The following is a 288,358-nucleotide window of genomic DNA, read 5'->3' on the forward strand; positions in this document are numbered from 1 at the left end:
AATGTGTACATGCTTATATAAAAAATATACACACGAATAAAGAAAACACGAAAATATCCATATATGCTCTGATACCAATGTAAATCAAAGTATAACGCAGCGGATGAAAAAATATTCATAGTCATACCTTTTAAGTAGAGTCTGAATTGAACAATCTCGTGGGTAAATCACGTGCTTCCAGAAAGTGAACAATCAACCCAGTAATGGAGTGATATTACAAAATGAATATCACCCACACAAATCATAGTGTAAAATGGCTTGATCGTTGTTTTTTGGGAGAGAGTCAGTATATGGGAAAAATATAAAACATACGTTGTTTTTTCTGATTACCCATATCCCATATCATATCAGATATATAGGATAATATCTCATCTATCCATATCAGTTGATATGATAGATATAGATATCCTGAGTGGTTATCCAAATAAGTTTTGAATTCAAATTCAAACTTAAATGGATAAGGTTCAAAAGATTCAAAGGGTCATGCCACATGGGCGTCCAATTTCTAACAACTATGTTGTTTGATTGTTTATTGTATTTGATTTATGAAAAATGTATTACAAATGGAATTACCATTCACCATTATAAGATAATAGTCATTCTATAGAGAGACTAAGGAGTGATTATTTTATTTCATTCTAATGAACCAAACATTATATAAGTAATTATCACACAAATCTACTAAAGAGCAAGATGATGATGTACTTTCAAATCATAATGCAAAATATACAGAAAATAGAACATAAATATTACATTAGTGGTATTATTTAAATCTAATCTATCAATGATATTCTTTTTTTCTTTGCTGATCAAATATGAAAAATCAAATCAAACTTAACTTGGAGTGCATTCATAACAATTTGATAAACTCCTTTTCCATTAGGAGTTGTTTGGGGATGATCTCAATAGGTGCACTTGTTTGATAATTACATTTATTTGGATCATATCACCTCTCTACTTTTTTGCACATCTTTTCGTAAAAAGTAAAAAAAATGCACTAAATAAGCAAACAATCAATTACAAGGCTAATGCTTTGTGCTCATATCAAATAAATTCTTATTGGACCTAACTTGGTATGTCAAGGTGATCCATATTAGGCATTTCATACAATTCAGTTCAATTTCTTTACTTGGATAATAGGAGGACCAATTGTACTTAGGTGCAGTGGTCTGAATAAGCAGTGAAACTTTCACTTATACATGTTGCAAAATAAGAAGGATCACCATAAGAAGACTGTTTAAGAATATGAGTGGAATCTTACCACAAAAATAATATCCAAAGATCATGTTAACATGATTTGCCATGCATGAGTTTTATGGAGAAGATAGTTGTTTTGTATATTATGTAAACACCAGCAGCTCTTAATAGTGGAAGTAATGCTTATTCTACAATCTACAATGTATTGTTATATAAGTGAGTATTAATTATGTGAAAAAAACAAAGTCACACTCTGGTCCATTTCCCTATCCACATTAAACATGTCCACCACACCTTGCAAATCACCTTCTACAATAATAGAATGAAACCTCAACTCCCCAGCTATCTTTATTGCCTTCCTACCAACCAGCACTTCTATTGAATAAAGCTTAAAACAAATGATATATAATGTACATTAATTAATTTAACATGTTCATGATTTAAATGTAAAAAAGACTGTCACAAATGGTTCTCCAAAGATAGAAATATACATGATAGATGAAAATGTATGCTAATTTTATTTTATTTAAATTTATTTATTTCTCTATCTATCGGTTCTTTTTTTTTTTTGAATGTTTCTTAAATATGAGCATCAACAAAAATGATTCTCGAAAAATTGAAAAGGCACATGAATAAATTAATGGTCATGGAGGTAATTTTTTCCTCACCTAAATGCACCACATAAAATGCGAAAAAGTTAACTACATGTACAATCATTTAAATCAGTGAATGACATAAAATAAACAATGATCTTTAAATTATTTTAAAACCCAAATGATGAAGAAGATGCAATTAAAAACCCTATACAAATTCCTGGAGAAATCATAAATTCGAACTCACTTTGTAAAACTCCTATCGTCTCATCAACCCTGAAGTCTTTTAGCTAAATAAAAATCAGAATCATAACTCAATTTAGCTTTATTATTTAAGCAGCGTCGAACTATTTATTAAGGCAAATATATTAAAAGAAAGAAGATAAAGGAAAAGAACATGAAAGCTCGCAACAATAAAACTAAAAGTCCAAGAAAAGCAATAGCCCTCATTCTAATTGTAACAAAAGAAATATGGAACCAAAGTTATAATCACATAAAATTTAGTGGCAGGTGAAATATGAGTGGTAGCCAATAAGTTGGTTAATACATCAAACTACCCTCGACTCTCAAAGCTTAATAAACATCAACAAATCAGTCCAATAGCAATCCAACTCTATATATATGTGTGTGTGTGTAATAAGACTTAAATTGATTCTAAACAAGTTAATCAAACATCTAAATTGTTCTCCATGAAAAATTTCATATTTGTCTTTCTTTTTCTTTCCAAGCTCTGTAGAAAGAGATTACAAAATATAAGGGGTCGACAACCTTTTCTTGGCAATATCTCAATCATATGTTAACATGAAATTGGCATCTCATAAGCAAAAATGCATATTAACAAAATAACTTCTCTCTCATGGGCATATTATCAATCACATTATATGCAAGTTATATGCTAACAAACACCAAGAGAATACACAAGCATATAAAATCAATACAAACATGTGCAAAAAGAACACAAAATTTATGACAATGTCATACCTGATTGTGCGGTTTGGGAGTTGATCTCTAGATACGGTGAATTCCAACTCGTAGGTGTATATATGATTTAATACAATTAGTTCATCATCACAGAAGCACTTTGGACAATCAGTTCACCACCACAGAAACACTTTGGACAGCATACGTGGAAATTTCGCATTGAATCCTCATTATTCGGTCACCTCACATGGACTCTGTTAGAAGCCTTTGTTATAGATTATTAGTATATATGCTTTTGTGCACCGACTGACTTCCTCTTTTTGCAAAATAGGATTAATCCAGTTAAAGAAGCAAACAAAAGCACTATTTTCTTCCCACCACATGGTGCACATTCACAGGCGTTAGACTCAGGGCTCTACTACTTTGAAGCACCGACTTGGGTAATTTCTAGGAGGACTAAGAAGCAAGTTGTGAGTTGACCTCGATTGATCCTTGAACAAAACGGAAACCAAGTGCATTATACGAGTTCGGATCCTCTCCAGCCAACTCCTCCGACCATTCTTCCTGTCAAGGGCCAGGATTTGGCTACGTCACCAGGGCCAAAAGCTACTGCTAAGATCAAGTTTGGTTTTATAAAAAAAAAAAAAAATCATTTTTTTTTCACTCAACACAACAACAATCTTCTCCAATTTTGTTTGTTATATATGTTGATTAAAATTGAATACTTTTGTGATCAGGACTTGGCTTGATCGATGAAAATTGAACACTACTGGTAATGTATGAAAGAGTTGGAGTTTTTTGTGCACTATTTGTGGAAGGAATCTTCCAAAAAAGGCAAAAACAATCGAAGTGAAGAATTGATTTGTAATGAGCAGAGAACTCCAATGCATAAATATATATATATATACAAAATAGATAATCATCATTCATTGGAGATCAGAAACAGAGAACTCCAATGCATGCATATATATATATATATATATACAAAATAGATTCAGATGTATGTATATATATATATATATATCTTCAATTGCTTTCATTGTGGATGTTAATGGCTCTAGTTCGCGGTCGTCGGAGCTCTGGTCGCCGTTGATGTTTGCCATTGATAAAGGAAAAGACGCAAGGAAGACAGCTCTATTTTGCTGTTTTTGAAAACAATAACTTATAGACTCGAAAACAATAACTTTCAGTACCTTTTTGATCGATTTGGTGTTAGGGCTTTTTTGATTTTGATCTCGCATTGATTGGAATCAAGGTGTTTTTGGGGTGTGAATGGATGGGAGAGAGGGGATCGAGAGAGAAGAGTGAAGAGAGAGAGTGGTAATGGGGTTGAAGAAGGTGGGAGAGAGCAGAGTGGCGAAGCTGAAGAGTTCGATAGTTTCAAGGCTTCGAATGAATCTGTGAATGAAAAAAAATTTGATTTTTTTTTTTTGTTTTTTATAAAACCAAACTTGATCTGAGGCATAACTTTTGGCCCTGGTAATGTGGCCAAATCCTGACCCTTGACAGGAGGAATGGCCGGAGAGGATCTGAACTTGCATTATACTGCGGTCTTTAAGGTGAGGTTTTTTTTAATATATATGTTATGCATTATTTTTTCACTTTTCAAAAGCTGTTCATTTAAAATGCTTATTTTTTCCCATGCTTTAACAAAATTTAAAGTACTCAGCCTCCGTTTAGGAAGTGAGTTAGCTTTTTAATTTTTTGATTTTTTTAATTATTTTAGTCTGAATTAAAAAGTTTGATTTGAGAAGGACTTTTTAACTTTTTAAACTTATTTTTTATAAAAAAAAATATAATAATTATAAATTAAATATGATATATTATTTATTATGACTAAAATAATCTATTTTATCTTTTATAACTATTTTAGCCGCGGGCCAACTTGCTAAACACCACCATCACGTTTCTTTGGTAGAGAGAATAATTTGATCGATTCCTACCTTCAAAACCCTGGAATTAGGGTTTCTGTGAAGACATCAATATGAAGAAGAATGAGAGACGACGAAAGTTCCATGAATCCCTCCTCAACATGCTTTATCCTCCTCCACCGTCCCCTCCTCACCAAGTTCTCTCTCTCTCTCTCTCTCTCTCTCTCTCTCTCTCTCTCTCACTATCTAAACTTTTTCTCTTTCATTCTTTCTTCTTTTAGTTCTGACGATGTGAAGAAAAAACGTAGGAAAGAGATGCGGAAGAGCCGGTGAACATATTGCGGGACTGCTTCAATGTCAATAACATTTCAGGTCCCTTTTTAGTGAAATTGATTAAATTGTATACGGAAATCTACATGAATGTTGGAACAAATTAGGGATTTGATGGATTTGATATTGTGGGTGTAGATGAATTGGGGGAGAGTGGCTCGTCCAGCGAAGGCGAGGGTGAATGTGGGCCTCAGAAGCTCACTAGGGCACAGAGGAAGAGGCTTCGGAAGAAGAAGATCAAGGAAGGTGCTTCACGTCGTAGGAAAATTATTGGCCCTCTGTTACCTACTCCTAGTGATGATCATGATCATGGTGATAGTACAAGTGAGCCTCAAGGTGTTCGACGTAATGTCGATGAGGAATCAGACATTGGAAACGACAAGCCCGGTAAAAATTTCATGTCTTGGCCTGATTGGTATATACAATTTTTCGTTGGAAATTTAATTGCATAATTCTGTTTGCAGATTAATGGTTGTGATTTTTAAAAATTGATAATAAAAACCGGAAAACCGCATTGTCATATGACACATTGGTAGAAATGCTAAAAAAAAAGGAGGTCAGACGTGGGATGAGAGGAAGAATAATTCATTTGGAGCATGTGAATTTTGAAAAGAGAAAATAAAATAAAATAAAATAATGTTTGGTTCATGTTTTTGGGAAGGGATTTGGAAAGAGAAAGGAAAAAGAAAAATATTGGTGAAATACGAAGTTAATATATACACATTCCCCAATGTTTCACACACCTTTATCTTTTTTCCTTTCAAATCTCTCCCTAAATCCATGAACCAAATACAGTCTTAAAGAAATAAGTGGAATGGAAATGTTTTGGCCCTTTGATCAAGGGAAGTCCAAGTAGCTCAGTGGACACCTGCACATGAATAGCTGTGTAAGCTAGAATGGGTGTGATGGTAACGTATTCCATGAACGGGAAAGAGCTTTCTAATATTAAGGAGCAAAATGTCAAAAGCTACTTAAAATATTAAATAGACTGTTCATTATTAAATTTGTAGAATTGTTACATTTGTTGAAGGTTCCTAATGGTTTCGCAAATTTGTGGTTTAGGAGAGCCTGCTGCTTGCATGAATCAGAACAAGCTAAAACATAGAAGGATGGCTAAAAAGCAGGCCAGGGAGAGGTCAAAGGCCTCTATTACTGAGAATTGCCATCAAGATTGTGGCCCTTGCAGTAACAATAAAAGTAGTCCCCGAGAATTTTAAATTACTGACACTGCGGCAATATTGTCTAAGGTATGTTCACTTGGATGAAGATTCCTTCAGATATGGCCTATTTGATTGAATAGGGATGACATAGCTCTCTGCTTTTGTATTTCTCTGAATTTGTAATTCGTCCTTTCTTCCCCTGAAATTGGCAGAGTGGATAACTGATCCTGTAAAATAATAGGGGAAGAAGCATTGATCAATCCTGTTAATCTGTGATGTTCTTGAATATTAAAACTGGAATATGATATGATACCCAGTAGTTGGTTCAACAGTATTGAAAATTTGTTCTTTTTTCTTTGATAATGGTCGTAAAGATGTTTGCAAGTTCTATGTTCATAGGTGCTTCCATTCCATAAAGTTGCAGTAAAGAGAGAAAACCCATCCTATGATTTCACAAAGATTGATACTATTTGGTGGATGACTTTATTTATCTGTAGCCTCTAAAAACATCTGAAGGACAAGCTCTTCAAATAATACTGTTCTGTTCACTACCTATCTCTAATTTTGCAATACAATCATAGCACGATTAGTGATCTGCGATCGTGCGCAGAAGCTCAGAGTTATGGTGAAATGCCTACAACTTACAAGGAAGTAGAACCCATAGCGTGTGTATTTTTTTATTTATTTTCAATTTTTAATTACAGATACAAAGTGCAGTGGTTAACAAGCAGAAGTAATGCTGATATCAGCGTTTAGCAGTAAAGCTAATGGCTGAGGACAGTTGGAAACCCTGTCCAGAGGTAGAACCCAGAAGCATAAGCTGATGCAGCAACCCATTGACCAATCTGGTTGAAGAAACACTACGCATTGGAAAAGCTAGTGGACTAAATGCCCGGTTTAAGCAACGGTTCAGACGGTCAAGTCAATTAACTTGAGTGGATAGATCTGCCTAATGTCGGAGATTAAAGGGAGAATCTCTCAATTAGCGTTGGTTTACTCTTTATCACACTTGAGCAGACCGAATGCTAGCAGCTAGCTTTCCCCATTGTAAGGTTATATGGTGCTTTTAGCCATTCTGTCCTCTAAATGCCACGGTTATTTTGGTTGCCGCTTTTGAAAGACGCTTGTTGTATCAGCCTGCTGCTCTTGAAAGACCTTTGTTGTACCAGCCCGAGTTTATAAGTAGGGGAAAATGGAAAAAGAAAAAGAAAGACACACTTCCACTTGTGCTGAATAATATTTATGGGCTTTCTTTGATTATTTTAAACACACAGTATTGTAAGAAAAAGAGAGGACATGTTTGTGTTGTTTATATTGTATACCCAAAAAGAGGTTTTGTAAGGATAAATCTCACCACACTTCAATACATCTTGTAGGAGAGGGTTCAAGAAAGGAGTTGAAAAATTCGAAGATCTTCGAAGATCCTTGAAGAACAACTTCGAATTCTCTAGAATATGATGAGAGGCTTAGATTCTTCAATAACCTCAACTTAGGAACACAACAACAAAGGAGATGATGGAGATAAGAGATTGGGTGAAGAAGAAGGCAAAATGGCTAGAGAGAGAATAATGGCAAGGCTCTCCCAGAGATCTCCCACTTTCACTCTCAAGGTTGATAATGGAGAAGGGAAATTAGTTCCTTTCCAAGAGTTAAAAATCTCCAAAATTCATCCCTTGTAAAGCTATGGGTGGGTGCTATTTATAGGCACCTCATGATGTAGGATGGAGCCCATGTGCAAGGCACATGGGGGATATTCTCTCTAACCACCTTGTCCGAGGAGGTGACTTCTCCGAGGAGGTGACTTCTCCGAGGATGAGAAAACCCCGAAGAGGAGATCAATCCCTCGGCGAACCCTTCTTCTTAGCCACACCTAACCAATGATCCCCAATCATCCCAAAGGGTCAGGGGTAGTCCCAGAGGACGTCCTGCCGCAAAATATTGCCGAGTCTCATGGACCCCCCGGGGTCGTGCCACATCGACCCGGGTATAGGCTAGTTTAACCGAAGAGTGAATTTATCTCCACTCACCGTCCTCGGGATCGGGTCCTTTGTTCGGACTCCATTACGCCCATGGTTCTGGTACGTAGACCCCGGAAAGCTCCGAGCCCGCAAGTGTTCTGGGGCTCATTAACGGAGCGACTTCTAGATTGCGTCTGAATCCGTTCGAAGCCAAGTACTTCGGATCTGTAGATTCGTGGATCCGAATCCTTTCGAGTCCGAGTGCCTCGGATCTCTAGGCTTGCTTAATACCCTTTCGAGTCCGGGCCCGAGTAAGTCTCTAGGTTCGTGGATCCGAACCCTTTCGAGGCTTAGAGCGATTCAATCCGTTTGATGGCGATAAATCTGGGCCCACCGATTCTTGGGCTTGCGATAAATTCGGGCCCACTAATCTTGGGCTATTGGGCTTAAATAATTTAGTGGGCTCAAATTAGTCCCTCTTACATTTGCCCCTTGCATGTATGAGAAATTTTAAATTTCTCAGACATGCATACTGTCACTTCTTCGACCCTGTTTCGCATCACGTTCCCCAAAAAAAAACATTTTGTCACGACAGAGCCTATGGATAAAGTTGATGACGCACTTCAATTTACAGAAAAAAATGACAAGCAAAAAATTTTATTTTTTTGTACTTTTTTTTTTTTTTTTTTTTTTTTTACAAAATTAGAAAATATAGATGTATATATTTTTTAACCAAAGAACAAAGAAGCATTTTTTTTTTTTTTTTGGCTTAGAAAACAGCAGGCACATTATATATATATAGACTAATAGAATAATGCCACAAACCAAACTTCTTCTTTTCCAGTCTTGGCAACACAACAGACCTGTCTATATATGGATATGTATAAATAGCATATATGAGGGAATATTCTAGCATCACGCCCCTTTTTTTTTTTATTTAAAGAAAAGGGACTAAAAGCCCTAATGCATAGCTTCTTATTATTTTATTTTTGTTGTGCAGCTGTTGCGGCGCTCCCCCTCTCTAAACTAAGAGACCAGACCCAGAACGGCATCTTCTTCAACAAAGTTCTGCTTCTGCAATCACCGAACCGGACTCCCACCATTTCTTTCTTTTTTTTTTTTGTTATTCATTTGTTTCTGAAATCACCGAAGACCACTAACACCATTGCTGACTCGCTTTTCTTTTTCTTATACTTCAGTTGGGGGTATACACCATCGTGAGCCACTGTTGCTTCTTGCCAAAATGTTATCTGCAGATCTACCAATTCCTCGCGAGAACCAGATGTGGATCTGCCTTGAGCGCGACCAGTCAATTCGTGCGTCCTGTGCATTTTCCGTTCGTCCCCTGCAGCGTCACCACTGCTTCCAGTCGCTGTCGACCAGTGCCGACCACGCCGCCTACCCAACGCGGCGTTGGTTTGGTCTGCCCAGCTGCCTGTGCACGCTACTCGCGTCGACCTTGGTGTGTGCGTCTCCTACTTGCGGCCTTGCCGCTGCCTCCAACCGTGGCTTGCACTACTCTTGATTTCTTGTCCATTATTATTTCAAATCCACTGTTGCCCTCTCAGATCTGTAGGTAAGCTCTGTTCAAACCCACTTTCTCTTCTTGCTTTGATGGAATTTTGTGCTCATGAATTTAGCTCTACTGGGCTTTAGTGCTTGTAATTTTAAATTCCACTGATGCTGAAATTTGTAAAGCTTGAGATCACAAGTTTGTGGGTGAATACTTAAAATCCACTGTTTTGAACTCTACATCTGATATACATAGATATATTGTGAATCTTGATTTGTTGATTGATGCTCATTGCTAAAGAAAAATAAGACTTAAGTGAACCCCTATTAAATGCTTGGTCACTAAGAGAAGTAAAATGCCCTGATATTGAATTTTGTAATTTTGGCCTGAGATGGGTAATACATCGTTGAACTTGTCCTGATACACTCTGAATTTGTGAACTCTTTCTTGAGGCTTGCAAACAATCTTGAACTAGTGCTCTGTTGAATCTTGATAGACTTGTTGTAATAAATCTTAGTCCCGTGCGTATTGAAGACCATAGAGTTGTTGGAATTTGTTATTGTTGATGTTTGAGGAGATGAATTTGTTGAATCTTGAACTTGTGTCGATAATTTTGACAATAATTTTGACATACATACAGGTCTGATGTTGAACTCTTCGAGCGCCACCGTTAGCTTCTGCGTGAGCCCACCACGGCGCTGCTCTGTGTATGACCACCTCAACTCACGCGGCTTGTCTGTCTCGTGCCCAACCGCAACTGACCAGTGACAACCACGCCGCCCACTCAACGTGGCGTCGGTTTGTCGATATGCCTTCTCGCCCACTGAAATCCATCACTGTTAGCCGTGACCTGCCAACGCCGACCACACCACCGATTCATTGTGGTGTCGATCTGCCTAGTTGTTCCAGTGCCAACCACACACGTCGCCTTTCCAATGCGTCGTGTGTGGTCACCAACTCCGCTGCAACATCACTGCTGCCTCCGGCTTCGGGTTGTTCGACATTGACCACACACGTCCGCCCACTCAACGCGACGTGTGTGGTCTTGCCTAGCACTACACAGCTCGTGCCACCGCCGACCTACTGTCTTCAATTGTGATCTAGCCAATGCCGACCATGCCGCCCTCTCAACGCGGCATCGGTCATCGGCCCATCCTCTTTGTGTTGCTATTTCAGATTGCCGAAACCCATTCTTGAATATATATATATATATATATATATATTTGTTGTTCATGAACTTGCTCAGAGTAATAAAATTGTTGTAGCTTAAATAGATAATTATTATTTGTTGATGTTGCCCCATTCTGATAATGCCTGAATCATGATCTGAAATTGATATTGTTTGTCTCATTTGTTGGCTTTGCTATTTCAGGCAAATGAATTCTTGATTGAAATCCACGACCTCGGGGCCCTTGGAACCCGTACTAATGAGAGCAAGGGCTGTTCCTCGGAAGTCCTGAACAAAAGCAAGACTATCCCTCGGGAGTCCGAAGGTAGCACACACCCCACTTTGGCAAGAAAGATTCCTCTGGAAGATAACCGAGTCTACCAAGCTTGCACCAACAGAAGTAAAGATTGTCTCTCAGAAGTTCGAGTGAAAACAAGGCTGTCCCCCAGAAGTCCGAGCAGAAACGAGGCTGTCCCTCGGAAGGCTCTCCCTCAGAAGTCCGAGCAGAAACAAGGCTGTCTCTCGGAAGTCCGAGTGGATGTGCACTTCTACTTCGGCAGCTAATGGAAGCAAAGGCTATCCCTCGGGAGTTCGAGTAAGAGTCCACTCTACTTTGAAAAGAAAGATCCTCGGAGCTCGTATTGATGAAATCAAGGGCTGTTCTTCGGACCCGCACTAATGAGAGCAAGAGTTGTCCCTCGGAAGGCTCTCCCTCAGAAGTCCGAGCAGAAACAAGGCTGTCTCTCGGAAGTCCGAGTGGATGCACACTTCTACTTCGGCAGCTAATGGAAGCAAAGGCTATTCCTCAAAGCTCGCACTGGCGGAAGCGAGATCTGTTCTTCGAAAGTCTGAGGCGGAGAACACACTCCACTTTAGCAAGAAAGATCCTCAAAGCTTACATTGATGGAAGCAATAGCTACTCTTCGGAGGTCTGAGTGGGAGTATACTTCTACTACGTCAAGAAAGGTCTCTTCAGGTTGGTAGCCGAGTCTACTATTCCCCTTTCTTCTTCGAGGGGCAGTAAAAAAATGAAAACTGTTTCAAGCAACATAACACAATGAAGATATACAATGTAGAGAAAATAACTTCTAATGGAGATACATAATATAGAGGAAATAAATTTCTTCATAACATAAGAAAGATAGAACTTCTTGGACAATGTAGTAAATGCAAACTGTAAATGTCATAGATAGACTTCTTCCACGGAATGTTGAAATTTGCCCCTAGAGTTGCAAGATCATTTGGAAAATTTTCACCAGCTGCTCGGGTTGTGGCCATCATGCACCATCATAGCCATGTCTTTGGATCTTTCTGTACAGACTGATATCCACATCTCCGCAAGACTTTTCATGGATCTGTTGTAGTCGGAAGCTCGCTTCTTGTTGGCCAACACACCGGGCTAGGAATCCGGTACCTCCTCGGAAGTAAAGTTCACCTTGAATAATTGTGAATTGGGCAAGCTTGGCCAGAGTCAGTTTTCCAACTTTGCTTCTGAGTTGCTCGAGGACTTCTCCTCTCCAGTCCTCCGGAAGGCCTTTGTCTTCGGGTATTATTGAAGGTTCTGTTCTCTTCTTGATAACAATTGTTGCCTCTTCCTCTGGAATGTCAACTCTTGCCCCTAATGTTGCGAGGGCATCTGAAAACTTGTTGTCGGAGCGAGGCACATGCTCTATTTCGACCTTCTGAAATTTGTCAAGAAGCCTTTGGACTGTTGTTCGATATGTGGCCAAGGCAGGCTCCTTTAAGACGAACTGTCCTGAAACTTGCTTCACTATCAGCTTTGAGTCCCCCCGGATCCGAATCTTCTTGATACTGTGCTTCTCAGCTGCTATCAAGCCTAAAATAAGAGCCTCATACTCGGCTTCGTTATTCGAACAATGGAAATCCATTTTATAAGACAAATATAACTTTTCCCCACTTTTGCTTGTAAGTACTATCCCGGTTCCCCCCTTCCCTCCGGCTGCTGCTCCGTCAAAGCTCAATGTCCAGAAGCTTTCCTCGGAAGCCATAGCTGCGTGCACCTCTCCTCTTAATTCTTCATTCACTGGTTCATAGTCACCACTTGGAAATTGGGCAAGGAGATCAGCTAAGGCTTGGCTTTTGATCGCCTTGGGGGCTACACATGTGATCTCGAATTCACCCAATGCTAACAACCATCTTGCCACCTTCCCGGTTAGAGCAGGCTTGCTGAGGAGGTATCGGATTGGATCACTTCTAGTAACAATCTGAATCTGATGTGCTAGGAAGTAATGTCTGAGCTTTTGGGCAGTGAATACCAAAGCTAAACAATGTCTCTCTATCGGAGTATATCGGACTTCTGCTCCTCGAATCTTCTGGCTGATGTAATACACCGGGCGTTCTGCTCCATCTACATCTTGGACCAATAATGCCCCTATGGACTTGGGAGTTGAAGTTAAGTACAACATTAGAGGGACCCCGGGCTGCGGGGCTATCATGGTCTGAGGCGAGGTCAAGGCCGCCTTGATTCTCTCGAAGGGCTTTTGGTGCTCCTGGTTCCACTCGAACTTGGCATCTCCTTTTAACAATGATCCGAAAGGGGCAGAGATCTCTGCAAGTGCTGGGATAAACCTCCGAATATAAGACACCTTCCCGAGGAACTTCTTTAACTCCTTCTGAGAATGCGGGGGAGGCATTGCTCTGATAGATTTGACCTTGTCTTCATCTGCCTCGATACCATGCCTATGTACAAGAAACCCGAGGAACTTCCCGGCCGTCACCCCAAAAGCACATTTGAGAGGATTCATCCTCATTTTGAATTTCTGGCACCTCTTGAATACCTTCTCAAGGTCTCGGAGATGGTCTTCTTCTTTCTTGGATTTCACCACTAGATCATCAACATAATCTTCCATCTCATGATGGATCATGTCATGAAAGATTGCAGTCATAGCCCTTTGGTAAGTTGCACCGGCATTCTTGAGTCCGAAAGGCATGACTGTATAGAAGAAGTTTCCGAGAGGTGTTCTAAAAGCGGTCTTTTCTGCGTCCTCTTCAGCCATCTTAATCTGATTGTATCCACTGAATCCATCCATGAATGAGAACATCTGGTGTCCCGAGGTAGTATCCACGAGGGTGTCGATGTGAGGAAGAGGGAATTCATCCTTCGGGCAAGATTTGTTCAAATCTCGAAAGTCTACACATACTCTGATTTGGCCATTCTTCTTCTTTACTGGCACGATGTTTGCTAACCACGTGGGGTACTGTATTGGCCGGATGAAACCAGCCTGTTGAAGTTTTTCAATCTCTTCCTTAATCTTCTCTTCGAGATCTGGATGATATTTTCGAACAGCTTGCTTAATTGGCTTGGAGTTTGGGAATACATCAAGATAGTGGGAGACTAGGTCAGGATCTAGTCCGGGCATTTCCTTATATGACCAAGCGAACACATCTGAGTATCGGCTTATCAACTTTAACAACTGTTCCCGCTTTTCTGGGCTAAGGCTCGAACTTACGAATACCGGCCTCGGTGCATCTTGTCCATCACTCAGATCTATTTCGATAAGTTGTTCAGGCTGAGGCTTCGGCCCATCTTGCATACATTCTGGAGCCACTTCAGGCTTTATTACTATATCATTGTCAGGAGGCTCTTCTTTTGACTCGGAGTCGGTGACTGAAGAAACCGACTCCCCGCACCTTCATAAATAATACACCATCTTGCCTCCTTCTCGAACTTTCATCACCTTCCGAGGAATAGGCGGACTTTCTGGTCTAGACATCGCCCGCTTACTTGATTCTGTCATCGGCTCCTTGTCATCTTTGATATCCTCCCAACGAGGAATTTTGACCCCTCGAGGCTTAGAGGTGGTGGGAACTTCTTCGACAGCCAGTTCGGTGAAGTAGATGGCATCAGAATAATGAGCTTCATGGATCTCGAACGGCCTTTCTGTAGCCTGAATTGTCACCGTCTTCTTTCCCCATTTAGCCTTAACACACTGATGATAACTTGATGGTACAGCCCCATATCTATGCATCCAGGTCCTCCCTAGAATGATGTGATAATTTGTCTCAGAATCGATAATATGGAACTTGGTGGCCGAGCGAATCTCTCCAACGGCTAAATCAACTGTTACGCATCCGATAGTAACTCTCCTTTCTCCACCGAAGCCAGTGATGACTATCGGCTGCTTCACAATGCGTTCTTCAGAGATTCCGGCTTTTTTTAGAGTAGCGCGAGTCATAATGTTGATAGAGGCTCCACTATCTAGAAAGGCCCTTTTGAACTCAACCCCGTTAATAAAAACAGTCACATAAAGAGGGCGATTGTGAGAAAAAGGATACTTTCGATCAGCCTCGGAGAAAGTAATGGCACTAGATTGCTTTTTTGCCTTCCTCGGGATAGACCCCTCAGTCGACATGCATTCCTCATGGTGTGCCTTGGCTATATTAATGATAGACTTGGTGATTTCCGTTCTTGCCTCCCTGGAAAGTCCAAGCTGGTCAAAGAACTGCTTGAACTTTACACAGTCTTGCAGGGTTTTGGCATAGTGATCCGGATCTTTTTCCACTCTTGGAGGCTCGTAGTTAACCATCTCCTCGGTCTCCTCAAAATAAGATGCCACATAAACATGGTGTCCTCCTCTTCCATAGTATTCTTCTCCTCCTTCTGGAGCAAAGGGATCTTCGCCATGAGTCATAAATGTTCTGCCCTCTGGATCGAGAGCACTTCCATAGTAAACTTGCTCACCCTCTGGCTCGAGGATGTCGTCCAGATAACAGTCATCGTCATCGAGATTAGCGATAGCCTCGATCATTGGGCCTTCATAAGCTATCATAGCAACATTCTTGCCCTTGTCTCGGTATTGAGGATACGGTTGTTCTCGGATGTCTTGAGTCCCTCGCTTTTTGAACCTCAATTCGTCTGCCTCGACTTTATCTCTGAAGATTTTCCTGAGAATCCAACACTTCTCTGTCGGATGTTTCAATGTACGATGGTAGACACAAAATTCAGGGCTCTCACGGTCCTTTTTTGATGGCATTTCTTCAACATAAGGCAATTTTAGCTCTCCGTCAGCCACCCATTCCTTAACTAGAGCTTTCACTTCCTCGATTCCACATGGATAAGAAACATTTCCCTTTTCACCATTATATTGCTTTCTTTTCTGGCTTCTATGACCTCCTCCTTGTGAATTTCGGGTATCCGGGGCAGAGGCAGCAGCAACGATAGGTCCACGAGATGACTTGAAACTAGTCTTGTAACTGGCTTTAAATCCGGACTCCTGAGCCTGAGGAATGCTAATGTTCCGAGCTGCTTCTATTAATGCCGAGAAGGTGGGTAGCTTGTGGTTAACTAGAAACATTTTGTACCTGCTCAATGCCCCTTCTAGACAAATTTGAACCAAATAACTCTCCTCAACAGCTTCATGACAATCCACGGCCTTGTCCTGAAACCTTTTGACGTAGTCAAGGATGTCTTCACTTTCTTGTTGCTTCTCTTTACACAATGTAAGTGTGGTTACCTTCTCCGCCACTTGAAAGAACTTGGAGTGGAATTTGTTAACCATTTCCTCCCAACTTCGGACAGAGTTTGGGGCCAAATTAACATACCAACTATATGCTCGGTCGGTGAGGGACTTAGAGAATTCTCTCAGTCGGAGGACGTGGTTTGAACCATGAATACCTAGAGTCTCGATGAATCGCACAACATGTTCTCGGGCATTTCCTTGTTTGCCGTCGAACTTGATGAACTTCGGCACTGTATACCCCTCAGGGTATGGATAGCTCAGCATCTTAATGGGGTAAGGCGGCTTGACGTCTGGATCAGGCAAAGAGGGTAAGGTCCTCTTGCCCCGTTCGAGATCGAACATGGCCTGCACATCGGCGAGAGTGAGAAACTGTTGAGGGAGAGAGTTTGATGGTGGTATTCCCGAGACTTGGCTTATGTACCCGAAAACTGAGCTAGGGGCGTCTTGGCCATTCTGGTGCTGCGAATTCATCATTGGTGAGGACATTTGACGATACTGGCCATCAGCGCCTATAGACAAGCCAGTTGGTGATGGGATATTGAATTGAGGCCCATAGAGTCCACCGCACGGCGCCGCTATACCGGGTTGTGCTTGCAGATTTGTTGTCGGCACCAAAGGAGGCCCGCTTGGTGCTTGGGTAACATTTATTGATGGCGTAACAAGATTAGGTACGGACAGAGCTCCCTTTTGCGCCATCATGCTCCTTATGTTTTCCTGGACACCAACAGTCGTCGGAGCGCCATTCATTACACCAGAAACTCCCCTAGTCACCATTGGATCTTGACTCGGCACGCCATGGAGCCCGGGCATGGGCAAACTGCTGCCGCCTACTGTGGTTTGAGCATGTGTTACTGTGGCCGTGTTGCCATGAGCCATAGGCTGATTGGGGCCTACTTCTCCTTGGATTTGATTTTGCGCTCTGGCGGGAATAACTCCACCACCAGTTTGATTTCCGTTTGGCGCCGGTGCAAAGTTAGAACTCATCACCAACATGGTGTGAGTGAGATTCTGAAGAGTGGTAAGAATCTCTTGCTGAGTATTTTGAAGTCCTTGAATGGCTTCCAGTAAAAGTGGTTGATCTGGAGCCATGGTTCTGTCATCACCACCATTAGAGGATCCTTGTTGGTGAACTTCATCTTCTCCCGCCATCCTTGTTGGAGTTGTGTGGATTCCAGATCTCGTTGAGACCATTAACCAATCCGCCTCCCCAGCGGAGTCGCCAAAATGTAGGAGAGGGTTCAAGAAAGGAGTTGGAAAATTCGAAGATCTTCGAAGATCCTTGAAAAACAACTTCGAATTCTCTAGAATATGATGAGAGGCTTAGATTCTTCAATAACCTCAACTTAGGAACACAACAACAAAGGAGATGATGGAGATAAGAGATTGGGTGAAGAAGAAGGCAAAATGGCTAGAGAGAGAATAATGGCAAGGCTCTCCCAGGGATCTCCCACTTTCACTCTCAAGGTTGATAATGGAGAAGGGAAATTAGTTCCTTCCCAAGAGTTAAAAATCTCCAAAATCCATCCCTTGTAAAGTTATGGGTGGGTGCTATTTATAGGCACCTCATGATGTAGGATGGAGCCCATGTGCAAGGCACATGGGGGATATTCTCTCTAACCACCTTGTCCGAGGAGGTGACCTCTCCGAGGAGGTGACTTCTCCGAGGATGAGAAAACCCCGAAGAGGAGATCAATCCCTCGGCGAACCCTTCTTCTTAGCCACACCTAACCAATGATCCCCAATCATCCCAAAGGGTCAGGGGTAGTCCCAGAGGACGTCCTGCCGCAAAATATTGCCGAGTCTCATGGACCCCCCGGGGTCGTGCCACCTCGACCCGGGTATAGGCTAGTTTAACCGAAGAGTGAATTTATCTCCACTCACCGTCCTCGGGATCGGGTCCTTTGTTCGGACTCCATTACGCCCATGGTTCTGGTACGTAGACCCCGGAAAGCTCCGAGCCCGCAAGTGTTCTGGGACTCATTAACGGAGCGACTTCTAGATTGCGTCTGAATCCGTTCGAAGCCAAGTACTTCGGATCTCTAGATTCGTGGATCCGAATCCTTTCGAGTCCGAGTGCCTCGGATCTCTAGGCTTGCTTAATACCCTTTCGAGTCCGGGCCCGAGTAAGTCTCTAGGTTCGTGGATCCGAACCTTTTCGAGGCTTAGAGCGATTCAATCCGTTTGATGGCGATAAATCTGGGCCCACCGATTCTTGGACTTGCGATAAATTCGGGCCCACTAATCTTGGGCTATTGGGCTTAAATAATTTAGTGGGCTCAAATTAGCCCCTCTTACACATCTAATAGAAAATCTTTGCTTAGACATCTAGATGATATACCAAATTTTGTGTTTATTCATGGCTAGTCTACTTACATATATGTGCAGTGAATGAATTTCTAAACAGACTCACTGACAAAAAAAAAAAAACAAAAAACTGAAACATTTTTTTCTAAATAACTGGGAAGCACGTTTGTTAGCACAGAGTGAGTTATGCCAATCTATTAACCAATTCAAAACTACGAACTTGTAAAATACCTAACTAAATTATTTTTAGGCATTAACATAAAAGATTATGAATCTTTCACTTTTAGATAAAGTATTTCACAATTTAAAAGAAATAAATTAGTAAAGTTCATATATTTTTGATCACGAGACATTTCCCTAATCATGATTCACTTTGTTTGGTTTCCATTTCTAGAATTCATTGTTCTGAAAGTTTTACTTTTTGGTTTTTCATATTTTTTTGTTTTCACTAATTTTTTTAAAAAATATTTTAAGCAGTTTTTTTTTTTTTTTTTTTTTTTTTTTTAAATTTTTAAACATACTTAACATAAATACACTTAAAAAGTATAATATTTATGAAATAAATCTTTAAAAAATTCACTAAATACCAAAAATATATTAAAAAAATATAAAAATTCAATACATTTTTCGTATTTTTGTGTATTTATTAATTTTTTAAAATATTTTATAATTTAGATATATCAAAGTAAGTTACATTTAAAAACATATTTTTTTTTTACAATTTTAAAAATATTAATTAAAAAAAAAAAATCAACTTTTAAAAAATTAAATTCAAAAAGTTGAAATCAAAGCGTGTTCGGATCCTCGGCTTACGGTGCGTCCTGCGGCACCCCCAAAACGACGTCGTTTTGGGGGAAATTTCATTAAAAAGAAAAAAGAAAAAAGAAAAAAAGAAAGAAAGACACACCAGATGCAAACCAGAGGGAGAAGAATGAAGGAAAGAGGCAAACCAGAGGCAAATAGATCTGTGGAGCAACGGAGGGAGAATCAAAACACAGACCATCTATATGGAAAGAACATCTACAAAAAACATAGAGAGGATATATATATATATATATCAAAACACACAAATATACCCGAAATTTGATTCCTTCACTTTCATCTTCCTCTATCAATAGCTCATATTTTATGTTCATCTTCCTTTATCAGCAACTCACTTTCAGCTTCCTCTTTCACTTTGATCCCCACATACCCACACATTCAACTGATCAAAGATTCAAATAATCTCACCTACAATAGTGATGCTCCAAATCCAAAATGTTAAATGACTTACAAATATAATTTAAGCTCTCAAGTATTCAACAAAAAGAAAAAAAATTTACAGGTTAAATTTACTAAAAATTTCGTCCAGAATATCCTCAAAGAAAAAAATTAGTTAATTGTTCAGGCCCCTCTCTTCGTCTCTCGCCGCCTTAGTCGCATGACTTAGAAAGCCTGTGTAAAATCTGTGGATAATTGCTCCATCTGTGAAAAGGCTGCTAGCACCCTGTGAAGCTAGAGAATAGTGAAAAATCTAAAGTGAAGCTTGAGGAGTGGACGCAGGTCGAGTTGAAACCGAACTACTATAAATTTGTTTGCCTCTCTCTCCTTTATCTCTTTATTTTATTTAAATTGCCATAATTATATTTCACATTTTTACTGTGCTGAAATCATTAACTGACATAGTTGTTAGAACACTTGTTTTAATTATTTTTATTTCATTAACTATATTTATCTATTGTGCTAGTCATAATTTTTATTAGGGTATTATTATTTTTATTTGTAAAAACTTAATTCACCTCCTTCTTAGGTTGTCTTTTGGGTAACAGTTTGTTTAGGGTTTCTAAAGATTTAGGTCTTTTATCATTTTTAGGAAAAAAATATTGGAAGAAATCAATACTTCTCATATTAAGTGGGATATATGTTTTTGAATTTTGAAATTTAAAAGTATAAATAATTAAAGTTTTTTTATTTTTATTTTAATAGATGAACTGGCTAATAGATCTTTTTTTTAAGCATAGATCTTTTTTATGTTTTTAATGGATATAATTTTCTATATTAGTGGGATATTTAAAATTTTAAATTCAAATTTAAAGGATAATTAGAGTTTTTTTTTTCTTTGTTTGGTTAACCAATAGACAGTTTTTAATTATTTAAAAATATAAAAATTCTAAAAATTCATGTTGAGAATTTGGAGCTCTGACAACCCTTGTGGTTTAAACACCGTTTTGCTTATATAATATATAGATAGATATAGAATTATAAGATTCACTTTACATAAGTGAAACAACTCAGTTTTTCTTTATTCTCCCGGTGTGTGATTATAAAATAAATCAAATCATAGACCAATTAGAGTTTTTATTTTAAAATGTAAACTGCGTTAAACTGAACTATGCACAATACTACAATATTAAATACATGTATAAGATTTACTTTATATAAGTAAAACAACTCACTTTTTCATTCTCTTCTCGATGTGAGATTATCAAATAAATCATAAACTAATTAGAGTTTTATTATCAAATAAATCATAAACTAATTAGAGTTTTATTTTTATATGGTTAAATGAAAGCTAGCCAATAGAGATTTTTTTAATTATTTAAAATTTAAAATATTAAGAAAACTAGTATGAGATTTTAAACCTCTCACAAGCCTTCCCATTAGAAATCTCTTTTTTCTTATATAATAAGATAAATAAATAGTGAAACAAACTTTTGTTTTTTCTTCCTCTCCCGATGTGGGATTTTAATCATAAACCAATTAGAATTTTATTTTTATATGGTTAAATGGAAGTTAGCCAATGAATTTTTTTTTAATTGTTTAAAATTAATAAAATCAATATGATTAAACCGGTGAATCGGTCAAACCCAAAATGGTTCAACCTAATCGGTTAGTCAAATGACCAACCAACTTATTCAAAAATTAATTAATTAAAACGTTCAAATGTTATTTTAATTTTAAAATTTAAACTGTCTTGAATTGAAGTATACACAATACTATGCTATTAAGATTCATTTTATATAAGTAAAACAACTCATTTTTTTTTTCTTTTTTTGATGTGGGTTATAAAATAAAAGTTAACAATTATTTGGATGGAAAGTTTATTTCTACTCAAGCAATCTCAGTCTTTCAATCTTTAATCAGATCAATCTTTAATTTATTTTGAATCAAATAAATCTAATTAATATATTTTGATAAAATCGATAAAATTGTGGTTAAACCAACAAATCAATCAAATCGAAAATGATTTAGCCTAATCGACTATATCAAAATTAATTAATTAAATTTTTAAAAATTTAAACTATATTGAATCGAAACATGCACAACATTACAATATTAAATGGGATGAGAATATAAGATTCACTTTATATAAGTAAAATAACTCATTTTTTCTTCTTATTTTTCCGATGCGGGATTATTAAATAAAAGCTAGTCAATGGAGATTTTCTGAATTGTTTAAAATTAAAAAAATCAAGAAAATTAGTATGAGATATTAAAACTCTCACAAGACTTCTCACTAAATGGGATAGAAGTATAAGATTCCTTTTATATGAGTAAAATAACTCATTTTGTTTCTTCTTTTTCCAATGTGGGATTTGTTAGGGAAAATATATGATTTCTTACAAGTAAATTAATCAATGAGAATAAAAACTAATGCGAAAAAATTAAATCAACAGCGACACAAGAATTTTACGTGGTTCCTTCAACGTAAGGTATATCTACGGGATCGAAATCCGATTCCACTATCAACCAAAAAGTTTTCAAACGATTACAAATGAGACACAAATGATTTCACAAAACCACCCTTAAGTGAATTTCAAATAACCACAAATAAATAACAAAAAAGAGCTTACCAAATAGATAAACACAAGTCTTTGAAAGAAATTGTAAAAGACAACCAAAATAGTATCAAATTTGTGATGCAAACAGTCCTTTGAATCACACACCACGTAACACAAAAATCTCACCCAAGCATTAGACAACTCACAAACTGATTGCGCAAACCAGTCTTCAAAAGCAGAGCACAAATTTTCTTTGCCCCACGTTGCTACCCACTGAATTGATTAATCAATAATAACCTATAGCAATTGCAGCACTTTGCAAGATAAAACAATACTCCAAAAATATTGTTACCTTTTGGGTTTTTTTATCAAAACTCTAATTGTTACCAAATAAATTATTAAATAGGCCTCCAAAAGTTAGGTATAATATATTAAAAATATATTATAACTAACACCAAACCAAATTAAATTCTTTTAATAAACTAATTGAGTCCTATACTCCACTAAGGAGGCATACCCAACAATTCTCCTCCTACCGACTTAGGTGGAGACATCAACCATACCCACCAAAGTTCAACACTTCAAATGCTTGTCCTTCGACAAAGTCTTAGTCAATATATCCGAAATATTATCATTTGTGTGAACCTTTTCGACTTGCAACAATTTTGAATATAACAAATCACGAATCCAATGGTATCTCACATCAATGTGTTTTGATCTCGAATGAAAAGTGAAATTTTTACTCAAATGAACAGCACTTTGACTATCATAATAAAACGCATATCTTTCTTGCTTCAAACCCAACTCTTGCAAAAATTTCTTCAACCGTAACTCTTCCTTGCAAGCTTCTGTAGAAAGCAACACACTTTTATAATTTAGATTGTCATGCCACAACTCCCCCTATAAAAGTCATTAAATACTCCGTAGCAGATTTCCTAGAATCAACATCACTGGCCATGTCAGAATTTATGAACCCATCAAGCATCGGCTTACCATCCCCAAAACACAAATACACCTTTAAAGTCCCTCCAAGATATCTTATAATCCACTTCACTGCTGCCCAATGTTCTTTACCCATATTAGAGAGAAACTAACTCACTACACCAATAGCGTGAGTAATATCTGGCTTTATACAAACCATGGCATACATCAAAGAACCAACTGCTAAGACATAATAAATTTTTTGCATCTCTTCCTTGTCTTTCTCACTTGTAGGACATTGATTCAAACTAAGCTTGAAGTGACCCGCAAGAGGACAACCAACCGGCTTTGCTTCATCCATGTTGAACCTCTCAAGAACTTTCTCAATCTAGTTTTCTTGAGACAACCAAATTAGTCTCTTTTTGCGATCATGAACATTTTTATACCAAGTATTTGCTTTGTTGGCTCCAAATCTTTCCTAGCAAAAGACTTACTCAACTTTAACTTCAATTTGTTAATCTTGGTAGAATCTTGACCCACAATTAACATGTCATCAACATAAAGCCAAAGAACAACAAATTTACCATTTGGAAAATTTTTCACAAACACACGATGGTTGTAGACCGCCCGGAACTCCGCTCCGCGCGCAAGGGCGCGAATCGTTGTTCATAGCTACTACAGTTCGGACTCGTGTCACGGTTCTGAATCTAATCTCACAAAGTGCAATGTAAGACTGATAAATCACCAAAGAGTCCAAATCCGGCAAATCGTTTTGGAAAATCGATTTTAATCAAAAGCGCGAAACATGGACTGCTTTGCCAGATTTTAGAGTCGCCACCTAAATATTTTATTTTGGAAGATTTAGGAAATCCTGACTCATGCCTAAGGCCACGTGTATGTCATCACCAAAGTTGCCTCGACTCGGGAACTTGGGTACGAGGGGGGAAGGTTATGAAATGAGCACCCCTGCTCGCCCGATCAAATGATCGCCCTTTACTAACATGATATGTTATTTTTGAAAACACATGCGTTCTTATTCTGGTTTATTAATCTATTTTACTATGTGATGCGCACAGCATACAAGTATAGACTAAGTCACTCAAGTTGGAACAAAACATCTCATGTTTGTTTGTTTGAAAATGGTTTGAAAGTGCTACTCGCAAGTAGGCTAAGACGTAGATTTTCCACTCTCAAGTGGGCTTAGAAAACATGATTTGCCATTCTCAAGTGGGCTTAAAACTCACATTTTGATGAACTGTTCCAATTCAAGTAATGAAGCCTTCATCCACAGGCATTCATACAGTTAAACACTTAAGCAGTTAGCCTCATAGAAAGCATGCTATCATGGCAACACTTACACATATGCAAGATGTTAAAGCATAAATACTTATAGTGTACTCCGAGCCAAAAAAGAAGCTAATTAAAAATCAATGCATGAATCCTAACTATGCTAGATGTCTAATGTAACACATGCAAAAATGTAACTAAGATAGGCTCGGCTATTCTAAGATGTCATGTGAACACAACTTGATGACACGTATTCAAATTAGAATTGAAATACTATGCAGTTTGTATGATGCGCCGAGCCCGGTGCATGCAAAACAGATGAATGATGCATGCATGCGAAGCATAAGGATGCTAATTGAAATATGCCCTAAAACTAACCACTGAAAGCAGATGAGTAAAAGGGAGAAAGAAATGGGGGTTGGAAGACATGCATCACACACACGCACACTTATTACAAAATTCGCCATCTTGATGGAGGGTCCGAATAATAAGCTAACTAGCTAATCTAAGCTAATTAAACTAATTATTACAAGTAAACTAATTAACTAATTCTAGCTAATTAAATATTACAGTCCAAATTGAAACAAATAGCTATGCTAAGCTAATTAGAATATTACAAAACAAATGAAATGACTAATTTACACGAACTAATCATAAGCAATGAAATGGCCTCTTGGGCAAGGAAGTGATGCATGCTCAGTTGGCTTCGCTCGGAAATCCACTATCGTGCCTTGTGATGCCTCTGTTTGCACACTTCTGGACTTCTGAAAATTGTGCCAACTTCCAAGATACTTCTGACCCACCTTATGAACACTTTGATGGGTGGTCGGCCAAGAGGAATGACCATCGGCCGAAGTTTATGGCTATCGGCCAATTTTGTAGCCGATTGGCATACTTTGATGGCCGGTCGGCAGTTCTGATGGCCGATCGGCCACTGCTTCCTGCAAATTCTTCTTCTTGCTGCAACAGAGCACTAACAGAAGCATGACAGTGTATTTGCAAGGAAATGTGTGTGCAACCACACCCCTTATCATGTCTAAAGCTCAAAGGGGTGTAGTGCTCGGCTCTCGAGCCATCAATCATGCATCTCAATGCATGATGGCCAAAGAGGCCGAGTTGCACAAATCAATGTTAATGAATGCACACAAATACCACATAAGGGACCTTAACCTCTATCATGCTTGATCAAGAGGGTCGGCAATCGAGAATTGAGGCACGTTTCATCACTTCGAGTATGAAACATCCCTCGTTCCTCGTGTTTGGATTGACACCCTATCCAAACACAATGCAATGCAAGGCATGCACACACAATGCAATTTGCAACATGCAAACAACAAGAGCATGCAACAACATGCTAACAACATGCAAATGTGACAACATGCAAACAACATGAGCATACAACAACATGCAAACAGCCATGTCATGCAACAACATGCAAACAACAATGCAATGGCAAGGGCTATGTAATGCAACACTTAATGGACCAAACCAAACTCAAACAAGCCTCATGCATGCCAAGACAATGGCTAAAACATGCTGAGAATGAAGTCAAGGTATATACAAGCATGCATACCAATTGGTTCACAAGCAAGGCATGAAGGCACCAACTCTCAAGCACATTGAAGGAGTGAAAAATGTGAGAGTGTGACAATGAAATAGGCTCTGAAATCATATTCCAAAGGATGCTAAATCATGCACAAATGACAAACAAAGCATGCTAGTGGGCTTAAAGCTTAAAGCTAGTCAAGGGACTTATACCATGGCCATATCAAGCAAGCCCCAAAGGGCCAAGGTGACTCAAAACAATCCCAAGGCAGGTCAAAACAGTGTCAAAAACAAGCTTGAACATAGCCAACACAAACTAGAATTAAAGGCATGAAGCATGGAGCATACTAGGCCAACAAAGAGGATTACACTACACCCACCAAAACCAAGCATGAGATGACTTCACCCATTAAAATTAGAGTTATGGCATGTCAAAATAACACAAAAAATGCACTGATATGGCAGTCCAAAAGCTCATGTAGACTCATACTTAAGGCATAAAGCATGACTCACCAAAAGCATTGAAATAGTTAAGCATGAGAGAGTATGGCCACACTATACATACTGAAATCATGGTGGAAATGAGACCAAAGCATGCAAACAACTCAAGTATGCCATGCTAGAGACCATGAAACTCAAAACTAATGAGTAAGAATGCACTATGGCTATACAAAGCATGGCATGCATGACCAAAACAACATCAAACAGAGCTTAAGTATGGTAAAACATGAGTAAAATCTTCTTGGAGTTGAGCCAAAAACATGCTAGAATGATGGTCAAAAACATAATGTATTTTAGGCTAGTGAATGGATTTGCACTACAAGTGCAAGGAGCATGCATGATATGATCAAACCAAGCCAAAACAATGTTATATTATGGCAAAGCAAGGCCTAAGACATGCTGAAATGGAGCCACAAAGAGGTAGAAAAACATGCCAACTTGGTGAGCCATCAATATAAGCACTCAAGAGAAGAGGAGAGGGGACAACCCCCTCCTATTTGAGGCCTCAAAACACACTTTTTACCACTGAAAATCCACTGGATTTCAGTGGCTAAAAGGCCAAAAGGAGATGATCTCAAAGGCCTAAAGAGGTGGCTCAAAATAAGGCCAAACAAGACACAAAGGGGGGGTAGACCACCCCCAACACCAAAGAGGCCTTAAACAAACATGTTAAGGACTTCAAAAAAAGACCTTTTTTAGTTGAAAGCTAAGCCAAAAGAAGCATGAAAAGTTGGCCAAATAAGCTATGAAAGTAGAGCTTTAAAGAGGTAAGGGACTCACCCTTGAAGAACCTCTTTAGAACAGCAACTTCTGAGCCAAAGAAACAAGCTTTGAGAGTCCAAACAAGGTTCTCTAATACCTCAGTAACAAAGCAAAGGTGCTCTACTAGGTGTTGTAGTGCAAAAATGAAGACAAAACACACTTTAAAGCACAAACTCACACAAATATAGAGAGAGAGAGAGAGGAAGAAATATAGAGAGAGATATGTATCTTGTATATCAAATTTTCAGAACCTCTGGAAAGGGAGAGGGGTCTCCCTTCTTATAGAAAATCAATTCCTAAGCTTGTTAGACAAGCTAAGGTCTTGGTTCAATACCTCCATACACGTGTATGGAGGATGAAATCTGTGCTCACAAACTGTCACAGCTGGCACAAAAATATCTGCAAAAGCAAATAAAAAGGCCTTGGCCAAAAGATATGGCCGATCGGCCAAAATGGGTGCCGGCCGGCCAAAAAGAGTGCCGACCGGCCACCACTGATGGCCGATGGAGAGAAGACACGGCCGATAACCACAAGGCTTGGCCGATGGGTTGTAGAGAGGCCAACAAGCCAACCCCCTTCCCTCAGAAACAACCACAAGCTCTTGGTCCACAACCAAGCACAAAACAGATGAGTTGAGAGGCTTCGAGGCAAGGCGCGTAACCGAGACCTTCAGAAACTCAAAACGAACACGAGTATGGATGATCATCGAGTGTTCAAATGATGACGTCCAAGTCTTGAGGACGGTCAAAAATGGGGTGTCTACAATGGTCCGAAGTGGTTTTGGAAAAACCATTATTTATCATGAAAGAGTCAAATTTTTTGTACCATTGGCGTGGGGCTTGCTTGAGACCATACAAACTTTTCTTCAAGTAGCAAACTAATTTCTTTTTCCCTTTCTCCACAAAACCCTCCGGTTGCTCCATGTAAATTTCTTCTTCAAGATCACCATGAAGAAATGCGGTTTTCACATCAAGTTGCTCAACTTCAAGGTTCATACTTGCAGCCATGTCAAGTACAACCCGAATAGAAGACATTTTCACAATTGGCGAGAAAATCTCATTAAAGTCAATACATTTCTTTCGTCCAAAGCCTTTCACAACATGACGTGCTTTGTACCTGAGGTTCTTGCCATCATTCTTCAACTTGAAGACCCACTTATTTTTCAAGATTTTCCTCATTTTAGGCAACTTCACTAAATCGTAAGTGTAACTTTCATAGCCTTTTTCCAATCATCTTTCTTTGCATGCTCAATTGCTTCTTGGTAGCTCTCAGGCTCCCCTTGACCAGAAATCAACACAAATTCATCAGGAGGTGTAGACACCCCATTTTTGACGGCCCTTACAACTTGGACGTCATCGCATGCACACCCGATGATGAGTTTATATGCCTGTCAAGTGCTCGAAGTCTTCAGTGGAATGCCATAGCTTTGAGCCTTTCAAACCCTACACCCCTGTTGCCTCATTCTTGGACTAAGCCTTGGTCCTTCAAGCCTGCAGCTTCTGGTGGCCTGTCGATGACCTTTTTGGGCTGCCGGCCACTGATGTGGTCCACCGGCCACCGGTGATGGCCGGCCGGCCACTAGTTTCTTTTGCAGATATTTTGTGACAATTGTGCCAACTGTTTGCACAGATGTTCTTGAGGGAAATTCATGTTTTTTATATATAGGAGGCCTTCCTCTCATGTTTTAAGGTTAGAAAAATTTTAGAGAAAATTTTTTCCTCTCTCTCTTTCTCTTTAGCAAATTCCTACACTTTTGCTTACAAATCTTTAACCTTTGCCTATACACTCTTAACCAAACATCTTCATCTTTGAGCTGAGGTGTTCTTGAGCCTTGTTGGAGCTCTAGAGGGTGTGTTTGCTTGGCTTTGTGCTTGGAATTGGTTTTCCTCTTCAAAGGTATAAGGCTTTGCCTATTTGCTTGCTTTAACTACTCTTTTTCTTGCACTTTTCCAACTATTTTTGGGCTGTAAAACTTTTGTTTTTTTGGGCTGCAACTTGGGTTTTAAGGCCATCAAAGGTTGAGGGGTGGTTCACCCTTCTTTGTACCTTGTTTTGGAGGCTTTTATCCTTGTGTTTCCTACCCTTACATCATCTTTTTCTGAGCTTTTAAACACTGATTTTCAGAGCTTTTTCAGTGGCCAAAATCATGTTTTAAAGTCCAAATTTGGAGGGGTTAGCCTCCCCTCCTTGTGTCTTGCTTACTAGCCTAGTTTGTGCCATGTTTTAGCAAGTTAATCTAGCTATTTTTGTCCTAATTTCAGCATGTTTTAGGACTTATTTTAGATTGTTTTAGCACTATTTTTGGTTGATAGTTGCATTTGAGCTTTGTTTTGCATGCTTGTAGTGTAATAGTCCTTATGAGTTTGTATTCTAGGCCTTAGACAACACCTCCTTTGAGTTGATTGCATTTATTTATGGCTTTCCATACTTGTGATCACATTTAATCATTTCTGCAACCTCTTTCCTTTCTTGGATTTTGATTTTCTTTGACAGTGGTTCAAACAACTTGTTTGTTTAAAGCACGAGATTGAGATGTCATGCTTAATGGTTTAATCCCTTTGGGGTTCATTACCAATGGTATGATGTCTCTTTCATGCCAAAATAACTTTTGGTTTGAGCCCTCTTTCCATTTAGAGGACTTAAACTCACAATTGGACTCAATGAATTAAAGAATTGAAAGGTAATTAAAATGAAGTAATTAAAACTTGCGACTAAAAGTGTGCGAGTTAATAAAATTGTTGTGTTCAATCGGACGTTAATTAAACATATGGAACTTGAGCCATTTCATACTCATTAGTGATGAAATGATTCAAGTTTCCAAGGTCACCACTTCCCTTGATCTTCCATGATAGGAAGGTGGCTTTTAGAGTCTTATTTTGTTGCATTTATTAAACTTGCACACTTTGGTTCATATGCCATCATGCAATGAAATTGCTTGAATTGGTGGTTTGTGGACCAAGCTTGCTACTCCTTTGATTTGTTCATGAAAAGGAGGGGCGAGTTGTGCAAATAACCCTTGAGAATACCTTGTGCATGCTCTGTTTGTCCTTTGTTGCAGCAAGGTGAACTGGGCAGCAGTGGCCGGCAGACCACCTTTGATGGTCGGCCGGCCATCACTGGTGGTCGGCAACCCTCATCACTGGCCAGCCGGCCACTGATGCAAAATTCATTAGTGTGTTTGTGAGGCAAAGCAGAGTTATTCTGAAAGTGGGCAACAGTGTATGTTTTCTCTTTGCAACAGAGGCTCTCCGGAAGCAAAACAGTGGATTTTCAGGTGGAAACCGAGCACGCACGTTAGCATTCCTCGCATACCGAGCCTGTTTCAGTTTAAATATTTAGATTAAATATTTGTTGCAGAGATAATCTCCACTCTCGCACTCTATATTCTCTCTCTCTCTCTCTCTCTCTAAAAAAGTGGTCCTTTTATCTTCCCAACATATTTTCTCAATCAATATTATTATTGTTTGCCTTACTGCAGAGATTTATCTCTAATGTGTATTTTTTCTCAATCACAAAGTAGTGGTTATGTTCCTGTCTAGATCTCTCTCTTAGATTGATGAGAACATAAGCTCTATCACCACATCTCTCACACTGCCGATGGCTTCGATGCACAACCTCGATGAAGTCTCCCTCGACTGCATCCTCCTCTATGTAACTGTCTTTCTCATATCTCTCTGTTTTCCTTTTAAATATGCTCATCTCTGAAACCGCCTCCCTCATGCCCTCTTCCAAACTCCTCTTTCCTTCATCCCTCTCAAATCTATTCATGGTCTGAAGGATTTTACAATTTCGACCGAAACTCTACCCCCAAAACCCTTACTCGAAGTGCATGGTTTCGAATAGCTGCTAGGTCAGAATTGGATGACAGATTCTCTCACCTGATATGATCGGTTCGAGTGGCGGATATACCAAGAACCCGATCCGATCTGACCCGTGAACGCCCCTACCGAGCACGCGCATGAGCATTTCTTGCATACCGAGCCTGTTTTAGTTTAAATATTTAGATTAAACATTTGTTGTAATTAATTAGTTGTAGCTAGTTAATTTTGTAAAAGTGTTGCAATTATATAATTAGTTAAAGTAGTTAACTAGATGTAATGTTGTAATTTGATTAACTATAATAGTTAGTTAATTCAAGTATTGTAATAATTAGTTAAGTAGTTTAGCTAATTTCATTCGTTTTGTAATTAATTAGCTTAGCTTAGCTTCAGACTCTTCTTCCTGAGAGCGCAATGTTGTAATAATGTGTATGTCTTCTAACCCCACGTCTTTCTCTCTTTTATTTACTAGCTTATGATGGTTAGTTTAGGGACATCACATTTTGTTTAGCATACTTCATGTTTGCATCCATTCGTATTGCATGCACCGAGGCTCGGTTTATCATTCTAACTTGCATTGTTGTTCAATACTTCTTTGAAATACGTGCTTAGATCGTATGCTATTTCATTGCTTCATATGCCATATTAGTAGCCAAGCCTATTAATTGCATATCGCATGCGCTGCATTAGTCATATTGCATAGTTAGGAATCATACATTTTTCTAACTCTTTTGTTTATTTTGGCTCAGAGTATTAGGTGAGCCTTTACTCACTTTAGCATAATTGTATGTGTGTGATTGTTGCAATGTCTAGCATGCTTGCCATGAGGCTAAATGCTTAAGTGCTATAATTGCTTGAATGCCTGTGGATGAAGGCTTGTTGCTTGAATTGGAATAATTTGAGTAAACGTTCATATGCGACCACCTTTTCAAGTGATACATATTTCGAAACAATTTTCAAAACAAACATGAATCAAGTGTTCCAATTCTCGCAAAGATAGTCTATACTTGTGTGTGTGTGCATCATATAGTAAATGCGAGCCTAATAATCGGAATAAGAGAATATATTGTAGACAAGAGTCATATCATGATTAGTAGAGGCCGATCTTTGATCGGGCAAGCTGGGGTGCTCAATTCATGATCTTCCCCTCTCGTATCTAAGTTCCCGATCCGAGACAATCTTGGTGATGACGGACACGTGGCCTTTGGCACGAGTCATGGGTTTCCTAGATTTTCCAAAAATATTTAGGTGGCGACTTTGTATCTGGCAAAACAGTTCATTTTTGGCAATTTAATTCGAAATTAATTCTCCAAAAGATTTGTCGGATTGGGACTCTTTGGTGTTTATCTATTTCATATTGCACTTGTGAGATCAGATTCAGATTTGCGGGAGTCCGATACTGTAGGGCTTATTTTGACTTCCGAAAAGGGGCGCGAAAAAGTCGAGCTACAGTTTCTGGCGACTCTGCTGGGGATATTAGAGAACTTGACTTGAAATTCATGATATGAAATTTTATTTACACTTATATGTTTCTTTGTGTTGCATTCGCATTGGTGCGCTTAAGTCACTGTGTTTGCCATTTGTTATCCCTAGACAGTTTGCCGAAGGCTTGCCTGAAAAGCTTTCCAAAAGGCTGACCGGTCACGGGCTCTGCTACGATGGGAATACAACCCTTCGATCTAGACTACTGCTGTACCCTTTTGACCATTTGGCTTAGTTGCATATCGAAAGCCGTAGAGATTGTTCCAAACTAAGACAGGATGCTTACCCGAATATAGGATTATGTGCAACTGCATTGTTTGAATAGTAAAACCCTAGCTCCTGACGAAACTAGGATAGGGTAACCCTACCCCCTCATAAGGGTGTTTTGGTTCTCACTTAACTGGTATGTGCTTTACAGTGAAACTGTACAGGAACGCGCATAGCAGTTGCAAGTTGGGTATCATTTGGGGGCAGAATTCAGTGTTGAGTACAATCCTACAGCTTTGATTACATCTATGTGTTGTTAACATCTGAGCTGAGGTGCTGTGCGGTTTCTGATTACTACTTTCTTTTTGCTTTATTTCTTTTTGTTTTATTTCTTTTTGCTAGGTAGTATAAAGCCATAGCTTCAGACAGTTCAGATATCCCCCAAGCGCTCTGGACCCATGTCAGAAAGCTTTACAGAGCTGGAGATCTCATTAGGGGACGACCTGTGTTTACTTCGTTCCCGCCGGTTACTAGACGGAGGAGAGTAAGGCAGAGTTCACCGGTTCAATTTCTACAGCAGTCACCCTTCACTTCACCTGTATCTAGTCAGGCTCAATCTTCTATATCTAGTCTAGTACGAGATCACTCACCAATTCCGATGGCACAGTATCCCCCAATCAACATGGAGGACCGAATCCATCATTTTCAGTAAACTATTGAAACCACGCAGCAAGATGCTGCTCGACAGGCCGAGGTCACAACACGTCAAGCTAAGGTAATAAATAGGCTGCAACAACAATAACTGCAGCCGGTAGCAACTTCTGCATCTCATGCACCTCCTACGGGTATCCCAGTACCTGCAGCCACTGCCCATGTTGAGAATCAGGGTAATTCGACAGAGTCGATACCACCACAAGCCTCCAAATCACATGTGTATCAGATCGAGGCTCCATTTGAGTTTGAGGTTGACTCGACTGCACTTAAGGTTAACAAGTTAGAGAAGCTCCTCAAAAGAGCACAGGGTGTTAACTCTATCCCTGATATAGAAGATGGGTATACTGACTCTGCATGGACATTGCCAGATCGGTTCAAAATGCCGCACATCGATAGATTCGACGGCTCTGGAGATTCCATGGTTCATCTTCAGCTGTTTTTAGACATTCTGTGGCCGATGGGCCTGACCAGGTTGTAGAAGCTCTCATTCTTTGGCCAGATTATGTCGGGAATAACAGCCATATGGTATGCGAAGCTAGAAGATTCTGTGAAGCAGAGTTAGAAGGAAATGGTTGAGGTCTTCGTTGCACAGTACTCGTACAACAAACAAATCGAGGTCATGACTCGTGATCTCGAGGCAATGCGCCAGGAGCCGAAGGAGGGCTTCTCAGAATTTGTGACAAGGTGGAGGGCCAAGGCTTCAATGATGACCACACGACCTTCTGAGAAAGATCAGATAAGGATGGTAGTCTGCAATCTGCACGGGAAGTTGTTACAGAAAATGATCGTTTTATCTTTGTTCACATTCACCGAGCTCCATGAGATGGGGGTTCAGATTGAAGATGCCATGAAACAATGGCTGATTATTGATGAGAAAGAGCAGGCCAAGAGGCCTTTTATGCGCAGTTCCAATGCAACCACCAGTGGTAGCATAGCTGCACGGTCATCTGATGTGAGTGTTATCACCACCACAACCAACACCGCCAATCCCTTTGCCAATACAGCACCACAAACTTCAAACAACTTTGCTTATTCCCAGAGGACCTTTACTCCACTCTATATGCCTTTGTCTCAAGTCATGAAGGTGTTGATCAAAAAGGGGCACCTCAAGCCATTAGAGCCTCGCCCACTACCTGATCCTCTCCCACCTAAACACAACCCCGCCAAGTACTGTGCTTTCTACCAACATCACGGTCACGACACCGACCAATGCTTCAAGCTGCGTCATGAGATTCAAGACCTCACTGATAATAAGGTGATCGTATCACCCCATAAACCAAATGTAACTACAAACCCTCTCCCAGCCCGCAATCTAGTTCCCCTACCTCACAATCTAAACCTAATCCATACACTAGCCATCCCCTACGATCCTAGCGTATATATTACCCCTTCCCATCTACCCAGACTGACGGTGTTCATTCCTGAAAGCACAAATTTGTGCATGATGGACACATCCGCACTTCAACCTAAGCATGTGGTGGTGACAATTACAGAACAAGGGAGGTTGGCCTTAGAGGAAAGTACGAGTCCGCTGCCTGAGTGCTCTGAGGACTTTTCTGAGGGGTTGTACGATCCAAGCTGCTACATTGTGCCGATTGATCAAGCCAAGCCGAAAGTGCTATTGCCAACTGTAGTGGAGGTCAATGTGGTTAGGGAGGATGGCCCAAGCCAAGGGTTGGATGATCTAGCAGAACTTGAGGAGGACTTAGACAACCTGTGGTTCTTCGAAGAACAAGATCAAGGGAACATGCAGATTGACTGGTTCAATTTGAATGGATCAGCAGACAACTCTGGGTGGTTGAGCGATGAACCGAACAGGGAGGGTGGAATTGAAACAAAGCCGGAAGAAAAGGGAGAAAGAATTGCTGCAGCGCCCGGAATGGCCAATGAAAAAGGAAAACTGCCAGAGAACATCAGCATGAATAATTCAGCTTAGGAACTGGGCACTGTGAGTACTGTGGACACAGAACAGGAAGCTGCGCTGAAGCATTTTGCACAAGAGAGGGTTAAAGACAACTGAGATGCTGTAATGGCCCAACACCCTTGGCGGGGGAAACTTATGATGTGAGCATAATCCAAACGGAGTCGGACAACTGTTTGTCGGCTGTCGGAGGTGTATGATGGGAGGATGAAGATCTACATCTAGCTCACACCGACGAGGACTGGAATAAATGCCTTCCAGACAACACGTGGTACGCTGAAGAGATAAACCACATGACAAGGAGTGGGCAGTATTTCAAGCCACCACACTTAGATCAAGCTGAAGCTTCTGGGAAAGACAGGGAGATTGAGAAATAGAAAGAGAAGCAGTTGGAAGAAGAGGCAGTGTTGAAGCAACTGAAGAAAATCCAAGCTGACATCTCAATTTGGGGTCTGCTTATGGCCTCCCAGGTACATCGACAGGTTGTACTATCAGTAATGGACAAAGCCAATCTGTCCATTGACACTACCCCTGAACAACTTGTGGGATTGGTCTTCCCAGGTGGTGTCGGGCCAACCCTAACCTTTTCTGATAAAGAACTGCTGCCGGAAGGCTCAGCTCATAACAAACCCCTGTATATATCCTTTGAGTGTAAGAAAAAGTGAGTACCGGTGGTGTTGGTCGACATCGGTTTAACTATCAACGTCTGTTTTTCTCGCATAACTTATGCAATCGGCCTTAGACCAGCAGACTTCGTGCTTATAGCCCAAATAATCCGGGCCTATGATAATACCAGTAGGGAGGTTACGGGCACGGTGTAAACCAGAGTCCAGGTAGGCCCAGCTCAGCAGGATGTCGAGTTTCATGTTTTGGATGTCCCAGCCATTTTCAACTTACTGCTAGGAAGGTCCTGGTTACATCTTGTGAAAGCAGTCTCCCCTACCCTCCACTAAGTACTGAAATGCCCCCACGGGAAGGGAGTGGCGATTGTTTTCAGGAATTCATCTATCCATCCTCCGCCAGAGGTAACTACACCGGTGTTGGAGATCGTTCATGGAGAGAAGGATGTATTCCTTTCAGGGTTTACACTGGCTGAGGCTCGGGTAGTGGAAACCATCTTGCAGTAGATGAGGGCATGTATGTCAGCGCCCAGTTTGTTTATTTCATGAACAAACTGCAACATGTGCCAAGAATGGGACTTGGAAGAAGTGGCCGGAAAGACATTATAGCATTGGCCGATGTGTTGTATAATCCTTATGCCTTGGGTCTGGTATATGTACCCACCAAAGAGGATTGGGTCAGGAAAAGGGAAGAGATGACAGGTAGAGCCAGAGCCAAGCAGGCTGGGAAACACTATGAGCTTGCTCATAGGCCAATCCGGGGAACGCTGAATGACCACTTTGTTTAGGAGGGTGAAGACTTCCCCTTTTGCAGTTTCTTAGAGCCCTCGGTGAATTCTGCGAAGCAGCATGTTCCTGGCTTCGAAATCTTCTTTGACCTGCAGTTACAAGATAGTGATGCCAAGAAAAAGGCAGAACCAAGTGTTGAAGCTGAAAAGAGCATGGAAAGTGACTCGGACAATAGCGAGCTTAGAGTAGGGGCAACACTGGCATGTCTCCTTACAGATCCTCCGGCCGACTCAGAGACCTTGGGGGATAACCTTACCATTTCGATGATCGGGGACCAACCAGGTACAAAACCATCCTGCAGTATTTTAGATGCATCTGAAGCACCATCTTTTATCTGGTAGCTGGAGAAGGGCTACCTGTCTAATTCAGAGTCGGGTGATGAGCCAGAATCTGATTCCACAGAGTCTGTGGAGTTGAAATCAAATTTTGGTTCTTTTGAGTCTAAGTCCGGTATTCCTGGAGGTGATAACCCGGATGCCAAGGCCTTGTCTAGGTCTTCTTTTTTTTTTGCTTTTGAGTCGGTTGTAACCGAAAAGCTGGACCTTATGAATGAGAACGCTGCTGATTCTGAGTATTTCTCTATGTCACTTGCTTATTGCATTGACCAAGATTTTCAGAATTTTAATGAAAACGATGTGGAAGGAATTCCTCTAGTTTTGAAAAACTAATTTAATCGAGAAGATGAGAGGTTTGCAAAACCCTGTTCTGATGAAATCATTACTATTAATGTGGGTACTGAGAAGGATCCGCGTCTGGTCCAGATCGGGTCCATGTTGTCTTCGGAGGAGTGCGAGTGCTTAGTCGCTTTATTAAAAGATTTCAAAAATGTTTTTCTGTGGTCCTATGAAGAAATGCCTGGAATCGATCTTGAGATTGTACAGCATCGGATCCCTCTTGACCCTAAGGCCCGACCCGTCAAGCAGAAGTTGCGAAGAATTCGTCCGGATTGGTCGTTGAAAATCAAGGAGGAGGTCACCAAGCAGATCGAGGCAGGTTTCTTATTAGTATCTGAATATCCGACTTGGTTGGCCAACATCGTTCCAGTGCCGAAAAATGATAGTAAAATCCGGGTGTGTGTAGACTTTCGGGATTTGAACAAAGCCAGTCCGAAGGACGACTTTCTTCTGCCACACATTAATGAGTTAGTGGACTTCATTGTGGGTCATGCATTGCTATCCTTCATGGATGGGTTTTCCAGATATAACCAGATTCTGATGGCGCCCGAGGATAGAGAGAAAACTGCATTTACTACACCGTGCACTACCTATTGCTATCGGGTTATGCCGTTGGGCTGAAGAATGCCATGGCTACCTATCAAAGAGCTGCAACCACTATTCTGCATGATATGATCCACAAAGAGGTCGAGATGTATGTGTACGACATGATTCTCAAGTCCAAAGAAAGAGAGGGCCACTACATCGCCTTGAAGAAATTCTTTCAACGGATCAAAGAATACAGACTGAGGTTGAATCCGTAGAAATGTACTTTCGGCATAACAATAGGGAAAATGCTGGGCTTCTTGATCACACAGAGGGGCATCGAAGTATATCCTTCCAAAATCAAGGCCATCCTAGAAATGCCACCACCAAGGACTGAAAAGGAGGTGCGAGGCTTTCTGGGTAAAGTGCAATTCATAAGACGGTTCATTTCCAAATTAACCTTGACTTGTGAACCCCTATTTGGTCTCCTAAGGAAAGGGAAGAAATTCCGATGGGATGATCGATGTCAATTTGCTTTCGAGTAGATTAAACAGTACCTTCAGAATTCGCCCGTGTTGTCGCCGCCAGAGCCGGGGAAGCCTTTGATTCTATACCTGTCAATGACAGACACCACAATGGGATGCATGCTTGGTCAGGAATCTGAGGATAGGGTGGAGAAATGTAGACACCCCATTTTTGACCATCCTCAAGACTTGGACGTCACCGTTTGAACACTCGGTGATCATCCATGTTTGTGTTCGTTTGGAGTTCCCGGAGGTCTCGGCTTGTGCGCCCTGCCTCAGAATCTCCGAACTTGACCGTTTAGTGTCTGGTTTCACACCGAACACTTGTGTTTTGCCTTGGAGGGGCAGAGAATGCCTTGTGAGGCATCCCCACACACCACCGGCAGTGGCTAGAGGCCACCGGCTGGTCTTTTTCTGCCATCGGCACTATTTGTTGCCGGTCGGCACATTTTATTGCCGGTTGGCATATTTTGTTGCCGGTCGGCACTCTTTTTTGTCGAAATGACATTTTTGGGCAGCCGACCACTGTTCATCCACTTTATGGAGATATTTTGTGCCAGCTGTGATAGTTGGCACCAACTCTGCCTCCCTCCATACACGTGTATGGAGGGATCTCCCTCTAAGCAAGCTTGTTGTATAAGCTTTGCAAGAGGGAGTCTTATAAGAGGAAGGGCCTTCCTCTTTGATCTAGGTTAGAATTTTGGAACCAAAAATCAGAGCTTTGAGATATAGATACACTCTATCTCTATATCTCCCTCTCTCCCCTCCTTTGTGTGTGTTTCCTTGGCCTAAAGGTGGATTTTACCTTACTTTTGCACCATTACACACACTATTACACCTTACTCCGAGAATGAGGAACTTGGGGGGTTGATTCTTGAGTTTTTGGACTGGTTTTGATCAAAAGAAGAGGGCTAGACCATTTGCTCTTCAAGGGTTCTTCAAGGGTGAGCATCTTGCTTTATATTCTCCAAACTTGCAATAGTTTTTTACCTATCTTGCTTGCTGTTTTAGCTCTTGTGTATAACATAAAAAAGGCTTGTATTTTCATGCTTTAGAACTTTCATTAAGGTCGTTTTGTGGTTTGAGTGCAAACTCACCCTTCTAGGCCTTGTTTGGTCCATTTTGGTGCCTCTTTGGTAAGGCTTTGTTCACTTCAGTGTTTTAGTCCTTTCACCACTAAAAACCAGTTAATTTTCAGTGTTAAAAAAGGTGGTTTGAAGTCTTGCATAGGGGAGGGACACCCCTCTCCCTTCATTGTTTTGTTTCCTTGCTTTTTAGCTTAAAAGGGTAGCATGTGTGCTTGATCATTCTTGGCCTCATTTCAGAAGTTTTTTAGGCGTTTTAGGTCATATGTAACCTCTGTTTTTGGCCGGATTTGTGCCTCCTTATATGCTTGTAGTACTTGCTTTGTATTGCTCCATTTTGCTTAGAAGTGCATCTCATGATTAGGCCATGATTCTTGCGTGTGTTGGCTTAGTTCCATGAAGCTTTTAGTATTGTTTTTCCATGCTTAAAGTCTGTTGGTCATCCATTTGGTCATGCTTGACATGTTTGTTATGAGTGCTATGTATTTTGACTTGAAAGCTTTGAGCATGTTGACCTCTAGCATGCATGGTTGTGATCACCCTCATGATTTAACATCATTTAGGACCACATGTTAGTCCAAGAATCATGTTTGTATGTGTGCATGCATGACCTCTTTTATGCCTTGAGGGTGTACCCTCTCATGCCTAGGAATGAGGCTTGGTGCATATGCCTCTTGGGAGTCACCTTAGCTGCCATATTAGGAGGGTTTCGAGTCCTATCTTGGTCTGTAAAATTCCATTTTTACTTGTTTTAATCATGCCACGAGAGGTCATGTTGGTGGGGGTAAAATGTCTTCTTTTTGTGCCTTAACCTTGGGACCATTAGTTTGCTTGTTAGCATGAGTATTGGCCCACCTTTTAGACATCTTTTGGCCACTGTTTTGGGGCGGATTAAGGTCTGTCCCTTTATGGCTTAAGGCCCCATTGCATGCTTGTTCCATGTTTGTCGCATGGTTGCTTCATTAAGCCTTGTAGCATGTTAATCCCATTCCCAAATTGGTCCATGTTTGCACCACATTTGCACCTTGTATGCTTGGCATTACACATTTGTCATGTTGGTTGCATAGTACTTGTTGTATCTTGCATCTTGGTATCATATTGCATTTTGAGTCATGTTTGCATAACATGCATTGCATTTGCTTGGTTTGGGGTGTCAAACCAAGTGTGGGAATCAAGGAACATTCATACTTCAAGTGATGTAATGTGCCTCGATTCCCGGTCACCGGGGCCTTTGACTCCAACTTGATAAGGCTTCGGTTCTCATTTTGTTTGTTGCATGCATCTTTATATCAAATGGCAAATTTGATTCTTTGAGCCACCATGCACCATTGATGGTTCGGGGATCGAGGGACATGCTTCCTTGAGTTCAAAGCATGATAGGAAATATGACCATGCTTACATGTGCCTGAAAACCCCATGCCATGCATTGTCTATTCTCTGTTTGCTGTCAAAACTGTCTCTGCAGGAAGTTTCTGCCGACCGGAAGAATTCAGAGCCGGCCGGCAATATTTTAAGTGCCGATTATCAATTCAACAGCCGGTGGAAATTCTGGAGTGCCGATGGGAATTCTGTCTGGTCGGTGGTGCTCTGCAATGTGTGAGGAACCTGCTCCAGGACTTTGGCAATTTTCAGAGAGACAGGGCAGTGTAAACAGAGGTAGCGGAGATATGGTACGGGTTTTTCAGGCGAGACGGCTTTCGAGCACGCATCATTCGCGCATCCCGAGGCAAAGGCTGCGGCCACCCTCTTCTTTCTTTTGCATTCTTCCCTTTAATTAATTAGAAATTTTGTAATAATTTTATTCATTTATTATTTGGGACTGTAATATTTATTTGGACCCTCCGAGTGAGGGCAATGATGTAATAAGTGTGGGTGAGTGTGTGTATGTCTTCCAATCCCCATTTCTTTCTTCCCTTTTATTTACCTGCTTATAATGGTAGATTAGGGCATTTTTGAAATTAGCATACCTTATGCTATGCATGCGTGCATCCATACATTTGTATTACATACATTAGGCTCGGTACATCACGCTAACTGCATCTGTACTTCAATTCACAAATTGAATATGTGGTAGTTGATCGCATTTCACATGCCATGTTTAGGGTTAGCCGAGCCTGCCTAGATTGCATTTTTGCATGTGATGCATTAGCCATTTTCAACATGAACTAGGACATGCATGTTTGCTGACTAGTTTACTGTTTTGGCACGGAGTACGATGTAAGTATTTATGCTTTAGCATCCCGCATGTGTGTGAGTGTTGCCATGACAGTATGCCTGCCATGCGGCTAAGTGCTTATATGAGATAAACTATTTTGAATGCCTGTGGGTGGAGGTTGGATTGTTTGAGTTGGAAAAACTCGTTGAAATCCGTATTTTAGCCTACTTGCGAGTAGCAAATCCAAAACATTTTCCAAAACAAACGGATATGCAATGCTTATTTCCAAATTAGGCAATCTAGTCTATACTTGTTTGCTGCGCGCATAACATAGTAATTCTAGGCTAATAAATGGAATAAGAACACATAACGTTTTCAAAATCGGATATCATAGTTAGTTGAGGCCGGTCTTCGGACCGGGCGAAAGGGGGTGCTCATAGCTGACCTTCCCCGATCGTACCCAAGCTCCCGAGCCGAGACAACTCCGGTGATGACGGACATGTGGCCCTCGGCACCGAGTCAGGGTTTCCTAAATTTCCCCATTTAAAAAAAAAATATTTAGGTGGCGACTCTGTATCTGGCAACGCAGTCCATGTTTGGCACTACTTTTTCAAAAATCTGTTTCTCAAAATGATTTGCCAGATTTGGACTCTTTGGTTCAGATTAAGAACCGCGACAACAAAAATCGCGAGTCCGAACTGTAGTAGCGAGGCCCCCTCCGCGGGCGCGTCTACAAGAAAACCATCTACTACTTGAACAAGAAAATGCTAGATTATGAGACCCACTACACTCTGTTGGAGAAAGCTTGCCTAGCCTTGGTATAGGCTACCAGGAAGGTGAGGCACTACTTGTTAGCTCACTTTGTAATTCTGGTTTCGAGATTCGATCTCATCAAATATCTCTTTGAGAAACCGGCGCTTACGGGTAAGCTAGCCCGTTGGTTGCTTTTCCTCTCTGAATTTGATCTTAAGTATGTTACCCCCAAGTTAGTCAAGGGGAGAGCTGTAGCGGAGTTCCTGGCAGATCACCTAGTAGAAGGGGATGAAGCGGTGGAATACCTGTTCCCATATGAAGCCATTCTACAAGTTGAGGACGAGACTTGGACAATGTACTTTGATGGAGCATCTAATTAATACGATTATGGGATAGGTGTGTTGCTGATAGCACTCATCAATTCCCATATACCTTTAGCCTTCAAACTCCGATTCAAGGTGTCCAATAGCGAAGCAGAGTATGAGGCGTGTATCGCTGGTTTAGAAGCCGCCCTGGAACTAGAGGCAAAATGGTTGGATGTTATCAGGGACTCGAACTTAGTTATGTCTTAAGCAAATGGAGACTGAAAGGTCAAAGAAGAAAAGATGAAGGTTTATCACCAGACCCTGGATATTCTGATTCCTAGGTTTGAAAAGTTGACTTTTACGCATCTACTTAAAGAAAACAATAGGTTCGTTGACTCTTTAGCAACTCTATCATCCAGGGGAAAATGCCAAGGACAAAAGGGGAATACAGCGGATAGCCATCCAATTTATCATCTGCGGTAGTAAACTGTACAAGAGAGGTCATCTGGGAATGCACAAGTTGTATGTTGAAAAAAATGAATCAAAGCTCCTGATGGAGGCCATCCATGGGGAGAGTGCGGAGCGCACATGAACGAAGTCATGCTGGCCTGGAAGATTCTGAGGCAGGGTTACTACTGATCCACTATGGAGGAGGATTGTATTGGTTTTGTTCGGCGATGCCAGAAATGCCAAATTCATGCCAATCGCGTGAATATCCCACCGTCAAAATTGTACAACATGACTTCACCATGGCCTTTCTCAGTCTGGGGAATCGACATCATCGGCACAGTCACACCAAAAGGGCTAAATGGGATTGGATACATCCTAGTGGCAATTGATTACTTTACAAAGTTGGTGGAAGCTCAATCCTACACAGTGTTGAAAGCATCGCATGTGGCCAAGTTCATCCGGAACAATATCATTTGCCGCTATAGAGTCCTAAACGAGATCATATCACCCACTTCAAGAAAGAGGTGATAGACTTGTTAAAGAAATACAATGGGCCTTTTCATAAGTCATTTACATATCGGCCGTAAACCAACAGAGCTGTTGAGGCTGCCAACAAGAACATCAAGAATATCTTGCAGAAGATGGTTGAGACCTACAGGGACTGGCTAGGTAAGTTGCCATTCGCGCTCTGGGCCTATAGAACTTCAATCTGGACGTCTATAGGGGCAACTCCTTATTCTCTTGTCTATGGGATGAAAGTTATTCTGTCGATTGAAATAGAAATCCCGTCACTGCGAGTTATGGCTGAGTGTCAGATAGTAGAGGCGGACTGACAACAGAGCAAATTGGAAGAGCTAATGATGTTTGATAAGAGAAGGCTGAAAGCATTGTATCATGTTCAGGGCTATCAACCCAGAATTGCTGGGGCTTTTAAAAAGAAAGTTAAGTTTCAGAATCTAAAAGAGGGAGATATGGTGCTGAAAGACAACCAAGCTCCCATCCATGACTCTAAGGGCAAGTTCAGACCCAATTAGACTGGTCCTTACATCATCAAAACTATCTGGTCGGGTGGAGCTGCTATTCTTATGGACCTGGATGGCCTAAATTTTCCCAACCGATCAACATAGACAAGTTGAAGAAGTATAATCCCTGAGAGGCTCGCTAGGCCGAAAACCCAGAAGGGCGACCTAGGCAAAAGTTAGAGCATGAAAAATTAGAAATAAAGAAAAATTGAGCTCGCGAGGTTGAAAACCCTAAAGGTCAACTTTGGCAAAAGTTAGATTGCAAAAGGAGAGAGTCAATACTCGAGTGAACATGAACTGAACTACGTAAGGCCTGATTCCCATCTTTGGGATACGTAGGCAACTTCATCCTGAAGTTCGGCTGTAAACACCTCCAACTCAACTGTCCTGTCCATGTGTCTGATCAGGTCATCCTTATCTGTTCCTTACTTGAGGGTTCAGTTGTGATCTTTACTCTGAGGGAAGAGCTGGTTACAATGCTGAGCAGTGTTGTTCAATCAAGGGGCAATTTGTGATTTTTTGATTCGGGGTTATACATCTTGAGGATTGATTTTGTGTGTGTTAGGTGGTGATCCTTTTCGAAAATGGTTTTGGAAAGTTTTAATAAAAGTTGATTTTGTTCAAATTTTACCTTTTACAACTTAGACTATTTTTGGACCAAGAGGAAAATTTTTAGTACTCACAACTTTAATTTCATTGATTTCAACATAAAAGTTCTCCAACTCTCTCATACAAATTAAAGTTGCTTTTATTACATCAAAAGACTTGAAAAGAAAGGTCAAAGCAATAAACTAGGGGCATAGATGAGTCAGGTGCTCCTGCGTCCCCCGCTCGTGCTTGTGGAAGCTTTTGAAGCCAAAGTGGTCCCGGTTTGTGCCTTGTCCTCAAGCTAAGCCAAACACTCGCCAAAAAAGGCGTAACTGAAACTAGGGGTAGGGGTCAGAAGATCTCTCGTCCTCCAAGCAGTGAGGTACCTAGCCAAGTGTGAGCCACAGATGGGGAATGAAACTGGGTACTCTACCTCCTTCTCTAGCGGGTTTGATCGTGCCCAAATTGACGTTTGAACCGGTGAGGGAAGTAAAATGCACAATGTGTAAGGCTGATCAATTATATGCTAGGCTGCCGAGCCATGCTGTAACTCATCTTGGTCAGATTAGGCTAGGGGCAACGCCAAGCTATGTCAACAGCAGACTTGTTGCACATCCAGTTGCACCACCTCCCCTCATTAGGAAAATTCACTAGTCAGTGGAGGAAGAAAAAGCCTCGAGCTGAGTGCTCAGGGCAAGAGTCCACTACCTTCATCTTATCCATAAGCCATACCTGGGAAGAGATGAAAGAAAATAGAGATTAAAGAATAGAGAGACGTATGTTGAGAGAAAAGTGAGAAAAGGGCTTTGAAAGAAAAATAGAGCATGAGTGCCGAGTGATGTGAGAAACAAAGATGAGAAAGGTGGGAAACATTACCTAAAGAAATAGTTGACTCCTTGCGAATCTGGTAGTCTCTCGCCGATGAAAAGCGTCTAAATCCATCAAAGTCTCAGCCAGCACCAAGCCAATACAACTCTTCCTTTCTTTTAAACGTTGGGCCACTTCGATCAATCGAATACTAGACCCGCTGAAACTAGGGACAAGAAGGAAATGAGCAAGCATACATAAGCAGAGGGCTTTTTGCTGAAAACCTCGCCAGAAAAGGTCGCCTCTGTCACTGATGTCGAAAAATTGATGAATCAAACTGGGAATGTCTAGCTCTCCGTTGTGGACCAAAGATCGAGCCTCGTGTAGAGTGAGCCCACACATCCATCTCAAAGCTTGGACATGGCCAAAACGGGGCTGAGGCATGATTTTCTCACCGTGCCGGGATTCCATTAGTGCCTGAAATTCTTCAATTGTCAGGCATATTTCTTGTCCCCCGAAGCTAAAGACATGTGTAATCGGGTCCCAACATCGTGCCGCGACATGAAGGAATGGAATACAAAGTGGAGTTCGGCTCAGCGAAAAAAATGCGTTTATGCCGAAACCCCGAAAATTTATCTTTTTTGAGCCATCTAAAGTCGCAATCCAATCCGAGAGCTTTCCATTTGTGAAGAAATTACAGCTGAAATGAAGTTTTGGAGAAGAATTCACAAAGCTGGACCTTTTGTAAAAGATAAGGCTTTGAGTGGAAGCCAACTGTCAACAATCTAGTGATTCTCACCTTCGATGGCGGGCCGGTCACATTGATGGCCAGCAAGATACACAGATGGCCGGTAGGTGGCAGGCCATCCTCTATGGCCGGCAAGCTCCCTCTTTGGTCGGCAACCCTTTTCTAATCTGCTAACCACCCGTGTGCGGAGCAGTGCTGGAAGCATGTGTTTTGTTTTGGGTCTTTCAGTGTTTTAAGGTCTTGTCTTGAATCCTTTTGGTTTTAGCAGTTTTGTTTATTTGTATTAAGTTGTTTTTGTTTTGTTTATCGAGTTGTTTTGCTTATCGAGTTGTGTTTTGCATTTTGTATTTCGTTTGTTGGTCAGCTTATTATCCGATTAAGAACGTTGTGCTAAAACAAGTGTTCAGTTTTTGTTGGCCAATGCAATCTCATGTCCATTTTATGCAAATATGGTGCTCATGATGCAAAATGACAACACTTTTTATAAAAAAACTATGAGGTTTTATTCCGATCATGGTTTTTTACAAAAGAGGAGTACAAGTTTTTAAAGCAAAATAAACTTATCTGAAGCTATATATCTGCTAATGCTACAAAAAAAAAAAAAAAAAACTAAGAAAAAAAATCAAAAAATATCAACGCTAGTTGTCTTAGACCTGAGAGGCCCTCTTCGTCCTCTTCCTCAGAGGAGAGGACTTTAGGGCACTATCTCTATCAGCGTTGCTGTCTGAATCACTCTCTGAGCCAAAACCAGAGCCGGCATCGTCTCTGCTCTCTGTCCCCGAACCTGCCTCGGCATCCTCATCTCCACTCTCAAAACCCAAGCTAGCATCATCATCTCCACTCTTGGACGACTCAGAATGTCGACCTATCGCCTCCCCGGAGTCACTAGTCTCAGCATCGTCATCGCTCAAGGTGGGCTCTAGAGGACTGCTCCGGCCTCGGGTGCCTCTATCCCTCTCTCTCCTCCCTGTTGCTGGAGGGAGTATTGCCGGTGCAGGTGCTGTTGTCACTGCCGGAGCCATCGATATAGGTGGGATCTAGAAAAGACAGTTGTCAACATATCAGTTACAGTATGTGTATCAGATGCAGGTATAGTATGCAAAAATCAGATATAGTATATAAGTACAGTGTGTGAGTACAGTGTATTAGATAAAGTAGTCAGATGCAGTTTGGGAAAGACTATAGTTGAAATGCCAGTGTATCAATAGAAATTTGATAGCATGAAATGCAAACTGAAGAAATTAACGGGATGTCGTGGAGACCGAGCAACATCTCCCTCTTTTGTACCATGCCCATCAAGAAGGCTATCAGCTCGAGAGCACTCTCTGTGTACTCTATGGATGCCTGCAAATATATTTGGATGAACAGTGTCTACAATAAATATATTTGAAATAAAATGCGGAATGCAAATGGTAAAGTATAGTTCATAGCTGGGATGGGCCTCGCACTTCGACAAGCTCGTGCCAAGCTGCTATAAGCTCAATCGGGACTTGGTAAGCCACCCTAGTATGCCGCCAACATGTCAGTATGGTAGGAAGCTCGGGCCAATCGGTGCCCTACCTTGTAGAGGGCCCCTCTAGCACGGGCCCTGGTCGTCCTGGTACCCCTAGTCGCCTCCCTTGCTACAGGAGCCCTCGCCCCCTCTCCTCCGGAGTGACTTGTTAAAGGTGGCATGAGGTGAGTTTGAATGAAGGTCATGTAGTCGCCCTCTGCTCTGAAATAATTAGTATCCAGGCCCACCATAAACTGAGTGACTGCATCAACGAATAGGCTGTCTGCTGATCTCATAGACTTTGGCGGTGCCATCGGAACGATCGAGTCTGGCAAGCCCATGGTCTGTTGAACAAACCGCTCACTCAGGAACCAGGCTCGGCAGACTAGGCCCTCAAGTAGAATGCGAAAGTGAGAAGTGGCCCAGGCCTTGGCATATTGGTTCCATATCCCAGTCGGCATCATGGCCCAAGGTTGCCACATGATCTGCAAATAGAGAGTTTACAGATTGTTAGTTGTTGTTAGTTGTTAAAATGTGAATTAGAACAGTTGTAAAATGAAAATGACAGTGTTTTGGGTTACCTTGTGGGCGTCCATTGTGTTGAAGTAGTGGCGGAAGAATGTGAAGGACTCACAGCTCTAACGTTGACATCTACCATCATACTGCCTCGAGTAGGAGACTGCCAGAGGGTGCTCCTCTATGGGCTTTGGAGTAGGGGTTGGGAAATAAGCATAAACCCATAGCTGCAAGGAAAGTGCAGTAATATGTGATCAACAAAACATGAACAGATGCAGAAAGTGCAAAGCAGAAAGCACATAACATGAACAGATATAGAAAGTGCAAAGTAGAAAACACAGTTGTTGAATAGATATAAAGTAGAAAATGTGAAGCAAAAAATGTAAAGTGCAAAGAGGGAACTGAAATGCATGCCTCCTAGGCTCGCCAGTAGACCCCGGTCAGCTCTCCATTCGAGCAGGAGGTAGAACTCATGTATTCGTACAGGGTAGCGAGGCCAGCTCCACACCAATCATAGAAACGTACCCCAGGAAAGGTCACCAGGGTGCTCAACAGATATAATCTCACGGTGTTCCACTTGTTCGAAAACAAGGTGGTACCGAGGATGAACATCAAAAAGCCTCTAGCGTACTGCTCCATCTCCTCTACTGTCTCGGGCTTGCTCTATCAAAAATGCTCAGCGAACCAGCTATATCTAACCATAGATGTTCGGTACAAGGGTGGATGCGCTCCCAGCAGTTCGACCCAGGCAGCCTCCCACTCCCTCCTGTCGGTGTCAAAAGGGATCAAATCACCCCTTACTCCTAAGCCCGTGATCATGGCAAAGTCATAGGGAGTCATCGTCATCTCCCCGGTAGTGGAGAAGTGGAAGGAGTTAGTGGTGTCCCACCACCTCTCCACTAGTGCTCTAAGAAGAGGACGACTCACAATGACTCGCGTTAGGTTGGAGCAGAAGAGGCCGAAGCTAGTCTCTTCCACAATGTCACGAACCCCGGCAGGGAGCTCGTCGTACCAATCTCACGCAGTCGTAGCCTCTGTAGGCACGAGCCTTCCCTTGTGGCAAAGAATAGATGCATCAGATAAGGCAGTGATGAAAGTACAGTCGGATGAAGGGCAATGAAAGAAATACAGTAAAAGACAGGCAGGAATGGATGAAAACAGAGTTCATACCTCAACGGCGATTGACGAAAGATGAGAAGCCTGCTCCCTCGGCAGGAGGTCCATCGGTACACCGCCAGTGAAGTCGCTGAACTATCTAATGCCTCCGGATGGCAAAATATGTATGCGAGGATGGTACCTCGCTAGATCAAAAGGCCGTGCCCTCAATGGTAGCGGCTTTAGCTCCACCTCAGGCGCAAACTCCGCCTTGAGGTCGGCCTCAATGCCCTGAGCCGCCTTGCCAGCCTCAGCGACGACCGGCTTCTCTGCCTTAGCAACAGGTGGAAATATGAAGGGAAGCTCTAGAGGAGCCCCGTCATGTGGTATATCATCTGCCATTTGGAAAATGGATGAAAAGTAGGTGAAAAGTGAAGAAAAATGGAGAAAAGAGGGTAAACTTGGAAAAAGTCAACCCTAGTAGAGAGAAAATGTGAGAAAAAGTCAAAGTCAAAAAAAGTTCATGGAACTCGAGAGAAAGTCGAGGGGAACAAGCCTAAAGTGGTGGAAATCCAAGAAAAAGTGTCGAAATCAAATGTTGATCGGTTCAAAAGAAGAGAATCAAGAGGGTTTAGCGAAGAAAGTTTGTGTGGGGCGTTGGAAAACACGTAAAAAGCTCGGATCTAGAGAGAGAAAGTGTCTAGAGAGGGAGAGGGAGAGGGAGATGGAGGAATTTCGGACTTAGAGAAGTGAGGAAATGAGGAGTCTTGGCTTGTACTTAAAGACCCGAGGGTTAAAAGACCAAAAAAACCCCGCACTGCCATCGGTGGCCGGCAGGACACATTGATGGTCGGCAAGGGTCTTTGATGGCCGGCAGGTGGCCGGTAGCCTCCCCCTGTGGCCGGCAGGTGGCCGGTGGACTTCCTCTGAATCCTAATACTGTTTTATGTCTTTGTTTCCCAAGAGGTGCAAGGGAGGTTCATTGTTGGGTCCAGATTGTCTCTACGGAAGCTTAAAACTATGTTTTGGCGCACGATGTTCATCACTTGTCAACATGAATGAGGTGTATCCTTTTGAACATATTGCAATCCCTTCGAGATATAACTCGGAGGTGCCACCGAGTTTACTCGATTTAGGCTTTTGTTCTTTTCTGTTGCATAGAATGTGCATCACATATTGTATGTATGTCTCGCATCATTTATATTTCGCATAGAGTATGCTTTTGTTTCTTGCATAGAACATGCTTTCAATACATCGGTTATCCATTTTGCATAGAATATGCGTTGTCACTGAATTGATTCAATCATTTTGTGCATCTATCGCACTTGTTCATTTTGCGCATCTAACGCACACCTCTTTGTTGTATCTCAGGATGTGCAAAGCACGACTCTGGGCATGTTTTATCTCGGGACATGCGAAGCGCGAGCCCGAGTAGTTTTTGTTGTATCTTAGGACGCGTGAAGCACAGTTCTAGGCATATTGTATCTCAAGACGTGTGACACGCGGCTCTGGGCGTGATTCATCTCGGGACGTTCGAAGTGCGAGCTCGAGCAATTTTTATTGTATCTCAGGACGTGTGACACGTGGCTTTGGGCGTGTTTCATCTCAGAACATGCGAAGCATGAGCCCAAGTGATTTTGTTATATCTCAGGACACGTGGAGCACGATTTTGGGCGAGTTGTATCTCAGGACGCGTGACGTGCGGCCCTGGGCGGGTTTCATCTCGGAACGTGCGAAGCACGACCCTGAGTGGTTTTCTTATATTTCAGGATGCGTGAAGCGCGGCCCTGGGCGGGTTTTATCTTGGGACGTGCAAAGTGTGACCCTGAGTGGTCTTTCTTGTTTCTCGGGTCACGTGAAATGCAATTCCAAGCGGTTTTTGTTCTTCAGTTTCTCGGGGCATGTGAAACATGACCCTTAGTGGTTTTCTCAGTTTCTCAGGATGCGTGAAACGTAATCCTGAGCGGTGTTTTCTTTCCTCGTCTCTTGTTATGGCGTGGTCAGAGTGTGGTTTTATCATGGAACCTGTGTCAGTTTTAAGCTTGAAGCTGCTCATTCATGTTGTTATCTCGTTATCTTGCTTATTGCACTTGTTATTGCTTATTGCATCATCTCGCACGATCATAAGTTTTCAAAATAGTCGGCTTCGTGAAGCGTGCAAGTCCAGCTTTCAATGTTTTGTGCATATCATTTGCATTTTGCCCCAGAACTACACTGGTTTGATTCCTTGCATAGGGATACGTAGGTAACCTGCGGGCGCAACCATTTATTTTTGTCTTGATTATTTGTCTAAGTCTTACGGCCTTGTCAAAATGGGTTGTCTTCGGGCTTTGACATTCACTCATGTCATTTCATGACTCTGAGTTTTGTCAAAGAGGGGCAACTGTAGACACCCCATTTTTTACGGCCCTTACGACATGGATGTCATCGCATGCACACCCGATGATTAGTTTATATGCTCGTCAAGTGCTCGAAATCCTCGGCGGAATGCCACAGTTTTGAGTCTTTTAAACCCTACACCCCTATTGCCTCATTCTTAGACCAAGCCTTGGTCCTTCAAGCCTGTAGCTTCTGGTGGCCGTTGGGCTGTCGGCCATCACTTTTTGGCTGCCAGCCACTGATGTGGTCTGCCGGCCACCAGTTTATTTTTCAGATATTTTGTGACAGTTGTGCTAGCTGTTTGCACAGATGCATGCATCTTCACCCATGTGTAGGGCTAGATGTTCTTAAGGGGAATTCATATTTTCTACATATAGGAGGCCTCCCTCTTCTGTTTTAAGGTTAGAAAAATTTTAGAGCAAAATTTTTCCTTCCTCTCTCTATAATTCTCTCTCTCTAGCAAATTCCTGCACTTTTGCTTACAAATCTACAACCTTTGTCTATACACTCTTAACCAAACCTCTTCATCTTTGACATGAGGTGTTCTTGAGCCTTGTTGGAGCTCTAGAGGGTTTGTTTTCTTGGCTTTGTTGCTTGGAATTGGTTTTCCTCTTCAAAGGTATAAGGCTTTGCCTATTTTCTTGCTTTAACTACTCTTTTTCTTGTACTTTTCCAACTATTTTTGGGCTATAAAACTTTTGTTTTTCTGGGCTGAAACTTGGGTTTTAAGGCCATCAAAGGTTAAGGGGTGGTTCACCTTTCTTTGTACCTTGTTTTGGAGGCCTTTACCCTTTTGTTTTCCATCCTTGCATCATCTTTTTTTGAGCTTTTAAACACTGATTTTCAGACTTTTTCAGTGGCCAAAATCATGTTTTGAAGTCAAAATTTGGAGGGGTTAGCCTCCCCTCCTTGTGTCTTGCTTACTAGCCTAGTTTGTGCCATGTTTTAGCAAATTAATCTAGCTATTTTTGTCTTAATTCTATCATGTTTTAGGACTTATTTTAGACTGTTTTAGCACTATTTTTGGTTTATAGTTGCATTTGAGCTTTGTTTTGCATGCTTATAGTGTAATAGTCCTTATGAGTTTGGTATTCTAGGCCATAGACAACACGTCCTTTAAGTTGATTGCATTTATTTATGGCTTTCCATACTTGTGATCACACTTAATCATTTCTACAACCTCCTTCCTTTCTTGGATTTCGATTTGCTTTGAAAGTGGTTCAAACAACTTATTTATTTAAAGCATGAGATTGAGATGTCATGCTTAATGGTTTAATCCCTTTGGGGTTCATTACCAACGGTATGATGTCTTTTTCATGCCTAAAATAACTTTTGGTTTGAGCCCTCTTTCCATTTAGAGGACTTAAACTCACCATTGGACTCAATGAATTAAAGAATTGAAAGGTAATTAAAATGAAGTAATTAAAACTTGGGACTAAAAGTGTGCAAGATATTAAAATTGTTGTATTCAATCGGACGTTAATTGAACACATGGAACTTGAGTCATTTCATGCTCATTAGTGATGAAATTATTCAAGTTTCCAAGGTCACCACTTCCCTTGATCTTCCATGATAGGGAGGTGGCTTTTAGAGTCTTATTTTGTTGCATTTATTGAACTTGCACACTTTGGTTCATATGCCATCATACAATGAAATTGCTTGAATTGGTGGTTTGTGGACCAAGCTTGCTACTCATTTGATTTGTTCATGAAAGGAGGTGTACGTTATGCAAACAACTCTTGAGAATACCCTGTGCATACTCTGTTTGTCCTCTGTTGCAGCAAGGTGAACTGGGCGGCAGTGGCCGGTAGGCCACTTTCCATGGTCGGTAGACCACCTTTGATGGCCAGCCAGCCATCACTGGTGGCCGGTAACCCTCATCACTGGTTGGCCGGCCACTGATGCAAAATTCAGCAGTGTGTTTGTGATGCAAAGCGGAGTCATTCTGGAAGTGGGCAACAGTGTATGTGTTCTCTGTGCAACAGAGGCTCTCTAGAAGCAAAACAGTGGATTTTCGGATGGAAATCGAGCACGCGCATGAGCATTCCTCGCATACCAAGCCTGTTTTAATTTAAATGTTTAGATTAAATATTTGTTGTAATTAATTAGTTGTAGCTAGTTAATTTTGTAAAAGCGTTGTGATTATATAACTAGTTAAAGTAGTTAACTAGTTGTAGTGTTGTAATTTGATTAACTAGAATAGTTAGTTAATTCAAGTGTTGTAATAATTTGTTAAGTAATTTAGCTAATTTCATTCGTTTTGTAATTAATTAGCTTAGCTTAGCTTAATTAGTTTGCTAGTTAGTTCATTCGGACTCTCCTTCGTGAGAGAGCAATGTTGTAATAATGTGTGTAACATGCCCAGGGGGTACCCGTGCGCGTTAAATAGTTTGGACCCCTGAGATCTCTTTAATCTAGTCTTACGAGTGCAATGTGAAACGTAAATGAGAGTCCTGATTTGGCAACTTTATAGAAAATTCATTTTATTACAAAATTATTGCCACAAATGGACTACGTCATTAGATCTCAGAGTCGCTACCTAATATTTTGGAAAATTAGGAAACCCATGACTCGTGCTAAGGCCACTGTTTGTCATAACCAAAGTTGTCTTGGTTCGGAACCTTAGGTATGAGAGGGGAAGGTCATTAATTGAGCACCCCACTCACTCGATCAAAATATCAGCCTTTACTCACCGTGATATGAATTTTATTTTCTTTATATGTGCATGTTCTGATTATTTGATAAATCCTAAAATTTACTATGTGAAGCATACAAGTATAGACTATGTCACCCACTTTGGAACAACTTGATTTCATGTAGTTTTGAAATAGTTTTGAAGACATACAATCCAAATAAATTGAGTTTACAAACATAAAAATCAACATCATTATAAATTAAGTGACACAACCTCCATCTACTGGCATTTATACAATTATATCACATGCGCAAATAGCCATATGGTAAGATGGTAAACATAATAAAAAATTATGTACAAGCAGGATGCTAAAGCATAACAACTTACATTTTTACCGATGTCCCTCGAACAGCTACCAAACAAAGTTAGTAAAGTATGCATGATCTTATATACAAAATCCTAATGCAATACATACACAAGAATGCTTCTAAAGATCCGGCTTCTAAAACATGACATGTGAAACATTGCAAAACATGAGATAGCACACAAAATCATGTAATGATCAATTAAAGCACAAAGATGCAAATTTAGCTGGATATAGGCATGAATCATGCATATAAAAGCATGGATGGCATGTAAGATATATACATATGCACAGTTATGGAAAGCGATTAAAGAATGGGATAGATAAGAACTGGGGATGAGGAATTATTACAAAACTTGAAATATTACAAATCAAAGGAAGATGAATAAATATTACAACACAGTATAAAAATCCTCACAAACACTCAAAATAAAATAAGCATAAGAAAATAGCAGCTTCAAGCGCCTCAAAGACCATTGGAGGTTGATCTTCTCAATGTCGGAAGGCTGCCCGATTTTGCCTAGAGGTCACGGGCACAGTCATGAAGGTCATGGGCACGATGGTGTACTTTTAGCTGGCTACCCGACCAACTAACGGGCCGGGTAGCCCAATAGGCTCGGCCAAACTATGTTTTCTTAGATTTCTACAACAAAAATAGGACTAAAAACAATATATATGGGAGTCTCAACTCACCACTTTCAATTAGATTACAACAATATATAATATAATAAGAAATCAAAGCAAAAGAGTAAAGAAATCAAAGCAAAAGAGCAAAATAAGTAAAAAATGCAAGAAAATGAAAAGTTCGTGAAATTCACCTTCCAAGAAAAGGATGAACTCGTTAGTTCACAAACTCCCTCTTGATCACCCTTAAGTGTAGGAAGTGTGTTCTCAAATTCTCAATTCGAAATTATGGAGTTTATGGGTATGGAAAGTGGCTAACTCTCTAGTTTTTCTCACTTACAATCACTAAACACTCTTCCTTAGGATCAAGGCAATTGATCTTTGGCTATATCAAAATTTTTGGAGTGGTTTTATCTATGGAAGGTATGGGGTGTATATGGAAGATAGGAGTATTTTTGGCTCAAAAACTCAATTTTCCTCTCTTTTTCCACCATTTTCTCACTCTTTTCTCTTCAATTTCGTGGTCTTCACTCTCTCTCTTAAAATATGATCATTCTATATAGGCAATGAGGGAGAGTGAAGGTCAAAAAGAAGGTGGGAGACAAGAATGTGATAGGAGGGCAAATTTTCAAGGTGGTTGCATGGGATACTCCTTTGTGGATGCAAACAAAACTTCTTTTTGACAATGGGGGGTGAGTGGAGATAATGGAGGATGAGTGGGTACACTTGAATGGATCAGAAAATGGAGGATGAGTGGGTACACTTGAATGGATCAGAAAATGGCTCAATAGGGTGGCCCTACTGAGCCAAAACCAAAAAAAAGGGTCTGCTGTTGTTTTGGGCCGAGTCAACGAAATCTGCTATTAAGCCCAACTTCAAACGGGCATATCTCCCTTATATGGACCTGGTTTTAGGTGGTTCTTGGGTCTAAATTGAAGCCCCATAAGTCTAATTTCCAATGGTGGTGGCCTCACATCTAAATTCCAAGTTTACAAAGAGATATGCCTAATTTAGTGAAGGTTGTTCATTTCCCTTGGGCCAGGTCAACAAAATTTACTTTTAAGCCCAACTTCAAATGGGCATATCTCCCTTATTCGAACTTGTTTTTAGGTGGTTCTTGGGTCTAAATTGAAGCCCCAGAAGTCTAATTTCCAATGGTGATAGCCTCGCATCTAAATTCCAAGTGTACAAAGAGATATGCCTAATTTAGTAAAGGCTATTCATTTCCTTCTTAATGATTTGATGCTCATTCTTTTTCTAAACCAGTTTTCTTCCATCCCCTCCTATTTCCTTCAAATCAAAACCTACCCAAACCTATAAAGAAGATGTTTTTTAAATATTTTTTCAAAGAGTTTACCTCCTTTCCATTTATTTCCACTTTGTCCTTACTCGGTTTACTGAAAAGTGCAATATTTTAATTGAAATGGGAGCCTCAGAACATCGTAGAAATATTTGGAAAAATATTTTGAAAAGAGGGTTTTAAGGTCTAAAATAGTTTGGCCAAAAATGTGTGAAGGTTGGGATTAAAGCTCAAATTCCATTTTTCTTGTTGAAGACTGCTAGAGAACACATTCTGATTGTCATCATCGGGTAATCAACAGAAAGCGCCCAAGTCTTAGGGCTGATCAAAATGGGGTGTCTATAGTTGCCTCTCTTTGACAGAGCTTGAAGTTATTTCATGACGTGAGTGAATGTCAAAGCCCGAAGACGACCCTTTTGACGAGGCTCTAAGACTTGGGCAAACAAACAAGATGCAATACAAGTGGTTGAACCAGAAGGTTGCCTCAAACCTGCGTAGTTTAGGTGCAGAATGCAAATGATATGCAATTGTAGACACCCCATTTTTGACCGTCCTCAAGACTTGGACGTCATCGTTTGAACACTCGATGATTATCCATGTTCGTGTTCATCTTGAGTTCTCGGAGGCATCGGTCGCGCGCCTTGTCTCAAGACCTCTCGACTTGTTTGTTTTGTGCTTGGTTGTACACCAAACACTTCTGTTTTTGCTTCTGAGGGTAGGGAATGGCTTGTTGGCCATCCCCACACCTCACCAGCCTTGGCTTGAGGCCATCGGCCTTGTTTTCTTGCTACCGGCCAAATATTTTGGTCGGTCGGCAATGTTTTTGGTCGACCGGCCATTTTTGTTGGTCAATCAACCATTTCTACTGGCTAACCCCTGTTCATCTGCTTTATGCAGATATTTAGTGCTAGCTGGCATAGCTGGCACGCATAATTATTCCCCTCCATACACGTGTATGGAGGTATTTGCCTCTTGTTTAGCTTCTCTTGGAAGCTTGAGGATTTGAGCCTCTATAAAGAGGGAGCTCCTCCTCCCTCCTCCAGGGTTCAGAAAATTAGGGTTAGAAAGTGAGATATAGTTTTTGTATCTATACTCCCTTGTTTGATCTTATTTTGTGCCCTAAGGTGAGTTTTGTCTTACTTTTGCACTAGAACACCTAGCATTCCACCATCCTTGGGTTGTTGAGGCCTTAGAGGGTTATTGTTAGGGTTCTTGGGCTGGTTTTGACCAAAGAAAGGTGCTGGAGTGGTGTTCTTGAAGAGGCTCTTCAAAGGTGAGAACCTACCTTCTTTATTCTCCATTTTTGCACAAGCTTTTAACCTATCTTGCTTATTATTTTGAGCTTCAACTATACCTGATAAAAGTTCTGATTTTGTGTGTTTTAGAACTTTGTTTAAGGTCACCTTGAGGTTTGGGGTTGTCTCCCCCCTCCAAGGCCTTGTTAGGCCTTGTTTTAGGCCATACCTTTTGGCCATTGTTTTGGTCTTTGCATGACCTCTCTACCACTGAAATCTAGAGGATTTTCAGTGGTGAAGAGGTGGTTTTGAGGTCCTAAAAAGGAGAGGGTCATCCCCTCTCCTTGTTGTCTTTAATGCTTGCATAAATGGCTTATGTGGTAGCATGTGTGTTTAGTTTGTTTTAGGTTCATTTCAGCATGTATTAGGCTTTTTTTTGCCATGATACACCTTTGTTTTGAGTTGGTTTAGACATGCCATGTATGCTTCATACACTTGTCTTGTAATCCCATGATTTGGCCTTAATACGCATCATGTTGTAACATGTGTTTCTAGCATGATTTTGGCTCAACTCCATGAAGCTTTTAGCCTTGTTGTAGCATGATTAAGCTCTATTTTTCATTGTTTTGGTCATGCTTGCATTGTTTTGTATAGCCACCATGTAATCTAGCTTGTTAGCTTTGAGTGTCCAAGTTGCTAGCATGCTCTATGTGGATCATTTCAGTGGTTTGGCATCACTTAGAATGTTATTTTAGTCCATATTTCATGCTTATAAACTTGCGCTTATCACTCCTTTAATGTCTTAAAGAGTTTGTGTTTTATGCCTCATGAATGTGTCATCGCGTATGCCATCATGCTTAGGCCATTGGGATGCCATCTAAGTGTTTTTTTGGGCTCATTTTGATATGTCCTAACTCTATTTTGGGTCGCTTAAATCATGCCATGCTTGGTTGTATTAGGTGTAGTGTAACACCTCTTTGATGGCCTTGCATGCCTCATGATTTTGCCCCTTCGTTTTAGCTTGTCTTGGCTTTGATCATCGCATGCTTTAGGCTTACTTTAGCTTGATTTAGGACTGTTTTGGGTCATACTTGCCATATACTCTTTGTTTTGTGTAGTTTTGGTTCAAGTCCCTCGACTAGGCTTAGGTTTCGGCCTTGAGCATGCCATACTTGACTTGTTTATGTGATTTGGCATCACTCCTAGCTTCATTTCAGGGCATGTAATGTTGTCACATTTGCATGCTTTTCTTTCCTTTTAAGTGCTCTTAAAAGTTGCCCTTTCATGCTTAAGTATTGGACCATTAGCATGCATGTTTGTATGCGGTTTTTTCCCTTATCCCTTAGCATTTTGGCCGCTGTTTTGGACTTATTAGAGAGTTGTCCATCTCGGTGTAAGACCATTCCCGCATATTGTTGCATGCTTGCCTTGCATGTTGTCGCATACTTGGCCTATTAGTATGTTGTTGCATGCTTAAGTGGTAGTGCATTTGACATGCATTCTTTTAGTTTTATGTTGCTTAACATGTTGTTACATGTATGCCTCACGTGTTGTTACATGATTGAATGAAGTCATATGCTTGTTTGCATGCTTATCTTTGCATATTGTTATATGCTAATTGCCTTGTGTAACATTGCTGCTTGTATGCTCATGTTGCATTAGCTTGCTCTCATGCCTAGGTTGCGTAGCACTAAGCATGCATTCCTTGCCCCTTGATAAACCACGATAGAGATTGGAAGTCCCTCATTTGTTTTGTGTGCATTTCATTTGACATTAGAATGCACACTTGGCACCTTGGGCCATCATGCATTGAAATGCGTGATTGATGGCCTGAGGGTTGAGAACCATACCCCTATGAGTCTCAAACATGATAAGGAAGGTGGTGGTGCAAACATTTCCTTGAAAATGCATGGCCATGCTCTGTCTGTCCTCTGCTGCAACAAAATAGGATTCTGCAGGAAAAGATGGTCGGCCGACCATCTTCAGTGCCGGCCGACTACCAATATCCAGCCGGTGATCCCATTTTTGGTCGATGACCATATTTCCATGGCCGGTGGTGTTTCTTCTAGGTCGGTGACATCCCACAGTGCTCAGGGAGTGATTCTGAAGCTTCCTTGGGACTTGTGAAGTTTTTAGAAGTACAGATCAGTGTAAACAGAGGCAGCATGAGTATGGCGATGGATTTCCGAGTAGAGCCGAGCATGCACGCATCCATCCCTCTTCCCGAGGCCTCTTTACTGCTTTCTTAGCTCAATTAGTTTGTTTAATTAGTTAAGTGCTATGCAATAATTAGTTAGCTCGCTAGTTAGTTAATTATTTGATTTGTATTATTCTTTTGGTCCCTCCCCCGAGAGGGCGCAATTGTGTAATAAGCGTGCGTGTGTGTGATGCATGTCTTCCAACCTCCACTTCTTTCTCCCTTTTACTTAACCGCTTATGATGGTTAGTTCTAGGGCACATTTCAATTAACATCCTTATGCTATGCATGTTTGCATCATTCATCTGTATTGCATGCACCGGGCTCGGCGCATCATACTAACCGCATTGTATTTAAATTCCAACTTGAATACATGTATCAAATTGTCGCATCTAATGTGCCACTTTAGATTAGTCGAGCCTATTCTAGTTGCATTTTGCCTGCGATGCATTAGCCATCTTAACATGGACTTGGATCATACATTTGATTACTAACATGTTCTCGTTTTGGCTCGGAGTACACTGTGAGTATTTATGTTTTAGCATCTTGCATGCGTGTAAGTGTTAACATGACAGCATGCTTACCATGAGGCTATGTGCTTATGTGATATAACTGCCTGAATGCCTGTGGGTGAAGGTTGGATTGCTTGAATTGGAACAATTCATGGAAATCCGTGTTTTAGCCTACTCGCGAGTAGCAAACCTCAAACCATTTTCTAAACAAATGGATATGCGATGCTTCGTTCCAAATTAGGCGATCTAGTCTATATTTGTGTGTTGTGCGCATCACATAGTAAATTCTAGCTAATTAACCGGAATAAGAACACGTACGTTTTCAAAACAAAATATCATGCTGAGTACAGGCCGATCTTCGGATCGGGTGAGCGGGGGTGCTCATAGATGACCTTCCCCAATCGTACCCAAGTTCCCGAGCCGAGGCAACTTTGGTGATGACGGACACGTGGCCTTAGGCAACGAGTCAGGGTTTCCTAAATCCCCGAAAATAAAATATTTAGGTGGCGACTCTGTATCTGGCAAAGCAGTCCATGTTTGGCATTTCTTCCTTAAAAATCTATTTTCCAAAACGATTTGCCGGATTTGGACTCTTTGGTGATTTATCAGTCTTGCATTGCATATTGCGAGATCAGATTAAGAACCGTGACATAATGAGTCTGAATTGTGGAAGCATGAAGCCCTCGGGGTGTGTCCACAGTTTCTGGCGACTCTGCTGGGGAGTTAGAGAACTTGACTCGAACTTATGATATCTTGTTTTGATTACACTTATGTATTTCTTTGCATTACATTTGCATTGGAGCGCCTAGGACACTGTGTTTGCCATCTGCTATTCCTGAACGGTTTACCGGAGGCTCGCTTTGAGAAGCGTGCCATAAGGCTGACCGGTTACGAGCTCTGCCACGATGGGAACACAAACCCCGATTTTTATCGGGGCACCCTTTTTGACCATTCGACCTAGTGCATATCGGAATCCATAGTGACCATTCCAAACTAGGACAGGTTTCTTACCCGATTGTAGGTTGTTTGAAACCGCTGTGTGCGTAGTGAAACCCTAGCTCCTGACAAAATAGGATAGGGAAACCCTACCCCAACATAGGGGTGTTTTTGCTCTCATTTACTTGCTATTTGCTTTTTGAGTTGGCCTCCGCAGGGAATGCACATATGAGTTTGCAAGTCTGAGTATCAGGCCTGCGGGCATCAGCATCTGTATTTTGAGAATCAGTTATATCCGTGGGTATCAGATTCAATTTTGGGGCAGTAATTTGGGGAACAGTGATCAGTGGTTGAATACAGTTATTCAGCTATGCTTATGTTTGTTCTGGTGAAATTGGGCTGAGATGCTACCTATTTTCTCTTTCAAGGTTCAGAGATTCGGTTCAGAATAGCCAGTGTTCTCCTCTACTGAGGCAAAGCAGGAAAAGACTCACCGGTTCATCAGATCCGTCAGTCACCAGTTACACCACCTCTGTCTAGTTCAGTAGACTTATGACGACCCAGAATTCAGAGGAAATTATGGTTGTGGCAGCTGCTCTAAACCAAGGAATCATCTTGCAGGGTGAGACCAATATAGAGATACCACACCCGCCCAGGTCACCTGCCGCACATCCCATCTGGGAACCCCAGTTATTTTAAGCCCGTGAGCCAACCACCTTTGAGCTGATGAGAATGATTGAAGATCTTCAAAGAACTGTGGCAGATTTAGCCTTTGGGATATTGGCTCCGTCATCAAACACACCACATACCGAGAATTTCATGTCAAAAGGCTCCCTAATCTTGGGACATGTTGCATTTGAAGAAAGCCAAACCCTTGGCAAAGTGGAGGTGAGTGGAAAGAACAAGGTAGGGGCGGGCACGGATTCCTATGAACAACTCCAGCAGGCTGTTGAGGCTCTGAAAACCGGAGGGTTGAATAAGCAGCAAGTACTCGTAGTTGTGGCTAAGACTGTGGATGACGCTTTCCCCACTCAGACCGAGGGTAGTTCAAGTCAAGGGGAAAATCGAGAGAAGGGTCATCATACCAGAACCGTTCCCTCCAACCCTAATTCTGTACCCAAGAAAGATCAGCAGACCAAGCCTGCACCTGCCGACTCCTTTGCTAGTGCGTCCAGCAAAAATCCACAAACCTCGAAGTATCCACCCCGAGGTCAGAGGGTCTTCCATGCCCTCTATATGCCTTTGTCCAAAGCTCTCCAAATCCTTGTTGGACAAGGCCATCTTAAACCCCTTGAGCCTCGGCCTCTCCCGAATCCTCTTCTGGCTACGCATGATACTGCCAAGTACTGTGCCTTCCATCAACAAATCGGTCATGGCACTGACAGTTGCGTCCGTCTCCGCCACGAGATACAAAATTTGATTGACAACAAGGTCATCGTTGCATCGGGTCCTGCAAAGTCTATCAACACTTAATCTGTAAACTCTTGGGGGATAATGTGACCATGTGATCGGGGGATGAACCACCTGCGGATGGCACTCAGTTCACTCTAACTGTGGGGATGGCACGCACTATTTTGAGCATTTGCGAATGCTGTTTGCCTTACTTTCTGACTTAGGTATTGGGTCAGTCTTGTTGTGTTGTATAGAGTCCGTCTTTTTGTGCTGAATCAGTCGGGTCTGTCTTGTTGTATCGAGTCAGTCCTGTTTTGTTAGAGTCGGGTGATTTCAGGGGTGTTACCTCGGACATCACTTGCTTATTTTGTGTTTGTCTTTTCGTTTTCTTTTGATTCTGTTTCTGCCTTGGAGCCAGTTGTGCCAACAGATTTTGAATGAAACAACAGTGATTTTCACACTCTTGTGTTTGCTTCTGTCTTGTGCCAGTTGTGCCAGAAGTTTTGAATGAGATGGCAGTATTTGACTAGAAACTGTGTGTTTTCTGTGCCTTGAAATCATTGCATTGATCTAAGCTTTTTCAAAACGTTTTGAACACTGCGATGAAAACAAAGAGGAAGGAATTCCTCGAGTTTTGTAAAATTTGATCAACTGAGAGAAAGGGAGGCATGCTAAGCCCTTAATGAATGAAATCATGTTTGTTAATGTGAGTACTGAGAATGACCTTGGCTTGATCCAGATTGGTTCTACAATGTCTTCAGCGCGAGCGATTTGTCATTTTCTTAAAAAAAATTTTCAAAAAAAAAAATGTTTTGCGCGGTCCTGTGAAGACCTGTGTGGAATCGCTCTTGAGATTGTGCAGCTTAGGATCGCTCTCAGCCTCGAGACTCACCCCCCTTGCTTCCAAACCTTGAACCTTAATTCAGAATGTTCAAAGGTCAATCATGATGTGAGGCTTGTATGGCTAGATCAGAAGCAGCCCATGAACTAGGGGCGAGAATATCAGATGTGATCAAAGGAAGCTTGCGAAGCTAGATCAAAAGCAGCCCTTGAACTAGGGGCAAAAATGTCAGATGCGCTCGAAGAGTCAAAGATGAGTCTTTTTTGCAAACCAGGGAAGACTGGAAAGAATGCCAAATCCCAGAAGAGGGAAAGAAGAAAGTATTGCTGAAGGACTACCAAGTTCCTATCCACAACATTGGGGGCATTTCAGCCCCCATTGGATGGACTCCTACATCGTCAGCGAACAACAGCCATTCTCCTGGATTCAGATGACTTCAGGATCTCAAAACCATTTGACATGGACAAAGCTACACTTTTACCCTTGAGAGGTTCGCTAGGCCAAAAACCCGGAAGGGCGACCCAGGCAAAAGTTAGAGAAAAAAAAAGAAAGAAAAGAAAAATGTAAAAAAATGAAGAAAAACAAATAAAAAAATATAAAAAAAGAGAAATGAAAAGAATTGAAAAGAATTGAAAAGAAAAGGAAAACATAGCTCGCAAGGTTGAAAATCCAGAAGGGCGGCCTTGGCAAAAGTTAGAGCGTAAAAGGAGAGGTTAATACCCGAGTGTACCTTAACCGGAACTACGTAAGGCTTGATTCCCATGTTTGGGATACGTAGGCAACTTCATTCTGAAGTTCAGCAACAAACACTTCCAAATTGATTGTATCCATGCAATGGTTTTGATCATCTTTGTTTTCTCTATATCCGAGAGTTCGGTTGTGATCGTCACTCGGAAGGCTGATTACAAAGTGCTGTGGGGTTATCCAAACAAGGGGCAACTTTCCGTTGCCATACAGTGTGTTGCGGTACTATTCAAACAAGGGGCAACTTGCCGTTGCCGTGCAGTGTCCTTCAGACAAGGGGCAATTTTCCATTACTTTTGATTCGAGGTTGCGCATCTTGAGAGTAGGTTCCGTGCTCGTTGAGTAGTGGCCGTTTGCAAAAATAGTTTTTGAGAATTTTTACTAAGGATGACTAATTCTCTCAAAAATTATTCCATTTTTCCAAAAATGGACCATTTTCTTGGACCCAAAAAGGAAAATTTTCAGTGCTCACAATCTAACTTGCATGATTTTAAATCAGAAAGTTGAACGAGCATGTTAATCTAACTCTCATGTTAGGTCAAAATTGTTTTAGTAAGAAAACCAAAACAAAAATGGTCAAAATGATGAACTAGGGGCACAGTTGAGTCAGGTGTTCTGTTTATTCCCCATTGTCAACATACTTGCTAGAAAGGGCACTCTATTTACTGGAAAGGGCATTCCATTCGCCACGAAGGGCACAACTGAGGTTAATAACAAAAGGGATGAAAGCTCTCGTATCCTTCGAGCAACGAGGTGTCAAGCCAAGTGCGAAGCGCGAATTGGAATAGATCAAGATACTCCACTCCCTTATTCGTGACATCGACTAGACGTCACCGAAAGAAATAGCCGCGAGCTGGTAATGTTGCGCATGAACCCACAACTTCTTGTTTATCCATTAAACCACCCAGGGGAGGGATAAAAGAATGAGATATTGAAGAATAGAGAGATGTGCGTTGAGAGAAAAAGTGAGAAAAAGGCTTTTTAAGAAGAACAGAGCCTGAGGGCCGAGTGGTGTGAGAATCACAAATGAGAAAGGGTGGGAACCAATACCCGGAGAAACTGGCTCCTCATGAATTGAGAGGAGAGGCCTTTGTAACACGTCCGAGTGTCGTGTCTTTTGTTTGGTTTGTCTCAATCCTTGTCTCGAGTCGTTTCAGGTGTCTGTGTTTGTCTTTAGGTTGTATACCTTTTGTTTTCTGTTATTGAGTCTTTTTCCTCTGTGTTCAGTCGTAGGCTCAATATCCGATTGAGAATTCATTTCTCGATTTTTAAAATGAATCGTCTTATGCTCAGAGTGCTGTGCCATTCTCCACATTTATTCTTCCACATTTGGGGCATCTGAGTATGTTTCAACTTCTGCCAATCCCATCTTTGCATCCCGTCTGTTCAGAATTGGCTGTGTGCCAAATAAACCAAGTGCTGTGTTATGGGCTGTATGTTCAGAATGAGCAGTGCATCGTATAAGCTGTGTGTATGAGCTGTGTGCCGAATGAACTCAGTGCTGTGTTATGAGCCGTGTGTTCAGAATGAGTAGTATGTTGTATGAGTCGCTTTGTTGTTAGTCGGTTCACTACCTGGTGTAGACGCGCCCGTGGGCCTCATGCTACAGTTCGGACTCGATTTGTGTCACGGTTCTAAATCTGAACCAAAGAGTCCAAATCTGGCAAATCGTTTTGAGAAACAGATTTTTGAAAAAGTAGTGCCAAACATGGACTGCTTTGCCAGATACAGAGTCGCCACCTAAATATTTTTAAAATGGGAAATTTAGGAAACCCTGACTCGGTGCCGAAGGCCACATGTCCGTCATCACCGGAGTTGTCTCGGCTCGGGAGCTTGGGTACGATCGGGGAAGGTCAGCTATGAGCACCCCCTTTCGCCCGGTCCGAAGACCGGCCTCTACTAACCGTGATATCCGTATTTGAAAACTTTATCTGTTCTTAATCCATTTATTAGCCTAGAATTACTATGTTATGCGCACAACAAACAAGTATAGACTAGATTGCCTAATTTGGAAATAAACATTGCATATCCGTTTGGTTTGAAAATGCTTTGGAATTTGCTACTCGCAAGTAGGCTAAAATACGGATTTCAACGAGTTTTTCCAACTCAAACAATCCGGCCTTCACCCACAGGCATTCAAAACAGTTTAACACATAAGCATCTAGCCACATGTTAAGCATGCTGTCATGGTAACATTCACACTCATGCGATATGCTAAAGCGGAAATACTTACATAGTACTCCGTGCCAAAACAAAGAACTTGTTAGCAAACATGCATGATCCAAGTCCATGTGAAGTGCCTAATGCATCGCATACAAAATGTCGCTAAGATAGGCTCGGCTAATCCTAGACATGTCATGTGAAAATGCACAATTATCACATATTCAGTTTTTGATTTGAAAAAACATATGCGGTTAGCATGATGTACCGAGCCTAATGCATGTAATACAAATGCATGGATGCACACATGCATAGCATAAGGTATGCTAAATTAAACGTGCCCTAATACTAACCATTAAAGCGGGTAAGTAAAAAGGAAGAAAGACGTGAGGTTGGAAGACATACACACCACCCACACACACTTATTACAGATTTGCCCTCGCTCGGAGGGACCGAATAAATATTACAAATTAATTAACTACGCAAGCTAATTAAATATTACAAATTAATTAATTAACAAATTAACTAATTTAGGAAAATAGTAAAACGTCTCGAGAAGCGCGCCGCCATGCGCAAGCTGCCTCTGTTTTCCTCCCTTTCCTCCTCTGGAGGTTGTCAAAACCTCAGGACTACATCCTTGGACAGAGGGGATCATCACCGGCTAGATGAAATTTCCACCGGCAGTGTTGTATGGCCATCGGCACAAAGTTGAAGCTGTCGGCAGAGAAAATGGTGCCGGTCGGCACATTACACTGCCGGTCGGCAGAGTATTCCTGCAGAACCTGCAACTCACAGCAACAGAGGGCAAAACAAGGCATGGCAGCATATTTCAAGGCATGTATGCACCAACCATGTCTCTTATCATTGTAATGACTCAAAGGGACATGTGCCTCGGTTCTCGGACCACCAATCACGCATTTCCATGCATGATGGTCCAAGGAACCAAGCATGCAACTTTGGTTTCAAATGCATGCAAACCAATCAAACAAATTAGGCCCAATTCCTATCACCAATTCAAGGAACAAGGCATGCATGCAAAATGCAATGCAACCTAGGCATACAAGCTAGGAATGCAACATGACATGGCAAGGCACTTATGCAATCATGCAAGCATACATATGGCAATGCAAATGGATGGCAAGATGGACTTATACATGAATTAGGCAGCTCTAATAAGGCCTAAAACAGTGGCCATAATGACCAAAACAAGAAGCCAAAACACATGCACACATACACATGATGGAAGGCCTACACTTGGGCACAATTTAAACAACCCTCAAGCACACTTGAAAGGGATAAACAAGAGCAATTAGCATGCAACATAAGCATTGAAATCATGTTAGGATGGTGCCAAACCAAGCAACAAAATCAAGCCAAAACATGCAACGAATAGTCCAAGTGTTCAAAGCAAATCAATAAGGCATTGAACTACACTTTAACAAGACCAAACATGGCATGCATTAAACAACTAAAAACAGATTTTTAGCATGTTAAAACAAGGCCAAAGGACTCCTTAGATGGCATCTAAGTGGCCCAAATACAAAGGCATACACCATGGCCAAAACATGGAGCATTGCAACACATGCTTTCAAAGCATTAAAGAGGCATGCAAGGCAATCAAACAAGCATGGAAATGGGACTGAAATAGCATGTGGGATGATTCCAAATCACCAAAACAATGCAAAGATGGCATGCTACACATGCACATACTCAAGGCCAACAAGCCCAAATACAAAGGAGCTATATAATGCATGCAAAGATCAACCCAAACGACTATGGACAGAGCTAAAACATGTCAAAATAAGCACATAAACTTCACAAGTGCAAGCCTAAAACATGCTCCAACAAAGGCTAACAACCTAGAACATGTTAAGGCACAAATAAGGCATTACATGGCAACTATGCTAAACATGCATGAAGTTCCAAAACCAACTTGAAATCATGTTATATTATAGATATATAAGCATGAAAAACAAACCAAAGATGCTCAACACACACTCAAGCATAGGCCTCCTTAAGAGGTCAAAATATGCCCTTTTCAAGGACAACAAGGAGAGGGGGTGGCCCTCTCCTTCTTGGGACTTCAAAGTATCATCTTCACCACTGAAATCCCTCAAGATTTCAGTGGTGAAGAGACCTCAACACCAAAATCCCGGAGCTAACACAAAATGGCTCAAAATGAGGCCTTTTGAGGCCTAAGGGTGGTCCACACCCCTCAAACAACAAAACACTCTTAATAAACAATAAAGAGGGCTTAAAAACAGAACTTTTTTATGCTATACAATAATCACAAAAACAGCTCTAAGACTAGTAGAAAATCAATGCAAAAATGGGGGAAAAATGGACTAGAATCTCACCCTTGTAGTCCTCTTCAACAATGGTGCTCCAATGGCCTTCTTGAGCTTGAATCCAACACCAAAACTTCAAAACACACTCTTTAGAACCTCAGCTCCAAGAGGAAGGTGAAACACTAGGTGTTTGTGTGCAATAGTGAGACACAAAACACCTAGTGTGGAAAATGAGAGGGAAAGAGAGATAGGTTGTGTATGTCTAACCCTAACCCTAGAAAACCAGAGCTCTCCTCTGTCTTTTCTCTCTCAAAAATGTCTAAAGCCCTTTTTCTTGCCTTTAGAGAGGGCTTCTCTCTATATGCCTCTTGTAAAGCTTACAAGACAAGCTTTGCAAGAGGGAGATCCCTCCATACACGTGTATGGAGGGGAGCAAAAGCAATACAGCTGTCCAAAAATATCTGCAAAAGCAGATGAACAGCAATCGGCCGGAAAAAAATGCCATCTTGGCCAAACAAAGTGCCGACCGGCACAAAATAGTGCTGACCGGCAACAAAGAGTGCCGGTCGGCAAACAATATTGCCGGTGGCAGCAAAAACCAGCCGGTGGCATCTAGCCACTGCCGGTGATGGGTGGGGATGGTCTACAAGCCCCACTCTGCCTCTCCAAGGCAAGATGCAAGTGTTTGGTGCAAAACCAGACACTAAACGGTCGAGTTCGGGGATCCTGAGGCAAGGCACGTGAGCCGAGGCTTCCGGGAACTCCAAACGAACACAAACATGGATAATCACCGAGTGTTCAAATGGTGACGTCCAAGTCTTGAGGACGGTCAAAAATGGGGTGTCTACACCTGGTTATTACGATACAAGTGTTTAATTTTCAGACAAAAGTTCAATTTCATTTACATTGTTGTGTAAAGTGATGCGATGAGATGAATGAAATGTGCAAATACACCCATTTTTCGAACAAAAAGATTGTTTCATTCCATCATCTTTTCAAGTACATAGTTTTGAGGAAAATAAAAGCTGCCTGAGGCAATACAAAGTGCTCAAACTACTAGCTAAAAGGAAAATAAAGCAAAAAGAAAGAAAAGCAGCAAAAGTCTAGATCAACATCAACTGGTCTCAGGCATGAGAGTCTGTCCTCATCCTCTTCCTGGACGAAGGTCCAGGAGCATCATCGCCGGCCCCACCATCTGAGCCCGAGCCCGAGTCATCTCCAGTCTCATCCTCAGACGACTCTACCTCTGCCTCTGTCTCAGACTCATCATCGTCTAGAATTGGTGCCCGTGAGTTGCTTCCAACATGAATGCGCCCCGCTTTAGTACGGGGGGGTGCTGTGGTCTCTCGTCCTGCTCTCCCTCCTCCTCGGGCAGACACAGATGGTCATGCTGGAGCACCCCCTACAGCCGGTATCTGGAATGGGGGCTAAAAAGGACAAATGGTAAATATATCAGTTGTGCTACACAAAGCAGAGTACGAATATAGAATGCAGTGTATGAGTACAGTGTATGAATGTTGTGAGCAGTGTATCAGAACGGAATGCAGTGTATGAGTACAGGGTATGAATGCTGTGAGCAGTGCATCAGAACAGAATGCAGTGACTGAGTGCAGTGTATGAATGCTATGATCAATGCTATGAGCAGTCTGTGGGTTACAGTATATCAAATGCCGTGAGGGCCGTGTATCAAGTGCCATGTTGACAGTGCGATGCATCAGATTATGTATGAAATAGATTATGCACAGTTTGATGCTGTGGTTGAAAGAGCTTACCGGGATACTGTAAATAGCTAGCAGGTCAAGGCTCCGCTGTAGCATCCTCATCATGGAGGCAGTCAACTCTAAAGAATGGTGAGTGTACTCGGCGGAAGTCTGCAAGAGTGTTAGAAACATCAGTATTCTGCGGAACATCAAGAGAAATAAAACGAAATGACTGTACAGGATGCAAAATGCAGTAATACATACTGGAGGCAAGCCATAGAATTCGACTAGCTCGTGATCAGGCGGAGGGGAAACGATGGGGATCTGGTAAGTCTCCCCACACTGCCCTTGTCACGTCATCATGGTAGGCAGCTCGGGCCACCCAGCTCCCTGCCTTCTTCGGGGCCCACTCCTGCCTCGAGCCGAAGGTACCTTCGCTGCCCTAGGTGCCCTCGGTGCCCCTGCTCCAGCTGCTGGCGCTGCAGAGCTCTCCCTCTCAGCTCGACGAGCACTACTCAAAGGCGGCATCAGATAGGCCTGGATAAACTCGGTGTAGACGCCCTCGTCTCTAAAGCCCTCCGAGTCCCAACCAATCGTATAATCGGCCATCTCTTGCGGGGTGTACCTCTCGGTCTGCCTCATAGTCGTAGGAGGAGGTGTTGGAACTACCTGCTCCGGTAAGCCAAGGGTCTGCCGCAAGAAGTGCTCACCCAAGTACCAAGCGCGGCAAACTGGGCCCTCTAGCAGAACTCTGAATTGGACTGTCTCTCGAGCACCGGCATACCGGTTCTGAACTATGTCAGGCAACAGAGCCCAAGGCTGCCAAGTGATCTGCAAATAAAACACAGCTTGTTACCTACTGATATTGAAAGAATAATGCAAAGCAAAGCTTAAATAAATTGTAATGTTTGACATACCTCGGCTGCGGTGACGGTATCAAAGTAGTGGCGGAAGAACATGAGAGACTCCCATGGTCTCCGCTCGCACCTCACGTCGAAGCGGTGAGAAATGGAACGCCAAGGGGCATCTCCTTATCTGGTACCGGGGCAAGCCTAGGGAAGTAGGCATACACCCACAACTACAGAACATAACAGAGCAGACATGAGTAGGCTTATCAGATAAAGCAGTAAACATATAAAAATAGAAATCAGAGAACAGTGTGCAGTGTATTGTGCAATGTGTGCGGTGTGTTGTGCAGTGTGTTAAATGTATAGTCAGTGTAGAACAGATTGCGTGTACGCAGTGTGTATGGTGTACAGATAACGAAAGGTAGAATTGAAAAGACAAGAAGGGAATGCGTACCTCCCAGGCTCGCCAATAGCCTCTAAGAAGCTGCCCGCTGAGGCAGGAAGATGAGCTCATGTACTCGTAAAGAGTGGCCAAGCCCGCGCCACCCCAGTTATAGCGGCAGATCTGTGTCACATCCACAAGCGCGCTCAACAGATAGAGGGCGACGGTGTTCGCCCGATCGGCGAAGAGCGTGGTCCCCAGCAAGAACATAATAAAACCACGAGCGTATTGCTCCTCCTCCTCCATGGTAGTAGGTGCCTGGATCCGAAAATGGTCCTCAAACCATGAGTATCGCACAAATCCTGCTCAAGCGAGAGGTGGCTGAGTGCCGAGCAAGTATAGCTGAGCGGCGTCCCACTCGTCCATGTCTGTATCAAAGGGGATCGGATCCCCTCCACTCCGATGCCTGTGAGCATGGAGAAGTCGAAGGGAGTCATCGTCATCTCCCTGGTGGCAGAAAGGCGGAAGGAGTCGGTGGTGTCCCACCACCTTTCCACCAGAGCAGCAAGGAGGGGCCTACTCGCAGTGAGGCGCGAGAGTCCCATGCAAAAAGTCCCAAAGCCAGCTCGGTCAACGATGCGACGAACTGCGTTAGGTAGCTCCATGTACCAACCTTTGGTGGCAGTATTCCCATACCCTCGGAAGGCATGGGAATCTCCCTGTGATCAAAATAAACGGTTACGAAGCAGTGTTACAAATACAGTGTTGAATGCACTCAGAATTGATGAGAATACAGCGTGTGTACACGTGTTCAGATTCAAATAGATATCGGGTGCGGGTGTGCTCGTAGTGAACTATAGTATGTGATGTATCAGTGTGTTTGAGTGGTTCAGTGGAAAATACAGCGTGTGTACACGTATTCAGATTCAAACAGATATCGGGTGCGGGTGTGCTCGCAGTGAACTACAGCATGTGATGTATCAGTGTGTTTGAGTGGTTCAGTGGAAAATACAGCGTGTGTACACGTGTTCAGATTCAAACAGGTATCGGGTGCGGGTGTGCTCGCAATCAAATATAGCATGTAATGTACTAGTGCGCATGAGTTAAGCAGTTAAAGAACAGAATCGACTATCACAGTTATGTGTTCCACATTACAGAAAATGAAACAAAGAAGAGTGTACCTCAGAAGCACTGAAGGACAAGTGAGACTCTGGCTCGCGTAACAAAAGCCCTAGTGGCACGCCTCGTGCATAGCTCTAGAAGTGGCGAAGGCTGTCAGGAGAAAGCACGTGTATCACCGGCCTGTAGGCCGTCGGATCGAACGGCCGAATGTGAAGAGGCAGAAGCTCGGCCTCAGGGTCCATGTCTAACTCCGGGGGAGCCCCACCACCTGGAATGTCGTCTGTCATCTCAAGAATAGTGTGAAAATGGCCAAAAGTGTGAAAACCGGGCAAGAATGTGAAAAGTCAGCCCAAAAAGTCAACCCTGAGAGGGTGAAAAATGGGCAGAAAAGTCGGAGTCCGGAAAAGGCACAAAGATCGAGATAAACTCAGGGGAAACAAACCCCAAGTGGTGGAAATCAAGAAAAGTACACCAAAACTGAGATTTGTCTTGTTCAAAATGCGCGAAACGAGGAGGTTTTCGCGAATCGAATGACGAAAAGGGTGCTAAAACACTATAAAAACTCCGACCAAGGGTTGGAAAATCACCTAGAGAGAGAGGGGAGAGATTTTCGAGCAAAGGGGAGGTGGAAATATGGGGTTTGGAACCCCATATTTAAAGACCCGTGGCCAAAGGACAAAACTGCCCCGATACAGCAATTTTTGGCCGGTCGGCCAAATATTTGGCCGGTGACCCTATTTCATGGCTGATAGATGGCTAGTGGTCTTCCCTGGTGGCTAGTGCATCTCCTACACCCTTGTTTGGGTCATTTATGTGGTTATGAACCTTCATTACTCAAGACAGTGCAAGAAAGTGCATTTTCAAAGCTTAACCGGTCTCCGTGTTGATCTCGAGCCGTGTCTTCTGTGCGTGGCACTTGATACGTACGAGGTGTATCCTTTTTTTTTCGTATCCTTTTGTTTCTTGAGGAATTCGGAAATTGCTTTACATGCGTTGCATTACAACGTTTTGTTATGAGCGCGTGTTGGTTATACATCATTTCACTCGCGTTGCTTTACACATTTTGTGCGTTGTCGCGCACGCCATACTTGCATTGTTATGCACATTCTTTAGGTCGCATCGTCATGCACACGTTGCATGCATTGTCATGCATCTTCCTTATCTCGCATTGTCATGCGCATTTCATTCGCATTGTCATGTATTCCCTTAAACATGCATTGTCGTGCATTTCCTTACATGCATTGTCATGCATTTTCCTTATCTCGCATTGACATGCGCATTTCATTCGCATTGTCATGTGCACCTTGCGTGCATTGTCATGCACTTTCCTTATCTCGCATTGTCATGCGCATTTCATTCGCATTGTCATGCGCCCCTTACATGCATTGTCATGCATCTTCCTTATCTCGCATTGTCATGCGCATTTCATTCGCATTGTCATGCATTCCCTTAAACATGCATTGTCGTGCATTTCCTTACTTTGCATTGTCATGCAGTTCCTTATCACGCATCGTCATGCGCACCTTGCATGCATTGTCATGCATTTTTCTTATCGTGCATTGTCATGCATTTCAAAAAAGACGTGCGTTGTCGCGCATTCGAGTTCATTTACATTGTCATGCATTTCAAAAGAGACGTGCATTGTCGCGCATTTGAGTTCATTTGCATTGTCATGCATTTCAAAAACAAACGTACGTTGTCAGGCATTTGAGGTCATCATGCATTGTCATGCATTTCAAAAAACACGTGCGTTGTCGCGCATTTGAGTTCATTTGTATTGTCATGCATTTAAAAAAAAAAAGACGTGCGTTGTCACGCATTTGAGTTCATTTGCATTGTCATGCGTTTCAAAAAATGAAACAAGCGTTGTCGCGCATTCGAGTTCATTTGCATTGTCGTGCATCCCAATAGTATGCATTGTCATGTATTTCAATAAATCATGCATTGTCATGCATTTCAATTACACGCATTGTCATGCATCTTTCATCTACGTTTCAGTTCATGCATTGTCATGCATTCTCGTCCATGCATTGTCATGTGCACCTTATTTGCATTGTCATGCATTTCCTTATCATGCATTGTCATGCATGTCTCTTCTGCATTAGCATGCAATTCAGTATATGCATTGTTATGCATTTCAATAACGTGTATTGTCATGCATCCCTTGTTTGCATTGTCATGCATTTCGAACAACTCGCATTATCATGTATCTTCCATTTGCGTTATCATGCATGTCAACCTCTCGCATTGTTGCATATTTCATGTGCATTGTCTTGCACCCCTCTAACTTGCATTGTTTTGCACGTTCCTTCTCCGAAACACTGGGATATGTCCCTATGTTTCCCTTTCTTTGGGTTAGAGCGTTTGGAACACGTTTCGATATCTAACTTTTCTCCACTTGCGTGCCGCGTGTGGACGTATCTAACTTTTCTTCACTCAGAACACGTTCTGATATCTAACTTTTCTCCACTTGCATGCCGTGTGTGGACGTATCTAACTTTTCTCCACTCGTGTGCCGCGTGTGGACGTATCTAACTTTTCTTCACTCGCGTGCCGCATGTGGACGTATCTAACTTTTCTCCACTAGCGTGCCGCGTGTGGATGTATCTAACTTTTCTCCACTCGCGTGCCGCGTGTGGACGTAACTCTAACTTTTCTCCACTCGCGTGCCGCGTGTAGACGTATCTAACTTTTCTCCACTCGTGTGCTGCGTGTGGACGTATCTAACTTTTCTCCACTCGCGTGCCGTGTGTGGACGTATCTAACTTTTCTCCATTTGCGTGCCGCTGTAGACACGCGCCCGCGAGGGACCCCGCGCTACAGTTCGGACTCGATTTGTGTCACGGTTCTTAGTCTGAACCAAAGAGTCCAAATCCGGCAAATCGTTTTGAGAAAACAGATTTTTAGAAAAGAAGTGCCAAACATGGACTGCTTTGCCAGATACAGAGTCGCCACCTAAATATTTTTTTTAAAAGGGGAATTTAGGAAACCCTGACTCGGTGCCAAAGGCCACATGTCCGTCATTACCAAAGTTGCCTCGGCTCGGGAGCTAGGGTACGATTGGGGAAGGTCAGCTATGAGCACCCCCTCTCGCCCGATCCGAAGATCGGCCTCTACTAACCGTGATATCCGATTTTGAAAACGTTATGTGTTCTTATTCCGGTTATTAGCCTAGAATTACTATGTTATGCGCACAGCAAACAAGTATAGACCAAATTGCCTAAATTGGAGCAAAACATAGCACGTTTGTTTTGAGAAATAGTTTGCTACTCGCGAGTAGGCTAAAATGCGGGTTTTGCCACCCTCGAGTGGGCTTTTAGAAAAACATGATTTTGCCACTGTCGGGTGGGTTTAAAACTCACAGTTTTAACGCATTATCCCAATTTAAGCAATTCGACCTTCATCCACAGGCATTCAAGCAGTTATATCACATAAGCAGCTAGCCTCATGGTAATCGTGCAATTATGTTAACATTCACACGCATGCGAGATGCTAAAGCATAGATACTTACAATGTACTCCGTGCCAAAACAATAAACTAGTTAGCAAACATGCGTGATCCTAGTTCATGTTAAAATGGCTAATGCAACGCATGCAAGATGCAACTAAGATAGGCTCGGCTAATCTATAATGGCATGTGAAATGCTACAATTAACACGTATTCAATTTGGAATTGAAATACAAATGCAGTTAGAATGATGCGCCGAGCCTGGTGCGTCTAAGACAAATGTATGGATGCACGCATGCTAAGCATAAGGTATGCTAATTTAAATATGCCCTAGTCTAACATCATAAGCAGGTAAATAAAAGGGAAGAAAGACGTGGGGTTGGAAGACATGCACACACGCACCCACACTTATTACACAATTACCCTCACTCGGAGGGTCCAAATAAATATTACAGTCCGGAAAAATAATACTAACTTAATTATTACAAAATTTCTAATCTAATTAACAAGTTAAATGCAAAGAGAAGATGGCCGCAGCCTCCGTCTCGGGATACGTGAATGATGCATGCTCGGTCCATTTTGCCCGGAAACCCGTACCATGCCATTGCTGCCTCTGTTAATGCCGCCCTACTCCTCTGAAAATTTCCAAAGTGTTGGGATAAGTTCTCTGCACACTGTAGAACACCATCGGCTAAGAGAAATAACCACCGGCCATGGGAAATTTCCACCGGCTGCTTTCAAGTCTATCGGCCACCAATCCACGGCCGGTCGGCATTCTACAGTGCCGGTCGGCAAAAACTTCCTGCAGAAGCTGGTTTTTGACAGCAACACGGACAGACAGTGTATGGCATGGAATTTCAAGCACATGTAAGCATGGTCATGTTCCCTATCATGTATTGAACTCAGGGGAGCATGGTCCTTGATCCTTGGGCCATCAATTGCGCATGATAGCCTAAGGGACCAAACTTGCCATTCAATGTAAAATGCATGCAACACACAAATGAGGACCAAGACCCTATCATGTCAAAGTCAAGGGCCTCGGTGACCGAGGGTTGAGATGTGTTTCATCACTTGTAGTATGAACACCTCTCACCCTCACACTAGGTTTGACACCCCAAACCAAGCAATGCAATGCATGCTGTGCAAACATGGCTAAAAAATGCAACAGGAAGCTAAGATGCAAAACATGTCAAATGTGATGCAATGCAAACTATCATGCAAACAACATGGTAATGCCACTAGCATGCAACACTACAAGCAATACTACAATGCACACTAGATAGGCAACTATGTAAAGAGGTGGGCATGCAACAATGCACAAACCATAAGGATACCACAACATGCAATGTCATCAGCATACTACAAGATGCAAATATATGATCCATGGACTTACACTAAGATGGAGAACCCTCAGCCACACCCCAAAACAGTGGCCAAAAGTGATGGATTGATGGGCAAATACTCATGCAAACTTGCATACCAAAGAACATAAGGCTAAGGCATAAAAGAAGCCTTCTACCACAACTATCAGAACCACACATGGTATGAAGGAAACAACCAACAAAACAGAGTTTTAATGCATTAAAACACGCCCAAAACCCTCATGAATGGCAACCCAAGTGACTTAAACATACAAGCATGCACAATGCCCAATTCAAGGCACAAAACTACAACACCTCAAGGCATAAAAGGATGATAAATGCTGTCATACAAGCATGATATAGGGACTGAAATAGCATAAGAAGTGACTCCAAATCATTTAAACAACCTAACCAAAGCATGCTAATGACTCATTCGCTCAAGGCCAAAATTCTAGAATGCAAAGGAGCTATGTAAAACACGACAAACATGACAAAAACAGTGGCCAACAGACCTAAAGCATGACAAATCATGACCAAAAGCTTCGATAAGCTAAGCCAAATCATGAAGATATACTAGGCTAAACACATGACACATTTCTAGGCAAGATAAGGAATTACAAAGCAAGTACAAGATGCATGCTAAGGGCTACAAATCTGACCAAAGAAAGAGATATAACATGACTAATAGGCACCCAAAAACCTCTGAGATGGGACCAAAAACAACCAAGCATGCATGTTGCCCTTTTAAGCCAAAACAAAGGTAAAAGAAGGACAAAGGGGAGAGGGGTGTCCCTCCCCTACACAAGACTTCAAAATCACTCCGTCACCACTAAAAATCTATTGGATTTCAGTGGTGAGGAGACCAACACAACAAAGTAAACAAAACTTAAAGGAAAGGGCACCAAAATAGGCCAAAAGAGGCCTAAGGAGAGGAGTTCGACCCCCAATGCCAAAACGCCCTTAATGAAAGATGTTAAGCACGAAAATACAAGACTTTTTCATGTTATACACAAAGCCTAAATCAGCATGCAAGACAGGTAGAAAACTAGTGCAAGATTGGGGAAACTAAAGCAAATGTCTCACCCTTGAAGAAAAGATGATCCTGCCACTCTCTACTGATCAAAATCAGTCCAAAACCTCAACAAACAACCCTCAATGCCTCTCAATCTCGGAGCAAGGTGTAATGGTGTGTGTGTTAGTGCAAAAGTAAGGTCAAAATGCACTTTTAGGCTTCCAAACACACCCTAAGGATGAGAGAGAGGGAGATATAGAGAGAGAGGATGATATATCAGATATATAGATATAGAAGCTCTGGTTTTTGATTCAAAAGCTCCAACCCCCAACAAAGGGAGAGGATGAGTGCTTATATAGGCAAAGGCTAAGGTTCTAGGCTTCTCCAAGAAGCTAGATGAAAGGGGCAATGGGGTATAAAGGGTTCTTGGCTTCTTGGAGAAGCTAATACAGCTGGCCAAGCTTCCCCAAGAAGCTTGGCCAAAGGGTTCAAGCTTCTAGAAGGAAAGGGGGTTCAAAGGTTCACACCAGCCAAAAACTGCATGGGGAGGAGTAATGGTGCATTCCAGCTGGCACAGCTGGCATGCACCATGCCTCAAGGGTGCAAAGGAGTCACACCGGTCAGCAAAAGAGGTCGCCGGCAAAATAAAGTGCCGGCCGGACAAATATAGTGCCGACCGGCCATTGGTTTTAAGAAATGGCCATCGGCCACCCGGGGGAGATTGGAGGTGGTGGAGTTCCCTAATCCCTAGCATAACAACTCAGGGAACAAGGAGGAAGACCATCGGCCAAGGGTAGAGGCGATCAGCCACAAGATATGGCCATCGGCCAGGAATTTGTTCGGTCGGCAAAAGGTGATGGCCGATCGACACAATATTTGGCCGGCCGGCCACGAATGAAGGAATCACCAGAATGTTGACACCTGTCCTCCACCCAACCTTAAAAGACCTCAGCTTTGTAGTTTTTCTCAATTCCACACTGATTTGCTCTAATGGAAGAGTTTCTTGCTCAAAATCTCACAGCTTGGATTGCTAGATTGGACGGCTCGGAAAAGTTAAATTTCCGGGGTTTCGACATAAATGCAGTATTCACTCTGGGTCGTACCCCGTTGCACCTTCCGTTTCTCCATGCTGCGGCGAGGTTTTGGAATCCGGTGACGCATGTCTTTAGCTTCGCTGGGCAAGAGATATGTCATACCTTTGAAGATTTCCGAGCCTTAATGGAGTCCGAGCGCGACGAGGAGCTCCTGCCCCAACTTAATTTTGGTTATGCCCAATCCTTGGGGCAAATGTGTGGACTCAGTATGCATGACGCTCGGTCTCTGATTTGTGACGGGATGCTGGATATTCCGAGTTTGATCGATCGGTTTTCTGATGCCGGTGATCGCAACAACCGTTATTGGCAAGGCTTCCGGCGGCACGCCCTCTGTTTGTGCATGCTATCTCATTTTCTATTTGTCTCAGGCTCCGGAGGGTCTAGTGTCCGGCTGACCGAGGTTGCCCAAGGCTTGAAGGAGGGCAAGAGTTGTATTGCCATGACTCTGGCTGAGACATTGATGGGCTTAGACGCCTTTTATCGCCGAGAGACGACTAGATTTGCGGGGAGTCCACTACTACTACAGGTAATGTTTCCCACCTAATCTCACATATGTATTGCTCACATCACTCGGCCCTCAAGCTCGATTTTTCTCACAAAAACCCTATTCTCACTTTTCTCTCATCGTACATCTCTCTATTCTTTATTCTCTCATTTTTCATCCCTTCCCAGGTATGGTTGATGGACAAATTGCAGGTTGTGGACTCTTGCCCAGCATATTCAGCTCGCGGCTACTTCTTCTGGTACCGCCTAGTCCATGCCCTTGATAAGGGATGGTGGTTCGCTTGGATGTGCCACTTGTCCGCAGACCGTATTGCTTGGCGGTGCCCTTGGCTGAGCCTTCCGGCAATGAGTTACAATATGTCTCGGCAGACTGGGATTCAATTGATTGGTCTCACTCACTGTGTATTCTACTTCCCATTCCGGATTCGATGCCAATTTGGCCATGATCAGACCTGCTCGCCAGAGGGGATAGAGTATCCTGCTGCATTCCCAGCCCGAGGCGCACAGCTTGCACGGCAGGCTACCGCGTGGAAGACGAGAGAACTCCTGGTCCCCACTCCCACTTTTAATTGCACCTTATCTGATGAGTGCTTGGATTGGCTTTATGAGGAGGCACAGGTCGGGGCCAGCTTGGTATCAGAGGCTTCGACCAGCTCCGGGAGGGGGCGCAGGAGCACCTGACTTGACTATGCCCCGGATTTATTGCTTTATTAGTACTTTCAAGTTTTCTTTATGAATGTAATAAAAAGAAACTTCGATTGTATGCAAGAGCAGGAGAACTCTGTTTTGAAATCAATGAAATTGAAGGTTGTGGCACTGAAAATTTTCTGCTTTGGTCCAAAAGTGGTCTTAGTTGTAAAAAGATTAATTTTGAACAAAGTCAACTTTTATTAAAACTTTTCAAAACCATTTTCGATGTGGATCAGAACTGGACACGCTTGAGATCTGTCACTGAGATGCACAACCCCGGATTCCTGCAACTGGAAAGTTGCCCCTAGTCTGAAGAGTACCGCGGCACTGCATGGCAACGGAAAGTTGCCCCTAGTCTGAATAGCACCGCACTAGAGATTCCGATGGATGCTGATAGACAAAGATGACTGAGATGATTGAATGGACAAAGTTGATCGGGGAAAAGTTTATGGCTGAACTCCAGGATGAAGTTGCCTACGTATCCCAAGGATGGGAATCAAGCCTTACGTAGTTCAGGCTTAGGTTCACTCGGGTATTTTCACTCTTCTTTTACGCTCTAACTTTTGCCAAGGTCGCCCCTTGCGGGTTTTCAACCTTGCGAGCTCAGTTTTTATATTTTCCAATTTTCTATGCTCTAACTTTTGCCTAGGTCGCCCTTTCGGGTTTTTGGACTAGCGAGCCTCTCAAGGGTAATATTTCTTCAACTTGTCCATGTTGATCGGTTGGGAGAATTCCAGGCCATCTAGGTCCATCAGAACCACAGCTCCACCTGACCAGATAGCTTTGATGATGTAGGGACTGGTCCAATTAGGTCTGAACTTACCCCTAGGGTCGTGGATGGGAGCTCGGTTGTCTTTGAGCACCAAATCTCCTTCCTTTAGATTCCTGGACTTGACTTTCTTGTTGAAAGCCCGGGCAATTCTGCGCTGATAACTTTGAACATGGTACAGTGCTTTCAGTCTTCTCTCATCAAAGAGCATGAGTTCCTCAAACCTGCTCTGCTGCCAATCTGCTTCGGCTATTTAACACTCATCCAATACTCGCAATGACGGAACCTCAATCTCGATAGGTAGAACGGCCTCCATCCCATAAACCAATGAATATGGAGTCGCTCCGGTAGAAGTTCTAATCGAAGTCCTGTAGCCCCACAGAGCAAACGGCAGCTTATCTGGCCAATCCCGGTAGGTTTCCACCATCTTCTGTAGTATGTGTTTGATATTCTTATTGGCGGCCTCAACTGCTCCGTTGGTTTGCGGCCGGTATGTGGATGACTTATGGAAAGCCACGTTGTATTTCTCCAACAAGTCAATCACTTCCTTCTTAAAGTGGGAACCATTATTTGAAATGACCTCGTTTGGGACCCCATAGCGACAGATGATGTTATTTCTGATAAACTTTGCAACGTGCAACGCCTTCAACACCGCATAAGACTGGGCCTCAACCCACTTTGTGAAATAATCTATCGCGACCAGGATGAACTCATGCCTATTCGATCCCTTCGGAGTGACAGCCCCGATCACATCAATTCCCCAAACTGAAAATGGCCATGGCGAAGTCATGTTGTATAGCTTTGACGGCGGGATGTTCATGCGATTTGCATGGACCTGACACTTGTGGCATCGCCGAACAAAACCGATACAATCCTCCTCCATGGTGGACCAGTAGTAACCCTGTCTGAGGATCTTCCGTGCTAGCATTACTCCGTTCATGTGCGCACCGCACTCTCCTCCATGGATGGCCTCCATCAGGCGCTTCGATTCTTCGGCTTCGACACACAGCTTGTGCATTCCCAGATGACCTCTCTTATACAGCTTACCCCCACAGATGATGAACTGAACGGCTATTCTTCTGATTGCCCTCTTATCCTTGGCATTTGCCCCTGGTGGATACGTCTCTTTCTCCAAGAAGTTCCAAATGTCGTAATACCAGGGGTTTTCGTCCTGAACTTCGTCTATGGCAGCGATTGATTCATACGCCGGCACAAACTTCTGGTCAATAATGACTGGACGCATCCAGACTCCGGACGGGATGTCTATCATGGAAGATAGAGTTGCTAGTGAATCTGCGAACCTGTTGTTCTCTCTTACTAGGTGGGTGAAATTTAGCCTCTCAAACCGAGGAATTAACAAATCCAAGGTCTGGTGGTAAATTATCATCTTTTCCTCTTTGACTTTCCAGTCTCCTTTTGCTTGAGACACAACAAGGTTCGAGTCCCCAATGACGTCCAACCGTCTTGCCCCTAGTTCTAGGGCTGCTTCTAGGCCGGCAATACATGCCTCATATTCTGCTTTGTTGTTCGAGACTTTGAACCGGAGCTTGAATGCTAAAGGGATACGGGAATCGTCAGGCGCTATCAGCAACACTCCTATCCCATACCCGTACTGGTTTGACGCTCCGTCAAAGTACATCGTCCAAGTTTCATCTTCGATGTGCAGAATGGCTTCATCTGGGAATAGATACTCAACCGCTTCATCCCCTTCAACCGGGTGCTCGGTAAGGAACTCCGCTACCGCTCTTCCTTTTACTGACTTGCGTGTCACATACTTCAGATCAAATTCAGAAAGCAACAGCAGCCAACGAGCTAGCCTACCCGTAAGTGCCGGTTTCTTGAAAAGATATTTGATGGGATCCAAGCGTGAAACCAACATTACAGAGTGAGCTAACAGGTAGTGCCGCAGCTTCCTGGTAGCCCATACCAAGGCCAAATAAGCCTTCTCTAGCGGAGTGTAGCGGGTCTCGTAATCCAGCATCTTCTTGCTCAGATAGTAGATGGCCCTTTCCACTTTGTCCTCTGACTCTTGTGCGAGCATGCAGCCCATGATGGTCTCAGTCACTGAAAGATACAATATCAACGGTCTCCCCTGCTCTGGCGGCGATAACACGGGCGGGTTCTGTAAATATTCTTTGATCTGTTCAAAAGCAGCTTGGCATCGGCTGTCCCATTGGAATTTCTTGCCTTTCTTCAGGAGACCAAAAAGTGGTTCACAAGTTAAGGTTAATTTCGAGATAAACCGTCTTATGAATTGCACTTTACCCAGAAAGCCTCGCACCTCCTTTTCAGTCCTTGGTGGTGGCATTTCTAAGATGGCCTTGATTTTTGAAGGGTCGACCTCGATGCCCCTTTGTGTAATCAGAAATCCCAGCATTTTTCCCGCTGTAACACCGAACTTACACTTCTGAGGATTCAGCCGCAACCGGAATTCTCTGATCCTTTTGAAAGAACTTTTGCAAGGCGGTGTAGTGGCCCTCTCTTTCCTTGGACTTGACAATCATGTCATCCACGTTCACCTCAACCTCTTTGTGGATCATGTCATGCAATATCGTGGTCGCGGTCCGTTGAAATGTAGCTCCGGCATTCTTTAACCCAAACGACATTACTCTGTAACAGTATGTCCCCCACAGGGTGGTGAAAGCAGTCTTCTCCTGGTCTTCGGGGGCCATCACTATCTGATTGTAGCCTGAGAAGCCATCCATAAATAAGAGCAAAGCATGCCCCGCTGTAAAATCCACCAACTCATCAATATGTGGCAAGGGAAAGTTGTCCTTCGGACTAGCTCTGTTCAAATCCCTGAAATCCACGCATACTCGAATCTTGCCATCCTTCTTCGGCACTGGAACAATGTTGGCCAACCAAGTCGGGTATTCGGAGACTAACAGGAAGCCTGCGTCGATTTGCTTGGTGACCTCTTCCTTAATTTTGATGGCCCAGTCCGGGCGAATCCTTCTGAGCTTTTGTTTGATCGGTCGGGCCTCAGGGTCAAGAGGGATCCGGTGCTGTACAATCTCAGGATCGATTCCAGGCATGTCTTCGTAGGACCACGCGAAAACGTCTTTGAAATCTTTTAATAAAGCGACTAAGCGCTCGCGTTCCTCCGAAGACAACGTGGACCCGATCTGGACCAGCTGCGGGTCCTTCTCAGTACCAACATTCACAGTAGTGATTTCATCCATTAAGGGTTTAACAAATCTTTCCTGCTCTTGATCAATTAATCGTTGCAAAACCAGAGGAATTTCTTCCTCATCGTTTTAATCAAAATTTTGAAAATCCTGATTTAAGCAATAAATCAAAGGCACAGAAAAATACTCAGAAACCACATCCACATCATTCTCATTAAATACTTCCAAGCCGTCTGATTCTTCTGTTACAACAGACTCAAAAGAGAAAGAAAATGACGACCTAGACAGGACTGTGGCATCCGGGTTATCACCCCCAGGAATACTAGACTCAGACTCAGTTGAGCTGGAACCTGATTCCGACTCATAAGACTCGGTAGAATCAGATTTCGGCTCACTACTTGACCCGGTGCTGCTTGATAAAAATCCCTCTTCGTACTGCCAGACGAGAGAGGGTGCGATGGATGCATCCAGAATAGTTGATGGTAGGCCCGCAGCCGTTTCATTCCCGATCATACATACCGAGAAGTTATCCCCCAAGCACTTCTGTTCGATCGGAGGATCTGAAAGTAGACATGCCAGCGCTACCCCCAATTCATTTTCAGCGTCCTCAAACTGCACTTCCTTACTCTGTTCAGCCTCAGCCGATAGATCTGCCTGCCCTTCGGCGACGTCATCCTTAGGTAGCTGCAGGTCAAAGAAAATCTCAAACCCCGGTACGCGCTTCCTCTCTGCGTTCAGCCACGGCTCTGGGAAGCCACAGAACGGAAAGTCCTCCCCCTCCCGGACGAAGCGTCCGTTTAGGGTACCCTGAATGGGCCGGTGCATTAAGTCAAAAGGCTTCCCCATCTGTTTTGCTCTGGCTCTTCTGGCCATTTCCTTTCCATTCCTTATCCAGTCATCTTTGGTGGGTAGATAACTCAATCCGAAGGTATGAGGGTTGTGTGGCACTTCGGCCAACGCTGCGACGCCTTTTTGGCCGCTCTTACCCAATCCGATCTCGGGGATGTGTTGGAGCTTGTTCATAAGATAGACTGCTTGAGCACTGACATATATCCCTTCATTCGCTGCCATGATGTTCTGTACAACCTGAGCCTCAACCAAGGTAAAACCTGATATGAACACATCCTCCATACCGTGCTCAATTTCTAGAACAGGCGTAGATACCTCCGGCGGCGGATGAATTGATGAATTTCTGAAGACAATGGCTACTCCCTTCCCATAGGGGTATTTCACCACTTGATGTAGGGTGGAGGACACTGCCTTTACCTGATGCAGCCACGGCCGTCCCAAAAGCAGGTTGAAAGTTGCAGGAACCTCCAAGACATGGAAATCTATCTCATGCTGTCCCGGCCCAACCTTTGTTTGAATCTTAACTGTTCCCATTACTTCCCGGCTTGTGTTGTCATACGCCCGAATCACCTGGGCTGTTGGCACAAAGTCCGCGATTTTCAAACCGATCGCATAGGTTGTCCTTGCCGGGCAGACGTTGATGGTGGACCCTGTGTCAACAAGAACCACTGGTATCCATTTATTCCCACACTCCACAGAGATGTAGAGTGGCTTGTTATGGTTTGCCCCCTCGGGTGGTAATTCTTTGTCGAAAAATGTCAGCATCGGGGTAGCTCCTCCCGGAAAAACCAGTCCAACCAACTGCTCCGGCGTAGTCTCTATCGAGAGTTTGGCCTTGTCCATGGCTGAAAGGACAGCCTGCCTATGTACTCGAGAAGCCATAAGCAGTCCCCAGATGGAGATGTTTGCTTGTATCTTTTTCAATTGTCTCAATACGGCCTCATCCTCGAGTTGCTTTTCTTTTTGCTTCTCTGCCTCCCTATCTTTTCCAGACGCCTCTGGTTGATCTAGGTGTGGAGGCTTGAAATACCGTCCACTCCTAGTCATGTGATCGACTTCGCCGACATACCAGGTATCATCTGGTTGGTTACCCCCCCAATCTTCGTCTGTGTGGGCAAGACATAGATCATCGTCCTCCCACCACATTCCATCTGCAGCTGACAGGCACCTGTCCGGTTCTGGCATGACTGTTCTCATACTTGCAGTACCTTCTATTCCTATGCTCGCGACATTCTCCATTCTTGTACTCGCAGCAGTCTCAGTCCCCACATGGGCTTTTGCCTTCCTAATTCTCTCGGAACCTTCGAATCTTTCCTGTTCCGACTGTGTCAATGCAGCCGACTGTTCAATAATCCCCGTACTCGAAATGCTCCAATCCCGAGCGAAACTCTTGACACCGGCGCTCTCCGGCGATGCACTCTGTTCTCCAACTCTTCCGGCTGTCACTGACATTCTTGCCCCTACCGGGCCTTGTTGTGGCTGAAATTCTTCTACCACATCTGGTTGATCGTCCAACCATCCCGTAGCCTCTGTTGATTCCTCATAATCGAACCAGTTGACGGCTAAGTCCCCTGGATCTTGGTTACTATAAAACTGGAGCTTGGTAAGGTCCTCTTCCACAGCCGTTACATCATCCGTTCCCTGTCCCAGACTGTCCCCTTGGATCACACACAGCTCCCCCTCTGTTGGTAGTTCCATATCTGGCCTGTCCTGGCCTATTGACGAAATATAGTCACCTGGGCTATAAGCTTTCTCAACACTACTCCCAGATTCCGCAGACTCTGGCTCAACAACCCCCTTCTCCTTTGGAATCTTCTCTCTCCTGTTCTCGATAGTCACCACCGCTGGCTTAGGTTGGGTTATAGAGATGTCCATCATGCACAAATCGGTGCAATCGGGAAGAAACATTTCCAGCTTAGGCAGGTGGAAAGGAGTGATATAGATGCTAGGATCGTAAGGCACGATCCCAGTTTGGATGAAGTTGACTCTTTTGGGTGGTGGAGTTTGGTTATGTGTGGGGAGAGGGTTTGTAGTAACGTTGGGTTTCTCAGGAGGCAAAATCATCCCGTTATCAATGAGATCTTGAATCTCATGACGTAATCGGAAGCACAGATCGGTGTCATGACCGTGCTGTTGGTGAAATGCACAATATTTGGCTGGGTTGTGGGCAGCGGGGAGTCTTTCTGGTAAGGGCCGCGGCTCTAGGGGCTTCAGATGCCCTTTTCTGATTAAAACCCCCAAAGCTTTGGACAGGGGCATATAAAGCAGAGCGAAGGTTCTGGTGTTTTTGGGCAGGTATTTGGCTGTTTGTGGGTTGCTTCTGGACGCACCGGAGAATGGTGCGGCTGCCATAGTTCTTGGGGGAGGGTTGGTGGTGACCATACTCACTTCGGAGGTCCTAGTAGTTGTAGCGCCACTCGGGCCTGCATTAGTGTTACGATTTAAAGTTCTGCGGGGTTGCTCCCGGTCATTATCAATCAAGCCTTGCTTTAAGACATCCTCAATCTGTACCCCCATTTCATGTAGATCAGAAAACGTAGGGAAGGGGAGTACAATCATCTTTTGCATCAAGTTCGGCGCACAGTCATCCGAATCTGGTCTTTGTCCGTGGGCCTTAAGGTCATCATCGAAGCCTTAGCCCGCCATCTGGTTACGAATTCTGAGAAGCTCTCTTTGGGTTCTTGCCTTGTTGTCTCAAGATCCCGGGTCGTAATCTCGATTTGTGTATTGTATGAGTACTGCAAGATGAAGGCCTCAGCCATCTCGTCCCAACTTCTCTTGACGTCATCCTTCAATTTGGCATACCATATGGCCGCTACACCCGACAGGGTCCGGCCAAATAGAGACAGCTTCTGCAGTCTAGTGAGGCCCATTGGCCTTAGGATGTCCGAAAATAATCTCAAGTGCACCATGGGGTCCCCGGACCCATCAAATCGATCAATGTGCGGCATTTTGAATCTGTCAGGCAGCGTCACGGCTGCGTCGGTATACCCATCTTCGATGTCAGGGATGGTCTTGACTTCGTGGGACTTCTTAAACATCTTTTCCAACTTGCTTAATTTTAAGGCTGTGGGGTCCACTTCGAACTCAAAAGGAGAGTCCGGTATATTGACAGGCGTGGGTGCCTTGGATAGTTGTGGTGGAATCGGGGGCGGAGCTGGCCCCGCTGGAAGGTTTGTATTCTCTTGGACGTTCCAGACATTCGGTGTTTCTTCGGGTATCGGAACCCTTAGTGGGGGAGGGACTTGCTGTGAAGCAGATGCTCTGGTTTGCTGCTGTAACCTCACGATTAACTCTGCTTGTTCATTCATAATCGTGGCCTGCTGTTTGGCGAAATCTGCCTGTCGGACAGCATCCTACTGCATCACTTTCATGCTTTCTTGGAGTTGGCGCACCATCTCCTCTAAACTAGCCATACCGTCCTGTTCTGACTGAATTATCGGTATATGTTCCCTCTCTGTGGGTGAAACAGAACCCTGATCCCTATTGTGCACCGGTGGGGTAGATAAAGCCCTCTGTACTGACTGTTGAACTGATGCCCTCTGCCTAGCTGTCCTCCGTCTAGTAACCGGGGGTAGAGAGTGGTACACTGGTTGTCCGTCTACCAGATCCTCAGATAGATGGAGCCGACGACCTCTAATCCAGAGTGCTTGGGGAATATCTACCGGGTTGGAAGCAATTGTGCTAAACTACCTAGCAAAAAGATAAATAAAGCAATAAATAACCAGACAATTGGACAGCATAACGGCGTAAAATCAACACATACAACGCACAGTTGGGTATTCATAACACACAGTTGGTAAGCCGAACACACTATTTCTCGATACTGATCATTGTTCTCAAATCACCGTTCCCAAAACTGAACTTGATATCCGCAGATAACCGATCTCTCAATAACACTGATGCTGGTGCCCTCGGGCCTAATCCTCAATCTTGCAAACTGATATGTACGTTCCTGTAGAGATACACTCCAAAGCACATAGCAAGTAAGTGAGAGCCAAAACACCCCTATGTTGGGGTAGGGTTTCCCTGTCCTATTTTGTCAGGAGCTAGGGTTTCACTACGCACGCAGCGGTTTCAAACAACCTATGATCGGGTAAGCAACCTGTCCTAGTTTGGAATGGTCACTATGGATTCCGAATATGCACTAGGTCGAATGGTCAAAAGGGTGCCCTGGTAAAAACCGGGGTTTGTGTTCCCATACTGTCAGAGCCCATAACCGGTCAGCCTTATGGTCATGCCTTGACAAGACAAGCCTCTGGTAAACCGTTCAGGAATGGCAGATGGCAAACACGGTGTCCTAGGCGCACCAATGCACATGCAATGCAAAGAAACACATAAATAAAATCAAAACAGGATATCACGAGTTCGAGTCAAGCTCTCTAAAAGTCCCCAGCAGAGTCGCCAGAAGCTGTAGACACGCGCCCGCGAGGGACCCCGCGCGACAGTTCGGACTCGATTTGTGTCACGGTTCTTAGTCTGAACCAAAGAGTCCAAATCCGGCAAATCGTTTTGAGAAAACAGATTTTTAGAAAAGAAGTGCCAAACATGGACTGCTTTGCCAGATACAGAGTCGCCACCTAAATATTTTTTTTAAAAGGGGAATTTAGGAAACCCTGACTCGGTGCCAAAGGCCACATGTCCGTCATTACCAAAGTTGCCTCGGCTCGGGAGCTAGGGTACGATTGGGGAAGGTCAGCTATGAGCACCCCCTCTCGCCCGATCCGAAGATCGGCCTCTACTAACCGTGATATCCGATTTTGAAAACGTTATGTGTTCTTATTCCGGTTATTAGCCTAGAATTACTATGTTATGCGCACAGCAAACAAGTATAGACCAAATTGCCTAAATTGGAGCAAAACATAGCACGTTTGTTTTGAGAAATAGTTTGCTACTCGCGAGTAGGCTAAAATGCGGGTTTTGCCACCCTCGAGTGGGCTTTTAGAAAAACATGATTTTGCCACTGTCGGGTGGGTTTAAAACTCACAGTTTTAACGCATTATCCCAATTTAAGCAATTCGACCTTCATCCACAGGCATTCAAGCAGTTATATCACATAAGCAGCTAGCCTCATGGTAATCGTGCAATTATGTTAACATTCACACGCATGCGAGATGCTAAAGCATAGATACTTACAATGTACTCCGTGCCAAAACAATAAACTAGTTAGCAAACATGCGTGATCCTAGTTCATGTTAAAATGGCTAATGCAACGCATGCAAGATGCAACTAAGATAGGCTCGGCTAATCTATAATGGCATGTGAAACGCTACAATTAACACGTATTCAATTTGGAATTGAAATATAAATACAGTTAGAATGATGCGCCGAGCCTCGTGCATGTAAGACAAATGTATGGATGCACGCATGCTAAGCATAAGGTATGCTAATTTAAATATGCCCTAGTCTAACATCATAAGCAGGTAAATAAAAGGGAAGAAAGACGTGGGGTTGGAAGACATGCACACACGCACCCACACTTATTACACAATTACCCTCACTCGGAGGGTCCAAATAAATATTACAGTCCGGAAAAATAATACTAACTTAATTATTACAAAATTTCTAATCTAATTAACAAGTTAAATGCAAAGAGAAGATGGCCGCAGCCTCCGCCTCGGGATACGTGAATGATGCATGCTCGGTCTATTTTGCCCGGAAACCCGTACCATGCCACTGCTGCCTCTGTTAATGCCGCCCTGCTCCTCTGAAAATTTCCAAAGTGTTGGGATAAGTTCTCTGCACACTGTAGAACACCATCGGCTAAGAGAAATAACCACCGGCCATGGGAAATTTCCACCGGCTGCTTTCAAGTCTATCAGCCACCAATCCACGGCCGGTCGGCATTCTACAGTGCCGGTCGGCAAAAAGTTCCTGCAGAAGTTGGTTTTTGACAGCAACAAGGACAGACAGTGTATGGCATGGAATTTCAAGCACATGTAAGCATGGTCATGTTCCCTATCATGTATTGAACTCAGGGGAGCATGGTCCTTGATCCTTGGGCCATCAATTGCGCATGATAGCCTAAGGGACCAAACTTGCCATTCAATGTAAAATGCATGCAACACACAAATGAGGACCAAGACCCTATCATGTCAAAGTCAAGGGCCTCGGTGACCGAGGGTTGAGATGTGTTTCATCACTTGTAGTATGAACACCTCTCACCCTCACACTAGGTTTGACACCCCAAACCAAGCAATGCAATGCATGTTGTGCAAACATGGCTCAAAAATGCAACAGGAAGCTAAGATGCAAAACATGTCAAATGTGATGCAATGCAAACTATCATGCAAACAACATGGTAATGCCACTAGCATGCAACACTACAAGCGATACTACAATGCACACTAGATAGGCAAGTATGTAAAGAGGTGGGCATGCAACAAGGCACAAACCATAAGGATACCACAAAAGGCAATGTCATCAGCATACTACAAGATGCAAATATATGATCCATGGACTTACACTAAGATGGAGGACCCTCAGCCACACCCCAAAACAGTGGCCAAAAGTGATGGAATGATGGGCTAATACTCATGCAAACTTGCATACCAAAGAACATAAGGCTAAGGCATAAAAGAAGCCTTCTACCACAACTATCATAACCACACATGGTATGAATGAAACAACCAACAAAAAAGTGTTTTAATGCATTAAAACATGCCCCAAAACCCTCATGAATGGCAACCCAAGTGGCTTAAACATACAAGCATGCACAATGCCCATTTCAAGGCACAAAACTACAACACCTCAAGGCATAAAAGGATGATAAATGCTATCATACAAGCATGATATGGGGACTGAAATAGCATAAGAAGTGACTCCAAATCATTTAAACAACCTAACCAAAGCATGCTAATGACTCATTCGCTCAAGGCCAAAATTCTAGAATGCAAAGGAGCTATGTAAAACACGACAAACATGACAAAAACAGTGGCCAACAGACCTAAGCATGACAAATCATGACCAAAAGCTTCAATAAGCTAAGCCAAATCATGAAGATATACTAGGCTAAACACATGGCACATTTCTAGGCAAGATAAGGAATTACAAAGCAAGTACAAGATGCATGCTAAGGGCTACAAATCCGACCAAAGAAAGAGATATAACATGACTAATAGGCACCCAAAAACCTCTGAGATGGGACCAAAAACAACCAAGCATGCATGTTGCCCTTTTAAGCCAAAACAAAGGTAAAAGAAGGACAAAGGGGAGAGGGGTGTCCCTCCCCTACACAAGACTCCAAAATCACTCCATCACTACTAAAAATCCACTGGATTTCAATGGTGAGGAGACCAACACAACAAAGTAAACAAAACTTAAAGAAAAGGGCACCAAAATAGGCCAAAAGAGGCCTAAGGAGAGGAGTTCGACCCCCAATGCCAAAATGCCCTTAATGAAAGATGTTAAGCACGAAAATACAAGACTTTTTCATGTTATACACAAAGCCTAAATCAGCATGCAAGACAGGTAGAAAACTAGTGCAAGATTGGGGAAACTAAAGCAAATGTCTCACCCTTGAAGAAAAGATGATCCTGCCACTCTCTACTGATCAAAATCATTCCAAAACCTCAACAAACAACCCTCAATGCCTCTCAATCTCGGAGCAAGGTGTAATGGTGTGTGTGTTAGTGCAAAAGTAAGGTCAAAATGCACTTTTAGGCTTCCAAATACACCCTAAGGATGAGAGAGAGGGAGATATAGAGAGAGAGGATGATATATCAGATATATAGATATAGAAGCTCTGGTTTTTGATTCAAAAGCTCCAACCCCCAACAAAGGGAGAGGATGAGTGCTTATATAGGCAAAGGCTAAGGTTCTAGGCTTCTCCAAGAAGCTAGATGAAAGGGGCAATGGGGTGTAAAGGGTTCTTGGCTTCTTGGAGAAGCTAATACAGCTGGCCAAGCTTCCCCAAGAAGCTTGGCCAAAGGGTTCAAGCTTCTAGAAGGAAAGGGGGTTCAAAGGTTCACACCAGCCAAAAACTGCACGGGGAGGAGTAATGGTGCATTCCAGCTGGCACAGCTGGCATGCACCATGCCTCAAGGGTGCAAAGGAGTCACACCGGCCAGCAAAAGAGGTCGCCGGCAAAATAAAGTGCCGGCCGGACAAATATAGTGCCGACCGGCCATTGGTTTTAAGAAACCATGGCCGGTGGCACCCATAAACAGCTGGTGATGCTAGGGGAAGGCCGGTGGAATGTGGGGATGGCCAACAAGCCATTCCCCGCCCTTCAAGGCAGAAACACAAGTGTTTGGTGCCAAAACCAAACACGGAACAGTCGAGTCGAGAGATCCTGAGGCAAGGCGCGCAGCCAAGACTTTCGGGAACTCAAGACGAAACACAAACAAAGAGGATCACCGAGTGTTCAAGCGGTGACGTCCAAGTCTTGAGGACGGTCAAAAATGGGGTGTCTACAGTTGCCCCTCTTTGACAAAACTTGAAAGTCATAACAATGACGGGAGTGAATGTCAAAGCCCAGAGACTGCCCATTTTTGACAAGGCCGAAGACTCAGACAAACATGCAGGATAAATAAGATATGCGCCCGAAGGCGGGGGCAAGATGCAGGACAATGCACAGAGCCGGACATAACTTTGTGATCATGCAAAGAAAGCTGCAGTGAAGCATACATGTGACAATTTTAAGCTGGCATACACCAAACTACACTACAATGCAGAAAGGATGTAAGAGAATTATGCAATTCTCGATAGGTCTCACTCGGAGGATACAATACCTGTGAGGCTCGTCTGGTTGCACCAGCCTCAAGTGAACCGTACATACAATATCGTGCCTGCAAAGAAAACAACTCAACAGGTACGACGTTATTAGCAACATGCATATTAATGTACTTGAAAATGCGTGATAACGCAAATCAAGTGGGAAGCATGACAATGCTGTGAAGGTACAGACATGTAAGTGGAGCGCGCGGTCTACGCAGGCAACGAAATTGATCATAAGTATGCGGTCTACGCAAGTAATGAAATTGAACATAAGAATGCGGTCTACGCAAGTAGAACATGCAGTCTACGCAAGTAAAATATGCAGTCTACGCAGGTAATGAAATTGAACACAGGAATGCGGTCCACGCAAGCAGAACATGCAGTCTACGCAAATAAAGCATTGCGGTCTACGCAAGGAAACCATGCGGTCTACGTAGGGAAAGCATTGCGGTCTACGCAAGGAAAACATGCAGTCTACGCAGGGAAAGCATTGCGGTCTACGCAAGGAAAATATGCGGTCTACGCAAATAGTGTAATTAATTATAAACATGCGGTCTATGCAAGCAACGTAATTAATTATAAACATGCGGTCTACGTAAGTAAAACAATTGATTACAAATATGCGGTCTACGCAAGTAAAACATGCGGTCTACGCAAGTAATGAAATCGATTACAAACATGCGGTCTACGCAAGTAGTGTGTATGAGAAGAGTTGAACGTACACATGTAAGTAAAGCATGCAGTCACGCGAGCAATGTGTATAAAAAGAAACTTGAACACATGTGAGTGAAAGCATATCATTCACGATGCAGGAATGTAAAGTACTGTAACATAGCATAATTGAAACAATTTGTGGAATCCACAAGACATGAAAAGGATACGGGAAGGGACGTTCTTCGTACGTACTGAGCATCGCTCGTAGAAGTTGGGGCCCGAGGTCAACTCGAAGGTCCATGTTTCAAAAGTGTGCTTTCCCGCATTGTCTCGAGTGATGAAGGTGCCAAACCGTGTAGTTGACCCGAACAAAGGCGTGGAAGGTGCGTTGACCGCAAGGGGAGTTTTATTGGTATCAATTCCAACACTTTGCTACCCTGCCATTCTATGTTTATTTTCCTTTTTACTGGTAGTTTAAGCACGTTGCACTGCCTCGGGCAGGTTTTATTCTTTCTCAAAATTACATATTTTGCAAAACACGTGATGGGAATGAAACGACCATTTTGTTCAAAAGATGTTGCATTTGTAAATTTTCTATGCATCGCATCGCAAGGTATCACACTGCAATGTGAACGAAATTGAACCTGTTTTGAATATTGAGTACTTGCATCATAATAATCAGGTAGTGAACCGACTTACAACTCGATAAGCAAAACAAAGGCATGATATAACCAATCAAGTGTGAGTACAACTCGATAAACAAATCAAAGACTTAAAAGGAGTGAAATACAACTCGATAAGCAAATGTACAATAACTTGATAAGCAGACAGGTGTGACTCCGCAAGAATCGATCACCGGGGGGAGATTAGAGGTGGTGGAGTTCCCTAATCCCTAGCATAACAACTCAGGGAACAAGGAGGAAGACCATCGGCCAAGGGTAGAGGCGATCGGCCACAAGAAATGGCCATCGGCCAGGAATTTGTTCGGTCGGCAAAAGGTGATGGCCGATCGACACAATATTTGGCCGGCCGGCCACGAATGAAGGAATCAACAGAATGTTGACACCTGTCCTCCACCCAACCTTATCTCCTACAAAAGACCTCAGCTTTGTAGTTTTTCTCAATTCCACACTGATTTGCTCTAATGGAAGAGTTTCTTGCTCAAAATCTCACAGCTTGGATTGCTAGATTGGACGGCTCGGAAAAGTTAAATTTCCGGGGTTTCGACATAAATGCACTATTCACTCTGGGTCGTACCCTGTTGCACCTTCCGTTTCTCCATGCTGCGGCAAGGTTTTGGAATCCGGTGACGCATGTCTTTAGCTTCGCTGGGCAAGAGATATGTCCTACCTTTGAAGATTTCCGAGCCTTAATGGAGTCCGAGCGCGACGAGGAGCTCCTGCCCCAACTTAATTTTGGTTATGCCCAATCCTTGGGGCAAATGTGTGGACTCAGTATGCATGACGCTCGGTCTCTGATTTGTGACGGGATGCTGGATATTCCGAGTTTGATCGATCGGTTTTCTGATGCCGGTGATCGCAACAACCGTTATTGGCAAGGCTTCCGGCGGCACGCCCTCTGTTTGTGCATGCTATCTCATTTTCTATTTGTCTCAGGCTCCGGAGGGTCTAGTGTCCGGCTGACCGAGGTTGCCCAAGGCTTGAAGGAGGGCAAGAGTTGTATTGCCATGACTCTGGCTGAGACATTGATGGGCTTAGACGCCTTTTATCGCCGAGAGACGACTAGATTTGCGGGGAGTCCACTACTACTACAGGTAATGTTTCCCACCTAATCTCACATATGTATTGCTCACATCACTCGGCCCTCAAGCTCGATTTTTCTCACAAAAACCCTATTCTCACTTTTCTCTCATCGTACATCTCTCTATTCTTTATTCTCTCATTTTTCATCCCTTCCCAGGTATGGTTGATGGACAAATTGCAGGTTGTGGACTCTTGCCCAGCATATTCAGCTCGCGGCTACTTCTTCTGGTACCGCCTAGTCCATGCCCTTGATAAGGGATGGTGGTTCGCTTGGATGTGCCGCTTGTCCGCAGACCGTATTGCTTGGCGGTGCCCTTGGCTGAGCCTTCCGGCAATGAGTTACAATATGTCTCGGCAGACTGGGATTCAATTGATTGGTCTCACTCACTGTGTATTCTACTTCCCATTCCGGATTCGATGCCAATTTGGCCATGATCAGACCTGCCCGCCAGAGGGGATAGAGTATCCTGCTGCATTCCCAGCCCGAGGCGCACAGCTTGCACGGCAGGCTACCGCGTGGAGGACGAGAGAACTCCTGGTCCCCGCTCCCACTTTTAATTGCACCTTATCTGATGAGTGCTTGGATTGGCTTTATGAGGAGGCACAGGTCGGGGCCAGCTTGGTATCAGAGGCTTCGACCAGCTCCGGGAGGGGGCGCAGGAGCACCTGACTTGACTATGCCCCGGATTTATTGCTTTATTAGTACTTTCAAGTTTTCTTTATGAATGTAATAAAAAGAAACTTCGATTGTATGCAAGAGCAGGAGAACTCTGTTTTGAAATCAATGAAATTGAAGGTTGTGGCACTGAAAATTTTCTGCTTTGGTCCAAAAGTGGTCTTAGTTGTAAAAAGATTAATTTTGAACAAAGTCAACTTTTATTAAAACTTTTCAAAACCATTTTCGATGTGGATCAGAACTGGACACGCTTGAGATCTGTCACTGAGATGCACAACCCCGGATTCCTGCAACTGGAAAGTTGCCCTTAGTCTGAAGAGTACCGCGGCACTGCATGGCAACGGAAAGTTGCCCCTAGTCTGAATAGCACCGCACTGGAGATTCCGATGGATGCTGATAGACAAAGATGACTGAGATGATTGAATGGACAAAGTTGATCGGGGAAAAGTTTATGGCTGAACTCCAGGATGAAGTTGCCTACGTATCCCAAGGATGGGAATCAAGCCTTACGTAGTTCAGGCTTAGGTTCACTCGGGTATTTTCACTCTTCTTTTACGCTCTAACTTTTGCCAAGGTCGCCCTTTGCGGGTTTTCAACCTTGCGAGCTCAGTTTTTATATTTTCCAATTTTCTATGCTCTAACTTTTGCCTAGGTCGCCCTTTCGGGTTTTTGGACTAGCGAGCCTTTCAAGGGTAATATTTCTTCAACTTGTCCATGTTGATCGGTTGGGAGAATTCCAGGCCATCTAGGTCCATCAGAACCACAGCTCCACCTGACCAGATAGCTTTGATGATGTAGGGACTGGTCCAATTAGGTCTGAACTTACCCCTAGGGTCGTGGATGGGAGCTCGGTTGTCTTTGAGCACCAAATCTCCTTCCTTTAGATTCCTGGACTTGACTTTCTTGTTGAAAGCCCGGGCAATTCTGCGCTGATAACTTTGAACATGGTACAGTGCTTTCAGTCTTCTCTCATCAAAGAGCATGAGTTCCTCAAACCTGCTCTGCTGCCAATCTGCTTCGGCTATTTAACACTCATCCAATACTCGCAATGACGGAACCTCAATCTCGATAGGTAGAACGGCCTCCATCCCATAAACCAATGAATATGGAGTCGCTCCGGTAGAAGTTCTAATCGAAGTCCTGTAGCCCCACAGAGCAAACGGCAGCTTATCTGGCCAATCCCGGTAGGTTTCCACCATCTTCTGTAGTATGTGTTTGATATTCTTATTGGCGGCCTCAACTGCTCCGTTGGTTTGCGGCCGGTATGTGGATGACTTATGGAAAGCCACGTTGTATTTCTCCAACAAGTCAATCACTTCCTTCTTAAAGTGGGAACCATTATTTGAAATGACCTCGTTTGGGACCCCATAGCGACAGATGATGTTATTTCTGATAAACTTTGCAACGTGCAACGCCTTCAACACCGCATAAGACTGGGCCTCAACCCACTTTGTGAAATAATCTATCGCGACCAGGATGAACTCATGCCTATTCGATCCCTTCGGAGTGACAGCCCCGATCACATCAATTCCCCAAACTGAAAATGGCCATGGCGAAGTCATGTTGTATAGCTTTGACGGCGGGATGTTCATGCGATTTGCATGGACCTGACACTTGTGGCATCGCCGAACAAAACCGATACAATCCTCCTCCATGGTGGACCAGTAGTAACCCTGTCTGAGGATCTTCCGTGCTAGCATTACTCCGTTCATGTGCGCACCGCACTCTCCTCCATGGATGGCCTCCATCAGGCGCTTCGATTCTTCGGCTTCGACACACAGCTTGTGCATTCCCAGATGACCTCTCTTATACAGCTTACCCCCACAGATGATGAACTGAACGGCTATTCTTCTGATTGCCCTCTTATCCTTGGCATTTGCCCCTGGTGGATACGTCTCTTTCTCCAAGAAGTTCCAAATGTCGTAATACCAGGGGTTTTCGTCCTGAACTTCGTCTATGGCAGCGATTGATTCATACGCCGGCACAAACTTCTGGTCAATAATGACTGGACGCATCCAGACTCCGGACGGGATGTCTATCATGGAAGATAGAGTTGCTAGTGAATCTGCGAACCTGTTGTTCTCTCTTACTAGGTGGGTGAAATTTAGCCTCTCAAACCGAGGAATTAACAAATCCAAGGTCTGGTGGTAAATTATCATCTTTTCCTCTTTGACTTTCCAGTCTCCTTTTGCTTGAGACACAACAAGGTTCGAGTCCCCAATGACGTCCAACCGTCTTGCCCCTAGTTCTAGGGCTGCTTCTAGGCCGGCAATACATGCCTCATATTCTGCTTTGTTGTTCGAGACTTTGAACCGGAGCTTGAATGCTAAAGGGATACGGGAATCGTCAGGCGCTATCAGCAACACTCCTATCCCATACCCGTACTAGTTTGACGCTCCGTCAAAGTACATCGTCCAAGTTTCATCTTCGATGTGCAGAATGGCTTCATCTGGGAATAGATACTCAACCGCTTCATCCCCTTCAACCGGGTGCTCGGTAAGGAACTCCGCTACCGCTCTTCCTTTTACTGACTTGCGTGTCACATACTTCAGATCAAATTCAGAAAGCAACAGCAGCCAACGAGCTAGCCTACCCGTAAGTGCCGGTTTCTTGAAAAGATATTTGATGGGATCCAAGCGTGAAACCAACATTACAGAGTGAGCTAACAGGTAGTGCCGCAGCTTCCTGGTAGCCCATACCAAGGCCAAATAAGCCTTCTCTAGCGGAGTGTAGCGGGTCTCGTAATCCAGCATCTTCTTGCTCAGATAGTAGATGGCCCTTTCCACTTTGTCCTCTGACTCTTGTGCGAGCATGCAGCCCATGATGGTCTCAGTCACTGAAAGATACAATATCAACGGTCTCCCCTGCTCTGGCGGCGATAACACGGGCGGGTTCTGTAAATATTCTTTGATCTGTTCAAAAGCAGCTTGGCATCGGCTGTCCCATTGGAATTTCTTGCCTTTCTTCAGGAGACCAAAAAGTGGTTCACAAGTTAAGGTTAATTTCGAGATAAACCGTCTTATGAATTGCACTTTACCCAGAAAGCCTCGCACCTCCTTTTCAGTCCTTGGTGGTGGCATTTCTAAGATGGCCTTGATTTTTGAAGGGTCGACCTCGATGCCCCTTTGTGTAATCAGAAATCCCAGCATTTTTCCCGCTGTAACACCGAACTTACACTTCTGAGGATTCAGCCGCAACCGGAATTCTCTGATCCTTTTGAAAGAACTTTTGCAAGGCGGTGTAGTGGCCCTCTCTTTCCTTGGACTTGACAATCATGTCATCCACGTTCACCTCAACCTCTTTGTGGATCATGTCATGCAATATCGTGGTCGCGGTCCGTTGAAATGTAGCTCCGGCATTCTTTAACCCAAACGACATTACTCTGTAACAGTATGTCCCCCACAGGGTGGTGAAAGCAGTCTTCTCCTGGTCTTCGGGGGCCATCACTATCTGATTGTAGCCTGAGAAGCCATCCATAAATAAGAGCAAAGCATGCCCCGCTGTAAAATCCACCAACTCATCAATATGTGGCAAGGGAAAGTTGTCCTTCGGACTAGCTCTGTTCAAATCCCTGAAATCCACGCATACTCGAATCTTGCCATCCTTCTTCGGCACTGGAACAATGTTGGCCAACCAAGTCGGGTATTCGGAGACTAACAGGAAGCCTGCGTCGATTTGCTTGGTGACCTCTTCCTTAATTTTGATGGCCCAGTCCGGGCGAATCCTTCTGAGCTTTTGTTTGATCGGTCGGGCCTCAGGGTCAAGAGGGATCCGGTGCTGTACAATCTCAGGATCGATTCCAGGCATGTCTTCGTAGGACCACGCGAAAACGTCTTTGAAATCTTTTAATAAAGCGACTAAGCGCTCGCGTTCCTCCGAAGACAACGTGGACCCGATCTGGACCAGCTGCGGGTCCTTCTCAGTACCAACATTCACAGTAGTGATTTCATCCATTAAGGGTTTAACAAATCTTTCCTGCTCTTGATCAATTAATCGTTGCAAAACCAGAGGAATTTCTTCCTCATCGTTTTAATCAAAATTTTGAAAATCCTGATTTAAGCAATAAATCAAAGGCACAGAAAAATACTCAGAAACCACATCCACATCATTCTCATTAAATACTTCCAAGCCGTCTGATTCTTCTGTTACAACAGACTCAAAAGAGAAAGAAAATGACGACCTAGACAGGACTGTGGCATCCGGGTTATCACCCCCAGGAATACTAGACTCAGACTCAGTTGAGCTGGAACCTGATTCCGACTCATAAGACTCGGTAGAATCAGATTTCGGCTCACTACTTGACCCGGTGCTGCTTGATAAAAATCCCTCTTCGTACTGCCAGACGAGAGAGGGTGCGATGGATGCATCCAGAATAGTTGATGGTAGGCCCGCAGCCGTTTCATTCCCGATCATACATACCGAGAAGTTATCCCCCAAGCACTTCTGTTCGATCGGAGGATCTGAAAGTAGACATGCCAGCGCTACCCCCAATTCATTTTCAGCGTCCTCAAACTGCACTTCCTTACTCTGTTCAGCCTCAGCCGATAGATCTGCCTGCCCTTCGGCGACGTCATCCTTAGGTAGCTGCAGGTCAAAGAAAATCTCAAACCCCGGTACGCGCTTCCTCTCTGCGTTCAGCCACGGCTCTGGGAAGCCACAGAACGGAAAGTCCTCCCCCTCCCGGACGAAGCGTCCGTTTAGGGTACCCTGAATGGGCCGGTGCATTAAGTCAAAAGGCTTCCCCATCTGTTTTGCTCTGGCTCTTCTGGCCATTTCCTTTCCATTCCTTATCCAGTCATCTTTGGTGGGTAGATAACTCAATCCGAAGGTATGAGGGTTGTGTGGCACTTCGGCCAACGCTGCGACGCCTTTTCGGCCGCTCTTACCCAATCCGATCTCGGGGATGTGTTGGAGCTTGTTCATAAGATAGACTGCTTGAGCACTGACATATATCCCTTCATTCGCTGCCATGATGTTCTGTACAACCTGAGCCTCAACCAAGGTAAAACCTGATATGAACACATCCTCCATACCGTGCTCAATTTCTAGAACAGGCGTAGATACCTCCGGCGGCGGATGAATTGATGAATTTCTGAAGACAATGGCTACTCCCTTCCCATAGGGGTATTTCACCACTTGATGTAGGGTGGAGGACACTGCCTTTACCTGATGCAGCCACGGCCGTCCCAAAAGCAGGTTGAAAGTTGCAGGAACCTCCAAGACATGGAAATCTATCTCATGCTGTCCCGGCCCAACCTTTGTTTGAATCTTAACTGTTCCCATTACTTCCCGGCTTGTGTTGTCATACGCCCGAATCACCTGGGCTGTTGGCACAAAGTCCGCGATTTTCAAACCGATCGCATAGGTTGTCCTTGCCGGGCAGACGTTGATGGTGGACCCTGTGTCAACAAGAACCACTGGTATCCATTTATTCCCACACTCCACAGAGATGTAGAGTGGCTTGTTATGGTTTGCCCCCTCGGGTGGTAATTCTTTGTCGAAAAATGTCAGCATCGGGGTAGCTCCTCCCGGAAAAACCAGTCCAACCAACTGCTCCGGCGTAGTCTCTATCGAGAGTTTGGCCTTGTCCATGGCTGAAAGGACAGCCTGCCTATGTACTCGAGAAGCCATAAGCAGTCCCCAGATGGAGATGTTTGCTTGTATCTTTTTCAATTGTCTCAATACGGCCTCATCCTCGAGTTGCTTTTCTTTTTGCTTCTCTGCCTCCCTATCTTTTCCAGACGCCTCTGGTTGATCTAGGTGTGGAGGCTTGAAATACCGTCCACTCCTAGTCATGTGATCGACTTCGCCGACATACCAGGTATCATCTGGTTGGTTACCCCCCCAATCTTCGTCTGTGTGGGCAAGACATAGATCATCGTCCTCCCACCACATTCCATCTGCAGCTGACAGGCACCTGTCCGGTTCTGGCATGACTGTTCTCATACTTGCAGTACCTTCTATTCCTATGCTCGCGACATTCTCCATTCTTGTACTCGCAGCAGTCTCAGTCCCCACATGGGCTTTTGCCTTCCTAATTCTCTCGGAACCTTCGAATCTTTCCTGTTCCGACTGTGTCAATGCAGCCGACTGTTCAATAATCCCCGTACTCGAAATGCTCCAATCCCGAGCGAAACTCTTGACACCGGCGCTCTCCGGCGATGCACTCTGTTCTCCAACTCTTCCGGCTGTCACTGACATTCTTGCCCCTACCGGGCCTTGTTGTGGCTGAAATTCTTCTACCACATCTGGTTGATCGTCCAACCATCCCGTAGCCTCTGTTGATTCCTCATAATCGAACCAGTTGACGGCTAAGTCCCCTGGATCTTGGTTACTATAAAACTGGAGCTTGGTAAGGTCCTCTTCCACAGCCGTTACATCATCCGTTCCCTGTCCCAGACTGTCCCCTTGGATCACACACAGCTCCCCCTCTGTTGGTAGTTCCATATCTGGCCTGTCCTGGCCTATTGACGAAATATAGTCACCTGGGCTATAAGCTTTCTCAACACTACTCCCAGATTCCGCAGACTCTGGCTCAACAACCCCCTTCTCCTTTGGAATCTTCTCTCTCCTGTTCTCGATAGTCACCACCGCTGGCTTAGGTTGGGTTATAGAGATGTCCATCATGCACAAATCGGTGCAATCGGGAAGAAACATTTCCAGCTTAGGCAGGTGGGAAGGAGTGATATAGATGCTAGGATCGTAAGGCACGATCCCAGTTTGGATGAAGTTGACTCTTTTGGGTGGTGGAGTTTGGTTATGTGTGGGGAGAGGGTTTGTAGTAACGTTGGGTTTCTCAGGAGGCAAAATCATCCCGTTATCAATGAGATCTTGAATCTCATGACGTAATCGGAAGCACAGATCGGTGTCATGACCGTGCTGTTGGTGAAATGCACAATATTTGGCTGGGTTGTGGGCAGCGGGGAGTCTTTCTGGTAAGGGCCGCGGCTCTAGGGGCTTCAGATGCCCTTTTCTGATTAAAACCCCCAAAGCTTTGGACAGGGGCATATAAAGCAGAGCGAAGGTTCTGGTGTTTTTGGGCAGGTATTTGGCTGTTTGTGGGTTGCTTCTGGACGCACCGGAGAATGGTGCGGCTGCCATAGTTCTTGGGGGAGGGTTGGTGGTGACCATACTCACTTCGGAGGTCCTAGTAGTTGTAGCGCCACTCGGGCCTGCATTAGTGTTACGATTTAAAGTTCTGCGGGGTTGCTCCCGGTCATTATCAATCAAGCCTTGCTTTAAGACATCCTCAATCTGTACCCCCATTTCATGTAGATCAGAAAACGTAGGGAAGGGGAGTACAATCATCTTTTGCATCAAGTTCGGCGCACAGTCATCCGAATCTGGTCTTTGTCCGTGGGCCTTAAGGTCATCATCGAAGCCTTAGCCCGCCATCTGGTTACGAATTCTGAGAAGCTCTCTTTGGGTTCTTGCCTTGTTGTCTCAAGATCCCGGGTCGTAATCTCGATTTGTGTATTGTATGAGTACTGCAAGATGAAGGCCTCAGCCATCTCGTCCCAACTTCTCTTGACGTCATCCTCCAATTTGGCATACCATATGGCCGCTACACCCGACAGGGTCCGGCCAAATAGAGACAGCTTCTGCAGTCTAGTGAGGCCCATTGGCCTTAGGATGTCCGAAAATAATCTCAAGTGCACCATGGGGTCCCCGGACCCATCAAATCGATCAATGTGCGGCATTTTGAATCTGTCAGGCAGCGTCACGGCTGCGTCGGTATACCCATCTTCGATGTCAGGGATGGTCTTGACTTCGTGGGACTTCTTAAACATCTTTTCCAACTTGCTTAATTTTAAGGCTGTGGGGTCCACTTCGAACTCAAAAGGAGAGTCCGGTATATTGACAGGCGTGGGTGCCTTGGATAGTTGTGGTGGAATCGGGGGCGGAGCTGGCCCCGCTGGAAGGTTTGTATTCTCTTGGACGTTCCAGACATTCGGTGTTTCTTCGGGTATCGGAACCCTTAGTGGGGGAGGGACTTGCTGTGAAGCAGATGCTCTGGTTTGCTGCTGTAACCTCACGATTAACTCTGCTTGTTCATTCATAATCGTGGCCTGCTGTTTGGCGAAATCTGCCTGTCGGACAGCATCCTACTGCATCACTTTCATGCTTTCTTGGAGTTGGCGCACCATCTCCTCTAAACTAGCCATACCGTCCTGTTCTGACTGAATTATCGGTATATGTTCCCTCTCTGTGGGTGAAACAGAACCCTGATCCCTATTGTGCACCGGTGGGGTAGATAAAGCCCTCTGTACTGACTGTTGAACTGATGCCCTCTGCCTAGCTGTCCTCCGTCTAGTAACCGGGGGTAGAGAGTGGTACACTGGTTGTCCGTCTACCAGATCCTCAGATAGATGGAGCCGACGACCTCTAATCCAGAGTGCTTGGGGAATATCTACCGGGTTGGAAGCAATTGTGCTAAACTACCTAGCAAAAAGATAAATAAAGCAATAAATAACCAGACAATTGGACAGCATAACGGCGTAAAATCAACACATACAACGCACAGTTGGGTATTCATAACACACAGTTGGTAAGCCGAACACACTATTTCTCGATACTGATCATTGTTCTCAAATCACCGTTCCCAAAACTGAACTTGATATCCGCAGATAACCGATCTCTCAATAACACTGATGCTGGTGCCCTCGGGCCTAATACTCAATCTTGCAAACTGATATGTACGTTCCTGTAGAGATACACTCCAAAGCACATAGCAAGTAAGTGAGAGCCAAAACACCCCTATGTTGGGGTAGGGTTTCCCTGTCCTATTTTGTCAGGAGCTAGGGTTTCACTACGCACACAGCGGTTTCAAACAACCTATGATCGGGTAAGCAACCTGTCCTAGTTTGGAATGGTCACTATGGATTCCGAATATGCACTAGGTCGAATGGTCAAAAGGGTGCCCTGGTAAAAACCGGGGTTTGTGTTCCCATACTGTCAGAGCCCATAACCGGTCAGCCTTATGGTCATGCCTTGACAAGACAAGCCTCTGGTAAACCGTTCAGGAATGGCAGATGGCAAACACGGTGTCCTAGGCGCACCAATGCACATGCAATGCAAAGAAACACATAAATAAAATCAAAACAGGATATCACGAGTTCGAGTCAAGCTCTCTAAAAGTCCCCAGCAGAGTCGCCAGAAGCTGTAGACACGCGCCCGCGAGGGACCCCGCGCGACAGTTCGGACTCGATTTGTGTCACGGTTCTTAGTCTGAACCAAAGAGTCCAAATCCGGCAAATCGTTTTGAGAAAACAGATTTTTAGAAAAGAAGTGCCAAACATGGACTGCTTTGCCAGATACAGAGTCGCCACCTAAATATTTTTTTTAAAAGGGGAATTTAGGAAACCCTGACTCGGTGCCAAAGGCCACATGTCCGTCATTACCAAAGTTGCCTCGGCTCGGGAGCTAGGGTACGATTGGGGAAGGTCAGCTATGAGCACCCCCTCTCGCCCGATCCGAAGATCGGCCTCTACTAACCGTGATATCCGATTTTGAAAACGTTATGTGTTCTTATTCCGGTTATTAGCCTAGAATTACTATGTTATGCGCACAGCAAACAAGTATAGACCAAATTGCCTAAATTGGAGCAAAACATAGCACGTTTGTTTTGAGAAATAGTTTGCTACTCGCGAGTAGGCTAAAATGCGGGTTTTGCCACCCTCGAGTGGGCTTTTAGAAAAACATGATTTTGCCACTGTCGGGTGGGTTTAAAACTCACAGTTTTAACGCATTATCCCAATTTAAGCAATTCGACCTTCATCCACAGGCATTCAAGCAGTTATATCACATAAGCAGCTAGCCTCATGGTAATCGTGCAATTATGTTAACATTCACACGCATGCGAGATGCTAAAGCATAGATACTTACAATGTACTCCGTGCCAAAACAATAAACTAGTTAGCAAACATGCGTGATCCTAGTTCATGTTAAAATGGCTAATGCAACGCATGCAAGATGCAACTAAGATAGGCTCGGCTAATCTATAATGGCATGTGAAACGCTACAATTAACACGTATTCAATTTGGAATTGAAATATAAATACAGTTAGAATGATGCGCCGAGCCTCGTGCATGTAAGACAAATGTATGGATGCACGCATGCTAAGCATAAGGTATGCTAATTTAAATATGCCCTAGTCTAACATCATAAGCAGGTAAATAAAAGGGAAGAAAGACGTGGGGTTGGAAGACATGCACACACGCACCCACACTTATTACACAATTACCCTACCTCGGAGGGTCCAAATAAATATTACAGTCCGGAAAAATAATACTAACTTAATTATTACAAAATTTCTAATCTAATTAACAAGTTAAATGCAAAGAGAAGATGGCCGCAGCCTCCGCCTCGGGATACGTGAATGATGCATGCTCGGTCTATTTTGCCCGGAAACCCGTACCATGCCACTGCTGCCTCTGTTAATGCCGCCCTGCTCCTCTGAAAATTTCCAAAGTGTTGGGATAAGTTCTCTGCACACTGTAGAACACCATCGGCTAAGAGAAATAACCACCGGCCATGGGAAATTTCCACCGGCTGCTTTCAAGTCTATCAGCCACCAATCCACGGCCGGTCGGCATTCTACAGTGCCGGTCGGCAAAAAGTTCCTGCAGAAGTTGGTTTTTGACAGCAACAAGGACAGACAGTGTATGGCATGGAATTTCAAGCACATGTAAGCATGGTCATGTTCCCTATCATGTATTGAACTCAGGGGAGCATGGTCCTTGATCCTTGGGCCATCAATTGCGCATGATAGCCTAAGGGACCAAACTTGCCATTCAATGTAAAATGCATGCAACACACAAATGAGGACCAAGACCCTATCATGTCAAAGTCAAGGGCCTCGGTGACCGAGGGTTGAGATGTGTTTCATCACTTGTAGTATGAACACCTCTCACCCTCACACTAGGTTTGACACCCCAAACCAAGCAATGCAATGCATGTTGTGCAAACATGGCTCAAAAATGCAACAGGAAGCTAAGATGCAAAACATGTCAAATGTGATGCAATGCAAACTATCATGCAAACAACATGGTAATGCCACTAGCATGCAACACTACAAGCGATACTACAATGCACACTAGATAGGCAAGTATGTAAAGAGGTGGGCATGCAACAAGGCACAAACCATAAGGATACCACAAAAGGCAATGTCATCAGCATACTACAAGATGCAAATATATGATCCATGGACTTACACTAAGATGGAGGACCCTCAGCCACACCCCAAAACAGTGGCCAAAAGTGATGGAATGATGGGCTAATACTCATGCAAACTTGCATACCAAAGAACATAAGGCTAAGGCATAAAAGAAGCCTTCTACCACAACTATCATAACCACACATGGTATGAATGAAACAACCAACAAAAAAGTGTTTTAATGCATTAAAACATGCCCCAAAACCCTCATGAATGGCAACCCAAGTGGCTTAAACATACAAGCATGCACAATGCCCATTTCAAGGCACAAAACTACAACACCTCAAGGCATAAAAGGATGATAAATGCTATCATACAAGCATGATATGGGGACTGAAATAGCATAAGAAGTGACTCCAAATCATTTAAACAACCTAACCAAAGCATGCTAATGACTCATTCGCTCAAGGCCAAAATTCTAGAATGCAAAGGAGCTATGTAAAACACGACAAACATGACAAAAACAGTGGCCAACAGACCTAAGCATGACAAATCATGACCAAAAGCTTCAATAAGCTAAGCCAAATCATGAAGATATACTAGGCTAAACACATGGCACATTTCTAGGCAAGATAAGGAATTACAAAGCAAGTACAAGATGCATGCTAAGGGCTACAAATCCGACCAAAGAAAGAGATATAACATGACTAATAGGCACCCAAAAACCTCTGAGATGGGACCAAAAACAACCAAGCATGCATGTTGCCCTTTTAAGCCAAAACAAAGGTAAAAGAAGGACAAAGGGGAGAGGGGTGTCCCTCCCCTACACAAGACTCCAAAATCACTCCATCACTACTAAAAATCCACTGGATTTCAATGGTGAGGAGACCAACACAACAAAGTAAACAAAACTTAAAGAAAAGGGCACCAAAATAGGCCAAAAGAGGCCTAAGGAGAGGAGTTCGACCCCCAATGCCAAAATGCCCTTAATGAAAGATGTTAAGCACGAAAATACAAGACTTTTTCATGTTATACACAAAGCCTAAATCAGCATGCAAGACAGGTAGAAAACTAGTGCAAGATTGGGGAAACTAAAGCAAATGTCTCACCCTTGAAGAAAAGATGATCCTGCCACTCTCTACTGATCAAAATCATTCCAAAACCTCAACAAACAACCCTCAATGCCTCTCAATCTCGGAGCAAGGTGTAATGGTGTGTGTGTTAGTGCAAAAGTAAGGTCAAAATGCACTTTTAGGCTTCCAAATACACCCTAAGGATGAGAGAGAGGGAGATATAGAGAGAGAGGATGATATATCAGATATATAGATATAGAAGCTCTGGTTTTTGATTCAAAAGCTCCAACCCCCAACAAAGGGAGAGGATGAGTGCTTATATAGGCAAAGGCTAAGGTTCTAGGCTTCTCCAAGAAGCTAGATGAAAGGGGCAATGGGGTGTAAAGGGTTCTTGGCTTCTTGGAGAAGCTAATACAGCTGGCCAAGCTTCCCCAAGAAGCTTGGCCAAAGGGTTCAAGCTTCTAGAAGGAAAGGGGGTTCAAAGGTTCACACCAGCCAAAAACTGCACGGGGAGGAGTAATGGTGCATTCCAGCTGGCACAGCTGGCATGCACCATGCCTCAAGGGTGCAAAGGAGTCACACCGGCCAGCAAAAGAGGTCGCCGGCAAAATAAAGTGCCGGCCGGACAAATATAGTGCCGACCGGCCATTGGTTTTAAGAAACCATGGCCGGTGGCACCCATAAACAGCTGGTGATGCTAGGGGAAGGCCGGTGGAATGTGGGGATGGCCAACAAGCCATTCCCCGCCCTTCAAGGCAGAAACACAAGTGTTTGGTGCCAAAACCAAACACGGAACAGTCGAGTCGAGAGATCCTGAGGCAAGGCGCGCAGCCAAGACTTTCGGGAACTCAAGACGAAACACAAACAAAGAGGATCACCGAGTGTTCAAGCGGTGACGTCCAAGTCTTGAGGACGGTCAAAAATGGGGTGTCTACAGTTGCCCCTCTTTGACAAAACTTGAAAGTCATAACAATGACGGGAGTGAATGTCAAAGCCCAGAGACTGCCCATTTTTGACAAGGCCGAAGACTCAGACAAACATGCAGGACAAATAAGATATGCGCCCGAAGGCGGGGGCAAGATGCAGGACAATGCACAGAGCCGGACATAACTTTGTGATCATGCAAAGAAAGCTGCAGTGAAGCATACATGCGACAATTTTAAGCTGGCATACACCAAACTACACTACAATGCAGAAAGGATGTAAGAGAATTATGCAATTCTCGATAGGTCTCACTCGGAGGATACAATACCTGTGAGGCTCGTCTGGTTGCACCAGCCTCAAGTGAACCGTACATACAATATCGTGCCTGCAAAGAAAACAACTCAACAGGTACGACGTTATTAGCAACATGCATATTAATGTACTTGAAAATGCGTGATAACGCAAATCAAGTGGGAAGCATGACAATGCTGTGAAGGTACAGACATGTAAGTGGAGCGCGCGGTCTACGCAGGCAACGAAATTGATCATAAGTATGCGGTCTACGCAAGTAATGAAATTGAACATAAGAATGCGGTCTACGCAAGTAGAACATGCAGTCTACGCAAGTAAAATATGCAGTCTACGCAGGTAATGAAATTGAACACAGGAATGCGGTCCACGCAAGCAGAACATGCAGTCTACGCAAATAAAGCATTGCGGTCTACGCAAGGAAACCATGCGGTCTACGTAGGGAAAGCATTGCGGTCTACGCAAGGAAAACATGCAGTCTACGCAGGGAAAGCATTGCGGTCTACGCAAGGAAAATATGCGGTCTACGCAAATAGTGTAATTAATTATAAACATGCGGTCTATGCAAGCAACGTAATTAATTATAAACATGCGGTCTACGTAAGTAAAACAATTGATTACAAATATGCGGTCTACGCAAGTAAAACATGCGGTCTACGCAAGTAATGAAATCGATTACAAACATGCGGTCTACGCAAGTAGTGTGTATGAGAAGAGTTGAACGTACACATGTAAGTAAAGCATGCAGTCACGCGAGCAATGTGTATAAAAAGAAACTTGAACACATGTGAGTGAAAGCATATCATTCACGATGCAGGAATGTAAAGTACTGTAACATAGCATAATTGAAACAATTTGTGGAATCCACAAGACATGAAAAGGATACGGGAAGGGACGTTCTTCGTACGTACTGAGCATCGCTCGTAGAAGTTGGGGCCCGAGGTCAACTCGAAGGTCCATGTTTCAAAAGTGTGCTTTCCCGCATTGTCTCGAGTGATGAAGGTGCCAAACCGTGTAGTTGACCCGAACAAAGGCGTGGAAGGTGCGTTGACCGCAAGGGGAGTTTTATTGGTATCAATTCCAACACTTTGCTACCCTGCCATTCTATGTTTATTTTCCTTTTTACTGGTAGTTTAAGCACGTTGCACTGCCTCGGGCAGGTTTTATTCTTTCTCAAAATTACATATTTTGCAAAACACGTGATGGGAATGAAACGACCATTTTGTTCAAAAGATGTTGCATTTGTAAATTTTCTATGCATCGCATCGCAAGGTATCACACTGCAATGTGAACGAAATTGAACCTGTTTTGAATATTGAGTACTTGCATCATAATAATCAGGTAGTGAACCGACTTACAACTCGATAAGCAAAACAAAGGCATGATATAACCAATCAAGTGTGAGTACAACTCGATAAACAAATCAAAGACTTAAAAGGAGTGAAATACAACTCGATAAGCAAATGTACAATAACTTGATAAGCAGACAGGTGTGACTCCGCAAGAATCGATCACCGGGGGGAGATTAGAGGTGGTGGAGTTCCCTAATCCCTAGCATAACAACTCAGGGAACAAGGAGGAAGACCATCGGCCAAGGGTAGAGGCGATCGGCCACAAGAAATGGCCATCGGCCAGGAATTTGTTCGGTCGGCAAAAGGTGATGGCCGATCGACACAATATTTGGCCGGCCGGCCACGAATGAAGGAATCAACAGAATGTTGACACCTGTCCTCCACCCAACCTTATCTCCTACAAAAGACCTCAGCTTTGTAGTTTTTCTCAATTCCACACTGATTTGCTCTAATGGAAGAGTTTCTTGCTCAAAATCTCACAGCTTGGATTGCTAGATTGGACGGCTCGGAAAAGTTAAATTTCCGGGGTTTCGACATAAATGCACTATTCACTCTGGGTCGTACCCTGTTGCACCTTCCGTTTCTCCATGCTGCGGCAAGGTTTTGAAATCCGGTGACGCATGTCTTTAGCTTCGCTGGGCAAGAGATATGTCCTACCTTTGAAGATTTCCGAGCCTTAATGGAGTCCGAGCGCGACGAGGAGCTCCTGCCCCAACTTAATTTTGGTTATGCCCAATCCTTGGGGCAAATGTGTGGACTCAGTATGCATGACGCTCGGTCTCTGATTTGTGACGGGATGCTGGATATTCCGAGTTTGATCGATCGGTTTTCTGATGCCGGTGATCGCAACAACCGTTATTGGCAAGGCTTCCGGCGGCACGCCCTCTGTTTGTGCATGCTATCTCATTTTCTATTTGTCTCAGGCTCCGGAGGGTCTAGTGTCCGGCTGACCGAGGTTGCCCAAGGCTTGAAGGAGGGCAAGAGTTGTATTGCCATGACTCTGGCTGAGACATTGATGGGCTTAGACGCCTTTTATCGCCGAGAGACGACTAGATTTGCGGGGAGTCCACTACTACTACAGGTAATGTTTCCCACCTAATCTCACATATGTATTGCTCACATCACTCGGCCCTCAAGCTCGATTTTTCTCACAAAAACCCTATTCTCACTTTTCTCTCATCGTACATCTCTCTATTCTTTATTCTCTCATTTTTCATCCCTTCCCAGGTATGGTTGATGGACAAATTGCAGGTTGTGGACTCTTGCCCAGCATATTCAGCTCGCGGCTACTTCTTCTGGTACCGCCTAGTCCATGCCCTTGATAAGGGATGGTGGTTCGCTTGGATGTGCCGCTTGTCCGCAGACCGTATTGCTTGGCGGTGCCCTTGGCTGAGCCTTCCGGCAATGAGTTACAATATGTCTCGGCAGACTGGGATTCAATTGATTGGTCTCACTCACTGTGTATTCTACTTCCCATTCCGGATTCGATGCCAATTTGGCCATGATCAGACCTGCCCGCCAGAGGGGATAGAGTATCCTGCTGCATTCCCAGCCCGAGGCGCACAGCTTGCACGGCAGGCTACCGCGTGGAGGACGAGAGAACTCCTGGTCCCCGCTCCCACTTTTAATTGCACCTTATCTGATGAGTGCTTGGATTGGCTTTATGAGGAGGCACAGGTCGGGGCCAGCTTGGTATCAGAGGCTTCGACCAGCTCCGGGAGGGGGCGCAGGAGCACCTGACTTGACTATGCCCCGGATTTATTGCTTTATTAGTACTTTCAAGTTTTCTTTATGAATGTAATAAAAAGAAACTTCGATTGTATGCAAGAGCAGGAGAACTCTGTTTTGAAATCAATGAAATTGAAGGTTGTGGCACTGAAAATTTTCTGCTTTGGTCCAAAAGTGGTCTTAGTTGTAAAAAGATTAATTTTGAACAAAGTCAACTTTTATTAAAACTTTTCAAAACCATTTTCGATGTGGATCAGAACTGGACACGCTTGAGATCTGTCACTGAGATGCACAACCCCGGATTCCTGCAACTGGAAAGTTGCCCTTAGTCTGAAGAGTACCGCGGCACTGCATGGCAACGGAAAGTTGCCCCTAGTCTGAATAGCACCGCACTGGAGATTCCGATGGATGCTGATAGACAAAGATGACTGAGATGATTGAATGGACAAAGTTGATCGGGGAAAAGTTTATGGCTGAACTCCAGGATGAAGTTGCCTACGTATCCCAAGGATGGGAATCAAGCCTTACGTAGTTCAGGCTTAGGTTCACTCGGGTATTTTCACTCTTCTTTTACGCTCTAACTTTTGCCAAGGTCGCCCTTTGCGGGTTTTCAACCTTGCGAGCTCAGTTTTTATATTTTCCAATTTTCTATGCTCTAACTTTTGCCTAGGTCGCCCTTTCGGGTTTTTGGACTAGCGAGCCTTTCAAGGGTAATATTTCTTCAACTTGTCCATGTTGATCGGTTGGGAGAATTCCAGGCCATCTAGGTCCATCAGAACCACAGCTCCACCTGACCAGATAGCTTTGATGATGTAGGGACTGGTCCAATTAGGTCTGAACTTACCCCTAGGGTCGTGGATGGGAGCTCGGTTGTCTTTGAGCACCAAATCTCCTTCCTTTAGATTCCTGGACTTGACTTTCTTGTTGAAAGCCCGGGCAATTCTGCGCTGATAACTTTGAACATGGTACAGTGCTTTCAGTCTTCTCTCATCAAAGAGCATGAGTTCCTCAAACCTGCTCTGCTGCCAATCTGCTTCGGCTATTTAACACTCATCCAATACTCGCAATGACGGAACCTCAATCTCGATAGGTAGAACGGCCTCCATCCCATAAACCAATGAATATGGAGTCGCTCCGGTAGAAGTTCTAATCGAAGTCCTGTAGCCCCACAGAGCAAACGGCAGCTTATCTGGCCAATCCCGGTAGGTTTCCACCATCTTCTGTAGTATGTGTTTGATATTCTTATTGGCGGCCTCAACTGCTCCGTTGGTTTGCGGCCGGTATGTGGATGACTTATGGAAAGCCACGTTGTATTTCTCCAACAAGTCAATCACTTCCTTCTTAAAGTGGGAACCATTATTTGAAATGACCTCGTTTGGGACCCCATAGCGACAGATGATGTTATTTCTGATAAACTTTGCAACGTGCAACGCCTTCAACACCGCATAAGACTGGGCCTCAACCCACTTTGTGAAATAATCTATCGCGACCAGGATGAACTCATGCCTATTCGATCCCTTCGGAGTGACAGCCCCGATCACATCAATTCCCCAAACTGAAAATGGCCATGGCGAAGTCATGTTGTATAGCTTTGACGGCGGGATGTTCATGCGATTTGCATGGACCTGACACTTGTGGCATCGCCGAACAAAACCGATACAATCCTCCTCCATGGTGGACCAGTAGTAACCCTGTCTGAGGATCTTCCGTGCTAGCATTACTCCGTTCATGTGCGCACCGCACTCTCCTCCATGGATGGCCTCCATCAGGCGCTTCGATTCTTCGGCTTCGACACACAGCTTGTGCATTCCCAGATGACCTCTCTTATACAGCTTACCCCCACAGATGATGAACTGAACGGCTATTCTTCTGATTGCCCTCTTATCCTTGGCATTTGCCCCTGGTGGATACGTCTCTTTCTCCAAGAAGTTCCAAATGTCGTAATACCAGGGGTTTTCGTCCTGAACTTCGTCTATGGCAGCGATTGATTCATACGCCGGCACAAACTTCTGGTCAATAATGACTGGACGCATCCAGACTCCGGACGGGATGTCTATCATGGAAGATAGAGTTGCTAGTGAATCTGCGAACCTGTTGTTCTCTCTTACTAGGTGGGTGAAATTTAGCCTCTCAAACCGAGGAATTAACAAATCCAAGGTCTGGTGGTAAATTATCATCTTTTCCTCTTTGACTTTCCAGTCTCCTTTTGCTTGAGACACAACAAGGTTCGAGTCCCCAATGACGTCCAACCGTCTTGCCCCTAGTTCTAGGGCTGCTTCTAGGCCGGCAATACATGCCTCATATTCTGCTTTGTTGTTCGAGACTTTGAACCGGAGCTTGAATGCTAAAGGGATACGGGAATCGTCAGGCGCTATCAGCAACACTCCTATCCCATACCCGTACTAGTTTGACGCTCCGTCAAAGTACATCGTCCAAGTTTCATCTTCGATGTGCAGAATGGCTTCATCTGGGAATAGATACTCAACCGCTTCATCCCCTTCAACCGGGTGCTCGGTAAGGAACTCCGCTACCGCTCTTCCTTTTACTGACTTGCGTGTCACATACTTCAGATCAAATTCAGAAAGCAACAGCAGCCAACGAGCTAGCCTACCCGTAAGTGCCGGTTTCTTGAAAAGATATTTGATGGGATCCAAGCGTGAAACCAACATTACAGAGTGAGCTAACAGGTAGTGCCGCAGCTTCCTGGTAGCCCATACCAAGGCCAAATAAGCCTTCTCTAGCGGAGTGTAGCGGGTCTCGTAATCCAGCATCTTCTTGCTCAGATAGTAGATGGCCCTTTCCACTTTGTCCTCTGACTCTTGTGCGAGCATGCAGCCCATGATGGTCTCAGTCACTGAAAGATACAATATCAACGGTCTCCCCTGCTCTGGCGGCGATAACACGGGCGGGTTCTGTAAATATTCTTTGATCTGTTCAAAAGCAGCTTGGCATCGGCTGTCCCATTGGAATTTCTTGCCTTTCTTCAGGAGACCAAAAAGTGGTTCACAAGTTAAGGTTAATTTCGAGATAAACCGTCTTATGAATTGCACTTTACCCAGAAAGCCTCGCACCTCCTTTTCAGTCCTTGGTGGTGGCATTTCTAAGATGGCCTTGATTTTTGAAGGGTCGACCTCGATGCCCCTTTGTGTAATCAGAAATCCCAGCATTTTTCCCGCTGTAACACCGAACGTACACTTCTGAGGATTCAGCCGCAACCGGAATTCTCTGATCCTTTTGAAAGAACTTTTGCAAGGCGGTGTAGTGGCCCTCTCTTTCCTTGGACTTGACAATCATGTCATCCACGTTCACCTCAACCTCTTTGTGGATCATGTCATGCAATATCGTGGTCGCGGTCCGTTGAAATGTAGCTCCGGCATTCTTTAACCCAAACGACATTACTCTGTAACAGTATGTCCCCCACAGGGTGGTGAAAGCAGTCTTCTCCTGGTCTTCGGGGGCCATCACTATCTGATTGTAGCCTGAGAAGCCATCCATAAATAAGAGCAAAGCATGCCCCGCTGTAAAATCCACCAACTCATCAATATGTGGCAAGGGAAAGTTGTCCTTCGGACTAGCTCTGTTCAAATCCCTGAAATCCACGCATACTCGAATCTTGCCATCCTTCTTCGGCACTGGAACAATGTTGGCCAACCAAGTCGGGTATTCGGAGACTAACAGGAAGCCTGCGTCGATTTGCTTGGTGACCTCTTCCTTAATTTTGATGGCCCAGTCCGGGCGAATCCTTCTGAGCTTTTGTTTGATCGGTCGGGCCTCAGGGTCAAGAGGGATCCGGTGCTGTACAATCTCAGGATCGATTCCAGGCATGTCTTCGTAGGACCACGCGAAAACGTCTTTGAAATCTTTTAATAAAGCGACTAAGCGCTCGCGTTCCTCCGAAGACAACGTGGACCCGATCTGGACCAGCTGCGGGTCCTTCTCAGTACCAACATTCACAGTAGTGATTTCATCCATTAAGGGTTTAACAAATCTTTCCTGCTCTTGATCAATTAATCGTTGCAAAACCGGAGGAATTTCTTCCTCATCGTTTTAATCAAAATTTTGAAAATCCTGATTTAAGCAATAAATCAAAGGCACAGAAAAATACTCAGAAACCACATCCACATCATTCTCATTAAATACTTCCAAGTCGTCTGATTCTTCTGTTACAACAGACTCAAAAGAGAAAGAAAATGACGACCTAGACAGGACTGTGGCATCCGGGTTATCACCCCCAGGAATACTAGATTCAGACTCAGTTGAGCTGGAACCTGATTCCGACTCACAAGACTCGGTAGAATCAGAATTCGGCTCACTACTTGACCCGGTGCTGCTTGATAAAAATCCCTCTTCGTACTGCCAGACGAGAGAGGGTGCGATGGATGCATCCAGAATAGTTGATGGTAGGCCCGCAGCCGTTTCATTCCCGATCATACATACCGAGAAGTTATCCCCCAAGCACTTCTGTTCGATCGGAGGATCTGAAAGTAGACATGCCAGCGCTACCCCCATTTCATTTTCAGCGTCCTCAAACTGCACTTCCTTACTCTGTTCAGCCTCAGCCGATAGATCTGCCTGCCCTTCGGCGACGTCATCCTTAGGTAGCTGCAGGTCAAAGAAAATCTCAAACCCCGGTACGCGCTTCCTCTCTGCGTTCGGCCACGGCTCTGGGAAGCCACAGAACGGAAAGTCCTCCCCCTCCCGGACGAAGCGTCCGTTTAGGGTACCCTGAATGGGCCGGTGCATTAAGTCAAAAGGCTTCCCCATCTGTTTTGCTCTGGCTCTTCTGGCCATTTCCTTTCCTTTCCTTATCCAGTCATCTTTGGTGGGTAGATAACTCAATCCGAAGGTATGAGGGTTGTGTGGCACTTCGGCCAACGCTGCGACGCCTTTTCGGCCGCTCTTACCCAATCCCATCCCGGGGATGTGTTGGAGCTTGTTCATAAGATAGACTGCTTGAGCACTGACATATATCCCTTCATTAGCTGCCATGATGTTCTGTACAACCTGAGCCTCAGCCAAGGTAAAACCTGATATGAACACATCCTCCATACCGTGCTCAATTTCTAGAACAGGCGTAGATACCTCCGGCGGCAGATGAATTGATGAATTTCCGAAGACAATGGCTACTCCCTTCCCATAGGGGTATTTCACCACTTGATGTAGGGTGGAGGAGACTGCCTTTACCTGATGCAGCCACGGCCGTCCCAAAAGTAGGTTGAAAGTTGCAGGAACCTCCAAGACATGGAAATCTATCTCATGCTGTCCCGGCCCAACCTTTGTTTGAATCTTAACTGTTCCCATTACTTCCCGACTTGTGTTGTCATATGCCCGAATCACCTGGGCTGTTGGCACAAAGTCCGCGATTTTCAAACCGATTACATAGGTTGTCCTTGCCGGGCAGACGTTGATGGTGGACCCTGTGTCAACAAGAACCACTGGTATCCATTTATTCCCACACTCCACAGAGATGTAGAGTGGCTTGTTATGGTTTGCCCCCTCGGGTGGTAATTCTTTGTCGGAAAATGTCAGCATCGGGGTAGCTCCTCCCGGAAAAACCAGTCCAACCAACTGCTCCGGCGTAGTCTCTATCGAGAGTTTGGCCTTGTCCATGGCTGAAAGGACAGCCTGCCTATGTACTCGAGAAGCCATAAGCAGTCCCCAGATGGAGATGTCTGCTTGTATCTTTTTCAATTGTCTCAATACGGCCTCATCCTCGAGTTGCTTTTCTTTTTGCTTCTCTGCCTCCCTATCTTTTCCAGGCGCCTCTGGTTGATCTAGGTGTGGAGGCTTGAAATACCGTCCACCCCTAGTCATGTGATCGACTTCGCCGACATACCAGGTATCATCTGTTTGGTTACCCCCCCAATCTTCGTCTGTGTGGGCAAGACATAGATCATCGTCCTCCCACCACATTCCATCTGCAGCTGACAGGCACCTGTCCGGTTCTGGCATGACTGTTCTCATACTTGCAGTACCTTCTATTCCTATGCTCGCGGCATTCTCCATTCTTGTACTCGTAGCAGTCTCAGTCCCCACATGGGCTTTTGCCTTCCTAATTCTCTCGGAACCTTCGAATCTTTCCTGTTCCGACTGTGTCAATGCAGCCGACTGTTCAATAATCCCCGTACTCGAAATGCTCCAATCCCGAGCGAAACTCTTGACACCGGCACTCTCAGGCGATGCACTCTGTTCTCCAACTCTTCCGGCTGTCACTGACATTCTTGCCCCTGCCGGGCCTTGTTGTGGCTGAAACTCTTCTACCACATCTGGTTGATCGTCCAACCATCCCGTAGCCTCTGTTGATTCCTCATAATCAAACCAGTTGATGTCTAAGTCCCCTGGATCTTGGTTATTATAAAACTGGAGCTTGGCAAGGTCCTCTTCCACAGCCGTTACATCATCCGTTCCCTGTCCCAGACTGTCCCCTTGGATCACACACAGCTCCCCCTCTGTTGGTAGTTCCATATCTGGCCTATCCTGGCCTATTGACGAAATGTAGTCACCTGGGCTATAAGCTTTCTCAACACTACTCCCAGATTCCGCAAACTCTGGCTCAACAACCCCCTTCTCCTTTGGAATCTTCTCTCTCCTGTTCTCGATAGTCACCACCGCTGGCTTAGGTTGGGTTATAGAGATGTCCATCATGCACAAATCGGTGCAATCGGGAAGAAACATTTCCGGCTTAGGCAGGTGGGAAGGAGTGATATAGATGCTAGGATCGTAAGGCACGACCCCAGTTTGGATGAAGTTGACTCTTTTGGGTGGTGGAGTTTGGTTATGTGTGGGGAGAGGGTTTGTAGTAACGTTGGGTTTCTCAGGAGGCAAAATCACCCCGTTATCAATGAGATCTTGAATCTCATGACGTAATCGGAAGCACAAATCGGTGTCATGACCGTGCTGTTGGTGAAATGCACAATATTTGGCTGGGTTGTGGGTAGCGGGGAGTCTTTCTGGTAAGGGCCGCGGCTCTAGGGGCTTCAGATGCCCTTTTCTGATTAAAACCCCCAAAGCTTTGGACAGGGGCATATAAAGCGGAGCGAAGGTTCTGGTGTTTTTGGGCAGGTATTTGGCTGTTTGTGGGTTGCTTCTGGACGCACCGGAGAATGGTGCGGCTGCCATAGTTCTTGGGGGAGGGTTGGTGGTGACCATACTCACTTCGGAGGTCCTGGTAGTTGTAGCGCCACTCGGGCCTGCATTAGTGTTACGATTTAAAGTTCTGCGGGGTTACTCCCGGTCATTATCAATCAAGCCTTGCTTTAAGGCATCCTCAATCTGTACCCCCATTTCATGTAGATCAGAAAACGTAGGGAAGGGGAGTACAATCATCTTTTGCATCAACTTCGGCGCACAATCATCCGAATCTGGTCTTTGTCCGTGGGCCTTAAGGCCATCATCGAAGCCTTAGCCCGCCATCTGGTTACGAATTCTGAGAAGCTCTCTTTGGGTTCTTGCCTTGTTGTCTCAAGATCCCGGGTCGTAATCTCGATTTGTGTATTGTATGAGTACTGGAAGATGAAGGCCTCAGTCATCTCGTCCCAACTTCTCTTGACATCATCCTCCATTTTGGCATACCATATGGCCGCTACACCCGACAGGGTCCGGCCAAATAGAGACAGCTTCTGCAGTCTAGTGAGGCCCATTGGCCTTAGGATAGCCGAAAACAATCTCAGGTGCACCATGGGGTCCCCGGACCCATCAAATCGATCAATGTGCGGCATTTTGAATCTGTCAGGCAGCGTCACGGCTGCGTCGGTATACCCATCTTCGATGTCAGGGATGGGGTTGACTCCGTGGGACTTCTTAAACATCTTTTCCAACTTGCTTAATTTTAAGGCTGTAGGGTCCACTTCGAACTCAAAAGGAGAGTCCGGTATATTGACAGGCGTGGGTGCCTTGGATAGTTGTGGTGGAATCGGGGGCGGAGCTGGCCCCGCTGGAAGGTCTGTATTCTCTTGGACGTTCCAGACATTCGGTGTTTCTTCGGGTATCGGAACCCTTAGTGGGGGAGGGACTTGCTGTGAAGCAGATGCTCTGGTTTGCTGCTGTAACCTCACGATTAACTCTGCTTGTTCATTCATAACCGTGGCCTGCTGTTTGGCGAAATCTGCCTGCCGGACAGCATCCTACTGCATCACTTTCATGCTTTCTTGGAGTTGGCGCACCATCTCCTCTAAACTAGCCATACCGTCCTGTTCTGACTGAATTATCGGTATATGTTCCCTCTCTGTGGGTGAAACAGAACCCTGATCCCTATTGTGCACCGGTGGGGTAGATAAAGCCCTCTGTACTGACTGTTGAACTGATGCCCTCTGCCTAGCTGTCCTCCGTCTAGTAACCGGGGGTAGAGAGTGGTACACTGGTTGTCCGTCTACCAGATCCTCAGATCGATGGAGCCGACGACCTCTAATCCAGAGTGCTTGGGGAATATCTACCGGGTTGGAAGCAATTGTGCTAAACTACCTAGCAAAAAGATAAATAAAGCAATAAATAACCAGACAATTGGACAGCATAACGGCGTAAAATCAACACATACAACGCACAGTTGGGTATTCATAACACACAGTTGGTAAGCCGAACACACTATTTCTCGATACTGATCATTGTTCTCAAATCACCGTTCCCAAAACTGAACTTGATATCCGCAGATAACCGATCTCTCAATAACACTGATGCTGGTGCCCTCGGGCCTAATACTCAATCTTGCAAACTGATATGTACGTTCCTGTAGAGATACACTCCAAAGCACATAGCAAGTAAGTGAGAGCCAAAACACCCCTATGTTGGGGTAGGGTTTCCCTGTCCTATTTTGTCAGGAGCTAGGGTTTCACTACGCACGTAGCGGTTTCAAACAACCTATGATCGGGTAAGCAACCTGTCCTAGTTTGGAATGGTCACTATGGATTCCGAATATGCACTAGGTCGAATGGTCAAAAGGGTGCCCTGGTAAAAACTGGGGTTTGTGTTCCCATACTGTCAGAGCCCATAACCGGTCAGCCTTATGGTCATGCCTTGACAAGACAAGCCTCTGGTAAACCGTTCAGGAATGGCAGATGGCAAACATGGTGTCCTAGGCGCACCAATGCACATGCAATGCAAAGAAACACATAAATAAAATCAAAACAGGATATCACGAGTTCGAGTCAAGCTCTCTAAAAGTCCTCAGCAGAGTCGCCAGAAGCTGTAGACACGCGCCCGCGAGGGACCCCGCGCTACAGTTCGGACTCGATTTGTGTCACGGTTCTTAGTCTGAACCAAAGAGTCCAAATCCGGCAAATCGTTTTGAGAAAACAGATTTTTAGAAAAGAAGTGCCAAACATGGACTGCTTTGCCAGATACAGAGTCGCCACCTAAATATTTTTTTTAAAAGGGGAATTTAGGAAACCCTGACTCGGTGCCAAAGGCCACATGTCCGTCATTACCAAAGTTGCCTCGGCTCGGGAGCTAGGGTACGATTGGGGAAGGTCAGCTATGAGCACCCCCTCTCGCCCGATCCGAAGATCGGCCTCTACTAACCGTGATATCCGATTTTGAAAACGTTATGTGTTCTTATTCCGGTTATTAGCCTAGAATTACTATGTTATGCGCACAGCAAACAAGTATAGACCAAATTGCCTAAATTGGAGCAAAACATAGCACGTTTGTTTTGAGAAATAGTTTGCTACTCGCGAGTAGGCTAAAATGCGGGTTTTGCCACCCTCGAGTGGGCTTTTAGAAAAACATGATTTTGCCACTGTCGGGTGGGTTTAAAACTCACAGTTTTAACGCATTATCCCAATTTAAGCAATTCGACCTTCATCCACAGGCATTCAAGCAGTTATATCACATAAGCAGCTAGCCTCATGGTAATCGTGCAATTATGTTAACATTCACACGCATGCGAGATGCTAAAGCATAGATACTTACAATGTACTCCGTGCCAAAACAATAAACTAGTTAACAAACATGCGTGATCCTAGTTCATGTTAAAATGGCTAATGCAACGCATGCAAGATGCAACTAAGATAGGCTCGGCTAATCTATAATGGCATGTGAAATGCTACAATTAACACGTATTCAATTTGGAATTGAAATACAAATACAGTTAGAATGATGCGCCGAGCCTGGTGCGTGTAAGACAAATGTATGGATGCACGCATGCTAAGCATAAGGTATGCTAATTTAAATATGCCCTAGTCTAACATCATAAGCAGGTAAATAAAAGGGAAGAAAGACGTGGGGTTGGAAGACATGCACACACGCACCCACACTTATTACACAATTACCCTCACTCGGAGGGTCCAAATAAATATTACAGTCCGGAAAAATAATACTAACTTAATTATTACAAAATTTCTAATCTAATTAACAAGTTAAATGCAAAGAGAAGATGGCCGCAGCCTCCGCCTCGGGATACGTGAATGATGCATGCTCGGTCTATTTTGCCCGGAAACCCGTACCATGCCACTGCTGCCTCTGTTAATGCCGCCCTGCTCCTCTGAAAATTTCAAAAGTGTTGGGATAAGTTCTCTGTACACTGTAGAACACCATCGGCTAAGAGAAATAACCACCGGCCATGGGAAATTTCCACCGGCTGCTTTCAAGTCTATCAGCCACCAATCCACGGCCGGTCAGCATTCTACAGTGCCGGTCGGCAAAAACTTCCTGCAGAAGTTGGTTTTTGACAGCAACAAGGACAGACAGTGTATGGCATGGAATTTCAAGCACATGTAAGCATGGTCATGTTCCCTATCATGTATTGAACTCAGGGGAGCATGGTCCTTGATCCTTAGGCCATCAATTGCGCATGATAGCCTAAGGGACCAAACTTGCCATTCAATGTAAAATGCATGCAACACACAAATGAGGACCAAGACCCTATCATGTCAAAGTCAAGGGCCTCGGTGACCGAGGGTTGAGATGTGTTTCATCACTTGTAGTATGAACACCTCTCACCCTCACACTAGGTTTGACACCCCAAACCAAGCAATGCAATGCATGTTGTGCAAACATGGCTAAAAAATGCAACAGGAAGCTAAGATGCAAAACATGTCAAATGTGATGCAATGCAAACTATCATGCAAACAACATGGTAATGCCACTAGCATGCAACACTACAAGCGATACTACAATGCACACTAGATAGGCAAGTATGTAAAGAGGTGGGCATGCAACAATGCACAAACCATAAGGATACCACAACATGCAATGTCATCAGCATACTACAAGATGCAAATATATGATCCATGGACTTACACTAAGATGGAGGATCCTTAGCCACACCCCAAAACAGTGGCCAAAAGTGATGGAATGATGGGCAAATACTCATGCAAACTTGCATACCAAAGAACATAAGGCTAAGGCATAAAAGAAGCCTTCTACCACAACTATCATAACCACACATGGTATGAATGAAACAACCAACAAAACAGAGTTTTAATGCATTAAAACACGCCCCAAAACCCTCATGAATGGCAACCCAAGTGGCTTAAACATACAAGCATGCACAATGCCCATTTCAAGGCACAAAACTACAACACCTCAAGGCATAAAAGGATGATAAATGCTGTCATACAAGCATGATATAGGGACTGAAATAGCATAAGAAGTGACTCAAAATCATTTAAACAACCTAACCAAAGCATGTTAATGACTCATTTGCTCAAGGCCAAAATTCTAGAATGCAAAGGAGCTATGTAAAACACGACAAACATGACAAAAACAGTGGCCAACATACCTAAAGCATGACAAATCATGACCAAAAGCTTCAATAAGCTAAGCCAAATCATGAAGATATACTAGGCTAAACACATGGCACATTTCTAGGCAAGATAAGGAATTACAAAGCAAGTACAAGATGCATGCTAAGGGCTACAAATCCGACCAAAGAAAGAGATATAACATGACTAATAGGCACCCAAAAACCTCTGAGATGGGACCAAAAACAACCAAGCATGCATGTTGCCCTTTTAAGCCAAAACAAAGGTAAAAGAAGGACAAAGGGGAGAGGGGTGTCCCTCCCCTACACAAGACTTCAAAATCACTCCGTCACCACTAAAAATCCACTGGATTTCAATGGTGAGGAGACCAACACAACAAAGTAAACAAAACTTAAAGAAAAGGGCACCAAAATAGGCCAAAAGAGGCCTAAGGGGAGGAGTTCGACCCCCAATGCCAAAACGCCCTTAATGAAAGATGTTAAGCACGTAAATACAAGACTTTTTCATGTTATACACAAAGCCTAAATCAACATGCAAGATAGGTAGAAAACTAGTGCAAGATTGGGGAAACTAAAGCAAATGTCTCACCCTTGAAGAAACCTTGAAGAACAGATGATCCAGCCACTCTACTGATCAAAATCAGTCCAAAACCTCAACAAACAACCCTCAATGCCTCTCAATCTCGGAGCAAGGTGTAATGGTGTGTGTGTTAGTGCAAAAGTAAGGTCAAAATGCACTTTTAGGCTTCCAAACACACCCTAAGGATGAGAGAGGGGGAGATATAGAGAGAGAGGATGATATATCAGATATATAGATATAGAAGCTCTGGTTTTTTATTCAAAAGCTCCAACCCCCAACAAAGGGAGAGGATGAGTGCTTATATAGGCAAAGGCCAAGGTTCTAGGTTTCTCCAAGAAGCTAGATGAAAGGGGCAAAGGAGTGCAAAGGGTTCTTGGCTTCTTGGAGAAGCTAATACAGCTGGCCAAGCTTCCCCAAGAAGCTTGGCCAAAGGGTTCAAGCTTCTAGAAGGAAAGGGGGTTCAAAGGTTCACACCAGCCAAAAACTGCACGGGGAGGAGTAATGGTGCATTCCAGCTGGCACAGCTGGCATGCACCATGCCTCAAGGGTGCAAAGGAGTCACACCGGCCAGCAAAAGAGGTCGCTGGCAAAATAAAGTGCCGGCCGGACAAATATAGTGCCGACCGGCCATTGGTTTTAAGAAACCATGGCCGGTGGCACCCATAAACAGCCGGTGATGCTAGGGGAAGGCCGGTGGAATGTGGGGATGGCCAACAAGCCATTCCCCGCCATTCAAGGCAGAAACACAAGTGTTTGGTGCCAAAACCAAACACGGAACAGTCGAGTCGAGAGATCCTGAGGCAAGGCGCGCAGCTAAGACTTTCGGGAACTCAAGACGAAGCACAAACAAAGAGGATCACCGAGTGTTCAAGCGGTGACGTCCAAGTCTTGAGGACGGTCAAAAATGGGGTGTCTACAGCCGCATGTGGATGTAACTAACCCTTACTAACCCCAGTCTCTCCTTTTCGCATTATTACACACATTGCATGCGTTTTCGCGCATGCTTTACTTACATGTGTTCATTCTTGCTATGCACATTGCATGCGTTTCTGCGTATGCTTTACTTACATGTGTTTATGCATTTTTCAGGATGTTACACATTGCTTGCGTTAGCACGCTTGCTTTACTTACATGTGTTCATTCCTGCTATACACATTGCATGCGTTTCTGCGCGTGCTTTACTTGCATATGTATACTATTCCTTACCTTACACATTGTACATGTTGTCGTATGTGCTTTTCTTACATGTGTACATTTTATTCTTTGCTTTACACATTGCATGCGTTTCCGCGCGTGCTTTACTTACGTGTGTATACTTTGCCTCACCTTCACACATTGTATACGTTGTCGCGTATGCTTTACTTACATGTGTTTGTTCCTTCATAGCATTGTTATGCTTGTTTCAAAATCGCATTGTTATGCACACACTCGGGTTGTGTTGTTATGCACCCCTTCCACCCGCATTCTCATGCACCCTCTCACTCGTCACTCGCGCACTTTTCATTTGCATTGCTATGCATGTTTCTAACAATACTGTACCTGTTAAGTTTTCTTTCTTTTTCAGGCACGGTATTATATGTACGGTTCATTTGAAGCTGGCACGACAAGACGAACCGCACAGGCACGATATTGTATGTACGGTTCATTTGAGGCTGGCACGACCAAACGAACCGCACAGGTATTGTATTCTCCGCGTGAGACGTAGCGAGAATTGAATAATTCTCTTACATCCTTTCTGCATGAAATGTAGTTAGATTTGTATCCGCCTGCTTAAACTGTTGCACTTATTGTATGTATTTGCTTCATTACAGCTCTCTTTGCATGATCATAAGTTATGTTCGGTATCATGCATGTTCTTTGCATCTTGCCCCTGCCTACGGGCACATATCTTGCTAGCTTATATGCTTTGTCTAAGTCTTCGGCCTTGTCAAAAATGGGTCGTCTCTGGGTTTTGACATTCACTCCCGTCATTGTTGTGACTTTCGAGTTCTGTCAAAGAGGGGCAACTGAAGACACCCCATTTTTGACCGTCCTCAAGACTTGGACGTCATCGTTTGAACACTCGATGATCATCCATGTTCGTGTTCGTCTTGAGTTCTTGGAGGCTTCGGTCGCGCTCCTTGCCTCAAGACGTCTCAACTTGTTTGTTTTGTGCTTGGTTGTACACCAAACACTTCTGTTTTTACTTCTGAGGGCAGGGAATGGCTTGTTGGCCATCCCCACATCTCACCAGCCTTGGCTTGAGGCCATCGGCCTTGTTTTCTTGCTACCGGCCAAATATTTTGGTCGGTCGGCAATGTTTTTGGTTGGCCGGCCATTTTTGTTGGTCAATCGGCCATTTCTACTGGCTGACCCCTGTTCATTTGCTTTATGCAGTATTTAGTGCCAGCTGGCACAGCTGGCACGCACAATTATTCCCCTCCATATACGTGTATGGAGGGATTTGCCTCTTGTTTAGCTTCTCTTGGAAGCTTGAGGATTTGAGCCACTATAAAGAGGGAGCTCTTCCTCTCTCCTCTAGGGTTTAGAAAATTAGGGTTAGAAAGTGAGATATAGTTTTTGTATCTATACTCCCTTGTTTGATCTTATTTTGTGCCTTAAGGTGAGTTTTGTCTTACTTTTACACTAGAACACCTAGCATTCCACCATCCTTGGGTTGTTGAGGCCTTCGAGGGTTATTGTTAGGGTTCTTGGGCTGGTTTTGACCAAAGAAAGGTGCTGGAGTGGTGTTCTTGAAGAGATTCTTCAAAGGTGAGAACCTACCTTCTTTATTCCCCATTTTTGCACAAGCTTTTAACCTATCTTGCTTATTATTTGGAGCTTCGACTATAACTAATAAAAGTTCTAATTTTGTGTGTTTTAGAACTTTGTTTAAGGTCACTTTGAGGTTTGGGGTTGTCTCCCCCCTCCAAGGCCTTGTTAGGCCTTGTTTTAGGCCATACCTTTTGGCCATTGTTTTGGTCTTTGCATGACCTCTCTATCACTGAAATCCAGAGGATTTTCAGTGGTGGAGAGGTGGTTTTGAGGTCCTAAAAAGGAGAGGGTCATCCCCTCTCCTTGTTGTCTTTAATGCTTGCATAAATGGCTTATGTGGTAGCATGTGTGTTTAGTTTGTTTTAGCTTCATTTCAACATGTATTAGGTTTTGTTTTGCCATGATACACCTCTTTTTTGAGTTGGTTTAGACATGCCATGTATGCTTCATACACTTGTCTTGTAATCCCATGATTTGGCCTTAATACGCATCATGTTGTAACATGTGTTTCTAGCATGATTTTGGCTCAACTCCATGATGGTTTCAGCCTTGTTGTAGCATGCTTAAGCTCTATTTTTCATTGTTTTGGTCATGCTTGCATTGTTTTGTATAGCCACCATGTAATCTAGCTTGTAAGCTTTGAGTGTCCAAGTTGCTAGCATGCTCTATGTGGATCATTTCAGTGGTTTGGCATCACTTAGAATGTTATTTCAGTCCACATTTCATGCTTATAAACTTACACTTATCACTCCTTTAATGTCTTAAAGAGTTTGTGTTTTATGCCTCATGAATGTGTCATCGTGTATGCCATCATGCTTAGGTCATTGGGATGCCATCTAAGTGGGTTTTTGGGCTCATTTTGATATGTCCTAACTCTATTTTGGGTCACTTAAATCGTGCCATGTTTGGTTGTATTAGGTGTAGTGTAACACCTCTTTGATGGCCTTGCATGCCTCATGATTTTGCCCCTTCGTTTTAGCGTGTCTTGGTTTTGATCATCGCATGCTTTAGGCTTACTTTAGCTTGATTTAGGACTGTTTTGGGTCATACTTGCCATATACTCTTTGTTTTGTGTAGTTTTGGTTCAAGTCCCTCGACTAGGCTTAGGTTTCGCCCTTGAGCATGCCATACTTGACTTGTTTATGTGATTTGGCATCACTCCTAGCTTCATTTCAGGGCATGTAATGTTGTCACATTTGCATGCTTTCCTTTCCTTTTAAGTGCTCTTAAAAGTTGCCCTTTCATGCTTAAGTATTGGACCATTAGCATGCATGTTTGTATGCGGTTTTGTCCCTTATCCCTTAGCATTTTGGCCGCCGTTTTGGACCTATTAGAGAGCTATCCATCTCGGTGTAAGACCATTCCCGCATGTTGTTGCATGCTTGCCTTGCATGTTGTCGCATACTTGGCCTAGTAATATGTTGTTGCATGCTTAAGTGGTAGTGCATTTGACATGCATTCTTTTAGTTTTACGTTGCTTAATATGTTGTTACATGTTTGCCTCACGTGTTGTTACATGATTGAATGAAGTCATATGCTTGTTTGCATGCTTATCTTTGCATATTGTTATATGCTAATTGCCTTGTGTAACATTGCTGCTTGTATGCTCATGTTGCATTAGCTTGCTCGCATGCCTAGGTTGCATAGCACTAAGCATGCATTCCTTGTCCCTTAATAAACCATGATAGAGGTTGGGAGTCCCTCATTTGTTTTTTGTGCATTTCATTTGACATTAGAATGCACACTTGGCACCTTGGGCCATCATGCATTGAAATGCGTGATTAATGGCCCGAGGGTCGAGAACCATACCCCTTTGAGTCTCAAACATGAGAAGGAAGGTGGTGATGCAAACATTTCCTTGAAAATGCATTGCCATGCTCTGTCTGTCCTCTGCTGCAGCAAAACAGGATTCTGCAGGAAAAGATGGTCGGCCGACCATCTTCAGTGCCAGCCGACTACCAATATCCAGCCGGTGATCCCATTTTTGGTCGATGACCATATTTCCATGGCCGGTGGTGTTTCTTCTTGGTCGGTGACATCCCACAGTGCTTAGGGAGTGATTCTGAAGCTTCCTTGGGACTTGTGAAGTTTTCAGAAGTACAAATCAGTGTAAACAGAGGCAGCATAAGTATGGCGATGAATTTCCGAGCAGAGCCGAGCATGCACGCATCCATCCCTCTTCCCGAGGCCTCTTTACTGCTTTCTTAGCACAATTAATTTGTTTAATTAGTTAAGTGCTATGTAATAATTAGTTAGCCCGCTAGTTAGTTAATTATTTGATTTGTATTATTCTTTTGGTCCCTCCCCCGAGAGGACGCAATTGTGTAATAAGCGTGCGTGTGTGTGATGCATGTCTTCCAACTTCCACTTCTTTCTCCTTTTTACTTAACCGCTTACGATGGTTAGTTCTAGGGCACGTTTCAATTAACATCCTTATGCTATGCATGTTTGCATCATTCATCTGTATTGCATGCACCGGGCTCGGCGCATCATACTAACCGTATTGTATTTAAATTCCAACTTGAATACATGTATCGAATTGTTGCATCTAATATGCCACTTTAGATTAGCCGAGTCTATTCTAGTTGCATTTTGCCTGCGATGCATTAGCCATCTTAACATGGACTTGGATCATACATTTGATTACTAACATGTTCTCGTTTTGGCTTGGAGTACACTATGAGTATTTATGCTTTAGAAACTTGCATGCGTGTAAGTGTTAACATGACAATATGCTTACCATGAGGCTATGTGCTTATGTGATATAACTGCCTGAATGCCTGTGGGTGAAGGTTGGATTACTTTAATTAGAACAATTCATGGAAATCCGTGTTTTAGCCTACTCGCGAGTAGCAAACCTCAAACCATTTTCTAAACAAACGGATATGCGATGCTTTGTTCCAAATTAGGCGATCTAGTCTATACTTGTGTGTTGTGCACATTACATAGTAAATTCTAGCTAATTAACCGGAATAAGAACACGTATGTTTTCAAAACAAAATATCATGCTTAGTACAGGCCGATCTTCGGATCGGGCGAGCAGGGATGCTCATAGATGACCTTCCCCAATCGCACCCAAGTTCTCGAGCCGAGGCAACTTTGGTGATGACAGACACGTGGCCTTAGGCAACGAGTCAGGGTTTCCTAAATCCCCGAAAATAAAATATTTAGGTGGCGACTCTGTATTTGGCAAAGCAGTCCATGTTTGACACTTCTTCCTTAAAAATTTGTTTTCCAAAACGATTTGCTGGATTTGGACTCTTTGGTGATTTATCAGTCTTGCATTGCATATTGCAAGATCAGATTAAGAACCATGACATAATGAGTCCGAACTGTGGAAGCATGAAGCCCTCGGGGCGCGTCCACAGCAATTGAAAATTGAACTCTTTTTTTTTTTTTTTTTTTTTTTTTTGTCTTTTTTGAAAAAGTGCATGACTAATGCAATACAACAAGTAATATGAAGCATAACAAGGGATACAACCCGAATACATCCACGTAAGAGAACGAAATGTAATCGATGATTGGTCCCAAAACGAGGAAGGTATTAACCAAGGGATAGTCTTAACAACCAACCCAAGAAAATAGAGGAATTAACCAATAATGGTTTGGACTGCCAACCTGAGAAAGGGATAGTTTACAACCCAAAAAGTGGGAGCCGGCATAAACTGTGTCAAATGGTGATGTGAATAGATTGTAGCCAAGTGATGCAACATGTAACTATGCAAATGATATGCTAATGCAAGTGAAAGTCAATTTTTTTTTTCTTTTTCTTATTTTATTTTGGAAACGCATGATGCGTACAATGCAAGATGTAATGTATAGTGAGACAAGCCTCATGCAAATCATATGAAATAAAAGAGGGTGCATCGCATACAAATGTACATACCACACAAATGAAAGAAGGGGGTGCATCGCATACAAATATGCATACCTCACAAATGAACAAAGGGGGTGCATCGCATGCAAATGTGCATATGTAGACACCCCATTTTTGATCGTCCTCAAGACTTGGACGTCATCACTAGAACACTCGATGATCATCCATGCTCGTGTTCGTTTTGAGTTCTTGGAGGTCTTGGCAGCGTGCCTTGCCTCAAGATCTCTCAACTTGACTGTTTTGTGCTTGCTTCTAAGGGAAGTGGGTGGCTTGTTTTCCATCCCCTAAACCCATCGGCCAAGGCTGGAAGCCATCGGCCTTGTTTTCTTTCCATCGGCCAAAAGTTTTGGCTGATCGGCACTCTGTTTGGTCGATCGACACTTATGTTGGTCGGTCGGCCATTTTTTTCTGGCAGAACCCTATTCATCTGCTTTATGCAGATATTTTATGCCAGCTGTCATAGCTGGCATCCACAATTCACCCCTTCCATACACGTGTATGGAGGGATTTGCCCCTTTGCTTAGCTTCCTCAAGAAGCTTTGCTTTTGGTTCTCTATAAGAGAGAACCATCTCCTCCCTCCTCAGGGTTCAGAAAAAATTGAGTCTCGAGTGATACATATACTTTTGTATCTATATTCCTTTGTTTGATCCTATTTTGTGCTCTAAGTGTAGTATTGTCTTACTATTGCACATAAACACCTAGTAGAACACCATCCTCTTGGAGCTGAGGTCCCTTGGGGTTGATTTCAGAGTTCTTGGACTGGTTTTGGTTAGAGAAGGCTGCTGGAGTGGTGTTCTTGAAGGTGGTCTTCAAGGTGAGCTCCTTGCTTTTAAACCCCCATTCTTGCTTAAGCGTTTAGACCTTCTTGCTTATTGTTTTAAGCTTAACTCTAAACTACAATAAGTTCTGATTTTACAAGCTTTAGACCTTTGTTTAAGGTCACTTTTTGGTTTGGGGTTGTTTACCCCCTCTTAGGCCTTGTTCGGCCTTATTCTTATGCCTTCTTTTTAAGCCTTGGGATCACCTTGTTTTGGCCTTCCCACCACTGAAATCCAGAGGGATTTTAGTGGTGGGGATGGTGTTTTAAGGTCCCAAAAAGGAGAGGGTCATCCCCTCTCCTTGTGTTTTCAATATTTGCCTTAATATGCCTCATGTGTGAGTATTTTTGTTAAGTTCATGTTGGCCATATTTTAGCATGTATTTGTGGCTATTTTGCCGAGGCTCACCACTGTTTTTGCTTGTCTTGGTCATTCCATACATGGTTTATACACTTGTAGTGTAACTCACACACACTAGCTTTGTATGCTTCATGAAGTAGCATGTTATTCTAGCCTATGTTGTGTCCATTTCAGCATGTTCTTGGGCTTGTTTTATCATGTCATACCTCTGTTAGGGTTTGGTTTAATAGCTCCTTGCATGCTTCATGCACTTGTAGTGCATTTCCATGAAATAGCCTAATGTGTCTCATGCTTTAACATACCATTTTAGCATGCCTTTGGCTTGACCCAAAGAGGCTTTTAGCCTTATTTTATCATGCTTAAGGTCTGTTTGGTGTCGTTTTGGTCATGCTTGTATTGTTTTGTATAGCCATGGTTCATTCTAGCTTGTTAGCCTTAAGTGTCCAAGTCACTAGCATGCTTCACTTGGACCATCTCAATGATTTGGCATCATTTGTTATACTATTTCAGTCCATGTTTCATGCTCAAACACTTGCACTGGTCACTCCTTTAATCCTTTAAAGAGTTGATGTTTTATGCCTCATGAATGGGTCATTGTGTGCGCCATCATGTTTAGTTCTTTGGGATACCATCTAAGTGGGTTTTTGGTCTTGTTTTACCATTCCATAACTCTATTTTTATTGGTTTATGTCATGCCATGTTTGGTTTTGATAGGCGTAGTGTAACACCCCTTTTGTAGCCTTGCATGCCTCATGATTTTGGCATTGTGTTCTAGCTTGTGTTGGCTAGTTTCGAGCATGTTTTTGGTCTTGTTTGGACCTGCCTTGGGACTGTTTTAGGTCCCCTTGGCCCTTTGGGGCTTGCCTTGCATAGCCATGGTTTGAGTCCCTTGGCTAGCCTTAAGCTTTGGGCTTTCTTGTATGCTTTGCTTGCATTGTTTGGTTGATTTGGCATCACTCCTCATATGATTTCAGAGTTTTTAGTGCTATCACATATCCATGCTTGTCACTCTCTAAGTGTGCTTAAGAGTTGCATCTTTATGCTTTTAGTCCTTGGGCCAATTGGCATGCATGTTTGCCATGCCTTTTTCATGCTTCATTTCCATCATTTCTTGGCATTTTGGCCACTGATTTGGGCATGTTTGAGAGTAGCCCATTTTGGTTTCAGTCCATCTTACCATGTTGTTGCATGCTTGTTTCATTTTGCATGTTGTTGCATGCTATGCATGTTTGCATATTTAGGTTGTATGCCTATTGCATATTGTATGTTTGCATGCTCATGTTGCATTAGATTTGTATCATGCTTGAGTTGTTTGCATGCTTGCTTGCATGCTTAGGTTGCATTGCATTGTGTGTGCATTCCCTTGCCTCTTGATCAAGCATGATAGAGGTTGGGGCCCCTTATGTGTTTTGTGCATTTCATTTGATATTGAATTGCACACTTGGCTCCTTTGGCCATCATGCATTGGAATGCGTGATTGGTGACTTGAGGGTCGAGAACTACACTCCTTTGAGTCTCAAACATGATAAGGGGTGTAGTTGTGCAGACATTGTCTTGTAAATGTATTGCCATGCTCTGTTTGTCCTCTACTGCAGCAACAGGAGCAGTCTGCAGGAAGAAATGGTCGACCGACCATATTCAGTGCCGATCGGCCAACTATTCCTGGCCGAGAGCCTTATTAGTGGTTGATGACACCATTCCTTTGGCCGATGGCATTATCTTTTGGTCGATGACCTCCCACAGTGTACATGAGGTGGTTCAACAGTATCACAGAAGTTGGCACAATTTTCAGAGGTACAAAGTAGTGCAAACAGAGGCAACATGAAGCATGGTGATGGATTTCCGAGTGAAGCCGTCAGAGCATGCATTCATCCATCGTCTCGAGGCAATTTCAGTGTTTTAATAACTTAGAATAGTTATTTATTTCGATTTGGTTGTGTAATTAATTAATTAGCTTGTTAGTTAGTTAATTAGATAATTTGTATTATTCTTTCGGTCTTTCCCTCGAGAGAGCCAATTTTGTAATAAGCGTGCGTGTGTGTAATGCATGTCTTCCAACCCCCACTTCTTTCTCCCTTTTACTTAATCGCTTACGATGGTTAGTTCTAGGGCATATTTCATTTAGCATCCTTATGCTATGCATGTTTGCACCATTCATCTGTATTGCATGCACCGGGCTCGGCGCATCATACTAACTGTATTGTATTTCAATTCCAAGTTGAATACATGTATCGAATTGTCGCATCTCATATGCCATTTTAGATTAGCCGAGCCTATTCTAGTTTGCACTTTGCATGCGATGCATTAGCCATTTTAACGTGAGCTAGGATCACACATGATCACTAACTAGTTCTTTATTTTGGCTCGGAGTACATTGTAAGTGTTTACGCTTTAGCATACTGCATGTGTGTTATCGATTTCCATGAAAGCATGCTTGCCATGAGGCTAATTGCTTATATGATATAACTGCCTGAATGCCTGTGGGTGAAGGTTGGATCACTTGAATTGAAATGATTCATTGAAATCTGTGTTTTAGCCTACTTGCGGGTAGCAAATTTCAAATCATTTTCCAAACAAACGGATATGCAATGCTTTGTTCCAAATTAGGCGATCTAGTCTATACTTGTGTGTTGTGCGCATCACATAGTATTTCTAGTTAATTAACCGGAATAAGAGCGCATGTGTTTTCAAAAACAAGATATCATGCTTAGTACAGGCCGATCTTGGATCGGGCGAGCGGGGGTGCTCATCGCATGACCTTCCCCAATCGTACCCAAGTTCCCGAGCCGAGGCAACTTTGGTGATGACGGACACGTGGCCTTAGGCACGAGTCAGGGTTTCCTAAATTCCCCCAAATAAAATATTTAGGTGGCGACTCTGTATCTGGCAAAGCAGTCCATGTTTGGCACTTCTTTACAAAAATCAGTTTTCCAAAATGATTTGCCAGATTTGGACTCTTTGGTGATTTATCAATCTCACATTGCACATTGTGAGATCAGATTAAGAACCGTGACATTTGAGCCCGAACTGTAGCACTGCATAAAGCCCTCGGGGCACGTCTACCGCATACTGCACAAATGAAAGAGGGGGGTGCATCGCATACAAATGTCCATACCGCACAAATGAAAGAGGGATGCATCGCATACAAATGTTCCACAACACAAATGATGAATTTGAAATCCAAACTCATCTCACGTGAGAGGAGGAAAGATAGTGTGAACACCAGGCACACCTGATGTTTTTAACCGAGTAAATCAACAACCTAACACATCTCACGCGAAAGGAGGAAAGATGGTGTGAACACCAGGTGCACCTGATGCTTTTTACCGAGTAAGTCAATAACCTAATGTGTCTCACGCAAAAGGAAGAAAGATGGTGTGAACATCAGGCGCACCTAATATTTTTAACCGAGTAAATTAATAACCTAACGCGCCTCACGTGAAAGAAGAAAAGATGGTGTGAACACCAGGCCCACTTAATGTTTTTAACCAAGTGAATTAACAGCCTAACGCGTCTCACGTGAAAGGAGAAAAGACGGTGTGAACACCAGGCGTACCTAATGTTTTCAACCGAGAAAATCAACAACCTAACGAGTCTCACGCGAAAGAAGAAAAGATGGTGTGAACACTAGGCGCACCTAATGTTTTTAACCAAGTGAATCAACAATCTAACGCGTCTCACGCGAAAGGAGGAAATGGTGAACAAATCCAAGTGCATCTCATGTGAGAGGAGAAAGATGAACTTAAGATCTAAACGCGTCACACGCGAGAGGAGAAATAGTGAACGAATGCAAACGCGTCTCACGCGAGAGAAGAAATAGTGAACAAATCAGAACGCGTCTGACGGGAGAGGAAAAATAGTGAACAAATCCAAACACGTCTTACACGAGAGGAGAAAAGGTGGTATCACCAACAGACGTACCTAACCTTATTTCCTACGGGAGGGGAAAGATTTTAACCGAGTAAATGTCACATCCGAACACATTTCATGCGAAAGGAGCAAAGGTGGTGTAACCAACAGACGTACCTAACCGTATCTCATATGGAGAGGGGGAAAGTTTTAACCGGGTAAACATCAAATCCTAACACGTTTCACGTGAAAGGAACAAAGGTGGTGTAGCCAACAGGCATACCTAATCGTATTTCTTACAGAAAGGGGAAAGGTTTTAACTAGATAAACATAAAATCCTAACACGTTTCACGTGAAAGGAGCAAAGGTTGTGTAACCAACAGGCGTACCAAACCGTATGTCATATGGAGAGGAGGAAGGTAAACATCAAATTGTAGCACGTTTCACGTGAAAGGAACAAAGATGGTGAAACCAACAACGTACCTAACTGTATCTCATACGGAAAGAGAGAAGGCTTTAATCGGGTAAGCATCAAATCCTAACACGTTTCACGTGAAAGGAACAAAGGTGGTGTAACCAACAGACATACCTAACCGTATCTTATAGGAAAAGGGAGAAGGTTTTAACTAGGTAAACGTCAAATCCTAACACGTTTCACGTGAAAGGAGCAAAGAGGGTGTAACTAACAGGCGTACCTAACCGTATCACATATGAAGAGGATAAAGGTTTTAACTAGTTAAACTTCAAATCCTAACATGTTTCACGTGAAAGTAGCAAAGGTGGTGTAACCTACAGACGTACCTAACCGTATCTCATACGGAGAGGGAGAAGGTTTTAACCGTGTAAACTTCAAATCCTAACACGTTTTACGTGAAAGTAGCAAAGGTGGTGTAACCAACAGGCGTACCTAACCGTATCTCATACAGATAGGGGAAATGTTTTAACTAGGTAAACATCAAATTCTAACACATCTCATGTGAAAAGTGAAAAAGTGGGATGCGATGATATGCAAAATATGTATTACATACGTATACGTATACACAGGTGTAGACACTCGATTTTTGATGGCCCTTCAAGACTTGGATGTTCTTGCATGTACATTTGATGACGAGTCTGGTTGCTCGCCGAGCGCTCAAAGTCCTCGACAGAACGTCACAGGTTTGAGCCTTCTAAACCATGCATCCATTTTGTTTCCTTTTTGGACCAAGTCTTGGTCCCTCTCCCTTGCAGCCTTTGGTGGCCTGCCGACCATCTATGAGGGCTGCCGGTCAGGGCTTAAGGCCTGCCGGCCATTGATGTGCCTTGTTGTAGACACCTCATTTTTGACCGTCCTCAAGACTTGGACGTCATCGTTTGAACACTCGATGATTATCCATGTTCGTGTTCGTTTTGAGTTCCCGAAGGTCTCGGCTACGTGCCTTGCCTTAGGATCTCTCAACTTGTCTGTTTTGTGCTTGGTTGTGGACCAAGGACTTGTGGTTTTGCTTCTGAGGGAAGAGGGTGGCTTGTTTGCCATCCCCTCAACCCACCGGCCAAGGCTTGAAGCCATCGGCCTTGTTTTCTTGCCATCGGCCGAAAGTGTTGGCCGGTCGGCCCTTTTGTTGGTCGGTCGACACTTATTTTGGTCGATCGGCCATATTCTGGCTGAGGCCTTTTCTTTGCCTTTTTCAGGCATTGTGCATGCCAGTTGTGCCAGCTGGTGAGCACAGACCCTCCCCTCCATACACGTGTATGGAGAGATTTGAACCAAGGCTTAGCTTCTCTAAGAAGCTTTGAACTTGATTTCCTATAAGAGGGGAGCCTCCCCTCCCTTTCCAGAGGTTCAGCAAAATAGATATAGAGTTCATATATCCCTCTATCTCTATATCTCTCTCTCTATATTTGTGTGTGTGTTTGTGACCTAAAGTATGTTTTTGTTCATACTTTTGCACTATGGCACCTAGTAGAATACCTTCCTTTGGTTGCTGAGGCACTAAGAAGTTGGTTTCAGAGTTCTTGGGCTAGTTTTGATCCAAGGGAGTGGCTGGAGTTGTGTTCTTGAAGGTGTTCTTCAAGGGTGAGCAACTAACCTTTTGTTTCCCCATCTTGGCTTAAGCTTTTAGACCTATTTGCATATTGTTTTAAGCTTAACTATAAACTGAGAAAAGTTCTATTTTTGTGTGCTTAAGATGGTTGTTTAAGGTCACTTTTTGGTTGGGGGTTGCCTACCCCCTCTTAGGCCTTGTTTGGCCTTATTTTGAGCCACCTCCTTTGGCCTTTGTTCTTGCTTTGGTTTGACCTTTCTACCACTGAAATCCAGAGGATTTTCAGTGGTGGAAAGGTGGTTTTAGAGTCTTGTATAGGAGAGGGACATCCCTCTCTCCTTGTGTCTCATTTGCTTGTGTTAATGGCTTGTAATGGTAGCATGTTTGCTTAGCATGTTTTGGCTTCATTTCAGCAAGTATTTGGTGTTATTTTGTCATGCTATGCCTCTATCTAAGGTTGGTTTAGTGGTCTCTTGCATGCACCATACACTTGTAGTGTAATCCTCTCTATTGCCTTAGCATGCTTTGTGCTTTAAGCTATGGTTTTAGCATGATTTTGACTCGACCCAAAGGAGCTTTTGTTCATAGTTCAGCATGTTAGAGCTCTGTTTCATGTTGTTTTGATCATTTATGCATCACTTTGTATAGTTACCATGCATTCTAGCTTGTTAGCTTTAAGTGTCCAAGTCATTAGCATGCACTACTTGGACCATTTTCATGATTTGGCATCATTCCATAGGCGATTTCAGTCCACGTAGTGTAGCCATACACTTGCATTTATCATCTTTTCCATGCATTGGGAGGTTGATGTTTTGTGCCTTAAGGTTGGGTCATTGTACATGCCTCCATGATTAGGTCTTCGGGATGCCATCTAAGTGGGTTTTTGGGCCTATTTTGACATGCCATATCTCTGTTTTTCATTGTTTAAGTCATGCCATGTTTGGTTATAATGGGTGTAGTGTAATACCCTTTGTTGGCCTTACTTCTTGCCTTCGCCCCTTCATTTTGGCTTGTTTTAGCTTTGGCCCTTGCATGTTTTAGACTCCCTTTAGCATGATCTAGGATTGTTTTGGTTGTCCTCGGCTCTTTGGAGCTTGTTTCATGTGGCCTTAGTACAAGCTCCTTGGCTAGCCTTAAGCCTTTAGATTTCTTGCATGTTATGCTTGACTTGTATGTATGATTTGGCATCATCCTTGACATCATTTCAGAGCATGAAGTGTTGTCATGCTTGCATGCTTTTCACTCTTTGAGTGCTTTCGAGAATTGTTCTCTTTGTGCCTAAGTGATGGACCAATATGTGTACATGTTTGTTTCGCATGCTGGTGCCTTAGTTTTAGTGTTTTGGCACCTGATTTTGGGCATGGCTGAGGTCTATCCGTCTTTAGTTTATGTCCATTTGCCATCTTGTTCAAAGTTGTTACTTTACATCATGCTTGTATGCTTGTCCATCTTTGCATGCCATGCATGTTCGTAGGATTATGGTTGCATTTTGCATGCTTGTTAGCTTGCATTTTATCACATGCTTTGTTTAGGTCGCATCGCATTTGGCATGCTTGTCACTTCAGTCTTGTGTACATGTTTGAGTCATATTGCATTTGGCATGCTTATGATGCATTACATAGCTTTTCCATTGTTGCATACGTTGCATTATGTTTGGTTTGGGGTGTCAAACCAAACATGAGGAATGAGGGACGTCTCGTACTTGAAGTGACGAAATGTGCCTCAATCCTCGGTCATCGACACTTTTGATCCAACATGATAGAGTTCTAGACATTCATGTGTTTTTGTGCATTCATTCCATATTGAATCGCGCACTTGTCTCCTTTGGCCATCATGCATCGACATGCGTGATTGATGGCTCGAGGGTCGAGAACCACACTCCCTTGAGTTCATGACATGATAAGGAGGGTGTTTGTGCACACATTGCCTTGAAAATGCATTGCCATGCTCTGTTTGTCCTCTGCTGCAGCAAAACAACATTCTACAGGAAGATATGGCCGACCGGCCATATTCAGTGCCGATCGATTAAAATTTTTTGGCCGAGATCCTCACAAATGGTCGATGACCAATTCCACATGGCCGGTGTTCCTATATTTTGGCCAGTGACATCTCACAGTGCTCAGGGGGTAGTTCTGAAGCATCCTTGGGATTAGCGTAGTTTTCAGAGGTGCAGAACAGTGCAAACAGAGGCAACATGTGGCATGGCAACGGGTTTCCGAGCGAGGTGATCGAGCATGCATCATTCAATCATTCCGTGGCGGAGCTGCGGCAGCCTCTTTAGTTTCATAGCTTAGTTAATTTGTTTAAATTAGTTAAGAGTTATGTAATGATTAATTAGCCAGGGTAGTTAATTAATTAGTTGATTTGTATTATTTATTTGGACCCTCCGTCAAGAGGGCGAATTTTGTAATAAGTGTGCGTGAGTGTGTGAATGTCTTCCAACCCCGCCTCTTTCTTCCTTTTACTTACCTGCTTTTAATGGTTAGTTTTAGGTCATGTTTCAATTAGCATCCTTATGCTCGCATGTTTGCATCATTCATCTGTATTGCATGCACCGAGCTCGGCGTATCATACTAACTGCATAGTATTTCAATTCCAACTTGAATACGTGTATCGAGTTGTCGCATTTCACATGCCATTCTTAGATTAGCCGAGCCTATTCTAGTTACATTTTTGCATGTGTTGCATTAGTCATCTTAACATAGCTAGGATCATGCATTGATTACTAACTAGCTATTGTTTTGGCTCAGAGTACTAGGTAAGCTTTTATGCTTTAGCATCTTGCATGAGTGTGAGTGTTAACATGACCGCATGCTTTCCATGAGGCTAACTGCTTATATGATATAACTGCCTGAATGCCTGTGGGTGAAGGTTGGATTACTTGAATTGGAACAATTCATTGAAATGTGAGTTTTAAGCCCACTTGAGAGTGGCAAAATCATGTTTTCTTAAGCCCACTCGAGGGTGGCAAATCCACGTCTTAGCCTACTTGCGAGTAGCACCTTCAAACCATTTTCAAACAAACATGAGATGTTTTGTTCAAACTTAGGCGATCTAGTCTATAATTGTGTGTTGCGCGCATCACATAATAATTCTAGGCTAATAACCGGAATAAGAACGCATGTGTTTTCAAAAACAAGATATCAGGCTTAGTACAGGCCGATCTTTGATCGGGCGAGCGGGGGTGCTCATAGATGACCTTCCCTTCTCGTACCCAAGTTCCCGAACCGAGGCAACTTTGGTGATAACAGACACGTGGCCTTAGGCACGAGTCAAGGTTTCCTAAATTCCCCAAAATAAAATATTTAGGTGGCGACTCTGTATCTGGCAAAGCAGTCCATGTTTGACACTTCTTTACAAAAATCAGTTTTCCAAAACGATTTGCCAGATTTGGACTCTTTGGTGATTTATCAATCTCACATTGCACATTGTGAGATCAAATTAAGAACCGTGACATTTGAGTCCGAACTGTAGCACAGCATAAAGCCCCTCGGGGCGCGTCTACACTTGTCGGCCATCACTGATGGGCGATCGACCACCAGTGTTTTTTGTACATATTTTGTGCCAGTTGTGCCAAGTGGTTGCACAGATGCTTGCATCTGCCCACACGTGGAGGGCTGGATCCCTTTGTATGGAATTCATATTTTCTATATATAAGGAAGCCCTCTCTCATGTTTTATGGTTGGAGGATTTAAGACTCAAAATTCTCTCCCTCTCTCTCTCCCTCTCTCTCTCTTGTATTTCTCTACACCTTTGCCTACTTACACTACACTTTTGCACATCAACCCTTAACAAAAAGTGATCACCTTTGAGCTGAAGTTGTTTGATGGCCTCTTGGAGCTCTACAAGTTGTTTTTGGCGTGAATTGTTGCTTGGAACCACTCTTCTCTTCAAGAGGTATAACACTAGTCTTTTAATCTTGCTTTGCTTATTTGTTTTTCCATCTTTTTCCTACTGTTATGGGCTGATTTTGAGTTATAAAAAACTTTGTTTTCATGGGCTGAAATTGGTGTCTTGGGTCATTTAAGGTTAGAGGGTGGTTCATCCCTCTTTATCCCTCGTTATTAAGGCCTCTGCACTTTTGTTTCCCATTATAAAACCATATTTTTTGGGCCTTTTAACCACTGAATTTTAGAGATTTTTCAGTGGCAAAAAAACTCATTTTGAAGTCCAAATTTGGAGGGGTTAGCCTCCCCTCCTTGTGTCTTGTTTGCATGCTTAGTTAGCTTTATATGTTAGCATGTTTTTCTAGCTTAACTTAGCTCAAGTTCAGGATGTTTTAGCCTCTGAAATAACTTGCTTTAGCTCTGTTTTGGGCTGGTTAATTCATTTGAGTCTTGTTTTGTATGGTTGTAGTGCAATAGTCCTCACAAGATTGGTGTTTTAGGCTCTAGACACCTTCTTGTTTAAGTTGATAGCATTTGTTTATGATTTTATCACTCATTTTCAGCACTTAATCATTTCTGCAACCTACCTCCTTTCTTGGTTTTCACTTTTCTTTGAAAGTGGTTCAAACCATTTGCTTGTTTAAAACATGAAATTGAGGTTTTGTGCTTAATGGTTTAATCCCTTTGGGGGTTCATTACCAACGGCATGAGGTCTCTTTCATGCCTAAAACAACCTTTGGTTTAAGCTTTCTTTCCACTTAGAGGACTTAATTCACCAATGGACAAATTGATTAAAGGATGGTTGGTAACTAAAATGTATAAACAAAATTGATAAGTAAAAGAGGCAAGATAATCATTCATTTGTGTTGCATTGCATGTGTTCAAATCGGACGTTAGTTTAAACATAAGGAAAATGGAACATTTCATACTCAAAAGTGATGAAATGTGCCACTTTCCTAGATCTCCATTGCCTTTGATCATGCATGAAAGGGTGATGGTTCTTGAATGTTTTGTTTTGCATTTATTAAGCTTGCACACCTTGAAGCACAAGCCATCATGCAACGAAATTGCTTTGATTGGTGGTTTGTGGTTTAAGTTCACAATTCCTTGGATTTGTCCATGAAAAGGAGAGGTGAATTGTGCATACAACCCCTGGAAAAACCCTCTTTTTGCTCTGTTTGTACTTTGTTGCAGCATGGTGATCCAATACATTAGTGGCCGGCAGGCCACCATCAATGGCCGGCAGTGCACCATAGAAGGTCGGCAAGTCACCTTCTTGGCCAACAGAGGGCCAGCAGCATCCATCCATGGCTGGCAGGCCACTGATGTAAACCTCAGTTGATTTTGGTAAGATGAAGTAGAAAGGTTCTGGAAATTCTCAACCCTGCAAACAGAGGCTTTCAAGAGAAAAATGGAGGTCTTCTCGGGCCAAAACCGAGCATGTGCGTATTCCATTTCTTGAGGCGGAGCAGTGGCAACATAGTTTAATGTCTTAAATGCTTAGTTCGTGTGCTTTTGTGTTATAAATTAATTAATTAGTTTGCTAGTTAGTTAAAGTGTTGTAATAATTAGGAATTATCTTAGCTAGTTATTCATTTGGCTTGTAATAATTAGTCTAATTAGCTTAATTAGCTTAGTTTAATAAGCTAGCTAGTCAGCTCTTATTCATTCGGACCCTCCTTCGTGAGGGCATAATGTTGTAATCAATGTGCGTGCATGTGTGTATGTCTTCCCACCCCATGTTTTTCTCCATTTTATTTAATCACTTTTGATGGTTAGATACGGGACATGTTTCAAATTAGCGTACCTTATGCTTGCATCCATTCATCTTGTTTTGCATGCACCGAGGCTCATCACATTATTCAAATTGCATTATCATTTCAATACTTATTTGAATACGTGTTTAATCGCATGTTGTTCAAATTGCTTCATATGCTTATTAGTAGCCAAGCCTATTAATTGCATATTGCATGTGTTGCATTAGGTATCTTGTATAGTTAGGAATCATGGAATTTTCTAACTCATATTTTCTTGGGTTGGAGTACTAGGTTTGTTTTTAAGCTTTAGCATACTTGCATGAATGTGAATGTTGCCATGATTAGCATGCTCACCATGAGGCTTTGTGCTTATATGCTAAACTGCTTGAATGCCTGTGGATGAAGGCTTGTTGTTTGAAAATGAATGATTCAACAAATGTAAGTGTTAAGCCCACTTTGTTGAGTGGCAAATCATGTTTTAAGCCTACTATGTTTGGTGGCAAATTCACAACATTAAGCCCACTTGAGGTGGCAAATTCAAACTATTTTCATAAACAAACAAGAGTTGGATTGTTCTAAATTGAGCAAACTAGTCTATACTTGCTTATGCACATTTGATCGGGCGAGCGAGGGTGTTCAATTCATGACCTTCCTATCTTGTACCCAAGTTCCCCAGCCAAGCCAACTTTGGTGATGACGAACACGTGGCCTTTGGCACAAGTCATGGGTTTTCTAAATTTCTCCAAAATAAAATATTTAGGTTCTGTATCTGGCAAAGCAATCCACTTTTGGCATTTTTTTTTTGGTTTCAAAATCAGTTTTGCAAAATGATTTGCCAGATTTGGACTCTTTGGCGTTTATCAGTTTCACATTGCATTTGTGAGATTAGATTCAGAACCATGGGAGTCCGAGCTATAGGGCTTTCTTTTGGAGCTTCTGAAAGAGGGCCCGAAAAAGGCGAGATACAGTTTCTGGCGACTCTGCTGGGGACTTTAGAGAACTTGACTCGAACTCATGATATGACGTTTTATATACACTTATATGTTTCTTTGCATTTGCATTTGCATTGGTGCGCCTAAGTCACTGTGTTTGCCATCTGTTATTCCTGAACGATTTGCCGGAGGCTTGCTTGGAAGAGCTTGCCAAAAGGCTGACCGATTGTGGGCTTTGCCACGATGGGAACACAACCCTTGGATCTGGACTACCGCTGTACCACTTGATCCTCATTTCACTTCTCGTGTGAGAGGTATATTGGGTAGTCTTGCTGAGGTACCCTTTTTGACCAATCAGCCTAGTTGCAATATCGAAAGCTGTAGAGACTGTTCCAAACTAGGACAGGTTGCCTACCCAAAATCAGGATTTTGTAAAACCACTTGTTATGCATAGTGAACCCTAGTTCCTAACGAAACTAGGACAGGGTAACCCTATCCCATCATAGGGGTGTTTTGGCTCTCACTTGACTGTTATGTGCTTTTAGAGTGAAACTCTACAGGAATGAATGTATCAGTTGCAAGTTTGGGTATCAGTTTTTGGGAGGTGGAATTCAGTATTGAGCATGGTTCTACGGCTTTGCTTATATCAGTGTACTGATTAGAATCTGAGCAGAGGTGTTGTGCGATTTCTGATTTTTGTTTTTCTTTTTTGGTTTATTTCCTTTTGCAAGGTAGTTTTTCATCATTGCTTCGGACGATCCTGTCACCCCCAAGCACTATGGACCCGTGTGAGAAGGATTTGCAGATCCGGGGATCTTGTCAGAGGACAGCCAGTGTTTGTTTCACTCCCACCGATTACCAAACGGAGAAGGATCAGGCAGAATTCACCGATCCAGTAGTCACGTTTTACTTCACCTGCACCCAATTCAGCCCAGTCTTCTACTTCTACTCCAAAAAGAGAGTATTCGCCAATTCTGATAGCTCAACATCCCCCAGTCAGCATGAAAGATATGCTTCGTCAGCTCTAGACCATCGAGACTATGTAGTTGGATGCTGCCCGCCAAGCTAAGGTCACAGTTCGCCAAGCAGAAATGATAGATAGGCTTCAGCAACAGTAACCATAATGGGAAATAGTGTGGCTTGCCTTTTTTCGTGCCCCCTTTCGAAAGATTTGAAAAGAAAGGCCCACAGTTTGGATTCCCATGGTTCTGAATCTAATCTCACAAGTGCAACGTGAAACTAATAAATAACAAAGAGGCCAAATCCGGCAAATCGTTTTGAAAAATTGATTTTAAGTCAAAAGTGTCAAAATTGGACTGCTTTGCTAGATACAGAGTCGCCACCTAAATATTTTATGTTTTGGTAAAATTTAGGAAACCCTGACTCGTGCCGAAAGCCACGTGTCTGTTATCACCAAAGTTACCTCGGCTTGGGAACTTAGGTACGAGAGGGGAAGGTCATGAATTGAGCACCCCTGCTCACCCGATCAAAGATCGGCCTCTACTAATCATGATATGATTTTTTATAAACATTATGTGCTCTTGTTCTGATTATTAATCTAGCTTTACTATGTGATGCGCACAAGCAAGTATAGACTAGTTTGCAAGACTTGGAACAATTCAACTCATGTTTGTTTGCAAAAATGGTTTGAATTTGCCACCTCAAGTGGGCTAAAAGTTTGCAGATTTGCCACCAAGCATGGTGGGCTTAAAACATGATTTGCCACTGAACAAAGTGGGCTTAAAACGTGCATTCGTTGAATTGTTCCAATTCAAACAACAAGCCTTCATCCACAGGCATTCATGTAGTTTAGCATTTAGGCACATAGTCTCATGGCAAGCATGCTAATCATGGCAACACTCACACTTATGCAAGTATGCTAAAGCATAAAAACTCACCTAGTACTCCGAGCTAAGAAAATATGAGTTAGAAAATAATGCATGATTCCTAATTATACAAGATGTCTAATGTAACACATGCAAAGAATGCAATTAATAGGCTCGGCTACTAATATGGCATATGAAGCAATTTGAGAACATGCGGTTAAACACGTATTCAACTAAGATATTGAAATGACAATGCAGTTTGAATGATGCGCCGAGCCTCGGTGCATGCAATACGAATGAATGGATGCAAGCATAAGGCATGCTAACTAAACATGTCCCTAATCTAACCATCAAAAGTGATTAAATAAAAAGGAGAAAGATGTTGGGTTGGAAGACATACACACATGCACGCACACTTATTACAACATTATACCCTCGCGAAGGAGGGTTCCAATGAATAAGAGCTAACTAGCTACGCTAATTAAGCTAACTAATTATTACAAAACTTGAATTAATTAACAATTCTAGTTAACTAATTACAAAACAAAATCGAATAACTAGTTAAGCTAACTAATTATTTACAACACTTAATTAGCTACAACTAATCGATTACAAACACGTATTTAAGCTATTGTTAATTAAACCAATTGCTAATCCCGGGAGGCGAGAAAGGCCTATGCATGCTCGGTTTCCACCCGAAAAGCCACTGTCTTGCTGCTGAATGCCTCTGTTTGCGCATTGAACACCAACAACTCTGTCCCCTTCCAGGACAACTCTGATCCACCTTACCAACACACTGTGCAAATTTCACTGATGGCCAACAAGGGGCCAGTCGGCTACTGATCGTGGCCGTTGGCCACTAATAGCCTGGACTTCCTTACTATAACAGAGAGCGAACAAAGCAAAACATTGTATTTCTCAAGGGTTGTTTGCACACTTTGCCTCTCCTTTTCATGGGGAAATCAAAGGAGGGACAAAATTCGGTTCATAAACCATCAATCAAGCAAATTCATTGCATGATGGCTTGTGAAACCAATTGTGCAAGTTTGATAAATGCAAAATGAGACCAAAATGACCATCATCCTATCATGCGTGATCAAGGGCAATGGAGACCTAGGAAATTGGCACGTTCATCACTTTTGAGTATGAAATCTTCTATTTCCCTTGTGTTCAAACTAACGTCCGATTTGAACACATGCAATGCAACACAAAGAATGTTTATTTTGCCTCTTTTACTTGCCAATTTTGTTTACTCATTTTAATTACCAAGTCATCCTTAATCCATTAAGTCCATTGGTGAGTGCAAGTCCTCTAAATGGAAAGAAGGCTTAAACCAAAGGTTGTTTTAGGCGTGAAAGAGACCTCATGCCATTGGTAATGAACCCCAAAAGGGATTAACCCATTAAGCACAAACACCTCAATTTCATGCTTTAAACAAATAAATGGTTTGAACCACTTTCAAAGAAAAAATAAAGTCAACAAATGATGGAGGTTGCAGAGATGATTAAGTGCTGGAAATGAGTGATAAAAGCACTAAAGCATGCAACCAACTCAAACCAATGGTGGTTAAAGCCTTAAAACATTAAGCTAGTGAAGGAACTTACACTGCAACCATGCCATATAAGGCTCAAATGGCACCAAATAGCCAAAACAGTGACAAAAAAGTTCAAAACAGAGTGTAAAACATGTTGGACTTGAGCTACAAAAAGCTAAAACATTAAGCTAATACATGGGGCTAACTAGGCATGCAAACAAGACACAAGGAGGGAAGGCTAACCCCTTCAATTTTGGACTTCAAAATGAGTTTTTTACGACTAAAAAACCTCTGAAATTCAGTGGTTAAAAGGCCCAAAAAATTTGGTTTGAAAGTGATGAATAAATGCACAAAAGCTTTACAAACAAAAAAGCGAGAAGGGTGAACCACCCCCTAACTAAAAAAGGGCTCAAACCACCACTTCTAAGCCACAAAAATAGAACTTTTTACAGTTTAAAACCAGCCCCAAAATAGTAAGGAAAGATGGTAAAACAAGTATATTGAAACAAAGTAAATAAGGTAAGTGTTATACCTTTGAAGCAAAGCTCAAGTTTAGGCACCGAACCAAGCTAAAACCACTTGCTATAGCTCAAAGAGGGTCTCAAATAACCTCAGCCCAAAGAGAAGCAACCTTAATTAAGGTAGTGTATGTAAAAGTGTAGAGAAAACAAGCAACTAAGCACAAAATTGCAAGAGAGAGAGAAATCTATAGAGAGAGAGAGAGATTTTTTGTTCCAAAATTTCTAACCCTCCAAAATGGGGGAGGAACTCCTATATATATAGAAAAACAAGCCTTGAGCTAAGAAACATCCCACCATACACGTGTAGGTAGATGCAGCTCAGTGTGCTAATAGCTGTCACAACTGTCAACAAATATCTTGAAAAAGACACTGGTGGCCGACGGCCACCACTGGTAGCCGACCGGCCACACCAATGGCCGACAACCGTGAGCCATGGCCGATAGCCTATGGTGGTGGCTGACTGTGGACGCGCGCCGAACGTCTCGGGAGAATCCTGTTTTGTTCATTTGGGCTTACCACAGTTTGGACTCAAATGTCACGGTTCTGAATCTAATCTCACAATGTGTGATGTGAGACCGATAAATCACCAAAGAGTCCAAATCCGGCAAATCGTTTTGAAAAACTGATTTTTAATAAAGAATTGCCAAACATGGATTGCTTTGCCAGATACAGAGTCGCCACCTAAATATTTTGTTTTGGGGGAATTTAGGAAACCCTGACTCGTGCCTAAGGCCACGTGTCCGTCATCACCAAAGTTGCCTCGGTTTGGGAACTTGGGTACGAATGGGGAAGGTCATTTAATGAGCACCCCCGCTCGCCCGATCAAAGATCGGCCTGTACTAAGCATGATATATTATTTTTGAAAACACATGTGCTCTTATTCCGATTAATTAGCTAGGCTTACTACGTGATGCGCACAGTAAACAAGTATAGACTAGATCGTCTACTTTGGAACAAAGCATCGCATATCCGTTTGTTTGGAAAATGGTTTGAAGTTTGCTACTTGCAAGTAGGCTAAAATGCGGATTTCAATGAATTGTTCCAATTAAAGTAATCCAACCTTCACCCACAGGAATTCAGGCAGTTATATCAAATAAGCAATTAGCCTCATGGCAAGCATGCTTTCATGGAAATATTAACACACATGCAGTATGCTAAAGCGTAAACACTCACAGTGTACTCCAAGCCAAAACAAAGAACTAGTTAGAAATCATGCATGACCCTAGTTCCTGTTAAGATGGCTAATGCAACACATGCGAGAATGCAATTAAGATAGGCTCAGCTATCCTAAGAGTGTCATGTGGGATGTAACTTGATACATGTATTCAAATTGGAATTGAAATACAATACAGTTAGTGTGATGCGCCGAGCCCGGTGCATGCAATACAGATGAATGGATGCAAACATGTGAGCATAAGGTATGCTAAATAAAACATGTCTTAAAACTAACCATCGTAAGCGGTTAAGTAAAAGGGAGAAAGAAATGGAGGTTGGAAGACATGCATCACACACACGCATGCTTATTACAACAATGTGCCCTCTCGAGGGAGGGACCAAATAAGAAGCTAACTAGCTAATCTAAGCTAATTAAACTAATTATTACAACACAATTAATTAACTAATCCTAGTTAACTAATTATTACAAAACAAATTTAAATAGCTAAACGCATTAACTATTAAGAGTACAAACCAAAGCGTAAACTAGCTATCTAAGCATGGCAGCTAAGGAAAGCAGTAAAATAGGAGGTTCTCAGAGGGAGAAGACTGGATGCACGCTCGGTTTCCTTGTTCGGAAATCTAATGCGATACCCCGATTTGCCTCTGTTTTCATCAGTTCTCAGAAACTTGTACCAAGCTCCAGAAAGCTGAACCTTCACCTTAGGAGTCTTGTGGGAGGGTGGCCGACCACTTTTGGTCTCTCCAGACACCTGCCGACCACTTTTGGTTGTTGAAAAACCAGAAAAGTGGTCAGCCAGCTAGTTTTTCTGGCTGGCCGACCAGTTGTTGCTGTTGAACTGCAATTTGCTGCAACAGAGAGCAAGAAAGGGCATGGCAATGTATTTGCAAGATATGTGTGCACAACCACCCTTCCTATCATGTCATGAACTCAAGGAAGTGTAGGTTCTCGACCCTCGGGCCACTAATCGCGCATTTCAATGCATGATGGCCGAGAGGCAAAGTTGCACAATTCAATATGAAATGAATGCACAAGTAAACACATAAAGCCTAAAACTCTATCATGTATGATCAAGAGCGTCGGCGACCGGGAATTAAGGCAGGATTCATCACTTTAAGTATGAAACGTCTCTCGTTTCCCGTGTTTGGACTAACACCTATTCCAAACACAATGCAAGCAGGAAACAAGGCATGCACAATGCTATGTAATGGAACCTTAGCATGCGAACATGCAACTACATGGCATACTCAATGCAACTAGCAACCTAGCATACACAATGCAAGGCATAACATGGCATACACAATGCTAAATGCTAAGAACTAGATGGCATACTCAATGCAAGGCAATCATGAGGGTTCTTAACACAATGTAAAGCATGCGTGCACAATGCAATGCAACAAGGGCAACAATGTATAATGCACCAAACCTACTACAACATGCAAATTTACCACATACTCAATGGACTTAAACTGAAATGGATAGACCTCAATCATGCCAAAACAGTGGCCATAATGCTAAAATGAAGGCACCGAAAACACATACAGGCATGCACGCTAATTGGCTCACCAACTAAGGACTCTCAAGAATACTTAAAGAGTGAAAAGCATGGATGTGTAGCAACACTAAGTGTACTGAAATTAGACAAGAAATGATGCCAAATCACTTAATCAACACAAGCATGGCATGCAATGGTTCTTAAAGCTTAAGACAAGCAAAGAGGACTACACATGAGGCATGCAATACATGGCATAAATGCATGAACTAAGCATGGACAGAGGTCAAATAGGTCTAAACAAGGACCTAAACATGCTTAGATGAGGGCTCAAATACCTAAGCATGAAAGCACACAAGCTAAGGCATAAGCTAGGCAACAATGTATAACACTCAAAGGCACTTAAAGCATGATTGAGGTAGGAACATGGCAAAGCTAAATGCTCTGAAATGTCATGTTAAGTGATGCCAAATCATGTACACAACACAAGTGAAGCATGCAATGGTGCTCAAAGCTTGAGGCAAGCAAGGGCACTTGTACTACAAGTATACAAAACATGAAACATGTGACCAAGGCAACCCAAAATAGTCGTAGAACATGTTAAAATGAGTCTAAAACATGCATGGAAGGAAGCCAAAATGTGCTAGCATGAAGGGCATAAGACATGATGCATACAAGGCAAATAAGGTGAATTACACTGCACTTATTAAGACCAAGCATGGAATGACTTAACCAACAAAAATCAGAGTTATATCATGGCATAATAACCCCAAAAAAGCATTGAAATGAGAGCTCGCAAGCTATGGCATGAAGGCATACACAATGGTTTGTGTTAACGTATAAAACACAAACTATCCAAAGCATGGAATAGGTGATAAATGCAAGCGTGTGACCATGAAATAAGGACTGAAATCACATAACAAGTGATGCCAAATCATTCAAATAATCCAAGTAATGCATGCTAGAGGATTCAACACACAAAGCTAACAAGCTAGGTTGAACCATAGCTATACAAAGCAAGTCATGCCTGACCAAAACAACTAAAATTAGACCTTAAACATGCTAAAACATGAACAAAGTCTTCTCAGAGCTAAGCCAAAAGCATGCTAAAATGACATGTTACAACATGATGCATGTTAGGCTATTTCATGGAACTACACTACAAGTGTATGGAGCATGCAAGGGCCAACCAAACCAAACCAAAATAGAGGCATGATATGGTAAAACATCACCAAAACATGCTGAAATGGGAAGAAAACAAGCTAGAATGACATGCTATTTCATGAAGCACATAAAGCTAGTTTGTGCAATTTACACTACAAGTGTACCAACCATGCATGGAGTGACCAAACTAAGCAAAAAAAGTGGTATGCCTCAGCAAAATAACCACAAATAAATGCTAAGAACAAGCCAACACAAGCTTAACAAAAGTGCTCAAATATGAGGCATATGAAGCTAGTATACACAATACAAGGAGAGGGGATGACCCTCTCCTATTTAGTATACCAAAACCACCTTTCCACCACTAAAAATCCTTTGGATTTCAGTGGTAGAAAGGTCATGCAAAGGCTTCACCAAGAGCCTAAAGGGATGGCTCAAAACAAGGCCTAACAAGGCCTAAGAGGGAGTGAAACACCCTAAACGAAAAAGTGACCTAAAACAACTATTTTAAGCACTTAAAAACAGAACTTTTTCTAGTTAAGAGTTAATCTTAAAAATAGATGCAAGAAGGGCTAAAAGATTAAGCAAGAATGAGAGATTTAAGGGCAAAAGACTCACCCTTGAAGACCTTTATAACTGCAAGTCCAGCAGCCTCTTTAAGCTTAAACCAATCCAAGAACACCAAAAACAACCCCTTAGCACCTCAGCAACCAAAGGAAGGTGTTTGAGTGTGTGTTTGTGTGTTAAACTAAGACAAATCTACACTTTTGAAGCACAAAAATAAAGAACCAAGCAAGATAGATACAAAACTATATGTATCTCTCTAAGGGCAATTTTTTTTGAACCTAGAGGAGGGAGGAGGAGCCTCCGTCTTATAGAAGAGGAAAGGAAAAGCTTCTAGGAGAAGCTAAGCACCAAGAAAATCCCTCCATACACGTGTATGGAGGATGGCCCTAATGTCCTCCTGCTACAGCTGGAGGAAAATATCTCCAAAAAAGTGTCAAAAAGCAGCGGACCACTTGAAGTGGTCGGCCTGCTACTTAAAGTGGTCAGCCGACCACTTCAAGTGGTCTCTAAGAGCAAAAACTGGTCAGCCATGGTGGGAGAGAGTTCAGGGTATGAAAACAAAGCAGTGGTATAGTGGTCGACCAGAAAAGATGCCCCAAAGACCAAGAAAGCAGTTGGCCGACCAGAAAATTGGCTAGCAGAGGAAGAAGTGGTCGGCCAAGAGAAATACTGGTCTCCCACCCTTGTACCACCTTCCAAACAAGTAAAACAAGATTTGTACCAAAAACAAACCAAAACGGATGCAAAACGAGAGATTAGGAGGCAAAGCACACAGCCGAAAGCCCTGAAAAATAGTTGACGAGCACCAAAAGTGGTATGAAACCACAAAAGTAGTCTCCCGGACCACAATGTTCCTCTAGGCAGAGGCAACAAGGTGTGGTTCAAAAATCACACCAAACGGAGAACGTTAAGCGGTCCCAAGACAAGGCACGCGGCCGAAGGCTCCGAAAATCGAAAACTAGTCTCCAAACGGGAAAAGTGGTCTACGACCATGAAAAGTGGTCTACAACCACAAAGAGATGGTCTACAAGAACTCTCCCTTCCTTCAGGGAAGAGAAACAAAGTTCGGTCCACAAACTGAACCGAATCACAAAAGAGGTCAGAGGCCCGGAAGCAAGGCTCTCAGCCAAAACTCCGAAACCTCTAAATCAGCACAACATGCACCATCATCGAGCGCTCAATCGATGACGTCTAAGTCTTAAGGTCGGTCAAAAATGGGGTGTCTACACTGACAGGTCACCAAAAGGTCTAGACACCAAGTTTTGGTCCAAAATAAGGTATGGAAAAGACAAGGTTTAAAGGCTCAAAGACAGGGAGTTCTGCCGAGGACTTCAGGCATTCAAAACGAACGCATGCAATCACAATCATCATATGCACAAGTGATGACATTTCATGTGAATGGAACAAAAGTGGTGTAACCAACAGACATACCTAACTGTATCTCATACAGAAAGGGGGAAGGTTTTAACCCGGTAAACGTCAAATCCTAACATATTTCTTGTGAAAGGAGCAAAAAGGGTGTAACCAACAGGCGTACCTAACCGTATCGCATACAGAAAGAGGGAAGGTTTTAACCAGGTAAACTTCAAATCCTAACACGTTTCACGTGAAAAGAGCAAAGGTGGTGTAACCAACAGACGTACCTAACTGTATCTCATATGGAGAGGGGGAAGGTTTTAACCATGTAAACTTCAAATCCTAACACGTTTCATGTGAAAGGAGCAAAGGTGGTGTAACCAATAGGCGTACCTAACCGTATCTCATACGGGGAGGGGAAAGGTTATAACCAGGTAAACGTCAAATCCTAACACATCTCACGTGAAAGGTGAAAATGTGGGATGCGATGATATGCAAAATATGCATTATATACGTATACGTATACATATACATAGTGTAGACACCCCATTTTTGACGGCCTTTCAAGACTTGGATGTTCTTGCAGGTACATCCGATGACGAGTCTAGTTGCTTACCGAGTGCTCAAAGTCCTTGGCAGAATGTCATAGGTTTGAGCCTTCTAAACCCCGCATCCATTTTTTTCTCCTTTTTGGACCATTTCTTGCTCCCTCTCCCCTGCAGCCTTTGGTGGCTTGCCGGCAATCTATGAGGGCTGTCGGCCAGAGCTTCAGGCCTGCCGGCCATTAATGTTCCTTGCTGGCCATCACTGATGGCCGGCTAGCCACCAGTGTTTTCTGTAGATATTTTGTGCTAGCTATGCCAACTGGTTGCACAGAAGCTTGCATCTGCCCACACGTGGAAGGCTGGATCTTTTTGTATGGAATTCATATTTTCTATATATAGGGAAGCCCTCTCTCTTGTTTTAAGGTTGGAGGATTTAAGACTCAAAATTCTCTCTCTCTCTCTTTCTCTCTTGTATTTCTCTGCACCTTTGCCTACTTACACTACACTTTTGCACATCAACCCTTAACAAAAAGTGATCACCTTTGAGCTGAGGTTGTTTGATGGCCTCTTGGAGCTCTACAAGTTGTTTTTGGCGTGAATTGTTGCTTGGAACCACTCTTCTCTTCAAGAGGTATAATACTAGTCTTTTAAGCTTGCTTTGCTTATTTGTTTTTCCATCTTTTTCCTACTGTTATGGGCTGATTTTGAGTTATAAAAAACTTTGTTTTCATGGGCTGAAATTGGTGTCTTGGGTCATTTAAGGTTAGAGGGTGGTTCATCCCCTTTTATCCCTCGTTATTAAGGCCTCTGCACTTTTGTTTCCCACTATAAAACCATCTTTTTTGGGCCTTTTAACCACTGAATTTTAGAGATTTTTCAGTGGCAAAAAAACTCATTTTGAAGTCCAAATTTGGAGTGGTTAGCCTCCCCTCCTTGTGTCTTGTTTGCATGCTTAGTTAGCTTTATATGCTAGCATCTTTTTCTAGCTTAACTTAGCTCAAATCCAGGATGTTTTAGCCTCTGAAATAACTCGCTTTAGCTCTATTTTGGGCTAGTTAAATCATTTGAGTCTTGTTTTGTATTGTTGTAGTGCAATAGTCCTCACAAGCTTGGTGTTTTAGGCTCTAGACACCTTCTTGTTTGAGTTGATAGCATTTGTTTATGCTTTTATCACTCATTTTCAGCACTTAATCATTTCTGCAACCTTCCGCCTTTCTTGGTTTTCTTTTTGCTTTGAAAGTGGTTCAAACCATTTGCTTGTTTAAAGCATGAAATTGAGGTTTTGTACTTAATGGTTTAATTCCTTTGGAGGTTCATTACTAACGGCATGAGGTCTCTTTCATGCCTAAAACAACCTTTGGTTTGAGCTTTCTTTCCACCTGGAGGACTTAATTCACCAATGGACTAATTGATTAAAGGATGGTTGGTAACTAAAATGTATAAACAAAATTGATAAGTAAAAGAGGCAAGATAATCATTCCTTTGTGTTGCATTGCATGTGTTCAAATCGGATGTTAGTTTGAACATAAGGAAAATGGGACATTTCATACTCGAAAGTGATGAAATGTGCCACTTTCCTAGGTCTCCATTGCCCTTGATCATGTATGATAGGGTGATGGTTCTTAAATGTTTTGTTTTGCATTTATTAAGCTTGCACACCTTGAAGCACAAGCGATCATGCAACGAAATTGCTTTGATTGGTGGTTTGTGGTTTAAGTTCACAATTCCTTGGATTTGTCCATGAAAAGGAGAGGTGAATTGTGCAGACAACCCTTGGAAAAACCCTCATTTTGCTCTGTTTGTACTCTGTTACAGCATGGTGATCCAATGCATCAGTGGCCGGCAGGCCACCATCGATGGCCGGCAGTGCACGACAGATGGCCGGCAAGTCACCTTCTTGGCCAACAGAGGGCCGACAGCATTCATTCATGGCCGACAGGCCACTGATGTAAACCTCAATTGATTTTGGTAAGATGGAGTAGAAAGGTTTTGGAAATTCTCAACCCTGCAAACAGAGGTTTTCAAGAGCAAAACGAAGGTCTTTTCGGGCCAAAACCAAGCATGTGCATCTTCCACTTCCCGAGGCAGAGCAATGGCAACATAGTTTAATGTCTTAAATGCTTAGTTCGTGTGCATTTGTGTTGTAAATTAATTAATTAGTCTGCTAGTTAGTTAAAGTGTTTTAATAATTAGTAATTAGCTTGGCTAGTTATTTATTTGGCTTGTAATAATTTATCTAATTAGCTTAATTAGATTAGTTTAATCAGCTAGCTAGTTAGCTCTTATTAATTCGGACCCTCCTTCGCGAGGACGTAACGTTGTAATAAGTGTGCGTGCGTGCGTGTATGTCTTCCCACCCCACGTCTTTCTCCATTTTATTTAATCACTTTTGATGGTTAGATTAGGGACATATTTCAAATTAGCATGCCTTATGCTTGCATTCATTCATCTTGTTTTGTATGCACCGAGGCTCGGCGCATCATTCAAATTGCATTGTCAATTCAATACTTATTTGAATACGTGTTTAATCGTATGTTGTTCAAATTGCTTCATATGCCATATTAGTAGCCGAGCCTATTAATTGCATATTGCATGTGTTGCATTAGGCATCTTGTATAGTTAGGAATCATGCAAAATTTTCTAACTCATATTTTCTTGGCTTGGAGTACTAGGTGAGTTTTTGTGCTTTAGCATACTTGCATGAATGTGAATGTTGCCATGAGTAGCATGCTCACAATGAGGCTATGTGCTTACATGCTAAACTGCTTGAATTCTTGTGGATGAAGACTTATTGTGTGAAACGGAACGATTCAACAAATGTAAGTTTTAAGCCTACTTTGTTGAGTGGCAAATCATGTTTTAATCCCACTATGTTTGGTGGCAAATCCGCAACATTAAGCCCACTTGAGGTGGCTAATTCAAACCATTTTCACAAACAAATATGGTTGAATTGTTCTAAATTGAGATAACTAGTCTATACTTGCTTGTGCGCATCACATAGTAAAGCTAGTTTAATAACTAGAATAAAAGCACATAATGTTTATAAAATATCATATCATGATTAGTAGAGGCCGATCTTTGATCGGGCGAGCGAGGGTGCTCAATTCATGACCTTCCCTTCTCGTACCCAAGTTCCCATACCAAGGCAACTTTGGTGATGATGGACACGTGGCCTTTGACACAAGTCATGGGTTTCCTAAATTTCTCCAAAATAAAATATTTAGGTGGCGACTTTGTATCGAGCAAAGCAGTCCAATTTTGGCATTTTTTTGTTTCAAAATCAGTTTTCCAAAACGATTTTCCAGATTTGGACTCTTTGGTGTTTATCAGTTTCACATTGCACTTGTGACATTAGATTCAAAATCACAGGAGTCCGAACTGTAGGGCTTTATTTCCGTGCTTCCGAAAAGGGGCGCGAAAAAGGCGAGCAACAACAGGCAAACTATATATATATATACGGATACATACATATACATATATAGACAAAATATATAAATATTTACATGTACACAGACATATACATACATAATATATATACACACACACACGTACACCTACATATACATATACATATACATATACATATCTCTCTCTCCTTCCCTATTTTTGTCTCTCTCTCTCTCTCTCTCTCTCTCTCTTCTTCGCGCGTTGTGTCTGGCACGCGATTTCAACAATCGCGGTGCCTGACCGTCAGGCTACCCCAATTCTTCAATGCCTTATCCCAATGTTTCTCCTCTTTGTCTTCTTCTTCTTCTTCGCTCTCTTCTTAAGTTGAGGCCTGCAAGAGAGGCAGAGCAAAAGCCTGCAAACTTTCTTTGCCAGCACTCTACAACCTCTTTTTCTTGCATTACTCTCCTCTGCCATGGTCTCTTTACACGGTTCTCACTCTTTTCCTGACCTGAACTAGTCCACAATAGAGATGACAGATTCTGACTCCCCCGAACCTCAACTGCAGGCTCCCCTCCTTCTCTTACTTTCAGCTTTCCAGCAATGTTAGTTGAGCAAATAATGGCGGCACAGTCTGACATCAAAGCAAACTCGTATACGTTGAGGTCATGTGTGGAGACCATGACTGCGATCTCTAACTTGTCCTGTCGACTGCAAAACAGGACGTTTGATGTATATCAGTTAACTACACAACTCTCCCTACTCTAACGTATGTACAAGGACTCTCGAGTAGAAATTAGTGCACTGAGAAAGCAGAACAAAGAACTAAAACGACAGGCCACCTCTGCGGCCTGAATCAGATAACCAATTTGATGGCCGGCGACGAATAATCTCCTTCGGAAGCTTTGCCAAGGCCGAGGCAGAGTCTTCAAGAGCTTCGAAGAAGTAAAGATGAAGCGAGACAGTTGATGGTAAAGTCAGGCAACGAAGCTGAGTGCAAATGAAGCCGGTTGTATTCTTTATCGCCGAACTGCAACCAAAAAACTGACGGGAAAAAAAGTTACCTCTTCTGTGTTTTTGTTTTTGTTTTTTTGTTTTTTTGTCTCTGTAATCGGGGATTTCATCCCCTAACTTCATTAAAATAAGTTTTGTTTTGGCACATCAATGGCGTGACTGGCACATCACTTTGAGCTTGAAAACAATTTGTTTGATTGAATTTGAGAATGATTGAATTTTGAACTCTGAATTGGACACTGATTCCATACTAACCAGAATCAAAGAATGACTTAACGAAAGAAAAACGAAGCAAAATGATCCAAACACACTTATATACATTGACTGGTATGAAAAGAACTAAAAAACATGACTCTGAAACACAACCATTGAGTCTACGCGATTCTGCAGTTTTGTTATTATGGGTTGAAATCGAAATTGGTGGGCCGACCAAAAAGTTGGTTGATGAACTGATGAACTGGCCAAAGAGTTACCGTGTCGGTTAAAAAGTTGACTGACGAACTGATAAACTGGCCAAAGAGTTGTCACGCCAGTTGAAAGATGAAGCAACATGCCTGGAATCGAACCATGTTGGATGAATAGTAACTTCCAGCAGTGAATAGTTGACGCGAGCGGGGAGACGATAGAATCTCTGACTCGACTATGCCCCTAGTTCATTGCCTTGACTTTTTCTCTTCATTTTTTGTAAAAATGTTTAGATCAACATGAGAGTTAGATTAGTGTACTTATTCCATTTTCTGTTTTGAAATCATGTAAGTCAAGCCGAGAGCAATGTAATTTTTTCCCTTTTTTAAGTCCAAAGAATGGTTTGATTTTGCAAAAATGGAATAATTTTTGAGAAAATTTAGTCAGCTTCATTCAAAATAATCAAAACCTATTTTTTGCAAATGGCCACTACTTGACCAACATGGAATCAACCATTGGGGTGCATAGTCCCAAGCCAGATAATCCTGAATTGGTTCTATTGTAGCAATGGTGATAACTGAACCGAGCCAATCCGAACCGAACGAAGCCGAGCAAAACTGGATCGAACCGAGCTAAACCGAATTGAATTGAACAGAGCCAAGTTGAATCGAACCGAACTGAACCGAGTGGAACGGAGAAGAGCCAAACAAACGTGGATAGGACAGCCAAGTCGACTAAAGATACATCAGACAATATGGACGGGATGAGTGAGTTGAAAACGACAATGGCCTAACTTCAAGATGAAGCTCCCTACGTATCCCAAAGATAGGAATCAGGCCTTACGTAGTTCCGGCTAAGGTTCACTCGAGTATTAACACTCTTCTTTTGTGCTCTAACTTTTTCCAAAGCCTCCCTTCCGGGTTTTCAACCTTGTGAGCTTTTTCATTTTTTTTTAATTTCATCTTTTTTCGTCATTTTTTCTTATTTTCTATTTTTTTTTCATTTTCTATTTTTTTTTCTGCTCTAACTTTTGCCTGGGTCGCCCTTCTGAGTTTACAGCCCAGCGAGCTTCTTAAGGGTGGTACTTTTGTTTTAGCTTGTCCATGTTGATTGGTTGTGAGATCTCTAGGCCATCTAAATCTATAAGAATGACTGCTACACTTGACCAGATAGACACGATGATGTAGGGACTAGGCTATTTCGGTCTGAATTTGCCCCTGGTGTTGTGGATAGGAACTCGACTGTCCTTTAGTAATAAAACTTATTCCCTCAGATTTCCGGATTTGACTTCTTTTCCGGTCTTCATTATCTTGAGAAACGATCCAGTTTTAAATCTTTGATCACATCCAACCTTAATGCCCCTAGTTTAAGGATTGCTTCTAATCTAAATCACATCCGACCTTATTTCCCCTAGTTCAAGGGCAGTTTCCAATATGAATCACATTTGACCTTATTGCCCCTAGTTCAAGGGTTGCCTCCATTCTGGCTATACAAGCCTTACACTTTGGTTGATTACTGAACATTCTGAATCAAGGTTTGAAAGCTAAGGAGGTTGGACTTCAAGTTGAGAGAGATCCTATGTTGTACAATCTCAAAATCAATTCCAGGTATGTCTTCATAGGACCACACAAAAATATTTATTTTTTTGAAATCTTTTAACAAAGTGACTAATCGCGCGTACTCTTACGAAGACAATATAGAACCAATCTAGACCAAGTTAAGATTCTTCTCAGTACCCACATTAACAAAAATGATCTCATTCATCAAGGGCTTAGCACACATTTCTTCCTCTCAGTCGATCAAAATTTGCAAATCCCAAGGAATTTCTTCCACTTCATTTTTATCAGAGTTTTGGAAAAAAGTTTTGTAATTTTTGGTCAATGCAATGAATTAAAGGCACAGAGAAGTAGGCTGAATCTATGGTACTTTTATTGAAAAGAAACTACGACTCAGTGATGACAACAAATTCAAAAAAAAAAAAATGACAAAGAAGACCTAGACAGGACAGAAATGTCTAGGTTAGCACTCTCGAAATCAATAGACTCTGACTCACTAGAATGACTTGAGCGTGATCCCAACTCCCTAAACATGGTGGAATCAAACTTAGACTCAATAGTCAATTCAGACTAAAGTGTGGGCCATTAAAGACATTTAAACTAAAGTCCATGCAATCAACAGGTGGTCACTCCCCAATCACAGAAATGGTGGGATATCCTACAAGTTCTATTTATTTACAATGGTAGACTTTGTGGGATATCAGACTTTTCTAAAGTAATGGTGCTACAACAACTTAGCAAAAATAGAACTTCCAATCAGAACTATGGCAGCTCTTTGGCCCAATTCGCACAACTAACCACTGGATACATCACCAAAAAACTAAACTCAACCTCACAAATTGAAATGCCTGAACTACTCATTCGAATTTGAGAACCCCTGTATAGATCTGTAGACACCCCATTTTTGACCGTCCTCAAGACTTGGACATCATCGTTTGAACACTCGATGATCATCCATGCTCGTGTTCGTTCTGGGTTCCCGAAGGTCTCGAATACGCGCCTTGCCTGAGAATCTCTCAACTTGTCTGTTTTGTGCTAGGTTGTGGACTAAAGACTTGTTTTTTTGCTTCTAAGGGAAGAGGGTGGCTTGTTGGCCATCCCTACAACCCATCGGCCAAGCCTTATGCTTATCGGCCTTGTTTTCTTGCTATCGGCCATAAGTGTTGGCCGATCGGCACTCTTTTTGGAAGATTGGCCATATTTTCTGGCCGAGACCTTTCTACCTACTTTTGTAGATATTTTTATGCCAGCTATGACAGCTGGTGAGCACAATTCTCATCCTCCATACACGTGTATGGAGGGATTGAATCAAGACTCAAGCTTGCTCAACATGCTTGAGAATTGATTTTCTATAAGAAGGGAGATCCCTCTCCCTTTTCAGAGGTTCTGAAAAGTTTAGATACAAAACATATATATCTCTCTCCATATTTCCTCTTTCTCTCCATATTTACCTTAGTTTGTGCTCAAAAGTGTATTTTCTTCATACTATTGTACACAAACACCTACTAGAACACCATCCTTTTGTTGCTGAGGTCCTTAGGAGCTGGTGTTAGTGTTTTTGGATTGGTTTAAGCTCAGAAAAACTATTGGAGTTGTGTTCTTGAAGGTGTTCTTCAAGTGTGAGTCAACTAGCTTTAAAATCCTTATTTTGGCTTAAGCTTTTGGACCTATTTGCATGCTGATTTAAGCTTAACTTTCTATTGTAAAAATTTTCGATTTTTCAAGCTTGTAATGTTTGTTTAAGGTCGCTTTTGTGTTGGGGGTTGTCTACCTCCTCTTAGGCCTTGTTTGGTTTTATTCTTGTGCCTTCCTTTTAAGCTATTGGGACCACCTTGTTTTGGCCTTCTCACCACTGAGAATTAGAGGATTTTCAGTGGTGGAAAGGTGATTTTGAGGTCCCAAATAGGAGAGGGTCATCCCCTCTCCTTGTATCTTATATGCTTGTATTGATGGCTCATAAAAGTAACATGTTTGTTAAGCTTGTTTTGGCTTCATCTTAGCATGTATTACATGTATTAGACCTTATTTGAACATGATATACCTCTGTCTAAGGTTGGTTTGATGGCCTCTTGCATGCACCATGCACTTGTAGTGCAATCCTCTCTATTGCCTTAACATGCATCTTGTATTTGGATCATCATTCTTGCATGTTTTGGCTCAACTCAAAGAAGCTTTTAGCTTTGTTTTACCATGCTTAAGCTCTGATTTGTGTTGTCTTGATCATGTATGCCATGCTTTGTATAGCCATAGTGCATTTTAGCTTGTTAGCTTTGAGTTTCCAAGCCACTAGCATGCATTGCTTGGGCTACTTTCATGATTTGGCATCATTTGAAATGTTATTTCAGTACATGTTTCATGGTCATACACTTGTGCTTGTCACTCTTTTAATGCCTAGGATGTTTGGCTCTTTATGCCTCAAGAATGGATCCTTGTGCATGCCATCATACTTAGGCCTTTAAGCTGTCATTTCAGTGTGTATTTGGGCTTGTTTTGCCATAATATAGCTCTAATTTTTGTTGTCAAAGTCATGCCATGTTTGGTATTGGGAGGTGTAGTATAATCCTCTTGGTTGGCCTTATATGCATCGTGCCTTATGCTCCTCGTGTTGGCTTGTTTTGGCCTCACTCCATGCATGTTTTAGACTCATTGTGACATAACCCAGGACTGTTTTGGGTTGTACTTGCCATATGCTTCATGTTTTGCATGGCCATGGTGTAAATCCCTTTGCTAACCTTGAGCTTTGAGCCCCTTAATATGCTATACTTGTTTTGTTTGGTTGATTTGGCATCATTCCATGCATGATTTCAAAGCCTATAGTGTGGTCATACACTTGCATTTTTTGCTCTTCGAGCACCTTTGAGGGTAGTGTTCTTATGCTTATTTGATAGGCCAATTGGCATGCATGCTTGTCTTGCATTTCATGCCATCATTTCATAGCATTTTGGCCACTGATTTGGGCATGATTGAGGTCTGTCCATTTTAGTTTAAGTCCATCTTGCATGTTGTTGCATGCTTGGTACATTGCATGTTGTTGCATGCTAGTTGCATTGCATGACATTGTTTCATATTTGTTGCATTGCATCATGTGTGCATACTTGAGTTGCATTGCATTTGGCATGCTTATGTTGCATTGCATAGCATATCCATGTTGCATATATTGCATTGTGTTTGGTTTGGGTGTTAAGCTAAACACGAGAAATGAGGGGCGTTTCATACTTGAAGTGATGAAACGTACCTCAATTCTCGGTCGCCGACCCTCTTGATCATGCATGGTAGAGGTTAAGGCATTTATGTGTTTTTGTGCATTTCATCCATATTGATTTGTGCAACTCGGCCTCTTTGGCCATCATGCATCGAAATGCACGATTGATGGCTCGAGGGCCGAACACTACACTCATTTGAGCTTTGAACATGATAAGGGGTGTAGTTGCACAATATTTTCTTGCAAATACATTGCCATGCCTCTGTTTGTGCTCTATTGCAGCAAAAAGGAGAGTTTGTAGGAAGAGATGGCCGATCGACTATCTGGTGTGCCGATCGGCTAACAATATTTGGCCAATAGCCTCAAAATTGGTCGATGATCATTATCCACTGGCTGATGGCCACCCCTCTTGGCCGATGACCTCTCAGAGTGTCCATGAGGTGGGTCAAAAGCACTATGGAAGTTGGCACAGTTTTCAGAGGTGCATAAGTGTGCAAACAGAGGCAACATGAGGCATGGCAACGGATTTTCGAGCGAAGCCGATCGAGCATGCATATGCCCCTCTTTTCGAGGCCGTTTTAACCGCTTTGTATAGTTAGTTAATTTATAATTAATTAGTTAATGTGTTAGCTAATTTAATTCATTATTGTAAATTCTTGATTAACTTAGCATAGCTAATTTTTAATTCGGTGTTGTAATAATTAGTCTAATTAGATTATTAGATTAGTTAGAATAGCTTAGCGTAGCCAGCTTGTATTATTCATTCGGACCCTCCGTCGAGAGGGTGCATTTTTGTAATAAGTGTACGTGAGTGTGTGAATGTCTTCCAACCTCACGTCTTTCTCACTTTTACTTAACCGCTTACGATGGTTAGTTCTAGGTCATGTTTCAATTAGCATCCTTATGCTTCGCATGCGTGCATTATTCATCTATCTTGCATGCACCGGGCTCGGCGCATCATACTAACTGCACAGTATTTCAATACTTACTTGAATACGTGTTCAACAGCATGTTATCAAGTTGCATTTCATATGCCATCTTAGAATAGTCGAGCCTATTTCTAGTTGCATTTTGCATGTGTTGCATTAGCCATCTTAACATAAACTAGGATCATGCATGATTTCTAACTAGTTGTTGTTTTGGCTTGGAGTACACTGTAAGTGTTTATGCTTTAGCATCTTGCATGAGTGTGAGTGTTGCCATGATAGCATGCTTGCCATGAGGCTAACTGCTTAAGTGTTCAACTGCATGAATGCCTGTGGATGAAGGTTGGATTGCTTGAATTGCAACAATTCATCAAAATGTGCGTTTGTAGACGCGCCCTCGGGCTTTGCTTCTACAGTTCGGACTCAAATGTCACGGTTCTGAATCTAATCCTGCAAAGTGAAATGCGAGATCGATAAATCACCAAAGAGTCCAAATCCGGCAAATCGTTTTGGAAAACTGATTTTTAAGAAAGAAGTGCCAAACATGGACTGCTTTGCCAGATACAGAGTCGCCACCTAAATATTTTATTTTGGGAAATTTAGGAAACCCTGACTCGTGCCTAAGGCCACGTGTCCATCATCACCAAAGTTACCTCGGCTCGGGAACTTGGGTACGATTGGGGAAGGTCATCTATGAGCACCCCCGCTCGCCTGATCAAAGATCGGCCTGTACTAAGCATGATATTTTGTTTTTGAAAACACATGTGTTCTTATTCCGGTTAATTAGCTAGAATTACTATGTGATGCGCACAACACACAAGTATAGACTAGATCGCCTAATTTGGAACAAAGCATCGCATATCCGTTTGTTTTGGAAATGGTTTGAAGTGCTACTCGTAAGTAGGCTAAGACGTGGATTTGCCACCCTCGAGTAGTCTTAAGAAAACATGATTTTGCCACTCTCAAGTGGACTTTAAAACTCGCATTTCGATGAATTGTTCCAATTCAAGTAATCCAACTTTCACCCACAGGCATTCAGGCAGTTATAGCAAAAAAGCAATTAGCCTCATGGCAAGCATGCTATCATGGCAACACTCACACTCATGCAAGATACTAAAGCATAAACACTCACAGTGTACTCCGAGCCAAAACAGGGAACTAGTTAGAAATCATGCATGATCCTAGTTCATGTTGAGATGACTAATGCAACACATACAAAATGCAACTAGAAATAGGCTCGGCTATTCTAAGAATGGCATGTGAAATGCGATAACTCGATACACGTATTCAAGTTGGAATTGAAATCCTATGTAATTAGTATGATGCGCCGAGCCTGGTACATGCAATACGAATGAATGGATGCAAACATGCATAGCATAAGGATGCTAAATGAAATATGCCCTAAAACTAACCATCAAAAGTAGGTAAGTAAAAGGGAGAAAGACGTGGGGTTGGAAGACATTCACACACTCACGCACACTTATTACAAAATTCGCCCTCACGACGGAGGGTCCAAATAAATAATACAAACTAAATGATTAATCAACTATCCTAACTAATTAATTAATACAAACCCTTAATTAATTAACAAATTAATTACAAAAGGAGGCCGCCGCAGCTCCACCTTGGAATGATTGAATGATGCATGCTCGATCGCCTCGCTCGGAAACCCGTTGCCATGCCACATGTTGCCTCTGTTTGCACTGTTTTGCATCTCTGAAAATGGTGAAAATCCTTAAGATGCTTCTAAAACACTCCCTGAGCACTATGGGAGGTCACTGGCCAAGAGATGAAGTCACCGGCCATGGGAAAATGATCATCAACCAAAAGTGGAGCTCTCGGTCAGGTTAAGTTAGCCGACCGGCATTGAAAATGGCCGACCGGCCATATCTTCCTGCAGAATTCTGTTTTTGCTGCAGCAGAGGACAGACAGTCCATGGCAGGGCGTTTACAAGACAATGTGTACACGACCACCCTCCCTATCATACTATGAACTCAAGGGAGTATGGCTCTCAACCCTCGGACCACCAATCACGCATTTCAATGCATGATAGCCAAAGGTGCCAAGTGTGCAAATCAATGTGGAGTGAATGCAACAAAACACATGAATGCCTCACACTCTATCATGTTGGATCAAGAGCGTTGGCGACTAAGGATTGAGGGATGTTTCGTCACTTCAAGTACGAACGTTCCTCGTTCCTCGTGTTTGGTTTGACACCCCAAACCAAACACAATGCAATGCATGTATGCCAAATACAATGCAATATGGAAAAGCAATGTTATACAACCTAAGCATGCAAAATGGAATAGGACTCAAGTATGCACACAAGACTAAGGTAGCAAGCATGCCAAATGCAATGCAACCTAAGCATGCAAGTTAAGCTAATGTAACATGGGCATGCCAAGTAGGCAACAATGCTATGTATTGCAATTAGCTAAATATCATGCGATATACCAAACATGCAAACATGATACAATACAAGCATGCAAATATCATGAAAGCAAACATGCTCAATGGACTTAAACTGAAATGGGCAGACCTCAGCCGTGCCAAAACAGTGGCCAAAGTGCCAAGAAATGATGGACAAAACGCACCCAAACATGCACATGTAAGGGTCCAACACTTAGGCATAAAAAAGGTCGACTCTTAAGCGCATTTAAAAGAGACAAATACGGACAAATAACCAGCATGATAAGTTTTGAAAATGTGCAAGGGATGATGCCAAATCAACCAAGCCATGCAAGTAAAGCATACAAAGGAGCCCAAAACTTGAGACTAGCCAAGGGGCTCAAGCCATGGCCATATCAACCAAGCCCCCAAAGGGGCAAAGTGACCTAAGACAGTCCTAGGGCAGGCCAAAACAAAGCTAGAACATGTATGGAACAAGGCCAAAACATGCTAAAAGATATGCACAAAACAAAAGGCATGCAAGGCTACAAGGGATGCATTGCACTACACCTATCACAACCGAACATGGCATGAATTATGCAATGAAAAATAGAGTTATAGTATGTCAAAAAAAACTCAAAAACCCACTTAGATGGTATCTAAATGGTCTAAGCATAGAGGCATGCACAATGGCCCAATCTTGAAACATAAAACACAAACCTTCTAATGCATGGAGAATGTTATGAATGTGGATGCATGGCCACATTAGATGGACTGAAATCTCATGTGAAATGATGCCAAATCATAAAAATGAGCCAAGTAATGTAATCATGCTACTTAGGCCTTCAAAGCTAACAAGCTAGGATGAACTAAGGCTATACAAAACATGACATATATGATCAAAACGACACCCAATAGAGCTTTAACATGCTGAAATATGACTAAAAGTTCTTTTGGGTTGAGTCAAAATATGCAAGCATAATAGTCCAAATGTAAGATACATGTTATGGCAAATGAGAGGATTGCAAGACAAGTGTATGGTGTATGCATGAGGCCATCAAACCAACATGAAACAGAGGTACAACATGACCAAACAACACCAAGTACTTGCTAAAATGGAGTTAAAACAAACTAAGTAAATATGCTACCATTATGAGCCCTTAAGGCAAGCAAATGAGACATAAGGAGAGAGGGGTGTCCCTCCCCTATACAAGACCTCAAAACCACTTCTCCACCACTGAAAATCCTTTGGATTTCAGTGGTGAGAAGGTTGAAACAAGAAAGGTTCCAAAGCCAAAAGGAAGAGGCACAAAATGAGGCCAAACAAGGCCTAAGGGGGGGTAGACAACCCCCAACACAAAGTGACCTTAATGAAACATCTCAAGCATGAAAATATAGAACTTCTTTTCAGTAGGACACTAAGCCTAAAACAACATGCAAGTATTGCTAAAAGCTTAAGTAAAAATGGGGAATAAAAGAGTAGTTTCTCACCCTTGAAGAACACTTCAAGAACACCAACTCCAGCACCTCCTTCTGATCAAAACCAACTCAAAAACTATGAAATCAACTCCTTAGCACCTCAGTAACTAAAGGATAGTGTAACACTAGGTGCCTTAGTGCAAAAATATGAACAAAAATACCCTTTAGAACACTATTACACACACAAATATAGAGAGAGAGGGAGATATAGAGAGAGAGTGATATATCTTCTCTCTCAGATTGTTCAACCTCTGGAAAGGGAGGAGAGGCCCTCCTCTTATAGAAAATCAACTTCTAAACTTTCTAGAGAAGCTAAGTGTAAGGATGAAATCCCTCCATACACGTGTATGGAGGGTAGAGTCTGTGCTCATCAGCTGACACAGCTGGCATGCACAATGCCTGAAAAAGGAAAATAAGAGGCCTCGGCCACAAAAAGTGGCCAATCGACCAAAACAATGGCCAGCCGACCAAATATAGTGCCGATCGACCAGTATATTTGGCTGGTGGCAAGAAAACAAGGCTGGTGGCCTTAGGCCATGACCGGTGGGTTGAGGGGATGGCTAACAGGCCACTTCCTACCCTTAGGTGCAAAAATCACAAGTCCTTGGTCTACAACCAAGCACAAAACAGTCAAGTTGAGAGATCTTAAGGCAAGGCGCGCAGCCGAGACTTCCGAGAACTCTAAACGAACACGAACATGGATGATCATCGAATGTTCAAACGATGACGTCCAAGTCTTGAGGACGGTCAAAAATGGGGTGTCTACAGCATTTTAAGCCTACTTGAGGTGGAAAAATCATGTTTTCTTAAGCCCACTTGAGGGTGGCAAATCCACGTCTTAGCCTACTTGCGAGTAGCACCTTCAAACCATTTTTCAAACAAGCAAACATGAGATGTTTTGTTCCAGCTTAGGTGATTTAGTCTATATTTGTATGCTGTGCACATCACGTAGTAATGATAGATTAATAAACCAGAATAAGAACACATGTTCTTTCAAAAACAAAATATCATGTTAGTAAAGGCCGATGTAGGACATTCCCTTCGGAAACTGTAGTGACCATTCCAAGCTAGAACAGGTTGCTTACTCGATTATAGGTTGTTTGAAACCGCTGTGTGCATAGTGAAACCCTAGCTCTTGACAAAATAGGACAGGGAAACCCTACCCCTCCATAGGGGTGTTTTGGCTCTTGCTTGCTTGCTATGTGCTTTTAGAGTGCGTCTCTACAGGAATGCATGTATCAGTTTGCAAATCTGGGTATCAGGCATGCGGGCATCAGTATTTTGGGAATTAGTTTTACCTACGGGTATCAGATTCAGATTTGGGGTTGTGGTTTGGGAACATTGATCAGTGGTTGAGAACAGTTCTTTCAACTTGAGTTTGCCAAACTGTGTGTTGTCTTTATTTAAGCTGTTATGCTGTTTGTTTTTCTGCTCATTGTTTCCTTATTATGCTTTATTTATGTGTTTGCAAGGTAGTTTAGCACCATTGCTTCTGACCAGACAGATATTCCCTGAGCACTCTGGGTTAGAGGTCGAAGACATAATCGATCTACGGATCTGATAGACGGACAAGCGGTGTTCCTTTCTTTACCCCCGGTTACCAGATGGAGGTCAAAAAGGCGCAGTGTATCGATACAGTAGTTGCCAGATCCGTGGTCCTTATCTACCCCACCAGTGAACAGTTAGGCTGAGGTCCCAGTTTCTACTACAGGGACAGATATACCGATTGTTTAGATAGACCAGCACAATATGGCAGGTATAGAGGAGATGATGTGTCAGCTCCAGGAGAGTATGAAAGCCATGCAGCAGGATGCTGCCCGTCAAACAGAATTTGCTGCACGCCAGGTTGAGGCTATGGCCCAACAAGCAGAGTTGATTGCTAGACTTCAGCAACAACAACCACCACGGTAAGCCGGAGCATCTGCTTCACACCCAGCTCCTCTCCCACCAAGAGTTCCAATACTTGGGGAGATCGCTAACGTTCAGGAAAATACGAACATTCCAACAGGGCCGGCTCCACCCCCAATCCTACCCCAGCTATCCAAAGCGCCGACCAATAGTGGACACACCGTTTGAGTTCGAGGTGGATCCCACAGCGCTAAAAGTGAGCAAGCTAGAAAAGCTGATCAAGAAGTCTCAGGGCGTGAAATCCATTTCGGATATTGAGGATAGATATACCAACTCGGCCGTGACTCTGCCAGACCCGTTTAAAATGCTGCACATAGGCCGTTTCGACGGGTCTGGAGATCCTATGGTGCATTTGCGGCTGTTCTCAGATATACTAAGGCTGATGGGCCTCTCCAAATTACAGAAGCTTTCCTTGTTTGGCTGGACCCTGTCGGGTGTAGCGACTATTTGGTATGCAAAACTAGAGGACTCTGTTAAGAGGAACTGAGAGGAGATGGCTGAGGCCTTTGTAGCTCAATACTCCTACAATACACAGATCAAGATCACAACTCATGATCTCGAGACAACTAGGCAAGAGCCAAAGGAGAGCTTCTTCGATTTTGTGACCCGCTGGAGGGCCAAAGCCTCGATGATGACCATCAGGCCAGTTGACAAGGACCAAATACGGATGGTTGTACGCAAATCGTCCTCTCCCTTCCTACCTTTGCGAACTTACACGAGATAGGGGTGCAGATTGAGGATGTAATGAAGCAAGGCCTCATTGATCATGAGAGAGAGTAGCCCAAGAGGGCATTCAACCGCAGTACGAATGCAGGCACAAGTAGTGCTGCAGCTACCAGATCTTCAGATGTGGGTATGGTCACCACCACCACCGGTGCGTTCGGAAGTAGCTCACAAACAACCAAGTTTCCACCCCAAGGCCAGAGAACCTTCACCCCACTATACATGTCTTTGTCCAAGGCTTTGGGGGTTTTGATCAGAAAAGGGCACTTGATGCCCCTAGAGCTGCGGCCATTGCCAGAAAAACTTTCCCCCTCCCATAACCCGGCGAAGTACTGCGCCTTTCACCAATAGCATGGTCATGAAACCGACCATTGCTTTCGATTGCATCACGAGATTCAGAATTTCGTCGATAACAGGGTGATCGTGCCTCCGGAGAAACCGAATGTCACAACCAACCCTCTCCCACCACATAACCAAGCTCCACCTCCCAAACACATCAATTTGATCCAAACTGGGGTTGTGTCATACGACCCTAGCATATATATCACCCCTTCCCACCTACCTAAGCCGGAGGTGTTCATTCCTGACAACACTGACTAGTGTACGTTGGATATCTCCCAAACCCAACCTGAAATGGTGATGGTGACTATCGAGGATAGAATTAGATTGACTGTGGAGGCCGATGAGAATGATTATATAGAGCCTGAGGGGTCTGCGAGCTTCATGTATAACTCGAGCAGTTACATTACATCAGCAGGCCAGGCTAGGCCGAATATGGAATTGCCAGTGGGGGCAGAGATTTGTGTAGTACGGGAGGATGGACCCAATCAGGGGCTAGATGACCTAGCGAATCTGGAAGAAGACATTGCAAACCTTTAATTTTTCAATGAATAAGACTCAGGGGACGTGACTGTCAACTGGTTTGATCTGGGAGGGTCAGCAGAAGCTACCAGATGGCTCAGTGACGAGCCAGATGTTGTTGAGCAACCTCAGCCAGAATAGGGTCCGTCAGGGACGGGGACATCAGCTGTGGCCGGAAGGGCTGGGAATCAGAATGCACCGTCGGAGAGCACCGGTGTTAAGAATTTTGCTCAGAATACAGGCAGTTTAGGTATGGAAGAAACTAAACAGCAAGTTGCACTGAAGCAGTTTGAGTGGGAAAGGATCAAAGATTCTAAGAGGGCCAGAAAGGCCAAAGCCCCTGCGGGGACCGAACGTGCTGTGTGCACAAGAACAAAACGTGCTGCGAGCACAGGAACGGAAGATGCTGCGGGCACAGGAATAGTTAAAATGGAGCTAGACAGGTGTCTGTTGGCTACCCATGGCATGTGATGGGAAGATGACGACCTATGTCTTGCCTACACCAATGAAGATTGGGGGAAAAGCCAGCCGGATGATACCTGGTATGTTGGCGAAGTTGACCACATGACTAGGAGCGGGCGGTATTTCAAACCCCTGCACTTAGATCAACCAGAGGCGTCCGGAAAGGACAAAGAGGCAGAGAAGCAGAAAGATAAGTTGCTCGAGGAGGAGGCTATGCTGAAACAGCTTAAGAAGATACAAGCAGACATCTCCATCTGGGGACTGCTTATGGCCTCAAGAGTTCATAGACAAGCTGTCCTTTCTGCAATGGACAAGGCCAAACTCTCAATCGACACCACGCTTGAGCAGCTGGTAGGATTGGTTTTTCCGGGAGGAGCTTCCCCGATGTTAACCTTCACTGACAAGGAGCTGTCGCTTGGGGGCGCAAACCATAACAAACCTCTCTACATCTTTGTCGAGTGTAGAGAAAAATGGATACCAGTGGTCCTTGTCGACACAGGATCCGCTATCAATGTGTGCTTGTTAAGGACGGCATATGCAATTTGGTTGAAGCCCGCGGATTTTGTGCCAACTACCCAGGTGATAAGGGCCTACGACAATACCAGCAGAGAGGTGATGGGGACTGTGCAGATTCGAACTCAGGTTGGTCCAGGACAACAAGATATTGACTTTCATGTCATGGACGTTTCCGCAACCTTTAATTTACTCCTAGGGCGGCCGTGGCTACACCAGGTAAAGGCGGTCTCTTCCACCTTACATCAAATGTTGAAATACCCCCACGGGAAGGGGGTGGCTATAGTTTTTGGGAATTCTTCAATCCATCTGCCGCCAGAAGTGTCTACACCGATTTTGGAAATCAAGCATGGCACGGAGGATGTGTTCTTGTCAGGATTTACCCTAGCCGAGGCTCGAGTCGTACAAAACATTTTAGCTGTTGATGAGGGGTTATATGTCAGCGCATAGTCTGTGTACCTCATGAACAAGCTTTAGCACATCTCTGGGATGGGACTAAGAAAAAGTGGCCAGAAGGGCATTACTGTATCGGCCGAAGTGCCGCATAACCCGCATACCTTTGGCTTAGGCTATCTACCTACCAAAGAGGACTGGGTGAGGAAAGGCAAAGAGATGGTCGGAAGAGCCAGAGCCAAGTCGGCCGAGAAACATTATGACTTGATGCATCAGCCTATCCAGGGCACCCTAAACGGACGCTTTGTCCGAGAGAGGGAAGACTTTCCATTCTGCGGCTTCCCAGAGCCATGGCTAAACGCAGAGAAGAGGCGCCTGTTGGGATTTGAGATCTTCTTTGACTTGCAGTTGTCCGGGGATGATGTTGCCGAAGAGCAGACAGACCCACTAACTGAGGCTGAGCAGTGTAAGGAAGAGGTCTCTAAGAGCACACAGATTGAAATAGGGGTAGTCCTGGCTTGTCTACTCTCAGATCCTCCAATCGTACAAGAGTGCTTGGGGAATAACTCAATTTCCATGATTGGGAATGAAATGGCTGCGAGTCCATCTTCGAACATTCTGGATGCATCCATCGCACCCTCTCTCGTCTGGCAATACGAGGAAGGATTCTTATCGAGCAGGAATCAGGTTCCAGCTCGTCTGAGTCTGAGTCTGAGTCTGGTATTCCTGGGGGTGACAACTCGGATGCCACAGTCCTCTCTAGGTCGTCTTTTTCTTTTTCCTTTGAGTCTGTTGTAATAGAGGAATCAGGTGACTTGGAAGTGATTAATGAGAATGGAATGGCTGTGGCCTTCAAGTACTTTTCTGTGCCTTTGATTTATTGTATTAATCAGGACTTTCAAAATTTCGATGAAAACGACGAGGAAGAAATTCCTCCTATTTTGAAATATTTGCTAGATCAAGAGCATGAGAGGTTTGTAAAATCGCTGGCTGATGAAATCACCCAAATTAATGTTGGTACTGAGAAGGACCCGTGGCTGGTCTAGATCGAGTCCACGTTGTCTTCGGAGGAGCGCGAGCGCTTAGTCGCTTTATTAAAAGATTTCAAAGATGCTTTCGCGTGGTCGTACGAAGACATGCCTAGAATCGATCCTGAGATCGTACAACACCGGATCCCTCTTGACCCAGAGGCCCGACCTGTTAAGCAGAAACTCAGGAGGATCCGCCCGGACTGGGCTATCAAGATCAAAGAAAAGGTCACCAAGCAAATTGACACAGGGTTCCTGCTGGTATCTGAATACCCAACTTGGTTGGCCAATATAGTTCCGGTGCCGAAGAAGGACGGCAAAATTCAGGTATGTGTGGACTTCAGGGATTTGAACAAAGCCAGTCCGAAAGACGACTTTCCTCTGCCGCATATCGATAAATTAGTGGACTTCACTGCTGGGCATGCGTTGCTCTCATTCATGGATGGCTTTTCATGCTACAATCAGATTGTGATGGCACCCGCAGACCGGAAGAAGACTGTTTTTACCACCTCGTGGGGAACCTATTGTTATAGGGTGATGTCGTTTGGGCTGAAAAATGCTGGAGCTACATATCAACGGGCTGCGATCACGATATTGCACGACATGATCCACAAAGAGGTTGAGGTGTACGTGGACGACATGATTGTCAAGTCCAAAGAAAGAGAGATCCACTACACCGGCTTGCAGAAATTCTTTCAACGGATCAGAGAGTATCGGTTGCGGTTGAATCCTCAGAAGTGTACACTTGGTGTTACAGCAGGGAAAATGCTGGGGTTTTTGATCACACAGAGAGGTATCGAGGTCGATCTTTCTAAAATCAAGGCCATCTTAGAAATGCCACCACTGAGGACTGAAAAGGAGGTGCGAGGCCTTCTGGGTAAAGTGCAATTCATAAGATGGTTTATATCAAAATTAACCTTGACTTGTGAACCACTCTTTGGTCTCCTGAAGAAAGGAAAGAAGTTCCAATGGGACGGCCGATGCTAAGCTGCTTTCGAACAGATCAAGCAATATTTACAGAACCCACTTGTGTTGTCACCGCATGAGCCAGGGAAACTGTTGATTCTATATCTATCAGTGACTGAAACTACAATGGGCTGCATGCTTGCACAGGAGTCTGAGGACAAAGTGGAGAGGGCTATTTACTACCTGAGCAAGAAAATGCTAGATTACGAGACCCGCTACACTTCGCTGGAAAAGGCTTGCTTGGCCTTGGTATGGGCTACCAGGAAGTTGCGGCACTCCCTGTTAGCTCACTCTCTAATATTGGTTTCGAGATTAAATCCCATCAAATATCTCTTTGAGAAACTAGCACTTACGGGTAGGCTAGCCCGTTGGTTGCTTCTGCTTCCCGAATTTGATTTGAAGTATGTGACACGCAAGTCAGTGAAAAGGAGAGCGGCGGTGGAGTTCCTAGCCGATCACCCAATCTAAGGGAATGAAGCAGTTGAGTATCTATTCCCAGACGAGGCCATTCTGCATGTCGAAGAAGAGACCTGGACGATGTACTTTAATGGAGTGTCAAACCAATACGGGTATGGGATAGGGGTGTTGCTGATAGCACCTGACAATTCCCTCATACCTTTAGCATTCAAACTCCAGTTCAAAGTATCGAACAATGAAGCATAGTATGAGGCATGTATCGCCGGACTAGAAGCCGCCCTAGAACTAGGGGCAAAACGGTTGGACGTCATCGAGGACTCGAACCTTGTTGTATCTCAAGCTAAAGGAGATTGGAAAGTTAAAGAAGACAATATGAGAATCTAACACCAGACCTTGGACGTTCTGATTCCTCGGTTTGAGAAACTGAACTTCGCTCATCTGTTAAGAGAGAACAACAGGTTTGTGGATTCATTAGCAACTCTATCTTCTATGATAGACATCCTTTTTGGAGTCCGAATGCGTCCGATCATCATCGAATAGAAATTTGTGCTGGCCTACGTGCTGATTGCTACCATAGATGAGGTACAAGATTCGAACCCCTGGTATTATGTTGTCTGGAACTTCTTGGAAAAAGAGGCGTATCCACCAGGGGCAAATGCCAAAGATAAGAGGGCAATTCGAAGAATGATTGCTTAGTTCATCATCTGCGGAGGAAAACTGTACAAGAGAGGTCATCTAGAGATGCATAAGCTGTGTGTTGATGCCGAAGAATCAAAGTGCCTGATGGAGGCCATCCATGGAGGAGAGTGCGGAGCGGACATGAACGGGGTGATGCTAGCCTGGAAGATCCTAAGACAGGGTTACTACTGGTCCACCATAGAGGAGGATTGTATTGGCTTTATCCGGCGATGCCACAAATGCCAGATCCATGCAAACCGCATGAACATTCCGCCGTCGAAGCTGTACAACATGACTTCGCCATGGCCTTTTTCAATCTGGGGGATTGATGTGATCGGGGCTATCACTCCAAGGGGGTCCAATGGACGTGAGTTCATTATGGTCGCGATAGACTATTTTACGAAGTGGGTTGAGGCCCAATCTTATGCGGTGTTGAAGGCATCACATGTTGCTAAGTTCATCAGGAACAACATCATCTATCGCTATGGGGTCCCGAACGAGATTATTTCAAATAATGGTTCCCACTTCAAGAAGGAAGTGACCGACCTGTTGGACAAGTACAACTTGGCTTTTCATAAGTCGTCTACACATCGGACGCAGACCAACAGAGCAGTTGAGGCCGCCAACAAGAACATCAAGCGCATTCTGCAGAAGATGGTGGAAACCTATCAGGACTGGCCAGATAAGCTGCCATTTGCTCTGTGGGGCTACCGAACTTCAATTCGAACTTCTACTGGGGCAACTCTGTATTCCTTAGTCTATGGGATGGAGGCTGTTCTGCCTATCGAAGTTGAGGTTCCGTCATTACGGGTATTGGCTGAGTGTCAGATAGCTGAGGCAGATTGGCAGCAAAGCAGGTTCGAAGAACTCATGCTGTTTGACGAGAGAAGGCTGAAAGCACTGTATCATGTTCAGGGTTATCAACAAAGAATTGCCAGGGCTTTAAACAAGAAGGTTAAGTCCAGGAATTTGAAAGAAGGGGATCTTGTGCTCAAAGACAACCGAGCTCCCATCCACGACCTTAGGGCCAAGTTCAGACCCAATTGGACTGGTCCTTACATCATCAAGTCTATCTGGTCGGGTGGAGCTGTCGTTCTGATGGACCTAGATGGCCTAGAGTTCTCCCAACCGATCAACATGGACAAGTTGAAGAAATACTTTCCTTGAGTGGCTTGCTAGGCCGAAAATCCGAAAGGGCGACCTAGGCAAAAGTTAGAGCACAAAAAATTTGAAATTATAAAAACTGAGCTCGCAAGGTTGAAAAACCAAAAAGGGCGGCCTTGGCAAAAGTTAAAGCGCAAAAGGAGAGAGTTAATACACGAGTGAATCTGAGTCAAACTACGTAAGGCTTGATTCCCATCTTTGGGATACGTAGGCAACTTCATCTTGAAGTCCAGCCATAAACACTTCCAAATCAACTTTGTCTGTGCGATCTTGTCGGTCATCTATGTCTATTCTGCATTCAAGAGCTCGGTTGTGATCTCCAGTGCAGTGCTATTCAGACTAGGGGCAACTTTCCAGTTGCTGGGATTCGGGGTCGTACATCTCAGTGATAGATCTCGGGTGTGTCCAGTTGTGATCTATATCGAAAATGGTTTTGAAAAGTTTTAATAAAAGTTGATTTTGCTCAAATTAATCTTTTTACAACTTAGACCATTTTTGGACCAAACGGAAAATTTTCAGTGCCCATAACCTTCAATTACATTGATTTTAGTACAGAGTTCTCCTACTCTTGAATACAAATTGAAGTTGCTTTTTATTACATTTATAAAGAAAACTTGAAAGTACTGATTAAAGCAAATAAATTCGGGGCATAGTCAGGTGTTCCTCCCCTCCTAGAGCTTGTGGAAACCTCTGATGCCAAAGTGGGCCTAACCTGCGCCTCTTTATCAAACTAAGCTATGCACTCATCAGAAAGGCTACAACTGAAAGTGGGAGTGGGGGCCAGAAGCTCTCTCTTCCTCCATGCTGTAGCATATCGAGTTAGCTGTGCACCTCAGACCGGAAATGCAGCAGGGTACTCTGTCCCCTCTTATGGGAAAGTTTGATCATGTCCAAACTGGCGCCGGAATCGGAACGAGAAGTAAAAGACACAGTGTGTCAGGCCAATCAACTGAATCCTGAGCTGGCGAGTCATGCTGTAGCTCATCACTAGTAAATTAAGCCAGGGGCAGTGCCAAGCAATGTCGGGAGTAGACAAACTGTGCATCCATTCACACCACCATCCCTCATCCGGGGCATCGACTAGACATCGTCAGAAGAAATAGCTACGAGCTGAACATGCTGGACATGAGTCCACAACCTTTAATTTATCCATCAACCATATCTGGGGAGGGATGAAAAATGACAGATTAAAGAATAGAGAGGTGTACGTTGAGAGAAAATGTGAGAAAAGGGTTTTGAGAGAAAAACCGAGCCTGATGGCCGAGTGATGTGAGAAATATATGTGAGATGGAGTGAGAAACATTACCTGTAGTAGTAGTGGACTCCTCGCAAATCTAATCGTCTCCTGGCTATGAAAAACAACCAAACCCATCAATGTCTCAACTAGCGTCATGGTGATGCTGCTCTTGCCCTCTTTTAAGCCCTCGATAACTTCAATCAAACGAGTGCTAAACCCACCGGAGCCTGGGGCAAGCAAGAAATGAGACAGTATGCACAAGCAAAGCACATGCCGCCGATAACCCTGCCAATGATGATCGCCGCAGTCGCCGGCGTCAGTAAATCAACGAATCAAGCTCGGGATGTCTAGCTCTCTGTCGAGAATCAATGACCGAGCATCATGCAAAGTAAGGCCACACATTCATCCCAAGGCTTGGACGTAGCCGAAGCGGAATTGAGGCAAGATTTCTTCATCGCTCTCGGATTCCATTAAAGCTTGGAAATCCACAAAAGTAGGACACATCTCTTGTCCGCCAAAGCTAAAGACATGTGTTACCGGATTCCAAAACCTTGCCGCGGCATGAAGGAACGGAAAACGCAGCGGGGTGCAACTCAACATGAATAGTGCATTTATGCCAAAGCCCCAGAAATTCATCTTTTCCGAGCCATCCAAGTTGGCGATCCAATTTGTGAGATTTTGGACAAGAAATGCTTCCATTTGGTGCAAAAACTACGCTGAAATGGAGAAAACTACGAAGCTGAAGCTTTCATAGAAGATAAGGTGTTAAGTGGATGACATGTGGCAATATTCTGGAGGTGTTTGCCATTTTTCACCGATCGGCCCAAAAGAGTGCCGACCGACCATATTTTGTGGCCGATCGACTAGTAATGATGGTCGATGGTCATTTCTTGTGGCCGATGGCCTCTCCCTTTGTTTCCTGAGCTGTATATGAGTTGGAGATGTGGAGAACTTGTGACTGGTTCCACTTCAAATGCCTTTCAGTGATGATTTTGCGAAGTCGCGCCGGTGTTACTTCAATTTGTTTATCGAGTTGTTGTACTTTTGTTTATCGAGTTGTATTTTGTGTTCTTTAGTTCTTGTCTTGCTTATCGAGTTGTATTTACATTTGGTTAGCTTGTCAAGTTCTTGTTTTGCTTATCGAGTTGTTTTGTTGTTAGTCGGTTCACTACCTGATTAATGCAATTCGAGTGTTTAGTTTTCAAAACAAGTTCAACTCATTTACATTGTTATGTAATATGATGCGATGCGATGCGATGCGAAGAATGTACAAATGTAACACTTTTTCAACAAAAAAGAGCTGTTTCATTCCATCATATTTTCTTTTGCAAAAGTATATAGTTTTGAAGAAAATAAAACCTGCCTAAGGCAGTACAATGTGTAAAACTACAAGTAAAAAGAAAAATAAAGCAAAAAAGAAAAGCAGCAAAATGTCTGGATCGGCGCCGGTCGCCTCAAGTGTGGGAGTCTCTCCTCGTCCTCTTCCTGGACGAAGGTCCAAGATCGTCACCATCGGCTCCGCTACCAGAGTCTGAGTCCGAGCCATCTCCAGCCTCATCCTGAGACGACTCCGCCTTTGCATCAGACTCGTCGTCATCTGGAATAGGTGCTCTCGAGCTACTCCCAGAGTGAGTACGCCCGGCTCTACTGTGGCTGCGTAGCGAGATCCTTCGTCCTGCTCTCCCCGCTCCTCGGACAGGTACTGAAGATCCTGCTGGAGCACCCCCTGTGGCCGATATCTAGAATGGGGCCTGAAAAGAACAATTGGCAAACGCATCAGTTATGCTATGCAATCTCGAGTATGAATACCGAATACAGTGCATGAGTACAGTGTGTGAATGCTGTGAGCAGCGTATGAATACCAAATACAGTGTATGAGTGCAGTGTATGAATGCTGTGAGTAACGCTATGAGCAGCGTATAAATACCGAATATAGTGTATGAGTACAGTGTATGAATGCCGTGAGTAACGCTGTGAGCAGTATGTGAGTTACAGTGTATCAATGCCATGAGTGGTATATGAGTGCAGTGTATCAAGTGCCGTGTTAACAATGTGATGTATCAAATCATGTATGGAATAGATGTGCAAAGTTTTGGGGCTGAGTTTGAAGGAACTTACCGGGATACTGTAGATACTCAGCAGGTCCATGCTCTTCTGCAGCATCCCTATCACCGAAGCCGTCAGCTCCAGGGTCTGTCCTGTGTACTCGATCGAAGCCTGCAAAAGTGTTGAAGTAATTAGTATGCTGCGGGATATCAAATGAAATGAAATGACTGTACATAATGCAAAGTATAGTACATACCGGGGTCGAGCCGCGAACTCTAACGAGCTCATGATCAGCCGGAGGAGGAGCGATGGGTATCTGGTAAGTCTCCCCACCATGTCAGAGGTCGCATGAGATAAGTCTCGATGAAGACAGTGTAGTCGCCCTCATCTCGGAAGAAGTCAATGTCCCAGCTGATAGTGAAGTTGGTCATCTCCTCCGGGGTGTACCTCTTCGTATGCCTCATATGGGTGGGAGGCAGCCTCGGAACTATCAGCTCTGGTAGGCCGAGGGTCTGACGCAGAAAGTGCTCACCCAGATACCATGCCTAGCAGACTGGACCCTCTAGCAAAACCCTGAACCGGGCAGTTTTCCGAGCATTCGCATACTGGTCTCTCACTGCCTTAGGCAACGCGGCCTAGGGCTGCCAGGTGATCTGCAAATGACAGGATATACGGTTTGTTATCTGCTATTGAAAGCACAATGTAAAGCGAAGCTTAAATAAACTATAAAGTTTGAGATACCTCTGCGGCGGTAATGGTGTCGAAGTATCTGCAGAAGAACAGGAAAGACTCCCGCGGCCTCTGCTCGCACCTCATATCATATCTGTGAGAATATTGAACGGCAAGGGGCATCTCCACCTCCGGCTTCGGAGCAAGCCTCGGAAAGTAGGCATACACCCACAACTACAGAGTGTAACAGGGCAATAATGAGTATGCTTATTAGTAAAGCAAAATAAAGATAAAACAGCAATCAGAGAATGACGTGCAGTGTGTGCAGTGTACAGCCAGTGTAAAGCAGATTGCGTGTATGTAGTGTGTGTGGTGTACAGATAGTGTAAAGCAGAACTGTAAAATAAAAAGCGAAGGTGTACCTCCCAGGCTCGCCAGTAGCCTCTGAGCAGATGTCCGCTGCGGCGAGATGAAGAGCTCATGTATCCGTAAAGCGTGGCCAAGCTTGCCCCACCCCAGTCGTAGCGCTGGATCCACCTCACATCCACTAGCGCGCTCAGCAGATAGAGGGCAACTGTGTTCGCCCGGTCGGCGAAAAGAGTGGTGCCTAGCAAGAACATGATGAATCCTTGGGCATACTGCTCCACCTCCTCGCGGGTCGTAGGCACCTGTATCTGAAATTGGTCCTCGAACCAAGAACACCTCACGAACCCTGGCTGGGAGAGAGGTGGGCGAGCGCCAAGCAAGAAGATATGGGCAGCATCCCACTCGCCCATATCGGTGTCGAAGGGAATCGGATCACCCCCCACTCTGATGTCGGTGAGCATGGAGAAGTCGAAGGGAGTCATCATCATCTCCCCTGCAGCAGAAAGGTGGAAGGAATCGGTGGTGTCCCACCACCTCTCTACCAGTGCACCAAGAAAAGGCCTACTCGTAGTGAGGCGCGAGAGTCCCATGCAGAAAGTGCTGAAGCCGGCCTTGTCAACGATCTGGCGAACCTCGTCGGGCACCTCCGTGTACCAACCTTGGGCAATGGTATTCCCATACCCCCGGAAGGCATAGGAATCTCCCTGTGTTCAAGACAAACAGATGCAAAGCAGTGTCAGAAATACAGTATTTTGAATGTGTTTAGAATTGATAAAAATGCAGTGTGTGTGCATGTGTTCGAGTTTACACAAATATCGTGTATGATTGTGCTCAGGGTGAACTAAACATGTGATGTACAAGTGTGTTAGTGATGATCAGTTAAAGAACAGTATCGGCTACCGAAGATATTTGATTTACATAGCACAAAATAAAAGAGGGGAAGAGTATACCTCAGCGGCGCCATAGGAAAGGTGCAACTCTGGCTCGCGTAGCAGGAGCTTCAATGGTGCACCTCGCGCGTAGCTCCTGAACTGGCGGATGCTATCGGGAGGCAGTATGTGTATCGCGGGCCGGTATGTCGCCGAGTTGAACGGTCGAACACTGAGTGGCAAGAGCTTGACCTCAGGATCTATATCCATCTCTGGGGGAGTCCCACCCTGTGGAATATCGTCCGCCATCTCAAGAAGGGTTCCAAAAGTGGTCGAGGGTATGGAAAATGGGTAAAAATGCAAAAAGTCAACCAAAAGTCAACCCCGAGGGGTGAAAAACGGAGGAAAATGACAAGGCTCGGAAAAAGGCACAGAAATCAAGGTAAACTTGGGGGAAACAAACCCCAAGTAGTGGAAATCAAGAATGTGGCACCGAAAACGCGTTTCGATCGATTCAAAGTGTTTGGAACGACGGGAGTTTCGCGAATTGAACGTTGTGGGAGGCTCAAAAACGGGAGAAAACCTCGGATCTAAGGGCGAAAAATGACCTAGAGAGAGAGAGCAAGGATTTTCGGCTTGGAGGAAGTGAGGATATAGGGTTTGGAACCCTATATTTAAAGACCCGAAGTAAATGGACAAAATTGCCCCGAAACGGCCACTTTTGGACTGTCAGCCAAATTGTTAGCCGATTGGCTAAATTTTTGGCCGATAATCTCTTTTTTGGGCTGATGGATGGCCGATAGCCTCCCCTTGTGGTCGATGCACCTCCAATGCCCTTGTTTGGGTCAGTTCTGTTGATTTGGTACCCTCATTTTTCAAGAAAGTGCAAGAAAATACACTTTTGAAGCTTAAGCGGCCTTCGTGGTTGCCCCGAACCATGTCTTCCGTGTGTGGCACTCGATATGCGCGAGGTGTATCCTTTTTCTTATCCTTTTGTATATTGCGAGATTCAAAAATTTCTTTGAATATGTTGCATTACAATGTTTTGTCATGTTTGTAATAAGCGCGCTTGTTATACGTCTTTTCCCTCTTGCATTGAGCATGCCTCGTCTTGTTTTGAAGTTGCATCTCAACATCGCGAATAACATGCCTTTACCATGCTTCCATTGAATATATGCCTCTCTTTGTTGTCGCATTGTTATACACATTGCATGCGTTGTCGCTCATGCTTTACTTACATGTGTTTATGCACCTGTTCTCGCATTGTTATACACATTGCTTGCGTTGTCACACATGCTTTACTTACATGTGTTTATGCACCCCATGGCTTGCGTTGTCACGCATGCCTCTCTCGCATTATTATACACATTGTTTGTGTTGTCGCACATGCTTTACTTACATGTGTTTATGCACCCCATGACTTGCGTTGTCACGGATGCCTCTCTCGCATTGTTATACACATTGCTTGTATTGTCGCGCATGCTTTACTTACATGTGTTATGCACCTTACTTGCGTTGTCATGCATGCTTTACTTACATGTGTTTATGCCTTACTTGCATTGTCGTGCATACTTTCTCTTGCATTGTTATGCACCCATTACTTGCATTGTCATGCATGCTCTTTCTTGCATTGTTATGCATCTCCTTACTTGCGTTGTCGCGCATGCCTTTCTCGCATTGTTATACACATTGCTTGCGTTGTCGCGCATGCTCTACTTACATGTGTTATGCACCTCACTTGCGTTGTCGCACATACTTTCTCTTGCATTGTTATGCATCCCTTGCTTGCGTTGTCACGCATGCTCTCTCTTCCATTGTTATTCATAGTTCCCTTGCATTGTTATGCTTGTTCTACTTGCATTGTTATGCACCTTCTCACTCGCATTGTATGTGCATGTGTTTATCTTATATTGAAATGTTTTCTTGATCTAACGTTGAACATGTGTTTCTACTATATTGTACCTGTTGAATTTCTTTCTTTTGCAGGCACGATATTGTATGTACGGTTCATTTGAAGTTGGTGAAACCGGACGACATTGTATGTACGGTTCATTCAAGAGAAGTCCCGGCCCAGTTTCACCGCAACCTTTCTCCACTCGCGTGTTGTGTTTGGACGTTCTCGCACTGTTATGTGTGTCATACTTTCTTGTGCAACCCTTCTCCACTCGCATTTGGCATGTGTTTGGACGTATCTCTCTCCTCAGCGTTTGACACGCGTTTGGATGACTATGCTTTCTTGTATAGTCCTTTCCTCTCCTGCATGTGATATGCTGAGAGATGTTGTGTTTGAGACTCTGGGTGTCCTCGGTAGTCGCTTTTAATCTTCTCCGCGTGAGATGCAGTGAGAATTGCATAATTTTCTTACATCCTTTCTGTTGGAATGTGTAGGACTATTCTTTCTTATTTGCTTGCTTTAACTGTTGTATTTATTCTGCATAAATGCTTCATTATAGCTCTCTTTGCATGATCATAAGTTATGTTCAGCATTGTGCATGTCATTTGCATCTTGCCCCTGCCTGCGGGCGCATCTTTTTGTTATCCTGTATGCTTGTCTAAGTCTTTGGCCTTGTCAAAAATGGGTCGTCTCTGGGCTTTGATAGTCACTCCTGTCATCTTATGACTTTCGAGTTCTGTCAAAAAGGGGCAACTGTAGACACTCCATTTTTGACCGTCCTCAAGACTTGGACATCATCGTTTGAACACTCGATGATCATCTATGCTTATGTTCATTTTGGGTTCCTGAAAGTCTTGACTGCGCGTCTTGCCTTAGGATCTCTCAACTTGTCTGTTTTGTGCTTGGTTGTGGACCAAGGACTTGTGTTTTTACTTCTGAGGGAAGTGGGTGGCTTGCTGGCCATCCCTACAACCCATCGGCCAAGCCTTGTGCTTATCGGCCTTGTTTTCTTGCCATCGGCCATAAGCGTTGGCCGATCGGCACTCTTTTTGGTCGCTCGACCATATTTTCTTACCGAGACCTTTCGACCTGCTTTTGCAGATATTTTTGTGCCAATTGTGACAGCTGGTGAGCACAATTCTCATCCTCCATACACGTGTATGGAGGGATTGAATCAAGACTCAAGCTTGCTTAACAAGCTTGAGAATTGATTTTTTATAAGAAGGGAGACCCCTCTCCCTTTCCAGAGGTTATGAAAAGGTTAGATACAAAACATATATCTCTCTCTCTATATTTCCTCTCTCTCTCTCTCTCCATATCTACCCTAGTTTGTGCTCAAAAGTGCATTTTCTTCATACTATTGCACACAAACACCTACTAGAACACCATCCTTTTGTTGCTGAGGTCCTTAGGAGCTGGTGTTAGTGTTTTTGGATTGGTTTAAGCTCAGAAAAGCTACTGGAGTTGTGTTCTTGAAGGTGTTCTTCAAGGGTGAGTCTACTAGCTTTTAAACCCTTATTTTGGCTTAAGCTTTTGGACCTATTTGCATGCTAATTTAAGCTTAACTTTCTACTATAAAAAGTTTTGATTTTTCAAGCTTGTAATGTTTGTTTAAGCTCACTTTTGTGTTGGGGGTTGTCTACCCCCTCTTAGGCCTTGTTTGGTCTTGTTCTTGTGCCTACCTTTTAAGCTATTGGGACCACCTTGTTTTGACCTTCTCACCACTGAAAATTAGAGGATTTTCAGTGGTGGAAAGGTAGTTTTGAGGTCCCAAATAGGAGAGGGTCATCCCCTCTCCTAGTATCTTATATGCTTGTATTGATGGATCATAAAAGTAACACGTTTGTTAAGCTTGTTTTGGCTCCATCTTAGCATGTATTAGACCTTATTTCAGCATGATATACCTCTGTCTAAGGTTGGTTTGATGGCCTCTTGCATGCACCATGCACTTGTAGTGCAATCCTCTCTATTGCCTTAACATGCATCTTGTATTTGGATTATCATTCTTGCATGTTTTGGCTCAACTCAAAGAAGCTTTTAGCTTTGTTTTACCATGCTTAAGCTCTGATTTGTGTTGTCTTGATCATGTATGCCATGCTTTGTATAGCCATAGTGCATTCTAGCTTGTTAGCTTTGAGCTTCCAAGCCACTAGCATGCATTGCTTGGGCTACTTTCATGATTTGGAATCATTTGAAATGTTATTTCAGTGCATGTTTCATGGTCATACACTTGTGCTTGTCACTCCTTTAATGCCTAGGAGGTTTGGCTCTTTATGCCTCAAGAATGGATCCTTGTGCATGCCATCATAGTTAGGCCTTTGAACTGTCATTTCAGTGTGTATTTGGGCTTGTTTTTCCATAATATAGCTCTGATTTTTGTTGTCAAAGTCATGCTATGTTTGGTTTTGGGAGGTGTAGTATAATCCTCTTGGTTGGCCTTATATGCATCGTGCCTTATGCTCCTCTTGTTGGCTTGTTTTGGCCTCACTCCATGCATGTTTTAGACTCATTGTGACATGACCTAGGACTGTTTTGGGTTGTACTTGCCATATGCTTCATGTTTTGCATGGCCATGGTGTAAGTCCCTTTGCTAACCTTGAGCTTTGAGCTCCTTAATATGCTATACTTGTTTTGTTTGGTTGATTTGGCATCATTCCATGCATGATTTCAGAGCTTATAGTGTGGTCATACACTTGCATTTTTCGCTCTTCGAGTACCTTTGAGGTTGTGTTCTTATGCTTAATTGATAGGCCAATTGTCATGCATGCTTGTCTTACATTTCATGCCATCATTTCATAGCATTTTGGCTACTGATTTGGGCATGATTGAGGTCTGTCCATTTTAGTTTAAGTCCATCCAGCATGTTGTTGCATGCTTGGTACATTGTATGTTGTTGCATGCTAGTTGCATTGCATGACATTGTTGCATATTCGTTGCATTGCATCATGTGTGCATGCTTGAGTTGTATTGCATTTGGCAATGTTTCATTGCATAGCATCTCCATATTGCATACATTGCATTGTGTTTGGTTTGGGTGTTAAGCTAAACACGAGAAACGAGAGACGTTTCATACTTGAAGTGATGAAACGTGCCTCAATTCTCGGTCGCCGACCTTCTTGATCATGCATGATAGAGGTTAAGGCATTTATGTGTTTTTGTGCATTTCATCCATATTGATTTGTGCAACTCGGCCTCTTTGGCCATCATGCATCGAAATGTGTGATTGATGGCTCGAGGGCCGAGCACTACACTCCTTTGAGCTTTGAACATGATAAGGGGTGTAGTTGTACAACATTTTCTTACAAATACATTGCCATGCCTCTGTTTGTGCTCTGTTGCAGCAAAAAGGAGAGTTTGCAGGAAGAGATGGCCGATCGACTATCTGGTGTGCCGATCGACTAACAATATTTGGCCGATAGCCTCAAAATTGGTCGGTGATCATTGTCCACTGGCTGATGGCCACCCCTCTTGGCCGATGACCTCTTAGAGTGTCCATGACATGGGTCAAAAGCACTATGGAAGTTGGCACAGTTTTCAGAGGTGCATAAGTGTGCAAATAGAGGCAACATGAGGCATGGCAACGGATTTCCGAGCGAAGCCGACCAAGCATGCATATGCCCCTCTTCTTGAGGTCGTTTTAACCGCTTTGTATAGTTAGTTAATTTGTAATTAATTAGTTAATGTGTTAGCTAATTTAATTCATTATTGTAAATTCTTGATTAGCTTAGCATAGCTAATTTTCAATTCGGTGTTGTAATAATTAATCTAATTAGATTATTAGATTAGTTAGAATAGCTTAGCGTAGCTAGCTTGTATTATTCATTCGGACCCTCTGTCGAGAGGGTGCATTTTTGTAAAAAGTGTGCGTGAGTGTGTGAATGTCTTCCAACCCCAAGTCTTTCTCCCTTTTACTTAACCGCTTACGATGGTTAGTTCTAGGTCATGTTTCAATTAGCATCCTTATGCTTCGCATGCGTGCATTATTCATCTATCTTGCATGCACCGGGCTCGGCGCATCATACTAACTGCACAGTATTTCAATACTTACTTAAATACGTGTTCAACAGCATGTTATCAAGTTGCATTTCATATTCCATCTTAGAATAGCCGAGCCTATTTCTAGTTGCATGTTGCATGTGTTGCATTAGCCATCTTAACATAAACTAAGATCATGCATGATTTCTAACTAGTTGTTGTTTTGGCTCGGAGTACACTGTAAGTGTTTATGCTTTAGCATCTTGCCTGAGTGTGAGTGTTGCCATGATAGCATGCTTGCCATGAGGCTAACTGCTTAAGTGTTCAACTGCATGAATGCCTGTGGATGAAGGTTGGATTGCTTGAATTGGAACAATTGATCAAAATGTGCGTTTTAAGCCCATTTGAGGTGGTAAAATCATGTTTTCTTAAGCCCACTTGAGTGTGGTAAATCCACGTCTTAGCTTACTTGCGAGTAGCACCTTCAAACCATTTTTCAAACAAACAAACATGAGATGTTTTGTTCCAACTTAGGCGATTTAATCTATACTTGTATGCTGTGCGCATCATGTAGTAATGATAGATTAATAAACCGGAATAAGAACACATGTGCTTTCAAAAACAAAATATCATGCTAGTAAAGGCCGATCCTTTGATCGAGTGAGTGGGGGTGCTCATTGCATGACCTTCCCCTCTCATACCCAAGTTCCCGAGCCAAGGCAACTTTGGTGATGACAAACACGTGGCCTTAGGCATGAGTCATGGTTTCCTAAATTTTCCAAAATAAAACATTTAGGTGGCGACTCTGTATCTGGCAAAGCAGTCCATATTTGACACTTCTTTATAAAAATCAGTTTTCCAATACGATTTGCCGGATTTGGACTCTTTGATGATTTATCGGTCTTGCATTGCACTTTGCGAGAGTAGATTCAGAACCGTGACATTGAGTCCGAACTGTTGTAGCTAAGAACAAAACAATTTCGTGCCTTCGCGCGCAGAGCCGTGACGTTCGGGCACGTCTACAAGATCCAATACATTGCTTCTAACACATAGCAGGAAAGAGAACAAACACCCCTATGGAGGGTAGGGTTATCATGTCCTAGCTTTTGAAATGATCTGGGGTTCACTAATCAAACAAGCGGCATCATACATCCTAGAACTGGGAGAGCATCCTGTCCTAATTTTGAAAGGTACTATAGCTCACTATATGTACAAGGTTAGCTCTACTCTAAGGACTGAAGTCAAGGTGACATTACCAAAGAGTCCTTTGGGTCATAACCAATGAAGATCTTAGGAAATCAGAATAGTCAATATAGCCTCTCTTCCAAGTCTGAGAACCTTTAGATCTCAAAAGATTATAACACAAGGCCTCTAAAGTTACGTAGAGAGATAGTTGTAGTGTTATAAAAAGTGTGCCTGTGCTCTCCCCAATATCTGGGCAACACGGGGACTTTAAGTGCACCAATGCATACAATGCAATAAACATATAATTGAAAACAAAAGTCATATCATGGGGTACGAGGCAATGTTTCATAAAATCCCCAGCAGAGTCGCCAGAAACTGTAACATGCCCGGGGGGTACCCGCGCGCGTTAAACAGTTTGGACCCCTGAGATCTCTTTGATCTAGTCTCACGAGTGCAATGTGAAACATAGATGAGAGTCCATATTTGGCAACTTTATAGAAAATTCATTTTATTACAAAATTATTGCCACAAATGGACTGCATCATCAGATCTCAGAGTTGCCACCTAATATTTTTGGAAATTAGGAAACCCATGACTCGTGCTAAGACCACTGTTCATCATAACCGAGTAAATCAACAACCTAACACGCCTCATGTGAAAGTAGAAAATATGGTGTGAACACCAGGCCCACCTAATGTTTTTAACCAAGTGAATCAACAGCCTAACGCATCTCACGCAAAAAGAGAAAAGATGGTGTGAACACCAAGCGTACCTAAGGTTTTTAACCGAGTAAATCAACAACCCAATGCGTCTCACACGAAAGGAGAAAAGGTGGTATGAATACTAGGCGCACCTAATGTTTTTAACCAAGTGAATCAACAACCTAACGCGTCTCACGTGAGAGGAGAAAGGTGAACTTGAGATCTAAACGCCTCTCACGCGAGAGAAGAAATAAAGAAAGAATCCAAATGTGTCTCACGCGAGAGGACAAATAGTGAACAAATCCAAATGCGTATAACGCGAGGAGAAATAGTGAACATATCCAAATGGGTCTCACGCGAGAGGAGAAAAGGTGGTATAACCAAAAAACGTACCTAACCGTATTTCATACGGGAGGGGAAAGATTTTAACTGGGTAAACGTCATATCCTAACACATTTCATGTGAAAGGAGCAAAGGTGGTGTAACCAAGAGGCGTACCTAACCGTATCTCATATGGTGAGGAGGAAGGTTTTAATCGGGTAAACATCAAATCCTAACACGTTTCACAAGAAAGGAACAAAGGTGGTGAAACCAATAGCGTACCTAACCATATCTCATACGGAAAGAGGGAAGGCTTTAATCGGGTAAACATCAAATCCCAACATGTTTCACATGAAAGGAACAAAGATGGTGTAACCAACAGACATACCTAATAGTATCTCATACGGAAAGGGGGAAGGTTTTAACCAGGTAAACGTCAAATCCTAACACATTTCACGTGAAAGGAGCAAATGTGGTGTAACCAACAAGCGTACCTAACCATATCGCATACGGAGGGAGGGAAGGTTTTAACCAGGTAAACTTCAAATCCTAACATGTTTCACGTGAAAGGAGCAAATGTGGTGTAACCAACAGACGTGCCTAACCGAATCTCATACAGAGAGGGGGAAGGTTTTAACCGGGTAAACTTCAAATCCTAACACGTTTCACGTGAAATGAGCAAAGATGGTGCAACCAACAGGCGTACCTAACCGTATCTCATATGGAGAGGGGGAAGGTTTTAACTAGGTAAACGTCAAATCCTAACACATCTCACGTAAAAGGTGAAAAGGTGGGATGCGATGATATGCAAAATACGTATTACTTACGTATACGTATACACAGGCAAACTATATATATATATATATAAAGATACACACATATACATATACAGACAAAATATATAAATATTTACATGTGCACAGACATATACGTACATAATATATATACACACATATACAAATGTACACCTACATATGCATATACATATCTCTCCATCCTCCCCTGTTTTTGTCTCACTCTTTCTTCCTTCATCTTCTTCGAGCGTCATGTCTGGCACGCAATTTCAATAATCGCGGCACCTGATCAACAGGCTGCCCCGATTCTTCAACGCCTTGTCCCAATGTTTCTCCTCTTTGTCTGCTTTTTCTTCTTCGCTTTTTTCTTAAGTTGAGGCCTAAGAGAGAGGCAGAGCAAAAGCCTGCAAACTTTCTCTATCATCACTCTACAACCTCTTTCTTTTGCATTACTCTCCTCTGCCATGGCCTCTTCACACGATTCTCTCACTCTTTTTCCAGACCTGAACGAGTCCACGATTGAGATGACTGATTCTGACTTCCCTGAACCTCAACCGCGGGCTCCTCCTCCTTCCCCTGTTTTTAACTTTCCAGCAATGTCAATTGAGCAAATAATGGTGGCATAGTCTGACATCGAAGCAAACTCGTATACGCTGAGGTCATGTGTGGAGACCGTGACTACAGTCTCCAACTTGTCCCGTCGACTACAGAACATGACATTTGATGTACATCAATTAAATGCACAACTCTCCTTGTTCCAACGTATGTATAAGGATTCTCGAGTAGAAATTAGTGCATTGAAAAAGAAGAACAAAGAACTAAAACAACAGGCCACCTCTGCGGCCCGATTCGGAGTTCCTTCGCATAAACAATTTGATGGCTGGCGAGGAATAATCTCCTTCGGAAGCTCTGCCAAGGCCGAGGTAGAGTCTTCAAGAGCTTCGAAGGAGTAAAGATGAAGTGAGACAACTGATGGTAAAGTCGAGCAACGAAGCTGAGTGCAAATGAAGCCGGTTGTAATCTTCATCGCCAAACTGCTACCAGAAAACTGAGGAAAAAAAGTTACCTCTTCTGTGTTTTTGTTTTTTGTTTTTTGTTTTTTGTTTTTTATTTTTTGTTTTTTGTTTTTTTTTTTGTTTTGTTTTTTTGTTTTGTTTTGTTTTGTTTTTTTTTTGTTTTTGTTTTTTGTAATTGGGGATTTCATCCCCTGACTTCATTAAAATGATTTTTGATTTTGCACATCAATGGCATGACTGGCACATCACTTTGAGCTTGAAAACAATTTGTTTGATTGAATTTGAGAATGATTGAATTTTGAACTCTGAATTGGACACTGATTCCATACTGACCAGAATCAAAGAATGACTTAACGAAAGAAAAACAAAGCAAAATGATCCAAACACACTTATATACACTGATTGGTATGAAAGGAACTAAAAAACGTGACTTTGAAACACAATCATTAAGCCTACGCGATTCTGTAGTTTTGTCATTATGGGTTGAAATTGAAATTGGTGGGCCAACTAAAAAGTTAGCTGACGAACTGATGAACTGGCCAAAGAGTTGCCGTGTCGGTTAAAAAGTTGATCGACGAACTGATAAATTGTCCAAAGAGTTGTCGCGCCAGCTGAAAGATGAAACAACACGCCTGGAATCGAACCCTGCTGGATGAATAGTAACTTCCGGCAGTGAATATTTGACCCGAGCGGAGAGACAATAGAATCTTTGACTCGACTATGCCCCTAGTTCATTGCTATGACTTTTCTCTCTTGATTTTTTGTAAAAAGGTTTTGATCAACATGAGAGTTAGATTAGCATACGTATTCCATTTTCTGATTTGAATCATGTAAGTCAAGTCGTGAGCACTGAAAATTTTTCCCTTTTTTAAGTCAAAAGAATGGTTTGGTTTTGTAAAAATGGAATAATTTTTGAGAAAAATTAGTTAGCTTCATTCAAAATAATCAAAACCTATTTTTGCAAATGGCCACTACCCGACCAACATGGAATCAACCATTGGGGTGCATAGTCCCAAGCCAGATAATCCTGAATTGGTTGTATTGCAGCAATGGTGATAACCGAACTGAGCTGATCCAAACTAAACAAAGCCAATCAGAACTGGACCGAACCGAACTAAATCGAACTGAACCGAACGGAGCCAAGTTGAATCGAACCAAACTGAACCGAGCAGAACGGAGACGAGCCAAGCAAACGTGGATAGGACAACCAAGTTGACTAAAAATACATCAGACAATATGGACGGGGTGAGTGAGTTGAAAATGTCTATGGCCGAATTTCAGGATGAAGCTGCCTACATATTTGTAGACACCCCATTTTTGACCGCCTTTAAGACTTGGGCACTACTGATTGATCACTCGATGATGAAAGTTGTGCGGTGCAAATGTTTGATTTCTTCAACAAGAGGAGCTCTAAATCCCAACCTTACCCCATTTTGGACCAAAACATTTTTAGACCTTAAAACCCTCTCTTTCAAAATATTTTTGAAAATGTTTCTACAGTGTTCCGAGGCTCGCATTTCGTTAAAAAATTATACTTTTCGGTAAATAGAGTAAGGGCAAAGTGGAAATAAATGAAATAGTGGTGAACTCTTTGAAATAACATTTGAAATATCTTATTTAGAGGTTTGGAGTTGAAGAAAATAAGAGGGGAGGGAAGAAACCTAGTTGCGGAAGAAGTTGGGCATAAACCATTAAGGAAGAACCGGGCAGCCTTCACTAAATTAGGCCTATCCTTTTCTACACTTGGAATTAAGTTGTGAGGCCACCACCATTGGAAAGTCGACTTATGGGGCTTCATTTTACACTCAAGAATCTCCTAAAGTCGAGTCCGGATGAGGGAGATATGGCTAATTGAAGTTAGACATCAATCCGATTAAGCCAAAACTGAGCAACATTCACTAAAATAGGAATATCTCTTAGCACACTTAGAATTTTGATGTGAGGCCACTTCCATTGGAAATTATACTTCTAGGGCTTCAATTTAGGATCAAGAATGACCTGCAAAGGAGTCCGGATGAAGGACATATGCCCATTTGAAGTTGGGCCTGAAAGCAGATTTTTGATGGCCGACCGGCCACCATTAATAGCCAACTGGCCAATGTTGAAAAACCAAAATATTTTGTGTCAGCTGTCCCCCAAAAGCTCCAGCTGTCCAGGTTTTGATATTTTCGATTTAAGGGGCTGTTTTTCAATATATAGAAAGCCTATCTTCTTGCTTTCAAGGTTGGAAAACATTAGGAGTGAAATATTTTGAAAAAATATCCTCTCTCTCTATAATTCTCTCTCTCTTTTGCAACTTGCATAGCCTATGCCCGAACACACCAAACCAAACCTAGAGAGTTTCTTGTTGAGGTGATTTGAGCTTGGATTTGAGCTCTTGAAGCACTTGAGAGTCTGGAAAGTGGTGGTTTATGGCTTAAGGGTTCACTCTTATCCAAGAGGTATACTTTCTCTTAACTTTGTACCATCTTTACACCATTTATTTTCCATATTTTCTTGATGTTTTTAAGCTCTTTACAACCTGTTTTTATTGGCTGAAACTTGTGGTTTAAGGCTCTTAAAGGTATTGAACCTTGCTTTCTAAGCCTTTCCACTTGTGTTTTCCATTCTTTCATTAACTTTTTTTTGAGCTTTTTACCACTGATTTTCAGAGGTTTTCGAAGGCTAAATAAGTGGTTTTGAAGTCCAAAAAATAAAGGGGTTAGCCACCCGTCCTTTGGCTTGTTTACTAGCTTTAATTGCCATGTTTTAGCTACTTTTTTGTCTTCATTCCAGCATGTTTTTCAACTGATTTTGGGCTATAAAAACTCTGTGTTTTTGGGCTAAAGCTTGGGTCCTAAGGCCATTAAAGGTTGAGGGGTTGATAGCCCTTCTTTGTACCTTGTTCTGGAGGCCTTTCCCTTGTGTTTCCCACCCTTGCATCAACTTCTTCAGAGCTTTTAAACACTGTTTTCAGAGTATTTTCCGTAGTAAAAATCATGTTTTGAAGTGCAAAGTTGGAGGGGGTAGCCTCCCCTCCTTGTGTCTTATTTGCATGCCAGCCTCATGTATTAGCTTAATGTTTTAGCTTTTTGTGACTCAAGTCCAGCATGTTTTAGGCTCTATTTTGACTTGTTTTAGCACTGTTTTGGGCTAGTTAAGTCTTTTGAGTCTTGTTTTGTGTAGTTGTAGTGTAAATTCTTGAGCAAGCTTGTTGTTTTGAGGCTTTAACTATCATTGGTTTGAGTTGGCTGCATGTTTTAGTGCTTTTAGTACTCATTTTCAATATCTAATCATATTTGCAACCTCCCATCTTTCTTGATTTTATGTTTGTTTTGAAAGTGGTTTAAACCATTTGCTTGTTTAAAGCGTGAAATTGAGATGTTAGTGCTTAATGGTTTAATCCCTTTGGGGGTTCATTACCAACGCATGAGGTCTCTTTCATGCCTAAAACAACCTTTGGTTTGAGCTTCCTTCACCTTAGAGGACACTCGCTAATGAATAATTTGATTAAAGAATGATTTGGTAATTAAAATGAGTAAACAAAATTGACAAGTAAAAGAGGCAAGATAAGCATTCTTTGTGTTGCATTGCATGTGTTCAAATCGGACGTTAATTTGAACACAAGGCAAATGGGACATTTCATACTCAAAGTGTTGAAATGTGTCATTTTCCTAGGTCACCATTGCCCTTGATCAAGCATGATAGGGTGGTGGTCATTTTGGTCTTGTTTGTGCATTTATTGAACTTGTACAAACTTGGTCCCTTAGCCATCATGCATGGAAATTGCTTGATTGATGGTTTGAAGGCCAAGTGTTTCTCTCATTTGAGCTTGTGTGATGATAAGGAGGGTAAACAATACAAACAACCTGTGAGAATACACTATTTTGCTCTCTGTTACAGCATGGAGATGTGAACCAGCAGTGGCCGACAGCCACCATCAGTGGCCGACCGGCCCCTTGTCCCTCTTGTCGGCCATCAGTGATTTTTTAGCAGTGTGTTCCTGAGATAGAGCAGAGGTGTTCTGGAAGTTGATAGAATTTTCAGTGATCAAATGTGCAAACTGAGGCTTGAAACAGCAAGGCATTAGCTTTTTTGGGTGAAAGATCAAGCATGCATGCATTCGTCGCTTCCCGGGATTAGCTAGTTAGTTTAATTAGCGTTAGATCAAGCATGTGTTATAATTAATTAGTTGTAGCTAATTAAAGTATTGAAAATAATTAGTTAGCTTAAATAGTTATTCGTTTTCGGTTTGTAATAATTAGTAACTAGAATAGTTAATTAGTTTCAAGTTTTGTATTAGTTAGCTTAATTAGCGTAGCTAGTTGGTTAGCTTATTCATTCGGACCCTCCTTCGCGAGGCTATAATGTTGTAATAAGTGTGCGCGCGTGTGTGTATATCTTCCAACCCCACGTCTTTCTCCCTTTTATTTAATCGCTTTTGATGGTTAGATTAGGGACATATTTCAGTTAGCATATCGCATGCTTACATCCATTCATTTGTCTTGCATGCACTGGGCTCGGCGCATCATTCAAACTGCATTGCAATTTCAATATCTTATTTGAATACGTGTTTAACCACATGTTATCAAATTGATTCATATGCCATATTAGTGGCCGAGCCTATTAATTGCATTATTTGTATGTGTTGCATTAGACATCTTATATAGTTAGGATCATGCATCTTTCTAACTAGTTTCTGTTTTGGCTTGGAGTACTCGATGAGTTTTACGCTTTAGCATACTTGCATGAGTGTGATTGCCATATTGCCATGTTTCGCATGCGTGCCATGAGGCTAAGTGCTTAAATGCTAAACTGCATGAATGCCTATGGATGAAGGCTTGTTGTGTTAATTGGAACGATTTAACGAATGTAAGTTTTAAGCCCACTTTGTTAAGTGTCAAATCATGTTTTAAGCCCACTATGTTTGGTGGCAAATCTGCAAACTTTAAGCCCACTTGAGGTGGCAAATTTAAACCATTTTCGCAAACAAACATGAATTGAATTGTTCCAAATTGAGCAAACTAGTCTATACTTGCTTGTGCACATCACATAGTAAAGCTAGTTTAATAATCGGAACAAGAGCACATAATGTTTATAAAACATCATATCATGATTAGTAGAGGCCAATCTTTGATCGGGCGAACGGGGTGCTCAATTCAGGACCTTCCCCTCTCGTACCCAAGTTCCCGAGCCGAGGTAACTTTGGTGATGACGAACACATGACCTTTGGCACGAGTCAGGGTTTCCGAAATTTCTCCAAAATAAAATATTTAGCTGGCGACTCTGTATATGGCAAAGTAGTCCAATTCTGACATTATTTGATTTAAAATCGATTTTCTAAAAAAGTTTGCCGGATTTGGACTCTTTGGTGATTATCAGTTTCACATTGCACTTGTGAAACTAGATTCAGAACCACGGGGGTCCGAACTGTGAGGCCTTATTTTCAACCCTTTTCGAAAGGCGGGGCGCGGAAAAAGGCGAGTCCATAGTATCCCAAAGATAGGAATCAGGCCTTACGTAGCTCTGGCTAAGGTTCACTCGAGTATTGACACTCTCCTTTTGTGCTCTAACTTTTGCCAAAGCCACCCTTCTGGGTTGTCAACCTCGCGAGTTTTTTCATTTTTTTTTATTTTCTTCTTTTTTTTGTCATTTTTTTTATTTTCTATTTTTTTTTATTCATTTTCTATTTTTTTTTTCTGCTCTAACTTTTTTCTGGGTCGCCCTTCCGAGTTTTCAGCCCAGCGAGCCTCTCAAGAGTGGTACTTTCGTTTTAGCTTGTCCATGTTGATTGGTTGTGAGATCTCTAGGCCATCAAAATCTATAAGAATGACTTCTACACTTAACCAAATAGACACGATGATGTAGGGACTAGGCTAATTGGGTCTGAATTTGCCCCTAGTGTAGTGGATAGGAACTTGATTGTCCTTCAGTAATAAAACTCATTTTCTTATATTCTAGGATTAGACTTCTTTTTTGGTCTTCATTAGCTTGAGAAATGATCCAGTTTGAATCTTTGTCACATTCGAACTTATTGCCCATAATTTAAGGGCTACTTCCAATCTGAATTACATCCGACCTTATTGCCCCTAGTTCAAGGGTTGCCTCCATTCTGGCTATGCAAGCCTTATACTTTGGTTGACTATTGAACATTCTGAATCAAGGTTTGAAAGCTAAGGCGGTCGGACCTCAAGTCAAGAGAGATCATATGCTGTACAAAGGGTGAAAAGAGTGAGAAAATGGTGAAAAAAGAAAGAAAAATTGAGTTTTTGGGCCAAAAATACTCTTATCTTCCATATACACTCCATACCTTCCATAGCTACTGAAATTCCTCATTTCCATACACCAAAACTACTCCAAAAATTCTGATATAGCCAATGAACAATTGCCTTGATCATAAGGAAGAGTGTTTAGTGATTAAAAGTGAGAAAAACTAGAGAGTTAGCCACTTTCCATGCCATAAACTCCAAAATTTCGAATTGAGGATTTGAGAACACACTTCCTGCACTTGAGGGTGATCAAGAGGGAATTTGTGAACTAATGAGTTCATCCTTTTCTTGGAAGGTGAATTTCACAAACTTTTCATTTTCTTGCATTTCGTACTTATTTTGCTCTTTTGCTTTGATTTCTTGTTATATTATATATTGTTGTAATCTAATTGAAAGTGGTGAGTTGAGACTCCTATATATATTGTTTTTAGTTCTGTTTTAGTTGTGGAAATCTAAGAAAATAGAGTTTGGCCGAGCCTACCGGGCTACCTGGCCCGTTAGTTGGTCGGGTAGCCACCTAAGAGTACACCATCGCGCCCGCGACTTTCATGACCGTGCCCACGACCTCTAGGCAAAACCGGGCAGCGTTCCGACTTTAAGAAGATCAACCTCCGATGGTCTTTGAGGCACTTGAAGCTGCTGTTTTCTTATGTTTATTTTATTTTGAGTGTTTGTGAGGATTTTTATACTATGTTGTAATATTTATTTATCTCCCTTGGATTTGTAATATTTCAAGCTGTGAGACCATGAAATATCCTCTCACATGGATGTTGTAGAGATCCAGCGAAGAGAAGAGCTTCACCTCTGTAGATCTGCAATGAGGAACATAGTCGGTGCCACCCAACCGGGGTTGCTGGCCGGGAGTACTCCGATGATGAAGTTAGTCCTTGAATTAAGAAATAGTATATATGTATATCAGAAGGGGTGTGTGTGTGTGGTGGAGGGAGAACAGACATACCTTTCACTTGGGATGCCCCCTCTTTATATAAATGGGGGGTGTGATATTTATTTGGGCTGGACCTTTGTAGGCTTTGTTTGGGTTAGGCCCAATAAGCTAATACCTATAATTTTCTGGCTCCCACAATTGCCCCAAAAGTTTCATTGTCTGCGGTAGAAGGAATGAGAGGTTTTTCTTGCCAAGTTACGCTGTTCAAATAGCTGTTAGGTTTTTTGATAAAGAACACTTTGGATAAATGAATAAAATATGTGAATGAATGACTGCATGTATGCTTGAATGTATGTATAAATGTACGTATGTCTTGAATGTATGTAAAAATGTATATATGTTGATCATAAGATGAGGGGGGTTGAGCTAAAACCCAGAAAGTAATACAAATAAATCATAACAATAGGCTGCGGTATTCTAACCCCCGGGCATGGGTGTAGGCCGCGGTATTCTAACCCCCGAGCATGGGTGCAGGCCGCAGTATTCTAACCCCCGGGCATGGGCGTAGGCCACGATATTATAACCCCCGGGCATTGGTGCAGTATTTTGTCAAGTGCGAAGATTGCTTCCAAATATGGACTTTTATGCCGAGCTAGAAATATTTCTATAGGCCGAACACGGAAATGATTACCTGAACCAAATAAGATAGATTAAATAAGGTAGATATATCAGTCAAAAATTGGACCACGGTATTATTACCCCTGGGTGAGGGTGTAGACCTGCGGTGTTATAACCCCGGGCAAGGGTGTAGGCCTTTGCTAACGGCGCTCTGTGCCGAGTGCGAAGATTGCGCTGTACTCGGAGACTTTTACTGATTTTAAGTGGCAACTAAGTGCCAAAGTGGCAAGGACTTTGAATAATGTAGCAGGTATCGAATAAGGTGGACGTGTTAATCACCAATAATATTGCTCCGCTTATATGGAATTGCCAAGTAGATATTGGGCCAACTATTTAATTGTCGAGTTGCTCGGTTTGCGTTTAGTCCAAGGTAGACTTGCCCCATTGCTTTCGAATGCCAGGTGTTAGTCAGAAGGAATGTAGATTCCCATTTCCCTATGTTGCAGGGAAGGTTCGGCTTTGGTAAAATGACGGCGCGCAAAAATATGGAAACTGCTGTTTGCCAAGTGTGTAATGTATTGCCTCAAAACGGGCGCTTGCTTGAAGCTGTGTGAAAAGGAGCGGAAGTTTGTAACTCAAGTAATTGTCCTTGTAATGTTTGTACCAAGTTGGCCGAGTATTCATGCATATCAAAGGTGCCGAGATGATGATCGACTGATGTGCCCCAATTGGAAAGCGAAAAATTGACTGATGTCCCAGTGGGAAAATGTTTTACCAAATAATGTTGTTAGGTGAATAAAGTTGCCGAATACTGTGGCCAATGTTGCTGCATAAAGTTTGACGATGCATAAAGTTGACAAATAATGTTGCTTAGCCGAATAGAGTTGATGCACGGCCGAATAATGATCATGCATAATGTTGAATTTAATAATGGTCGAATAATCTTGCTGGGTATAGTTGATGCACTGTCGAGTAACTAGTGTCAAAACATCGGTGTCCGTTTACACTTGGGTCGGCAATTGTGCCAATCGTTTGGTCGGCGACGTGTTGGCATTCCTTCGGGGTTAGGTTTGCTAAGAACTTGGTCAGCAGTGGTTGCCAATTTAGTGGAGTTGAGCTTCTTGTCCAACGTATATTTGCCCCATTGCTTTTGAATAAGATTTGTTATTCGGAAGGAATAAAATTGACTTGGGCCAAAATTGCCGAGTAGGCCGATAATGAATTGAAACGGATTCTGTGCCCCTGTGCGGTGCCGTGGCGATATCAAAATGAAGCCGAGACAAAGTAAGGTGCTTGGTGATATCGGAATCAAATCTGTAATTTATTTGTTTATTTATTTATTTATTTAATAAATATGTATATATTTATTTTGTACTGAATTTGTAAATTCTGACTGTACGGATGGCCTCGGAATACGTTAGATAGCTGGAAAGGACTATTGGATTGTTGTGATCAGACTCTTGAGGGCGTAATTATAGCCAAAATAGATCTAATGGCTTAGATCGATTGAGACTTTTGCACCGCAAATCTCTGGATAATTTCCCTCATGGCTTGGCAAAAATAAAAAATAAGGATAAATGGGGTGAACAAGACTTGAACCCCTGCTTTAGGAGAGAAAGAACACTGAACCACTGCACCAAGACAAAGACTTATGCTCGTATTTTGCACATTATATATTTAAACTTAATTGTTTGGCTATTATGAGATGTAACTTAGCCACAATCCACCGAATAATTTGTTATGTTGGCCAACTCCAGGTTGTCTTCTCCAGCAACGATAGATGATTTTCTGGGCAAACTTCTATTAGCTCTTATGGCTTCGTTTTAGCTCCGATTAAGATGTGGTTTGTTGCGTTCGACTCGTATCAATGAGTACTTCACGCTGGTATAACCAAAATTTGATTTTGACAGCTTCGTAAATTTCAGTTTTCGGCACATGTGATCCGTTTCGCAACATTCAGCGGGCTTTGGTTACTTCTGGTTCCTTGGGTTGGTGGGTTTGGACTCTTTGAGCTGAAGTGAATCCTGTGGTAGGTTCAGATGTGGATTTCGGTAAGCCGAGATACTAGTTTCATGCCGAGATAGTAGTGCCGAGATTTTGGAAAGCAAATTGTGCCAATTCAAGTGGCAGCCGAATGATATGCATGCAAGTACTTTCAAGAAGTGTTGTCGAATAAGAAATGCGATTGAGCAATCTTGCCGAGTAATAATGTTAGCCGAATAAGCAATATCGCGGTGTAGTGTTTTCGAATACTTACCGAATAAGTTTCCGAATCCGAGATAATATGCAGAGAACTAATAGTTGATAAGATGCCAAATGATATACATGTGAGTACTTTCAAGAAGTGTTGCCGAATAAGAAATGTGATTTGAGCAATCCTGCCGAGTAATAAATGTTAGCCGAACAAGCAATATCGCAGTGTAATGTTTTCGAATACTTGTCGAATAAGTTGCCGAAACCGAGATAATATACAGAGAACTAATAGTCGATAAGATGCCGAATGATATGCCGAATTTGTGGAGTTTGATAAGCAATGTTGTCGAATAGTAGCTCCGAGCAATTTTGTACTCCCGAGAAGTGAATCATGAGATTTTTGCTGGAGGTGAATAAATTAATAATTGTAGTTGTTCTGAGAATGTCCAATGTTGTGGAGTGGATGTATGTGTGGCCGAGTAGGATTGCCGAGAAAGGTGGAAAAGATGCCGAGTAGCTTTGTATCTTTGCCGAGCAATCTTTTATGAGTTGTAATACTGTCAAAATGCACATGCATGGGCTCAATAGCCGACTGATTCTTCAGAGTGGAGAAATTGTCAAGGCTTGTGAGATAAATTGTGGCTGAGATAGGTGGGTCGGCAACTATTTTGGCTTGCCGAAACACATTGGTCAGCAACTTAGTTTGAAACACTTGGTCGGCAATTCCTTTCGGTTGTGCCAGCCAGAATACTTGGCCGGCGACTTTAGCTTGGTGCTTTGGCAGAATATCACTTCGATTGAATTGCATCGCCCTCGAGATTCACATTAATTCAAATTTTGGATAGAAATTGCATACATTCATCGGTAGTGTGGTTGCTGAGGTGTCTTTGTACAGAGACAACATTAAAACCCATTTGATTCTTCTCAAAAGCACCTACAACTGACAAATGTTTCGCAATACTTGCAATGTATAATATATAAATAAACTCTTAGACTGCCAATTCACAAATTGCACTACTACAATTGGTTAACCTAGGCTCTTGAAAGAGAGAAAGTAATTAATTACCGAGCAATATGTTTGTTGAAAGGTTTCCCAGCAAGATCAACTAATAATATAATATTTCGACATGGGTGCATTCATACATATAGAAGCATAAATGAAAATAAGTTCTTTGGAAAATGATGGCTTTGTTATATATTTTGTCAACCAGTGCTATTCGGAGTCTGACATAATATTTTTTTTATCAATTCCTAGAGAGAGAAAACTTACAACCCATAATTTTGTGACATATATGTATATATATATATATATATTTATATTTTATCTATGCTCATGCTTTTTGGGTTTGATTAAAAAAACTAGTATACACACATATATGTAGACTAGAAATATACAAATAAATTCTTTCAAAAAGAAAAACAGCTTCCCTTATTCAGTGTTGGCCGACTTGAAGCCGATCATGTGGTTGGAAACTTTTCTTAGCTTCATGATGTGCCGAATCACTTGGTCGGCATCTCTTTGAATTTGGCTTTGCTGAGAATGTGGTCGGCAAGACTGCGTTATGCATGCAACACCTTTGATCTTTGGTTTTGTCGAGGTTTGGGTTGGCATCAACGGAAGCCATTAGAGAAAAAATGAACCCAACTTGTGTACATGTGCATATATATGAAGAATCACCTTCAAGATATGCTTTGTGAAACAAAGAATAAATAAATAAATAGATAGACACATGTATTAATTTAGCCGAGCAGATGTGTTAACTTACCGAAAAGATATTCGTACCAATAAAGGTGTGAAACCCATTTTTAGAGAGAGAAAAACAACTACTAACCTCATCTTGTTTTGACAACCTTTCTAAGAAATATTAATACTCAACGATGCTTTGATCAAATCTGTGAGCATAAATAGATATATATATAGATGTGTATATATATATACCTGAACTTTAGCAAAAAAACAAAATCAGAATGACAGAAGCCAAAAACCCAGTTGTGGGCCGTATTTCTTGGGATTGGTTTTGCTTTTGTAGAAAGTGCACTGACCTCAAAGCAACCAGTATATGTTTACTTACAGCAGTATATTTGTTATGTTCTTCGTTGATCTCATTCAGTCGTTCCCACCGACGGCGCCAATTGTGAGACCATGAAATATCCTCTCATAAGGATGTTGTAGAGATCCAGCGAAGAGAAGAGCTTCACCCCTATAGATCTGCAATGAGGAACATAGTCGGTGCCACCCAACCGGGGTTGCTGGTCGGGAGTACTCCGATGATGAAGTTAGTCCTTCAATCAAGAAATAGTATATATGTATATCAGAAGGGGTGTGTGTGTGTGGTGGAGGGAGAACAGATATACCTTTCACTTGGGATGCCCCCCCTTTATATAGACGGGGGGTGTGATGTTTATTTGGGCTGGACCTTTGTAGGCTTTGTTTGGGTTAGGCCCAATAAGCTAATACCTATAATTTTCTGGCTCCCACACAAGTGCTGTAATAATTCCCCATCCCCACTTCTTATCTATCCCATTCTTTAATCGCTTTCCATAACTATGCATATGTATATATCTTACATGCCATCCATGCTTTTATATACATGATTCATGCCTAGATCCTGCTAAATTTGCATCTTTGTGTTTTAAATGATTATTACATGATTTTGTGCGCTATCGCATGTTTTGCAATGTTTCACATGCCATGTTTTAGAAGCCGGATCTTTAGAAGCATTCTTGTGTATATATTGCATTAGGATTTTGTATATAGGATAATGCATATTTTATTAACTTTGTTTTGTAGCTGTTCGCGGGACATCGGTAAATATGTAAGTTGTTATGCTTTAGCATCCTGCTTGTACATAATTTTTTATTATATTTAGCATCTTACCATGTGGCTATTTGCTTATATAATTGTATGAATGCCAGTGAATGGAGGTTGTGTCGCTTAATCTGTAATGATATTGATTTTCATATTTGTAAACTCAATTTATTTGGATTGTACATCTTCAAAACTCTTTCAAATCTACATGAAATCAAGTTGTTCCAAAGTGGGTGACATAGTCTATACTTGTATGCTTCACATAATAAATTTTAGGATTTATTAAATAATCAAAACATGAACATATAAAGAAAATAAAATTCATATCATGGTTAGTAAAGGCCGATCTTTTGATCGAGTGAGCGGGGGTGCTCAATTAATGACCTTCCCCTCTCATACCTAAGGTTTCGAACTGAGACAACTTTGGCTATGACGAACAGTGACCTTGGCATGACTCATGGGTTTCCTAATTTCCCAAAATATTAGGTAGTGACTCTGAGATCTGATGATGTAGTCCATTTGTGGCAATAATTTTGTAATAAAATGAATTTTCTATAAAGTTGTCAAATCTGGACTCTCATCTATGTTTCATATTGCACTTGTGAGACTAGATCAAAGAGATCTCAGTAGTCCGAACTGTTTAACGCGCACGGATACTTCCCGAGCATGTTACAGTTTCTGGCAACTCTACTGGGAATTTTATGAAACCTTGACTCAAACTCCATGATATGACTTTTATTTTCCATTATATGTTTATTGCATTGCATGCATTGGTGCACTTAAAGTTCTTGTGTTGACCAAATTCTGGTGGGAGCACAGGCACACTTTTTGTGACACTACACCTATCTCTACGTTACTTTGGAGACCTTGTGTTATAATCTTTTGAGATCTGAAGGTTCTCAGACCTTGAAGAGAGGCTATATTGACTTTTCTAATTTCCTAAGATCTTCATTGGTTATGACCCAAAGGACTCTTTGGTAACGTCACCTTGACTTAAACCCCTAGAGTAAAGCCAACCTTGTGCATATAATGAGCTATAGTACCTTTCAAAATTAGGACAGGATGCTCTCCCATTTCTAGGATGTACGATGCTGCTTGTTTGAATAATGAACCCTTGATCATTTCAAAAGCTAGGATAGCGTACCCCTACCCCCCATAGGGGTGTTTGTCTCTTTCCTGCTATGTGTTATGCGCAATGTATTGGATCTATACAGGGGTTCTTAAATTTGAATGAGTGGTTCAAGCATTTCAGTTTATGAGGTTGAGTTTAGTTTTTCAGTGATGTATATAGTGGTCAGTTGTGTGAATTGGATCGAAGTGCTGCCAGAATTCTAATTGGAGGTCCTATTTTTGTTTTTGTAAGGTGGTTGTAGCACTATAGCTTCAGAGTAGTCTATTAATCCCCATGTTCTATAAGACTCGCACCGGTAGACTGTTCAAAATACCCTTCCTTCGCCAACTAGATCATCCCCAATTAACTCCCTAGAATCAGTGATGGCTCAAATTCCAAAGAATATAGCAAACATGTTTTTATCCCTCCACAGAAGCATAGATGCTATCACCAGTACGGTTGCCACTCACAGTGATGCTCTCGCTAAATTGTAACACCAATCTAGGATGTCCACTGTCCAACCACCTTTGGTGACTCATCCCAATCCACCTCCACCTGCTAATGCCAACTCCTCAAAAACCACTACCACCATTGCCCATCCCTTTGGAAACATTGGTCCACAAACAGTCGAGTCAACCTGACTCCCAAATAAACCCTTTCATCCACTCCACAAGTCTCTAACTTGTGCCATGGAAATCCTCGTAGAAAAAGGGCACCTCAAGCTGCTTGATCCCCGACCTCTCCCTGATATTTTACCAGCTGGACATGACCGTAATAAATACTGCGCCTTTCACCAACAACATGGACATGAGACTGACCGTTGTTTTCACTTATGCCATGAGATTCAAGATCTCATCAATAGTAAAGCCATAGCTCCACCTCAACCCAAAGACCCAAGGTCATCACCCCACTCAAAAAACCCACAAAATCTACCGATGATGGGTCACTAAATTTGGGGGATAATGCAACTAGCTCTGTGATCGGGACATGAACCACCTGTTGATTGTACACATTTCGTTCCAGACGTGGTGGATGACACGCATTGTTTTAGCAATTTGAGAATGATTTCATTTTATTTTCTGAATTGAGTGTTAAGTCTGAGTTTGATTCCACCCAATCTGTAGATTTGGGATTTCGAGTCATTCTAGCAAGTCTAAATCTGTTGATTTCGAGAATGCTAGCCTAGACATTTCTGTCATGTCTAGGTCTTCTTGGTCATTTTCTTTTGAGTCTGTTGTCATCGTTGAGTTGTAGTTTCTTTTCAATAAAAGTGCCATAGATTTTACTTACTTCTATGTGCCTTTAATTCATTGCATTGACAAAAAATTTAAAAAACTTTTTTCCAAAACTTTAATAAAAATAAAGAGGAAGAATGTGATATCCCTGTTCCGCAATATGTTAATTGGTCCTTAATATGAGTATGGTTATGTGTTTAACATGATTTTGTGTGCCATTATGTGAAAATATGTGATTTTGAATTTCTATCTGTTCACCGTAGGAATATCTGTTTGATTATCTGCTTTGGGAATTAAATTGAAGGCCCTATCGGCCACCGAAACCAAAATTGACTACACCATTGTGATTAGCGTAATTTTTAAAGCCTACGGTGAAATTTAATTGGAAATTGATTCGGATCAGATTAAATTGATTTAATTAGTGAATTAGTGCTCTATTATTATATATGAAAATGATATAACAAGAGGGGCTTTTATATGAGCACTACACACTCAATTTCTCTTCTTTAGCTTGACTTGGCTGATTATAAACTCTAAGGAAATGAGAGGGTCGGCTAGAGAGAGAGAGGGTGAAGGAAATTGGAGTTTTGGCCTCAAAGCTTGGTGATATTGAAGGCACATTCAAAAATTTACCATAAATTGTAAGGATTAAGCTCCTTGGTGAGTAATCACCCCTTGGTTCATAAGTTTGAACTTGTGATTTTGTGTATTCAAGCTAGTTGGCTAATCAAGAGTAAGAGTCAACATGATTTGAGTTGGTGTTGTTGATTTGGTAGTCTATATGCACATGCATGCAAAGAATTGTTTTGAAATTGCATGTTTGAGCACAAAATGTATAATCCATGGGAGATTTTGATTAAAGCACTTATTTTGACCTTCTCTTCATCATCTAAGTTGAGAATGAGAGTAATTTGCCACATGCATGTACAATTCACAAGGGTGTAAGTGCTGAATGCATGAAATTATTATGTTGGTAAAGCTCTTATTTCTGCAGATATGGTGTCCGCTCGAGCGGGGAAGTTCACGCTTGAGCGGGGAGCCATGTACAGAGGCCTTCCGCTCAAGCGCCAGAGTTCGCAATTGAGCGTAAATTTGACATATCCAGTACTTTTGCAGGCCTCAAGGGTCCGCTCGAGCAGGGAAGTCCACGCTCGAGCGGGGACCCTGTTTTATGAAATTTTGAAAAGACATTTTGTGTTTCATTTCTTATTCTCTTTCACTTTCAAGTACTCTTAGGCATGCATTGAGCATTGTAATTGAGTTAAAGAGATAAGAATGAAGCCTAAAGAGGAAAATGTGAATTTAGAACGGATCGAATTGTTTGTGACTGTTTTGTGTTCATGGAATGTGTAGGGTTGAGCTCCAGGGCAAACCAACCAACCGATCATTGTGAGTAATATCTTAACAGAGATATCTGAAATATGTTGTTGTCCAATTGCTTACTTCTATGTAAGTTTTATAAGTTCATTGATTCGATTGGTGGACAATGTTTGCTATACCAAATGAGTGGGCCAAAGGCCGTTTTCACATGAATGAATGGGCCAAAGGGCATTTTGACATGAATGGATGGGCTAAAGGCCGTTTTGACATGAATGAATGGGCCAAAGGCCGTTTTGACATGAATGGATGGGTCAAAGGCCGTTTTGACATGAATGGATGGGCCAAAGGCTGTTTCGACACAAATGAAAGTTTGGATGGGCCAAGGGCCAATTTGTCATTTGAATGGGCCAAAGGCTGTTTTGACACAAATGAAAGTTTAAATGGGCCAAAGGCCAGTTTGTTCGGAACCGCAATCACTTGACCTGAATTGCGCATATATGTTAAATAGAAATATGAATTGGGCCCAAGGCCGTTCGAAGCATGTTGTTCTACATATCGTTTGTATAACTTCCGCATTTGATATTATTCACTGGGTTATCACTCACGCTCATTCATGTGTTTGTAGGTAAGCCCAGAGAAGTCCAAACCTAGCCCAGTGAAGTCTATGTGGAACAACAAAGGTTTTGGGAGAGTCAGCCCTTGCGTCTCACGCACGAGACCGTCTTCACCTTTTTGTTATGTATTCATATTTTGTCATGTTGGCGAAGACTTCGCATATGTTGTATATAGTCGTGATGGGTTGACTTAGACTTATATGATCCTGTATGTACAGAACCTTACATAGTACATATTTCGCTGTGAGTTATTAATATGCTTGGATGGTTTGTTATGATGTGTCATGTAAGCACAGCTCTATGGACAAAGTTTTAATTGCTTCCGTTTGGCCCCCGTTAACTCTGTTAAAATACGTTTACTTTGGTTTGAGGCCGTAGGTAATTTCATGATTACTGGCCGGTTATGTCCTTAACCCATGGGGGCGAGTTCGGGTCATGACAAGGAAATTCCTCGAGATTTGCAAATTTTGATCGCCTGAGAGGAAGAGAGGTGTGCTAAGCCCTTGATGGATGAGATCATTTCAGTTAATGTGGGTATTGAGAAGGATCCTGGCTTGGTCTAGATTGGATCTATATTGTCTTCATAAGAGCACGAGCGATTAGTACTTTGTGAAAAGATTTCAAAAAATGTTTTTGCGCAGTCCTACGAAGACATGTCTGGAATTGATCTTGAGATTGTACAGCATAGGATCCCTCTCGACTTGAGGTCCGACCTCCTTAGCTTTCAAACCTTGATTCAGAATGTTCAGTAGTCAACCAAAGTATAAGGCTTGCATAGCCGGAATGGAGGCAACCCTTGAACTAGGGGCAATAAGGTCGGATGTAATTCAGATTGGAAGTAGCCCTTATATTAGGGGCAATAAGGTCGAATGTGACAGTACCTACATCATCATGTTATTTGGTTAAGTGTAGCTGTCACGCCTCAAACTCGCCCCTAAAAATTTCAGCATGACCTATTCAGAACCGGACACTTAACTTGATAAACAAAATATATGGGGCTTGAACGGAAGCATTTAACAACATAAATTAATATAAATAAAAGAACTACATCAATTGAGCGACCACTATCATGACAGGATCACAAACAGAACATAAGGCAGATAAACATACAGTGACGTGCATCAGAGAATTTAGCTATGTACATATATATATATAGATCCAGCCCTCAAGATTGGACGTATAACAAAGTATCGAAAGGTAAACGGATTATATACACTTCAACCTTAGACAGACAATTAGGGTACAAAACCAAAAGCTTAACAAAACCCCATAAAATGAGCTGCCTTCATATGAGTGCCTGGACCCTCTGAGGTTGACAAAAGAGGAATGGATGCCATGGGTTAAGACTGACCTCCAAGTGGAGTGCCTACAGAAACAAACATCACATAAAGTGAGCCAAGCTCAGTGAATAGTAGTAGGTAACAATTTAACAATTAACTAGAATTACAATGTACATGTAAAAGGGCAGAGGACATATAGTTAACTTTATCCTGTAATTATTTTCAGAATGGCCTTAGGCCTAAACTTAAACAGAATGGCTTTAAGCTCTTGAACCGAGTGGCATTAAGCCCTTAAACAGAATGACAATCAGCCCTTAAACAGATCGGCATTAAGCCCTTTTCACGCATGTATGAACTCAAGAGGTGGCTCGCACAGATTCTAGAGGTGACTCGCATGGCAGCACTTAGTTCCGTGCAGCACTTTGTTTCATACTAACAGATCACACAGAATGGCCATAGGCCCAAATGCCACAGATTGGCCATAGTCCTCACATGTATCACAGAATGGCCATAAGCCTCATAACTTCCACAAAATGGCCATAGGCTTCATAACTTTCACAGAACGGCCATAAGCCTCATAACTTTCACAGAACGGCCATAGGCCTCAGTTCACATATGTATGGACTGAAGAGGTGTCTCGTACGGATTCTAGAGGTGGCTCGCATTGCAGCACTTAGTTCCGTACAACACTTTGTTCTGTACAACACTTTGTTCTATACCAGAAAATATTAGGTCTTCAAGACCGAACAATTCATATCATGTCACAGTATGAATGGAACGAATAAACAGAATGGAATAACCTCATGGTTTATTGCAAGTTAACATAATTGCCTTACGTATATCAGAACATTAACAATATTCATTAACATAAGACACATATATTATTAGTTTCAGAGTTATACAGAGGCACACCGATTCTTCCAATCATTCACATGAGTTAACATAGCTAGTTTGCGTTTAACAGAGTGTTAATGATAATTATTAACAAATGGAACAACTTCAGAGATACATAAATACCATAATTCCATAAGGCACATGCGTTCCATTTTCTTGTCATTAATCAATACTGCTAACTCGCAGATAACAGAATGTTAACATTAACTATCAACAGTAAACAACGTATGACTCAATGATGCATTTAGATTTCCTCATGGTTCATTGTCAATCGATAACTTGTCTTGCAATTAGCAGAACATTAATATTAACGATAATCCAAAGGTAAAGGTACCATTACATTAATAAGTCAGAATAATTCGCACCATAACATGAGTCATGTAACAATGTTATTGATACTTTCTTTTTATTAACCAACTTCACAGTGTTAATGGTTTGTATGCAATTCTTATACGGAATCATAGGTGATTTACAAGTTGGTACATTAACGATAATCATTAACCTTAACCGGAATACAGAGTAGGTTCAGAGTCGTACCGATGTACGCCAAAATCTTTCAATGTTCACACCGATTCCCAATCAAAATAAGGTTAACAAAACTACTTGTGAAGAGCAGAGCGTTAATAAAAAGAATTATTGACGGTAATCAAATGTGTGATTACAGTACTATTACTCACAGTGCTGTAACGGAGCGCTTGCCCCTCTCGGGTTATGACCTACACACATGCACAACTTATACATTAGTTCATTTTCTTTCTTAATTCATTTCCTGCTTTATCTTACTTCGAACGAATTTACAGGCATGTTAAGGACATCAAACACAGCTTTCAACAAGACCAGAGGGTTAAGCACGCAAAACAGAGCAAACAAAATTTTGCAACATGGGCCGCACGTGCGGCTGTGAGCCCTGCACGTGCGACAGGGCTTCCTGTACGTGCGGCGATTCTAGGCAGATTGCAATTTGAAAATCCAGCAAAACCCAATTTTTGGTACACTTTTTCAAGGCTCAAAATAGGTTCTTTAATTGGTAGAATATGGGTCAAAAATCATGTACAAGATTCACAAACACACAACAATCTAACTATGATTCAAATCTTTAATTCCTAAAACTTATGACAAAATTCAATTACATAATATTCCCAACTTCCTCACACACACACTCACACACATGCAACCATTTGTTCAAATATAAGAATTCCACTACAACTCCAACCCACACCACATCAAGAAATTCCTACTTTAAAGCAAGGAAAGAAAGTGGAATTAGATGTGTTAGACTTACCTTAAGCTTAATACTCTTGAATTCCTCTTAATTCCCCACTCTTAGATCTTGAGGACTTTCACCTCTTTTCTTCAAACCCTTTTCCTCTCTAATTTTCCTCCCAGGAGATGTTTTGTAAGGTTCTAAGTTCCTTATTCAAAGAGGCACACATATATATAATATAAAAGAAAAAGTTGAATAGGACAAAAATTAATCAATTTAATCTTTCCAAACCAAATTTTTGCAAAAATGCTTATTATTACTTAACAATTATGCTGATTCCAAATATAAGGTCAATTTCAGATTATTAAACTCTTAAGGCTTTCAATTCCTTATCCAAACATTTTAATTGTGACAGATATGTTTTCTTATTAAACAGATATAAATCTATAATCATAAGGTTCACGTAATTACACTTAGTTCAACATGGAATTTCACAATAAGCATTTAAATGCGTAGAATAAAGAACTGAAAATATATCAGAGAACATGTACGAGGGTCGGGTTACTACACTCTCCCCTCCTTAAATAAGTTTGGTCCCTCAAACTTGTTCTATCATGTAACAGATTAGAAATCTCAGTCTCCCACCCTTGTTCAAGTCTAGTAAACATCTCATAGTGTTATCCAACTAGTCGTTTCGATGTCTAATTCAGGTGTGTAGAAGTAAAAATATCAATGCCATATATTTATTTCATAGGATCATAAGTCGTATGAGATGAGACCACAAAAGTTCACTGCAGAATACTCAAGGCATAATTCCCAGTAGGCAGGGCTTATAATCACAATATTTTCCTATCAATAAGGTCCATAACATCTATTTTCAAAAAATAGAAACATAATAGGTATCGCTTCCTTAAGCACATAATGCATATATTCCTATAATAACAGAAACGTTCTCTACTATGTTTATGACCAAATTGATCCAGCAGTCACAAATGAGTTGCTTAGGTACGTAGCCACTGGCTTTATTATTAGTTTCTAGTATTTCTCTATTTCCGAAAACATATTAAATTCATATTGTTATATTGCATCAAAACCATATATACTAATTCTTAACAAGGTCAGAACAATGGGGAAAAAGAATCCCAGTCAATATCATTAATTCTTCACAGTTTCACTTCTAAGTACAGTAACACAAGGAGAACCATATTCCAAATCAAATAATGACGGTACTACCAAAACAAATAACATACAGTTTTGTAAATTCATGCAGACACACCATTGTAGCCACTCAGTCATGCCATCATAAGTTCAAATCTGAACAATAAATACGACTATAACAGCTATTATTTTGAGCAAAGGAAGCCACTCAAAAACAAAACCAGAAATCAAATTCAAAATCATGCTTGACGAATCAGTCATAACCATAAGGTGTAACATCTTTCTTTAATAAGCATTTCGTCTTGTTACAGCACAAATTAATTTGGCCTCTTTTTAATCATTTCAGTATTCCACTATTCAGATGGTTCTTTCTTTTCCTACTATAAGACACGAGATCAACCACATGGTTTCGTATCCATAACTTATAATTACCGTGGGTCAGCAATAGCCATACAGAAATTCTAGACCAGTCGTCTGGCTTAGTCAATTAACATAACAGAGTATCTAGTTACTTCACATACGTAAGTCCTACTAGGTTTATTCATAGGGTCAACAAATACAAGGTGGCAATTTGTAAACAAAAATGGTATACTTTAGGGGACTAGAGTGGCAAGACAAAAACAGGAAAGAGTGGCAATTTGTAATATTCAGTATTTACATATCTACACGGAAATACATCACAAAAATGATTCCTTACTCTTAAGTCACTCATACACCTAGGCAGGGTTTTCGTTCTTGCAGTAAATTGTTAGATTACCAATCATATACTTGAGTCTTAAAGTAGTCAATAACTACCTATCCTTCAAATACAGAATATGGATTAATTTAACAATTTGCAATATCTAACATTTGCCTATTTACACAGAAATATTTCACAAAAATGGTTTCTCAATCTTAAGTCATTGATATACAGAAACAGGTTTTTTTTTTTTTTTTTTTTTTTAATTCTTGCAATAGTCAATAACTGCCTCTCTTTTTACAGGTCTCATGTAAGCAAACACGTAAGGCGGGTAAGGTCTTTCATGTCGTTCAACCATTCTTTATAAGAAATCCTGATTGCGGATTACAATTTATACATAACAGAACAAATTACAGATTACAAATAATAGAGTACAGATTTCAGATTACAGGTTTCCCTAAACAAATTACACATTTCTTAAAAGGGGTCATTATCTACATAACTTCTTCTTACAACCAATTGTACAACACAATTTCAGTTAGCATACAAACACATCGCATCAAAATGCTCAAATGCAGCAATTTCTCAAAATCACAGATCTAAACATTGTTATGACAAGGAAGAATATGTCATTTTCTTTAGTCTTAGAAATATTCCATACTTAGAATTTAATTACTTCATCTAAACAGATGATACGTAACTTCCAATCCAAAAATAACAACCGATAGCATACATCTTACTTAATCATTGGCATATAGATTGTTTTACCGATCAACTCGAACCCTCACTACGCTTTCACAGTGCAACACTGTTGATTCTAACCCCATCTACATGTCTTGCATGATTCACCAATCTACGTGAGATAAACAGAGGTAATAACTCCCATAATTATTCATTATTTAAAATTTTCACAATTCCTTTTTACATATATTGTACAATCTTCCTTTTCTCTTTTTTTTTTTTTTTAAAACCAGGCATAGGTAGAATTCTCCGGACCTTCCATCGTTATGCTCACCATGTTCTGCATATCAATTAATCATAATTTATACAAAGAATGTACAACAGACATAAATAGTAGCCATTGCTGTTAGCAATGTTACATGTACCATTATCGTTGCCATCAATTTCTTTCATATACACTAACGATGTCATGCATGATGCCTAAGTCTTTTCTAGACATCCTAAAGCTCAATGGATTCGTGTGTGAGACAGCAACTCGTGCTCTGATACCACTTGTCATGCCCCAAACTTGCCCCTAAAAGTTTGGGCATGACCTATTCAGAACCGGACACTTAACTTGATAAACAAAATATATGGGGCTAGAATGGAAGCATTTAACAACATAAATTAATATAAATAAAAGGACTACATCCATTGAGCGACCACTATCATGCCAGGATCACAAACAGAACATAAGGCAGATAAACATACAGTGACGTGCATCAGAGAATTTAGCTATGTACATATAAATATACAGACCCAACCCTTAAGATTGGGCATATGACAAAGTATCGAAAGGTAAACGGATTATATACACTTCAACCTTAGACAGACAATTAGGGTACAAAACCAAAAGCTTAGCAAAACCCCATAAAATGAGCTGCCTTCATATGAGTGCCTGGACCCTCTGAGGTTGACAAAAGAGGAATGGATGCCATGGGTTAAGACTGACCTCCAAGTGGAGTGCCTACAGAAACAAACATCACATAAAGTGAGCCAAGCTCAATGAATAGTAGTACGTAACAATTTAACAATTAACTAGAATTACAATGTACATGTGTAGACGTCCCCGAACGTCCCGGGAGGGAATCCCGTTTCGTTCATTGGGCTCACTACAGTTCGGACTCAAATGTCACGGTCCTGTATCTAATCTCGCAGAGTGCAATGCAAGACCGATGAATCATCAAAGAGTCTAAATCCGACAAATCATTTTTGAAAACATATTTTTTTGAAAGAAGTGCCAAACATGGACTGCTTTGCCAGATACAGAGTCGCCACCTAAATATTTTATTTTGGGGGGAATTTAGGAAACCCTGACTCGCTGCCTAAGGCCACGTGTCCGTCATCACCAAAGTTACCTCGGCTCAGGAACTTGGGTATGATTGGGGAAGGTCACTTCGTGAGCACCCCTGCTTGCCCGATCAAAGATCGGCCTCTGTTAACCATGATATCTAGTTTTGAAAGCAATATGAGCTCTTATTCCGGTTATTAGCCTAGAATTACTATGTGATGCGCACAGCATACAAGTATAGACTAGATTGCCTAAGTTGGAACAAAACATCGCCTATCCGTTTGTTTTGAAAATGGATTGACGTTTGCTACTCGCAAGTAGGCTAAAACAAGGGTTTCGATGAATCATTCCAATTCAAGCAACCCAACCTTCACCCATAGGCATTCAGGAAGTTATATCACATAAGCACATAGCCTCATGGTAAGCATGCTATCATGGCAGTCACTCACATGCATGCAAGGATGCTAAAGCATGAATACTTACCGAGTACTCCGAGCCAAAGAAAGAAACAAATTAGAAAACATTCATGAATCCTAACTATGCTGAGATGCCTAATGCAACACATATAAGAATGCAACTAAGATAGGCTCGGCTATTCTAAGATGACATATGAGATGCTATAGGTAACATGTATTCAACTTGAAATTGAAATACGATGCAGTTAGCATGATGCGCTGAGCCCGGTGCATGCAATACAGATGAATGAATGCAAACATGCGAACATATAGATGCTAATTGAAACATGCCCTAAAACTAACCATCATAAGTAGATAAATAAAAGGGAGAAAGACGTGGGGTTGGAAGACATACATCACACGCACGCACAATTATTACAACATTGCCCTCCTCAGAGGGTCCGAATAAATAATTCACAACCGAAATGAATAACTAATTATTACACAACACTAGCTAATTAACAAATTAACTAAGAAAGCGAGTAAACTAGATGAATGTGACTGCCTCGGCTCTGTTTTGGATAACAATGGATGCATGCATGCTCGAGTCGCCTCGTCGGGAAATCCATCGCGATGCTTCATCCCGCCTTTGTGTGCAATTTATTTCAGAAAGTTGCACGAAGCTCCAAGAGGTTGAAACTCCACTCTGGGAAGTTGTGGGAGGGCTGCCGACCAGCCAATGGCAAGGGAGACCACTTGCCAACCACCCCTTTGTGGTGGAGACCAAAAAGGGTGGTCGGCCTGCCAGAAAACCTGGTCGGTCGACCACTTTCTGCCCCTGGATTCTGGTTTTCTGTAACACAAAGTAATAGGGAAGCATGGCAAGGTATTTTCAACAAATGTGTGCTCGACCACACTCCCCGTCATAGCATAGGCTCTAGGGAGTGTAACCCTAGATCCTCGGACCACCAATCACGCATCTCGACGCATGATGGCCGAGGAGTCGGATTGCACGACTTAATGTGACATGAATGCACAAATAAGCATCTAAAGCCAACAACTCTATCATGGATAGTCAAGAGTGTCGGCGACCGGGAATCGAGGCACGTTTCATCACTTGGAGTATGAAACGCTCCTCGTTTCCCGTGTTTGGGCTAACTCCTATCCCAAACATGATGAAACAAGAATGGCATGCACAATGCAACTTCTAGCATGTAATCCTAATGCAATGCAACTAAATGATACAAAGATGCAAGGAATGACATGCAAGCCTGCAAATGGCATACACAATGATATGAACTACACATGACATACTCAATGCACACGGGCTAAATAATGGCATACACAATGCACATGTGAAGACTAACAAACACGATGAGATGGACAAGGCATGCTCAACGCAATGATCAACTCATGCGACAACATGGACTAAACGGCATACACAATGCAAGATGGACTTAAACCAAAGTGACTGGGCCTCGGCCACACCCAAATCAGTGGCCAAACATGATGAAATCAAAGTAACAAGACACACATAAGCATGCACAATGCAAAGGCCCGAACCTAAGGCATCAAATGCCACTCTACCAAAGCATGGCAAGGGATGAAATATAACATACAATCATACATTTTCAACTCTGAAATGATATGCAACATGGTAACGAATCATGCAAATATGTCACACAATGCATGCTAGATGGCCCGAATACCGAAACTAGTGAAGTGCGTTACACTAGAGGTATTCAAAGCAATGCACAAATGGAAAAACCAGCCCCGAACAGACCCTTGGCAGGTCCAAGACAGTGGGAAAATGGCCTAAGATGATGGCTCAAAATGCATGGAAATGGGGCTCATGCAATGGTCCGAAAACAAGGCATACAAGCACAACTCTCAAACACATTGAAGGAGTGATAAACATGAGAATATGGCAACCTTATATGCTCTGAAATATCATGCTTACTGATGCCAAAACATGTCAAGGGCCCAAACAACGCATGCTAGTCGACCCGATATGCAAAGCTAGTGAGCTTAATTGAACTATGACCATATACCACAATGCATGCACGACCCAAAACACTTCAAACAGAGCTAAGGCAGCCCAAAATATGAATAAAATTAGTTTGGATCATGGCCAAAATATGCTAGGAAAGAGGGCCAAAACATCATGCAATACAAGCTAGTGAACCATGATTTACACCACAACCATATGAAGCAGATAAGAGGCCACCAAACCAGTCAAAAAAAAAAATCATGGCATGTCAAATGAAGCCCAAAAACCCACTGAAACTTGACCAAAACATGCAAGAATAAAGTGCTACTTTGATAGGTTATAAAGAGGGTTGTTCTACACATACAAGATGGACACCCAATATGACAAAACCACCTCTAGACAGAGCTCATACAGGTCCTAAAACTCACCAAAAATGGCTTGAAACATGGCTTGGAAGCATGCACACATGGGCTCCCTTGTTAGGCCAAGCATGCTAGAAAACAAAACAAGGGGTGAGAGGGTCACCCCTCTCTGATTTTGGTGCTCAAAAACACATAATAACCACTAAAAATCAGCTGGATTTCAGTGGTCAAAAGGACCAACAAAGCTCAACACAAAGGCCCCAATGCATGGCTTAAAGCAAGATGAAATGATGCATGCAAGGGGGTAGATGACCCCCAACAGAAAAATGGTCTTAAAAAGACATGTTGATGACCAAAAAACAAGACTTTTTTTAGTTTATGACAAAGCCTAAATACGCTTGCAAGTATGGCTAAAAGATGAAACAAAACAATGCTAAGAAAAGGGAAAGAGAGTGTTACCCTTGTAGCCAAAGGGACCAGCAGCTTCTGGACCAAAATAGCACACCTTCAACCTCTGAAAACCAGCTCCAAGGTGCTTAGGTTGATGTTGGAGGTGTTAGGCTAAGAGGTGATATGCAATGGTGCAAGAACAAGGGGCTTTAGAACACCAAATAGAGAGATATATGGAGATAGATATATGTATGCCTTCCAACAAAATCTGAACCTTTGCAAATGAGGGAGAGGGTTTCTCTTATAGAGGAACAAAGGTCCAAGCTTCTTCAAGAAGCTTGTGCAAAGGTCCAAGCTAGTTGAGGAAGCTATAGCAAAAAGGGTCAAGCTTCTTAAGGAAGCTAGAGCCAAAGGGTCAAGCTTCTTCAAGAAGCTAAAAAGGGTCAAGCTTCTCTTAGAAGCTTAGAGCAAAGGGCCAAGCTTCTTTAAGAAGCCAAAACAAGGTTGCCAATCCTCCATACACGTATGGAGGATGCAGTCTGTGCCTTCCAGCTGGCACAGCAGGCACACACTGACAGAGACAGATAAGAGGGAAGCTGGCCAACCAGTTCAAGTGGTCGGCTGACCACGTGCCCTAGTCGGCCGACCAGTTCAAGTGGTCGGCCGACCACTTGCCCTAGTCGGCCGACCAGGTCAAAAGGTTTAAGCTAGTGAATGGTGGTCGGCAGCCCTAATTGGTGGTCTCCCAACTGAAAGCATGCTAGTGGTGTGGTGGGAGACCAGCAATTGTGGCCCAAAAGTGAAGGAGACCAGTCACCTGTCAAGGAAAACTGGCCGATCGGGGAAAAGTGGTCTCCAAGGAGAAAAGGTGGTCTCCCACCCTAGTACCACCTTCCAAACAATGAAAATAGGGTACATGCCAAAAATGAACCAAGACAGATGCAAAACGAGGGTTCGGGGGCCAAAACGTGCGGCCGGGTGCCCCGAAAACTGACTGTTAAGCATTGAAAGTGGCGTGCGACCACGAAGGTGGTCTCCCGGGCGACAGTGTCCCTCTAGAGAGAGGAAACAAGGCGTGTGCCAAAAATCGGAGCAAACGGAGAGAGTTAAGCGGTCCCGAACTAAGGCGCAAGGCCGACGGCTTCGAAAATCGAAAGCTGGTCTCCAAACGGGAAAAGTGGCCTATGACCACAAAAAGTAGCCTACGGCCACTGAGAGATGGTCTACGAGAATTCTTCCTCCATTCGGGAAGAGAAAACAAGACCTGGTTCACAAACCGAGGCAAAGCACAAAAGGGTCCCGAGGTCCGGGGGTAAAGCTCTCTGCCGAAACTCTAAAACCTCAGAACGAGCACAACATGCACCATCACCGAGCGTTCAATCGATGACGTCTGAGTCTTAAGGTCGGTCAAAAATAGGGTGTCTACAACATGTGAAAGGGCAGAGGACATATAGTTAACTTTATCCTGTAATTATTTTCAGAATGGCCTTAGGCCTAAACTTAAACAGAATGGCTTTAAGCTCTTGAACCGAGTGGAATTAAGCCCTTAAACAGAATGGCAATCAGCCCTTAAACAGATCGGCATTAAGCCCTTTTCATGCATGTATGAACTCAAGAGGTGGCTCGCATGGATTCTAGAGGTGACTCGCATGGCAACACTTAGTTCCGTGCAGCACTTTGTTTCATACTAACAGATCACACAGAATGGCCATAGGCCCAAATGCCACAGATTGGCCATAGGCCTCACATACATCACAGAACGGCCATAAGCCTCATAACTTCCACAAAATGGCCATAAGCCTCATAACTTTCATAGAACGGCCATAAGCCTCATAACTTTCACAGAACGGCCATAGGCCTCAATTCACATATGTATGGACTCAAGAGGTGGCTCTTACGGATTCTAGAGGTGGCTTGCATTGCAGCACTTAGTTCCGTACAACACTTTGTTCCATACTAAAAAATATTAGGTCTTCAAGACCGAACAATTCATATCATGTCATAGTATGAATGGAACGAATAAACAGAACAGAATAACGTCATGGTTTATTGCAAGTTAACATAAACGTCTTATGTATATCAGAACATTAACAATATTCATTAACATAAGACACATATATTATTAGTTTCAGAGTTATGCAGAGGCACACAGATTCTTCCAGTCATTCACATGAGTTAACATAGCTAGTTTGCGTTTAACAGAGTGTTAATGATAATTATTAACAAATGGAACAACTTCAGAGATACATAAATACCATAATTCCATAATGCACATACGTTCCATTTGCTTGTCATTAATCAATACTGCTAACTCGCAGATAACAGAATGTTAACATTAACTATCAACAGTAAACAACGTATGACTCAATGATGCGTTTAGATTTCCTCATGGTTCATTGTCAATCGACATACTTGTCTTGCAATAAGCAGAACGTTAATATTAACGATAATCCGAAGGTAAAGGTACCATTACATTAATAAGTCAAAACAATTCGCTGGTAACATGAGTCATGTAACAATGTTATTGATACTTTATTTCTATTAACCAACTACACAGTGTTAATGGTTTATATGCAATTCTTATACGGAATCATAGGTAATTTACAAGTTGGTACATTAACGATAATCATTAACCTTAACCGGAATACAGAGTAGGTTCAGAGTCGTATCGATGTACGCCAAAATCTTTCAATGTTGACACTGATTCCCAATCAACATAAGGTTAACATAACTACTTGTGAAGAGCAGAGCGTTAATAAAAAGAATTATTAACGGTAATCAAATGTGCGATTACAGTACTATTACTCACAGTGCTGTAATGGAGCGCTTGCCCCCTCCTAGGTTATGACCTACACACATGCACAACTTATACATTAGTTCCTTTTCTTTGTTAATTCATTTCCTGCTTTATCTTACTTCGAACGAATTTACAGGCATGTTAAGGACATCAAACACAGATTTCAAAAATACCAGAGGGTTAAGCACACAAAACGGAGCAAACAAAATTTTGTAACATGGGCCGCACGTACGGCTGTGAGCCCTGCACGTGCGGCAGTGATCCCCGCACGTGCGGCGATTCTGGGCATATTGCAATTCGAAAATCCAGTAAAACCCAATTTTTGGTACACTTTTTCAAGGCTCAAAATAGGTTCTTTAATTGGTAGAATATGGGTCAAAAATCATGTACAAGATTCACAAACACATAACAATCTAACTATGATTCAAATCTTTAATTCCTAAAACTTATGACAAAATTCAATTACATAATATTCCCAACTTCCTCACACACACACTCACACACATGCAACCATTTGTTCAAATATAAGAATTCCACTACAACTCCAACCCACACCACATCAAGAAATTCCTACTTTAAAGCAAGGAAAGAAAGTGGAATTAGATGGGTTAGACTTACCTCAAGCTTAATACTCTTGATTTCTCTTAATTCCCCACTCTTAGATCTTGAGGACTTTCACCTCTTTTCTTCAAACCCTTTTCCTCTCTAATTTTCCTCCCAGGAGATATTTTGTAAGGTTCTAAGTTCCTTATTCAAAGAGGCACATATATATAATATAAAAGAAAAAGTTGAATAGGACAAAAATTAATCAATTTAATCGTTCCAAACCAAATTTCTGCAAAAATGCTTATTATTACTTAAAAATTATGCTAATTCCAAATATAAGGTCAATTCCAGATTATTAAACTCCTAAGGCTTTCAATTCCTTATCCAAACATTTTAATTGTGACAGATATGTTTTCTTATTAAACAGATATGAATCTATAATCATAAGGTTCACGTAATTACACTTAATTCCACATGGAATTTCACAATAAGCATTTAAATGCGCAGAATAAAGGACAGAAAATATATCAGAGAACATGTATGAGGGTCGGGTTATTACAGTAGTAGTCATTCTTGTAAATTTAGATGGCCTAAAGATCTCACAATCAATCAACATGGACAAGCTAAAATGAAAGTACCACCCTTGAGAGGCTCGTTGGGCTGAAAACCCGAAAGGGCGACCCAGGCAAAAGTTAGAGCAAAAAAAAAAAAAAAAAAAATGAAAAAGCTCACAAGGTTGAAAACCGTAAAGGGCGGCTTTGGCAAAAGTTAGAGCACAAAAGGAGAGTGTCAATACTCGAGTGAACCTTAGCCGGAACTACGTAAGGCCTGATTCCTATCTTTGGAATACGTAGGCAACTTCATCCTGAAGTTCGGCCATAGTCGTTTTCAACTCACTCATCCCATCCATATTGTCTAATGTATCTTTAGTCGACTTGGCTGTCCTATCCATGTTTACTTTGCTCGTCTCCGTTTCGTTCAGTTCAATTTGGTTTGATTCAACTTGACTTCGTTTGATTCAATCGGTTTAGTTCGGTTCGGTCCAGTTTTGCTCAACTTCGTTCCGGTTTGGTTATCACCATTGCTACAATAGAACCAATTCAGGATTATCTGGCTTGGGACTATGCACCCCAATGGTTGATTCCATGTTGGTTGTGTAGTGGCCATTTGCAAAAATAGGTTTTGATTATTTTGAATGAAGCTGACTAATTTTTCCCGAAAATTATTCTATTTTTGCAAAACCAAACTATTCGTTGGACTTAAAAAAGGGAAAAATATTCAGTGCTCACGGCTTGACTTACATGATTTCAAAATAGAAAATGGAATAAGTATGCTAATCTAACTCTCATGTTGATCAAAACATTTTTACAAAAAATCAAGAGAAAAAAGTCAAGACAATGAACTAGGGTCATAGTCGAGCCAGAGATTCTATTGTCTCCCTGCTCAGGTCAACTATTCAATGCCGAAAGTTACTATTCATCCAGCGGGGTTCGATTCGAGGCGTGTTGCTTCGTCTTTCAGCTGGCGCGACAACTCTTTGGCTAGTTTATTAGTTTGTCGGTCAACTTTTTAACCGACACAGCAACTCTTTGGCCAGTTCATCAGCCAATTTTTTTGTCAGACCACCAATTTCGATTTCAACCCATAATGACAAAACTGCAGAATCATGTAGGCTCAATGGTTATGTTTCAGAGTCATGCTTTTTAGTTCCTTTCATACCAGTCAGTGTATATAAGTGTGTTTGGATCATTTTGCTTTGTTTTTTTTTTTTTTTCGTTAAGTCATTCTTTGATTCTGGTCAGTATGGAATCAGTGTCCAATTCAAAGTTCAAAATTCAATCATTCTCAAATTCAATCAAACAAATTATTTTCAAGCTCAAAGTGATGTGCTGGTCACGCCATTGATATGCAAGAACAAAACTCATTTTATTGAAGTTAGGGGATGAAATCCCTGATTACAGAGACATAAAAAAAAAATAAAAAAACAACAAAAACAAAAACAAAAACACAAAAGAGGTAATTTTTTTTTTCCTCAGTTTTCTGGCAACAGTTTGATGACGATGATTACAACCGGCTTCATTGCACTCAGCTTCATTGCCTGACTTTACCATCAACTACCTTGCTTCATCTTTACTCCTTCAAAGCTCTTGAAGACTCTGCCTCGGCCTTGGCAGAGCTTCCGAAGGAGATTATTCCTCGCCGGCCATCAAATTGGTTATGTGAAGGAACTCTGAATCGGGCCGCAGAGGTGGCCTGCCGTTTTAGTTCTTTGTTCTGCTTTTTCAATGCACTAATTTCTACTCGAGAGTCCTTGTACATACGTTGGAGCAGGGAGAGTTGTGCAGTTAACTGATGTATATCAATCGTCCTGTTCTGCAGTCGACGGGACAAGTTGGAGACCACAGTCACGGTCTCCACACATGACCTCAGCGTATACGAGTTTGCTTTGATGTCAGACTATGCTGCCATTATTTGCTCAACTGACATCACTGGAATGCTGAAAACAAGGGAAGAATGAGGAGCCTGCGGTTAAGGTTTAGGGGAGTCAGAATCAGTCATCTCTGTCGTGGACTCATTCAGGTCTAGAAAAAGAGTGAGAGAACCGTGTGAAGAGGCCATGGCAAAGGAGAGTTATGCAAAAGAAAGAGGTTGTAGAGTGATGGCAGAGAAAGTTTCCAGGCTTTTGCTCTGCCTCTCTCGTAGGCCTCAACTTAAGAAGAGAGCAAATAAGAAGAAGAAGAAAAAGACAAAGAGGAGAAACATTGGGATAAGACGTTGAAGAATCGAGGTAGTCGGTCAGTCAGGCGCCGCGATTATTGAAATCGCATGCCAGACACGACGCTCAAAAAAGATGAAGGAAGAGAGAGAGAGAGAGAGAGAGAGAGAGAGAGAGAGAGAGAGAGAGACAAAAACATGGAAGGAGAGAGAGATATGTATATGCATATGTAGGTGTATGTGTGTATGTGTGTATGTCTGTGTATATATATTATGTACGTATATGTCTATGTACATGTAAATATTTATATATTTTGTCTATATATGTATATATGCATATCCGTATATATATAGTTTGCCTGTGTATACGTGTAGACTCGACTTTCTTCGCGCGCCCCACTTTCGAAGAGGCGCGAATTGGTCTCGTACAGTTCGGACTCCTGTCACGGTTCTGAATCTAATCTCACAAAGTGCAATGTGAGACTGATAAACACCAAAGAGTCCAATCCGGAAAATCATTTTGGAAAATCGATTTGAAATCAAATAATGCCAAAACTGGACTGTTGTACCAGATTACAGAGTCGCCACCTTAATATTTGATTTTTGGGAAATTTAGAAAGCCCTGACTCGTGCCAAAGGCCACGTGTCTGTCATCACCAAAGTTGCCTCGGCTCGGGAACTTGGGTACAAGAGGAGAAGGTCCTGAAATGAGCACCCCCGCTTGCCCGATCAAAAGATCAGCCTCTACTAATCATGATATGTTGGTTTACAAACCTCATGTGTTCTTTTCTAGTTATTAGCTAACTTTACTATGTGACGCACACATACAAGTATAGACTAAGATCGCAAGACTTGGAACAAATCGACTCATGTTTGTTTTCGAAAATGGTTTGAAACTGCCACTCACAAGTGGGCTAAAGCACGGATTTGCCACCCTCAAGTGGGCTTAAAAACATGATTTTTGCCACTTCACAAAGTGGGTTTAAAACTCAGATTTATTGAATTGTTCCAACTCAAACAACCAAGCCTTCATCCACAGGCATTCATGCAGTTAATCACTTAAGCAAATAGCCTCATGGAAAGCATGCTATCATGGCAACACTCACACTCATGCAAGCTTGCTAAAGTGTAACACTCACAGTGTACTCCGAGCCAAAACAAAAGCTAGTTAAAAATATGCATGATCTTAACTATGTTAATAATGCCTAATGGAACACATGCAATATGCAATTTATAGGTTCGGCTATCTAAGATGACATATGAATGCAACAATTTGATACATGTATTCAAAGAAGTGTATTGAAATACAATACAGTTTGAATGATACGCCGAGCCCGATGTATGCAATACAAATGAATGATGCAAACATGCAAGCATAAGGTATGCTAATCAAAACATGCCCTGGACTAACCATCGAAAGTGGTTAAGTAAAAACGAGAAAGAAGTGGGGTTGGAAGACATGCACACACACACGCACCCTTATTACAACATTGTGCCCTCTCGAAGGAGGGTCCGAATAAATAAGCTAAGCTACACTAAGCTAAGCTAATTATTACAAAACAATTAATTAACTAATCCAGCTAATTAATTATTACAACACAATTGAAACTATCTATACTAAGCTAATTAAAATATTACAAACCAATTGAATAATTAGCTACACAAACTAATTAAAGTGCAAAATGAATTGAGCTAAATAATTTACAACGCATGTATGAATTAGCTACAATTCTAAACAATTAAATGGCCTCGCGGGCGAGGGAGGCATGCATGCTTGATTGGCTTCGTTCCGAAAATCCACCGCCTTGCCTTTGAATGCCTCTGTTTGCACTTTGCTTTGATCTTCGAACCTTACACCAATTAACAGACTGTTTCTGCTCCAACATAGAAATACTTTGAACAACTTTTCAATTGGTGGCTGGTCGGCTACCATAGGTGGCTGTCGGCCACCACTGGTGGCCGATCGGCCATCCTTTTTCTATAATTCTCCTTTTTGCTGCAATGGAGAGCAAACAGAGGCAAAGCAGTGTATTCTTCAAGGAATGTGTGTACTGCCACCCTCCTTATCATGTCTCAAGCTCAAAGGAGCATGGCACTTGGCTCTCAAGCCACCCATCAAGCATTTTCATGCATGATAGCCAAAGAACCAAGCTTGTACAAGCTTAATGAATGCACACATAAGACTCAAGGGGCCATCACCCTATCATGCATGATCAAGGGTGATAACTACCAAGAAATGTGACACGTTTCATCACTTTTGAGTATGAAGCGTCCCACATTTCCTGTGTTTGGATTAACGTCTGATCCAAACACATGCAATGCAAACAACATGTTTAACTTAGTCATGTTTTACTTGATCCAATTTTATTTACTCATTTTAGCATTACCAAGCCATTATTTAATCGGTTAAGTCCAAAGTGATTGTCCTCTAATGAGAGAGGGGTCAACCAAAGGATGGTTTAAGACATGAGAGAGATCATGCCTTTGGCTACGAGGAACCCTCAAAAGTGGGTTAACCAAAGGATGGTTTAAGAGATCAATGTGATCTGCAGATAGGCTGCACATCCATTCACACCACCATCCCTCATCTAGGGCATTAACTAGTCGTTGTCGGAAGAAATAGCCACGTGTTGAATATGCTAGGCATGAGTCCACTACTTTCAACTTGTCCATCAGCCATATCTGGGGAGGGATGAAAAACAAGAGAGATTAAAGAATAGAGAGGTGTACGTGGAGAGAAAAGTGAGAAGGGGTTTTGAGAGAAAAACAAAGCCTGAGGGCCGAGTGATGCGAGAAATACACATGTGAGGAGGGTGGGAAACATTACCTGTAAGAGTAGTGGACTTCCTTCAAACCTGGTTGTCTCCCGGCGGTGGAAAACATCCAAACCCATCAGAGTCTAAGCTAGTGTCATTCCAATACAGCTCTTGCCCTCTTTCAAGCCGTGGGCAACCTCAATCAAATGGACGCTAGACCCTCTAAAGGCAGGGGCAAGCAAAAAATGAGACAACATGCACAAGTAGAGGGCATGTTGCCGAAAACCTTGCCAAAGATGATCGTCACGATCACCAGCGTCAAAACAGTGATGAATCAAGCTGAGGATGTCCAACTCCCCATTGCGAATCAAAGACCGAGCCTTATGCAAAGTAAGCCCACACATCCCTCCTAAAACTTGAATGTGACCAAAACGGGACTAGGGCAAGATCTCTTCATCGCTCTAAGATTCCATCAAAGCTTGGAAATCTTCGAAAATGAGGCATATCTCTTGTCCGCCAAAGCTAAAAGCATGAGTTGTTGGGTTCCAATACCTAGCTGTGGCTTGGAGGAATGGAAAACGCAATGGGGTGCGGCTCAGTATGCATAGTGCGTTTATCCTAAAACCTTAGAAATTTAGCTTTTCCGAGCCATCCAAAGCTGCAAGCCAATCGGAGAGTTTTTGGGCAAGAAATGCTTCAATTTTGAGCAAAAATAGAACTGAAAAGAAAAAACCCTGAAGCTAGAGTTTTTGTAGAAGATCAGGCAGTGAGTAGAAGACAGGTGGCAGCATTCTGGATGTTCCTGACATTGATGGGCGACCGGCTAGTAATGATGGGCGACCGGCCATGATTGTAGCCGATCGGCTAGTGCTAGTGGTCGATGGCCATTTTTGGTGGCCGGCAGGCTCCTCTTGTGGCCGGTGGCCTCTTCTTTTGCTCCCTGAGCCATCTGTGTGTTGAAAATGCCAAGAAGTTGTATTTTGTTCCACTCTTGGTGCACTTTCTTCCGTCTCTCTTTAAGAATTTTGTCAAATTGCTTATCGAGTTTTTTTTGCTTATCGAGTTGTATTTGTTTTGATCGTTGAGTTTTTGTTTTGTTCATTGAGTTTTCTTACTCTTTTTGTTGTGTGTGTGTTGGTCGGTTTACTACCTGATCTAGAAATTGCCAATACAACATTCAATTTTCATCAAAATCCCATGTTTGTGTAAAATGGTGCAATGCGATGAATGCTCAGAATATAAAATGCAACACTTTTGAACAAAAAGTTGTTTTCATTCCAATCATGGTTTCTTTTTACAAAAGAGTACAAGTTTTTAAAGAAAAATAAACTACCTAAGGCTGTACAATGTGTTGATACTACTAGCAAAAAGAAAACTAAAGCAAAATAAACATCTGAATCGGGGCCAGTCATCTCAAAATCGGGAAGCCCTCTTCACCCTCTTCCTCGACGAAGGCCCAGAACTATCACCATCAGCGCCGCTGCACGAATTTGCGCTGGAACCATCCCCAGCATCATCTCCATCATCAGATGACTCTGAATGCAGACTCACTGGCTCCTGGTCCTCATTTGACTCATCATTCTCCAGGATAGGCTCTGATGGACCGTTCTCGTCCCAGCTATGTCTACCTCTGCCTCGACTGTGCGTCGAAGTCCCTCGCCTCTCTCTCCTCGTTGCCAGGGGAGGCACTGAAGGTCCCGCTGGGGTGCCCGATGGGGCCGGCATCTGAAAAAGGATCTGAAAAAGGATAGTTTGTCAGAATACATTAGTTGTGATGTATGTCAGATATAGTGTATCAGATGCAGTACGTCAAATTCAATGAATGAATGTCGTGAGCAGTATATGATTGCAATGTATAGATGCAGTGTATCGATGCAATATTGATAATGGGATGCGTCAAATCAGTATAAAGCAGATTACCGAGGGTTTTGGAATGTAGGTTGAAAGAACTTATCGGGATGTCGTAAATGCCAAGCAAGTCCATGCTCGTCTGCACTATCCCTATCAGAGAAGCTGATAGCTCGAGGGCCTGCCCTGTATACTGTATGGAAGCCTGCAAATGCATTGAGATGAGCAGTGATCTACAAAGCATAACTGAGCTGAAACGGATATGCAAAATGTAAAGTATGGTACATACCAGGGTCGGGCCTCGAACTCCGACCAGCTCATGACCAGCTAGTGCAGGCTGGATAGGAATCTGATAAGTCTCTCCAGCACGTCCCCGGCAGGTCATGGTAGTAGGCAGCTCCAGCCGCCCTGCTCTTCGCCTCGCCTGGGAGCCTCTCCTGCCATGGGTCTGAGTCACCCTGGATCCACCCGCTCTCTCTACTGCGGCTGGAGCTCTGTCTCTACCACCCTCATGAGCGCCGGTCAGAGGCGGCATGAGGTATGTCTGAATAAAGACAGTGTAGTCGCCATCAAGCCTAAAGAGGTTAGCATCCCAACCTCTGGTGAAGTCGATCATCTCATGCTCTGTGTATCTCTCTGTGATCCTTATGTATGTAGGAGGCGGCATTGGGACCACCGGCTCAGGCAAGCCAAGGCTCTGTCGCAGAAAGCGCTACCCCTAGAACCACGCTCAACAAACCGGGCCCTCAAGTAAGATCCAGAATCGGGAAGCTTCCCGAGCACCCACGAACCAATCTCTGACCGCGTTAAGCATCACTGCCCACGGCTGCCAGGTGATCTGCAAATAGCGAACATACAGGTTGTTAGCTTCCATTAGAGATGCAATGCTAATCTAAAGTAGAACTAAAAGGACTGTAAGGTTTGAACTACCTCTGCTGCAGCTACAGTATCAAAATATTTGTAGAAAAATGAGAAAGACTCTCGGGGCCTCTGCTAGCACCTCATGTCGTATCTATGTAAGTACGGGACTATGGGAGGTGTCTCAACCTCCGGCTCTGGGGCAAGCCTCGGGAAGTATGCGTACCCCCGTAGCTGTAAAAGGTGGAAGAACAATAGTAAGTATATCTATCGGATGTAAAGCAGTGTGCAATGTGAGTAGTGTACAGATAAAGCAGAAATCAGATGGTATGCAGCGTGCAGTGTTAGCAATGTACAGATAAAACAGAAATCAATAGTATGCAATGTGCAATGTGTAGTGTGTGCGGTGTGCATAGAATGTAAAGCAAGAATCAGATTGTGTGCAGTGTAGTGTACAGTGTGTGCAATGTACAGTGTATGGAGTATAGAAAATATATAGCAGAAGGGAAGGACAAACCTCCCAGGCCCTCCAGTATCCTCCCAGCAGGTGCCCGCTCTGGCGGGAAGAGGAGCTCATATATCCATATAATGTGGCCAGGCCGGCACCACCCCAATCATATTGACGAACCTGGGATAGGTCCACCAAGGAGCTCAGGAGGTAGAGCCCGACGGTGTTCGCCCTGTCAGCGAAGAGAGTAGTGCCGAACAAAAACATGAGGCACCCCTGAGCGTAGTACTTGGTCTCCTCGCAGGTCGTCGACGTCCCCCCTCTGAAGTAGTCCGCGAACCATGAATATCGCACCATCCCTGGTCGGGAGAGGGGTGGGTGAGTTCCTAGTAAGTAAGTCTGAGCGGCATCCCACTCGCCCATGTATGTGTCATAAGGAATCGGATGACCCCTACCTCTATGCCGGTGAGAATAGAGAAGTTAAAGGGAGTTATCGTTATCTCCCCCGCTATAGAAAAATGGAAGGAATAGGTGGTATCCCACCACCTCTCTACTAAAGCGCCTAGAAGAGGTCGGCTGGCAGTGAGACGCGACAGTCCCATGCAGAATGTGTTGAAACCAGCATCGTCGACGATGTGACGGATGGCGTCGGGCAGCTTCATGTACCAGTCCCGTGCGGCGATGGTACCATATCCTCGGAAGACATGCGAATCCTCCTATGTTCAAGACAAACAGATGAAAGGCAGTGTAAGAAATACAGTACAAGGATATATTCAAGATAAACAAATGCAAGGCAATGTAAGAGTTATAGTGCACAAGTGTGTTTGAGTTGAATAGGTGAAGAGCAGTGTGAGTGTGATCTACAATGCGGGAAATAAAGAAGAAGTGTATACCTCAGAGGCGCCGTGGGATACGTGTGACTCCAGCTCACGCAACAGGAGGTCCTCTGGTGCACCTCGCGCGTACCTCCTGAACTGACGGATGCCGTTGGGAGGCAACACGTGTACCTCAGGGTCATACGTCGCCGGATCAAACGATCGAATGCCTAGCGGCAAAGGCTTAAACTAGGGATCCATCTCCATCCCTGGAGGAGCTCCGGTGTATGGAATGTCATCCGCCATCTCAAGTGGGATGGGAAAATAGTTGAAAATGTGGAAAATGGGTAGGAATGCCAAAAGTCAACAAAAAGTCAACTCCAGGGAGTGAAAATGAAAGAAAATGTCAAGGCTCGGAAGAGGGCACGAAAATCAAGGGTGACTCAGGGGAAATAAACCCCAAATGGTGGAAATCAAGAAAGAGACACCGAAAACACTTTTCAATCGGTTCAAAATGTTCGAAACCGAAAGGGTTTTACGAATTGAATGTTTGTGGGACGTTTGAAAATGCGTAGAAAGCACGGATCAGAAGGGGAAAATAGTCTAGAACAAGGGGGGAGGATTTTCGGACTTGGAAAAGTGAAGAAATGGGGTTTAGAATCCTCTACTTAAAGACCCGAGGTGAAATGCCATGTTTGCCCCGAATCTGCCATTTATGGCCGACCGGCCAAATTGTTAGCTGACCGGCCACCTTTTGTGGCTGATTGCCTTGTTTTGTGGTCGATGGGTGGCCGATGGATTCCTTTGGTGGCAGGCATGCCTCTAATGCTCTCCTTGGTTATTGTTTTGCTGTTTTGTGCCCTGGTCCTTCAAGAAAATGCAAAGAAAGTGCACTTTTAAGCTCGAATGGCCTCTGTGGAAGCTCCGGATTGTGTTTTCAGCATGTGATGCTTATCACGTATAAGGTGTATCCTTTTAATTTGTTGAAACTCATCCAAGAGGTAAATAGGAGATTACAACCGAATCGGTCTTGTCGAGGCACGCATTTCTTCACCGAATGTGTTGAACATATTGCATCGAATATGCATTGATTAATGTGCATAGGATACATATGCCGCGCCGCATTGTATTCCCTATGCACTCCTTAATACTTGCATTGTGTATGCACTTCTCATACTTGCATGGTATATGCATTCGTCATCTTAGCCATTTATATGCACTTCTCACATTAGCGTGGTGCATGTTATCGATCTTGCATAGAACATGCATTCTTATCCTGCTGTATCTGTTAAGTTTCTTTCTTTTGCAGGCACGATATTGTATGTACGGTTCATTCAAAGATGGTGCAACCAGACGATATTGTATGTGCGGTTCATTCAAAGGAATTCTGGGTAAGATCATTCCTGTCCTTTGAACTCCTTCTTTTGGTTAGAAACGCTTGGGTATGCCCGGTGTTTACACCACTACCTTGTTTCGGTTGGAAGCGTTTGGGGCGTGTGCCTGACGCTTATACCTTGCTTTAGTTGGAAGCGTTTGGGGCGTGTGCCTGACGCTTATACCTTGCTTCAGTTGGAAGCGTTTGGGGCGTGTGCCTGATGCTTATACCTTGCTTCGGTTGGAAGCGTTTGGGGCGTGTGCCCGATGCTTATACCTTGTTTCAGTTGGAAGCGTTTGGGACGTGTGCCTGACGCTTATACCTTGCTTCGGTTGGAAACGTTTAGGGCATGTGCCCGACACTTATACCTTGTTTCGGTTGGAAGCATTTGGGGCGTGTGCCCAACGCTTATACCTTGCTTCGGTTGGAAGCGTTTGGGGCGTGTGCCCAACGCTTATACCTTGCTTTGGTTGGAAGCATTTGGGGCCTATGCCTGATGCTTATACCTTGCTTGGGTTGGAAGCGTTTGAACCGTGGGTCTGACGCTTATACCACCTCGTTGGTTAGAAACATTGGAACGTGCTCTAATGTTTATACCACCCTTCGGTGTGTGCACCGCTCTCTCTTCCCTCTCGCGTGTGGCGCGTTAGGACATTTTGGTTAGATGCCTCTGGACTGATTCCAATGTTTATACCGCTCTTTGTTTTGATTGCATAATATTCGAATGTGTTTCACTTGTTATCATTGCTTCTTTCCCCGCGTGTGCCACGCGTTGGGATCTTGTCCGCCGTCTCGGGTGCGCTCGACGGTTGTTGCTCTTTGCCTTTCCTGCATAAGGCACGGTTAAGACTGCATAATTTTCTTACACCCTTTCTGTGTGAATTGTGATTCGACTTGTGATTCTCACGCGTGGCGTGTTTATTTACTTACTTCTTCTCATGAGTGAGATTGTTGTACCTGTTGGTTTGCTTAAAATGTCGTATTTTCTTTACATATTTCTTGCATTCAAATGCTTCATTACAGCCCTCTTTGCATGATCATAAGTTATGATCTTGCATCTTGCATGTCATTTGCACTTTGCCCCAGCCTGTGGGCACATCTTTGTATTGTTATCTTGTTTGTTTGTCCAAGTCTTCGGCCTTGTCAAAAATGGGTCGTCTCTGGGCTTTGACATTCACTCCCGTCATTTCATGACTTCCGAGTTCTGTCAAAGAGGGGCACCTGTAGACACCCCATTTTTGACTGTTTTCAAGACTTGGACGTCATCGTTTGAACAATCGATGATCATCCATGTTTGTGTTTGTTTTGAGCGCCTGAAGTTCTTGGCGGAGTGCCTTGCCTTCAGACCTCTCGACTTGTTTGTTTTGTGCTTGGTTGTGGACCAAGAGCTTGCAGACCTGCTTCTGGGGAAGAGGGTGGCCTACCGGCCAGCCCTAAAACCCATCGGCCAGGGTTTCTACCCATCGGCCATCAGTGGTGGCTGGTTGGCTACACTGATGGCCAGTCGGCCACGTTAATGGCCGATTTTTTGCTTTTTCAGTTGTTTTGTGTGCCCGCTGTGCCAGCTGTTGCAAACTAAGTGTATCCTCCATACACGTGTATGTATGGATTCAAACAAGCTCTTAGCTTGTCAAGGAAGCTTTTGAACATATTTTTTCTATATAAGGGGAGGTCCCTCCCCCTTGTTTGGGGTTACAAAATTTTCTGAGCTGAAATATATCTCTCTCTAGAATTTTCTCTCTCTCTCTCTCTCTCTCTCTCTATATATATATATATATATATTGTGCTTGAAAGTGATTTTTCTTCACATATTTGCCTACAACCCCTTAACCAAACACCCCTATCTTGGAGCTAAGGTTTCTTAAGGCTTTGGAGCTCCAAAAACTGTTTTTGGCTCAGAATAAGGCATGTTTTGTTGCTGTGCTTCAAGGGTAAGAACTTACCCCTTTTAAGCTTTATTTTAGTTAAGTGTTTGGCCATCTTTTTACACTACTTTGAGGCTGGTTTTAACTTCTAAAAAAACTCTGATTTTAAGGTTCTAAAATGTTGGTTTGAGCCTTGTGTGGTTAGGGGGTGGTTCTCTCCATTTGCTCTTTGGCTTGCAAGCCTTTTGAACCTTCTTTTAAGGGCTTTTGAGTCCATCTTTTTGGCCTTAAAACCACTGAATTCCAGAGGAATTTCAGTGGTAGAAAGTTTGTTTTGAAGGTCAAAATAGGAGGGGGTGGCCTCCCCTCCTTGTCTCCCTATGCCATGTCTTGTTAGCACTACAAAGTAGCATATTTTTGTGGCTTGTGTTATCTTAATTTGAGCATTTTTTGTGACTTTTTAGACCTACTCTAACTCTGTTTTTTGTTGGTTTGGTCATTTGTTGCTTACATCTTGCACTTGTAGTGTAATTTCGCTTACTAGCCTAGCATGCTTGATGATTTAGGCTATCATTCTAGCATGCATTAGCTTACCTCTAGCACATTTTTGCTACTGATTTAGCATGATTAAGCTTTGTTTTGAATGGTCTTGGACACACATGCTTTGCTTTGTATAGCTATAGTGTAGTTGGCCTTCACTAGCTTTGTGTTTTGAGACTCCTAGCATGCTTTACTTATGATGTTTGCATGGTATGGCATCATTTTACATGTGATTTTAGAGCATATGGTGTAGTCACACTCTTACATATTTCACTCTTTCGTAGCTTTTGAGAGTCATGCTTTATGCCTTGTTTGTGAGCCAACATGGGAGCATGCTTTGTTTGCCTTTCATGTCTATATCTCAGCACTTTTTGGCCACTTTTTGGCCACTTTTTTTGGCATGTTTGCGCTCTGTCTAGAGCTGGTTTGGTCATTTAGGCTATGAATTGCATGTCTCTTGTGTAATGCTCTTTACTAGCTTTGATGTTTTTGGCCTTCAACATGTTATGCTTGTATTGCTTGCATGCTTTAAGGTCTTTAGCATGCCATCTCAGCACTAAATTTCTGCCACCTCCCTCATTTCTTCATTTTTCCATTTAATTTGTGAGTTGCTTGGCCTTGAGATTATATTTAAGCTTGGGATTGAGGATTGTGCTTAAATGGCTTTAACCCTCTTTTGAGGGTTCCTCCTAGTCAAAGGCATGGTCTCTCCTATGCCTTAAACCATCCTTTTGGTTGACTTCCTCTCCTTAGAGGACTTGCACATTGGACTTAACCAATTAAGGAATGGTTTGGTAATTTAAAATATGTAAACAAGAATTGAGCAAACTAAAACATGCCAAGATAACTTATGTGTGTTGCATTGCATGTGTTTGGATCGGACGTTAATCCAAACACAAGAAATGTGGGACGTTTCATACTCCAAGTGATGAAACGTGTCACATTTCTTGGTCGCCGCCCCCCCTTGATCATGCATGATAGGGTGGAGGCTCTTTGAGTCTAGTTATGCATTCATTAAGCATGGTACAAGCTTGGTTCTTTGGTCACCATGCATTGAAAATGCTTGGTTGGTGGCTTGAGAGCTAGGTGCTACACTCCTTTGAGCTTGAGACATGATAAGGAGGGCAATAGTACACACATTTTCTTGCAAATACACTGGCATGCCTCTGTTTGCTCTCTGCTGTAGCAAAAGGAGGAAATTCAGGGAAGCAGTGGCCGACCAACCATTAGTACTAGTTGATCGGCCATCAAATCATCCGACCGACCACCAGAAGTGGCCGATAGCCACCAAGCATGGCCAATCGGCCATCAGTGTGTCCTTGAGATCAAATAGAAGCAATCTGGAGGCTGGCACAATTTTCAGAGGTCCAAAGATGTGCAAACAGAGGCATCTTGAGGCAAGGCGGTGGATTTTGGGAGGACACAACCTAGCATGCATGTCTCCCTTGCCCGCGAGGCCATCTTTATCTCTTTATTAGCTAGTTGTAGTTAATTGCATGTGCTGTAATTAATTTAGCTTAGTTCATTTTATAATATTTTAATTAGCTTAGATTAGCTAGTTATTCAATTCAGTTTGTAATTAATTAACTTAGTTAATTGGTTGCTTTGTAATAAGTAGCTTAGATTAGATTAGATTAGATTAGCTTATTTATTCGGACTCTCTTTTGCAAGACAATGTTGTAATAAGTGTGCGTGTTTGTGTATGTCATCCAACCCCACATCTTTCTCCCTTTTATTTACCCGCTTTCTATGGTTAGATTAGGGCATATTTTGATTAGCACACCTAATGCTTGCATGTTTGCATCATTCATTTGTATTGCATGCACCAGCCTCTGCTCATCATTCAAACCGCATTGTATTTCAATACCTTTTGAATACATGTATCAAATTGTCGCATTCATATGCCATCGTAGATAGCCGAGCCTATTTAGTTGCATATTGCATGTGTTGCATTAGGCACTTAACATAGTTAGGATCATGCATTGATTTCTAACTAGTTCTCTGTTTTGGCTCGAAGTACACTGTGAGTGTTTACGCTTTAGCATACTTGCATAAGTGTGAGTGTTGCCATGATAGCATGCTTACCATGAGGCTATTTGGTTAAGTGATTAACTGCATGAATGCCTATGGATGAAGGCTTTATTGTTTGAATTAGAAAAATTCATCAAATGTGAGTTTTAAGCCCACTTGAGGGTGGCAAATCCGCGTTTTAGCCTACTTGCGAGTAGCACTTTGTAGACACCCCATTTTTGACCGTCCTCAAGACTCGGACGTCACCGTTTGAACACTCGGTGATTATCCATGATTGTGTTTGTTTGGAGTTCCCGGAGGCCTCGGCCCGCGCGCCTTGCCTCAGGATCCCCGAACTCGACCGTTTAGTGTCTGGTTTTGCACCAAACACTTGCTTTTTGCCCTTGAGAGGCAAGGTGGGGTTTGTAGACCATCCCCACCCATCACCGGCAGTGGCTAGATGCCACCGGCTGGTTTTTGCTGCCACCGGCAATGTAGTTTGCCGGCCGGCACTATTTGTTGCCGGTCAGCATTATTTGTTGCCGACCGGCACTCTTTTTGGCCAAGATGGCATTTTTGGCCGGCCGATTGCTGTTCATCTGCTTTTGCAGATATTTTTAGACAGCTGTCTTGCTTTTGCTCCCCTCCATACACGTGTATGGAGGGATCTCCCTCTTACAAAGCTTGTCTTGTAAGCTTTACAAGACAATATAGAGAGAAGCTCTCTCTAAGGCAAAAAGAGGGAGGCTTGGTTAGAGACTTAGGATTTTTTTTGAGAGCAAGAACAGCCATTGTTAGGGTTTGAGTTCTAGGGTTAGAGTTAGATACACACTCTATCTCTCTTTCCCTCTCTTTTGTTCACTAGGTGCTTTGTGTCTTACTATTGCACACAAACACCTAGTGTTTCACCTTCCTCTTGGAGTTGAGGTTCTAAACAGTTTGTTTTGAAGTTTTGGTGTTGGATTCAAGCTCAAGGAGGCCATTGGAGCACCATTTGTGAAGGGGTCTTCAAGGGTGAGATTCTAGTCCTTTTTTTCCCCATTTTTGCATTGATTTTATACCTATCTTAGAGCTATTTTTGTGATTATTGTATAACATAAAAAAGTTCTGTTTTTAGGCCCTCTTTATTGTTTATTAAGAGTGTTTTGTTGTTTGAGGGTTGTTGACCACCCTTAGGCCTCAAAAGGCCTCATTTTGAGCCATTTTATGTTAGCTCCGGGATTTTGGTGTTGAGATCTCTTCACCACTGAAATCTTGAGGGATTTCAGTGGTGAAGATGATGCTTTGAAGTCCCAAGAAGGAGAGGGCCACCCCCTCTCCTTGTTGTCCTTGAAAAGGACACATTTTGGCCTCTTAAGGAAGCCTATGCTTAAGTGTGTGTTGAGCATGTTTGGTTTGTTTTTCATGCTTATATATCCATAATATAACATGATCTTAGGTTGGTTTTGGAACTCCATGCATGCTTAGCATAGTTGCCATGTAATGCCTTGTTTTTGCCTTAATGTGCCTTAGGTTGTTAGCCTTTGTTGGAGCATGTTTTAGGCTTAGTCTTGTGAAGATTTTGTGCATATCTTGCCATGTTTTAGCTCTGTCCATAGTCATTTGGGTTGATCTTTGCATGCTTGATATAGCTCCTTTGTATTTGGGCTTGTTGGCCTTGAGCATGTGCATGTGTAGCATGCCATCTTTGCATCGTTTTGGTGATTTGGGATCATTCTACATGCTATTTTAGTCCCATTTCCATGTTTGTTTGATTGCCTTGCATGCTTATTTAATGCTTTGGAAGCTTATGTAGCATTGCTCCATGTTTTGGTGCCTTTGCATGCCTTTGTTTTTTTTGAGCCATCTAGATGCCATCTAAGTGGTCTTTTGGGCCTTATGTTATGAGCTAAAAACCTGTTTTAGGTTGCTTAATGCATGCCATGTTTGTTGTGATAAACATACTTCAAGGCTTCATGACTTGCCTCAAGTACTTAGACCATGCTTACATGCATTTGCTTGTCTTGCTTGATATGATTTGGCATCATTTTATTGGCATGATTTCAAAGCTTGTAATGCATGCTAATTGTTCATGTTTGTCCCTTTCAAGAGTGCTTGAATGTTGCTTGATTTGTGCTTAAGTGTTGGTCCTTATGTGCATGTGTGTGTGTATGCCATTTAGCCCTCACTTTTTTAGCACTTTGGCCACTGTTTTAGGCCTTATTAGAGCTGCCTAATTCATGTATAAGTCCATCTTTCCATCTATTTGCATTGCCATATGTATGCTTGTATGCTTGCATAAGTGCCTTGCCATGCCATGTTGCATTCTTAGCTTGTATGCCTAGGTTGCATTGCATCTTGCATGCATGCCTTGTCCCTTGACTTGAGTGATAGGGATTGGGAGTTTTGTTTGATTGGTTTGCATTGCATTTGAAACCAAAGCTGCATACTTGGTTCTTTGGGCCATCATGCATGGGAATGCGTGATTGGTGGTCCGAGAATCGAGGCACATGCCCCTTTGAGTCATTACAATGATAAGGGACATGGTTGATGCATACATGCCTTGAATTGTGCTGCCATGCTTTGCCTTGCCCTCTGTTGCTGTGAATTGCAGGTTCTGCAGAAATACTCTGCCGGCCGGCAGTGTAATGTGCCGACCGGCAACAACTTCTCTGCCGACAGATTCAATTTTGTGCCGATGGCCATACCACACTGCCGGTGGCAATTTCAATCAGCCGGTGGTGACCCCCTCTGTCCAAGGGAGCAGCCCTGAGGTTTTGACAACCTCCAGAGGAGTGAAGGAAAGAAAACAGAGGCAGCCCATGCATGGTGGCGCGCTTCCCGAGGCGTTTTCCTGTTTTAATTAATTTATTTAATTTGTTAATTAAATTAGTTAATTTGTAATATTAATTAGCTTGCGTAGTTAATTAATTTGTAATATTTATTTGGTCCCTCCGAGTGAGGGCGAATCTGTAATAAGTGTGTGTGGGTGGTGTGTATGTCTTCCAACCTCACTTCTTTCTTCCCTTTTACTTACCCGCTTTAATGGTTAGTATTAGGGCACGTTTAATTTAGCATACCTCATGCTATGCATGTGTGCATCCATGCATTTGTATTGCATGCATTAGGCTCGGTACATCACGCTAATTGCATCAATACTTCAATTCCCAAACTGAATATGTGATAATTATGCATTTTCACATGACATGTCTAGGTTAGCCGAGCCTATCTTAGCAACACTTTGTATGCGATGCATTAGGCACTTAACATGGACTTGGATCATGCATGTTTGCTAATAAGTTCTTTGTTTTGGCACGGAGTACGATGTAAGTATTTCCGCTTTAGCATCTCGCATGTGTGTGAATGTTAACATGACAGTATGCTTGCCATGCGGCTAGATGCTTATGTGTTAAACTGTTTTGAATGCCTGTGGGTGAAGGTTGGATTGTTTGAGTTGGAAGAACTCATTGAAATCCGTGTTTTAGCCTACTTGCGAGTAGCAAATTCCAAAGCATTTTCAAAACGAACGGATATGCAATGTCTCTTTCCAAATTAGGCAATCTAGTCTATACTTGTTTGCTGCGCGCATAACATAGTAATTCTAGGCTAATAATTGGTTTAAGAACACATAGCGTTTTCAAAATTGGATATCACGGTTAGTAGAGGCCGGTCTTCGGACCGGGCGAAAGGGGGTGCTCATAGCTGACCTTCCCCGATCGTACCCAAGCTCCCGAGCCGAGACAACTCCGGTGATGACGGACATGTGGCCTTCGGCACCGAGTCAGGGTTTCCTAAATTCTCCCATAAAAAATATTTAGGTGGCGACTCTGTATCTGGCAAAGCAGTCCATGTTTGGCACTACTTTTTTCAAAAATCTGTTTCTCAAAACGATTTGCCAGATTTGGACTCTTTGGTTCAGATTAAGAACCGTGACACAAATCGAGTCCGAACTGTGGTAACCCCAAATGAACGAAACGGGACTTAACCCTCCCGGGGCGTTCGGGGGACGTCCACAGTTTCTGGCGACTCTGCTGGGGATTTAGAGAGCTTGACTCGAACTCGTGATATCCTGTTTTGATCTCATTTATGTGTTTTTTTTTTTTGCATTGCATGTGCATTGGTGCGCCTAGGAACACAGTGTTTGCCATCTGCCATTCTTGAACGGTTTGCCGGAGGCTTGTCTTGTCAAGGCATGACCATAAGGCTGACCGGTTATGGGCTCTGACAGTATGGGAACACAAACCCCGGTTTTTTACCAGGGCACCCTTTTTGACCATTCGACCTAGTGCATATTCGGAATCCATAGTGACCATTCCAAACTAGGACAGGTTGCTTACCCGATGCTAAGTTGTTTGAAACCGCTGTGTGCGTAGTGAAACCCTGGTTCCTGACAAAATAGGACAGGGAAACCCTACCCCAACATAGGGGTGTTTTGAGCTCTCTTTTACTTGCTATGTACTTTTAGAGTGTATCTCTACAGGAACGCATATACCAGTTTGCGAGTTTGAGTATCGGGCCCGAAGGCGCCAGAATCAGTATTGTTGAGAATCAGTTATCAGGAATCAGTTATCCGTGGGTATCAGATTCAGTATTTTGGGAACAGAAATCTGGGAACAGTGATCAGCAGTAGGGTACAGTTGTTTGGCTACACCCGTGTTTGATCAGTTTGGGCTGAAATGCTGTCTGTTTTTCTTTCAGTTCAGAGAGTTGCAGAGTTGATACAGAACAGCCAGTGTCTCCCCTTTGCTAAGGCAAGATTTATGGCGACACAAAGTTCAAAAGAAATTGTGGTTATGACGGCTGCATTGGAGCAGGGAACCGCTCCGCAGAGTGAGGCCAACATCAGTATGTCACACCCGCCCAGGATGCCCGTTGTGCACCCAGTCTGGGCTCCCCAGTTATACCAGGCTCGTGAGCCCACCACCTTCGAATTGATGGGGATGATAGGCGATCTCCAGAGGTCTGTGGCAGACCTCGCCTATGGAATATCGACTTCACCGCCAGCGGCGCCGTATGCCGGGAATTTCGTACCACATGAACCCCCGCTACTGGGGCGGATTGTGATAGAGCTCAGCCAGCCAGAGGTGGCTTCTGGCTATAGCCACGACATGCCAGTACCAACCCAGACCCTTGATCAGGCTGAGGCCAGAGGAAAGGATAAGGCTAAGGTAGATGCCGACCCCATTGAGCAACTGCTGTGGGCAGTCGAGGCTCTGAAAGTCAGAGGGATGAACAAGCAACAAACATCCGCAATCGTGATCAAAGCCGTGGAAGATGCTTTCCCCGCTCCAATCAAAGGCAGTTCAAGCCAGGCAGAAAACCGGGATGGGCCCCGTCATGCCCAGACAATTCCTGTAGTTCCCAACCCTGCACCGGGAAAGGTTCAAAAAGCCAAGGCAGCGCCAGCTGATCCTTTTGCCAGCGCATCTGGCAAGAATCCTCAAACTGCAAAGTACCTGCCCCGAGGGCGCAGGGTCTTTCACGACCTCCACATGCCTTTGTCTAGGGCATTGTTAATATTGGCGAAGAATGGGCATCTTAAGCCTTTGGAGCCCCGGCCACTCCTGAAGAATCTCCCCACCACTCATGATGCTACTTTGTACTGCGCGTACCATCAACAGTCCGGTCACAGTACCGATGGATGTTCCCGCCTTCGTCATGAAGTGCAGGATTTGATTGATAACAAGGTTATCCTACCACCCACCTCAAGCAAGCCCGTCACCACTCAGTTGTTGGATTTCGAGGGCTCAGATACTGCGAGTATGTAAAGTGAACCGCCTGCGGGCAACATTTGGTGTATTTTGGATGAAGCGTCTGGCACGCATTTTGGGGCATCGGTGGAACCGAGTTTTGTAAATCCTGGCTTGGATATCGAGTCAGTCCCCGTTGTATATAATACCAGGTGATTCTGGGATTGTTGTCCCGAACACCATTTTGTTTTGTATTTATTTTGTTTTTGTTTTGAGTTTGTTTCTGCCGAGGAGCCAGTTGCACCAACAGATCCGGATGAAACAGCTGTTGCTATCTCAAACTTCATGCTTGCTTTCAGCATAAGTGCCAGAGAATTTGATTGGGCTGACAGTACATCTCGCCTGCTCTCCTGCGCGCCAAACTCATTGCACTAACCTAAGTTTTCCAAAAACAGACTTTTTGAACACTGCGGTGATGAAAACGAAGAGGAAGGAATTCCTCGGGTTTTGCAAAATTTTGATCATTTTAAGAGAAAGAGAGGCGTGCTAAGCCTTTTAATGAATAAAATCATGCTTGTCGGCGTGAGTACTGAGAAGGACCCTGGCCTGATCCAGATTGGTTCCACACTATCTTCGGCGCGAGCGATTCGTCGCTTTCTTAAAAACTTTCAAAAACAAATGTTTTACGCGGCCCTGTGAAGACCTGTGTGGAATCGCTCTTGAGATTGCGCAGCCTAGGATCGCTCTCAGCCTTAAGATTCAACCTATTTGTTTTCCGAGTTTGAACCCGTTCAGAACGTTCAGAAAGTTCAACGGACAAACGCCATGAAAGGCCCGTGTGGCCAGTTTTGAAGTAGCCCTCGAGCGAGAGGCACCAAGGCCGAATCAAAAAGAGTAGATCTCACCGGAAGAAGCTCGTGGAGTGACCAGGGGGAATTCGTCCGCAAATCAATGCAACAGCCATTCTCCTAGATACAGAGAAGCTTCAACTCCAGAAACCATTTGGCATGGACTTGCTACACTTTTACCCTTTGAGAGGCTCACTGGGCCGAAAACCCGGAAGGGCGACCCAGGCAAAAGTTAGAGCAAAAGAAAAATAGAAAAAAAAACAAAAAGAAAAAGAAAAGAAGAAAAGAAAAGAAAAGACAAAAGATACAAAAAAGAAAAGAAAAAGAAAATTGCAAAAAAAGAGAGGAAATAGAAAATGAAAAGAAGCTCGCAAGGTCGAAAACCCGCATTGGGCGCCTTGGCAAAAATGAGAGCCAAACAAAGTGAAGGTTAAAATACCCGAGTGTACCTTAACCGGAACTACGTAAGGCTTGATTCCCATGTTTGGGATACGTAGGCAACTTCATCATGAAGTCCAGCCCCCAACGCTTTCATAAGCGTCTCAGTCCATGCAATGGTTTCGATTTCATCTCAAAGTCCAGTGGCCGACACCCTTCAAGGTGATTGTGTCCATATATGTGTTGTGACCGTCTTCGTCATCGCTGTGTCCAAGAGCTCGACCACCGCCAATGAAGACTGTCTGCGGATTGCCGCGGCGCCATCCCAAACAAGGGGCAACTTTCCGTTGCCACAAGCCGTCGTGAGACGCCATTCAAACTAGGGGCAACTTTCCGTTGCCTCGCACCCCCTTTAAACCAGGGGCAATTTTGCATTGCCTCCGATCCGTGGTTGCGCATCTCGAAGGGTAAGTTCTATGCTTGTTAAGCATCAGCTGTTTGAAAAATAGTTTTTGAAAATTTTTACTGAGGTTGACTATTTTCTCGAAAACTATTTCATTTTCCAAAACTGGACCATTGTCTTGGACCCAAAAGGAAAATTTTCAGTGCTTGCAGCCTGACTTGCACGGTTTTCAAATCAAAAATCGAACAAGTACGTTAATCCGACTCTCGTTTTGATCAAAACCGTTTTAGTAGAAAGCAAAAACGAAAAAATGGTTAAAATGATGAACTAGGGGCACAGTTGAGCCAGGCGTTCTGTCTTTCCCCCGTCACCGACGTACTTGCCAGAAGAGCACTCTGCCCGCCAGAAGAAATAGCTGTGAGCTAACGGCATCGGGCGTGAACCCACACCTTTCTATTTATCCATCAATCACCCCGGGGAGGGATGAAAAATGAGAGAATGAAGAATAGAGAGGTGTAAGTTGAGAGAAAAGTGAGAAAAAGGGTTTTGAGAGAAAATCCGAGCTCGAGAGCCGAGTGATGTGAGAATCACAAATCAGACAGGGCGGGAAACACTGCCTAGAGAAACTGGCTCCTTGTGGTCCGGGGTCCCCCATCTTCGCTAAAGCGTCTGCGTGTCGCGTCCTTTTTATTTGACGGTCTCGTCTTTTGTTTTTGGTCTTTTCCGAGCGTGTCTCGTCGTGCCAGGTCTTATACCTTTATATTTGAGTCTTCCCCGCTGTGTTCAGTTGTAGGCTCAGAATGCGGTGCCATTCTCTACATTTGAATGTGTTTTGACTCCAACCGGTTCCATCTTTGAGGTCCGTCTTGTCAGATTGGGCTGTTTGTTTGAGAATTGCTGTGTGCAGAATGAACCAAATGCTGTGTTATGGGCTGAATGCAGATTAATCCCCAGTAGAACAAGGGCTGTGTGTCCAGAATCAGGCAGTGGGTTGCTTGGGTTATTTTGCTGTTGGCTGTTTTAGTTATCTGATTATTACAGTGCAAGTGTTCAATTTTCAGATAACCAATCAGTTCCATTTACATTGAGGTGTAACATGATGAGATGCGATGCAATGCATGAAATTTGTAAATGTAAACACTTTTTCAGATAAAAAGTCCGTTTCATTTAACTATCTTTTCGAATGTACAAGTTTTGGAAACAAAAATCTGCCTGCGGCAGTACAAGGTAATCTATCTACCAACCAAAAGAAAAGTACAAAAAAGAAGAAGATAGCAAAAATCTGCATCCATGTCAAGCAACTCCGAAGGGCCGTCAGTCTGTCCTGGTCCTCTTCCTGGACGAGGGTCCAGGAGCATCATCAGCGTCGTCGTCAGAGCCCGAGCTAGAACCGTCTCCGGTCTCCTCCTCCGATGACTCAGACTCAGCCTCGGCCTCGGCCTCCGACTCCGACTCCTCGTCATCATCCGGGACTGGAGCTCGCGAGCTGCTCCCGACGTGAGTACGCCCTCCCCTGGTACGGGGAAATATCCTGCCCTCCTCATCTCTCCCCCGAGCAGGGACAGAAGGTCTCGCTGGAGCACCTCCCGCCATGGGAATCTGGAAAGGAGGCTGAAAAAGTACACAAAAGTGAAATGCATCAGTATACTGTAGACAGTTTATCAGTGCAGAATGCAATGTCGAGTACAGTGTATGAATGCCGTGAGCAGTTTATCAGTGCAGAATGCAATGCAGAATACAGTGTATGAATGCCGTGAGCAGTTTAACAGTGCAGAATGCAGAGTATGAGTGCAGTATGAGAATGCCGTGAGCAGTTTATCAGTACAGAGTACGGTGCAGAATGCAGTGTATGCAGTGTATCAGATGCTGTGAGATCAGTGTATCAGATGTTGTGCCATGCGTCAGATTATGCAAAGCAGTGTATGAATGGTTTGAGGCCAGTGTCAGAAGGACATACCGGTATGCTGTAGACGGCTAGGAGGTCAAATGTCCGTTGGAACATCCCCATCATCGAGGCATTCATCGCCAACGACTGACGGGTGTACCCCGAAGAAGCCTGCAAAAGTATCAGACGCATCAATATTCTGTGGAATATCAAGTAAACTGAATTGAATAACTGTACAAAATGCAGTAGAACATACCGGCGGTAAGTCGGGGACGTCAATGAACTCATGACCAGCCGGTGGAGGTGCGAAGGGGATCTGATAGGTCGACCCACCCTGCCCCTGGAAAGTCAGTACAGCAGGCAGGGCAGGCCAGCCAACTCCTCGTCCTCCCTGCACTCTGCCCCTACCACGGACCCGGGCCCTCCTCGAGGATCCAGCCCCTGCTCCTGCTCCGGCCCCAGCCGCCGATGCTACAGGCCTGGCCCCCTCTGCTCGACGACCGCTCAAGGGGCGCATTAGGTACGTCCGCACATACTCCTGATAGTCGCCGGTGCCTCGGAAGCCGGCCTCCTCCCAGCCGATGGAGTAATCATCCAGCTGCTCAGTGGTCAGCCCCTCGGTCTCCCTCATCTCTGCAGGAGGGTGAGCCGGGACTATCTGCTCAGGTAACCCGCGGGTCTGGCGTAGAAAACGCTCCCCCAGGTACCAAGCCCGACAGACCGGGCCCTCAAGCAGAATCCGGAAACGCGAGGTCTCCTCAGCACCAGGGAACCGACCCCGCATCGCCGACGGCAAGGAAGCCCATGGCCGCCAAGTGATCTGAAAGTGACAGACAGTTTGTTATCTACTGTTATTGAAATATACAGTGGGAAAGCGAAGCTAAATAAACTGAAAATAAAACATACCTTGGCCGGGGTGATGGTGTCAAAATATCGGCGGAAGAAGCCGAATGTCTCCCGTGGTCGCCGGGTGCATCTCCCGTCGAAGCGACTCGAGAACGGGACAGCCGGAGGAGGCTCCGCGACTGGTACGGGTGCAAGCCTAGGGAAGTAGGCGTAAACCCACAGTGCAAAACAGATGTCAGTATGACCATCAGATAAAGCAGGATATGCAGAATAAAGCAGAAATGGCAGAGCCATGTGTTGTGCAGTGTATTGTGTACAGTGTACAGTGTGAGCCGTGTGCAGTCAGTGTAAAGCAGAATGTATGTGTGCGCCGTGTGTACAGTATACAGCAATTGTAAAGCAGACTACAGTGTGTGCAGTGTACAGAGTGCAGAAAGTACGAGGCAGAAATGAAAAAAGTGGAGAAGAAATGTACCTCCCAAGCCCGCCAGTAGCCTCCGAGGAGCTGGCCGCTGCCGCGAGAAGCCGAGCTCATGTACCCATAGAGAGTGGCCAGAGCGGCGCTGCCCCAATCATAGTGCAAGATGTCCCGGACGTCCACCAGTGCGCTGAGAAGACAGAGAGGCACGGTGTTCGCCCGGTCGGCGAAGATGGTAGTCCCGAGCAGGAACATGAGGAAGCCGCGAGCATACCTCTCCTCGTCCTCCGGGGTCATCTGCGCCTCCTCCTCCAATGCGGGCTGGACCCAAAACTGTACCTCGAACCAGGAGTATCGGACGAAACCTGGACGAGCTAGTGGCGGCGCCTCCCCCAGCAGATAAACCTAAGCGGCGGTCCACTCATCCATGTCGGTGTCGAAGGGGATCGGATCACCCCCTACCCCGATGCCTGTGAGCATCGAGAAGTCATAAGGGGTCATCGCCATGTCCCCTGCAGCAGAAAAGTGGAAAGAATCGGTGGTGTCCCACCACCTCTCCGCCAAAGCAGCAAGAAGAGGTCTGCATGTGGACAACCTAGAGAGCCCTCGGCAGAAGGTGCCAAAGCCCGCCCGGTCCACGATGCGTCGGACTGCGTCAGGGAGCTCATCATACCACTCCCGCGCACCAGTATTCCCATACCCGCGAATGGTATGGGAACCCTCCTGCAAACAGAAAATGACAATTGCAAGACAACATTCAAAATGCAGTTTTGAAAGGACAGATATGGCATGTATGCAAGTTTGTCAGATTCAGGCAAATACCGGGTGCCGGAGTGCTTACAGTGAAATACGTGTGCCGTGTCAGCGTGTTTGGGTGTTTCAGAACAGATGTAGCATGTGTGCAAATCTAACAGATTCAGACAAATACTGGGTGCCAGTGCATATGCAGTAAAATACAGTGAGTGCAGTGTGTTTGGGTGATTCAGGGCTAGTGCAGTGTGTGTGCATGTGTCAATCTCAAACAGATATCAGTTGTATGTATGTTTACAGTCAACTACGGTCTATAGTGCATCAGATTTCAGCAGTTAAAGAGTATAACTAACTATGGCAGTTTTGTATCCTACATTGCAGAAAGTAAAGCAGAAAGAAGGGAGTTACCTCGGAAGTGCCGAATGAAAGGTGGGAGGTAGGCTCACGCAGCAGTAGCTCAGGCGCCATATGCCTCTCAAAGCTCCGGAACTGACGCAGGCCGTCTGGGGGCAGAACATGGATCGCCGGCCGGTAGGTCGCCGGGTCGAACGGGCGCTCGCTCAGTGGTAAGAGCTCGACCCCGGGATCCATCTCGTGGTCCGGGGGAGTCCCGCCACGTGGAATGTCGTCCGCCATGTAGAGAATGATGTGAAAATGGCCCGGAAAAGGAAAACCGAGTCGGAATACGAAGAGTCAACCAAAGAGTCAACTCCCGAGAGGGTCGAAAATGGCCGGGAAGGCCGGAATGTGAAAAGACACGGAAATGAAGAGGAAAGTGAAGGGAACAAACCCCGAAAAGGCGAGAACGCCAAACGAGGCACCGAAACGAAAATGTGATCGGTTGAAAACGTCTGAAACGCGAAGAGAAACGCGAATCCGACGACGAAACGGGCGTAGAACGCGAAGAAACGGAGAAACGGGGAAGGAAAAACGCTCTAGAGAGAGAGTGTGAAGGTTTTCGGCGGTGGAGAAGTGAGGAATAGGGTTTTGAAACCCTATTTTATAACACCCAAGGTGAAAAGTCAAAACTGCCCCGCACCAGCAACTGTTTGCCGGTCGGCAATGTTTTGTGCCGGCCGGCACTTTTTTGTGCCGATATAATTATTTTTATGCCGGTGGCCTCCCCTTTCGGCCGGTGGGGTTCCCACAGCCTTGTTTAGGCCATTTGAGTTGTTTTGGGTCTTCATAGCTCAAGAAAGTGCAAGAAAGTGCATCTCCGACGCTCAACCGGCCTTCGTTCTGACCACGGGCCGTGTCTCCAGTGCGTGGCACTCGAATTCATGCAAGGTGTATCCTTTTGTATCCTTTTTAAATTCAAAAGTTTCCCCATGTGTATCGCATATCAATTGCACTGTTTTGTGCATTTCAAAATCGTCGCACTGTTTTGTGCATTTCAAACCGCGCGCTGTTCTGCGCATCGCACTGTTTTGTGCATTTCAAAATTGTTCGCGCTGTTATGCGCATCGCACTGTTTTGTGCATTTCAAACCGCGCGCTGTTCTGCGCATCGCACTGTTTTGTGCATTTCAAAATTGTTCGCGCTGTTATGCGCATCGCACTGTTTTGTGCATTTCAAACCTCGCGCTGTTCTACGCATCGCACTGTTTTGTGCATTTCAAACCTCGCGCTGTTCTGCGCATCGCACTGTTTTGTGCATTTCAAACCTCGCGCTGTTCTGCGCATCGCACTGTTTTGTGCATTTCAAAATTATCGCGCTGTTTTGCGCATCGCACTGTTTTGTGCACCTCACTTGCATCTTGCATGTATCCATTTCGCGCTATTTTGCGCATCTCATTGCATTTTGCATGCATTCCATCGCACTGTCCTGTGCACTCGCGTTGCCTAACGCATTGCGCTATTTTGCGCATCATACCGTCGTGCAATACCACGGTCTGGCGAGACCTTAAACACGCACGGTCTGGCGAGACCTTAAACACGTACGGTCTAGGAGACCTTAAATCCTTGGGAGGTGTAAAACCTCCGGTGCATTGATGTGCACATTTTTTTATTTGGCATATAAGTCCATTTGCATCAACTTACATTCCATACGGCATGCGTGCCTCATTCTTGCATTGTCATGCATATTGCTAACAATATTGTACCTGTTAAGTTTGTTTTATTTTCAAGAACGATATTGTATGTACGGTTCATTTGAGGCTGGAGTGACCAGACGAACCGGACAGGTATTTAGCGGTCTGGCGAGACCTTAAACACGCACGGTCTAGGAGACCTTAAATCCTTTGGAGGTGCGAAACCTTCAGCGCATTGTCACGCGTCTTGTAAATACCCCCGCGGTCTGGCGAGACCTTAAACACGCACGGTCTGGCGAGACCTTAAACACGTACGGTCTAGGAGAACTTAAATCCTTGGGAGGTGCAAAACCTCCGGTGCATTGATGTGCACGTTTTTTTATTTGGCATATAAGTCCATTTGCATCAACTTACATTCCATACGGCATGCGTGCCTCATTCTTGCATTGTCATGCATATTGCTAACAATATTGTACCTGTTAAGTTTGTTTTCTTTTCAGGAACGATATTGTATGTACGGTTCATTTGAGGCTGGAGCGACCAGACGAACCGGACAGGTATTTAGCGGTCTGGCGAGACCTTAAACACGCACGGTCTAGGAGACCTTAAATCCTTTGGAGGTGCGAAACCTTCAGCGCATTGTCACGCGTCTTGTAAATACCCCCGTGGTCCGGCGAGACCTTAAACACGCACGGTCTGGCGAGACCTTAAACACGTACGGTCTAGGAGACCTTAAATCCTTGGAAGGTGCAAGACCTTTAATGCATTGGTGTACACACTATTGCTTTGTACATATCTTAAGCCGCGTGTTGTCGCGCATTCCATGCAACATGCATTTCATACATCATTTGCATTTCAAAAAAAACAAACAAACAAAAACATGCATTGTCATGCATACATTTTGCATTCTGGTCTAGGAGACCTTAAATCCTCTGAAGGTGCAATTCCTTCGGTGTTTGTCGTGCCCGAACGACTTTCGGTGGTCTGGTAAAGCCAGCTGTCTGTGTTTGCGATGAGTTCCTAGAAGACCAACGGGGACGGTGGAAACTAGAGTTCGAACGGCTTATGCCTAGAACGCAAAGGTTCGGGAGTTCCGAGACTAAAGTCTGGTTTAAATACCCAGGGGTTTACCCTCGGCTTGAAATCTGTGTGGAAGCCCCATAGGTTGAGGCGGCATGTCTACGCCTCAATTCTGGATACTGAACCAACCTAGTATATCACCCTGTTGGTAAGATAGGGAAAGTTGCAATCATAGTCATTGCATCATAGTGCATTGTCATGCATTTCCATTGTAGCTCGCATGCATCCATTGCATTTTCCCCAGTAGGTCGCATCATACTGCATTGTCATGCATGTTGTAAATATCCGTTCCATTGCATATTTGTAGATATTGCATTGTAGATTGCATGCATTCATTGCATCACCTTCCGCCTATGGCTTGCGCTTTTCCAGGTTGAGCTTGGTTTGGTATGCGTCCTTACTTTTCATGTTAAAACACAGTTCTGCATGTGTATCGCGCCGATTCCACGCTGATATGTTGGTTGAGGGTTGCGGCACCTTTTCTGTGTTACACATGGCTTGTATGTGTACATGCCTTTCCTAGGCAAGATTTGGTTTGGCCTGCGTGCCATATCCATCCATTACATTGTAGTGTAATTTTTGCATCCGGCATTAGGATCGTAGTCCTTTCTCCAGCGGGTTGTTTCCCCACTTATGTCAATTCCACCCAATACTTGTTCTTACGTCTGTCTACAATACTCATAGTTCAGTTGACCGTTCTATGGTAGACAGACTTGTTACTTCCATTAATCTATTTGACATAGGTGTGGTTTCGAACCGCTCGTGATTGGATCACGATTCAAATGCTTTGCATGTAGCTTGCATTGTTTCAATTACATTGCATCTTCATTTGCATTGTTTATACATTGTTTTGTATATATTGCATATCGTCTTGCATCCATTTTGCATTGTCATGCATGTTGCTAACGATTTTGTACCTGTTAAGTTTGTTTTCTTTTCAAGCACGATATTGTATGTACGGTTCATTTGAAGCTGGTGCAACCAGACGAGCCGCACAGGTATTGTATCTCCCGAGTGAGACGTATTGAGAATTCCATAATTCTCTTACATCCTTTCTGCATTGTAGTGTAGTTTGGTATGCTAGCTTAAAACTGTCGCATGTTTGCTTCATTACAGCTTTCTTTGCATGATCATAAGTTATGCTCGGCTCCGTGCATTGTCTTGCATTTTGCCCCTGCCTTCGGGCGCATATCTTATTTGTCTTGTATGTTTGTCTGAGTCTTCGGCCTTGTCAAAAATGGGTCGTCTTTGGGCTTTGACATTCACTCCCGTCATTGTTATGACTTTCGAGTTCTGTCAAAGAGGGGCAACTGTAGACACCCCATTTTTGACCGTCCTCAAGACTCGGACGTCACCGTTTGAACACTCGGTGATTATCCATGATTGTGTTTGTTTGGAGTTCCCGGAGGCCTCGGCCCGCGCGCCTTGCCTCAGGATCCTCGAACTCGACCGTTTAGTGTCTGGTTTTGCATCAAACACTTGCTTTTTGCCCTTGAGAGGCAAGGTGGGGTTTGTAGACCATCCCCACCCATCACCGGCAGTGGCTAGATGCCACCGGCTGGTTTTTGCTGCCACCGGCAATGTAGTTTGCCGGCCGGCACTATTTGTTGCCGGTCAGCATTATTTGTTGCCGACCGGCACTCTTTTTGGCCAAGATGGCATTTTTGGCCGGCCGATTGCTGTTCATCTGCTTTTGCAGATATTTTTAGATAGCTGTCTTGCTTTTGCTCCCCTCCATACACGTGTATGGAGGGATCTCCCTCTTGCAAAGCTTGTCTTGTAAGCTTTACAAGACAATATAGAGAGAAGCTCTCTCTAAGGCAAAAAGAGGGAGGCTTGGTTAGAGACTTAGGATTTTTTTTGAGAGCAAGAACAGCCATTGTTAGGGTTTGAGTTCTAGGGTTAGAGTTAGATACACACTCTATCTCTCTTTCCCTTTCTTTTGTTCACTAGGTGCTTTGTGTCTTACTATTGCACACAAACACCTAGTGTTTCACCTTCCTCTTGGAGTTGAGGTTCTAAACAGTTTGTTTTGAAGTTTTGGTGTTGGATTCAAGCTCAAGGAGGCCATTGGAGCACCATTTGTGAAGGGGTCTTCAAGGGTGAGATTCTAGTCCTTTTTTTCCCCATTTTTGCATTGATTTTATACCTATCTTAGAGCTATTTTTATGATTATTGTATAACATAAAAAAGTTCTGTTTTTAGGCCCTCTTTATTGTTTATTAAGAGTGTTTTGTTGTTTGAGGGTTGTTGACCACCCTTAGGCCTCAAAAGGCCTCATTTTGAGCCATTTTGTGTTAGCTCCGGGATTTTGGTGTTGAGATCTCTTCACCACTGAAATCTTGAGGGATTTCAGTGGTGAAGATGATGCTTTGAAGTCCCAAGAAGGAGAGGGCCACCCCCTCTCCTTGTTGTCCTTGAAAAGGACACATTTTGGCCTCTTAAGGAAGCCTATGCTTAAGTGTGTGTTGAGCATGTTTGGTTTGTTTTTCATGCTTATATATCCATAATATAACATGATCTTAGGTTGGTTTTGGAACTCCATGCATGCTTAGCATAGTTTCCATGTAATGCCTTGTTTTTGCCTTAATGTGCCTTAGGTTGTTAGCCTTTGTTGGAGCATGTTTTAGGCTTAGTCTTGTGAAGATTTTGTGCATATCTTGCCATGTTTTAGCTCTGTCCATAGTCGTTTGGGTTGATCTTTGCATGCTTGATATAGCTCCTTTGTATTTGGGCTTGTTGGCCTTGAGCATGTGCATGTGTAGCATGCTATCTTTGCATCGTTTTGGTGATTTGGGATCATTCTACATGCTATTTTAGTCCCATTTCCATGTTTGTTTGATTGCCTTGCATGCTTATTTAATGCTTTGGAAGCTTATGTAGCATTGCTCCATGTTTTGGTGCCTTTGCATGCCTTTGTTTTTTTTGAGCCATCTAGATGCCATCTAAGTGGTCTTTTGGGCCTTATGTTATGAGCTAAAAACCTGTTTTAGGTTGCTTAATGCATGCCATGTTTGTTGTGATAAACATACTTCAAGGCTTCATGACTTGCCTCAAGTACTTAGACCATGCTTACATGCATTTGCTTGTCTTGCTTGATATGATTTGGCATCATTTTATTGGCATGATTTCAAAGCTTGTAATGCATGCTAATTGTTCATGTTTGTCCCTTTCAAGAGTGCTTGAATGTTGCTTGATTTGTGCTTAAGTGTTGGTCCTTATGTGCATGTGTGTGTGTATGCCATTTAGCCCTCACTTTTTTAGCACTTTGGCCACTGTTTTAGGCCTTATTAGAGCTGCCTAATTCATGTATAAGTCCATCTTTCCATCTATTTGCATTGCCATATGTATGCTTGTATGCTTGCATAAGTGCCTTGCCATGCCATGTTGCATTCTTAGCTTGTATGCCTAGGTTGCATTGCATCTTGCATGCATGCCTTGTCCCTTGACTTGAGTGATAGGGATTGGGAGTTTTGTTTGATTGGTTTGCATTGCATTTGAAACCAAAGCTGCATACTTGGTTCTTTGGGCCATCATGCATGGGAATGCGTGATTGGTGGTCCGAGAATCGAGGCACATGCCCCTTTGAGTCATTACAATGATAAGGGACATGGTTGATGCATACATGCCTTGAATTGTGCTGCCATGCTTTGCCTTGCCCTCTGTTGCTGTGAATTGCAGGTTCTGCAGAAATACTCTGCCGGCCGGCAGTGTAATGTGCCGACCGGCAACAACTTCTCTGCCGACAGATTCAATTTTGTGCCGATGGCCATACCACACTGCCGGTGGCAATTTCAATCAGCCGGTGGTGACCCCCTCTGTCCAAGGGAGCAGCCCTGAGGTTTTGACAACCTCCAGAGGAGTGAAGGAAAGAAAACAGAGGCAGCCCATGCATGGTGGCGCGCTTCCCGAGGCATTTTCCTGTTTTAATTAATTTATTTAATTTGTTAATTAAATTAGTTAATTTGTAATATTAATTAGCTTGCGTAGTTAATTAATTTGTAATATTTATTTGGTCCCTCCGAGTGAGGGCGAATCTGTAATAAGTGTGTGTGGGTGGTGTGTATGTCTTCCAACCTCACTTCTTTCTTCCTTTTTACTTACCCGCTTTAATGGTTAGTATTAGGGTACGTTTAATTTAGCATACCTCATGCTATGCATGTGTGCATCCATGCATTTGTATTGCATGCATTAGGCTCGGTACATCACGCTAATTGCATCAATACTTCAATTCCCAAACTGAATATGTGATAATTATGCATTTTCACATGACATGTCTAGGTTAGCCGAGCCTATCTTAGCAACACTTTGTATGCGATGAATTAGGCACTTAACATGGACTTGGATCATGCATGTTTGCTAACAAGTTCTTTGTTTTGGCACGGAGTACGATGTAAGTATTTCCGCTTTAGCATCTCGCATGTGTGTGAATGTTAACATGACAGTATGCTTGCCATGCGGCTAGATGCTTATGTGTTAAACTGTTTTGAATGCCTGTGGGTGAAGGTTGGATTGTTTGAGTTGGAAGAACTCATTGAAATCCGTGTTTTAGCCTACTTGCGAGTAGCAAATTCCAAAGCATTTTCAAAACGAACGGATATGCAATGTCTCTTTCCAAATTAGGCAATCTAGTCTATACTTGTTTGCTGCGCGCATAACATAGTAATTCTAGGCTAATAATTGGTTTAAGAACACATAGCGTTTTCAAAATTGGATATCACGGTTAGTAGAGGCCGGTCTTCGGACCGGGCGAAAGGGGGTGCTCATAGCTGACCTTCCCCGATCGTACCCAAGCTCCCGAGCCGAGACAACTCCGGTGATGACGGACATGTGGCCTTCGGCACCGAGTCAGGGTTTCCTAAATTCTCCCATAAAAAATATTTAGGTGGCGACTCTGTATCTGGCAAAGCAGTCCATGTTTGGCACTACTTTTTTCAAAAATCTGTTTCTCAAAACGATTTGCCAGATTTGGACTCTTTGGTTCAGATTAAGAACCGTGACACAAATCGAGTCCGAACTGTGGTAACCCCAAATGAACGGAACGGGACTTAACCCTCCCGGGGCGTTCGGGGGACGTCCACAGTTTCTGGCGACTCTGCTGGGGATTTAGAGAGCTTGACTCGAACTCGTGATATCCTGTTTTGATCTCATTTATGTGTTTTTTTTTTGCATTGCATGTGCATTGGTGCGCCTAGGAACACAGTGTTTGCCATCTGCCATTCTTGAACGGTTTGCCGGAGGCTTGTCTTGTCAAGGCATGACCATAAGGCTGACCGGTTATGGGCTCTGACAGTATGGGAACACAAACCCCGGTTTTTTACCAGGGCACCCTTTTTGACCATTCGACCTAGTGCATATTCGGAATCCATAGTGACCATTCCAAACTAGGACAGGTTGCTTACCCGATGCTAAGTTGTTTGAAACCGCTGTGTGCGTAGTGAAACCCTGGTTCCTGACAAAATAAGACAGGGAAACCCTACCCCAACATAGGGGTGTTTTGAGCTCTCTTTTACTTGCTATGTGCTTTTAGAGTGTATCTCTACAGGAACGCATATACCAGTTTGCGAGTTTGAGTATCGGGCCCGAAGGCGCCAGAATCAGTATTGTTGAGAATCAGTTATCAGGAATCAGTTATCCGCGGGTATCAGATTCAGTATTTTGGGAACAGAAATCTGGGAACAGTGATCAGCAGTAGGGTACAGTTGTTTGGCTACACCCGTGTTTGATCAGTTTGGGCTGAAATGCTGTCTGTTTTTCTTTCAGTTCAGAGAGTTGCAGAGTTGATACAGAACAGCCAGTGTCTCCCCTTTGCTGAGGCAAGATTTATGGCGACACAAAGTTCAGAAGAAATTGTGGTTATGACGGCTGCATTGGAGCAGGGAACCGCTCCGCAGAGTGAGGCCAACATCAGTATGTCACACCCGCCCAGGATGCCCGTTGTGCACCCAGTCTGGGCTCCCCAGTTATACCAGGCTCGTGAGCCCACCACCTTCGAATTGATGGGGATGATAGGCGATCTCCAGAGGTCTGTGGCAGACCTCGCCTATGGAATATCGGCTTCACCGCCAGCGGCGCCGTATGCCGGGAATTTCGTACCACAAGAACCCCCGCTACTAGGGCGGATTGTGATAGAGCTCAGCCAGCCAGAGGTGGCTTCTGGCTATAGCCACGACATGCCAGCACCAACCCAGACCCTTGATCAGGCTGAGGCCAGAGGAAAGGATAAGGCTAAGGTAGATGCCGACCCCATTGAGCAACTGCTGTGGGCAGTCGAGGCTCTGAAAGTCAGAGGGATGAACAAGCAACAAACATCCGCAATCGTGATCAAAGCCGTGGAAGATGCTTTCCCCGCTCCAATCAAAGGCAGTTCAAGCCAGGCAGAAAATCGGGATGGGCCCCGTCATGCCCAGACAATTCCTGTAGTTCCCAACCCTGCACCGGGAAAGGTTCAAAAAGCCAAGGCAGCGCCAGCTGATCCTTTCGCCAGCGCATCTGGCAAGAATCCTCAAACTGCAAAGTACCTGCCCCGAGGGCGCAGGGTCTTTCACGACCTCCACATGCCTTTGTCTAGGGCATTGTTAATATTGGCGAAGAATGGGCATCTTAAGCCTTTGGAGCCCCGGCCACTCCCGAAGAATCTCCCCACCACTCATGATGCTACTTTGTACTGCGCGTACCATCAACAGTCCGGTCACAGTACCGATGGATGTTCCCGCCTTCGTCATGAAGTGCAGGATTTGATTGATAACAAGGTTATCCTACCACCCACCTCAAGCAAGCCCGTCACCACTCAGTTGTTGGATTTCGAGGGCTCAGATACTGCGAGTATGTAAAGTGAACCGCCTGCGGGCAACATTTGGTGTATTTTGGATGAAGCGTCTGGCACGCATTTTGGGGCATCGGTGGAACCGAGTTTTGTAAATCCTGGCTTGGATATCGAGTCAGTCTTTTGTTTTGAGTCTGTCTCTTTGTCTTGAGTTAGTCTTTTTCGCTTAAGGGTCTGTCTTGTTGTATCGAGTCAGTCCCCGTTGTATATAATACCAGGTGATTCTGGGATTGTTGTCCCGAACACCATTTTGTTTTGTATTTATTTTGTTTTTGTTTTGAGTTTGTTTCTGCCGAGGAGCCAGTTGCACCAACAGATCCGGATGAAACAGCTGTTGCTATCTCAAACTTCATGCTTGTTTTCAGCATAAGTGCCAGAGAATTTGATTGGGCTGACAGTACATCTCGCCTGCTCTCCTGCGCGCCAAACTCATTGCACTAACCTAAGTTTTCCAAAAACAGACTTTTTGAACACTGCGGTGATGAAAACGAAGAGGAAGGAATTCCTCGGGTTTTGCAAAATTTTGATCATTTTAAGAGAAAGAGAGGCGTGCTAAGCCTTTTAATGAATAAAATCATGCTTGTCGGCGTGAGTACTGAGAAGGACCCTGGCCTGATCCAGATTGGTTCCACACTATCTTCGGCGCGAGCGATTCGTCGTTTTCTTAAAAACTTTCAAAAACAAATGTTTTACGCGGCCCTGTGAAGACCTGTGTGGAATCGCTCTTGAGATTGCGCAGCCTAGGATCGCTCTCAGCCTCAAGATTCAACCTATTTGTTTTCCGAGTTTGAACCCGTTCAGAACGTTCAGAAAGTTCAACGGACAAACGCCATGAAAGGCCCGTGTGGCCAGTTTTGAAGTAGCCCTCGAGCGAGAGGCACCAAGGCCGAATCAAAAAGAGTAGATCTCACCGGAAGAAGCTCGTGGTGTGACCAGGGGGGATTCGTCCGCAAATCAATGCAACAGCCATTCTCCTAGATACAGAGAAGCTTCAACTCCAGAAACCATTTGGCATGGACTTGCTACACTTTTACCCTTTGAGAGGCTCACTGGGCCGAAAACCCGGAAGGGCGACCCAGGCAAAAGTTAGAACAAAAGAAAAATAGAAAAAAAAACAAAAAGAAAAAGAAAAAAAGAAAAGAAAAGAAAAGACAAAAGATACAAAAAAGAAAAGAAAAAGAAAAATGCAAAAAAAAGAGAGGAAATAGAAAATGAAAAGAAGCTCGCAAGGTCGAAAACCCGCATTGGGCGCCTTGGCAAAAATGAGAGCCAAACAAAGTGAAGGTTAAAATACCCGAGTGTACCTTAACCGGAACTACGTAAGGCTTGATTCCCATGTTTGGGATACGTAGGCAACTTCATCATGAAGTCCAGCCCCCAACGCTTTCATAAGCGTCTCAGTCCATGCAATGGTTTCGATTTCATCTCAAAGTCCAGTGGCCGACACCCTTCAGGGTGATTGTGTCCATATATGTGTTGTGACCGTCTTCGTCATCGCTGTGTCCAAGAGCTCGACCACCGCCAATGAAGACTGTCTGCGGATTGCCGCGGCGCCATCCCAAACAAGGGGCAACTTTCCGTTGCCACAAGCCGTCGTGAGACGCCATTCAAACTAGGGGCAACTTTCCGTTGCCTCCCACCCCCTTTAAACCAGGGGTAATTTTTCATTGCCTCCGATCCGAGGTTGCGCATCTCGAAGGGTAAGTTCTATGCTTGTTAAGCATCAGCTGTTTGAAAAATAGTTTTTGAAATTTTTTACTGAGGTTGACTATTTTCTCGAAAACTATTTCATTTTCCAAAACTGGACCATTGTCTTGGACCCAAAAGGAAAATTTTCAGTGCTTGCAGCCTGACTTGCACGGTTTTCAAATCAAAAATCGAACAAGTACGTTAATCCGACTCTCGTTTTGATCAAAACCGTTTTAGTAGAAAGCAAAAACGAAAAAATGGTTAAAATGATGAACTAGGGGCACAGTTGAGCCAGGCGTTCTGTCTTTCCCCCGTCACCGACGTACTTGCCAGAAGAGCACTCTGCCCGCCAGAAGAAATAGCTGTGAGCTAACGGCATCGGGCGTGAACCCACACCTTTCTATTTATCCATCAATCACCCCGGGGAGGGATGAAAAATGAGAGAATGAAGAATAGAGAGGTGTAAGTTGAGAGAAAAGTGAGAAAAACGGTTTTGAGAGAAAATCCGAGCTCGAGAGCCGAGTGATGTGAGAATCACAAATCAGACAGGGCGGGAAACACTGCCTAGAGAAACTGGCTCCTTGTGGTCCGGGGTCCCCCATCTTCGCTAAAGCGTCTGCGTGTCGCGTCCTTTTTATTTGACGGTCTCGTCTTTTGTTTTTGGTCTTTTCCGAGCGTGTCTCGTCGTGCCAGGTCGTATACCTTTATATTTGAGTCTTCCCCGCTGTGTTCAGTTGTAGGCTCGATATCCCGGTTTGAAAAACCCTCATTCGATTTCAAAAATCATCTATGCTCAGAATGCGGTGCCATTCTCTACATTTGAATGTGTTTTGACTCCAACCGGTTCCATCTTTGAGGTCCGTCTTGTCAGATTGGGCTGTTTGTTTGAGAATTGCTGTGTGCAGAATGAACCAAATGCTGTGTTATGGGCTGAATGCAGATTAATCCCCAGTAGAACAAGGGCTGTGTGTCCAGAATCAGGCAGTGGGTTGCTTGGGTTATTTTGCTGTTGGCTGTTTTAGTTATCTGATTATTACAGTGCAAGTGTTCAATTTTCAGATAACCAATCAGTTCCATTTACATTGAGGTGTAACATGATGAGATGCGATGCAATGCATGAAATGTGTAAATGTAAACACTTTTTCAGATAAAAAGTCCGTTTCATTTAACTATCTTTTCAAATGTACAAGTTTTGGAAACAAAAATCTGCCTGCGGCAGTACAAGGTAATCTATCTACCAACCAAAAGAAAAGTACAAAAAAGAAGAAGATAGCAAAAATCTGCATCCATGTCAAGCAACTCCGAAGGGCCGTCAGTCTGTCCTGGTCCTCTTCCTGGACGAGGGTCCAGGAGCATCATCAGCGTCGTCGTCAGAGCCCGAGCTAGAACCGTCTCCGGTCTCCTCCTCCGATGACTCGGACTCCGCCTCGGCCTCCGCCTCCGACTCCTCGTCGTCGTCATCATCCGGGACTGGAGCTCGCGAGCTGCTCCCTACGTGAGTACGCCCTCCCCTGGTACGGGGAAATATCCTGCCCTCCTCATCTCTCCCCCGAGCAGGGACAGAAGGTCTCGCTGGAGCACCTCCCGCCATGGGAATCTGGAAAGGAGGCTGAAAAAGTACACAAAAGTGAAATGCATCAGTATACTGTAGACAGTTTATCAGTGCAGAATGCAATGTCGAGTACAGTGTATGAATGCCGTGAGCAGTTTATCAGTGCAGAATGTAATGCAGAATACAGTGTATGAATGCCGTGAGCAGTTTAACAGTGCAGAATGCAGAGTATGAGTGCAGTATGAGAATGTCGTGAGCAGTTTATCAGTACAGAGTACGGTGCAGAATGCAGTGTATGCAGTGTATCAGATGCTGTGAGATCAGTGTATCAGATGTTGTGCCATGCGTCAGATTATGCAAAGCAGTGTATGAATGGTTTGAGGCCAGTGTCAGAAGGACATACCGGTATGCTGTAGACAGCTAGGAGGTCAAATGTCCGCTGGAGCATCCCCATCATCGAGGCATTCATCGCCAACGACTGACGGGTGCACCCCGAAGAAGCCTGCAAAAGTATCAGACGCATCAATATTCTGTGGAATATCAAGTAAACTGAATTGAATAACTGTACAAAATGCAGTAGAACATACCGGCGGTAAGTCGGGGACGTCAATGAACTCATGACCAGCCGGTGGAGGGGCGAAGGGGATCTGATAGGTCGACCCACCCTGCCCCTGGAAAGTCAGTACAGCAGGCAGGGCAGGCCAGCCAACTCCTCGTCCTCCCTGCACTCTGCCCCTACCACGGACCCGGGCCCTCCTCGAGGATCCAGCCCCTGCTCCTGCTCCGGCCCCAGCCGCCGATGCTACAGGCCTTGCCCCCTCTGCTCGACGACCGCTCAAGGGGCGCATCAGGTACGTCCGCACATACTCCTGATACTCGCCGGTGCCTCGGAAGCCGGCCTCCTCCCAGCCGATGGAGTAATCATCCAGCTGCTCAGTGGTCAGCCCCTCGGTCTCCCTCATCTCTGCAGGAGGGTGAGCCGGGACTATCTGCTCAGGTAACCCGCGGGTCTGGCGTAGAAAACGCTCCGCCAGGTACCAAGCCCGACAGACCGGGCCCTCAAGCAGAATCCGGAAACGCGAGGTCTCCTCAGCACCAGGGAACCGACCCCGCATCGCCGACGGCAAGGAAGCCCATGGCCGCCAAGTGATCTGAAAGTGACAGACAGTTTGTTATCTACTGTTATTGAAATATGCAGTGGGAAAGCGAAGCTAAATAAACTGAAAATAAAACATACCTCGGCCGGGGTGATGGTGTCAAAATATCGGCGGAAGAAGCCGAATGTCTCCCGTGGTCGCCGGGTGCATCTCCCGTCGAAGCGACTCGAGAACGGGACAGCCGGAGGAGGCTCCGCGACTGGTACGGGTGCAAGCCTAGGGAAGTAGGCGTAAACCCACAGTGCAAAACAGATGTCAGTATGACCATCAGATAAAGCAGGATATGCAGAATAAAGCAGAAATGGCAGAGCCATGTGTTGTGCAGTGTATTGTGTACAGTGTACAGTGTGAGCCGTGTGCAGTCAGTGTAAAGCAGAATGTATGTGTGCGCCGTGTGTACAGTATACAGCAATTGTAAAGCAGACTACAGTGTGTGCAGTGTACAGAGTGCAGAAAGTACGAGGCAGAAATGAAAAAAGTGGAGAAGAAATGTACCTCCCAAGCCCGCCAGTAGCCTCCGAGGAGCTGGCCGCTGCCGCGAGAAGCCGAGCTCATGTACCCATAGAGAGTGGCCAGAGCGGCGCCGCCCCAATCATAGTGCAAGATGTCCCGGACGTCCACCAGTGCGCTGAGAAGACAGAGAGGCACGGTGTTCGCCCGGTCGGCGAAGATGGTAGTCCCGAGCAGGAACATGAGGAAGCCGCGAGCATACCTCTCCTCGTCCTCCGGGGTCATCTGCGCCTCCTCCTCCAATGCGGGCTGGACCCGAAACTGTACCTCGAACCAGGAGTATCGGACGAAACCTGGACGAGCTAGTGGCGGCGCCTCCCCCAGCAGATAAACCTGAGCGGCGGTCCACTCATCCATGTCGGTGTCGAAGGGGATCGGATCACCCCCTACCCCGATGCCTGTGAGCATCGAGAAGTCATAAGGGGTCATCGCCATGTCCCCTGCAGCAGAAAAGTGGAAAGAATCGGTGGTGTCCCACCACCTCTCCGCCAAAGCAGCAAGAAGAGGTCTGCATGTGGACAACCTAGAGAGCCCTCGGCAGAAGGTGCCAAAGCCCGCCTAGTCCACGATGCGTCGGACTGCGTCAGGGAGCTCATCATACCACTCCCGCGCACCAGTATTCCCATACCCGCGAATGGTATGGGAACCCTCCTGCAAACAGAAAATGACAATTGCAAGACAACATTCAAAATGCAGTTTTGAAAGGACAGATATGGCATGTATGCAAGTTTGTCAGATTCAGGCAAATACCGGGTGCCGGAGTGCTTACAGTGAAATACGTGTGCCGTGTCAGCGTGTTTGGGTGTTTCAGAACAGATGTAGCATGTGTGCAAATCTAACAGATTCAGACAAATACTGGGTGCCAGTGCGTATGCAGTAAAATACAATGAGTGCAGTGTGTTTGGGTGATTCAGGGCTAGTGCAGTGTGTGTGCATGTGTCAGTCTCAAACAGATATCAGTTGTATGTATGTTTACAGTCAACTACGGTCTATAGTGCATCAGATTTCAGCAGTTAAAGAGTACAACTAACTATGGCAGTTTTGTATCCTACATTGCAGAAAGTAAAGCAGAAAGAAGGGAGTTACCTCGGAAGTGCCGAATGAAAGGTGGGAGGTAGGCTCACGCAGCAGTAGCTCAGGCGCCACATGCCTCTCAAAGCTCCAGAACTGACGCAGGCCGTCTGGGGGCAGAACATGGATCGCCGGCCGGTAGGTCGCCGGGTCGAACGGGCGCTCGCTCAGTGGTAAGAGCTCGACCCCGGGATCCATCTCGTGGTCCGGGGGAGTCCCGCCACGTTGAATGTCGTCCGCCATGTAGAGAATGATGTGAAAATGGCCCGGAAAAGGAAAACCGAGTCGGAATACGAAGAGTCAACCAAAGAGTCAACTCCCGAGAGGGTCGAAAATGGCCGGGAAGGCCGGAATGTGAAAAGACACGGAAATGAAGAGGAAAGTGAAGGGAACAAACCCCGAAAAGGCGAGAATGCCAAACGAGGCACCGAAACGAAAATGTGATCGGTTGAAAACGTCCGAAACGCGAAGAGAAACGCGAATCCGACGACGAAACGGGCGTAGAACGCGAAGAAACGGAGAAACGGGGAAGGAAAAACGCTCTAGAGAGAGAGTGTGAAGGTTTTCGGCGGTGGAGAAGTGAGGAATAGGGTTTTGAAACCCTATTTTATAACACCCAAGGTGAAAAGTCAAAACTGCCCCGCACCAGCAACTGTTTGCCGGTCGGCAATGTTTTGTGCCGATATAATTATTTTTATGCCGGTGGCCTCCCCTTTCGGCCGGTGGGGTTCCCACAGCCTTGTTTAGGCCATTTGAGTTGTTTTGGGTCTTCATAGCTCAAGAAAGTGCAAGAAAGTGCATCTCCGACGCTCAACCGGCCTTCATTCTGACCGCGGGCCGTGTCTCCAGTGCGTGGCACTCGAATTCATGCAAGGTGTATCCTTTTTGTATCCTTTTTAAATTCAAAAGTTTCCCCATGTGTATCGCATATCAATTGCACTGTTTTATGCATTTCAAAATCGTCGCACTGTTTTGTGCATTTCAAACCGCGCGCTGTTCTGCGCATCGCACTGTTTTGTGCATTTCAAAATTGTTCGCGCTGTTATGCGCATCGCACTGTTTTGTGCATTTGAAACCGCGCGATGTTCTGCGCATCGCAGTGTTTTGTGCATTTCAAAATTGTTCGCGCTGTTATGCGCATCGCACTGTTTTGTGCATTTCAAAATTATCGCGCTGTTCTGCGCATCGCACTGTTTTGTGCACCTCACTTGCATCTTGCATGTATCCATTTCGCGCTATTTTGCGCATCTCATTGCATTTTGCATGCATTCCATCGCACTGTCCTGTGCACTCGCGTTGCCTAACGCATTGCGCTATTTTGCGCATCATACCGTCGTGCAATACCACGGTCTGGCGAGACCTTAAACACGCACAGTCTGGCGAGACCTTAAACACGTACGGTCTAGGAGACCTTAAATCCTTGGGAGGTGCAAAACCTCCGGTGCATTGATGTGCACGTTTTTTTATTTGGCATATAAGTCCATTTGCATCAACTTACATTCCATACGGCATGCGTGCCTCATTCTTGCATTGTCATGCATATTGCTAACAATATTGTACCTGTTAAGTTTGTTTTCTTTTCAAGAACGATATTGTATGTACGGTTCATTTGAGGCTGGAGCGACCAGACGAACCGGACAGGTATTTAGCGGTCTGGCGAGACCTTAAACACGCACGGTCTAGGAGACCTTAAATCCTTTGGAGGTGCGAAACCTTCAGCGCATTGTCACGCGTCTTGTAAATACCCCCGCGGTCTGGCGAGACCTTAAACACGCACGGTCTGGCGAGACCTTAAACACGTACGGTCTAGGAGACCTTAAATCCTTGGGAGGTGCAAAACCTCCGGTGCATTGATGTGCACGTTTTTTTATTTGGCATATAAGTCCATTTGCATCAACTTACATTCCATACGGCATGCGTGCCTCATTCTTGCATTGTCATGCATATTGCTAACAATATTGTACCTGTTAAGTTTGTTTTCTTTTCAGGAACGATATTGTATGTACGGTTCATTTGAGGCTGGAGCGACCAGACGAACCGGACAGGTATTTAGCGGTCTGGCGAGACCTTAAACACGCACGGTCTAGGAGACCTTAAATCCTTTGGAGGTGCGAAACCTTCAGCGCATTGTCACGCGTCTTGTAAATACCCCCGTGGTCCGGCGAGACCTTAAACACGCACGGTCTGGCGAGACCTTAAACACGTACGGTCTAGGAGACCTTAAATCCTTGGAAGGTGCAAGACCTTTAATGCATTGGTGTACACACTATTGCTTTGTACATATCTTAAGCCGCGTGTTGTCGCGCATTCCATGCAACATGCATTTCATACATCATTTGCATTTCAAAAAAAACAAACAAACAAAAACATGCATTGTCATGCATACATTTTGCATTCTGGTCTAGGAGACCTTAAATCCTCTGAAGGTGCAATTCCTTCGGTGTTTTTCGTGCCCGAACGACTTTCGGTGGTCTGGTAAAGCCACCTGTCTGTGTTTGCGATGAGTTCCTAGAAGACCAACGGGGACGGTGGAAACTAGAGTTCGAACGGCTTATGCCTAGAACGCAAAGGTTCGGGAGTTCCGAGACTAAAGTCTGGTTTAAATACCCAGGGGTTTACCCTCGGCTTGAAATCTGTGTGGAAGCCCCATAGGTTGAGGCGGCATGTCTACGCCTCAATTCTGGATACTGAACCAACCTAGTATATCACCCTGTTGGTAAGATAGGGAAAGTTGCAATCATAGTCATTGCATCATAGTGCATTGTCATGCATTTCCATTGTAGCTCGCATGCATCCATTGCATTTTCCCCAGTAGGTCGCATCATACTGCATTGTCATGCATGTTGTAAATATCCGTTCCATTGCATATTTGTAGATATTGCATTGTAGATTGCATGCATTCATTGCATCACCTTCCGCCTATGGCTTGCGCTTTTCCAGGTTGAGCTTGGTTTGGTATGCGTCCTTACTTTTCATGTTAAAACACAGTTCTGCATGTGTATCGCGCCGATTCCACGCTGATATGTTGGTTGAGGGTTGCGGCACCTTTTCTGTGTTACACATGGCTTGTATGTGTACATGCCTTTCCTAGGCAAGATTTGGTTTGGCCTGCGTGCCATATCCATCCATTACATTGTAGTGTAATTTTTGCATCCGGCATTAGGATCGTAGTCCTTTCTCCAGCGGGTTGTTTCCCCACTTATGTCAATTCCACCCAATACTTGTTCTTACATCTGTCTACAACACTCATAGTTCAGTTGACCGTTCTATGGTAGACAGACTTGTTACTTCCATTAATCTATTTGACATAGGTGTGGTTTCGAACCGCTCGTGATTGGATCACGATTCAAATGCTTTGCATGTAGCTTGCATTGTTTCAATTACATTGCATCTTCATTTGCATTGTTTATACATTGTTTTGTATATATTGCATATCGTCTTGCATCCATTTTGCATTGTCATGCATGTTGCTAACGATTTTGTACCTGTTAAGTTTGTTTTCTTTTCAGGCACGATATTGTATGTACGGTTCATTTGAAGCTGGTGCAACCAGACGAGCCGCACAGGTATTGTATCTCCCGAGTGAGACGTATTGAGAATTCCATAATTCTCTTACATCCTTTCTGTATTGTAGTGTAGTTTGGTATGCTAGCTTAAAACTGTCGCATGTTTGCTTCATTACAGCTTTCTTTGCATGATCATAAGTTATGCTCGGCTCCGTGCATTGTCTTGCATTTTGCCCCTGCCTTCGGGCGCATATCTTATTTGTCTTGTATGTTTGTCTGAGTCTTCGGCCTTGTCAAAAATGGGTCGTCTTTGGGCTTTGACATTCACTCCCGTCATTGTTATGACTTTCGAGTTCTGTCAAAGAGGGGCAACTGTAGACACCCCATTTTTGACCGTCCTCAAGACTCGGACATCACCGTTTGAACACTCGGTGATTATCCATGATTGTGTTTGTTTGGAGTTCCCGGAGGCCTCGGCCCGCGCGCCTTGCCTCAGGATCCCCGAACTCGACCGTTTAGTGTCTGGTTTTGCACCAAACACTTGCTTTTTGCCCTTGAGAGGCAAGGTGGGGTTTGTAGACCATCCCCACCCATCACCGGCAGTGGCTAGAGGCCACCGGCTGGTTTTTGCTGCCACCGGCAATGTAGTTTGCCGGCCGGCACTATTTGTTGCCGGTCAGCATTATTTGTTGCCGACCGGCACTCTTTTTGGCCAAGATGGCATTTTTGGCCGGCCGATTGCTGTTCATCTGCTTTTGTAGATATTTTTAGACAGCTGTCTTGCTTTTGCTCCCCTCCATACACGTGTATGGAGGGATCTCCCTCTTGCAAAGCTTGTCTTGTAAGCTTTACAAGACAATATAGAGAGAAGCTCTCTCTAAGGCAAAAAGAGGGAGGCTTGGTTAGAGACTTAGGATTTTTTTTGAGAGCAAGAACAGCCATTGTTAGGGTTTGAGTTCTAGGGTTAGAGTTAGATACAAACTCTATCTCTCTTTCCCTTTCTTTTGTTCACTAGGTGCTTTGTGTCTTACTATTGCACACAAACACCTAGTGTTTCACCTTCCTCTTGGAGTTGAGGTTCTAAATAGTTTGTTTTGAAGTTTTGGTGTTGGATTCAAGCTCAAGGAGGCCATTGGAGCACCATTTGTGAAGGGGTCTTCAAGGGTGAGATTCTAGTCCTTTTTTTCCCCATTTTTGCATTGATTTTATACCTATCTTAGAGCTATTTTTGTGATTATTGTATAACATAAAAAAGTTCTGTTTTTAGGCCCTCTTTATTGTTTATTAAGAGTGTTTTGTTGTTTGAGGGTTGTTGACCACCCTTAGGCCTCAAAAGGCCTCATTTTGAGCCATTTTGTGTTAGCTCCGGGATTTTGGTGTTGAGATCTCTTCACCACTGAAATCTTGAGGGATTTCAGTGGTGAAGATGATGCTTTGAAGTCCCAAGAAGGAGAGGGCCACCCCCTCTCCTTGTTGTCCTTGAAAAGGACACATTTTGGCCTCTTAAGGAAGCCTATGCTTAAGTGTGTGTTGAGCATGTTTGGTTTGTTTTTCATGCTTATATATCCATAATATAACATGATCTTAAGTTGGTTTTGGAACTCCATGCATGCTTAGCATAGTTGCCATGTAATGCCTTGTTTTTGCCTTAATGTGCCTTAGGTTGTTAGCCTTTGTTGGAGCATGTTTTAGGCTTAGTCTTGTGAAGATTTTGTGCATATCTTGCCATGTTTTAGCTCTGTCCATAGTCGTTTGGGTTGATCTTTGCATGCTTGATATAGCTCCTTTGTATTTGGGCTTGTTGGCCTTGAGCATGTGCATGTGTAGCGTGCCATCTTTGCATCGTTTTGGTGATTTGGGATCATTCTACATGCTATTTCAGTCCCATTTCCATGTTTGTTTGATTGCCTTGCATGCTTATTTAATGCTTTGGAAGCTTATGTAGCATTGCTCCATGTTTTGGTGCCTTTGCATGCCTTTGTTTTTTTTGAGCCATCTAGATGCCATCTAAGTGGTCTTTTGGGCCTTATGTTATGAGCTAAAAACCTGTTTTAGGTTGCTTAATGCATGCCATGTTTGTTGTGATAAACATACTTCAAGGCTTCATGACTTGCCTCAAGTACTTAGACCATGCTTACATGCATTTGCTTGTCTTGCTTGATATGATTTGGCATCATTTTATTGGCATGATTTCAAAGCTTGTAATGCATGCTAATTGTTCATGTTTGTCCCTTTCAAGAGTGCTTGAATGTTGCTTGATTTGTGCTTAAGTGTTGGTCCTTATGTGCATGTGTGTGTGTATGCCATTTAGCCCTCACTTTTTTAGCACTTTGGCCACTGTTTTAGGCCTTATTAGAGCTGCCTAATTCATGTATAAGTCCATCTTTCCATCTATTTGCATTGCCATATGTATGCTTGTATGCTTGCATAAGTTCCTTGCCATGCCATGTTGCATTCTTAGCTTGTATGCCTAGGTTGCATTGCATCTTGCATGCATGCCTTGTCCCTTGACTTGAGTGATAGGGATTGAGAGTTTTGTTTGATTGGTTTGCATTGCATTTGAAACCAAAGCTGCATACTTGGTTCTTTGGGCCATCATGCATGGGAATGCGTGATTGGTGGTCCGAGAATCGAGGCACATGCCCCTTTGAGTCATTACAATGATAAGGGACATGGTTGATGCATACATGCCTTGAATTGTGCTGCCATGCTTTGCCTTGCCCTCTGTTGCTGTGAATTGCAGGTTCTGCAGAAATACTCTGCCGGCCGGCAGTGTAATGTGCCGACCGGCAACAACTTCTCTGCCGACAGATTCAATTTTGTGCCGATGGCCATACCACACTGCCGGTGGCAATTTCAATCAGCCGGTGGTGACCCCCTCTGTCCAAGGGAGCAGCCCTGAGGTTTTGACAACCTCCAGAGGAGTGAAGGAAAGAAAACAGAGGCAGCCCATGCATGGTGGCGCGCTTCCCGAGGCGTTTTCCTGTTTTAATTAAATATTTAATTTGTTAATTAAATTATTTAATTTGTAATATTAATTAGCTTGCGTAGTTAATTAATTTGTAATATTTATTTGGTCCCTCCGAGTGAGGGCGAATCTGTAATAAGTGTGTGTGGGTGGTGTGTATGTCTTCCAACCTCACTTCTTTCTTCCCTTCTTTCTTCCCTTTTACTTACCCACTTTAATGGTTAGTATTAGGGCACGTTTAATTTAGCATACCTCATGCTATGCATGTGTGCATCCATGCATTTGTATTGCATGCATTAGGCTCGGTACATCACGCTAATTGCATCAATACTTCAATTCCCAAACTGAATATGTGATAATTATGCATTTTCACATGACATGTCTAGGTTAGCCGAGCCTATCTTAGCAACACTTTGTATGCGATGCATTAGGCACTTAACATGGACTTGGATCATGCATGTTTGCTAACAAGTTCTTTGTTTTGGCACGGAGTACGATGTAAGTATTTCCGCTTTAGCATCTCGCATGTGTGTGAATGTTAACATGACAGTATGCTTGCCATGAGGCTAGATGCTTATGTGTTAAACTGTTTTGAATGCCTGTGGGTGAAGGTTGGATTGTTTGAGTTGGAAGAACTCATTGAAATCCGTGTTTTAGCCTGCTTGCGAGTAGCAAATTCCAAAGCATTTTCAAAACGAACGGATATGCAATGTCTCTTTCCAAATTAGGCAATCTAGTCTATACTTGTTTGCTGCGCGCATAACATAGTAATTCTAGGCTAATAATTGGTTTAAGAACACATAGCGTTTTCAAAATTGGATATCACGGTTAGTAGAGGCCGGTCTTCGGACCAGGCGAAAGGGGGTGCTCATAGCTGACCTTCCCCGATCGTACCCAAGCTCCCGAGCCGAGACAACTCCAGTGATGACGTACATGTGGCCTTCGGCACCGAGTCAGGGTTTCCTAAATTCTCCCATAAAAAATATTTAGGTGGCGACTCTGTATCTGGCAAAGCAGTCCATGTTTGGCACTACTTTTTTCAAAAATCTGTTTCTCAAAACGATTTGTCAGATTTGGACTCTTTGGTTCAGATTAAGAACCGTGACACAAATCGAGTCCGAACTGTGGTAACCCCAAATGAACGGAACGGGACTTAACCCTCCCGGGGCGTTCGGGGGACGTCCACACACTTTCAAACCATTTTCAAAAACAAACATGAGTTGATTTGTTCCAATTCTTGTGATTTAGTCTATACTTGCATACTGTGCGCATCACATAGTAATGTTAGATTAATAACCGGAATAAGAACACATCTGTTTATCAAACAACATATCATGCTTAGTAGAGGCCGATCCTTTGATCGGGCGAGCGGGGGTGCTCATTCCATGACCTTCCCCCCTCGTACCCAAGTTCAGGAGCCGAGGCAACTTTGATGATGACGGACACATGGCCTTTGGCACGAGTCAGGGTTTTCTAAATTTTCCAAAAATAAAATGTTTAGGTGGCGACTCTGTAATCTGACAAAGCAGTCCAGTTTTGGCATTATTTGATTCAAAATCTGATTTTCCAAAATGATTTGCCAGATTGGACTCTTTGGTGTTTATCAGTCTCACATTGCACTTTGTGAGATTAGATTCAGAACCGTGACAAGAGCCCGAACTGTAGTAGTAGGACCCAATCTGCGCCCTTTCTGAAAGGAGGGGCGCGCGAAGGAAGTTCGAGCGGTCTATAACCACCTTTGTTCCTTTCACGTGAAACATGTTAGGATCTGATGTTTACCCGATTAAAGCCTTCCCATTTTCCGTATGAGATACGGTTAGGTACGTTGTTGGTTTCACCACCTTTGTTCCTTTCACGTGAAACGTGCTAGAATTTGATGTTTACCTTTCTCTTCTCCATATGAGATACGGTTAAGTACGCCTGTTGGTTACACAACCTTTGCTCTTTTCATGTGAAACGTGTTAGGATTAGATGTTTACCTGGTTAAAACATTCCCCCTTTTCGTATGAAATACAGTTAGGTATGCCTATTGGTTACACCACGTTTGTTCCTTTCACGTGAAACGTGTTAGGATTTGATGTTTACCCGGTTAAAACCTTCCCCCTCTCCGTATGAGATACGGCTAGGTATGCCTGTTGGTTACACCACCTTTGCCCCTTTCACATGAAATGTGTTAGGATGTGACGTTTACCCGGTTAAAATCTTTCCCCTCCTGTAGGAAATACGGTTAGGTATGTCTGTTGGTTATACCACATTTTCTCCTCTCGCGTAAGGCGCGTTTGGATTTGTTCACTATTTTTCCTCTCCCGTCAGACGCATTGGGATTTGTTCACTATTTTTCCTCTAGCGTGAGACGTATTTGCATTCGTTCACTATTTCTCCTCTTGCATGTGACACGTTTAGATCTCAAGTTCATCTTTCTCCTCTCACGTGAGACGCATTTGGATTTGTTCACCATTTCCTCCTTTCGCATGAGATGCGTTAGATTGTTGATTTACTTGGTTAAAAACATTCGGTGCACCTGGTGTTCGCACCATCTTTTCTCCTTTCGTGTGAGACGCGTTAGGTTGTTGATTTTCTCAGTTAAAAACATTAGGTACGCCTGGTGTTCACACCATCTTTTCTCCTTGCGCATAAGACGCGTTAGGCTATTGATTCACTTGGTTAAAAACATTAGGTATGCCTGGTGTTCACACCATCTTTTCTCCTTTCGCGTGAGGCGCGTTAGGTTGTTGATTTACTCGGTTAAAAACATTAGGTGCACCTGATGTTTACACCATCTTTTCTCCTTTTGTGTGAGACACGTTAGGTTGTTGATTTACTCGGTTAAAAACATCAGGTGCACCTGGTGTTCACACCATCTTTCCTCCTTTCGCATGAGATGCGTTAGGTTGTTGATTTATTCGATTAAAAACATCAGGTGCACCGGGTGTTCACACTATCTTTCCTTCTCTCATGTGAGACGTGTTTGGATTTTAAATTTATCATTTGTGTTGTGGCACATTTGTATACGATACACACCTCTTTCATTTGTGCAGTATGCACATTTGTATGCGATGCACCCCCTCTTTCATTTGTGCAGTATGCACATTTGTATACGATGCACGCCCTTCTTTCATTTGTGAGGTATGCACATTTGTATGGGATGCACCCTCTTCTTTCATTTGTACGGAATTCACATTTGTATGCGATGCACCCCCTTCTTTCATTTGTGTGGTGTGCACATTTGTATGCGATGCACCCTCTTTTATTTCATATCATTTGCATAAGGCTTGCCTCACTATACATTACATCTTACATTGTACACATCACGCGTTTCCAAAATAAAAGAAAAAAAAAATCGACTTTCACTTGCATTAGCATATCATTCACATCACCATGTGACACAGTTTATGCTGGCTCTCACTTTTTGGGTTGTAAAAACCACTCATTTGTACTGACTCTTTTTCGGGATGACGAAACAATCCCTTTCTCAGGTTGGCAGTCCAAACCATTATTGGTTAATATCTCCCTTTTCTTGGGTTGTTGGTTAAGACTATCCCTTGGTTAATACCTTCCTCGTTTTGGCACCATTCATCGATTACATTTCGTTCTCTTACGTGGATGTATTCGGGTTGTATCCCTTGTTATGCTTCATATTACTTGTTGTATTGCATTCGTCATGCAATTTTTCAAAAAAGACACACAAAAAAACAAAAGAGTTCAATTTTCAATTGCATATCATTTACATTCAGCCCCTGAACTAAGCAGCTTTGATTCCTTGCAAAGGGATACGTAAAAGGGAGGGTAAATTTTCAAGGTGGTTGCATGGGATACTCCTTTATGGATGCAAAAAAAAAAAAAACTTCTTTTTGAGAATGGGGGGTGAGTGGAGATAATGGGGGATGAGTGGTACACTTGAATGGATCAGAAAATGGCTCAATAGGGTGTCCCTACCGAGCCAAAACCAAAAAAAAGGTCTGCTGCTGTTTTGGGCCGAGTCAACGAAATCTGCTATTAAGTCCAACTTCAAACGGACATATTTCCCTTATATAGACTTTGTTTTAGGTGGTTCTTGGATCTAAATTGAAGCCCCAGAAGTCTAATTTCCAATGGTGGTGGCCTTACATCTAAATTCCAAGTGTACAAAGAGATATGCCTAATTTAGTGAAGGCTGTTCATTTTCCTCGGGCCAGGTCAACAAAATCTGCTCTTAAACCCAACTTCAAATGGGCATATCTCCCTTATCTGAACTTTTATCCGGACTTTGTTTTAGGTGGTTCTTGGGTCTAAATTGAATCCCTAGAAGTCTAATTTCCAATGGTTATAGCCTCATATCTAAATTCCAAGTGTACAAAGAGATATGCCTAATTTAGTAAAGGATATTCATTTACTTCTTAATGATTTGATGCTCATCCTTTTCCTAAACCAGTTTTCTTCCATCTCCTCCTGTTTCCTTCAAATCCAAACCTATAAAAAAGATGTTTTTTAAATATTTTTTCAAAGAGTTCACCTCCCTTCCATTTATTTTCACTTTGTCCTTACTCAGTTTACTGAAAAGTGCAATATTTTAATTGAAATGGGAGCCTCGGAACATCGGAGAAACATTTGGAAAAATATTTTGAAAAGAGGGTTTTAAGGTCTAAAATAGTTTGGCCAAAAATGTGTGAAGGTTGGGATTAAAGCTCAAATTCCATTTTCTTGTTGAGGACTGCTGGGGAACACATTTTGATTGTCATCATCTGGTAATCAACAAAAAGTGTCCAAGTCTTAAGCCTGGTCAAAATGGGGTGTCTACAATGTGATATCTTCCAACCCCACGTCTTTCTCCCTTTTATTTACTAGCTTATGATGGTTACTTTAGGGATATCACGTTTTGTTTAGCATACTTCATTTTTGCATCCATTCGTATTGCATGCACCGAGGCTCGGTTCATCATTCTAACTTGCATTGTTATTCAATACTTCTTTGAAATACGTGCTTAGACCGCATGCGATTTCATTGCTTTATAAGCCACATAGTAGCTGAGCCTATTTATTGCATATCGCATGCGTTGCATTAGTCATATTGCATAATTAAGAATCATGCATTTTTCTAACTCTTTTGTTTATTTTGGCTTGGAGTACTAGGTGAGCCTTTACTCGCTTTAGCATAATTGCATGTGTGTGATTGTTGCAATGTCTAGCATGCTTTCCATGAGGCTAAATGCTTAAGTGCTATAACTGCTTGAATGTCTGTGGATAAAGGCTTGTTTCTTAAATTGGAATAATTTGAGTAAATGTTCATATGCGACCACCTTTTCAAATGGTACATATTTCAAAAAAAATTTCAACACAAACATGAATCAAGTGTTCCAATTCTAGCAAAGATAATCTATACTTGTGTGTGTGTGCATCACATAGTAAATGCTTGCATAATAATCGGAACAAGAGCATATAATGTAGACAAGATTCATATCACAATTAGTAGAGGCCAATCTTTGATCGGGCAAGCGGAGGTGCTCAATTCATGACCTTCCCCTTTCGTACCTAAGTTCCCGAGGTGAGACAATCTTGGTGATGATGGACATGTGGCCTTTGGCACGAGTCATGAGTTTTCTAGATTTCCCAAAAATATTAAGGTGGCAACTCTGTATCTAGCAAAGCAGTCCATTTTTGGCAATTTGATTCAAAATTGATTTTCTGAAAGATTTTCCGAATTGGGACTCTTTGGTGTTTATCTATTTCACATTACACTTGTGAGATCAGATTCAAAATCGCGGGAGTCCGATACTGTAAGGCTTATTTCGACTTCTGAAAGGGGGTGCGAAAAAGTCAAGTTACAGTTTCTGGCGACTTTGCTAGGGATATTAGAGAACTTGACTTGAAATTCATGATATTAAATCTTATTTACACTTATATGTTTCTTTGCATTGCATTTGCATTGGTGCGCTTAAGTCACTGTGTTTGTCATCTGTTATTCCTGGATGGTTTTTCGAAGGCTTGCCTGAAAAGCTTTCCAAAAGGCTGACCGGTCATGGCCTCTATCGCGATGGGAATACAACCCTTGGATCTGGACTACCGCTATACTCTTTTGACCATTTGGCCTAGTTGCATATCGAAAGCCGTAGAGACTATTCCAAACTAGGACAGGATGCTTACCCAAATACAGGATTATGTGAAACCGCATTGTTTGAATAGTGAAACCCTAGCTCCTGACGAAACTAGGACAAGGTAACCCTACCCCCTCATAGGGGTGTTTTGGTTCTCACTTAACTGGTATGTGATTTATAGTGAAACTGTACAGGAACGTGCATAGCAGTTGCAAGTTGGGTATCAGTTTTGGGGGCAGAATTCAGTGTTGAGTGCAGTCCTATAGCTTTGATTACATCTGTGTGTTGTTAACATCTGAGCTGAAATGTTGTGCGGTTTTTTATTACTACTTTTTTTTTGCTTTATTTCTTTTTGCTAGGTAGTATAACACCATCGCTTCGGACAGTTCAAATATCCCCCAAGTGCTCTGGACCCGTGTCAGAAGGCTTTATAGAGCCAGAGATCTCGTTAGGGGACAGCCCGTGTTTACTTCGCTCCCGCCAGTTACTAGATGGAGGAGAGTAAGGCAGAGTTCACCAATTCAATTTCTACAGCAGTCACCCCTCACTTCACCTGCATCTAGTCGGGCTCAGTTTTCTACATCTAGTCCAGTACGAGATCACTCGCCAATTCCAATGGCACAGTATCCCCCAGTCAGCATGGATGGAGGATCTAATCCATCATCTTCAGCAAACCGTTGAAACCATGCAGCAAGACGTTGCTCGATAGGCCGAGGTCACAGTACGTCAGGCTAAGGTAATAAATAGGCTGCAACAACAACAACCGCAATCGGCAGTAGCTTCTATATCTCAGGCACCTCCTACGGGTATCCCAACATCCGCAGCCACAGCCCATGTTAAGAATCAGGGTGTTCCGGCAGAGCCGATCCCACCACAAGCCTCCAAAGTACTTGTGTATCAGACCGATGCTCCATTTGAGTTTCAGGTTAACCCGACTATACTTAAGATCAACAAGTTGGAGAAGCTCTTCAAAAGAGCATAGGGTGTTAACTCTATCCTCGATATAGAAGATGGGTATACCGACTCTGCATGGACATTGCCAGATCGGTTCAAAATGTCGTACATCGATAGATTCGACGGCTCTGGAGATTCCATAGTTTATCTTCGGCTATTTTTAGACATTCTACGGCCGATGGGCCTGACTAGGTTGTAGAAGCTCTCACTCTTTGGCCGGATTATGTCAGGAATAATGGCCATATGGTATGCGAAGCTAGAAGATTCTGTGAAGCAGAGTTGAGAGCAAATGGTTGAGGCCTTCGTTGCACAGTACTCGTACAACACACAAATCGAGGTCACAACTCGTGATCTCGAGGCAACGCGTCAGGAGCCGAAGGAGGGCTTCTCAAAATTCGTGACAAAGTGGAGGGCCAAGGCTTCAATGATGACCACACGACCTTCTGATAAAGATCAGATAAGGATGGTAGTCCACAATCTGCACGGGAAGTTGTTGCAGAAAATGATCATCCTACCTCTGTTCACATTCACCGAGCTCCATGAGATGAGGGTTCAGATTAAAGACGCCATGAAATAAGGGCTGGTTACTAATGAGAAAGAGCAGGCCAAGAGGCCTTTTATGCGCAATTCCAATGCAACCACCAATGATAGCACAACTATGCAGTCGTTTGATGTGAGTGTTGTCACCACCACAACCAAGACCGCCAATCCCTTTGCCAATACAACACCACAAACTTCAAACAACTCTACTCGATCCCAGAGAACCTTTACTCCACTCTACATGCCTTTATCTCAAGTCACGAAGGTGTTGATCAAAAAAGGGCACCTCAAGCCATTAGAGCCTCGCCCACTACCTAATCCTCTCCCACCTAAACATAACCCCGCCAAGTATTGTGCTTTCCACTAGCAGCACGGTCACGACACCGACCAATGCTTCAGGTTGCGTCATGAGATTCAAGACCTCATTGACAATAAGGTGATCACACCACCCCAGAAACTAAATATAACTACAAACCCTCTCCCGGCCCACAATCAAGTTCCTCCACCTCACAATCTAAACCTAATCCATACACTGGCCATCCCCTACGATCCCAGCGTATATATTACCCCTTCCCACCTACCTAGACCGATGGTGTTCATTCTTGAAAGCACAAATTTGTGCATAATGGACACATACGCACTTTAACCTGAGCCTATGGTGGTGACAGTTGCAGAACAAGGGAGGTTGGCCTTAGAGGAAAGTACGAGTCCACTGCCTGAGTGCTCTGAGGACTTGTCTAAGGTGGTGTGCGATCCAAGTTTCAACATTGTGCCGATTGATCAAGCCAAGCCGGAAGTGCTATTGCCAACTGTAGTGGAGGTCAATGTAGTTAAGGTGGCGGAACTTGAGGAGGACTTAGACAACCTATAGTTCTTCGATGAACAAGATCAAGGGGACGCGCAGATTGACTAGTTCGATTTGAATGGATCAGCGAAAAACTCTGGGTAGTTGAACGATGAACCGGACAGGGAGGATAGAATTGAAACAAAGCCGAAAGAAAATGAAGCAAGAATTGCTACAGTGGTCGGAATGCCGATGAAAAGGGAAAACTGTCAGAGAACACCGGCGTGAACAATTTAGCTCAAGAACTGGGCATTATGAGTACTGTGGACACATGACAAGAAGTTGCGCTGAAACAGTTTGCACAAGAGAGGGTTGAAGACAATCGGGAAGCTGTAATGGTCTAACACCCTGTGGGGGAAACTTGTGATGTGAGAGTAATCCAAACAGAGCCGGACAACTGTTTGTCGGCTGCCGGAGGAGTATGGTGGGAGGATGAAGATCTGTATCTAGCTCACACTGACAAGGACTGGGATAAATGCCTTCTAGACAACACGTGGTGCGCTGAAGAGATAGACCACATGACAAGGAGTGGGCGGTATTTCAAGCCACCACACTTAGATCAAGCTGAAGCCTTTGGGAAATACAAGGAGATGGAGAAATAGAAAGAGAAGCAGGTGGAAGAAAATGCAGTGTTGAAGCAACTGAAGAAAATCCAAGCTGACATCTCAATCTGGGGTCTGCTTATGGCCTCCCAGGTACATCGACAGGTTGTACTATCAGCAATAGACAAAGCCAAACTATCCATTGACACTACCCCTGAACAGCTTATGGGATTGGTCTTCCCAGGTGATACGGGCCAACCCCAACCTTTTCTGATAAAGAACTACCGTCAGAAGGCTCAGCTCATAACAAACCCCTGTACATATCCGTTGAGTGCAAGGAAAAATGGGTACTAGTGGTGTTGGTCGACACCGGTTCAGCTATCAACATTTTTCATTCTCGCACAGCTTATGCAATCGGCCTTAGACCAACAAACTTCGTGCCTACAACCTAAGTAATCCAAGCCTATGATAATACCAGCAGAGAGGTTATGGGCACGGTGCAAACTAGAGTCCAGGTAGGCCCAGCTTAGCAAGATGTCGAGTTCCATGTTCTGGATGTCCCGGGCACCTTCAACTTCCTGCTAGGAAGGCCCTGGTTACATCTTGTGAAAGCAATCTCCTCTACCCTTCACCAAATGCTGAAATACCCCCACGGGAAGGGAGTGGCGATTGTTTTCAGGAATTCATCTATCCATCCTTCGCCAGAGGTAACTACACCGGTGTTGGAGATCATTCGTGGCGAGGAGGATGTATTACTTTCAGGGTTTACGCTAGCTGAGGCCTGAGTAGTGCAAACCATTTTGGTAGCAAATGAGGGCATGTATGTCAGCGCCCAGTCTGTTTATTTCATGAACAAACTGCAACATGTGTCAAGAATGGGACTTGGAAGAAGTGGCCAGAAAGGCGTCGCAGCATTAGCCGATGTGCCGCACAATCCACTTGCCTTTGGTCTGGGATATGTACCCACCAAAGAGGATTGGGTCAGGAAAAATGAAGAGATGGCGGGTAGAGCCAGAGCCAAGCCGACTGGGAAACACTATAAGCTTGTTCATAGGCCAATCCGGGGAACGCTGAATGGCCACTTTGTTCGGAATAGTGAAGACTTCCCTTTTTACGGCTTCCTTGAGTCCTGGGTGAATTCTGCTATGCAGCGTGTTCCTGGCTTCGAATCTTCTTCAACCTACAGTTGCAAGATAGTGATGCCAAGGAAAAGGCTGAATCAAGTGCTAAAGCTGAAAAGAGCATGGAAAGTGACTCGGACAATAGCGAGCTTGGAGTAGGGGCAGCACTGGCGTGTCTCCTTACAGATCCTCCAGCCGACTCAGAGACCTTGAAGGATGTAGATACCTCATTTTTTACTGTCCTTAAGACTTAGATGTCATCGTTTGTGCACTCGATGATTGTGCTTGTTTGTGTTCATTTTGAGCACCCGAAGTCCTCGGTGGAACGCCTGGTCTTTGAACCTCTAAACCTTATCTGTTTTGTGCATGTTTTTGGACCAAGGGCTTGTTGCCTCTTGTCTAGAGGAGTGCATGACCTATCGGCCAGCCCCCTGGATTGTTGGCCATGGTTTGTGCCAGTCGGCCACCAGTGGTGGCCGACGACCATTGGTCCCTTTTTTCAAATATTTGTTTGCCAGCTGTGCCAGCTGTTGCTCATTGAGCTGCATCTTCATACACGTGTATGGTAGGATGTATACAAGCTAAAGCTTTGATTTTCTATATATAGGGGGTGTCCTCCCCCATTTTGGAGGGTTAGACATTTTTGACCAAAAATTTCTCCAAAAATTTCTCTCTCTAGCTTTCTCTCTCTCACTTGATATTTTGTGCTTTGTAGTTAGTTTTCTCTACACTTTTGGACACCAAACCTTAACCAAACTTGACCACCATTGAGCTGAGGTCCCTTGGAGTTGTGTTTGAACTTTGGAACGGGTTTGAGCTTGAATTTGTGGCTGAATTGTGCTTTGCTTTAAAGGTATAGAACTTACCTCATTTAAGCTTATTGTGCATACTTGCTTTGCCATCTTTTTCTACTATTTTAAGGCTATTTTTGAATTGTAAAATACTCTATTTTTTAAGGCATAAAAGTGTTGGTTTGAGCCTTTGTGAGTTAAGGGGTTGTCCCCCCTTTTTGCTCCTTAGCTTGTGAAGCTTTTTGTGCTATTATCCATCACATTCAAAATAACTTTTTTGGGGCTTTTAACCACTGAAATTCAAAGGTTTTTCAGTGATAAAAACCTTCTTTTGAAGTACAAAATTGGAGGGGTTAGTCTCCCCTCCTTGTTGTCTTGCTTGCATGCCTAGTTGCCTTACATGTCAGCATGTTTTTATAGCCTAACTTAGCTTTGGTCCAACATGTTTTTGCTACTATTTTGACTTATTTTAGCTCTGTTTTAGGCTGGTTAAGTCCTTTGAGCCTTGTATGTCATGGTCGTAGTGTTAATTCCTTCATTAGCATGGTGTTTTAGTGCTTCGATTATCATTGCTTGGAGTTGAAAGCATGTTTTAGTGTTATTTTGCAATCCATCTCAGCACGGGAATCTCTGCATTCTCCCTCTATTCATCACTTTTTTGTTTTCTTTGAAAGTGGTTTTAAACCACTTGCTTGCTTAAGTGTGAAATTGAGCCATTCATGCTTAATGGTTTAATCCCTTCGGGGGTTCATTATCAACGGCATGAGGTCTCTTTCATGCCCAAGGCAGTTGTGGTTTAAGCCCTCTTTCCATTAGCGGACACTCACTTTGGGACTTAACCGATTAAAGAATGGATTGGTAATCTAAAATGAGTAAATAAAACATGGCAAGTAAAAGAGGCAAGATAAGCATCTTTCATGTTGCATTGCATGTATTCGGAGCGGACGTTCATTCAAACATGAGGAAAATGGGACATTTATTACTCAAAGTGATGAAATGTGGCACTTTCCTTAGTCACCATCACCCTTAATCATGCATGATAGGGTGGTGGTCTTGTTGAGTCTTGTTTTGCACTCATTAAGCTTGTACAAGCTTGGTTCCTTAGCCATCATGCATGGAAAATGCTTGGTTGATGGTTTGAGGGCCAAGAGTTGCACTCCTTTGAGCTTGTGTAATGATAAGGAGGGTAACAGTACAGACAAACCTTGAGAATACACTGTTTTGCCTCTGTTTGCTCTCTGTTGCAGCAAAAAAGGAAGTTCAGAGCAGGGGTAGCCAACTAGCCACCAGCAGTGGCCAACGGCCACCAGTAGTAGCTGATCGGCCACCAATGGTAGCCGACGGCCACCATTGGTAGCCGATTGGCCATCAATAAAGAAAGTTGCTCAGTGTGTTCCTGAGGTGGAGCAGAGGTGTTCTGGAAGTTGGTGCAATTTTCAGTGATCAAAAATGTGCAAACAAAGGCTGCAATGGCAAGGCGTGGCATTTTCAGGTGGAGAAGCCAAGCATGCATGCGTCCCTCGCCCCTCGAGGCTATTTACTTGCTTTGCTTAAATAGTTAGTTATAGCTAATTCATTCATACAAGTGTTGTAACTATTTAGTTAATTAATTCGTTTTGTAATTAATTAGCTTAATTCGGTTTGTAATAATTAGTTAACTAGAATAGTTAATTAGTTTCGAGTTTTGTAATAATTAGCTTAGCTTAAATTAGCATAGCTAGTTAGCTTATTCATTCGGACCCTCCTTCGTGAGGGTATAATGTTGTAATAAGTGTACGTGCGTGTGTGTATGTCTTCCAGCCCCACGTCTTTCTCCCTTTCATTTAATCACTTTCGATGGTTAGATCAGGGACATTTTCAATTAGCATACCTTATGCTCGCATGTTTGCATCCATTCATTGGTCTTGCATGCACCAAGGCTCGGCGCATCATTCAAAATGCATTGCAATTTCAATAGCTTCTTTAAATACGTGTTTCAAAGCATGTTATCAAAGTGTTGCAAATACCATAATGAAGTAGTCGTGCCTATTTAGTTACATCATTGCATGTGTTGCATTAGGCATCTTGTATAGTTAGGATCATATATCTTTCTAACTAGTTTTTACTTTGGCTTAGAGTACTCGGTGAGCTTTTACGCTTTAGCATACTTGCATGTGTGTGATTGCCATGTTGCCATGTTTCGCATGCTTGCCATGAGGCTATATGCTTACTTGCTAACCTGCATGAATGCCTGTGGATGAAGGCTTGTTATTTGAA

At 43.2% G+C, this 288,358-nt stretch overlaps 1 protein-coding gene across 6 annotated transcripts; it reads left to right on the forward strand.

Moving 5' to 3' along the window:
• The first annotated feature begins 4,584 nt into the window (after positions 1-4,584).
• On the forward strand, positions 4,585-10,821 carry LOC114257269 (uncharacterized). 6 transcript variants are annotated; one of them, XR_014344398.1, is made up of 6 exons: positions 4,585-4,779; positions 4,891-4,954; positions 5,051-5,299; positions 5,975-6,159; positions 9,031-9,606; positions 10,184-10,821. XR_014344398.1 is itself a non-coding variant. In XM_082894606.1 (5 exons), exons 1-4 carry the CDS (start codon positions 4,696-4,698, stop codon positions 6,127-6,129), a joined length of 552 nt encoding a protein of 183 aa, XP_082750732.1. In that variant the 5' UTR covers positions 4,593-4,695; the 3' UTR covers positions 6,130-6,159; positions 10,184-10,821. The 6 variants fall into 6 exon arrangements, 5 of the variants coding, with proteins under 5 accessions (XP_082750732.1, XP_082750725.1, XP_028052830.2 ...); XM_082894606.1 differs by lacking the exon at positions 9,031-9,606 and having other exon boundaries at positions 4,593-4,779; XM_082894599.1 differs by lacking the exon at positions 10,184-10,821 and having other exon boundaries at positions 4,593-4,779; positions 9,031-9,810.
• The last annotated feature ends 277,537 nt before the right edge of the window (positions 10,822-288,358 follow it).

This window comes from Camellia sinensis, chromosome 1 (assembly GCF_055761805.1).
Source record: "Camellia sinensis isolate YWXY chromosome 1, ASM5576180v1, whole genome shotgun sequence".
Lineage (NCBI taxonomy): Eukaryota > Viridiplantae > Streptophyta > Magnoliopsida > Ericales > Theaceae > Camellia > Camellia sinensis.

Coding starts and splice junctions, on each gene's coding strand:
- LOC114257269 (XM_082894606.1), top strand. CDS start 4,696: ATGAAGAAGAATGAGAGACGACGAAAGTTCCATGAATCCCTCCTCAAC. Junction 4,780..4,890: donor CACCGTCCCCTCCTCACCAA/GTTCTCTCTCTC, acceptor GAAAAAACGTAG/GAAAGAGATGCGGAAGAGCC. Junction 4,955..5,050: donor CAATGTCAATAACATTTCAG/GTCCCTTTTTAG, acceptor TTGTGGGTGTAG/ATGAATTGGGGGAGAGTGGC.